A 244,255-nucleotide genomic window follows, 5' to 3' on the forward strand; every position below is an offset into this window, starting at 1 on the left:
AAAGGAGAAATGTGGACTGTAAAGAGAGGGTGGGAAGGGGAAAATATAGGTGACAGTGAGGAGGCAATAGTGAAAAAAGGAGGTGAAGAAAAATTTCACTGATGTGGGGTTTCCTTCCTTACAAAATCCCCTGAACAGGGAATGTAGCAAGTGACTGAAGGAGTATTTGCAATGTATTGTGGATGTGTGTGCCTTCCTATATGTTGTATTTTTTTTTTACGACACCTGGCATCTGTTCATTTTGAAAAAAAACAAATGTTCCATTCTGCCCCCATCTCTCTTCTGATCTTCCCCTCCTGCCTGCCAGAATGTCTCGTCATAAGCGGGGAGTTAAGGTGTGCCAAAGGGAAATAGCTCTAGCAGTCATGCATCCAAACCTATTAAAGCTGCCGCATTGAGGCTCCCTTCTTTAAACAGAAAAAGAAAAAAGCTGAAATCAAAAACTGTACAGTCAGTGCTTTTGGGTCCTTGTTAATTGATATATTTAAATTTTTATGGAAACTTAATGACTTTTTCTCTCCTTCTTTTGAACTTTCCTATTACATGTTATCTACAAGTTTGGTCTTCTTTCATATATTCTACAAGTGGCACATGTTTGACTTGATCCCTTAATGGATAAGTCTGATGCTTGTCCATAGTTTTCTTATTGTCACCAAAACCAACAATGAATTGACATTATCTTTGTATAAAAAACCTGACATAGCTTATTCCTCTCTGTCATAGACGTCCATTGTTGCCCACACACTTTTAAAAACTAATTCATGAGCCACACTGTTGCTCTGGGTGACATGTTCATTACCATGAACATTGCAGTTTATATTACACAACTTCCTGCTGTTGTTAATTCTCACTAGAGCACCAAATGCGCATTAATGCTCAGCTGAAAAATAGTCACAAACAAATGCATTATTTACTCCTGATATAATAACATTTGCTAGATACTACAGTACCCAACTGTTTTAGGAAATGACTAAGCCTTGAAAAAAATTATACTATATATTTGTGACCCATTTTTAACGATTTAGTAGGAACAGTGGGCTTGGGACTGAGAGCCGCAGACAGGTTAGGGAAGTCAGAAAGAAACACATTTTAGAAATATATAAAATAAAGATGTACTGTAGAAATTACAGTCTTAACATAAACATGTTGTCTTGGGACAGTAACAAAAAGTGACATTTTCCTTATTTTATTGAAATCATTTTTAGAGGTTAAGACTATCCATTTATTCACAAAACAAATATTAGAAGCCCCATGAATGGAGCTATATTAAACCACCAACTGCTTATAAAACTTGTCAGTTTACTTGCGAAAACTTGTCTTTGCCCCACTCTCTGTCAGCAACTGTAGGTGGTGCACTCTTCCTGGCAGTAGCTGTGGCTTAGCAGTGAAGCTCTGTATGGAGACCTGTGGCTCTGGCCCACTGTCTGCTGTCTATGAGGCCATTGTATCAATGAGGTAAAGATAGCATCTCTCAGTAGACATCACCTCCATAGACACAGAGCGCCCAGTGTTCACATCCAACCGCCCATGAATGAGAGCTCAGCGGCTGGCTGAAACTCTGCTGTGCTCCCCCTGACAAGTCTCTCTCCTTCAGTTGTTTCTTCTCGCTCTGGTTACCGCCCACTCCCTCCTCTCTCTCTTTTACTCTCTCTGTCCTAATTGCACCAATCCTAATTGAACACACTTATAGCCTCATCAAAGTCCCCCTGAGATTTACTGCAACGTACTTTCCTGTAATGAGTTAACAGATTGTGACACTGTAAATAATGTAAAATAATCATACAAAAAGTCTATTTAAGTAATTATCTCAACTCCCATCTATGGTATCAAGGTGATACAATCACAGATGACTGGAGGGACTGCCCATTCACTATGTTTGTCCTGGTGGAAATACCTCCTTTAATCTCAGACAATAATTACAACAAGTATTTGGTCTTCTGCCAGTGTATTATTAACAGCTGATATAAGTATCCATCTGTTTCCATGGCAACTCCCACCCCTGACAGTCGACAGGTCAACCAGAGAGCTGAAGTTCAGGCCATGTGTGTATTAACCTGTCATCACACGAAGATGACAGCTGATGAGGCTGCTGCAGGAGGGAGGTGACGACCAACAAGGTAATTGCGTCTGTCAGACTGGGAGATCTCTAACTTCTCTGGTCTCCGTGGTAACACCAAGCAAAGCACATCAAGCAGTTATCCATTTGAGCACTACCACGCAATGTATAATTAGCTGCAAAATGTAACATTTACATAAAATATTAAAATAAATCTCAAGATCAGTGTATATTTCTCACAGAGCTTGGGTTCACTTTTCACTCCTTTACTACTATTATAAAAGAGACACTAACTCAGCACATGGTCATTTAATTTTCTCTGCTACCCACTCATCTTCTCTGTGTTTCCTCTTAGTGAAAGTATTGTTCTAAGGCAAGCCACAAATGTTTAAAGATCTCATTGTAAAAGGTTTGCACTGGTCACACTTTATTTTTATTAAAGGATATTTCCTCATTAAAGAATGTGAGCTCTTGTTTAATACATGTTCCAGCCCTGTCTCCTAAGAGTTACGTTTGTATAATACGAATTTGCAAGAGCAAATACGCTCTGAAAGAAACACAATACCCGTTAATGAGGAAATGTTTTTTTATGAACTCATCTACTAAGTTGCAAAATAACAGTAATACATAGATTTATTTAATTTGTTTTCCTACAGTACAGCATAATTAGTGTTTTTATGTCTATGATTAGGCACTCAAAGCACTTTGCGGCGTTGGTGTAGTTTTTCAGTATTTAATCAAAATGTTTTTGTTGCCTAAACCTAATAACCTCATATGGCACTCAGGATGAGACAGACCCCAGCTCTCCGGTGTCAAAGTTTTGTTCTCTATGACTTATTGACTTGAAAAACACTGCCATTAGAACATATTTGCAGGCAGTAATTATGTTTCCTTCAAAACCTTTTAGGGAAAGCAATATACAGTATATATATATATCAGGGAGACAAGGCTGACATTTTCCCTTTCATTATGTTAGATTAACCTGTAACTTTTTCCATCCTAGATATTCAGTCAGTGTTTTCCCCTAAACACTAAAAGATGGACTGTTGCTCCCACATACTGTAACAGCCTTTAGAATAACCTCTGTCAGCACAGGACTATGTTCTGTCATTCCTCAGGTAATTCCTGAGACCCAGCGCAGCTGCACTTCCACCCCCACCACTATTAACTCAAATTACTACATTCCTTTTCCCTAACCTGCTCTTTAAAGTCTAAAAGTGAATGAAAGAGGATGCCTGAGGAAACATCTTTTAGGGAAATGCACACTCTGCACAGAAAATACCTGGACAGAGGAGAGAGACACAGCACTGAGTGTTTTAGAGGAGGTTCAATACAGTTGAAAGCTGCAACAGACTACAAAGCAATGGTGCTAGGGTCACATCACTGTGCTGTAGACAGAGCTCAGGAGTGTGCTGTTTTGTTAGGGAAATCAAAATACTGTTTTTTATACTTGTAATACTACCATGTCTCCTTTATGTCAAGATAATACAATCTGTTTTACTCTTGTGTTGGGCAGCCTCTGTATTATTTGCCATTTTCAACAAGTGGATATTATGATCAATACTGGACTTTTTGTTGTTTACAGGTTGTGTATCCCAGTTTCCCAACAACTGTAAAAGTTGTTGGATAAGTTAAAATGAATTATCTAATCATCTTTATAACCCCAAGATATCACACACTGACAGCAACTCTGAAATATATTTATCTAATTAGTTCCTCTGTGCTGGGTGCTTTGATCTCACATCCAATTACAGCACACACAAAAAATAAAAACATCAACAGTCGTGGCCTTCAAGTTTTTCCAGCGCTGTAGGCAGCACCCTGGGACAGACAAGGAAAGAGAGAAACATCTTCCCCTCACAAAACAGGATGTCCCGACTCACACTAACACCCTCAGCAGACTCAGACCCTCAAACAAAATAAAGTTTTGCCAAAACACAATATAGGGCAATCGGAAGCTCGGGGGCCACCCAAAGCTGATTCAACCTTTTTGATCATCCTTTCATCTACGTCTTCACATCTTCTCAGAAGCAGGGCCGGTTCCAACTTAAACAGGCTTTCTGCAAACTCATTTATAAGATGAAGAGAGATTGTGCTTTTATAAAAAAAGATGTACATTTTAAACATTCTGCAATCAGTACAGTGATTAGATTTGGTGTATACCTTATTATTGCTGGTGTCCATCTTTCTTTATAAAAAGGATAGCTCAAATCAAGCAATCTGACTGCTATGACGTCACCTGCACACACAGTGCCATGACACAGAGCTGGTTTAAAATCGGCAAAGTATCTCTTTAAGTGTAAATTACTTTTACTTATGTTACATTTTAAATGCAGGACTTGTAACTACTTGTAACAGAGTACTTTTACTAGTAAAAGATCTGAATACTTCTTCCACCACTGCTAAGTGTTTATATTGGTGCTTATTCATAGATATCTAGGAACTAATGATTAGATATCGGCTCAGCCTGTAAGTAGAGTGTTAGTCTATCATATAGTGCTTGATGCATTATATGATAGACTAACACTTTACTTTAAGTGCACCATTTTAGTATGTATAACAGTATAGAAACATTTACTGTATAGAGTTTATAACACTTTAGTTGTCTGCAGCTTTAAGGACATGTTAAGTGTTTATTTATTTCCAGTAGTTGTCAGCAATCATATCTCCTCCTATAAAGACACATTTCATGTTATTACAGCAGTGTTTTACTTATATTGCCATATGATCCCCCTGCCCACAGAGGAATAAGGTCGGGCCTTTCATTTCCTCTCTGCTCTGCACTCTGTGATGCTGATGCCTGGTTCCTTTTGCCTGCGTGGAGATCTGAATGTGGCTCCCAGTGAGCAGATCCTAATCCACAGCGGCGGGGACCTCTCCCTGTCTGTTGTCTTTGCAGATTTGCCCCTTGCTCTGTTTTCAGCATCAGGGGGGAAACGTTTTCAATTACTGGGAAAAGAACATGAATGGTAGCTTTGTTGGTTGGTCTTCATGTTGGTTTGGTCAGGTCTTTGAGCCCTCCTCCACGACCACCACCACTGCATACCCCCAAAAGCTCACTACCACTATAACTAGCCTCTATATCACGTTATCTTAAGTTGTTCTCTTGATAGATAGATGTGTATATAACTGTTTCTCTTTCTTTCTACCTATCTCTTTCTGTCCATCTCTCATTTTTTGATCACAGGAAGTAAGAAGGGCAGGACTAGTCTTTGATCCAGAGGGGGCCATCTAAGAGCATGAGTAAGAACCAAGAGCTGGGGCTCAACAAAGGATGCTCAGTGCTGCAGGCCTGACCAACTTCATTTGATGAAGAAAAGGAAAGACTATGTTTTCATCTCTTATATGTCAACCTAAGCACATTCTTCAACAAGAAACTCAATCTACATACACAACATATCTAGATACACAATCTCACAAATGACCCCTTAACCCCTCAGTAGCTAAACTTTTCCACAGATATTAAATGCTTAAATATGCTTTTTTTTAGCCTTTTTGGTCCAGACTGAAATATCCTAACAATTATTTCAGGGGTTGCTTTAATACAGACATTCATGTTCCCCTGATGATGACTCCTAATCCTAATGCACCTTTAACTTTTCCTATAGCACCACCGTGAGGTTGGCATTTGTGGTTTTGAATGAAATGTCTAAACAACTGTTGGATGGCTTGTCATGAAATTTGGAACACACATTCATGTCACCCTCAGGATGGTTTTTTAATAACTTTGGTGGTGATCCGGACTTTTAATTTGCTGTCATCCTCAGTTAAAATTCTAATTTGTCCACTACTTTGGTTTAATGGCCAAATACTTGAAAAACAACAAAGGCACTTGGAGAGCGCAGACCTCAGCCAAGGCCATGCACTATCCCACAATGTTAATGAAAGTGAAAAGTGTGTGTGTGTATCCGCCCTGTGATTCAGATCTGCTCCTAAATTTAATGGTTTCTTCGTAGGTCGATGCTACACCCTTGCACCAAGTTTCATAAAAATGTGGCCATAATCCGGCTGAGAAACAGAAAAACAAACAGTACCAAAAACATTACCTCCTTGTCAGAGATAACTAATGACATTCCCCTAATTAGCTAATTTGTGCTAATAGCAAATGTTAGCATGCTAACGCGCTAAACTAAGATAGTGAATATAGTAAATATTTTACCTGCTTAACATCAGTATGTTAACATTGTTGCTCTAATTAACTAACTTGCCAGACAACCTGTGGATACTACAAAACCTCTAAAAGTAAATAAAGGACTAATTCATCAGTAATTCCTGGACTCTTGTCATCATCATGATGTTGCCAGGAAACCAGGTTACACTTTACCCCCTGTAAAACCACAACGCTTTGTTATTTGTACTGTTAAAAAAACGGGATTTAATGTGTTAATCAGTGAGTTTTAGAGGTACTGGTTGTCGGATTTTTCTATCTTTGGACAAAGCCAGGCTAGATGTTTCCCCCGGTTTCCAGTCTTTATGCTAAGCTAAGCTAAGCTCACCCACTGCTGGCTTTAGCTTCATATTTACCCTACAGACATGAGAGTGGTATCGATCTTCTCATCTAACTATTAGCAAGAAAGAAAAATTAAAGTATTTCCCAAAATGACAAACTATTCCTTTAAATACAGATGATTAAATTGCCCTAAAAAAAGGGGGTAGCTTGAACTTAATTTAAAAAAGAAACAAAAGATTACGTAGAGGCATTGCTCTGATGCAATAGGACAACAAAAAAAACAGATGTTTAACAAATCATTCAACACTTACACCTTGGTAGCTTTGTCATGACACCAGTGGTCAGAGAGGTCACCAAAGCTGACCCCTGTTTGTGGGAGGCCTGGCGGTATCCAGGGATGTTGCTGGGAGAAGCATGATAGATGCAAAGAGAGGTTAGTGGGAGACAAACAGAGCCGAGGGTCAGTTTGTTTGAGATTCTTGAGAAGAGATAGCAGTTCACAAAGCCTTTCTAATGGGAACCAGCTGACTGCTAATAAAGCTATAGACAGGCTGGGACTATTTGTTTTTGTAGTTGACTTTTAAAGGGGGGGCTTCTGTTTATTGTGCTTTATTCTCCCAAGCCACTCAAAAGGAGGCAAGAGAAATGTATACAGGGCTGAGTTTACTTTGAGTCCACCGGACTTTATCGAGCTACCCTATGAGTTTTCCCAGAGTGAGAAATTTGCTGATACACCATAAAATGAAAGCAGACAAATCCTCTTGATTTGCTGACCGTGTTGAGTTTTGATTCTTTTTTTGGCTGATGACTTTCAAGAAGTACTTTTACAGCATATTTAATTTGTTAGTGCAGTAACTTATGCTTAGTATTTGGTGAGTTGGTTATGAGATGAGAGCTTGGTGACTAGACGTACAGTATGGGGAATGCATTTAAATGTAGTGTGTATACATAAATCAACACTAAAGCAGTTTCAATAAAAAATGAACATTTTAACCTTTATGAAGACTTTATTAAAATGTTGTATTAAACTGTATTAGTTTTGGCTAGGTGTACCAGTAAACTGGCAACTGAGTGTATTTTGCCCATGTCTTTGGTAAAATGTGTGGCAGTCAATCAAGAATGGCATTGTACAAGAAAACAATGTGCTGAAGATGCCCATAGTAGTATTGGTAATACATAAGAAAAAAAAAAGATGATATGATAATCGACCCATACAGGGACTGATATTGCCATCCACAGAGCCATGCAGCTATTGTGGCTGATAAAAATAAATACTGTGAAAGTACTTACAGTAGTCCTAAATTCTGCTGTTTGCATCACAAGAAACGTGAACTGGGGATGTGTGGACTGACTGATATTGTAATACTGGGTAGGAGAGACTATGAGTACATTGCTCCCTGTATGCTGTGTCCCCCTCTCTGAATTATGGGATATGTCTGGTTTCCTGGGTAAAGATTTTTCTGCTGTTCATCCAAAATCAACACAGAGATTGTGCTCAGTTTATGCCGAGAGGCAACAGATAAAAGGAGAATTTGTTTCCTCTCTCAAGCTCTGTGTCTTTTATTTTTGTTCCAAAGAGAGAGAAAGAGTGTTTTGTTTTGTCTGAGCTTCTGCTGTGCTGTAGAGCATGTCGGTATTTCTTTCAGAAGACGCTTGATTAATTTTTGGAAGAGATCCAAGATGCTGTAGGTGTTGAACTGGAATGGGTGAAAGTTTTCTCTAAATACAACATACCATATGTAAGCCTTTGTAAAGGCTTCTAATCAGTGCCCAGACAGCATCACACAAACTCAAACAGACATTGAAATGAGTCTCAAATTGGTGACAAATGCATGTTTTGTGATGTACAGATAAAAACAAGATTTCAAGATCATGAAACACCAATGATAAGACTAAAAATTTGATGATATGCCTTGCTGTTCAGAGATCTGTTGTATGTGAGAAGAGGAGCTGTCCACCCCCTCATTTAACAGTTTGCTTACATAGACATTTCCGTCTACTGATTACCACTGCACTTAGTAATTCAAAGGTTTAATTACTCCTCGCCCTATAAGAAACATCTGATTATAATGAGCTTTATACTTTCCAGAAGACCTTCCTCATTTAGGATGGAGATCATTAGATTTCACAATTTTCTGTGTTACACTTTGTGAAATGCAGAATTCAGCAATATTCAGTTTGACTTTACTATTATAAAGACAAAGAATATTCTGAACAACTTACCAGTTTGCCTTCTATACCATATCAACTCTATATGTTAATTACTGTCTGTGTTATATACCAACATATTGTATATTGTATATAATCACTTTCCCATGTATTATCATTTACAAATAATGATGACAGACTAGACAAGCAAAAAGGAATTAAATGACAAATGTGTTGAAACTTTGTGGATTTCACAAATGTAACTTGCAAATAGTGTCTCAGTGGAAAAGGATGTAACATTTGATTCATGAAAGAATAGTGCATGTCACAAAAGGATGAAGCACACAAGAATCAGGGAGAAAACCAATGAAAATGGGCCTTGGATGGGTTTCATTTAATCAAAGTCCCATGTGCAAAGGGCCATCATGAGGACAGTAAAAATCAACAGGGTAAAAGTGGAAATGAGGAAAGGTGTAAAATTGAAACCAGCAGAATTTAAGTTTATCTTGTCTACAACGTGTTCAGATAACTGGAAGGCAAATAGACAGGAAGAACATGTGATCTTGCTTCTTAATCTGCATTAAAACTGACTTTTTTAGCATTTCAAAAACGTTTAGCTAAGGGCTTTACTATTATGACATGTGGTGCTTTTCTGTTGAAATCACACTTGCAATGAAAGGTCAAACTTTTACAAGCATTTATAACTATACTTATTCTACAATGGACAATTGTTACTGTGCTAGATGTGGACTGTGAAGGTTTGCCCATAGATGAATACTGGCTGTCTACCAGAAAAGTTGATCATGCCACTCTTGAACAATCTACAGATGGGCCACAAAACAGATAATAGTTTGGAGGGAAGCACTGAAGGGTAAACTGAATGATTCCTAGCACTTACTTACAATTGAACTTCTCATAAATCTTTCTGTGCTTCAAAGTTAAACCAATCTGGGGTTATTCGTTGGCAGGCTGATGATTGAACTGACAAGCCAAAAACTGGTTAAAAAAAGAAAACAAGGTTTGGAATTACACAAGCAAATTCATTTAATCGTTTCAGCAAATGTGTGGAGAGATTTGTGGATGAATGTTCTATTGTTATACAGAAAGAGCCACTCACTACAGTCTAACGCACAAGCAGGGATCTCTGCTTCTCCATTTCCTTTGGGAGCCTTTCAAAGCCACTCTCCTCGGTGCTGGAAAATAAAAACAGAGAGTCATTGCTTCACATATTTTGGGCTGATTGATGTCGCAGTTATTATAAAGAGAGCCCCGTGAGAAACATAGACCCTTACTATTTATTATACCTGAGCTCTGAGGGCAACCCTCCCTCCTCTGTCATTCCTGTTCCTGTAACACCTAAGGACATTTTGCGCACTAACTGGCTTCTCTTTCATTTCACTGTAAGTCATTCTTGGAAAAGTAGGCATTCCAGATAGGCCTGGAAACTGGTAATTCAGCTAATTCTACTGCGTCAGACCCTTGGATAAATCAGGACCTTGTCTTGCCCAGTATTGACACAGGCCTTTTCTCTGCTGCTTAAAAAGCTTTCAGTGTCTGTACGAGGTGAACACTTCACAATCCAGACTTTTACCTACCTGAGCAATGCGAAGCTCCACCTCGATGACCAAATGATCCCACAAGCAGAACGTATAGAGGGCTCTCTGTAGAGAAAAATGTGCATGTGGTTGAAAAGTTGTTTAGATAACGAAGGATTTATATAAATCATTGGACATGAGACATAGGGACATCTATAAGATGAGTGTTATGATTAAACATTCAAAAACACAAGTCAGAATTTCACTGTCTAGACTGTTCATTCAGTTTACATCCCAATCTAAAACATGAAAGCTTGGATATGATACCTGATTGCCTGACCTTGCAATAATAATCACACATGACCAGAGCTTCTTAAACAGTGCTTCTATTCTCAGACTTTTTAGGCTGTGTTCCCTTTGAATGTGTCATTATGAAACAACAATCTAGTAACTGTCCAGACTTGGAGACTTCAGTGCACAGAGAGAGCCGATTGGTATAACAACCCTCTGCCAGTATGAGACTTAATCAGAGAATGAATGCTGTTCAGCAGACCACAAAACTAATTGATGCACTTTTGTCACATTACTGGTATAGGCTACAGTTAAGATGCTACACTTAGGGCTGTATATTGCACACTTTGTTGGAGTGATTAAATGCTGCAGAGTGGTTAGGAACAACTGTAACTGTAATGTGTGTAAAATTCATGTGCAGCCTGTTTAACCACACCTAAAATAAGTAAAGTCATCAAATAGTAACACTATAGCAAAAAAGTAAGGAATGAATAAAATGGTGTGTTTATCTGCTCCAACATAAGCTGTGAACCTTAACATCTCCAGCTAACTAGCTCACTAGCTACATAAGTAACTTAACCTAGCGTTATTTCCTTGTTCCGGTGTAACACACCATTTGAAAAAACAAGACTGTTCTACTTGTTCAATAATGAAAAGCAAAACATCCAAAACAAAATAACTGTATAACCTTAGGCTTAGCAAACAGTCAATTAGGTAATTTACAGACACAAGATACAGATGTAACCTTTTTGTTTCCTGTGGGCCTTTGCTTGACAGAATTACCTTTATTATATTGTCTGTTAATAAAAAAAAAAAAGTATAATTAACAGGGTATAATAATGGAGCAAATCTCATTAAAATGTACATTTATGTGAGAGAAAGCAGATGCCAAGGGTGGTTTATTTCCCTAGCTGGAACTGAGGCTTTCATCAAACATTTGCTGTACTTAAATCATCTGTTTGGTGGAGCAAACAGAGCATCTAGAGCAAGCCACATTTCCTCCCAGCCGACAGTTTGTGCAGCTTCAGAAAATACCTCTGCTCCAGAGAGTTTACCTGTGGAAACATCATAAACAGAGGGACTGTTTAAATCCCCAAAACCTGGCCTGCTCAAAGAAAATAGAGCTGCCAGAGAGGGAATTTGACTTTCTACTCCCACAATAAACCTGCATTTGGATTAAGTTTCCAGAGTGGGGGGTAGAATCATCACAAACTGGCACACCAACAAACTTCAACAGCTTCATTACTTTCCCTCACTGTTTAGAACCAAAACATAGGGAGGATATGTATGTCATCCCTCCACTCAAACATTCCCACCCCTACCCCCTCCTTCCTCTGAGGACACATGAAAATTACCCAATTGAAACTGAATACAGGTTCAGCAGCACTGACATGCCCTCTTCTGAGATGACTATTGTACATATCTATTAGAAAAGCATCTTGAAAATGTCTGCTAGTGCTTTATGGATCAACTGCCAGTCAGTGAAGTGAGCATAAAGACCAACACATCCAGGAATCAGTTCACATTTTGGCATTTTCTCCATCAATGTTAGATTGGAGATCTGAGTGAAAAAGTAAAATCATTATTGTCTCCAACAGCCTGAGAGATTTATCCATATTCCAACAATAGATCTTAGAAGAAGTTACAAACATAGTGGGAAAACAGTTGCACATATTTGCTAAATATTCAATAATGTTATGAATCTGACATCACCAACAATGTTAACAACAAGACAGATTCTTTAAATATATTGTTCCAGTTCATGAATATCTATCCAAACCATGAGCTAAACAATGCAAAAGGTAAATTAAATTTTGTCTAATCTTATTCAAATTATAAATGCCTGCCTTCAGCATTGCCTCATTGTATTTAACTCCTCTGTTTGTTTTCTTATGAAGCATAATGTTACATGTTATCTAGAAAAGTACTATGTAGATACATTTTACGTAATTGCTTATGCCTAGATTGGCTTATGCAGCGTGATCTTTTGAGTATTTGGTAATTAATTATTTTGGTCTGGTGTGGTTTGTTTTCTCTCTTAAAATCACTGATTCTTTAATGGATTAAATAATTACTTTCTGGCTTCCGATTCTTTTTTAGATGATTTTTGGGGCATTGTAGGCCTTTATTTGTATAGGACAGCTTAGACTTGAAAGGGGAGAGAGACATGCAGCAAAGGACTGCAGGTCAGAGTCGAACCCCTGGCCACTACATCGAGGAGTAAACCTCTATATATGGGTACCTGCCCTACCAGGTGAGCTAACCAGGTGCCCAGAGCTCCTGGCTTCTGATTCTTAACTCCAGTGTCAAAACTGGGGCCCCTTCCTCTAATTAGTGGACACTCTTCTCTCTGATCTCTTCGGTCTTTATGTGTTTTTATGTGAGTTACTGGAAAAGGCCACATCTGACTCACCACAGGTGAACAGAGCAGCCATTCAACTAATTTCTGAAGTTATTTGCTGGACCTCTGCCACTGGCCGATTAGAGCATGCTGGTCTACCAACCTAATCCACTGAGGAGGGTCCATGCTGGATCTTTAACATACTGTACCTGCACAGTAAGGTGCTAAACAGATGTGATTGGATTGCTACATTAAAAAGTGCAATCATAGAGTGACAGTTACATTATGTTATGCTTTATATAAGACTCAGAATTTAAAATAAAATGAACAAATGTGGTGGTACAGTGGTAGATGAATATGCTGTCAAAATAATAATATATATAATAACCTTTCTTGACACTTTTTATGGTATATCTTGACCACAGCTTCACTTGCATACAAGAGTATTGTAATTTTGTTTGTCTATATTTTAATGAAAAACAAGGAACTAAAAACAGCAGATCTTTCCATCAAGACCTAAAACCCCTTTGTGTGACTAAGTCCATTATTCTGGAATAAGCTCATTAAAAACAGATGATAATGCCAGCCTTGCTATTCTGGATACCTCTGAGTTGTTTGGCAAGAATGTTTATTTCCTGATTCATTTTGTTTAATGGTGCACTATAATCAGCTTAGAGGATTGCTGCTCTTTTGCTGAAAAGGTTGACATGCATTTCTTCCACAAGGGGGCCTTAAATCTAAAGCTTGCAATGTCACACTATTCTGTACAGTACACTGAATATTGGTCCTGTTTATGAATGCATGTTCCCTGGTTCAACACACACACACACACACACACACACAGAGACACACACAAACACACACACACACACACACGCACACACACACACGCACAAGATTTACCCTGATGCACATAGTCTCGCTTTAGGAGGCTATGAATTGCACTCTCACATATACACACACAGCATAATCATTCCCTTCAGTATACCAAAATGTAACACTATGTTTCACTATTTCCAGCCCTCACACACACCTCTCTGTGTTAAAGATTCATATGGACAGACACACACCGTGAATAACTCCGACCACAAGACAAATATGCCAAGATGTGTTTGGTTTTCTTTTTATCTATTTAGGAGTTATAACCACCATATGTCCAGCATATTAACTCCGGCGCATCCAAAACACTGCTCTTTTGTCCGGCCATGCAGGTAGCCCTCTCTGTTGGCCCAGTGACCTGCTTCCAGCCTTCCCAAGCAGCCCTGATCATGGCCTTAAGTGCTTCTCCACTCAGTTGGAGGTGGACTGGATTACAGATACCTGCAGAGCTCTAACTGTAAGGTGGCTCTTAGCTCTTTCTGGTGGCCTGAGTACACAGACTTGGTTAGCAACATGGGCCATACTTAACCGAAGGATGGGAGAAAGTGATTGAGAAAGTGACATATTTCATGAGGTACCCTGGAGTTTTTAACCACTATGAAACCACGGGCCTCACGCAGCAACATTCTGACACATTCCTCTTATATTTTCTCTTTATTGTCTCAGACAATTATAAGAAAATCAACTCCAGATGCACCAAACGTTGTTAACAATCCAAATCTGCTCTTAGCTACTGTAGGTGTGCCGAAAGATGAATCCCACATGAACTGTTTATTAGCATAGTTAACTCCCCTACCATGATACAATTGCATGTGTTGTGCTGTGTGCAAATAAACTTAAACAAACAAGTGAACAATAAAAAAGATAAAATTTGTTCGTATATCACATTCGTATGTACATCATACAAGTGGGACCCCTGTTTTGCTTGTATTGTGCATGCGTGCGAGCAGAGCTTTATAGTAACGAAGTAGAACTACTTCACTACTGTACTTAAGTACTAAACGGCTGTATCTGTACTCTACTGGAGTATTATTTTTTTCTCCTACTTCCACTTTTACTTGAGTACATATTTTCAATGAGTTTAATACTTTTACTACGATACATGTTTTATGTGCTGCATCGTTACTCGTTACTGTTGTGAATTCCTCACGCTACGGAGACTGTGTAGGTTACAGTGTGTGTAGTTACGGCTACGTTAGTTACGTAAAAAAGGGTCACTCATCAAATCAAAATCAAAATTCTTTTCTAGGACTTTTCAGGCACAATTATCTTAAGTTCAAAGAACAAACAGCAGATTTTTAGAGCTGACATCAATATACAGAAACATTTCTTGCAACACAGGTGTATGACGTTATCTTCACCACTACCCTGTTCACCGAGTTCACCACTATCGTTGGGGTGGTCGCAAGGCTCAACATAAAAAGAAATCCCCACTGGCCCCCGGGGCCAGTAGATCAGAGTTTTGCTGGCCCCTTCTACATTTTTAATGGCCCTGAAGGAAATATCATAGGTGTGGAAAAGGACAAAAAAGCAGGAAAATATACGCTGCACCTATGCTTTAGAAAATGGTTCTAACCCAGCTAGCCACTGCCACTGGATGTTGTGCCATTAGCAGCAAAGCTAGACCAGGGGTCATCAACTACATTTTTCCAAGGGCCAGAATTTTTTTAAGCAGACACTCCAGTCGCCGGACTTTCAAATAAAGAAAATAAAAATTATACCTAATACGCATTATCTTGTTTGATATTTTCACTTTCTTACTAAATTAATGCTATATTTTTTACATTAGCAAGCAAACCCCTAAAAACATGGAAAATCCATAATGATAACTAGATAGGCTACTTAACTAGAAAATTATCTGCAATTAGTCCTGTATGCCTAATTTGAAATAAGACAATTCTGTTGCTAAATAATACAACCGGCAACATCGTCAAGAATGAAGAACGCGTCATTCACGTGCATACTAAGTAGCCACATGTATTTGTTTTGGTCTTATAATACATCCATAGGTTTACCGCTCCAGCGGAGAGGATGGCTCGTTTAGACAGCAGCTACGTTTACAAGTTTGTCTAAAAGTTCAAGATTGGTTGCAAATTAAGACAAACAGTTAGACTACAAACTGACATCTTTCATTTTAGCTCGTTTGTAAAGTCGCTATTTGCAGAGTAGAGCTGTGTTTGTACAGCGCAGTGGACGAGAGTGGACAGCGCAGACTGAGATATGGGTTTCTACGTGTTTCTGCCTGTAGAACAGGTACGTGGGTTATTGATAAGTATTGACTCTTTAATCATGGAGGTTTTATTGTAGGCTACCTACTTACAATAACGAGTGTAGCATTAGTTCATCTGCGCCATCGGCGGTAAATAATCCTCTGTAACGTTTCCAGTCAGTACGTGTGCTGCGTGAAGTAACGCACACACCAGTGACTGTGGCTGCAACCAGCCCGACATACGTTTTTACTGGCCCCGGGCCATTGGGCCATTGCTTATGTCGAGCCTGGTCGTCTACGATAACGGGAGGTCCTCAGGTAGGTGCTCGTGCTTCCATGGCGGTTTCAGTTGTGCGTCCTCCTCCTCCTTTAGCAACAAACAAGCGCTGAAATAGAGCGTGCGGAGCGTGCGTAATGCAATCTAGGAGCAGTGATTCACCAAACCTCCCTTATTGCAATCGCACACATTTCTTCTAATTTTATTTTTTAGTAACGAGTAACGAAGATGCTTAGTGGAAATATAACGGAGTAAAAGTATACATTTTATCTAGGAAATGTAGTGGAGTAAAAGTGAAAGTTGACATAAATTTAAATAGCGAAGTAAAGTACAGATACGTGAAATTTCTACTTAAGTACAGTAACGAAGTATTTGTACTCCGTTACATTACAACACTGCTTAATACCAAGTAAAAAGTTGAACTCCAACAATATGATATTCAAAATTTGACTGCTTTCTTTAATAACTACATAACACAATACTTGTACTTTTACTTTTAGTACTTGAGTAGTACATTTTAAAATAAACTACTTGCAATACTTAAGTACAAAAAATATTGACTACTTTAGTACTTCCACTTAAGTGGGGTGCTTAAAGAGCACTCCTACTTCTACTAAAGTCACATTGTTGATAGAGCACTTATACTTTTACTCAAGTATGGGTCTCTAGTACTTTATACACCTCTGCGTGCGAGCAAATAACACATTTCTGCCACCTGGTTTCACGCTATTTCGTTGATTGATAGTTCGTGGTGGAAATGTACCAAGAAACGTAGAACTGTGTCGACAAAGATAAGGAAGATGAAATGCACCGGCCGGTGAACTCTGTGTGCAGGGCATCAATTTCATAGATATTTAATACATTTGGCCAATGTATTAGTAAATAATGGTTTTAAATATTGTTTTCTTTAAAGCCTTTATTTAATGGATGTGGTTTAAATATTCTAAGCATTTAGTTAAAATGTGTGTCACATTTTTTTAAGACGGGACTTCATCATTTGTGCCTACACAAGTTAAATTTGTTTGCAGAGTACTAACAAATTCAGGCAAGGAAATATTGTTGAATCCCAGATCTGTGCGTTAAACGCTTGTACGCACAGTTTGAGCACAGATTTTTCACTGTTTGTGAATGAGGCTCATGTTTTGTGAAAACACTGAATGTAAACATGACTTTGTGTGTTTACAAGAAAAACTCTTACAGTAATTCTAATTTCAAAAGCTGCATGAAATAATCTTCAACAACTAGGGAGCAGAAAGACAGTCATTGTAAAATTTATATATGTCTTATCACCTATGTGCTGGCAAAAAATGCCCTACTAGCAACAAGAGCATCACATGGTGTTTTTATTTTTCTGGCTAACTCTCAAATTATAGCTCTGGTTTTGGTCCACCAACTCTTAAGAAATATATCTGGTCTTTGATACTTGACACTTGATGCTTTCTTCATTAGCCACTCATTAACTTTGGCTTTCTGTCGTTTTAAGCTGCACAGGTAGCGTAACCAGTAGGCCATTTAAGGGGGGATGCCATCACCCTTGTTAGCAAAATGGCCAAAATACATGCCCCCTGTTAACCTGCCATCCCCCCTCTCCAACCCCCTAGTATCAGAGAGTGCAGGGCCAGAGTTGTTTTTCCGTTTAATATCTGAGTCTTGTTTGCCTGACTCATTTATCCTTTATCTGAAGTTTGTGCAAATCAGAATCTGTGGCCCCGACCATGGTTCTGAAATATCAGTAGTTCTGTTGCTGTGAATTGATAAATCCATGGCGTTGTCCATGGTGCTGAAGTAGCAGACTGATTTGTAATTGTAAATGTAAATGTAAATCTATAATATTCTCTAAACCATACAGGTTGTTCATGGGGCGGTTCGCTAGTTGCGGATGAATAAAACAGTAAGTTACAATAATTTAACTTTGACTTTTGGTTTCACATTGGACACGAACAGTGATCTCCAAGGTGAAAGTCCCCTGTTTGTTTGACCCGTCCATACCCATTCCTCCCTAAAAATCAAAAATGACCCTTGAAATATCTGAATTATATTTAGCTATAATCTTTTTCTGACCTGCCCGTAATTTGAGATTCAGTTCATGTCCCATTTTTGGCTGGCGGTTATTTTTCTAAATTTACCAAACAATCAGCGCTCAATCAGAATCCCCTATCTGAGCGATCAAAAAACACCATTAAACTGCCCTCAGCAGGTCAGCCAACTGCTGAGTCCCAGTCTCCTTTTAGACCACTGGAGCCTACTCAGTGTGGGGGAGTCTGTAAACAAATCTGCCATCACCCCTCTCTCTCTCTCTCTCTCTCTCTCTCTCTCTCTCTCTCTCTCTCTTCACCATCACTTACCTGACTCTCTTTCTCCTCCTTTTTTCCTCATTCCTTCCTTCATCCATAACTTACCCTCATTCCATATTTCCTCCCGTGCTTATTGCCCTTATTCACTCCTGCAGACATTAAGTTCCTCCTTCCTTAAGGTCACTCAGAAATCACACACCACAGTTACCTCCTACATATTGTTTCCCTTGCTGGCCCTAATCCACCTTTAGTCCATGCTGTGATCTGTACCTTCAACGCTCTATTTTTTCATTGTATCCTGTCTTCCTCCTCTGCCCTATTATCCATTTGTCCCACTAGCCTAGCTACATATATCTTCTAACATGTCTTGCAGTTGGATTCCTCCTTTCCTTGCAGTCATAAGTAAAAGTACCATAATTTAAAAAAAATACTCAATTAGATGTCAAGGCGTGTATACATACTTTTCATTTCAATGTCACCTCTCTTCCTTCCCCATACCTCCCCTCTCTAACCCTGTCACTCACCGCCCCCTGCTTGACTGACTCCATCCCTAACTTTCCCTTTCTTCACTTCTTGCCTCAACCTCCTCCTCTTCTCCAGTCCTCCTCTTCTTATCCTCCCAAGATCTCACACCATACTCTCCACCACATTCTGTCCTCTCTCTGTCCCAATTCTCTTTATTTTAGGCCCCACCATCCTCATCTGCTATATAATTCCTAATATTTTATTCATACCACAAGTGGCAATTCGAGATATGTCAGTTACTGAACACAAAAACACAAAAAAGTTTATTTGCACACATAAAAACAGCCTAAAAATATAAAATATGATAGTGTAAAGATTACTGTAAAAGAAAAAGTAGAAATACACAAAGGATAATGGCAGTGGCCAACACCACAAAGGCACATTATGTTCTTCTTCATTGTCATGTCTCTCCCTATCCATTACCCATACCCAACCCGTTCCTTCTCACTCTTTTCCTCTCTCCCCAAAACCCCCTCTACCCTTCTCTTTTCCAAAGTCCTGCCATCTCTCAGCATTCCTCAGGTCCCCCACACAGAGACGCATTGTGTCAGTGGGTTAGGGAGGGAGCACACAGTCCAACCTCTCACCATGTGCTGCCGCTGGACTCACCTTAGGAAACCACAAACTACTGTACAGTCTTTATACACCAAACACACACACACACACACACACACACACACACACACACACACATACACACACACACACACACACATACACCTTGCCTCTTTATGTCTCCCATTCCTCCCTTGTTCCATCACTCTCCTCCATCTCCAATTCCACCTTTCATTCCCTTTTCTTCCGCTCACACTTCTACTGCTTTTGGAAATCAGCCACCATCAACAGTCTTCACCAACTTTTTTTAAACCAGCATTTATAACCAAACAGCCCTGCTCAAAAAGGCTATTGATGAGACTCTGAGGTTTCAAAGCAAGAGAGCGAGCACACCCTGAGGAGGAGGACGAATGGAAGAAAGGAAGGAGAGATGAAGGGGAGGTATACTATAGGGGCCATGTTTTCCTGTATAAAATACCTAAGGTGCCAGAGGGAAGACCTCCACCCTGTCCTGCCACTCAAACTGGGCCGAAAATAACCAAGTGAGGAGTTTGATCCAGTTAAAGGCTGTAATGTAGAGAGCCACAGTGGGCAGGCCTGCTGCTCATCAACAAGTAGTTCAGTAACTTTGATGTGATTTGTGGAAATAGCAGAGGCTCCATTGTCATTTGTATACCTTCGAAATAACACATCTAATCCTTACTTCTAACACAGTGCAATTAAAAGTGCAATAGAAAGAAGAGTGTTTCATTATTTTCTTTGTACTATTTGATTTATAGACTACAAGGCATATTCAGATCCCTTTAGAGCGACAACAAGGGAAAGTCTGTGCAAACTTTTTGTGGTGCAAGAATTGACCCATTTCACCAGCCTCAAGGTTAATGAGTTCGATTGGACCCATTTGAGATATTATCACGTGTGACTCAGAAACATAATTCTGTAAGACTCTGAGGGTCCAGAAGGGCCAGCAGTCTGAACAACAATGTTGTTTTCCTTCTACTAAAAAGCTTTATATGTTATATCCTCGTAGCCACTTGTTTCTGTGCAAATTAAAAGAAGTAAACTATAGAGTCCGGCCTATATTCCTCTGCTTTTTCAGTCTCCAATTCAATAGAGAAGAACTATAATCTGCAATATACTGTACTGTATGTAATCATAATGAATGGCTCATGAACATCATGTACACACACAAACAAATCCCACAGACACACACACACACACACACACACACACACACACACAAACGCTAAGGCACAATGTCTAACTCTGCACACATGCACACTTTAAACACTTTGCACACTCAGTACGTGTCTGAAAGTTCAGCATTCCTGAGAGGCTTAGATGCCAGCTGAAAAGAATGAGCAGCCACACAGAGGGATCTCCTCACGAGATAGAGAGCCATGTGGCCTGCTTTCAGCCAGATTATAGAGTCGGCCAGAGCATTCGTCATGACCTGAGGACTGGAAGGATAGAGCAGAGAGAGAGAAACACACAAGTATTACTTTTTAAAACAGATTAGTGTGTGCTGTTACGGTATGCTGTTATGACCATTTACCTCTGCTGTGTAACGCTTACTGTATTTTGTGCTCAGGGTTTGAGATAGGGGGAGGGATGTGTTGAAAGATAAACGCATGGCGAGTTTAATTCAATTTATTTTAGCAAATAAAAAATACAAGGGCATTATAATAAATATTAACACAAAAAAACATGATTTGGGTAAAGGGGAAGAAACCTGGGTTCAAAAGGGCTGAGATGAAGTGGTAACCACGATAACTGACTCTGATTGGTTTATAAATCAAGGACACGCACTGCAAAACTCTCTTGAATTTTTTTTGTGGCCACCAAAACACACATTAGAAGAAGTAAAATTAGCTAGAGAGAAGTTATCCAATGACTTTATCAGTCTTTTCTTAGTGCGACTATGGAGGAACTGCAGATTATGTTAATGTGCTTCTGCATTGGCTTCACCACTCACCCATGGTGGTTGTTTCTTGGACAACATATGACAGCTTTAACATATCTTTTGTCCTGGGAAGCTGAATCTGCACTAATACATATCTCGAGAAGATGCAATTGTAATATTTCTATCCATTGCTTTCAATTTCAAACTGTGCCATATGTATGGATGCGTGTAAGCACACAGCAGGTCTGATAATGTTCAATGTTGCATGCATTATTTATGACATATACACCCCATTTACACCTGCCATTAAAATCTGTATCAGGATAAGAAAACATGCATTAAGTATCTTTATAACTTGCTGCCTCTTGCACCATTTTGCAGCCTCACTTTTGATTGCACTTTAGCATTGAAAGCAGTAAAGAAGAAATACTGTTTCCATAAATTAGTAATGATTTCTCTCTAAAACTCAGATGTTCTTCCATGTTTCTGTGCACTTGCTATGTATCTGTCGTTTCTGTCTTGATTTATTTCTACATTTTTGTCAGTGTCACTGCAGAAAGTTTAACATTCAACTCTGCGGTGACTATTTTTACAGCCTCCTTCTCTGTCGGTGTCTGACTGATGACTACTGGTCTCCTGACTCTTCAAGCAATTAGTAACCATGGACAATGTGATACAACAACCTTAATCAACTGATGCACCAGTGGGATCTCCTTATGGACACACTCAAAGATTTGTCACCTCTGGTTTGATGCTCAGTCTCCGCTGAATTTCCAGGCTTTATCTCAAATGCTGTATTACAGTAAATACTGTATGGTATTTTTGGGCTCATGAATCCATTAGAGACACAACATTAGAGGAAGAACAAAAAATCTAAGTTAGAAATCTAGTTTTTTGTCCTGTAACCTGGAAGGTGCTGGAGCCAAACATCCATCAATATGGTTGACAACGTGATGTCAGCACTTCTCTGCAGAAACATAAAGTGTATAAGAGAACTACACTGCTGGACTCACGTAACAAGACTCCTTGTCCAAGAGGGCACGAAGCCGAGGAAAGAGCCGAGGATCTCAGGCGAGTGTGAGGAATTTGTACATATTTGGGAACGGTCTGGTGTCTCGTGTGTGAGTGTGTCTTTGTCTGTGTGCCACTAGCTTCCTGTATGACTAAGTATATGTTTGTGTGTGTGTGTGTGTGTGTGTGTGTGTGTGTGTGTGTGTGTGTGTGTGTGTGTGTGTGTGTGTGTGTGTGTGTGTGTGTGTGTGTGTGTGTGTGTGTGTGTGTGTGTTTGTGTGTGGATGTGCACATGGATGCGTTTGAGTGGGTGGGGGGTTTGAAGTGCAGCATTGTGACCATGCTGGCCTTTATTGATTCAGCTGGGGCGACAGAGTTGCAAATGTCAGAAGTGCGACAGCCAGCCAGTGTCTAAAGGACTTCCACCACTAAATTTACTGTAAGACTGCATCCTGCACAAATACCCTCTGTGGCACAACTGGGCAATTGATGTGAAATATTCATACATTTCAAACTTTATCATGCTCACAGCCTGATGAGGATACACAGCATTTCAGTTTCCTTAAGGTTGTATTTCCCTGCTATCGAGCATCCATAAGATAGATAGATATTGGATAATAATAAACATGTTTGCTTTGGCCTTTGAACTGAAAATGACATTTTCTTTGGGAATTGTTTGAGGGTAAGCCTGAATTGCTTTAGCATGGAGGAACTTTTCGCCATTTTATTTCTCTTTTCTTTGTCATTTATCTTCAGACCTGCACGGGCACAGCAGCCGAGTGCTTGAGCAAGAGTTTATTAAGAGAGTGATTCCAGATGGGAACCAGGATGAGCTGAGGTGGAGAGATCCTTCACAGCTTTTCAAGGAGCATGACAGCTCAGACTTGGAGAGCCATTGAAGATCTTCTGCCCAGTCAGTGTGGGTGGGTGTGTAGAAAGTGTGCATCAAGTAAAGAGAAAGAAGGAGAGAAACAAATAGGAAGACGAGTAGAGACAAAAACTGAAAGAAAAAAAGTGCCCGGGGAGTAAACTACAGTTTGTTTACTGATTTAAAAAAAAGGACATAGAGAACCCACAACTCTTCTGTTTTTCATTAACACTCAAGGTTACCTTTTTTTCTCTCTCTCTAACACAGTCCAGCTTGAGGCACCGGGAATCAGTTCATCTTTCCAGCACACAGGCACAGCGCGCAATGTGTCTTTGTTTTCCAGAGGAGAACTGTCCTCCTTTTCTTGAAATGGGGGTCTGTTTCTTTTGGACAAACTTCCTCAAATTCTAAGCTGTTGTGGGTATAATTGTGCCAAGAGTTTTTCACTTTTCCACAACACCTTAAATAGGGAGGGAAAATATATTGTATTTATCCCCCTTTCTCTATCTTCCCACTTCTTTCCTTTTTCTCTCTTTCTCTTTCCTCCTCGATGTATGTCGATCCTGTCATTCATGGTTTTTGGCCGGGAGCTGCAGTGCAGTTATATGTGGAACATTCCATTTACAGCAGCTGTATTTGCCCTGTGATTATGCAATCCTATTGTGCTCCACTACACAGCTGATGGTTAAAAAAAATCAATATTGTATAACATTATTGATTACTTATATTTTTCAGCATTTCTGATGAATTTATACTGCTTAAAGAAATGTGATGATTCATATAAAATGGCAGCAAATAATTAGAAACATAGCCTATACCTTTATGTAGAGAAAATGTTAGACTTTTCATATACTATATTTAAATTAATAGTTAGTAGTTAGTTTAGGAAATAAAGTTTTTTTGCCGAGTGTTGGATGAGAAGATGATTGATACCACTTTCATTTCTTTACAATAAATAAGAAGCTACAGCCAGCAGCCTAGCTTAGCTTAGCATAAAGCCCGGAAACAGATAGTGTGGCTCATCGAAAGATAACTAGTGCAGTGCCCGTTGAAATGTTTGGAATGGGCCGACTGCTTGGCCTGTGGTATTGCTGCTTGTAGAATTCTTCAAAACCAAATTGTACCCCAAAATTACTTACAGAAGGACCCCAAACCACAATGCAACTCCACTGTATAGCCTACTATTGACTTACAGTGTATGCTACGTCTACATCAGAGACAGACATTGTACTACTGTATTTACCTGACAGAGAACGCTACAGATTCAGAATGTAATCACAAAATATCACAATGACAATGTGGAGTAGACATCAGACATTAGCGTCATGGACTCAAGGCAGTGCGCTACCCATCCGGCCCGTTATGAGAGCTAATCAGCACATCTGCGTTCATCAACCACCAGAACCGGAATTCCTAGATTTGGAAAACACTGTGTGTGCACACACACGCAATGAGAGAGAGAAAGAGACGTCTTGTGTCTTTTGATTGTTAACGTAGTGCTACTTTGCACATTTTTTTGGGTCGGTTTTGAGGTGTTTGTCACATTTTAGCTGCCAAAGCTCCGCTGCTCTCTCTGTCTCTGGTCCTGCTCACTGCTCACTCAGTGAGCAGAGGGGGAGTGGCCAGCGGCTAGAGCAGCAAAAGCCAATGTGTGCTTCTTTTACCTATATATTTAACGATATCTTTTGCATTTCTAATCCATACAACGTCAAAATTGGCACTGCACTTACTCGTGCCCATAGCAAGACACCTGTCAAGTTTGAAAACCATCGGACTAACGGTTCAAGAGATATGCGCTTAACACCCACACACACAGACAGAAAGACATTCCTGCAATTTATAGATAGATAATAACCACCCAGCAGCACTGCTAAAGCTTACTAATTTGCACATTATTGTCACAGTGAGGTTGCCAGGCAACAAACAGAAACTCCAGAAATTATTTTGCAGGACATATAACTCCATAGAGAGCCGAAATTGTGTGAGACGGGAGATGTAGTTCACTGAGCGGTTTCACACAAAACTAAGTGGTACTACGACAAACCTACGGCTGACTGAGACTTTCTTCAGTTGAAAAATTATCTTTTAAATTGACAAACATCATATTTGTAATCCATGGCTCAATTCAAACGGGATCAAAAACTAATTTGCCTCTCCCCCTTCACTACCGTTCATATTTTTTCTGAGTTAAGGTCCCATGAGGTCCACCGGAAGGGGCGTGCCTTTGGCTCTCTATAGCATAAGGTGCTGTTAGGCAGATTGTTTTTCTTACCTTTGGACGGAGCCAGGCTAGCTGTTTCCCCGTCTCAAGTCTTTGAGCTAAACTAAGCTAAGTTGACTGGCTGCTGGCGGTAGCTTCATATTTATCAAGTAAACATGTGAGTGCTCTCAATCTTCTCATCTAATTCACTTTGAAAAAGCAAATAAGTGTATTTCCCAAGATGTTTAACTACTCTTTGATTCGCACATTTTGCATTTGCTATTTTATCTTTTTCCTTACTTTACTCAAATTATTGTGGAATGCCTTTTTTTTTGCCAAAAAGTTTTGTATGTAAAATTGGCATGCACATGATTGCACCTCGGGTATGAGACAAAGTCTTCTCCACAACCATCCCAAACAGGGCACTGAATGACTGGCATTGAATGAATACACACCCCCTGAAATGTTTTCAAGGATAAAAAACAGGCGCTCTTTGAGTAAATGGCATGTTTTCAGTCAAGTGTCTGTCATCAGAAGGCTGGCGTGCTTTAACCCCACTATTACCCCACTAAAATGGAGGCTGTGATTGGTGGATTACCCGACCTACTGTGGGCTCTGCAGCACGACCCTATTATCAAAATATACAAGAATACTTGCCTCATTCAAAGGCTGGTGTACCAGTGCCTGAGAAGGTTTTTTATATGTCCCCTTGTTCAAGTATGTGTGTACGTGCGTGCGTGCGTGCGTGCGTGCGTGCGTGCGTGCGTGCGTGCATGCGTGCGTGCGTGCGTGTGTGTGTGCATGTGTGTGTATGTGCACGTGCATGTATATGAGATTGCATCTGGTTGAGTGTGTGTGAGACAGATGAAGAGAAAGGGTGGGAGGACTGTCTGGATTGTCGTGTATGCTTGTATACTGTATGTTCCCTGCAACTTAACACCAATTTAAGTGACTGAAGGCCTTGTAATTATTACCAAATGTAGATGTGGTGAGTTAAAGCTTGGGTCGCTGTGACTTCCTGTCATTTGATGGGTAATTCTCGGGTTAAAAGACGGTGGTTTCACTTTGATATTTTTTCTTTTTTAGCACCATAATTCATAGCTTCAGAAAGATGATCAGCACTGAGATTTATTCAGAATCTGCAGGTAAAATCCGATGCAGAGGAAGGATTCATACAGAAGATTAGTCCAAAAGAGGTATAGGACATAGTGATTCCAATGTGTTGCCTACATGTTACCTTGATCCTGAGCTTCTTTGAGTGACCCTGTGAAACGTTTACCACTGCAACCTGTAAAACGTGTGAAGGTCCACCATTGGTCACAGGAGCCCACAGGCCCAGGTCTGCTTATGCAGCTGTTGCCCTAAAAAGGAGGGGAGGGACCAGGCTGGGTTTTTCTTGGGGGTTCCTGAGGGCAAGAATGCGGACAAGAGAAAGGGAGCATGATTACAGTGCTGAGCTCAGCACAAGACTGCATCTGCTGTCATTTCTCTTTCTACCTGGACACTGAACTTCAGAGAAGAGCAGTAGAGGCTTCAGTATGCTTACAACAAGGTACTAAAAGCATCTAAAATCCCCTTTCAGAATCACAAAATCAGGAGATGCTATGTCTGCCAATTTTTGTGTTTTTGCATTTGGCCAGGTGTGCAAGTAGGCAAGGTATGAACTTCTTTCTCAAGGTCTCCATTATCAGTCTTCATCGACCAACTTCCAGCTCTTTTCATGTGTACAGCCGAGTGCAACATCACAAATGAGAGACTGTCAGAAAGTCTGCTTTTGTATGATTCTTTTGTCAAGACTACAAAAGCATGCTAAAGACCTAATGTAACTTGTTCATTTCAAGCATACTCAACCGTTAAAGTTAAAAGCAAATATGTATAGCTCAAAATAGTGAATACAGCGTGATACAGAGCTGTAGTGAGGTTTTTTTACATGTATTTTGCATACACCATAACATAATTCAACCATGGAGCACAGGTTACGTTTTTATTTTACTGTGTTAAAGAAGTAATGATCTTCTAATGGTCTTTTCTGAAACCACAATTGCCAAAGTCCAAAATGTTCACATCCTGCATACTGTATAGGGGCTTTGTATTTATTTTTTTCACTAAATCTCTTGACATAATTAACTCCCAGAGTGTTACATTATCCTTAAAAAACCTTGGTCTGCACAATGAACAACATCAAATTCTTCTACTCAAGTCAAATCATTCTTCTCACCACATGGTTTCATCCACAGGACCACTCTGCTCCCATAAAAAGGGCTATTCATGTGCCTAACCTACACTGATCTACTGCAGGAAATGAGCTCCATACGTACAGGGCAGAGACCCCAATACAGTACCCCCTCACAAATATGGGCTCCGGTGTTTTGACTGTGTCACTACTATCAATTATGAGATACATATCAACCAGGACATGTTTTTGATGTGTTAACCTGTGTTTTGTTGTTAGACTGCCATGGTTAAAACATCATCTAAACAATGCATAATAGCGGTAGAAGGCTGGATTCACTTGTGACATGTTATTTTTCTTTTTTATGTTACTTTGCTGCAATCTCATAATCAAATTTCAGCTGGTATAAGACAACACTTCAAGAGATGTAGGGTGAAAAGTATATGTTCCCCCAGGAAAGAAACATCCATGAGGATAATACGCTGCCAGCATCTTTTTAAATCAGACCAAATGAATCAGTCCCAGATGGATCTACAGTACATAGTTCAAAACCAAGCAGTTCTGTCACTCGCTCCTCCTTTTCTTTGCTCTGATTGTTTGTTTGGGCTTTTATATTGGGAATTACCCAGCACAGCTGTCGTTGAATTGCCTCTAGACATATATGTTCATGGCGCTATCAGTGAACATGCGTAGGTGACATTTCCAGGAACATTGGACAAAGTTTTATTTTCTTATGCAGTTTATTCTTTTAAGGTTTAGTTTAGTGAGGGTGTTACTCTGCAAGGGGTGAATTAAATTAATACTTCAAGAAGAAAATCACCTTTGCAAATAATATTTTCATAGGTGGATTACAGTATATTAGCGTGGGTTGCATGACTGTTCTCTTACTTATGACCAATGTCAAAACTCACATGTCAAAATGTTGACTTTCAGCCCACTTTTATTGCTAATAAATACAGCTAATTGGAATTCACCCTAATATGACACAACTTTGTAGTGTTTATAACTGTGTCTATGTTAGTTTATAGTTTAAGTCCTTATCCAGGATGTGTTTACATTATTTTGTCTCGCTAAACCAACTCTACTTTCATATCTTAAGTCAAGTTTCCATCTAAAATGGAGTTCAAATTCTCAATTAAAAATTCTCCAGTCCAGTGCCATTATACCACTTCAGACAATATCACACAGTACAATATCAAACGAGCCCATACATCCTTACGCACAATTTGGCGCTCTTATACTTTGTCACCTCGCTTCCTCGTTTGCTCTTGCGATAATGACTACAGCCACAAGAGGTCGCTGCCTAACAGGAAACAAAACTATGGGTTGTTATGAGCTTCTTGCACAATCGACCTATAAAGCCGTTTTCTGGGTGAGGACAGGCTGGTATTAACTTTAGGAACTTTACAGTCTCCTCATTCCCAAGTTCACAACTTTACACCTCAGCCAAGTGTAAAAACTGTTTTTGTGATAGTTCAACTTTTAAAAAAGAATTCAGTTGTCTCCACTCAGATTTTTTATTGCGTATATTGAAAATGGGCATTAAAAAGTTTAAAGTAATCATCCAGGATGAAGGACAAGCAGAATAAGAAAGGTAGTGAGCAGTTTATAGTTCAGCTAAATGCCAGCTCCTCAGATGGAAATCTCAAGAGGCCGTGGAGCGCAGATGTGAGGGCTTGGCGCACGTGTGAGACCCTGGGTCTTCATGGACTCTTAAAATTGTCAAGTAGTCTTTCAGCAAGTAACTCTAATAATATTCACCACAATGGTTCCTGAATGCAGCATCCCACAAAAACTGTATTCACCTTTTAAATTTGAAAAGCCAGTGAAACTTTAGGTCAATACATTCTTTTGCTGTAGACTTCATTATTTTCAATGCAACACCCAAAATAAACCACTCAGGATCATTCTAATTCTCATTGACATATAAGACATTTATACAATTTTTATTTCTTGAACATGTCTGTTATCTTTGGCCTGTGGAATCAATGTTGCAACAGGTTACAATGTTCAGAGAACTTGAAAAATAGTGCACTTTTTGGATGTGTCTGAAGAATTTAAAACAGCTAGCAGGAAACCTGACAGCCCTGCAGATAGAAAAACCTTCCCAAATCCCAAAGCTGGCCCGTTAGAGAGGTGGGAACACTGGTCACACTGATAGAAAAACCAGATCCATCCGGAGAAAGGAGGAAAGAGAGCATGGAGAAAGACAAATATGTGGTGCTGAAGAGAAATACACAATACATTAATCAAAGCTTAATGTTTCTCTTGTTGAAACTGTATTTTTCTTATATGTGAGGTGTTTCTAATGTCTGTCAGCCTTTGCTGTCTACTAGACACACAGATAAATACATAATTAACACTGCAAGTGCTTTTCCTCATAAGAATGTGCATCACTCCTCTTGGGGTTATTATTTGACAGGATATCCTAATCTTCAATATTTCAAAAAAGACTTTCTTTTGGAAATATGTGAAGCAGTTCAATAATGTGTACGTCAGCATTCACAAATGCTCATGAAGTTTCCACTCCTTCCCCCCACCCTTTTCACTCATCATCATCGCTTCTCTCTCTCCATCTCTCTCTCTCTCTCTCTCTTTCTCTCTCTCTCTCTCTCTCTCTCTCTCTCTCTCTCTCTCTCTCTCTCTCTCTCTCTTTGACTCTCTGACTCTCAAAAACACATGCCCGGACCACTGAAACCAAGCTCTTCCAGAGATTTGGACTATTTCAGAGCACTCCCCACCCCCGACTCCTTGAAGAGATTTCCACAGATGCTGCCACATTCTACTGCTTTACTCTATTTCCCTCTCATTTCTTTTTAACTCATCTGCACCGATCATGTGGTCAATATCTGAAATATGTCTCCTCTTTTTAACATATATTTCTTCTCACCGTTGTGTCGGTTGTAACCTTAAATTTGGTAAAAGAACGTTTTCTCTTTCCATGATCGTTACTGTGAGTGTAACTCTTTCTTCATTTCTTTTAGAAACTTGGGCTGACACTTTGGTGTCAACTGCTGCTAATTCAAATAGTGAGGGCTTTGTGTGAGACCGTCATTGACTTATGCAAACATAATTGAGCTGTTTTGTTGACTGATGTGCTCCAAGCCAGACAGTGGGGTGTCTTTCAGTCTGAATCATCAGGTACACAGAGGTGGCCACTCAAACATACACACACATGCACAGATGTCTGCATTCACACTCAATCACACAAATAATAAAATGAAACAGCAATGAAAGTGTAACTTCTTGCCCCTCATCTCTCCAGTGGGCAACATTGCCACACCTTAGTCTTTCTAACTCAAAAAGTGTAACTCAGAGAGCATATTGTTATTGAGTTTGTCAGGGTCAGTAGTGCACTGTTGAAGAAGAGCACTTGTTACTAAAGGAAAGTGAGACCTTTTTGACATCTGTAGGAGACATGATATTCAAGGCAATTCTTGTTTCGGGGAAAATATTATTATTATTATATTATTATTATTATTATTATTATTATTATTATTATTATTATTATCTTCAGATACATGCTAATATCCATATCAAAGCAGAAGGATTTTAACATCCTGTGCAAAACAGAAAAACACTAAGAACACATACTGAAACCATAGCTGCTTACTAACATAATTAACCCATTTGCTTTAAAGTCTGTAACTCTCATGGCCATGTTCGACATCAATAAACCACAGTTTGTTTAGTGGATACAGTTTATTTAGCCAAGCTGGAAAACCATAAGACTGCTAGTTCCCAGCCTCTTTTTTATGCTCCATCAATAAACATCTAAGTTCATATGACAAGAATGAAATTATTGCTGCTAATTAAGGGTTGCTGGCTGATTTAGACATGATGTAATTTGTGGTGCAAAAAACTAAAAGGTCATGAGATGCGATGAGTCAAAGTACAGTTAAGTGTGGTGATGTTTTTCTTATTGTTCACAAATCCCATATAAAGACCAAAACCAACAATGAATTGATTCCTACTAACAAGTGTTTGTGTCTGTGTTGTCTGCTATATCTTATTCATCAGTGTCACTGGTCATTTGACTATCTTTGTCAGAATCTCTCAGTTGTCCAACAGTCCAATGTGACATCTTCAAATGTTTTGGTTGTCCAATATACAGTCCAAAACCCAAAGGTATGCATTGGCATTTTTTACTTAAAACAGTTCAACTAATCACTTTAGCTCTGAATGAAATTGAAACTGAAACTTGAATGAAACCATATATATTTGTGACCTGTTTTTAAAGCGTTATGTCTTTCATAGGACTGAGTGGGTCTGAGGCTGAGTACCACGGATGAGTGAAGTTTGAAAGTATTTAGAGACATTGTTGGTTCTGCTCTTTTCATGTGATTTATTGACACTAAAAAGTATGCAGAAGATTCCCTGCTTTTAGGAGTAATATTTTGGAATTTTAGACAACTGAATGAAATTTATCGGAGAACTAAACAATGTGAGTAGTGTGGGTAGTAAATTCTGGCTATCCCATAGTGTAAAAATAATGGACGAAGCTTCCAGGTCTGAAAAGTTAAGTCAATGGGGAAGTGTCTTAAACCTGCATTCTATCTAATTTCTAGCAGGGGCCGTCTCAAATGGTTGCAAAAAGAAGTCCGTTTCTATAGAAGTCTTAGGGAAAATGACCCTACTTCTCACTTGATTTATTACCTCAATAAACATTTTCATAGTGGGTTTCTGACCGCAATCTCTACTTTAAAAGTCTTCTTCAATACGGCATGATGTTCATTTTGTAAATGATGGTCCCTTTTTTTTATTGACAATAAAGCAGGGGATGCTTTAGGGTGTGGCTACACACAAACCTGTTAATCACGTTAGAGACTTAGCAATGCTATCCATGGCACTGTGTATATTAAAATAGCCGTGAACATGTTTTGCGGTGTTGTCTATGTTTTGTCTTAAACTTTGACCCTCTCACCAAAGTTTGCAGATTTTCTGAACTGCCATACATGCAGATGAATGGCAGCAGTAGCCTACCCACCAGTAAATCTCCACTAGATGACTCACTTTGGAAAGGTTAAAAATCAGCAACTTTCCCCCTTTAGCCTTTAGCTTAGCGCAGCGCCATTGCAACCATAAACAACACTGGCTTGGCCGTGTCATCCTCCCCTATGTCCACTATTTTTACAATCTATGGGCTATCCCCATTTGGCCCGTAGTAGAAACCAGGCTACTGGAAGTAATGTTATTATGGCTAAGGTAGCCTGACAGAGCGTTCTTTCATATCCAACCCAGCTGGTGACGTCATGGCTTTTGTTATTTCAGTGGCAATCTCACATGGCCTCAGTTAAAGCTCTCCCTGCTGTGTGCACCTCTCTCTCTCTTTCTCTCTCTCTCTCTCTCTCTCTCTCGATCTCTCTCTCTCTCTCTCTCTCTCGCCCTCTCTCTTTATCCCTCTCTTTTCATCATCAATCTCCTTCCCACTCTCGGTGTCCCACCCTCTCCTCCTCTTTCAGCTGTCCCCTCCCTCAATCCTGCGTTCCATCTTTCCCACCCACCTTACAGTACCTCTCACTCTCTCCCTCATCTGCTTCTCACTTCTCTGTCTGCTCCCCCTCTCTCTCTTTCTTTCTTTCTCTCTCTCTCTCTCTCTTTTTTTCCCCGTACTTACTGATTATCTTTCCAGACAGACTTCATTCCTAAACAAACTTCAGACCTATATTCACAGACTCTTCCCATATAGTTCTGCCTCTTTAAAGCACAGGTCTTGGGTGTGAATTGTAAGAGGCACAGCAGACTGAACTTTCTGCAGCTCTAATTTTTCACCACATCATAAATTCACAGACAAAATATTTCACTGACTTGCAATGGCAAACTATTGGAAGATGATCAATGTTTATTAAAAGAAAACTTCCTACATGTATGCAATGTGTCCTTGCTAAATATCCTAAATGTTAAAACATATTGGGAAAGAATTTAACAATGATTTTTCCTGTCCTTAATGTTGGCAGAAAAAAATACTAATCTCTGGGGCTCTGGTGCTTGCATGGCACACATTTGATACCTCAGTGTTTATTTTCTCATCTTTTCTGGAGCATTGGGGACTCTGTCACCCTTAACCCCTCACCCTGTTGGAGGGGGACACGTCTGTCAGTTCAGCACAGAGAATCTTTGAAGAAGTGATCAAAATCCAGCCACAGGACACTGCAGTCCATCTATTTTTCAGACATAATTGAGGTTTGTAAGTCAGAAACAAAGCAAAGTCTTGTCTTAACTCATTGACAGTGATCCTTGATACTTAAACCATGCGTGCACTCTCACAGACATTGAAATGAGAAGCACAAAGTATCAAAACATCTCATAGACACAGGGTGTCATTTCCAAGGGTCTTCAAAGGGTTGTCTTCAAAGACATTTGTGGTTGCTTACTGACAGAGATCATATTGTACACACATACAGCACAGCACCTCACAATATCTCACAAATTCATGCACTGAGACCATAAAACAGCATATGTCAAGCAACACAGTTTTCATTGGTTTCACAATTGTTGACACATTTTCAGTCCACAACGCACTAGCTGATGTAGCCACACTGCCAATTACTACCAGCAATACGAAAATAAGAAATTACAGCGGGCTTTAGGTCTCCAGCCTATGAATAGATAAGTTGTAGTTAACTGATCCAAAGTCTTTGATCCCTGGGTTGTGCAATGTTTATGGGCATGCCACAAGATCACACAAGGAAAACAATTATTAGTAGTTTGGAGCTTTGCTATACATAGTCATCCATCCATCCATCTTAGTCCGCTTATCCGGGGTCGGGTCGCGGGGGCAGCAGCTCCAGCAGGGGACCCCGAACTTCCCTTTCCCGAGCTACATTAACCAGCTCCGACTGGGGGATCCCGAGGCGTTCCCAGGCCAGGTTGGAGATATAATCCCTCCACCTAGTCCTGGGTCTTCCCCGAGGCCTCCTCCCAGCTGGATGTGCCTGGACGTGCCTAGTCAGACATACATAATTTGTGCAGAAAATGTCTGAAACTATAAAAAAAAAATTATATATATGATATGTTCAAGTAAGATTGCAGAGTATGGATTACATGAAAAACAAAACTTTGAGTTTGAGCTGATGGACAATTACATAAAACAAACAAAAGCATTTATAAGTGAATGAAAAGTGAAAGACCAAAAGTAAATATGACTCAACCTCACTGTTGACCACATTTGATCCATATAGTTGAACTAGTGGTGTAATTAAGTCACATTGTTGTTCTATTCCACCACTTGTTATGCTATGTTGAAACATGCATATGTCTACCTGCAAGTTCCAGTGATAAGCAGGTGTTTGCAACAGGTTATTCCGCTGATCAGTGATCAGTCGTTACTCCACTTGAACCTGGAGTCAATAAATGACCCTCACATACAAACATGCAGTACGATTCTCAGACAACTGCAGTTCTCCTTAGACGGCCAAGTGGCAGAGAATATCACTAATGCTGGACTCTCAGAATGCACCAGCTGCTCCCGTTTCCAAATAAGCGTGTGGGGGGGTCGGAGGTCAAAGCCCACAGGTCACAACCTGCTGAGAGGTGAGGACCCTGCATCGATGATGCAACCAAACGGTCCCTTGCCATTTATATATAGCTAAAGTTGTAGCTGCAGAGTACAAGTGGCTCTCCATGGCATCTCCATGAACACTCCATGTTAGTCACTGTGATTTATATCCTCAGCAACATGTAACCGGGTTAGAGCCGGGACAAGAAAGTCACTCCTGCACAAACTATGGGCTCAGTCCAGAGGTCTGATTTGGTTTGGCTTTGTGTTCCCTCTGTGAACAGGATTGGTCCTGGAGATTATCATATTAAAGCAAATATAGAAAAGTTGCAAATTGCAAAAGCTGCATCTTAAATTTAGAGGAAGTGTTATTTTTACAAGGAGAAATATGATCTGTGATGCAAAGTTACAAATTGCATTTACTCAAGCACTACTCAAACCTGCAAAAATTCTTGACAAGTTATTGTTAGGGATAGCACTGCTGTGATTATGGTCTGACTTTGGACAGTCTATAAAGTATCTATAGTTACAAGTACAACCCTAGTTATAACATAAACTATGGTCAACGCTGCATGGGAATTTCCTTTGATGCAAACAGCTTCAGTGTATTGATGTCCTCATAAACTCATTCTTTAGACTATCACTCTCTGAGCACATCATGTTCTGTGTGAGTATGCAAACCCACTCCAAAGCTGACCTATTATGTGATAGGCCACTGTACACACCAATTACAACTAAAGTTTAAAAATGTTTTTTTGCAGTTATGCACTGTAACATGCTGGTATACAGCTGCAGTCCCTTAGAATGCACAGTAGTGTTTGAAATGAATGTGAAACTGACAAGTTGATAAAATAAAGTCCTTAAATCCCTTCCTCTAATTTTGCAAAGTATGCTTACCAATAAAATATTAGTCTTTTATTCCAAAGAGTGTATCACACTGGATTAATAAACACACCCAACAATAATAAACTGCATATAACCTCTTTTAGTGCTAGTTTGACTCTGGTTACTGGATTATATCATGCAATTGACAAGTGAACTTGACATAAATTTAAAAGGAGCAAAGAGTTCCTTTCACAACCTATGTCTATCTGCTGCTGTTTTTTTAAAGCTATTCTTTCCCTCCCATTATCAGTCAGCGAGAAAAAGAAAAGGTTAACACAGGTTCAATGTTAAAATAATTTGTTTGATCGAAAATCAGTGTGCGAGCAAGTGAGCATGCTGCAGACAGTTTGAGAAACTTTCAGTTCTGAAAGGCATATCCGATGTGACACCAGAGCCATAACAGAACCTGATTGCCAAGGTAACAGGTGAAATAAAGACAATAAGACAAACAGGCAGCGTCTCTTCAAAGTAGCTCTTTCCTGAAACCAAGATGATACTGAGAAAAAACTGACAATTCTAGTCTCGTTTGAGACATTCATAGTCTCATTCAGTGCGTGGGAGTCTTAGAAGCTTACACATAAAAGCTCTTCCACGTAGTGGATGAGAGTACTGACTGGGGATATGACAATTCACCTGTCCTCTCAACATTACTTCAGTTTTCCAGTTTTCATGTTTTGAAACATCAAAAAGCAGTGAAAGAATTCCAATTTTCCAGAGCCCAAAGTTACTTGGGTTTACTTGTGTTGTCACGTGTTAATATGTATAAGTTATTACAGTTGTAAGTTAACTTTCATAACTCATTGGACCATTAAGTGTGTAGTAACCACATGAACTGATGCCCTTAACATGCATTCATATTGGATTGTGGGGCTTCAAAACACATTTTGCATGGTCATGCAGCAAACCATGCGTTATTTGTGCATTACAGTATTTAAACATTACTTTTATACCCTTAACATAAAGTCTTATAGCATAATCTCATCTCTCTTTTTATGCCGTTTGAATCTCCCACACAAAACATGTTGAAATTATAGGGAGTGTTAGTGTCTGTACTCTGTATCATTTTCACACACTGTCTGATGTATTCAACCACCACCTTGAAGTACCCTTGTAAAGTATGACAGCGTCCCGTATTTTTTTTTTTTTGGCCTGCCCACTTGCTAGAATATAATACATGCCTTTGCACTAATATATTTATTGTACACAGGTCACAGACCTATATGGCAAAAATGAAGGAGCGCCTTCAATTAGCGTGACGAAGTGATTCTGACATCGCTATGCTTTCGATGAACAAGGCGGGGGAGAAAGGGGGATGGCACCAAAGTTAGGGGGGGCAGAGATTTTTGGGGGGTTTAGTTGCAGCACGTGGAGAAAGGAGTGGTCTGGGACTGGGAGAATGGAACCTGGGAGACCGAATGGGAGGGAATTGGGGCTCAGATTTCAGTCTAACAGGGGGTAAGGGGCCGGACTGATATTTGGGAATATACGATTCATTGAAGGCAACGGGGACATAAAACTACAGCGTCTGACCCGAAGCGGTCGGTGCTGATTTTCTGCTGCAGGTCCGGGTCCTGCCGCTGGATTCCCCCATTGGTTTTTGGGAACTGTGACTGTCGAATGGTTTGGCTTTTGTAACTGGGAACACACACACTAAATACTGAGAGAAGCCTCCGATATCTTCGCACCTTTCTTTCTCCCTCGCGGGCCCTGCATGTCTAATATTTAGACATGTTCAGCTTTATGGATTCCAGGACTGTACTGCTACTTGTAGCAACCCAAGTCTGTCTATTAACTGTTGTAAGATGTCAAGACGAGGACGACCGTAAGTGACCGTTTTATTTTTGTCAAAGAGCTGTAATGAAGAAAAGCTTAAGTTATCATAAGGTGCATATAGATAGTTATTCTGCAACAGGTTTATCTTTAAGCACAGCACCTGATCTTTGAATAGTTAAGTGCTTGGCTTGGTGCTTGGAGTCATTTGGTTATTCCCTCGCACCTTTTACGCACAGAAAGTCCATGGTTATTTGGATACTCTGTTGCATGAAAAGTTTTCTTGTTGGTGATAGCTGTGGACCTTCTATTTACCAGGAGTGCTGATCTTACGGTTCCTAAAAGGTGTGATAAAACTCACTATATCAGAGTTGTGGACGTGCGTAAAAGTGATGCAATGGATGGAGAGAGTTTACAAAATAACGCGCACAGAGGGTGTTTGTTTTCTTGCTTCTGTGGAGTTATTTTTGATTGAAGTTAATTTATTGTTGCAGTATTTATTCATTCTTGTTAAAGTTTACTTTCTGGAAAGCAAAAATCATAAAGACTCCGATTATGATCCCCTACAGGTGAGCCCAATGCCTTCCCCTACCTCTTTCTTCTTTCTTAGGTTAAGCTGCCAGACACCTGTGGGTGCTTTAGAGGCATTTGACAGGCTCTCATTTTAGCTGCAGATTCACGTAATATCGAGGGGGAGAGGAGGAGGGGATGGGCAAAAAGTGAAAGGTGGTCAGGCTCAGGGGCCTTTGGTGAAAGTGTTCACATTCCATTGCAGTCAGAGAGCATCCAGGCGAATCCTGGCTTGTTGGGGCAGAAAGGTGGACTAATAACTGAAATTTCCATTAAAAAAAGTTTTTTGATGTGATTATTTTAATATTCTCTCCAATAATATTCCTCATATTACCTGCAGTCTTTCTACAGTTTCTGCAGTTTTTTTTTTGTTTTTTTTTTATAAAAGTGGAGTGGGATTATTCATCATCATTATTGAATTTAGTATCCACAAGAGAGTTTTGAGAGTAAAGCCCGCAGATTGGAGCCAGAAATAATGTTCCATATGATTTCAGGATTTCCTTCTGTGTAAAAGATTACCCATAAGCTGTGACAGTCAGCCCAGAGAGAGAGAGAGAGAGAGAGAGAGAGAGAGAGAGAGAGAAAGAGAGAGAGAGAGAGAAAGACAGAGAGAGAGAGAGAGAGAGAGAGAGAGAGAGAGAGAGAGCCAAGGTGCCAGGGATAGGTGATATAAGCGACTTTGTTCTCACAATACACAAAGTCAAGCTTTTAAAGCAAAGAAAATGTGTATTTTCCAAGAAGAAAGAGAAAAAAGGGGGAAAATTCCCAAAGCAACTGCAAGTCTGAGGTTACCTTTTCAGATATATAGTCCCTTGGATATAATGCCCTTTTTTGCTCAGTGTTAACAAGAGGCAGAAATGTATCTGGGAGACACTAAAGTGGTAAAGAGGTCTGAGTGTGACCTTAGCACAGCAGGCTCAATGGCACAAGTCACTCAAATGGGACAGGGGACAGTTCTTTAACTGATATTTGTGGCCACTGACTGAGCGTCCATGTAGATGAGGAGGCCATACAGCTAATTAGATGAGGGTAGAAGGACCTAAAAGTTACTAAATACAATGAAAACAGAGTTGACTCTACTGTCCTCAAAGTACACCTGGGTTCACTTTACAATTTTCATTATTCATTTTACTCCCCTGGAAAACAGTATGGCTGCCAACACATGGGAGAGGGGACTTACAAATTATCCTCAGTGACGAAAAGCTAGCTTTCTATCAACTCTGCAGTAAACTGTGGAGCCCTTGTCCCAGAATATCAGGAGAATCTTTCATATTTGAGCCAATGAAAAGACAGGTGCAGTATTTTGACAGTGCATCCAGGCCTGTAAAACTAAATGTCAAACCTGCAAGATATGTGCATGAAAGCTGACCTTTTTTTCTTCTCTCTGGCATATTTGAATTGGCATCTGACACAGCTATGACTTCCAGATGGGGTTTAAAATGTGCCCCATGTTTATACAAGGCAGTAGTTTGTGAATTGCCCACTCTGTCCCTTTCCAGAAAGACCTCATTCATTGCTGCTGAGGTCCACCAGGTTACCTAGACTTAAGCAGTGCTCAAAGGTAAATATAGCTACTGTACTTGCTCCTTCCCCTCTCACACTCTCGGCAGCCTGAACCCCGAGGCTTTTCTTTTGGTGGGACGACCACTTTCACCCCTTGTGCAGGTTCAGTGGCTGCCATCAGAGCATTTCTTTCAGCAACCTTCTGTTGACTTTTTAGGAAGCTGTCAGACTGGAAAATTGACAGGAATATGGCTAATTACTGAGTTCATTGTTAAATGTTCTTGAGTGGTGTCATTTAGAGCAAGTACAGTACCTGTATTGAAACATGCCCCACCTCCATCACGTTCAGCTATGCTCTCTTTGCCAAGTTGTGGTCTGAAAAAAAAAATCCAAACATTTTTCATTTAGGCTACTGAATGCAAAGTCTGTTTAGGGTGTCTCCCGCAATGTAAACTAGCCCTATTTTTAACTTGTGGAGGAATTTAGGCACATAGTCTGCAGCTCCTATGAAGTTATTGGAGGTTTCCTGCAGGTCTTAGGCCTACTCAGCGCTGATTCTGTGATGTTACATTGCCACCCTGAGGCTTTTTCAGAGGTTGCATGCTTGTGTATATTAATTCAATAACTGGACTCGGTATTGGTTATTGATAAATGGAATGATAGCACAAGATTTCTTTTTGTTTTTAAGATGATTTTTTGGGACATTTTAGCCTTCATTTGATAGTGTGTAGTTGAGAGGAAGACAGAAAATGTGTAGGGAAGAGAGGGGGTGACATGCAACAGAGGTGTAACAGCTGGATTTAAACCGAGTTGTGGTTTAAGTAGACTAGACCTGCAACGATTAGTTGATTAATCGATTAGTCAATCAACAAAACAATAGCCTGCAACTATTTTGATAACTGGTTATTTGTTTTAGTAATTTTTGAATAAAAAAACAGCAAATCTTTGCTGGTTCTAACCTCTCGTGTGTCGATTTGATGCTTTTCTTTGTCATATATAATAGTAAAATGAATATATTTGGGTTTTGGATTGTTAAACTGTTGCTGTATGAAACAGGCAACTTAAATACATCTTTTTTGGGGGCTGTGGGATACTATTACAGATATTTTTTTCACTTTGAAATAATCTATTAATCAGGGAAATAATTGGCAGAATAATTGCTAATGAAAATAATAGTTAGTTGAAGTCCTACGTAGACGCTCCTTAGCCCCTAGGCCATTGTGACACCCCAGAAGATTTTTTATTTGTAGAAATTCTGTTGATAAGAAGTCACTTTGTTGCCATCTCCCATTCTAACCAGCTCAAATTTTGGTTTTGGTTATTGTTTTAATTTGGTTTAAGCTTTCCAACATGTTTAACACTTTGGAGATCCTATTGATGCACTGCATATGTGTTTACCACCTAAACAAAATATGATTTACTTTGCTTTATATTTTTAAGACATTGAATGACTTACAGTAAATACAATAGTTGTTGTTTATGAGTAACACATTGCAGTGACTGCTGTTTGTACCTGATGCATAATCTCCTTTTTCCTCCTACCATCCACCTGCCCGGGCCTCTGTGTGACCCTCTCTATGAACTCACACACAGAGGAGGATGTTATTAGCTGTACACAAGATGGACAGCGCTATAGTGACAAGGACGTATGGAAACCAGAGCCTTGTCGCATCTGTGTGTGTGACACTGGAACCGTCCTGTGTGATGAAATTGTCTGCGAGGAGCTAAAAGACTGCCCAAAACCTGAAATCCCATTCGGAGAGTGTTGCCCCATCTGCGCAGCTGACCAGTCTCCACCCATTGGTCGTAATTTATTTATCTCACACCTCTTCATAAATAAATTACTTTACAAAATCATATTGTTTATTCTGGGGAGAAAATGACAGATGGAGGATTTGGTATTGATCAAAGGTTGGCCATTAACTATAAAACACTTTAATGTACTAAAGCAGGCCTATACTATATGTCAACCTTTGATTTGAATACAGTTTTCTATCCCCAAAGCAAACAAATGATAAGGAATAAATTACAACTGTGACACATCTGACCAGATTTCAGCGAAATGCTACCTCAATGTAATTTTTCCATAGCTGGCTCACCTTGGCCCCATCTTGTTTGAATACTCTCTCCTTCCCTGAGTATCATGAAAACATGTGGGAGTCATTAAGGAAATACCTCAGTCAAGCAGACACGGCCTCACATTTCTACTCTATATCCTCTCTGAGGATTTCTGCAGATCTGATGGCAAGAAAAACTGTGACACTCTACTGAAACTCTGTGAAGGAGCTATTCACCACATTTAAAGCTGCCATTTTCTCCTGAGAAACAAGGTCAGCTTTGGAAATAAAAACAGTTGAGGAGCATAAGTAAAATCAGAAGTGTCACTGTTTGCAATGCATGCTTGTGGATTAAAATGCTTTATAAAATACTTATCCTCCATTAAAGGCAAACTTAGGTGCTTAGTAAGAAGTACGTAACAGCATCATTTTAAGTTATCAACCACCTGAAAATAAGGCTGGCTATCGAAACTCAATACTTTTTTTTACTGACCGAAAAGTGTCCAACTATCAAACACTGCCAAGTGTCAAAAGTTGTTATTCAACATCTGTCAGATTCATAATATTGTTTACTGATTTTGTGATTGGATAGTTCCTGATTTAAATCTCAATTATGCAGATTAGTCAATTTTTGGATTCAAATGCCTTGAACAGCTACTTGAATTTATACAACATTTTACTTTTGAAAAGTTTAGTTTCTTTTGTTAAATGAACATAGGATTTTCTAGACAAATTTTGATTTTTTTCTCCAAGTAAGGTATCAACTGGTATAAATGCTTTGGTATCAGTAAACGTATTGGCACTAGCATCAACAAACAATTCTCAACGATACCCAGCTTTACCTAAAAAGAAAATATGCAAACTCATAATTTATCAATATTGCTACTTAACAACTACTACTTAGAATGCTTTGAAATTTGAAAAACAAAATCCAGCAATGGCCTACATCAGATTTAATGTTCTGAAATTGGCTATTCTAATTCTTTTGCTTCCTACCATTCCTTTTTACCTGCAGCTGCTTTGCTTTTGCTTTAAGCTCTTAAGATGGTGATTTAACCAACACTTTTTCAATCCTGATGGGCTCTTTGGGTACTTCAAATATGATTTGGTGGTGGTCATTAGAGTTTAATTTAGGAAAGTACAATTGACTTTCTGGATATCAGGGAAATACTGTATAACCTTCAGGGATTGTTCTATGTAATAACTGTGATCTGTTTTTTCCCCTCTAACCCGCTTGACCACATAACAGGAGCGCCTGGAGCTAAGGTGAGACCCTGTAGGATATTAAGATGCTCTGTGTGTGTGTGTGTGTGTGTGTGTGTGTGTGTGTGTGTGTGTGTGTGTGTGTGTGTGTGTGTGTGTGTGTGTGTGTGTGTGTGTGTGTGTGTGTGTGTGTGTGTGTGTGTGTGTGTGTGTGTGAGATCATGATGCTGTGTGTGTCAAATGAAGCTGCAGCACCTACAATTAAATCTGTATCTATCCCAGACTCATATCAGTGCTGCAGGAGTGTAGTTTATGGATTTAGATGAGACGCTGATGTGAAAGAGCTTTGCCAGATGGATAATAGTTATTTCCTCCTCGAAACTGTCTGCCGTATCTTTGTGCCTAATAATACTGTAAGGGATTCTTATTTTCAACATTTTGCTATTGACCAGTTTCCTCCCAATTTTGGATGTGATTTGTAAATGGTCTCTTAGAAGCAGTGTAACAGACACGTGTTAAAAAAGACAGATAACTGAGAAAATGTTTGAAAATCTCTTTGTAGTTCTTATCCTCTAATTGCTGTTTTGATGCTTTATCTTTTCAACATCAGGGTCAGAAAGGTGAACCCGGAGACATTACCGATGTAAGTTGACACCACGCAGCACAAAAATACAACTCCATATTTTACATTTGAAAATCTTCATTTGTAAATTGTTTTGGAGTTCCATATTTGAGGTAGAGAACTCTTTTATGCTCACATGAAACACTTAACGGCCCCTTATTAGTAGCCAGTGATGGAGGAAGTATACCGATTCTTTACTTAAGTAAAAAGTAGCAATTTAAAAATACACCAATGCAAGTAAAAGTCCCGCATTAATAAATGTCACTTTTCACTTTCACAAAATTCACTTATGTAATTATTAGCAAAATCTACTTAAAATATCAAAAGTAAAAGTACTATTTCGGCAAAATGACCCGTGAGTGTTATTCTATTAGATGTTATACTATTAGATTATTACTTATGCATTAATGTAAAATTGTAGCAGTTATTTTGAAGCATTTTAAAAACTGTTGTTGTTCTGTGTGTAAAATCTGAATCTGCAAAGTAGAGAGTAATGAATGCTGTCAAATAAATGTACTGGAGTTGAAAGTACATTATTTCCCTCTGAAATGTACTTTAGTTTAAGTATCAAGTAGAATGAAATAGAAATACTCAAGTTAAGTACAATTACTTTAGATTTGTACTACAAGTACAGTGCTTGAGTAAATGTACTTAATTACATTTCACCAATGTTGGTTGCATATTATCTCTGGCTGTGGATGTATCTAAGTATATGTATAGTTTGTAGATTATATAAGTATAATCTTACTATTATGAGATAAATGAAGAATTCAAAGCTTCAATACCACCAGTGTAAGAACGAAAGAAGGTTGAGTCAGAGAGAGAGGAGGCAGGTCTGTTAGCCCACTCGTCAGGAAGACAGCCAAGCACAATAAGGCCTCCATACAATCCTCCATAAAGATCCCCATAGGCCAGTGAAGAAAGAGAGTAAACTCCCTGCTGCTGCTGCTGCTGCTGCAGCGCTGCACCTGGAAATGCTTTACCCCTCTGAGGGAATACAAGTTCATGGCAGGAAATAAGAAGGCATTGTTTATTGTATGTTTCTTATAATGCTTTGCCCGAAGAGATTAGCAATTAACAAGCCTGCTCTGATAGAGAAAGATAATGTTCGTGTGCAAAGAGATCTAAAGCTTTAAAAGGGGGCCTAAATTTAAAGAGTATATAGTTTGTGCACTCCAGCTCCTTCATATGCTTCATTTACATGACCTCAAAGATTATTTTAGACATTTTCTAACAATGTATCTTTTCTCAATGTCTTTCCTTTGTTTGACCAGGTTGTAGGACCAAGAGGACCAAGTGGCCCAATGGTATGCACCAATTTCTGCATTCATAAAGCTTTCCTTTTAAAGCTTTTACAATTTGTGTTATGTATTAGTGAATTCAAGATAGAAAGATACTACATTTACAGTAACCATACTGGTATGACATGTAATTGTCAGTTGCAGTGACAGGAAATTAAATCTGATCTGACATAACAGTAGCAGAGTTCATAGCAGCTCACATGTACATGAGATAACACCTGAAGTTACTGACTACTTCACTGTCTCCCGTTCACCAGGGCCCACCAGGAGAGCAAGGACTCCGCGGAGCGAGAGGAGATAAGGGAGAGAAGGTCAGTTTGAAAAAGAAAAAATAATTCACTCCCCTTTCTTGTTATTTTCACACCAAAAACTAGACCCACAGACTGCTACAGTACTACAGTATATCCTATTGTATCTGATAGATTTAGGTCTTTAGGAGGGCGGATGAGGTATCTGCTATAGCTTACAGGTTTGCAGAATGGTAGCCTTTCATTGAGCAGCTCAGTCTAACTAGTCATGGGTCGTTTCCATTAAGCAGTGTGGTCTGGGTTGTTTAAAGTGGGACTGTCGGAGACTCATAATGTAAACCTGTGCTTCTCTCTGAGGCCTCAAGTCTGTCAGTGTGGGAAATCAACGTCGCCACACTCGCCAGGCTTTGATCATTGCATTAATGTAACAACACTTGGCTGTAATCATGGCTGCAGGCGAGGAGTTTATGTCTTGTAGTTTTCTTGTTTATGCAAATATAAGCACAAAAGCTGGTTGACTTTTGGCTAGCAGAGGTTGAGCAGTACATTTGTTCAGCACATTCTTTGCAGAGGATTCCCTTGCAGGGTAATTTGTCACTACATGCACAGAGGTATGCTAGGTAATCTGATTTGGTCTGATGAATCATCAGCATGCTCTACAACCTCTGTATCAAGTATTAAAGCTCATTTTTCAGGGTGTTCTTTTAATACCCAGTTTGGTTCAGTTCAAAAAGACAAACTTAAGTCCTGATGGATCTCTGGTGTAGTGGAGTTTACTTGTGTAGACCGTCGGTGTAGTTTGGAGAAGCATTGTTGCTGTCAACGGTTTCTGACTAATGTACTCCAGTGGTGTGTCACCTGCCAGCAACTGTGTAATGATTTATCCAAAGTACTACTCAGTTTAAATATTGGCATAATGGAATGAACTTAATCAATGGTGATGATTATTATTTAACACTTTGCTGTACTGATAATGTATATTAAAGTCATTGGTATTTGACTTGATGTTTTTAAAGTTAATATAACAATAAGATCACAACAAAACTGGATGATTTTTACACAATGATAAAACTTGAATTTGTGTTTTAGATTCAATTGGTGGTATTAAAAGTCTTTTGTTTGATACTGTTTTCTCACATTTATGGATCAAATGCTCAGATTTGACTTTTTCTTAAGAGTTTGCATCATTTGTTCATTTCAGTATACATATAAGAATCTGGGTGATCATTTGGTATGAGTACTCACTATGACCTAAGTTTGGGTCAGCAACTTTTGGGTTTTTGTCCTTGTAATACATTTCATTTATTTGAATATTATCTATCTATTTCAGGGAAGCCCTGGTCCCCGTGGTAGAGATGGTGAGCCCGGCACCCCCGGAAACCCCGGCCCCCCTGGACCTCCAGGACCTAATGGACCCCCTGGCCTTGGTGGAGTAAGTATCCCATGACAAGAAGGGGTGGGTTAGCATTCACTGCAGACATAGGAGCTGACAGGTTGAACACTGATGCAAGGCCAAGAATGGGTGGAATAAGCAGAGAGAATGGGAAAATGGAGCAAGGAAAGAATCCAAGAGCACAAAAGATGTGGGAAATTGCTAGCATTGGGAGGAGGCAGAAAGACAACGACGAGTAAGTGCAGAGAGGGAGAATAGATCGAATGCCTCTCATTCTTTGTAGGAGAAAAGGAGGGAGGAGGTGGATTGAGGGGAGGGAAGGGGAGGTGGAAGGGCAGGAGGTAGTATGATAGACTTGGGGAGGGGAAGGAGCTTTTGGGGGGGAAATAAGGAGACTCTTTGTGAAGGAAAGAGAGATGAAAACTGTTCACATGCCCCCTGTCTCCCCTCTGTCTGCATCAGGATTCACATAATAAGCTCTGCTGCTCACAATCTATTAAAAGCAGATCCTCTCTCCTCTCCAAAAGGACACAGCATACTCCAGACTCTACAGATAAATGACATTTGGCTTCCAAGATAAATACATTAATTGTGCATCATAGACACTGAAACCAAACCTGTAAAGTTGGTGCCAGCTGAAGTACTTATTCTTATTCATTTTGTGTTGGCCTTTCATGTATTCCAACCAGATGCTTTACCCTGCAGTCATTCTGACATCCTGACCTTAAACGTTTTTTAATTTCACAGAGTTGTCTTAAATGTATATAAAAAAGGCACTTAAACAACCTTTGCATATCTTGATAAAAATCGTAATGATCTATTTTTTCTGCCTTTTCCAGAACTTTGCTGCTCAGATGGCTGGTGGATTCGACGAGAAGGCTGGCGGCGCACAGATGGGTGTGATGCAAGGACCAATGGTGAGCGAGCGATGATGAGACCTTTTTACAGCTGGCTGCAAATGTATCTGCCTGGATGTTACAGTCTTGACAAGGGTTAGGTGCGAGGAGAAATGATTATACACCTGAGGACCCAGGTTAAAGATCTGTGCTGACACGCATCTGCCCTTTGAACAAAACTCCAACCAGTTCCCCACCAGTTCTGGGGGTGTGATGTTTTGTGGCTGACCCTGCACTTTTACCATTCTGGAGGGGCACAAACAACTTTTTTAAATGAACCAGACAAGCATCAGATGGTTATCAAATATAAACTATGAGATGGACACATCTGATCATCATCATCATCATCATCATCATCATGATCATCATTCTTCACCAGGAGAGAAGATACTCATCTAGGATTTGAAATCATCAATGATGGGAGGAGACAACCGATTCAAGACTTATCCCCCCACCCCCGCCTTTTGTTTATGAAGGAAATTAAGAGATAAAAAGTCAGACCCCCAGTGTTGGAGACAAGAAACTACACAGTTCTGGGTCCTGATGGAAAATAAACACCTCACTTGGAGTACAGAGGGGGAATTTTAAAAATTGAGGAAACAGCCATTGATCATCATTACATTTCAAGCCCATAAAAAAACCTCATCTGCTGTTGGGTAGCTGGAATGGCAGCTTGCCCGGGATGGAGAGAGGAGCACAGTGGGAGCTATTTTGGTTTAGAGAGCCGCAGAGAAGCTTGGCAGAGTCTCAGCCAAGCAGAGGCCTGAGAAGCCAGGAGGGGTGGGAGGCGATCAGATCCCCACAGCTAGCAGCAGTCTATGTGGCTTCACTCTGACTTACTGTCCTTCCACATCTGTCTGAGTGCTCACCACAATACTGGGCCCTTTTGAAGCCGGCCCACGTTTACTTTGGCGTTTGCCAGCCTGCTGGGGGTGAGAGCAATGAAGGAATAAATTGGCTGATGTTAAATCACAAATCAAGCTGCTTATATCCTATCCGTAGACCTACATGCCAAACACTCAAACAACGTCCATACTGAAATGTTTGCACACACATATAAGCTTGCATGTCTCTCAAACACACATTCAAAAGTCCTGAAGATATAGAGCCCCATTGATACGTTTCTACCCGATGTGGTAAAAGGCTTCCTACAACCACTGAAAGGTGACTTTCATTCCTTTCTGAAGATCACTGTGCAGCACTGTGACGTTTTCTTTGGCTGCCATCCATTTTTTTTAACCATGGTGCTAAAATGTGGGTTTTTAAAAGCAAGCCCTCTGAAAGAAATATGGTTTTATCCAAGAGGAAAAGCTGGCACAAGTAATATGAATCAATACTGAAGCTTTATTGCCACCAACGCTTACAGTCCTGCTGTTCCTTGTAAAGCATTTCAAGTGTGTGTGTGCGTGTGCGTGTGCGTGTGCGTGTACGTGTGCGTGTGCGTGTGCGTGTGCGTGTGCGTGTGCGTGTGCGAGATAGGAAGGCAGACAGTGAGAAAAGGCAATAGGGATTTGGCTCATCACCTCCACAGAATGTGATTTTCTCTTGTTGAGCAGTGATGCATGAAGTTCAAATAGAAATTACTTTGGCATGGGAATCCAGCCAGAAGCAGATTAAGGTTTAGTCAGAAGTTAGTTGAAGAGATCTCACCTCCTGTTTTGATGGCTACAATCTAACATTCAGGGATGAAGCATTACTGAAACAGTTCAGTTTTATGTTGTTTTTCATTCCAAGTGTAAGAAGTCATGTAGAGTTCAAACACTCCTCCTAAGAGTACAGCACTACGACTGGTGACTTTTGAACTATAGAAACACACAACAGGTGGGAAACAGAGCAAGAGAAACTCTAAATGCAGCTGAGGAATTTCAAACGATTTATGGATTTGACAAGTAGAGTTTTGTGTAGCTTCAGGGCAAAGCAGGTGATTTTGTGTTTTTAGCTTCTGATAGAATTCAATGAGTGAAAATGTAGTCCTTTCCCCTCAACAATCTTAGAATTGTATTTATGAATGTAAAAGAATAATTGTGCACTAGTGTTTTATGTGTTTGTGGAGTTTAAACAGTGTGTATTTGTGAAGGATGTGATTATATGCCATTAGCCTGATGTTGTGTCTCTTGTCTCTTGTCTCCCCCTCAGGGCCCTATGGGTCCCAGAGGACCACCTGGCCCCACCGGATCACCTGTAAGTACCTCCTATACGCCTCAGACAACACACACGCCAGGTGCATCTGTAGAGGAGATCCTGTGTTCAGCCACAGACAGGCTAGGCTAAATCTCATAATAGTAATGTGCTTGATGCCGTGTACATATTGTCTACCTCACCCGAGTGTGTTTAATAACAATGATGACCCCAAAATGGCCAGTGACTTTGCAAACTCCAACAAGGCTGTCAGAGATAAATGTTTATACACAGTCCTGTTTGAACTGCTAGTGTCTGCTGTTTTTTTTTTTTTTTTCCGGAGGAAGGTGGCACACAGAGAATACTTTAGTCTCACAGCTGCAGGCTGCGGGGCTTTTTCCTTTGCCACAACCCATACTGTAGTAGAACACCTGACAATTTACCTTTCATGGAGTCTACTGGGCTTATATGCTGCCTTTTTCTGCTCTTGCCCGCAACCAAGATCTACCTGAAGCCCTTTGAGTCCTCCCAGCCTCCTGAGTAAAGCTATTATGTCGGAGGCAATGCCAGCTGACATGCCTCAACTTGGTGGTTTAATCACCCTGAGCCCACATTTGAAGAGACAGATTTTCTCCTTGGACACCTTTGACTGCTTTTAGAAAGGATTTGAACAGGGTAGACTTTCTCAAAGGAGATAACATGACATTTTTAAGGAAGTAGTACAGTATGACAATGTAGACAAACAGCCATAGACAGACAGTACAGTGTACAGTACTATAAAGAAGTACTTTTTTGAAATAATTGTTGGTTTAGTTTGACTCAATACTCAGTACGCAACAGGTGTATTTGTACTCTGCATTGCAATTCAACTAACCTTTCATTTTAAAATGTAAATTAAAATATGCAAATTAAACATATTCACTACATAACCATTCCGTGTAGCCTTTATATAACGGTTGTTACACAATAACAGTTGTCATTACAAGTAAGATGTATAGCCACGACTGATTTATTTTCACTTTCAGTTGTTCTGACTGATTTCTTTCTTTGATTAATGGATTATTAATTCATTGTTTGCTCTATAAAATGGGTTGATAAAGTGCAAGTTCACATATTCAAATTGCTTGTTTTGTCCAACCAACAGTACAAAACCCAAATATATTCAATTTAATAGAAGAAGAAATCTCATTTGAGAAGCTGGAACCAGTGAATTCTTTGGTCTTTTTGCTTAAATTATTTAAATGGTAATTTGATATTCAAAATAGTTAAGTAATTAATAAATATACTAACTGTTTCAACTCTAGTACATTCACAGTATGTTTTTTATTTATTTAGCCATTGTTTTAGGCACTGCATATAAAAGGTTTCTCTCTGATCAAACAGCCTCTCTCTTCTTTCTACATCCCAGGGCCCACAAGGTTTCCAAGGCAACCCAGGAGAGGCTGGAGAGCCCGGACAGTCTGTAAGTATCCTACTGGTTTATTATAAATACTTGCTCTATAGCCTATAAACCTCCTGTCCTTTTTTATCTTCCTCTTTTCTTCTTTATGTGGAAACTTCAGTCACTGCTACCTCACTTTAGCTATAAACTGCATTTCCATAAAGTCTCCTACTGTAACACTTTCTAACCTTTCCTTGCTCACCGCTAAGTTCTACATCCATCTCTACCAGCCAGCTCCTTTAATTAGAACATTTACAGACCTCTTCAGTCAATGTTCACAATGCTCAAACCCAAATCTGTGTGAAGCCTTAACTGGCCTTCTGCTGTTGTACTCTCTTCTTTGTAGGGAGTAGATTAGCAGTTTTCTGATGATTTTCTTTTTCTTTCTTTATTCATCTTCTCCAGTGTTTGTTGTACCTTTCCTGATAATTCCCTACCCATCACCCAATAACTCCTCTTAGACAGAAGAGCAAACGCATTTTCTTTAGTTTTCATTTTCTATTCTTCCTACTTTTCATTTTCTCCCTCCTTGCTGCCCCAGGTCTACCCCCTCTCTCTACTCTTACTCACCCCTCACTAAGCTTCCAGAACTCAGACTACCCACCCTTCCCCGTCCTTCCCGTTCCCTCAGCAGGTAGACAATGCCGGGTCTCCCCACTGCTGCGTTAATCTGCTCCTGTGGAGTTCAGATATGCAGCCGCTGAGTTGCCTTCTCTTTTAAAAGTGTTCCAGTACATCATTATGTGTGATTAAAATCAAGCTCCTTTCCAGAAAATAACTTGACAGTTGTAGATGGGTGACAAAAGTGTTTGTGAAGGCCAGAGATCATTTTAGCCTTTGAAATCACAAGAGCAGAAAATGACCTTTAATTAGCTAAATCAGATAAGGAGAATTTATTGTTATTCCCAATATAGCAGTATTCCTTATACTGTTACAGGTCAGTGTTTTATTCAACATTAGTACTATAAAGTTGTTTTTTCTACAGTTATACCTGCTTAACTAAAACACAGAGGAAAAAGAGAGAACGGTTATTTAGATGGGAAAATAGTGACAGAACCAATAGACATATAAACATACTGTATGTTAAGTGAGAAAGCTAAGAAAGAAACTGGCAGACAGAAAGAGAGAAAGATTGAAAAATCGGAACTTCATATTAAAGATTTTGGATAAGGATATTTAAGTATTTCTTCCATCTTTGTGGCCTAATCTTGCATATAAACCCTGCTGATTCTGATCTCTACTCAATGAAAAAATACTGTAATTAAGATTTGTCATTATTGTTTAGGGATGTAATTCATTTTATACAAATAGAGGCTCACATTGATGAGAAAGTAATGTTCAATGAATGTCAGATCAGAAAGATTCTGTTTTGATTAATGTGAGCCATAACTGCCATCAGTGTTTTTGATTAATAGTAGTAAACACATTAATCAAAGCTTATGTCAGCGAGTGTAACACAAGGCTGGTTGGAAAGTGAAAGAGAGCAGAAGTTGTCACCACATGCTAAGATATTATGGGTCTAAACTATGCGATGTTGCCCTCTGTTGGTAATGAATGAAAATTTGTGTCTCACCTTTCCTTGTTTTCTCTTTATTAATAGGGCCCAATGGGTCCCCGTGGCCCCCCTGGACCTTCTGGAAAACCTGGAGATGATGTAAGTGTGTCTGTCACAACTTCATAAAACTCTAAATATATTACCTACAAGCAGCAACTCTGACAAAGCTGATACATAGTGAAGGTTACTGTCCTCATATCTCTGTAAAATATCAACATCTCTGCTGAATGTCCTCTAAATGTAATCTAAAAACACCAGAAAGAGAAATAAATGATTGTGTGGCACTTATTTATTGGCACTTATGACTCCACCTTCAGAAATACTGTTTAACTGTGATGATTATCAGACTGTAGGTGAATTATGCTGAGTATTAATTTCCCATGTCTAGCCTTTTGACACATTTACATAATATGGCTCCCCAATTCTGCAATAACACTTACTGTATTTTAAAGCAACTGACACTTGTACTGTATCCTTCATCCATATTACCGTAGGATTAAAAACAATGTGCAAATGTATTTTACATTTCACGATCTATGCTGTTTCAATAAAAAATGAACAGTCCATGGACTTTGGCATATTGGGTTAAACTAACATAGCAACTAGACAGTAATGTGAGACATAACATGTATGCCATTAATACCAAACATTTAGGCCTTTACCATATTCATTGATTTATATATTGCTTACCAGACTGTATCAGTGAGACATAGAAACAATGGATGGATCTTTAACATCTTTTATTGGAAATTTTTAATCTTAGACGGGGTCCTCAGTCAGACAGCAGTATGCTATTCCTGAAATGCTACAACAAACTGTCATATTAATTGATAATTTACCTGACACAGGGAAATGCAATTTCTACTTTTAGCCACATGATGGCAGCATACATGACATGTCACAATTTCTCCACTAGGAGTGCTCATTCTCACTATCACATCAACTACAGCACCGTATTTTACATTTTAAAAAGGAGCACCTAAATGAAATTTCGGGAATTCATTTTTTTTTTTTTTTTTTTACTAATATTTGTATTGAGTTGTTTTTTTAAATATATGTGTGTGTGTGTGTGTCTATGTGTCTATATAAGTGTCAATACATCCCTTCACAATAACATACATATTCAGAATCCTCTCAACGTGTCATTAATAACAACATTCCATCATAGCTTTAGTTCACATACAATAAATATATATTTAATAATAATTATTATATATAAATAATTATCTACATAATTATTATTTTTATAGAGATAAAATAACGTTGCCCCATATCCTGGCAAATTTCATTGTTTGCCCTTTAACATTGTACATAATGTTTTCTGGGTTGCAATATGACTCCTCTCCACCATGAAGGTGGGTGCTTGGATTTCCACTTAAATAATACACTTTCTTTGGCTGCTGTCATTTTTAATAAAATGTATGTATTCTCATCGTTACTGTCTCCCAATATAGATATTTGGCGGGTCCAGTGTAATTCACAAAGATTTAATAAAGGTTTCATGTAACATTTCCTCTCTGTTTTTGTTTTAGGGTGAGGCTGGCAAACCTGGCAAACCAGGAGACCGTGGACCTGCTGGACCTCAGGTGAATTTTCACAGGCTGTTGATTCATTCTGACTGTTTTTAAAGTACTGAGCATTTTGCTAAAGAGAAGTCTCAGATGATATACTGTAAGGTTTCAATTGTCTTTGTCTCTCTGGTGGCCACAACCAGCCTATTACGGGCCTTATTTATCTGAACTTTTATACTCTAATGGACTTCACATACACTTATAGAGATGCTGACATCTCAGAATAACATAATCAACTCAAATTGCCGGTGCACTTTTACTTTACATTTATTAAACAATAAAGCACCTCTCACCATAACTGACAGTAATTATGGATCATATCTTTAAATTACAAGTTATTAGTTACAGAGTCATTTATCATCTCAAGCCAAGAATCAAAGCATATTAATCTGAATATTAATCTGCTGCATCATCTCTCCTCTTGTATCATAGGGAGCTCGTGGATTCCCAGGAACTCCTGGCCTGCCTGGCATCAAGGGACACAGAGTGAGTGTATTGGTTGTCTAATAATGATTTCCAGGAAAATTAGGTAGTTGTTTATTGTTTTCCTAACTGTGTCTCTCGGTTCTTTATTTCAGGGTTATCCAGGTCTTGATGGTGCAAAGGGAGAGACTGGAGCGCTTGGGTCTAAGGTAGGATTTTGTTCTATGCGTGTAAGCACTGTTTTCCAGTTAATTAATGTCTGTTTATGTATGTCTCTGTGTGTTGATGGTGATGAACAGAGTGTGAAGGATACAGCATAGCAAGATACAATATCTGTGACAGTTGGTATGAGATAATTTTTCGTTGATTCAGTGAAGATTCCAGGAAGAGAAGTTTTTGCCAAGATGACCAATAGACTGTCTTTATTTAAGGTTGCCTTGCCGTCCTAACAGCCAGATATGTCTTCCTCTCTTTAGGGTGAGTCTGGTGCTCCTGGAGAGAATGGCGCTCCTGGACCTATGGTGTGTAATTCTGGACATGACAGCAACATGTGAAAAAAAAAAAAATGTACAAATCCAGTCTCAGTTATGATGGTGAACTGATTTTAAAGGTTATTTTCTCCTCTCCCTCAACTACACAGGGACCTCGTGGTTTGCCTGGTGAGAGAGGACGTCCTGGACCCAGTGGAGTTGCTGTGAGTTTTGTCTTTTTAACAAAAACGTATCATCTGATTCACAGCAGATGGATTATATGCTTCACTTTGCTTTTTTAGTGTCTACTACAGAGTTAGGCAGCGTAGTCTTAGAGTATACTCTAATTCAGTTGTACATTTTACTTCCAAATTGTATATATTTTAAATATTGCTTGTGTAGTATTCAATTATTATCTAATGTATATTGTTTCCTATTATTTAATGTATACTCTGTATGTGTGCTGTGTGTCTGATATTTTTGCTGCTGCAACACCATTATTTCCCATTTTTTTGGGGATCAATAAAAAAAATCTAATCTAATCTAATCTAATTCAAATGTGTCCTTTTACTTGTTAATGTGTACTTGCTAATATTTGCACTGTAATTCTAAAAAGTAAAGAAGAGTTAAGCTCAGTGTGTCAGGCATAATATTTTACTCCCCTGTACTAGTTTGTGTAAAATTAATTATTAGTAAATTAGTAATTATTAAACACAAAGGTTTTGATGCCATGTGCTTATAATTGTTTATTTCAGGGCGCACGTGGAAATGATGGCTTGCCCGGTCCTGCTGGTCCCCCAGTAAGTATCATTTTTAGTCTCATTTAACTCATTTTCACCCTTTGGTTTGAGATTTAGTAAAAAAATACTGCAAATGAAATTAATCCCCACTTCTCTGCGCACAATCCCCTATGCAGTATGATAGCAGTCTCTACCTGGATGTGTCAGTTATAAATAGCTGAGCTAACAGACTATCTTTCCCTCTCTGTAGGGCCCTGTCGGTACCTCTGGAGCTCCAGGCTTCCCTGGCTCTCCTGGTTCAAAGGTAAGTCACAAGTTACCTAAATAAAAGCCCTACTGCCTCTTCATCTCACCTTTGTTAGGTTTATTCTGTGAATGAGAGTAACTGTGTCTGTCCCCTCCATTCTAAAACTAACCAGCATAATTGAACTTACTTTGGACTTTTTCCACTACAAAAACAAAGTTGTGAGTATAGCAGGTGCAACAAAAAAGTGGGCTTGGTGAATTCTGTGTCATTAGAATAAGACTTCCTTGAATCAAATCAAAAAAGTGAATATCTCAGAAAATAAATGCATACGGCTCAGGGAGGACTTTGTGGGGACAAGTTGAAATGCTCAAGTGAAATCGGAGAAGGCACCTCTGCATTGAGTGCTTAAGGCCTCCATCTGTGTGGAAAATTAGGGAGGAGGGGGTTTTACAAAGTGTTATTCTCCCTCTCTCACTCCCTCTTACTGTATTTTTCTTCTTTTCTCTCTCTGCTTTGCATCTGATTTATTCCTCCTGCATGGCAGACAGGCTCAGCTGTGTGCTCCAGGGCCCAGTGCTGCTGGTTTGCTTTCTTCCAGCCCCTTGATAGTTTGGAGGTTCTTTTAGGAATTACAAATGGAGTATCTCTTTACAAAATCCAGAAGTTTCCCTTGAAGTAATCAAGGCAAGCTAGGCAGAAGATGTAAAAATGTCTGTCTATGTGTGTGTTTATGTATCGTATCAACTTACATCCATAAACACGTTACGTTTGTCTGCAGGGAAGTCTGTGAGACTGTGTGTCTTTGTGTGACTTTATAAATATTCGAGGAAGTGTCCCATGGTGAGGAATGTTAAAACTCTCATCTTATGTTATGGTGCTGTACCTTCAGGATCCTGAGAGTCTTTTCCTCTCCGAGCATTACGAGCTAGGATTTGTAGTTAAAAGGGACCCAAGACTAACACAATGAAAAGCTATCTAGACAAAACAACACACTTACTGTATCTGTACCTCAACTTAATAAACCGTGCTCCTGAACTGAAAAGATCTAACCAAGACAACGTTTACCCAGCTTCAGTTGATTTTCGGCATTGTATTATTTATAAAAGCCAAGCTATCACCTCTAAAATGCTAAGAATTGTTTCCATAACTTTCCATAAAACTGGCAGGTGATCCTCCTTTTTTCTCACTTTTCACCTTAGTTTCAGAGCCAGTAAAATATTGGCTTTGGGAAAAGAAAAAATCAATACGCTACATCACCATTTTTGCAAACACTGTCATACTATTGAGTCTGCAAAGTCTACAAAGCTGCAGCAAAAGCAAAGGAAATCCATTCATCACCATGCTGAAAAAACTTATAAAACTTATTTTTATACAGAACCAAAAGGTCTGCAAAACATGATGCACCTTCTGATAGCATACTTTTAACAGCATTGAAAAGACAGTCAGTAGATTATATTAATAGTTTATATGCTACTATTTCATAATACATTTTATTTCCTGTTTTCCTCGAAGCCAGATAATGTGAAATTTATTATTAAGCCAACTCATATATTTATTATGTTAATAGTGTATGGTACAGAGTTGATATTTGGTGTCTATGCTCTGACATCATCAGTTCAATACTTAGTGAATAGATGGACCTAAACTCATCAGAAGGCGAGAAGATAATACTTATTCACTTACACTTCAAGTAGCAGGCTATGGTAGCAGGTTGTCTCTTATTATAAAAATGCATAAACTTAGAATGTAGCAGCAGCATAAATAGAACAGCACAATTTAGATGTAATGAGTGTAAGACAAATAATAAAGCAAGATGTCACATAAAACACTTAACATCAGAGTTGGAAAAAATATGCCTCCGTTGTAGACTGAATGAATTGTGTGAGGAATATGATTGTGTGGCAAAAGTAATGTGAGTTTCCTGTCAACCCACTGTACGGAAATAATTAGCCTATGTGAATAAATGGACTCTGTGCATGTGAAGTCCCCCAAACAACAGCACGAAATATCATATGCCACAAAACCAATTCAGCCTCCACAAAAGCAAGCAAAAGAAAAATGAGCTCAGCAACCACCAAGAATAAATTCACTATTAATACCAAATAGCACTTCACAGGTAGCAGCAGATAGATAACAGCCACATAAGATCAGGAATTAGCAGCCAGCAGCAGAAGCTAACACGCCAAAGTAGAGCAATAATCTGCAGCCGGAAACACTAAACTCCGGCAAAAACAGAGCCAACAGACATCCACTCATGACATAGTTACTGTAACATGTTAGTAGAAACTTAGCCTGGTGAAGTGAAGCAGAGATCTCTATGGAAAGCAAGTCATCTGAGGTCAAAGTTGCAGCGCCCCCAAACTGTCAACACAGGCAGGAAAACTCAGTTTCAGGTAACACCAGTGTCGACGTCTGTTACCTTGTCGAAAATGTGTGTGTCACTCTTAATACATCTGTGGTGTGTCACCTTAAGTTAAGTTAACCCGTTAGATAGGTGGTGGTGAACGAGTAGTGGTCTCAGCAGGAAAGATTATTGGTTCCCATCAATTTAGCTAACGTTAAACCGTTATGATGGACGGGGCTAACTTGCTAGTAAAATGCTATATGCACAGGTGTAGTTGTAAGTTAGCAGACATGTTTATTACGGTTAAGTTAACGTTAGCTAAGTAGCAAAACAGTGGACATTGATGTGTGTAACGTTAACGTTACCTCTTAATACTGTAACGTTACATCCATGGTGTGTAACGTTAGCCTACAGTATCAGTAGTGGAAGTAGAGTACAGAAAAGTAGAAATATCTCAGTAACGTTATAAAAATATGTTAAGTAACGTCCAGTATTTAAACCTTACTTAAGTAAAAGTATACCCTGGAAATCCAGAGTTCTCGCGAGAGCACAATTTGAATTTGCTCAGCGAGTCACTCTGGGATTCAGTAATGATGCTCATTAACTATGCCCTTGTAGCTGAGCTGCACCAATCACATCGGTGTATCTGATATAGGCGGGCCAGAGGCGAGCTAAACAGATGACGACAGTTTAATCTACCAGTTAGCTCCGCTGGGCTCTGGATACGTCACCCCGTATATTGTTGTGATTGGTCGTAATGTTATCCAATTGCGTGCAGTGAGATTTTCGCCCCTCGAGTTGGGCCATTTTCATTACTCATTGCCAGACCCTTAATCTTTCAGATTTGGGTCTGGATTTCCAGGCTAGTAAAAGTGTGTATTATAAGCAAAATCATACTATAACGTTACAGCCAAAGTGGGCTCTACATTTTTATTTAATATTGAATTATTGATGCATTAACATGGAAGCACCATTTTAATATTGTAATGTTAGCCGACTGCAGTAGAGCTAATTTTACTCAATTTATATACTTTCCATAGGCTTAATTTACTGTATAACAATGCCTTGTATTTATGTGGAAAATCTTTATCTGCAAAGTAACTGCATCTCTCAGATAAATTAGTGTAGTATCAGTGTAATGTGGAATACAATTTAAATACTAAAGTAAAGTACAATTACCTCAGAATTGTATTAAGGTACAGTACTTGAGTAATTTTACTTAGTTACTTTCCACCTTAGATTGTGTGTTTCAGTCATCTGTCTGTATCATTTGTTGCCTAGCAAAATTGATAGCTCACTTCCTGGTTTAGTATTACACTACATTCATTTATCAGTTCAAGATTGTTCTTCTTGGGCTGCTCTTTGCTCTTTACATATTTACAATATGGGGGTGTATTTGAATTTATACCAATACTGTAATATTCACATCTGTCTGTTCAGATTATCTGTGTTATTTATGTCTTGTCCCGTTATAAGGTAGATCCTAGATCTTAGGAACTATTTTCCTATTTTATGCTATTTACACTCTTCTGACTCTGCACCATTGCAGCTAATGTTACACATATGTTAAGTACCCTCTTTCATACTTTCTGTTTTTAAAATTATTAATCCTATCCCAATGTCTTTACTTACATTTTTTTGTTTACATATTACTTTATATTTTCATCTCTTCTTTCTTCTCTTTTGCTAACCAGGGGGAAGCTGGTCCTACTGGTGCTCGTGGACCTGAGGGTGCTCAGGGACCCCGTGGAGAGTCAGGCACTCCTGGATCACCCGGACCTTCTGGCGCTTCTGTAAGTGATGCTATAAACACGTATTTCAAAGGAAAAACATAGTGTATTTACTATAGCAAAGTATTGCTTAACAGGAAATACCTGTTGTCACCTAAATTTTATGATACACAGTATTTTGAGGCAGTGCAACTCAAATATTTTCTTTTTTTCCCAGGTGATAGATACTTTTTAATCCACTTAGAGAGCTGGGCTGTAGAAAGGCTGTTAATGACAACATATTCTAACACTGGAGATTAGACCAATCTCTCCCAGAATAGTAACTGAATCAGGGCCAGTTATGATTATTGCAGTGTTTTGACTTGCTTTGTGTATTTTTCTCGACAGGGAAACCCTGGTACTGATGGTATCCCTGGAGCCAAAGGATCAGCTGTAAGTTTAAAACTCTTATTTGTCTGTATTTCAAACTGACAACCACTTACTGTGTATTTTCATAACTGATCTAGTATGCATAAGTGGCATGTCTGACACATGTCTGTGCTTTTACAAGACAGAAGAAATGAAAATGCAGTAGGTTTCAGATCACCAAACTACAGACTCCACAGATTTACAACTGATTCAGCACATTATCAACGCACAGCAAAAATCAGAGGCGTTCTAATTATATTTGTTCCATAAACAGCACAAACTCACTTTGAGCTTTCTGTCGTATCTTGAAAACTTGAGATGAGACTCTTCTTCACTGCACAAGTCAGTCAGCTTGACAGTTGTCACTGATGCTTTTATAGTGCATAATTTCTACCAATTGACTAACAATGGGACAGTGTCTTCTTATTTACACCGAGCAAAGGAGAATTCACTATGAACATTACACTGACATGTTATTTGCTCACAGTAAAATCCGTGTTGATTTATGGTGGTTGAGTGTTCAATCAGTTGACTGTTGTCATGTCTCTTCCTCTGTAGGGTGCTCCTGGTATCGCTGGTGCTCCTGGTTTCCCTGGACCTCGTGGGCCTCCCGGGCCTCAAGGAGCAACTGGACCTCTCGGGCCCAAAGGAACATCTGTATGTACTCAGGGAATCATTCACTAGCCAGAGATTCATTGGAGTTGTGTGTTAGTCCGGGTTTACAATTTAAATTTGGTGCTCAATAGACAGTATATTCCAAATAATAACATGGCACAGAAAAAATGACCAACCTGCTCTCTCTCTCTCTCTCTCTCTCTCTCTCTCTCTCTCTCTCTCTCTCTCTCTCTCTCTATCCATTAATGTTTAGGGAGACCCAGGTATCCCAGGATTCAAGGGAGAGGCTGGACCCAAAGGAGAAATTGTGAGTTTTGTTTTGTTTTACTTGTCCCTGTATTCCCTGATTGTTCACCTAGTCAACAGCATCTAAACATTGACATCTACTGTAGACACAGTATCTAGCCAAATTATAAGTGTGGGTAACAAACTTCTAAAATCAAGTACATTTGAAATTAGCAGATTATAAATGCTTTACATGAAATGATCTGAATGGACCCAACATTCAGTCTTTCTGTCTTCCTGTGATAAAATGGTCTGTTGTGGATGTGTTTTCCAGGGACCACCTGGTGTTCAGGGAGCTCATGGCCCACAAGGAGAAGAAGGCAAGAGAGGACCCAGGGGTGAGGCTGGTGCTGCTGGACCACTTGGACCTCCTGGAGAGAGAGTGAGTACCATCTATCTGATTGAAAACAAGTTATTTTATAGCTTAAGTAAATGTATGCTGCTTGGCAACACTCACAGAATAAATGGTGTCCTCCTTGATTTGTAGACCAAAGGTTGTCAGATATTTCTATGTCATAGATTTCTTAATATACACACATAATGGCACCCTTTGAAAAAATATTGTCCCACAAAATTCATACGTGAAAGTTTTTGTCGCTGTTGAATCAGTGTTAATTGCAAGGGTGTGCATATTGCACATTTGGAGATAATACTGGTGAGAGGGAACCTGTTTAATGATAATTAATAGATAATAGATAATTAAATCTTATTTTGTTGGTCGCCACCTGGGAGAAGGTTTAAGAACCACAGTGAGATTCATTGACTTAGATTTTGTTGTTATAATTATAACCCTGACTCTGGTTTTGTGTTTTCTGTGTAGGGAGCCCCCGGTAACCGTGGTTTCCCTGGTCAAGATGGTCTGGCTGGTCCCAAGGTGAGTATCAGTTTCTGGAGAGATCTCTTTATTATTTCTGTTGAAACAGAGTATCTGCTCTGAAAGAGAAAATAAACATGGTTGCATTTAGAGGAAACAGACCTGGCAGAGGAAGGAAGAGATAAGGACATTAATGCAGCAGTCAATAGTCACGGGTGTAAATCTGTGAAACTGACAATTAACATATTCCATCTACTGCATATTGCATTTGGAAATTGCTGTTGACAATGACTTTGTCCTATATTCTTATTGGTTTTCTATTTGTTTTTGACTGCTGCAGTTAGAAAATAATATTTCTGAAAAGTAACAAAATTGTCACATACTGCTTAAAAATCACATCACCATAAACTGTAATTCAATTTCACTCAGTAAACTTTAAATCCAGCCATGGAAAAGATAAGGCTCTCACTATTCTATTACTGTAGTGAACTGTAGTGTCATCACAACTTCCAATTACATCTTAGAGAGAGCAAGGAGTCAGCGCTCTTTGGACTTCAAACTGCCCTCTATACATTACTATACTTCTCCTTCTTGCCAGAAAATTAATCCACTTTCACACAACTTTAAGGCTCTATGGGTGGTGAGCCTCAGCCAAATAGGGCGGGACTTTTCTTTTATCAGTTGCAGTTGATGCTGTGCACGTGACAAACCCACCAATGTAGCACAAGCTGGGCAAAATGTCCCCAAAACTGAATATTTCCACCTTAAGGCACCTTTAAAAAACAATCAGTAGTGGCAATATAACATAAACTATATAAGATCATATTAATTTAGCAAATATCTGGTATTAGTTGTTAAAAGACCAAAACAATTTAGTATATGTTAGGATTATACATGTATAAATATATTGATGAAATACCTGGTGAGACAACAGGTTGACAAAACATTGCGAAATAGTGTGCAGAAAAGATTTAAAGACATATTTCATAGTTCATACAAGCATTTCTCAAAGAGCTAGAAATTTAGCAATTGTGATTTATGCAAGTTATAGCTATATGTATATACAGTATATATAAATTCCCCCAGGAGGTTAAGAAAAAAGGCCCCCTTACAAACACCCCTTAGTTAATGAAGTGCATAATACATTGTATTTTCAGTGAAGAGCAAAGAATAAAATTCATCAGCACCCCTGTTTCTTCATCAATGCATCTGAAAATCACGTGCCGGCAGCAGTGACACATGTACTGTAACTAAACCATGTGGCCACAAGATGGCAGCATAGCTCAGAACCTCATAATGCACTAGTGACCTATATGTCCCATATCCCCAAAGCCAGCAATTCATCTAACATTATCTTCCCCACACAATTTCATTTCTACCCAAATTAATCTGTCAGACTTTAATCTTCTCATTTCCAGCAGGTCAATGAAACTCCTTCGCACCATTAAAAGGGAAACTTATTTCCTCTGGGGTTTGAGAATTGAAAGAGTTCCCTCTTTTGTGACTGACTGAATGACCAACCCCTGTTTTATTCTCTCTCTCTCTCTCTCTCTCTCTCTCTCTCTCTCTCTCTCTGTCTCTCTCTCTCTCTCTCTCTCTCTCTCTCTCCTAACACAGGGAGCCCCTGGTGAGCGTGGACCTGCTGGTGCCAGTGGTCCCAAGGGTGCCAACGGTGACCCTGGCCGTCCTGGAGAGTCTGGTCTGCCCGGTGCCAGAGTAAGCACCTCCCTTACTTGTAGTACCACAGATCTGGATGTTGATGAGCTGCAGAAATGTGCTTTAAAACATGCAGAAATAAGGAAATAATGAACTAATTCTAGATGGATTCCAATGTATCTTTCCATTTTAAATACACATTGTGGCCTTGTTAGATGGTTTTGTGGTGATTATACTGGTCAGTGTCATTACAATAGGCTACATACAATGTCAGGTGTCATCCATTCTGTGGTAATATTTGACGTATGATTAATACTAGTAATACGTATTATCTAGCTGAAGATCTGGGCCAGTCCTAACTGTATTTTAATTCTCAGCTGACCATACCATTGCTGTCCTGTACAACCAGAGAAAGAGTCAGAATTGAATCAGCAGAGGCCAAGATATCCAGAGTTTTAGTCCCAAAACACTGGTTGAACCCTACATTTGCGACAATGCAACTGACTGTATTTTTACATTAAATTCTACCTGCCTGCTAAACACTTTCATCTTCCAAGTTCCAGTTTGCAGCACTGGCTCTCTGTTAAAAGAGGACTCCACCCATTTAGCATTGCACCATAACATTGTTGGATTCACAATGGACAGTTTTAAAAAAAAAAAAGGATAAAAGTGATGAACCAAAGATATCGTCTTTTTTATCCAACACATTCTTCTTCCTTGTCAAACCGGGCGCCTACATTACACACAATGCAATCCGACCACCGACAACTCGGTCGAAGATTCAGGTGTGTTATGTTAGTAGTGGCTAATGTAGCCTCGAGCTGCTAACCTCCAGCAGAGGTCTGATGAACTCACTTCTTTCTAACTCCACACTTCCAGATCTTCTCTCATCTCATATAATAATTTGTAGTTTTCAGACCTAACCGATACTGATTCAAGTGGCACATGAGTCATTTTATCAAACTTTAACAGCTCCGTCTGGAGCCACAAAAGGCTTTATGCAACTGTTTTCATATATACAATAGAACTCCCTAAGAGTTGAGTGGAGTTCCCCTTTAACAATTTAAAATCTCTAAACCCAAGCTGAGATAAGCCTAAGAAAACAGTCATGAATGGTTTCCACTGGACAACATGTGTGCTTCTTCCTGGAGTGATATAATTTCCCAACAGCAACACAAGTGGTTGATAATATTTGTGTTCAATCATTGCAGAGGAAGTTCGCACCTGTAGTGAACTGAATCCATTAACATCAGTAACCTCAAACATACTCTCTTTTATGTTCTACATTTCTATCAGTAGGCGTTAAACTGTTGCTTGTTGCACACCGGGCCAATTAGAGGTGTAAATTTAGCTTCCCACCATATGTTCCCACCTTTCTTTAGCATGTCCCTGCCTAGAGGTGTCTGATGACTCATGTGGATGTGTCTGCGTTTCTATTCTCCTTCTCTGACAGGGCCTGACTGGACGCCCTGGTGACGCTGGTCCTCAAGGCAAAGTTGGACCTTCTGTAAGTACACTTTTTTGTTTTGTACTGCTGTTGTTGTGTCTTTGTAAATCAATAAAAAATAATCACACAGCGTGTATCCTCACTCAGTATTACGGCTGTATGTTTTTTTTTTCATACAACTTGCAGAACAAACAGGGAGAGATTTGTAATTTTAAAAAAATTTGCTCTCATCACATGACACATAAGTGGCTTCATCAAATTTAATTGTAGGAGATTTATCCACCCATTATCCACCGGACTCGTACCCTATCCCCAATTTGTGTTTCAAAAAAGCTCAACTGTCTTGTTTTTTTAGAGTAACTAGTCTGTACAGAGCCTCACATAAATATGGTACATAAATACATTACACACCACAACATGACAACATGAAAGACATCAGATACATCCACATTTATACACACAGACCTGTACACAGACCACCTACACACATGACAGTTAATGGTGAGTTTTGTTGAGTGATGGTATGGCAGAGGGGACAAAGATCCTGCCATAGCATGCCCATTTTCTGGCCAGGGATCTGTTATCTATGACCAGATGGAAGCAGGCTGAAGAATGGGTTGAGGGGGTACCTGGGGTCATGTGCTATGGCGTGTGCTCTGTGTGTAATAGCTTTGCTGTTGAGGTTTGAGAGGTTGGGTGTGGGGAGGCCAATTCGTAATGTGTGTATTTATCTGTTGCATCATACAGCGCAACATCCCATTTTTGGTAAACTTGAAACACTTTGGTATGAAAAGTAGTGCTGAATTTGTTCATATTTTAAGGTTTCTATCTTGGCTTTATTTAAAACATTGTGGTTTACTGACATATCAAGCAGTTGACTGACTATGATCAGACTGATTATGACTAAGGAATAATTTGATCAGTTATTTCTTTGTTTCCTTGCTTTCCTAGTTTACCCATGTGTGGTTTGTTTAAATATTTATTTATTTATTTATTTAGGAGCAATGAAAAATTCAACAAATTGAGTAAATGTTGTGTGCTGGACATTTCTCTGCTCAACCCCACTCCAAACCTCTACACCCAATTACTCCTCTCTATTCCACTTCCCCAGTCTAAATCCATGTGTGATTTAGCATTTCCATGTCTGGCCCTTACCGCTTATTATCAGACTCATCTTTATACAACAGCTTTTTACTTTTCACAGATGTTGTCATGGCCACTTGATTGCTTATACTGTGTACTACTTAGATTGCTTAATTGTTCTCTGTAAAGCATTTTGAGCATTATTTGTAGTTCTTAAATGTGCTCTTTAAATAAATTTTACTTTACTTGACCAGGGAGCTTCTGGTGAGGACGGTCGCCCAGGACCCCCCGGCCCACAGGGAGCCCGTGGACAGCCTGGTGTCATGGGATTCCCCGGACCCAAGGGAGCAACTGTGAGTAATTAATGTACATAAAAAGAATAAATTGTGAATGCGTAACCAATATAAAGGTGTTATCTATAGAGTAATAGATGCCCACCTGTTTCAACATAATAGATTTTGGGCCAATATAACTTGTTTTGTTGTGTTTAAAAAAAATAAAAAAATAAAAAATAAAGTCCCTGAATCAAGAATAGAAACTCCACACGTTCAACAACACCTGGAGTACCGCTGAACAAATTGATGCCATTTGATGTGCACCATCACCTTCACCCTCTTTCTTCTCAAAATAGATGCAGGACCAAGAAAATTAGCAGCGGCTCTGTGACTAACCGCCACATTTTGTTTCTGTTGTGATTAGGGTGAGCCTGGCAAGTCGGGAGAGAAAGGACTGGGTGGAGCTCCTGGTCTGAGAGTAAGTCATTCACCTTTTCTTTTCTGTCGTTTCAAAATACAAAAAAAAAAACAATCAACAAACAAGCTGATATAACTGAAGATCTTATTGACAGATGATACATATTCACATAAATCATGAATCAAATCAGGTAGATAACATAAAACATTTCTGTTTTGGAATACACAATAGTATTAGACTACTTTTCAGACTCTGAATGTTCATTAGGGGTGTGAATCTTCACTGGTCTCACGATTCAATTCGATGATTGTCCCATCAACAATTTGAATCGATTCGATATCACGTTGCGTCACTTCCTTAATATTATTATATATTGCTACACATGGTTTTTATCAACAAATTCAAGCAGTCAGATTTATATGAACTCCCCTTTTTATTGCTCTTAAAAAAGGCACTTCCTGAATGTAGCGGAGTCCGAACACAGCAGACAACAAAAGGCAGAAACAAAAAATGCAGCGAGCGGAAAATCAACAAGTAACATCAGTAGGCTATGATAGATTATGGTCTGTTACTGCATCGATGCAGAATCGCCCAGGTCCGCATCGCGATGCATCGATGCAATGATTCATTTTAACGCCCCTAAAGTTCATGATTTTTATAATGTTAATCCACAGATTAAATGAAACTTTCTTGCAGTAGGTTGTTTTGTATTCTCTGGCTAGTTTCTGTAGTTCAGCTTCCACATGAGAAGCATGTTGAAAAGCTCAGTTATAGCTATCAGAGGTCTACCTACTTAATAACATCACCTTTGGCCTAACTGTTAAAATCTATCTATTTGTCTGCCCCCTTCCTGCATCTCCCCCCTCCCTCCCTCATCCCTCTCTTCCTTCCACTCCTCAGGGTCTGCCTGGAAAAGATGGAGAAACTGGAGCTGCTGGACCCCCCGGCCCCGCTGTATGTATCTCTGTCTACCCTCCCCTCCCACTCCATATAGCTTCAACACTGATATGATCTTCCTCCCTTTACTCAGTCTGCACTTAGAAACAACCTTCTGTATCTCAATTTCCCAGACTGTCTCGTCAATAGCTCTGTCTGGGAAAAAAAAAGTCCTTGACACAAATGTCTGGACATTGTAAAATGACATCACCGAATCACATACTTTCAACTCGTTTAGTTTGTCTTTCATTGTGCTAAACAAATGAAAGCTTGTTTATCATCATTTGTAAAAGAAATCCTTAAATTATTCCAGTGTTGTGTACTGATATTAGAGATACATAAATGGCAAATTTAGCTAAATGCTCCCACCATCATCACCATCAAAGTCTAATGTAGTTTATGATCGAAATTGTTCGTAATTATGGATTATGAATAATCTGTTTAGGGCTCTGCTGGAGAGAGAGGAGAGCAAGGACAGCCTGGTCCCTCAGGTTTCCAGGTCAGTCTATCTGCTCAAACCCTAAAATCAACATTTTCTCGCTACATCAATATTCTGTTAACCGACATGTGCTGATGTATTGCTGTACATTAATTTGTTACGATTTTTGTTCATGTCTGACTTAGTGTTTGTTTTTGCTTACATCTGTTTCATTCTCTCTTGTGCTCAGGGTCTGCCTGGACCTCCCGGCCCCCCTGGTGAGGGAGGCAAGCCTGGAGACCAGGTGAGTACCTTCTATTGGTGAAATATAGCTCATAAACTCAATGGTATTACCAGCATTGTTGGGTCATAGGCTTGAAGAGAAGATATTCTAAAAGTCATTTTGGTGGATGCTGTTATCCAAGTTCCTTCACTTGCACCCCTGACAGCATTAATATCTTTCTACTAAACTGTTAACAGGGCATTGCTTTAAAAGAGCAGGTTTATTATTTCCACAATCATCTTACCATAGAGATAATTTCTGCATCACTGTGAATGGAAAAGTGTAGCATTGAGATGCTATAAGCAGGTCCATGTTCTGTTTAATATACAGTACATTTTTAAACGTAATACATTCTGTAAATATCTAGCTCTCACTTATCATTTTGAGTTAGCACTGCTGTAACCCAATTTTACACTATAGCTAAATCTATCAGTAGTAGTATTACTAGTTTTAGTATTTCGTCTTTTCAAACAAAGATGACCCTGATCCTGCATATCTTTTCCATGAACTTCTCCTTTCCTCCTTTAAGGGTGTTCCTGGAGAGGGTGGAGCTGCTGGTGCTACTGGACCCAGAGTAAGTTGTCAGTCTGTATTTGACGTCGCTACTGTTTATCTGATGTATATATATATATACTGATTATCAGACATGTCGCTAATTGTCGCTGTGTCGCCGTTCAGGGAGAGCGTGGTTTCCCCGGAGAGAGAGGAGCTGCCGGCCCTCAGGGTCTGCAGGGACCCCGAGGTCTGCCTGGAACTCCTGGAACTGACGGACCCAAGGTGAGTCCAGCATTTGGTCTAAAACCAGGAAGAGACTGAAATTATGAAACGTTACCGCCTAAGGTGCACTCACACCACCGGCAAATATTCTACTACCACCAGTTTTCTGATTCACTCTTATCACATGCAGCTGCAGCAGCAACACGATGTGAGCATGTGATTAAATAATAATAACGTCAGGTGTTAACTTAGATGAGTTGAGCTACATTCAGTGTTTTCCCCAAAAAATGAGGTGGTAAGCCCCCCAGATCCTGACATATTTTGTCTTATGATTTTTAGTAAATAGATGACTATATGGTCTGTATGTTGTTTGCTGCATGAAATAGCACCTCTGCTCAGTTTTCCTAAAAGTAAACGTCATGTTTTAGAAAAGTGCATTCATTTTGGGGTGTCTGAGGCTGAAGATGATTAACAGGAGTGGAAAGCAGAAACAGATCTTTCTGCTACACCAAGAATCACTCTTATGTTGAACTGCTCATAACCAGTGAATATTATACAATTTGTGACTTTGTTTTAGAGCGCTGACCCTGAATGTGAACGTCCCCTGGTTCAATTCTGGTTGGGGACCTTCGCAGCATGTCACTCCACATCTCTCGCCCCTTATTTCCTGTCATCTCTCTACTGTTCAAATCCACAATAAAGGCATACAAATGCAGTAATTTTTTTAATAAGGAAAAATATTAAGCATACACGAACATACAGTATACACCTAGTATATACTGTATATACCTATATACAGCATATACCTAGTCACATATATATATATATATATATATATATATATATATATACAGTACAGGCCAAAAGTTTGGACACACCTTCTCATTCAATGTGTTTCCTTTATTTTCATGACTATTTACATTGTAGATTCTCACTGAAGGCATCAAAACTATGAATGAACACATATGGAATTATGTACTTAACAAAAAAGAAGAAATAACTGAAAACATGTCTTATATTTTAGATTCCTCAAAGTAGCCACCCTTTACTTTTTTTGATAACTCTGCAAACCCTTGGTGTTCTCTCAATGAGCTTCATGAAGTAGTCACCTGAAATGGTTTTCACTTCACAGGTGTGCTTTGTCAGGGTTAATTAGTGGAATTTTTTCCCTTATTAATAAAAAGCAAAGGGGTGGCTACTTTGAGGAATCTAAAATATAAGAAATGTTTTCAGTTATTTCACACTTTTTGTTAAGTACATAATTCCAATGTGTTCATTCATAGTTTTGATGCCTTCAGTGAGAATCTACAATGTAAATAGTCATGAAAATAAAAAGGAAATGCATTGAATGAGAAGGTGTGTCCAAACTTTTGGCCTGTACTGTATATATATATATATATATATATATATATATATATATATATATATAAGTCTGTTATTATATTATTTATTTCAGGCGAGGTGGCTCACCTTCGTTATAAAGAATTATTACTGTAATACAAATCTGCACAATTTAAAACTCTGCCTTAAAATACTAAATTTAGTGAATAAAACATGATTATTTTAAAGAGAAATAAGATCTTTTCTACATTGTTAAACAATTGGTAGCTCAGCATATTTTCAATCAAGCAGGACAGTCACTTGCTTATCAGCCATCAACAAATTCCAATCACTGCAGTAAATCGACACAACTGCACTCTGGGCAGAGCTCACAGCGGATGCAATTCTCACATTTGGTTTGTTATCTGGTCAGATTTTAATCCCAGTTCATAGGGTTTCTTCCTTTAAGGTCAGACAGGAGCGGATAGAGAGGATTATAGAGCTGACGTGTTGGGGATGGCGATGGAGGAGGGATGAGCACACAGTTTGTGAAGCTCGACGCTGAGAAAGATGCAGCACGATTTGTTGCAATGTATTCACAGCCAACATGGAGGATGTGTGAGCCTGGACCAAGGACCTGGAGCCACTCTCTCTCCAGCAGAGCCCTAAACAGATTATTCATAATCCATAATCAAAGCCTGCATTTCCCTCCTTTTTCGTGGCTTTGATATGTGGAATAGAGATTTTGTTATGATAACCTCACATCTCTACTTAAATCCTCTGGTAATCATAAACAGAGCATGCCTAAACAAAGATGGCCATGTGTCTCTTTTGTTGAATAAATAGAAGCCTTCTCACTCTGTGACAGCATTATTTTTATGTTTCTCACTCATATATATTAAACAGTATGGCACCCTCAGACATCCGTGCAGGTGCTTATACACAGTTATAACGAAGCACCTTTTTCTGTCTGCTGTCTTTGCATTACATCCTTTTCATTTATTTCTGCTGCATAATAGGGAGCCATTGGACCTGCTGGTACTGGTGGAGCTCAGGGACCCCCCGGCCTGCAGGGTATGCCCGGAGAGAGAGGAGCTTCTGGCATTCCTGGACCCAAAGGAGACAGAGTAAGTCATGATGGGATCAAAGTGTTAATGACTGAATATTTATAAATTAAATTAGGGCTGGGCGATATGGAGAAAATCAAATATCCTGATATTCTTGACCAAATACCTCGATATCGAAATTGCGGCGATATTGTAGGGTTGACTATTGGTGCTTTCACAAAATATTAACACATTAAGATTTTTGATAAATAATCCTCATTAATGTGGACATAATGACTAAGTGGGTAAAGGCAAATAATAGGACAGCTAGAACAGTCTGGTAAGTTCAGAAAATGACATCAATTCACTGTAATGCAGCCTTTAAAACCAGGAGAAAATAATGCTTGTATCATATCACGATATTACGATATCCAAAGTTTAAGACGATATCTAGCCTCATATATCAATATCGATATACTATCGATACATTGCCCAGCCCTACATTTAATAAATAAAATGTTCTCTACTTGATTCTAAGTTGTTGGCCTATACCACTGTCAGGTGACTGACTTGTATTTATATTCACATAGGGTGACCTTGGAGAGAAAGGACCTGAAGGTGCTCCCGGCAAAGACGGTGGTAGAGTAAGTGACTGTCATTGTGATCAACCATAATTTGTCATTGCGGCAGTATATCATCATAAATGTTCATTCCTTTAAATCAAAAAAAAAAAAAGTTTAAATCTCCATGTATTAATTGTTTTGAGGGCTGATTTCAAAACTAAATGTGCCAAACATTCAACCAAGTCTTTACACCCTTTTGCTGTTTGCTGTCACAGGGTCTCACTGGTCCCATTGGTCCCCCTGGTCCTGGTGGCCCCAACGGTGAGAAGGTAAGTGTTATATCATTTTTATTATTGCATAGTTATTGGCAAGTTATCACTATAATACTTTCTTATAGTGGTTTTTATTAAACATGGTGTTGAGTTAAATGTCTTGCTGTACATGGTTTTAAATTATTGTTGCATATCCAACTGTGTTTGACAGCACATCTATCTGAATGTGTTGCTGATGTGTGATGTGTTCTCTTTCAGGGTGAATCTGGTCCTGCCGGTCCTTCTGGTGCTCCTGGTACCCGCGGTGCTCCTGTAAGTGACACCTTTAACCAGTATCAATTCAAAAACAGGATGCCATTGTCTCCAAAATAAAGCTTGAAGGAGGATTTTGTTCTGAGATTTACAATAATCAAACCATATTGAATAGCCAATGGTTCTGTAAGAATAAAGATGACAAGTATGAAATAGTAGTTGTCTATGTGAAAGTATTTATAGGTCACCCATTTCTCTCACATTCTGTCAGTATTGCAGCCTGAACTAACCTCTGAGTGTTTATTGCCTCTCTTCCTTCTTCTTTCAGGGTGACAGGGGTGAAACTGGACCTCCTGGGCCTGCTGGATTTGCTGGACCCCCTGTAAGTAACAACAACACTGACCAGCCCTTAGCTCTGCAGAGGTCTGAAGAGCATGACTCCAGGGCCATGGACTACATGTCAGGGACATTAACATAAATTAAACCTAAAAATACAAAGTGGTGCGCACTTTAAAAACTAGTAACCCAAAGCAGGCATAATTAACTCCTCCAGAATTGAAAATAAATAAATATACACAACAGATAACCTCAACTCCTTGATAGTAATCAAATCAAGTTGTAATGTGGTTCTTTTATTCTCTAGATTAAAAAAAAACAGATACAAAACCTCCCCTTGTGTTTAGTTACCTGGAAAATGAGACTGCACTTTAATTGATTATTTTCTTTCATCAAAAGAGTCATGGGCTGAGGGATGACAGGCATCAACCTCAATCACAGCTTTTCTTTTTTCAAACCTCCTACCTATTAGTATTATCTGGAAACATTTGGATATCGAATTGTCTTTCCCTTTTAGGCTTCTGTTGTATCTTGACATAATGTCTTGTCTACGTCAGTATATTATTCTTTGGAGAGAAATTAGTGTGTAGACAGTCTGACGTGATGTCTTTGTATCACTCATCCATTTAGTTCCTCTGAAAGACTCCAGGCAGAAATCAAATACATGTTTTTAATAAGCCACATCCTTCCGAATGAATTTTCATCAGTACTTTTGTGACAACACACTTTATCATACTTTTTCTTTTCTCTAGGTTACGCTTTGATTAATTGTTGATTTTTTTGTGAGGATGAATTACACTACAAGGTGTCTAAATACTTTATGGTTCACAGCTCACAGACTGTAACATCACAGCTCATTACCACAAACAAATACATTTAAACTAGACTAAAAACAGCCATGGGTGCTGCATGAAACATCAGCCTCAAATATTTTGACACACTTCTATACTTTAATTCCTTTTGAAGAATTCACAATCACATTTTATGTGAAAGAGAAATCATGACAAAAAGAAGAAAAATGAAAGAAAACTCATCTTATACTGCAGTTTATAAATATATTTCCTCTACAGTAAATAGCTACTACTTTAAAAAAAAAAGTCTATTTAACCTTTGTTGAACTGTGACCACAAGTGACAATTACACAATAATAGTAAATGCTAAAATGTAGCGCAACAATAGCAGCAGTAAAGAAGAGTCATAACGTAAATTAAGTGACTCAGTAGCAGCAGTTTTGCAACTTTATCTGTTTAAAGTTTGCTAACATTAGCCACTATAAGCTACTGGTCACACCAGACCAAGTATGATCTTACCAGCAAAACCCTGAGTAATAAATTAAGCATGAGTATGTTTTATTGCTCATGAATTCACCTTTTTATTTATAATAAAAATAATGTTATTTCTTCTTTCAAAAATTACATAGTCTTACTTTAAAGGTTCCATATTATAGTCTTAAGTCTTAAGTGTAGAGTAACGTTAAGTGTTGTAATGTGTCTTGGCTTCTTATTGGTACTGATTCGATTGGGATTCAAAGCAGACATTTTTATATGCATTCTCCGTCTTAAAGGGCTACTCCAGCCATTTACTATTGCACTTCCACAACGTTGGGAGGCATGAAAGAAGCACATTTTAACAATTAAAAAAAGCAGCAGAGGATAAGATATCCTGACTTTTATTTCTTAGTTTAGGTCAAGCTTTAAAACCACTGGATCCTACTGTACATAGCCCATAATGCAACTCAATAGCATCTTTCCAGAACCACAGAAGACATTATATAATTGTTTTCACAGGCTGACTAGTACTAATTATGACTAGTAAACTGACCTTTATGTGTTAAATCAATGGTGTGGCCCCTTAACCAAATTTATTTTGGGGAATCAAGAAGCATCACCCTCAATTTTAAACAAATATAAACATTTATTGTGTTAATGGCTGGCATATTTCATTCATTAAACTGTTTCTGTCTTTTTATTTCAGGGTTCTGATGGTCAACCAGGAATCAAGGGAGAGCAGGGAGAATCTGGACAGAAGGGTGACGCTGGTGCCCCTGGACCCCAAGGACCCTCTGGTGCCCCTGGACCTGCAGTGGGTGTTTTGGACTTTGCCTAAGCACTAAATAATGAGGGGTTATACCAACTGTTGTTTGATGATGTTTGATGATGATGTTTGCAGCTTAGTGAAGTTTTATTTTCAACAATCAAAACCATTTTACAACAGCAAGGCAGACACAGATTTTTGTCTGTTTTGTGTATGTCTCTTTTATGAGAAGAGAAAAGTGCTCAAATTGGCATACAAATTCCTCTTTTTTTTTCATCAAGTCAGAATGAAAGCCATCTTCGTCACTGATTCTGCCACACCACAGGCAGAATAAGAGTAGCTGAGGCACACAAAGCCCCCACTGAACCACACAGATTCAAACAACATTTCAGAGCAACTGAAAGTGTTTTAGATGAGTTATTTATTAAACATAAAGTAAATCAGACAGTAATGTGCAGTATGTTTTCTGTTTCAGGGTCCTACCGGTGTTTTTGGACCTAAAGGTGCTCGTGGTGCTCAAGGACCTCCTGTAAGTGACCTTTTGAAATTATCTTTATCTTTAGCCGTGTGTTACTTTAGTCTAACGGTAGCACATGTTCTAAGATTATTTCTGGCTTTGTCTGACTTAAGCTTTCTCTTTCAGGGTGCCACTGGTTTCCCTGGAGCTGCCGGCCGAGTTGGACCCCCTGGTCCCAATGTAAGTATACCACTACACCCAACCACCTTCACCCACTTGGCTGGGTCCATACTCCATACAATAAATTAATATATATGGCATGATGATATTACATACATATTTTCTTTCTTTCACTGATTGTTTGACAGTTACATACAAGGTACAGCAGAACAGATACAGGAATATTTTCAAAATGCCATGTGACATATTATCACCTAAGAAGCATTTTTAATTTGCAGAAGCATTTGTTCTTGCAGTTTCAGCAGCTTCACACCACCAAAGCCGTATGTCTGACACAGTAGGAGTTGTTGTAGTTTGATCAGAATATTTTTACAGACTTGCTAAAAGGAGGTGCAACATATTGTGAAAAACAAGTGTTATCCTGTAAGCCTGCTAAAAGAGACATGTGTTTTTAAAAGTAATTTGAAGGTGCATAGATGCCAAGGGGCTCATTAAAATAAAAGAAACCTAACATCTGTGTTTCAACAATCCTGCCGGCTCTGTAAACATAATGTGTGGCTGTATAGAATTGACGGGTATGACAATGTAATGTTATTTCATTTCATTTTGTGTATGTTAAGTCATCCTCCTCACATGTTCTAGGGTAATCCTGGACCTGCTGGTCCTGCCGGCCCTTCCGGTAAAGATGGACCCAAGGGTGTGAGGGGAGATGGTGGACCCTCAGGCAGACAGGGTGACGCTGGGCTCCGCGGTGCTGCTGGGGCTCCTGGAGAGAAGGGAGATGCTGGAGAGGACGGTCCCCCTGTAAGTCTGTCATACTTTAATCATATTACTCTGTAAAACACTAGATACTTTTACATAATCTGTAACTTAATGGCCTTGTGATGCTTAAAATACGACTCCATCTCTCCAGCACTCACACATTTAGCCAGTCTCTGCACATCTCCTTGAACACCCTCAAGGTGAACACAGGTGTGCATTGTAGACAGAAGAAAATTGTTTGTTTGTTTTCTACATTTCTGTCGACTTACGTACGTAGCTCTGTCAGCCCCAAATAACCAGTTTTATGGACAGCAGCCGAGCACACTCTCCATTAATACACAGAGCTGTCAGTGTCCATCACTGAATGTAATAGAAGACCAAGACATAATATGACAGCCCAGGGCAGCACAAGCCCAGTGACAGACTAATGACAGGACCCCAGACTTTTACCTCGCATACACTCAGGGCTACACATACGCACACACACACACACACAAACACACACACACACACACACATACACACCCGTCATAACGCATGACCAGTCCTGTCAAGATAATGACACATATCACAGATGATCGCATACTAAAAATGAAGATAGCTGCTGTATTGATACTCTTCTCAACTATAAAGTACTTATGAAATCTTGTACCACTTGAATCAACACATCAAAGTCTTTGTCAGTTAAAGGATCAGGTGTTTATTGTGAAAATGGGTTCAGGGAGCTTTCCCTGTTGCCGTGCAGGACATGTGGCAGAGTGGACTGTGGTGGTTTGGATAAGGTAGAACAGAGAGGTGATGGAGAGATTGGTGTTCCTGCTGCAGTTGGAAGTAGTAAAATCTCAGGTGGAGCGGATGATATATATATGTAAATCAAGTAAAGAATCCAAATGTATGAACAGAATTAAGGAAAGAACAGAAAACTTACTCAAACACAAACATAAAGTTGACTAGCTTTGCAGTCTTTTGTAGTAAGCACTGTATGTCTACACTTGGTGACTTCAAGGAGCTTCTGGTTACCTGGATATATATATGGATTAAATAAGCGTGATAAAACGTGTTTATCACTGAGCCTTAAGATAAGATAAGATAAGATAAGTAATAAGAGGTGCTGGTAGCTATTTTTGTTATGTCCAACAGAGCCAAGCTAGCTGTTTCCCCCTGTTTTCAGCCTTTGTGCTAAGCTAAGCTAACCGGCAGCTGACTGTAGCTTCATCTTTATGTACAGACATGAGAGTTCTTTGCACATTGAATAAGCGCATAGCCCAAGATGTTAAACTATTTCTTTAAGATGCAGTTGCCCCCCTGTGTTAAATACAGTCTACTAATTGCTAATTGGCTTAAAAAAAATCACACAACCATAATTAAACAATACCAAATGATTTGGCTGTTGATAAATTTACAACATTTACCAACTTTTACTTTAACAATTCATTCTCTTTTCTCCCTCTCAGGGTCCCCTCGGTCCTTCAGGTCCCCAGGGTTTGGCTGGTCAGCGTGGTATCGTGGGTCTGCCAGGACAGCGTGGTGAGAGAGGTTTCCCTGGTCTGCCCGGACCTTCTGTAAGTAACATACTGTTTGTCTAATGTGGGTGGTCTTTGACTTAACAACTTTTTTCGTAATGGCTTTTTTGGCGACCAGCATTATTCTAAATGTGTACACTTTAGAAAAGCCAAGAAGCTGTTGTGGCATCCTACCCAGGTACAACACCTGAAAACCAAAGTCAATCTTTATTATTTAGAATTTGTTCCATGCTATCTCATATATCGCAGAGCATTCCCAATTAAACTTTCTCCATGACACTGAGTTGGTTGATTTCCATTGCCTGTTATTTAAGTTTTCCCACTCTTTTATTATATATGATATGATAATACATAGTTTTCATTGCTTTCCAACTTTTCTTTTATGTAGGCTTGTGTTCACCCCCACTCTTGAAGAACCTTCTATAGTTTAGAAATAGTTCTGAGACGCAGGTCTGCTCTAAATGTTGAAATAAAAACTCCTAATATACCAGTTCCAGATCTTGATTTTTCCAGATCTTCTTTGATTCCATATTTAGTCTATTTATTTAGATAGATAGGGAGAAATGGCCATAAAACTTTCCCAGAGCCCAAGGTGGACTCTTTAAATAAAATATATAACAATTCAATTCACAATAATAGAGCTGAAACAATTAGTGGATTAATCAATTAAATATTGACCCAAGCATCCAACTGATAGACAGAATATTATAGCAATTATTTAGATAATTGATCACTTAAATCAAACCCAAATTTCAGCTACGTACTTATTTGTGTGTATTTTCTGCTTTTCTTTGTCTTATGTGATTGTAACTCGAAATTCTGCAACTAAAGAAAAGTGTCTATTTGCTTGTCTTTTATTTGGCAGATTAATTGATACTTAAAAGAATTGTTAGTTGCAGCCCAACACAAAAATGTAATATAATATAGTAAAAATGGAGAAAGGAAGTCAGTCCTCACAGTTGAGAGACTGGAACTCACAAATATATGACTTTTGTGATTCATGAAAGATTAATTGATGATCAGAATTGTTGTTGATTATGTGTCTGTCAATCAACTAAGTGTTTTAGCGCTAGAGCTAAGTACTATGACTCTTCGTCTAATGTCAGTCTTTTACTGCCTTTATTGAGTGACATCCTGTCAACTGCTGACCCTAAATAACAAAAGAGGCTGTCAACTAAATACATATTCCTGAGTCAGCACTAGAAGCACAATGCATAATGTTTTGTCACTCAGTACTAGAGAAAGAAGACACAGACAGGCTCTGGACTGTCAGTCTGCTGTGGCCTAATTAGATCACAGTCACATCACATGAGAACAGCCAGGACGTTTCTCCCTGTGAACTGAGTCCATTTGATGTACAGTATGACATGTAACAGGAAGGCTCCCCTGCTCACATCTCACATTATTCTATATGTGACATGAACCATGTCCCTGACTTACAGCATCCCAGTGGGCATGCCTTTTCTATTAATTATTCATCAGTACGCATGAAAGGGATGCCCAGAAAGAAGTGGGGCCGGCAAAACTCTCCCAGGAATGATTCAAGCAGAGAATATGCTTTAAATAGCAGAAGGGAAGTTTTGCCATATTATATTATTTATCCTTAAATTTGATGATTTTCATTCAAACACATAAATTCAGTTTTCAGAAAGTGTGAGGATAATGTAGTCTGGCAATCAGTTGTCATCTGGCTTGGCCATGGATACATTTCAAATTGGCTGTGTATTAGATAATTGATGTTTTCCTCCTTCATTAAGACGTCAACATGAACCTTTACAACACCTGACTGGACAAACACACCATTGCCAGAGCTGTGATTGGTCTTTGCTTCCAATTTGACCAAAAGCTGTTTTTAAGTAAAGGAGAAGATGAGGAGAGTAATAGGCCAAGCAGTTGCACAATCATGCTGTATTTTATACAGTATTATATGCATTTGATAAAAAATTATAGAGCAGCCTATTGGTATATAATGATGTGGTGTCAATTTTTATTTTTATTTTACCCGATGAACATCTGATTGGGAGAGAGATGTTGTCCTTTTCAATAAATTTGTGGTTTGGAGTCAGTGTGCAGCCTTTCCAAATATATATGAAGAAATGAATCGTCCAAGCAGTTGCAAAAACATGCTGCTTTTATATACTGTATAACACAACCAGGTTTGGTTTCCGGTCTAACTCAATATCAGAGTGGTTGTTTTCAGACTTTAATTGGGCAGCAAAAGCTGAGCTTTTAAGATCTAGACTGGCTGTGCAAAAATAAACATTGACATAAATGTCATTGTTGTCATTGTGGGAAAAATCTGCAAAATGGATTAACACCATGAGATTTTCATGCTGTCCTGTATATTGACTACAGTCAATATAGTTATGTTAAGTTTAGCAGGTCTTCACGGCAGGAGTCACTGCTGATTTGACAGAATTCAACAAATGTAAAAAGCATGTCCTCATCTCCATCTGAGAACTCACTGATATCTAACCTCAGCTGTTCATTGTAGTGTTTCCAAAAACAGAGATTCACTGGGATGTTAGACTAAATATATAGTTACAGAAGTGTGAGTGGAGGTACCAGTGTATGAATTACATGATGAGATGTATTTCCGGGTAATACAAGATGTCTTATAATTTAACTAATTAAGTTTAAGTGCAGTACTGAGTCCTCCTCTCCTCTCTTCTCTCAGGGTGAGCCCGGGAAGCAGGGAGCTCCTGGTGGCAGCGGAGACCGCGGACCCCCTGGACCTGTTGGACCACCTGGACTCACTGGACCTGCAGGAGAGCCTGGCAGAGAGGTCAGAGAGTGGGCAACACACAGCATGTGTGTGTGTTTGGATTCACATCTGCCACATTGTATTTAGTCTCTTCACATCCTGTGACTGAAATGGCAGAATTTCGAATTGGAGGCCAAGTCGATTAAAATTCACTGCTATTTGCATCACGTATTCAATTGCATTGTATCTACACCGAATAATCAATGTGTTGTGTCAGAGCAGGGTTCATTATGCTGAGGATCATTATTCAATAGGACATCTGGATGGTGGAGGTGGAAGTTATTAACATTTAATATTGTCATCTGACAGGGCAATCCTGGATCTGATGGACCTCCTGGTAGAGATGGTGCTACTGGAATCAAGGTGAGAAAACACAATCATGCTACATAAGATACGCTGAGTCGAAACCTCCGTGTTGTAGGATGCTTTATCTGTTCTGTGATGAAAGTTTCTTAACAGTCCGTTCATAAAGATGCTATTACTCGTGACAGGGATAATGCTATAATCCTTTGAGATTTGAATTGCATTAGTGACAGGAGTGCATTTAACGTGATTCCCACACTGATGCATTTGCTAGAGTCTTTTTTATTCAAATACCCAATCAGAATATTAGTTTCATGGTCATTATACATCTGAGTTCATACACAGTAAGTCTGTACACAAAGGAAGTTAACATTTACAACATTATAATTATTTCAATACAGCACAGACTAAAGGTAGACAGCAGTATGTGCGTATCTTTTCTGACATGACTGACCTTTGTGCTGATGTGCGGCAGGGTGAGCGTGGTAACACTGGTCCTGTTGGTGCTCCTGGAGCCATGGGCGCGCCTGGTGCTGCCGGCCCAGTTGGCCCCACTGGCAAACAGGGAGACCGAGGAGAGTCTGTGAGTAGTAACTCCAACATGAGTAACATTGTCTTTAAAAAAAAAACAAAAAAAAAAACGTGATGTTGTGTCTTTCCTAGGGAGAAGGTTGTTTATCTCTGTTAAGTAAAGAGCATCATTTATAAAAGGTGAAGCTGTAACATCACCACCTGCTTTTGTTTTTCTTTCATAGGGTGCACAAGGACCTTCTGGACCTTCAGGGCCTGCTGGAGCCAGAGGAATGCCTGTATGTTTCTTTCTAAACATGAACACACACACACCTGCACGCACAGTTTTGAGTTCCAACAAAAGTAAAAAGCAGAATTAGTGTATCCATGCAAAACCGAAATCAAGCCTCAAAGGTCAGTCTGTCTTTTCTAAGACGATATTGTTCGGTGAAAACACAATGGCTTCTAAAGCAACAGAAAACCAAAATTTTTTTCCTAATGAGGTTGTTGTCCACTTGTTCTCAGGGACCCCAAGGACCTCGCGGTGACAAGGGTGAGGTTGGAGAGTCCGGTGAGCGAGGACAGAAGGGACACAGAGGCTTCACTGGTCTGCAGGGTCTGCCCGGACCTCCGGTAAGCATTCCGAATGAATGTAAATCTGTCTTTGTGTTCAGGATATCTGCATTTCATGACACTTATCCAGATTCAGGTTGCATTCATTTAATTAATTATAACATTAGAATGATTGTTATATAGTGCTGGGAAGTAAGTTAAGACCTTTTTAAGACCGGTATTAAAGTCTTACCTTTAACTTGGTGAATGCTGCAGAAACCCTGATGAATGAATGTAATCATTATCTGTTTAGGGTCAAGCTGGAGACCAGGGTGCTACTGGACCTGCTGGACCTTCTGGACAAAGAGTGAGTGCTAATGCTGCCAACATACCTGATTGTTATAAAAAGAAAACTTTGGACTATCACTTTGAATTCAAAGACTAATGAAATATGTTTCTTAACATGCAGTCTTTAGTCCTTAACATCAACGTCTCCATATGTGTAGGGACCACCTGGACCTGTTGGCCCTGCTGGAAAGGATGGTGGAAACGGTCTGCCAGGACCCATTGGACCCCCTGGACCTCGTGGTCGCAGTGGAGAAACCGGTCCCTCTGTGAGTACCCACAACAACAGTTACATATATCTTCTTCTGAAAAAAACTTCTTCTGGCTAAAAATACCTTTTAGCCAGAAAATGTGACTACAATAATGTTTTAGTTAGTTACAACCCTACATTGTGCAATATCTTACAAATAGAATATATCTTTATTGTCATTGTTTTGAACAACAAAACAATGACAATAAAGATAAGGAGTTAAGGAGCTCTCAATATGACAAACATCACAGACATTTTTTTTAATTATTTTAATTTAAATAGTAAAATATAAAATAACGACAAAATAGAAAAATACACATATGTTACATGCATGTAACCAATTATGTATTCAGGAATTCAAAACCCTCAGCATTGAAAAATATTCATGTTGAGAGTATGTGAAACAGTCTGACTGCAAAAATCCCACCACATAGTATCATCATGAGTACCAGGTCTAAGTCATGCTGTCATGTTGCTGGGTATGAATTGAACACGGTGCTATTCCCCAGCTCATACAGTATACATCCCATATAATGTGACCTGCTAATATGCATCACTAAGTCATCTTTTTAAATAGAAAAAATAAAATAAAAAACATTAAAGGTCAAATTAAAAAGGGGTCTGAAACAACTGAATAAGATGTGGCAAGGATTCCAGTTATAACCCTTCCATCTTTCTTCTTTTCCTCTCAGGGTCCCCCCGGAAACACCGGACCCCCTGGTCCTCCTGGTCCCCCTGGCCCTGGCATCGACATGTCCGCCTTCGCTGGTCTGGGTCAAACTGAAAAGTCCCCTGATCCTCTCAGGTACATGAGGGCCGACCAGGCTTCTGGAAACCTCCGTCAGCACGATGCTGAGGTCGACGCCACGCTCAAATCTCTCAACAACCAGATTGAGAACATCCGCAGCCCCGAGGGATCCAAGAAAAACCCGGCTCGCACCTGCAGAGACCTGAAGCTCTGCCATCCTGACTGGAAGAGCGGTGAGTGACACCCAGAGGTATTGGTCAAATTGGGGCGAGATGATGAAGTAGGTAGAAGAATGGGGGACATTTTCTATGTTGGCAGCTCAAGTTTGGTGAAGTCAAGATTTAGTTTTTGAATGTGGCTGATTCTGAGCCTGTTTTTGAGATATCCCATTCACATAATATTCCGTAACATAACATTTCAATGATTATCAGGTTTTTTTATGCAGCCAAAGAGGGGGTATAATATGGAGCTGATGTGTTTTTTGTTTTTTTTTCTCTGTAGGAGAGTACTGGATTGATCCCAACCAGGGCTGCACCGTCGATGCAATCAAGGTCTTCTGCAACATGGAGACAGGAGAGTCCTGCGTCAGACCGAAGCCTGCCAGTATCCCTCGCAAGAACTGGTGGTCCAGCAAGAGCAAGGACCGCAAACATGTCTGGTTCGGAGAGACGATGAATGGAGGTTTCCATGTAAGAGGCACCATGTTTTTTAATCAGTTGAGATGAAACACACCTTCCTCTACTATTAGTAATGTAACGTAATCACAGAGCGCATTTTATTGGAAAGTCTTTTTCATACAAAGAAATCAGGGAATGTTTGATGTTCGTTTTGATTATCGGCCTCTTGTGTGTTAGGGATCAGCTCTAGCCCTCGTGACCCTGCACATTATAAGGGGATAAAGATAATGGGTGTACATAAATAATAGTTTTTCTAAAAAAAAATAAAAAAACGATAATCCCCACTCGTCATGAGGAATAGTTCAAATATTCAATAAAAGCATGCAACAGCCATAGTAACTGAGATATATTCTCACTTCCTCTTCCTTACCTGCGGCCCAATGCAGTTCAGCTATGGTGATGACAGCCTGGCACCCAACACGGCTGCCATTCAGATGACTTTCCTGAGACTGCTGTCCACCGAAGCTTCTCAAAACCTCACCTACCACTGTAAGAACAGCGTGGCCTACATGGACGCCTCAGCGGGCAACCTGAAGAAGGCTGTGCTGCTGCAGGGCTCCAACGACGTGGAGATCAGAGCCGAGGGCAACAGCCGCTTCACTTACAGCGTGATGGAGGACGGCTGCACGGTAAGAGTGGACAGATTCAAGATGCATGTACACTACACATAATATTTCATGTAAATATACATGCATGTACTTAATCGGAACATAAGGATACTTAAATTGGTACACGATTCACTTTCTCTTCATGACAGACATTAACCACTGTCTCTCTTACACTCTGGTGTTCACTCAACTCACCAAGCCAATTTCATTCTCTGCAATTTTGTAGTAAGTCATAGGTCATTTAACAGCTGTTGTGATTTTTCCCTCTGCACAGAAACACACGGGACAGTGGGGCAAGACAGTGATCGAATACAGATCGCAGAAGACCTCTCGTCTGCCCATTGTAGACATTGCCCCCATGGATATTGGAGGAACAGACCAGGAGTTTGGAGTCGAAGTCGGAGCAGTCTGCTTCTTGTAAAGAACGAGGGAACGAAAAGAAGAGAAAGAAGAAGTGGAAATTTGAAAGAAATTAAATGAAAGAGGAGCACACTTCAGAAAAAGAAAAATCAAGACACTTTTTTTAAATGGGACTTTTTTTCTAAGTAAAAAGTGCTTTTTCCAAGTCGAACTCCGTAGGATATCTGCACTGAATGGCACCAGCAACTGTCATCTGTGATTCATCCAGCATTGTCACCTTGCCCCCCTCCCCCTTCCCCTCCCCCTCCCCCATGGATACCGAGCACTCCCAAAATCTCCCCACTACCCTGGGTGGACAGCACCTTCCCTTGAACAAGAAAGAGGAAGTATGAGGAGAGTACAGGAACATACCAGGGAACTAGAGAGAGAAAATGTGTTGGTGTTATTTATTTATTGTTTAGGTTTGGGTCCCATGTGTGGTAGGACTGAGTTTGTTGCTAAGTAATAAAAAGCCCACTTACACATAATAAAAACAAAAAAAAAAACATATCCACCAACTTCCTCTCCTACTTCCTCCTCTTTTCTAATCACCCCATCACTCTTTTGCCATATCAACTAAAGCATACATATCTCTTTGAAACCAAAAATCTAGCTACATAGAAAGTGCAGGTGTTCCTATTTCTACCACCACCGAGTGTATCAAAAACCTACTGTGTATTATAATAAAAGTCATTGGTGCTATTGTTGTAAAACAGTCTGTATTTTTTAACAACCAGATACTCATATATAGTGACTTGTATATATGTATATATATGTATGTGTGTGTATACATATATATACAGTTTCTCAGAGAGAGCATTTCACCCTGGGATTTTGGATTTCAGGGTGATGAATGTCCATGCCTCGCCCCACCCTCCTGCTTCAACCCACGTGTGTTATCAACTGTGCCCATGATGACTTTTTACAATCATGGCATGTCCAATTTGGATTTAATTTTCTTTTTAGTTTAGTTTTGATATTTTAAAGCTACCTCACACTAAAAAAAACTCAACAAATCAAACTGAGGCCTTCTCCCCCTAAAGCTTTTTTTACAAACCCTGTATTTTAATATTAAAATGACCAATAGAAGCTTGGTCATGAAAGCCCAGTCTGCTGCCGCCTCCGCCCCCCACCACACCCACCTCCATTTGCTTAGACCTTTGACCCCCACCCCTCTCTACTTCCCACCATCAGACCCCTCACACAGGGTGTGCCCTCTGCCCCGGTGTACACACTCTCTCTCACACACACATACACACACAGTTGAAGAGATTCAGGGTGTGTTTGACTTTGTTGCTCCAGTTCTACAGCCAGCGCAGAGGGCTCGTTTGTGTGAGGTTGTGTATATTTTTTATTATTAATAATAGTATTATTATTAATAATAATAGCATTATTATATTATTATGGTCATGACTTGTTTTTGTTACGTTTTAATTAATGTAAATTGGAAATAAAAGACAAAACCAAGTAACAGGCTGAAGTTGCTTTTTATTTATACCCTGTTTTGTTCTCCCCCATGTTGAAATATCTGGGCCAGTGGTTTTGACTCTTCCGCAAGGAAGAAAAAAACATGTCACTGTTCCCTGCTGCCACTGTGTGTTTTTGTGGTGATATCCACATATATTCCAAGGGGGAGAAACACCTCAGATTTCAAGAAAGGGCAGTGGAGAGAATGAGTGTGGGGGCATTTTGATTTTGTTGATGGTGATTTGTGAAAAACAAAGAAAAAGTTAAAGGTGGAGGTGGTGAAAGTTCATATCATGTACTTTTATATATGTAAAATAGTTTTTCAATCATTTCCTTTTGTTTAAAGCATGGTAGAGTAGAAATTGGAACACTGCCAACCATGATCAGCTCATTCTGTGAATTGATAGTTTCCTGTACTTCTACTACTTCTCTTCATCATCTTGCCTTTTTTCAACCTACAGTAGCAATAAAAGGTAGAAGCATTTCTATGAACAAAGTAGAGCAACGTTTGTTTTATTTTTTATATATTTGTTGTTGGTTTTTCCTAAAAGAACTTTTCGATTGATCACGTATTATTAAATGTAATGGTTTCCGATCTATGACTTTATCCTTGTTTGAATAATTATTGGCATACAAAAAAACAGAAGCACTGTGACAGAAATACATCACCAATAAAAGACAATACCTACGAAGAAAACTACACACAGAGGGCATGCTTGGTTCTTGAGTTTCGGGTTATCACAGGATCACTGTACCTTGTTATGAGCCAAAGTGGGTTAGAGATACCATTAATGGTTAGATATTCATTTAGGGAAACTGAACTTAGATACATCAACATTAGATTGATTTGTGACAGACAAGTAACATTCAGTAAATATTCTGATTATGTAAATCTACACAGTGCTTCACAAGTTGATCCACTAACAGAACAAATATCAAATTCTTATTCCAATCTTTTGGCCTGTGGTCTACCACCTGAGACCAGGTTTTATGGACCAGTTATAATAACAATATCAACATTGTTGTACTAAAGTTTTAACTGATTCTAGCGCTAATACACAGTATTTATACTGTATTTATAACAACACAAACTTCAACCAGTCTTTCTCTGCAAATTAAAAAGCACACACACCACATTAAGCAAGTTACAGCACACATAAAGTTGTCTTATTCTAGGTTTCACCTCAGCCCAGAAGCGATAAAATGGGGAACAGCACTACACAGCAATCTATGAACACTTAGAAGGTTGTAACTGTACACTTTGATCTGTCACAGATTAAAGACACATAAATAACAGTCTACAGTCATGCTAGCGGCTCTGGGCGGCTGTACTTGGGAACAGTGGTGCTTTGAGCTAAATGCTAACATTAGCATGCTAACATGCTCACATTGACAATGCTAACATTCTTATGTTTAGCAGGAACAATGTTGGATAAGACCATCTTAGTTTAGTGTGTTAGCATGCTAACATTTAACATAAACACAAAGTACAGTTGAGTGTGATGGGAATGTCGTTAGTTTTGAGAGAGGCCTTTTAGTTTCCAAATGTAACATACATTAACCACAATAAATCCCTCCCCTCAGAGAATAATGCCAAAGTAAATATGAAATTAAAACAGGTGGCTGTTAATCCAGTCAGGAGTGGTCCCATAATCAGTGCACGTACAGTATACGTAAGTCAGGAATGGCATTAATCTTAAAATAGAAGGCATTTAATGTACTGAGGAAAGGATTCCATTTATTATCTAAGTGTTTTTGCTTATTTTAACAGTGGCTTAAAAATCAATAATGACAAAAGCCTATGTGGAAAATGGGAGACAGAACTATTTGTATGCACCAATCAGTGCAGAGGACTGAAAAGCAGGACTCGAGATTAATTAAAGCTAAACTAACAGCTTCTCTCAAGATAACAGGCTACATTAATCTAATTTATGCCAACAATTTCTAAATCTGGCTGAAATTTTGTTGTACCAATCAGTGACAAGCTGTGTGTACACTAAGCTGTCCAGATATTTAAGAGCTGATTGCTGCAGTTTGGAGACAAAACAGCTCACCTCCAGCTCTAATTGCTTCCTGAGAGTAAATTTAGATCAGCAGTTCTCCATTGGCACAGAAACCACTGGCTTTGTGACCGTGTATTGGGAAAGGCTTAAATAGCACATGTGCAAAAAAAATAATAATCGAAGTATAAATGGCCCATAGCAATGCACAAAAACTCCACATATGCACAGACACGCACACAAATGAAACAGGCAATTAGATACGGACACACATTTGAGTTTGCACACTCTCCTTTTCGACCTGATACAGTACACACCCTCCAGCTGATTATTGGCTTTTAAGTGTTCATCAAGGGTCAATTGGTCAAAGACTCCTAATTAAAACTTAATGAAAGATAAAAGACCATAGTATTGGGCTTTGTTAGAGAAGAAAAGAGAAGGAAAAATGGACTAGCCTACAGAGGGAGATAGAAGATTATAAAGTTCAAAGAATTGTCTTTCTTTGTCTCACTCTTTTCTCCCATTGCACATAGAATTACTTCATAAATATCTTCTATTAAAATGAGAAAAATGCAATAGGTAAAGAATTATTAAGAAAAACATGGTGGGGATGCTCACATATAAAGAAATGTTCACAGCTGTAAAAAGTTCATATCCCCTGGATCAGCATCTTTCAGTAACTCCACACAGCATTTTGAAGTTTATCAGTCCATAAAAATGCCATTTGAGTATTATTCCATTTAAATTACAGCCGAGCAGGACTTCAGAAACCAGTGCTCAGAGTATCTGTCTCTGTAGGGGTCTTGCGTGGGCTGGGCAAACTCTTCAGGTACTCCAAATGCCTGCGGGTCTCGGCTTGGTTCTGCCTCACATAGTACACTACATACACAATGACCATGAAGAACCATACAAACATTGTCACCAGCATGGCTACATCAGTGGTTTTCCTCTGCAGGCTGCAGAAATTCATCCCAGAATCCAACAGTTTGACCAGCGGTTGACCGGCGTGCTCACCCTGGGACCCCGGGTCCTCCCACCTGCTTCCCTCACCCACCACCCTCACAGAGCTCTCACACACAATCCCATTCACCGTCTCGGGCTCTAGGTTCAGAGTCTCCATCAGCTCCTGAAGGGTGCAGTCACAGTGCCAGGGGTTGTGGTAGAGGCGCGTCTTTGCACGAGTGGAGCCAAACTCCTCTCTGCTGGCCTGCCTCAGCTGGTTGTGTGAGAGGTCCAGCAGGCGGAGCTCGGGGCCCAGATGCCGCAGGGCTCCCGAGGCGAGCGAGTCGATGCGGTTGTGGGACAGGTAAAGGTCCCGCAGGTGGACCAGATCGCTGAAGGCAGTCTCGGGGATGTTCCGGATGTAGTTGCGTTCCAGGTGGAGGGAGACAGTTTCTGGAGGGATCCCCTCTGGGATCTCCCGCAGCCCGGCGTCTGAGCATAGCACCGTGGCCGTGTCCCAGGCGCAGTGGCAGCGGTCTGGGCACTGGGGGGACGCTTGGCCCCAGAGAGCCGAGAACAACAGTGAGACGCGCAGCCATGAATGAAGAACCACTCCTTTACCTCTCCGTTGTTTTCCACTGACGCTGGTACATCTCTCCTCACACCAGCCTGTGCACATTGCCTCACCATAGCCTCCTGACACACACCAGGTCTCAATCTCACACACACACACGGTCGCACCAGGAGGATCTGACAGATTGAGAGCCAAAAGGGTCAGTATGGAAAAGATGACACACACTCTCTCTCTCTCTCTCTCTCTCTCTCTCTCTCTCTCTCTCTCTCTCTCTCTCTCTCTCTCTCTCTCTCTCTCTTTCCAAATACATGCAATCAGAATGAACACTGACAGGGGAGATTATGATGTTGAGTAGGATAAGGAGGAGGAGGAGGAGGAGGAGGAGGAGGAGGAGGAGGAGGAGGAGGAGGAGGAAAAAAAGGTCAGTAGGTAAATTAATTAAGGTTAAGCTGGTTTAACTGACAAATACACTTCTGCATGGAGATACACTGTCATACAAAAGTACCAAAATGTAAGAGTACAACAATGTCTGTGCAAGAAAACTATCCCTTGTTATTCATAGCAGTGATGATAGTTTAAGTCATCTAATACGGTTGAAAATACTCTTGTATTTCTGTATTAAAAGGACATAAATCATGATTATCTGAAGGCACCGCTCCTCTCTCCTTGCTGCCTTTTGTGTGTTTCCAATTCATAACCAGAAGAAAAGCATCCCATTACACTCATCAATACATGTTCATATCTTCCATCCCTCTATTTATTTTTCCCATAATGCCATTGCCCCTTAATCATATTCCATGGGTGGAGATAGAGTGCACTGTAGGGATGGAGGATAGAAAGGGGGTGGGATCGATAGCCCAAGTATTGCCTGCTACACTATTACCGGCAAGAACATCAATCCTGCCTGTGTCCCACAGTGTCAATAAGTGACAGGGCTGGGGGTGGGGGGAATAAGCCAGCAGTGGTCTGGGTTTTAGCATCTGCTCAGTGTTCCAACAGTGAGGAGGCAAAAGTTTTAAAGCAATCTGGCTACAATTTGCATCCCGTGGGTAAAACCACTGGAGAATACATTACATATGTTATGTGTGTTAAGCTATTTCTAGAGCCACTCAGGCTCATTTGCCTGTCTGTAAATGGGGTCATTTCAGCTTGTCCAGACAATCCAATCAGGTGTTTTTGGAACATTTATTTTTGTTTTGTCAAGACAAGTAGGCTACATCCTTGTGATTGTTCCTGTTCCAAGACAGACACACTGAACAATACACTCCTTGAATTTGATTTAAAGACCTCTTATGTCAAGCACTTTCTGCTTTCTCCCTGTCTTTATAATAGTATATCAAAACCGTTGTGTGTCGCTATAATCTCCTGCACACACAGCATATACTAACAGTGGCCTAGATTCGGTTGATATAACCTAAATGACAGCCCTGTGATGTCCATCATCTGGCCCAGGTGTCTTATGAGCAGAGGTGAGGATTTAGTTCACCACTTATTAACCGTTCCATTATTAACATACTGAATGCAGATGCATGCAAATCCCCAATTAAAAATAATCATCTGCTGCATAATTATGAATTGGAATGAGAAAGGTTGAAAGACAGGGGACGCAGCAAATGTAGATGTCACTGTGGTTACAGCTGATGATTGCAGTTTCCAATTATTTTAAAATCCCTCCTTATTTGTTAGAGTAAAGGGCATCATTTAAATTAGAAAATAACACAGAACATTACTGCTTTTCTGAGTTCATCTCTAGTATCATACCTTGATTTTATAAGAATTACTTGAAATCATATTATTTTCGAGGAAATTTCGTTTAGACTTTATTACATTAACCTGGGGGAAACAGGTCAACTGCATGGAGTGTTGGAAGGTAATGAAAGCCAGATAACCGCTTTTGAGCGTCAGGCAAGCAAACAAATCTCCATCGTTTTTGCAACTTTTGAATCATAAAAATGAAGTTCGTAGCGGGTTTAAAGAAAGAGTTCTATAGGTTGCTATTAAGAAGTTGATGCAAATTAGAAATCCACGACTACTGCAGCAACAATATTACTATTGTTCCACCCATTATAATAAGAAAATCCTATAATGACGTAGATATTGATTTTATATAAGAACATATTAAAAACTTACCTGTAAAATAGTTTCTTTGTGAAGTTTGAGATCCAGAAAACGGATAAGGATGGGATGGTTTCTTTAGACTCTGTTTGTAGTTTTTCTTCGGATTTCTCCCGACGGCACCCTGGACATCATCTTCTCCTTTAGTGTAGCTAAATGTCTGGAAGGGGGGAAAAAACTATATGAAAAGCATCTGTAGTGGATCCGTGTTTTGTCGCCTGCAGACGGCTTCAGCCTATCGTAACAGAGGGTAGTTATAGCAACAAAGATGTGGAGCTCTCTCTCTCTCTCTCTCTCTCTCTCTCTCTCTCTCTCCGTTTGCAACAAAGACAAACGCGTGAAAAAGTGTCATCACAAGTTGTTGTCCTCACTATAACTGGCATCAGTCTCTCGGATTTCTGAGAAGACTGGTTATACCTCCATATGAGATATTAACTTAATTATCTATAGGTATAATTAGATTCTTACAATCATTCTTCCTGTAAAATTTGATTGAATCCCAGATAGGTAGGTAAAAAGAAACAACAGACATTTGCACAGTATATAACCACAGATTATACCTTAAATAAGCTGCAATACGTGTCAGACTGTTAAGGAAAATAGTATTTCCCCATGTTCAGCCTCACAGTAAGACCAACAGGACTAGCTAAGCTGAAAGAAAACAACAAAGGGAAGATGCTCTTTCCTCAGTTGCTTATTTTCCAGGATTAGTATTTGGGGTCACACATACAAAGAGACTATCTATCAATGTGCAAAGACTTCAAACTGGAGTGATGCACTAAATATCACATAAAAAAAAAGATTGATTTGAACATGTAGCCTATTACGTCTTGTATATAGAAACACAGAGGACATATATAGCAACCTTCAAACCCACACACACATAGAAATGTCCATACAAATAGCAAGAGCCAACACACAAACAAACAGCAACATGAAGTACACATATTGTATATGGAAAAAATATTATTCTCTCTTTTCTACCATAAGCAGAAAGAAATAAGAGATATAAAAGCCCTCAGGGGGAAAGGACGGTTCTGACAGCCATGATGGCACCTAGTATCCCTCCTCTGCTTCCCCAACATGTCCTGCTCCTATCAAACCTGCTCAAAACTAAATACAAAAATTGAATACAGAATGCTGCAAGATTCATTTACAGCTGAATTTTTGTGAATGCTTTGCCCTTGACTGGTGATTGTCTTCCTGGTTGCCAGAAACAGGGCTGCTGATAAGCTGAGTTTTGAGGGTTTTTTTATACAAAGGGACAGAGAGGTGTGTAGTGAGAAAGTACATGACAGAGAAAAATTCCTCCCACAAAATACAGTATTACACATTGCCTGTTATCTGGCCCCTAAGCTGTAAGTGAATGGCATGTTGATGGGTAAGAAGTTCAATGTGCAGCAAGAAAAATAGAAACTGGGAAGAAATGAGTTGAGGAAGATGGTTATCCGGTTTCTATTTGGGATGTTCTCAGAGGAAGCAGTTCTAAAAGATGTACAAACTAGGAGTAGTTTGTTGATGGTAATGTTGACAATGTGAACTCTACTGGAAAACCTGACTTCAGTGAAGTGAAGCAGTTTGGCATCATCTGTTTGGCTGTAGTCCTCCAAGGGGAAAACTGAATGAACCTTACACAAATTTGTAAACAGATCGAGGCAGTGGAAAAGATCTGACAGGCAGTGGCAGAAATCGACTCCTCCAAGAGACAGAGTGCAGGCATGATTATGATTTTGTCTATTATGTGTTGTGAAAAGAAAGGACAAAAACCACTGAAAACGTGTCCTGGCTGCACTACGCCTGATGGAGTGTGAGAGAGAGATAAAAAAGCAGTGGAGCATTTCTTGTAACTAGCCTGTCATTCTCTTGGGATTGAATCCACTAACAACAGGTCAGGCTGGGGGCAGGTGTTCTGCTGAGGCTCTCAGTAGCCATTTTTCCACAGCATGGCCAACTGGGACTTGCCAGGGATGAAGTTGTCTAAAACTGCTTACGACCGAAGACCAACACAAAGGTTTTGCTCTGTTGCTGTGGCGTTAGAAACCACAACGCAGATGGAAAATAATCCCTGCTGACAAAACAAAGTATTAAAAAATGTTGCTTTGTAGGTAATTTGGGTGACAGGAAAGAATTTAGTGCTGGCAAGTTTATTCAGTTCTGTTCAGCTCAGGCTAAAACTAACAAAACATTAACAAAAATGCAGGAAAGTCTTTTGTCAGTCAGAGTATCTTGTGATTTCCTGAGCACGGCAATCAGGCAAGTGCACTTGGTCATGAATAAGCCTGAAAATGTGCATGCAAGGGTGGCTGGAAACTCAAATCAATACATATTAGGATACCTTCGTTCTATTTAAGTGTCTGCAATTATATCGCTGTAGTGAATACATCGTTGCTATCTTTGTGAGGTGTAAGCTGGGAGAAAGGGTCATCTTCTGTCTCCCCCGAAACAGATATTACAATACAAACCATGTAACTGTAAAAGGTTGTCATAAATGTGTATAGATTGGATTGAGACCTTGGCTCAGGTCCAGCACAATAGTGAGCAGTGTGTGAGAGTGTGTGTGTCAAAGGTAGTGTGGTTAATAAGATACAAAAGCAAAGCTTATAAAAAATAGTCAATGCACTCTCAGCTAAAAGGGAAACTCAGCAGTTGAAACATGAGATTAAATATAGATGATACACTAAGAGCTTTATTGTTATGGCCATGTATCATCAGTGTACATTTCAAATGTTATTTCTGAGCAGGATCTTCCCAGAGCATGAAAAGCTTCTCTTCAATTAAGAGCAACAAAGAAAGCAAAAGAGGGTAGAAGGGTCTCTCGTGACTGAAGACAGAACAGTCCGCACTGAACACTGAACACTGAACACAACGAATGACAAACTGGCTGTGGCCTTTGCACGGCGACACTGGCACTGATGGAAATAAAATGCACAGCAATGAAATTATCGAGCAATATGTTGTGTAAGGCAAGAGCAGCAGAAGGGCAGCGTTGTGGAGAATGCAATAAGGGATGAGTAACAGGTAGAGATAAGGGGGGGAAGAAAATCTGGAGTATTAATGAGAAAATCCAAGGCTATTCCCCCGACTTTATTACTTCACGGCTCGTCCCACTGCCAGTAACCTTGTCACGACACCGGCTGCCATAAGCACCTCTGTGTCGTCTAGAGAAGGAAAAAAAAATTCTGAATTAATCAGGCCTCATTATTGATGCTTTGATCTTGTAGCCTCTGTATCTCTTTGTAGTGCTACAGTTAATGTCAGCATGCTGGAAATGAAAGAGTGAACCACTGTGCCCATATAAATCGACCCTTGAAAGGTAAAGCCGTGGCATTCACAGGCTTTTGAAGATGGTGAAGTTGGTGGGCCAGACAGCCTGCATCATATTTCCTTGACGGTAAAAGAAGAGAGATTTTTGCAGAGCTGGAAAAACAATCGCTTTAGTGCTGGATTTAAACTAATACTGAAATGTTTTCAAAAGACCAGAATGTAATCCAAATAGTCTTTTTATTGCAAATAAACAACAAAACAGATCCACGTGCATACAAACAGAGAGGAGAATAATAATGAAAGATGATAATTTCAGAGTCGGCTTGTGTTAGAATATAGGTATTTTGAGAAACTGGTCCAAGGTAATTTGGCTGCCATTTCCATACCATCCCCGTCCTGGCAAGGCAGAACAAAACAACATTAGCCCTGACTCGGACGAACAAGCTGCAAGACAGTGAACTAACATTTGAATCCTTGCTATCCTCTCTAAAGACTGACCCCGAGGACAAAATGTGCTGTTGGCTATCCTCGCTGACCCTTCAGCTGCTTCCATTTGCAGGGGACTGGGCAGCGGCCTGCAGGGTCCTCCGGGCCATCTCCAGGGCTCCTTCCTGGTTCTTGTTCCCGCCAATAAAGCCCCCAGCGTGGACGAAGATGCAGCCCTTAATCCCGCTGAGCTCCGACAGTGCTTCATCGCGAACGCCACGCCACTCTTCTAGCAGGGACAGCCTGGGACAAAGAAGACAGAAGGGCAAGTTGGTTTACAGATGGACACTCTGTGGTCCATTGCTCACTTCCTGTTGACACTTTGGCAAAACACACTGTGCTGTACAATGTCTGCACAACCAGCAAAACTACAATGACAAAACACAATTCTGGTCTTGAATTAGGGCAATGAAATATCAATAAAAGAACAGAATAAAACTAAATAAAACTGCAACAATTAGACAATTTACTTCAGCCAATTGGTCACTTCTCAAGCAAACAAACCTTTGCTGCTTGTCAAATGTGAAGATTTGCTTTTTTTCTTTGCCTTTCTGACATTTTATTAATTAATCAGTTACTTGGGAAAGTAAACTGCAACGAATGAAATTTTATTTTATTTATTTATTTCAGACATGTTTTACTCTGGATTCCAATCTTATGACCTGACCTGAGGTGAACGCTGCTATCCAAGGTAAACCTGCAGTGACCCTGACACACGTTGCATACCTACAATCAGCCCCAGCAAATAGACTCTACTTTATTCTTCTCCAGTAATTTGGAAAATCACAGATCGATTCCATAGTCTGGATGGCGATAGTAAACAGGCAATCTTACAAAGTGGAGAAAAGATTGGCTCTGCAAGGGTTCACAAGCTGACCTCGAAAAAGTGTCTGGATGTAATGCACAGAGGTTGAAAATTCATAAAAATGTAGAGTAGCTCATTTACCACCCACTGCATGGGGCATCTCCATCAAGTGCCTGGCATGTCATTTACAACACATTACCAGTTTGCTTTTGTGTGTGCATGTGTGTCATTCTGCCTTGATGGGGTTATTATCTCCAGTACCTTAGACCCCTGTCCTTCTCAAAATATTGATACGTTTAGCAATGATTCTGATTTTATTTTGATTCATCGCTTCATCGCTCACCTCTCGGCACTGCTTCTGAAACTAGACTTTTAAAAGCCTTAAAAAACTAGCTAAATCCACTAAAGGCATCAGATTTGATTTGTTCATTTTCTTTTCAAGTTATGCCAACCTCAGGCCCCTCTTCCTCTCTGTCACATGCGGCTGCATTTTGAAAAGTCTTATCTCTTGTTTTTGAGGAGTTTGTTTCCCAGACATCCTGCTTCCCTTTGAATATTTATTGCCATTCTGTAAACATCCTCTACAATTGTAATAGTCAGAGAGCAAGGAGCTTCACAAGTGAACATGTACATGTGCACTGAAACTACAAGTCTACTCCCCATGCTGTTATCTCAAGTCTACACAATCTTAAGCCTTTTAAGACCAGCATAGGAGAACCTGGGGAGAAAAGCATGGAAAACCACTTATCCCTGTAAAATGAAACAGCCAATCGATAGCTCCACAGTTAGGCTGGAAAATGAGCTCAAGAGGAAAGGTCAACAGGGCTTTTAATGAGAGAGAGAGTAGGGGGGGGGGACTTGTTACTATGACAGGCCAGGCAGCTCTGATTCTCAAGATGACCAGTCTAAAAATAAGACAACAATTAGCTAATTAACTTTTCAAGACCTTCCCAAGACATTTACTGTACCATAACAAGACAGATACTGGGAATTAGTGCTTCAATAGAAGAAAAAAAAAAAAAAGATTACTCAAGATTGGGCATTCTGGAGATAACCGGTCATTAAAACATAAAATATTATCTGCATATGTTCAGTGGTTTTACAGAACTTGAACCTTCTGTTTAGACTTCCTCTCCTAGACAACAAGAGACACACTTCACACATTTTTTTCTCCTTTAAACGTGAGGCTATACCGGTGATTTAGCCAACTGTTATCACTACAGGGCCTAAGAGGGGGGATACACATGCATCATTTTCAATTGTATCACTTCCTCACTACAAGTTTAATTTTTCCACTTCTACAAGACAGAAAAATGATGGCTTTTCATTCACCTTTAATTTATAGTGTCACTCATTTTATAGAGATTTAATTAAATAGGTGGATCGACAACAACATGAATCTGCAACTATTTTGATTAACAAATCATTTTGAAAATGTTTTAAGCAAAAATGTCAAACATTTTCTAGTTCTAGCTTCTAGTATATTTCTAGTTCTTTTTCTTTCACTCATAGGACTCACTCAATCTTTCGCATTTGTCGGACATTAAAGTTGTCACCGAGGGACTTTCGGTAATAGTGTTGGCATTTTTCACTATTTTCTGACATTTTGTTGGCCAAGCAATTCATCGAACAAAAAAGATAATAAAATAAAACAAATAATCTGAATAATATAATGTATATAATAATTTAAAGCCCCAATATAGTGAAAATGACAGCAGCCAGTGTGTTTTTTGGAGAAATGGTCTGGTTCAGCTCATATTGCTGTCAACCTACAGTATCATGCTATACAGTACATCTCAGGGTAAGGACTGCTTCCACTGTTCTCTTCCTTCCCCTGGCTAACATTTCCTTAGCAATGTGATGCTGATAAAAATAGACCTTTTCCCCCCAGGTGCACTAGCAGGGACACAGGTGATAACAACACCACTTTCGCATAGTCGGCACATGCCCACTGGGAGGAAGCAGGCCACCCAGAGAAAGAGCCATCTGGAACTACAGTATGTTGTTTTATCCATCGCACAAGCCATTGTTCTCATGTAGCTCCACACCAACCGCTACGTTTGCATTAAATTAAATCTTTGAAGTGCTCTGCCACCATGAACACGTGCCTATCTTTTTAGTTGAAAGAGCTGCCGCCTGATGACAATCGGCAGCGGGAGGGGTGGAAGGTGTGACAGTCAAAACAGTGTGATGTGTATTTTCGCATTTTCACACCAACAATCTTTGGCTGAATAAAGACACCAGCTGCACAGAGCGCATTAACCGGAGAACATCCAAGCTTTTCATTTGAGCCCTTACTGAATTAATGTTAATTAGCTACAGCTGAACTCATGTGTCGCTGGTGATGTCTATTATTTTAACCAGTGGATAAAACTGAGAAGCCTGCCTATAGGTTTTGCACTGCTCTTTGGTAATAAATAATAAATGAATAACAAATCTGGGTATTTTGTCGAATGTGAAAGCGGATTTGAGATGAATGGTGAAGACTCGCTGCTCCCACTTTGAAAAGCAGGGATCGATATCAAACAGCACAAGTCATCAAACCTCTGAGCACAAGAACAAAATCCAGCATTAAAAAACATCAAGGAAGCAACACGGCTGCTGGAGGGATTTTCTGCACCATATATATAAAGATGTTAAACGCTGTAAAGCAAGCAGCTAGAAAGACGAGTATCTCCACAGAAGATACAGGATAAGCCTGGAGCACGTTTTCTTGGCCATATATTCATAATGTGTGCTGTATGCTGGGATGCGGTTAAAGAACACACCGACTACAGGACTCCTGTGGAGATGCTGATGGCGTTCTTAAAGCAGCGTTGGGTGTCTGAGTGCGAGAGGCTCTTCGGGTAAACAATACCCCTCCAGAGGTAATAAACACAGACGTCAGAGGTAGAACCATCTGACAAATTCAAACAGAGGGTCTTTGTCTTGTCATCGCTGTTATTATGTACAGAGTGGCAAGGCAAGAATACTAATAGGATTTAATGAGCATGGATGAGGCATATTTCGCTTAAGTGTCGGGCTTGAGAGTTTGAGGGACTTCATATTGCTAAAAGATGACAAAACAACAGCAACAGGGACTGGTGCACGATGCAAGGAAAGGCAAAATATTTATAAGTATGTATGTATGCATACAATGAAAGAAAGAAAGTATTGCAGTTTCACAATAAATAACCCAAAATTATGATAAAAGTAATGGCAAACATTTATTTAAAAGCATTTGCAGTTTATGCATTTAGAATAAAAAAAATGACCTGTTCTGGAAGGTATTGAGCCCAGCGGGGACACACTGGACCCTCCACTGTCCATTCTGGTCGGGGTAAAGGACAAACTTGATGGGCGCCTCCACCTTGAGCTCCTTCTCCAGGGCAAACAGATGCTCCTTCCAGGGACACCCTCCCTGGGAGAACACCACCACCTCCCCACTGGGATCTACCTGGAAACCAGAAAATGTTGTGTAACTAATGTGCAAGATGGTACAGTAGAGAGGCAACAGCAGCTTTCAGTGTCATTTAGAACAAAGAGAAAGAAAATACTATCGCCTGATCCTTACAGCTTATACATAATATACAATACATAATAGTATAATATATGATCTAACTAGAATAAAATGGAGCCAGAACCGAGTCTTAAGTTTTAAGCACCGATAACACAATTTGCCATTTAAATGAAAACTTGAACTGTCAATGTGTTTTATGATATCTTTTCCAGGGGAATGTCTTTTAATACAAGTTTTTCAACGCTGAATTCCATTTAAAAAAACTGAAGACTACTACAATTTCCCCATCTCTCTTCCAATGCATCAAGAGCAACACAGAGACACAGATTAAGGGTTTACATAGTCTATATCGGCAACATTTCATTTACGGGATAGTTCCGGTGTCGCTGGAGGTTCTGCCGGATGTCCCTCATTTTTGGCCAGATGTCCCTCACCTTCCGCTTTCTTTGTGTTGGCATTCTAAACTCGGTCGATTCGGGCAACATCCTCCAAGCTAGAACCGACAATCAAATTATCTTTTTTTTTTTTTTCTCAGTAAAATTCTCATCACACACTCGACAGCCATTTTAATTCCAGAGCTCGCCTCCCTATGTGCACACGTTCCACCAAAACAAGTTCCTTCCCGAGGCTATTTTGCAGCGGCACCGTTGCTGCGTCCGGCGCTTAGCGCCACCCAAGGCGCTTGTGATTGGTTTAAAGAAATGCCAATAAACCAGAGCACGTTTTTCTCCCATCCCGGAATGCTGTGTGGCCTAGCCAGACCCTCCTCCGCAGCGCTGAGGAGAATGGTCTAGCAATGCGAGGCTAGGATTTATAGGGATCTCCCGTCTATTATAAATGATGGATCAACAGTTATTTAATGATTGGTATGTTTAGTATTATTGGATGTATTACCAATACATCAATACTGTACATTGCAATGCACAATCAAATTCAAATCATTTTATCTATATCGTTTAACAAATGCACATACAAGGAACAAACATGAGAACGGGGAGAAACCCATCGATGCTGATGGATATATGATGCACTATTAAATGTTTTATTTTCTTGCGCCATTTCTTTAATAAATGTAAGGTGACAAGTCCGATGGAAAATCAATCTTGACAGATTCAGAACTGTCTTTTTCAGGACCCAAGTGCCAATTTACAATTTTTACAAAAGGACAAACAAATAAAACCAAAAATGCACACATTAGATTGGACAGTCTTGTACCTGATGCCTTCCTTTAACGGCTTCCTCCACCACGGCACGAGCCGGCAACCAGGAGGACTGGTAGTACTCCAGACGATCCAGGAACTCCTCCCCAACCATCTTCAGAGCCTTTCTGAATCCCTCCTGGTAAAAACATGTGAACACATACATGCAATAAATACAATGTAAGAACGCAAGAGTAATATCATATCATGAAGGCAGAAATAAAGTTTTTTGACAACTGAATAAACTGTGTCACCCAATGTCATTGGTTTAAAGAAATACAAACAAGCCAGAGGTTTTTTTCCCCCTATCCCAGAATAGAGAGGTGGTATAGCCAGCCCATACTGCAGCGCTGACACAGCGCTGTGGAGATAGGTCTTGCAATGCAAGACTACACCACCTTTTGAATTAGAGATGCCACGGTGAAATTTTACCAACCAACCATCTTGCAGTAATCCTTGCAGTCCTGCTTCATCAGCTTCCTAACATGTGATGCACAAACACCAGTCTGAGCTCACTCTCTCATAGTCTCATGAGCAGACACTCAAGAGAGCATGAGAAAGAAAGAGAGACACAAATACATGCTATCACAAACACACGCACACACGGTTTGTCAGCCTAATCCGCATGCATCGGATTATGGAGGTTGCGGTGTCCCTGAATTTTAACAGTCGTGGATGGAGAAGATAAAAAATCCATTAGCTTCTTCAATTATCAGCAACAGCCACTGTTGAATGCACACAGACAGAGAAGGATTCACATATGTACTGTATTTCGGGATTGTAATGACTCTCTCCACATAAATAAACTGCAATGGAAGGAGCCATCAGATTGAAAACAGATAATTCATGTTGAGCAAAAAATACTACATTGATTTAAAATAAGAAATGTGGGTATGCATCAGAAATACATTTGCAAACCTTATTTTTTTATATGTGGATTTGTTCTACATTTATATATGACGTTAACTATTTTTGTGTGCATTGAAAAATATTTATGTGGATAGACTGAAATACATTTGTGGATTATTTTGTGTGCATTCATTAATATAAGACATCCATACTATCAAGTCGTCCGCCACACATTTTTCAAAACAAATATTTCTCACTTTCTCTGATCCCTCAGAGCTGTCTTGCCTCACTGTGTGAGTTAGTGGGGAGATTGGAGGAAGTGCCAAGACAAGAATCATAATCATGTGAACTGAAATGTGAAAATAACAAATAGGCCAGCTACTCCACTGAGACCAATGATGGGGGAAAAAAAAATTGGTCAAAATATATGCAAAGCCAGGCTGCAAGTATCGTCATGCAGAAAGGCAGGTGCTGTTTCCCTGCAGGCATCCTCCTCCTGCACTAATGAGAGACAGAAAAGTCACACCTCTGTTACAGCAAGACACAAAGACTCTTATCTTATCTGACGCCATGGTTCTCAGCAGGAAAACAACAAAAACAACAGAGTGGGGGATGAGTCCCTAACCCAAGGGAAGGAGTTCAAGTACCTCGGGGTCTTGCTTGCGAGTGAGGAGACAATAGAGCGGGAGATTGGCCGGAGAATCGGAGCAGCGTGGGCAGTATTGCATTCGCTTTACCACACCTTTGTGATGAGAGAGAGAACTGAGCCGGAAGGCAAAGCTCTAGATCTACTGGCCAATTTTCCTTCCTACTCTCACCTATGGTCCTTAAGGCTCGCTGGGTCATGACTGAAAGAACTAGATTGTGGGTACAAGGGGCAGGGCTCCAGACTAACTTTTTGCCTTGGTCGCACTGGTGCGCCTAACTTTTTTTATTTAGGTGCACCAGCACACGCGTCGCCTTTAATGCCACAATTTCAAGGTCACCTTTCTATTACACTCCATATACATTCATATATATATATTATGTCAATTATTTTAAACAAGAATAAGGAGTTGGTACATTTTTTTTTATTTGAAGCACAATTACACTGTACTCAAAGTCTTATAGCGGGTCCCCCCCTTGCGGTCAAATGCCCCTCAGATGGCCAACACCTGTAATTTGGCCTTCTTCCCCTTTGGCCTTGGCTAAATCATCTTGCCACACTCCCTAGCATCAAAATCCTCCAAGTTGGGCCCCTCCACACTGATTCTTCTCAGATCTTCCACTAATCCAGGACTAAAAATCATATCTCTGTATTTTTCGGCTGAATGGCGATACACAATATATATCTCTATATTTTTTACAAAGTGGGCTAAATGTTCAGTTTTAAGTCAAAGCCACTTTTCACAAGCTCTTTTATTAAAACAGATGTGATTAAAATAAAATGCAAAGACAGGGTTTCCTTCCCAATTTGAAAATATAAAGCTGCAACACTGTATGTAAATTATCTGAAATAAATAGCCTGGGATATATTAAAAATATATATCTCTGTGAAAGCTGTGAAAGGAGTGCGATGGACTGAAGCGTATTCTACTCACAGAGTGACGGCTGACTCATTATGAACGGGTCCTGCGCCGGGTCGAATGCCGGTCAGCGGCGGCTATGAAATGTCTGTATCGTCCCTGGCTGCGCAGCATTTTTATGAACTATGATAATGTGGCCATGGGTCAGATCTCTCGCCCAGGTCCAGCAGGCTCCGTCTTACACGCTATTACTCAACGAACTGAAGTTAGTTCCATTCAATAACTTCTGTGTTTTTCGCCGTGGCGGCCGCAATAACAGAGAGTTACCAGCGGAAACACTGGTACCAATACAGGTTTCCCTCTCATACTTAACAATATACAGCTGTGTTAATAACAATTAAAACTGTAGACAAATGTCAGCATGTGGACCGGCGGCGCTGTGTCTCTCCATGAGCCACTTTCTGATGTTGCAGGTGAGCCGGCCCGTGTGTGAGTGAATGGGGGGGCGGGGGGGGGGGCTGCGCGGAGGAGAGATCCAAACACAGGCATGGCTTTACAGAAGGAATGGGTCATGTAACGCAACATTAAACATATCAATATAAACGACATCGCTTTGTTCGTGGAGAGGCAGTAGATGCGAGGACGTTAGGTGCACCGGTGCAACCTAGGAAAAATCTTAGTCGCACCCTTACAAATTTTGGTCTCATTTGCGACCAAATTGGTCGCACTCTAGAGCCCTGAGGGGCCAAAATGGGTTTTCTCAGGAGGGTGGCTGGCGTCTCCCTTAGAGATAGGATGGGAAGCTCAGTCATCCGTGAGGAGCTCGGAGTAGAGCCACTGCTCCTTTGCTCCAAAAGGAGCCAGCTCAGGTGGTTTGAGCATCTGGTGAGGATGCCCCCTGGGCGCCTCCCTAGGGAGGTGTTCCAGGCACGTCTAGCTGGGAGGAGGCCTCGGGGAAGACCCAGGACTAGGTGGAGAGATTATATCTCCACCCTGGCCTGGGAACACCTAGGGATCCCCCAGACAGAGCTGGTCAATGTGGCTCGGGAAAGGGAAGTTTGGGGTCCCCTGCTGGAGCTGCTGCCTCCACGGCCGGACCCCAAATAAGTGGTTGAAGATGAAATGAGACAAAGACTCTTATATCTTCTTATATAATCTTATATCACAGATACAGACCCACACACATTTAATGTTATCTGTGACCTTTAGTTTAAAAGATATATAATTAAAGTGATGCAGACCGGTCTGTGTGCTAAGTGCAAGCATACATTCAGAGTCATGCAATCTCTTACCTCAGTATCCTGACTCTTGCTGTTCCAGCGTGGGTTCAGATGGCCGACACGTGCGCTCAGCATGGTGGAGATGGCGTAGCGGGCCTCCCCGTCACATTGTGAAATGCCGTTGTCTACAGCATCCACCTCCTCCACAAAGTTCTCATACAGCTGCAAGGAATTGGAAGAGACAGGTGACATGAGAGGTTAGAAACCTGTAATGACATGGGGAAATCGGATTTTTTATGTTTATGCCAATCACGAAAAGGAAGAATTGGCAGTAAATCCCTTTTTCAAGCCAGAGAAGTTAAGAAAGGAGAGAACACTGTACATTATTCTGATTGAAATGCATTTGGTCACAATGTGTGGGCAGTTACTGAGGGCTAAAATGCACAGCTAGGCCATTTAACCAAAAGGAAGAGACAATTATTTAATCGTGCGGCTCTTCTCGACTTTCCAAATGTTTTCGGACCGAATGGATTAAATTCTGATAGTGAAACAAGAGTTGTCACTAGATCTCATCCCACGAGATCTCGCAAGATGTTACGAAAATGTTACGATATTTCTCGTCGAGGTTAAAAATTGTCTCACGATTGCAGTACACAAGTGCAGAATTAAGTCGGTGTCAAATGTCGGTACCTTTCAGCTCAGCTCCGACACGCGCGCAAGAATGTATCCACTGATTTACAGACGTCTCTTTTGCTATGTAAGTCTATGGGAAAAAGTCTTTTTGGGCCACATGGCATCACGTGAGGGTCACCAAAGTTGCAATTACAATGGCAAATTAGTTTGAGAGCCCAGCTCACTTCCTGGGGGCCTAAAGTAAACACAATATGCTTTACAGCAAAACATAGGAAACAAACAATTGTAAATGTAAATGGACTGTTTTTATATAGCGCTTTTCTAGTCTTAACGACTACTCAAAGCGCTTTAACATAGTACAGGAACCATACAATTGAGATAGAAAACGCATTTATAAGTGTAATGTGTTCTATTGTCCAAGTCCCAGTTAGCACTCTAATGCTGCTGCATTCTGAATGAGCTGGAGTCTACCTAATGTATTTTTGGGATGTCCTGTAAAAGGCTATTACAGTAATCTAATCTGCTGGAGATGAATGCATGGACCAATTTTTTAGAAGTCAGACAGGGACAGGAAGCTCCTCCTCCGTTTGGAAAGGTTTCTTAAATGGTAGAAAGCGGTCTTCGTAATTGCGGTGAAGTGATGATTGGCATCAATACTAACACCCAGGTTTTTGACATGTTCACTGTGCTTTAAAGAAAATGGTGATAATGTGGATACAACCCATTCAAGATGTCAAATTATGACTCAAATTATGAGCTCATACAAATGCCATGCATGCACATTTGCAAGAGGGATTGTTTTTAGACATAGAAGTGCTTGTGACAGTTCAATGGCAAAGCTTCAGAATGAAGTGGAAGAGGAGCAGATAAGTAGAGACATATTTAGGGCTAAAACTCCTCAGTACCATCGGCAGGTCAATTTCAAAACACAGTTGACATTTTACAAGTGGAGCTAAGTTTTGGGGCAAAAATAGAGATTTGGTTTGTCTGAACTGGCTGAGGACAAGGCATCCTAAAATCCCCAGAACCCAAAGGATTATTTGGGGCTTAAAACCAAACTGACACGTCAAAAGGCCAATGATAAAATGGGTTAATATTGCTAATACTTCTGGTTGACCTACGATTTGGCTGGCTTAATGTGCCTGGCAATCAAAATGTTCTGTGTGCTGAGGCCTCCTGCTGGCCCAGCTCTCTAAAATGCATTAAATATAACTATCATATCTGATATAACATCTATGTCTTTTTATTTATAATCACCATCTACTGTCTGATGGAGGCAAAATGTCATAAACTAAACTTTAACAATAAATATTCTGCATGTTGTACACACAGTAGTGTGTTTTTAAAACCACCAGCAAGGACAAAATGCACAAAGATGAGTGTGCTTCCGTTGTAATTCATTTTACCAAAGTAACGGACGAGCTAGCTTTCCTCTTTGACAGTGTTTAGGTTCAATTCATCAGCCGAGGCAATGGTTTTGATACGAGTGAGGCGAGAGAAAACAATGAGGTGTTTGTGCTGTGAATAAACACAATGGTTGCTAATCCACTGCCTGCTATAAATCCGTCGTCTTCTTCCTCTCACCTTGTCATAGAGCACCTCCAGCTCCCTGTCGCCCTCCTTAAGCTGCGTTAGCTGAGCCAGCAGCTGATGACCAAAGTGTACGTAGACCAGGCCTGCTGAGCTGAGCTTGGTCACCCATGGCTTTTCTGGACACAGGCTGTGGAAGCTCTCTGCAAAGGTCCTGAAGACAGGGAAGACAGTCTGTTAGCTGACTGCAACATAAATAGAGATGGCCTTTTAACGCAGGATAATATTCTATTCACAGTGGGTGAAAAAAAAGTCATAAAAACTGTCTATAGCTTGTACAGTATGTACTAATGTTGTCACCTGACTGTACCAGAAATATATCAACATGTTTATAATATGTGTACGATTGTTTGATTGAAAACCTGATGGTAGATCTGTTTTTTATAGCTTCTTTACTTTTGATACTATTGAATGTATAATTAACGGAGATCATATTGTGATCAACTTGTTTGTGTCATAGCAAATGTCGACAAACACAATGTACACAAATGTAAAACAGCATAAAATAGCTTATATTAGTGCTAAAACTGTAAAGGCAGATTATATTCAAGTCTTGGGAGATTAAGCATTAGTGTTCCGCTCATAAACAGACTACTCACATTTGTTTCCAATAACAACGCACAATGTACATTATGGGATGTATATCAGATATCGATAAAAGGCACTGGCATCTATAAATATTCTCCTCAGCTTCAGAGAGTGAGTTTGCATTGACCGGAGAAAGAGAAAGCATGCTCTGGCGTGTTAGTAAGCGTGAGCACATATGAACAGAAGCCACCGGAGGTCTCTCCTCAGCCACGTGCTTAAATGGGTGGGCTCCGGCACCCAGCCACTGCTGGTCATTTAATTAGGATGCTTGGGCTGTGGCACAGCGGAAAACAGACCATCAAATGAATGAGTGACATGCTAGTGAAGCAGGGGGTAATCATAGCCATTAAAAGGACTAATTGGCCAAGGCCGAGCTGAGACATTTCTATGCTGTTTATCAGGAGATGGGAGTGAATGAGCGAGATGAAAATGACAGAGAAAAATGGAAAAATGGCTGAAAAAGATTACCTGTTAACAGTTGGTGTGAAGTCAAAGATAAATAACTAAACCAAAGTGAGTGAGCAAAGTAGAATACAAAAACCAAGAGTTGGAAATATTTTGGCAAGAATTAAGTATTACTAAGCATTGTTTGAACATACTTAACATATATTCTAGTGCGATTCCCATACTGCACCACTTCCAAATCACTATATCATTAGACAGAATGGCTTTATTGCATACTATTTACTATGCATAAAATGATGCTTCATGAATCTATCCCCTACTCAAAGTCTCAATGACTTGAGAAACTCAAGCACTTTATGAAATCATTCTGAGGCCAGCTGTCCCATAAAATGACAGGAAATTTGGCCTGCAGTGTGGGCTTTAAAAAGAGGACTTTTCTAAATAATGTCAGAAAAAGGCTTTTTCAACTTTAATTCATTGCTCCTGTCATAATGACCTTGGTTGGTATTTAATTCATTCAGTGAGAACATTTTAGCCAGTGTCTACGTTTCTCTGACTACTGGGGTTTTCTTGACACCTTACTGTATCCTGCTAAATACTGACTCAATTTCACTGTGCTTAAAGGCCCTAAACACCCACACAGGTTTTTGTAGTTAATCTAATTGGACCAGACTATCTATCTATCTATCTATCTATCTATCTATCTATCTATCTATCTATCTATCTATCTATCTATCTATATATATATATATATAAATAGCATTTGGTCCTCATTTGAAAGGCAGATGTCAGGTAATGTTTCTTTTTAATTCATTTAGATCTCACTGTGACCTTCGGTACTGTAGACTAAATCGCTTTATAGGAGCGCTTCAGAAACTGTAATGGTATCTGGTCCATTGCTGGTTTAACCCCTTCCTTTCTGAGACAATTAATTTACTAAGATTCGTAATGGTAAACCAGCAACTTCCATGTTCTGCGAGGTGAAATCATTGTTTTGTCAATGGAGTCTGGTGGGGCTGTCTGACGGCAAGATAAAGCGCTGAAAATATTCTAAATATAGTGGATATAGTAAATATATCACTTTTTTTAGGTGTTCCTTTTTTTAGGTGGCTAAAATACATTTTGATGGTACCCCTATCCACAGCAGTACATATCGCTCTATTCAAAGCCACCAGACTCCTTTGACAAAAACTGTAATTTTAACTTGCAGAACATAGGAGTTGCTACCGCTGCCTCAATCAATTAGTTAGAACCAAAGTCACACAATAACACAAACTTTGGTTCACCATAGTTTGTGTTATTGTGCGACTTTTCGATCCGACTTAACAGAGTCCATAGCAGCTTCCTGTCAGCTTCTCCAATCATTGGGCCGTAACGACCCACATCCAAGTTACTGTACTGCACTGAAGCAACATAGTCATACAGAAACCTACGTCAGGTCACGTCAGATTTAGAAAGACTTGGTGGGAAAAAAACATTTTAAAAACATACTTTGACTAAACACTACTGGGAAGCTACTGAATATATTAAACAATCATGTTTAATTTCAGGCTCTTACAATTCTTACTGTGTTGTATTGATATTGCTGTCAACTTCATCTGTTCACTGTCACCGTTTAAAAAAAAATGACTCCGATTGTTCTAGTCATCTCCCTCTCTAATTTCCTCCAGCACCCGAGCCCACTTACATCTATCCCTCCCATCAAAACCATCTTGCCCACATCCATGCATGCGAGTGACAGCCATATTCTCCTGCGGCCCCTGACAGTGTCGTGGCAGCTTCTGAGCCTCGTGAACCAACAGCAGGGGGGCGTTCAATTGAAGGAGCGCTAATTATCACTAACCACCCGCTAGGAAGAGAGCCCTGGCATATCTTTATCACCGTGGTCATAAAAGCTCTCTCTGATTATCATCAGGACATTAAGCTGACAAGACATCTGGAATAGGCTGATTACTCAACGTGATGAGACTTCGAGTGAATGCACTCATTCGGAAGGAACTCTGGCAGGAAACTTAGCAGAGAACATAGAGCGTGCTCCTTCATGATCCATGCAATTAGGGAGCTTTAAGGATGTCCCAACAAAAGCCACAGTATATTTAATGCTCTCTCCTCCTGGACCCCAGCTAAAGAGGATATGATTCTTTACACTTTGTTTTCTGGACAACAAAGAATGAACAACAGGTCTGAAATCCAGTTTAATTTCCCGGTCTAGAGTTCAGGAAGCCACGACGGGGGCAATTAGAACTTAAAGCCAGGTCTAAAAAAGGCTAATGTGGGTATCAAAACCTCTTGAACATAGGCCTCACAACATAATAGATTTTGACGATTCTTATTTTCTTGATTAATCAGATTATCAATTAATGCCGGTCTTTTTTGGTCTGAATGGTAGTCCAAAAGTCAAAGATATTCAGTTTAATGATATAAAACAGAGAAAAGCAGCAAATCCTCACATTTGCAAAATACATTTTGGAATTTTTGCTTGAAAATATACTCGATAAAAATAATCAATTAATTAAATAATTAAAATAGTTTCCACTTAATTTTCTATCGATCCTCTAACCGATTAGACGCCTAACTGTTTCACCTCCAGTTGACGCAGACATATCTGAGCTAATATTGGCCAATAATATCTTTAATAAAAAAAACACAGACACTATGACAGGTTAAAGCAGGAAAAGACCATGTGTAATTCATTAGACTAATTATGGTGGCTTCCTCAATTACATGGCTTACTGGCACATCTAAATGGAACGAGCCACCGTTAATAATATTAGTTACCCTATATGCTTTGCAGCTGTGACATGACAAAATGGTCGACATGAAGGAAGCATATTTAACAGTGTTTGTGTAGTTTTTGCATCACTAAAAAAAAATATAAATATAAATATTCATATATTCCCCTTGGTCTTGGTTCATTTAGTCCAGTCAACTATTGAAATCAAAAACGTAATAAACTTAATCTCATTGCAGCAGCTTGTACCTCTGATGATGGTCATAGCGATGCCTCTTTGGGTCAAACTCTCCTCCCACGTCTACAACGATGTCACACTCTGCCAGCTGTGCCGGGTCCCTGCTCCGAATGATCTTGGCATCCTGTGCAATGAATAGAATGTTTTTAAGACCTCCAATCATCTATTATTGTGCCATAGTTAAATACAGGGTAAATGGTTGTTGTTGTTTTTTAACTTCTGTTGTAATTTATATTTAGATTAAAGCAACACTAGAGAACTTTTCCCGCTTCGGTCCCCCTACAGGTTGGACCAAGTCCGCTTCCAACCTGTAGGGGATCCGAAGCGGGAAAGGTTCTCTAGTGTTGCATGTTCAGAAAATAATTCACTTTAAACGGTCACAAACGTTATAGCCCTAAAGGGGTAGGCATATGTAGGAACACGATTATAGTGGTTGTACACTAAGGTGTTTTTATTGCATTCTCTCAAATTGTAAAATGTATGATTATACTAAAATTATTAGGTCTGTCTCATCTCCCCGGGAGCTCCCTCTATCTGTACAGCAGCACCCCCATTTGGAGTGTTATAAAATTACATGGGATGTGGGACATAAACATAAAAGATAAAAGTTCTCAAAAAATACGCCAATGCTGAGTAAAGAAACAGGTTTCATCCACATGGTTTAAACTGAAGTAGTATCGCCACAGCCTGTACTTCAACAGCAGCAGTTAAAGGAACAATTCAGGCTCCCATCATCTCTCTATAATCATCTCTCTATAATCCACTATGGCAGCATACTAAAACCTACCTTGTACTCAGGTAGCTGACGGAGGAAGAAACAGGCGAGAACTTCGTCACAGTGAAAGGTGCCGTTGTGAGTTCCGATCGTTTTGCTCATGTTTTCAGTGCAGAGCCTCTTCGGTTGACTTGACATGTATCGTGGTGCTATGCGAGTAACGTCCACAGAGAGTATACAACGGCAGTACGCTCCGGAATTTAACAATCGTAAAACACTTGTAGGTTTGCCTAAGTTTATTTGAGACGTGATTTTTGTTAAATTAGCGTTAATTGCTATGCGTACACGCCACATTCAACCACGATTTTACACGAGAGGCGCTGGTGACGGACAGATTTGGCAGCCGGACCGGATATGGTGCGCCTGTTTTGTGAACCAGAGAAACTACATCCATGGAGAAACTCGAGATCTTGTTTGTTTGTTTCTACATTACATTTTGAATAAGTACCTGTGATAATAATTAAATACATAAATTGAGCTGGAGCCCGAAATGTTATCTATGAAAGATTTGTTTTGCAAAGTGCAATCATTCACTCGTTTAATAGAATCAAAGAATTTCTAATATGTAAACCGGCTTTGATAGAATGCATCTGTCGGCTGACAGCAGAGGGCGCTAAAGGCATGTAAAATAACCTCTCAAACCCTATCATGGAGAGTTGTTTTTATATATCTTTTAATCATTTCTACAGTACTGTAAAGTATGTAAAACTATGAACACATTGAGTAAGGAGTTAATAGCCTAACAAAAACCTCAATTAAGTAGCCTAATGATATGATTTTCAGAGTTACATATCATAATCAAATCAGGGGGGAAAAGAATAATAAAATGATCTGCATAGTAACCGGGTAAATTGGGCAACTGCTCGGGGCCCCAGACCCTCAGCGTTCCCAAAGGCTCCAGGTACACTGTGGCAATGTGATTTTTTTATTGTCCTTAACTGCACATTAAACAAATATTTGTTTAATAATACACTGCTAAAGCAGAATATGCGATTAAAGGCCTACAGGCAGTCATGTAGGCTATTGTTAGCTAATCTAGAGGCCATGTTTCAAAGTCGTTTTAAAAGCATTATTCAGCTAAAAATTAACCTTAAGAGAACCTTTAGAGATTGTTCCCTGAAGCTAATTTCAAGGTTCTACAAAACTAACCTTTACAGAACCTTTAGGGAACGTTCAGAGAAGGTTAGCTGAAGGTTAAAAAAAGAACCTTAAGAGAACCTTTAGGGAACGTTCCCTAAAGGTTCTTTAAAAGTTCAACAAAAACAACTTTAAGAGAACATTCCAGGAAGGTTACCTGAAGGTTGCAAAATATTTTACCTTTAGGGAACGTTCTGGGAAGGTTCCCTAAAGGTATTACCTTCAGAGAACCTTTAGGGAACGTTCCCCCCTAAAGGTTCTTTAAAAGTTCAACAAACAACTTTAGAGAACGTTCCAGGAAGGTTAGCTGAAGGTTGCAAAATATTTTACCTTTAGGGAACGTTCTGGGAAGGTTCCCTAAAGGTATTACCTTCAGAGAACCTTTAGGGAACATTCCCTAAAGGGTATGTGTTTGCTGGGTTCAAGGTTCTACAAAACTAACCTTCACAGAACCTTTAGGGAACGTTCAGAGAAGGTTAGCTGAAGGTAAAAAAAAAAAAAAAACCTTAAGAGAACCTTTAGGGAACGTTACCTGGAGGTTATTTCAAGGTTCTACAAAACTAACCTTTACAGAACCTTTAGGGAACGTTCAGAGAAGGTTAGCTGAAGGTAAACAAAAAAAAATGCGATTAAAGGCCTACAGGCAGGTCATGTAGGCTATTGTTAGCTAATATAGAGGCCATGTTTCAAAGTCGTTTTAAAAGCATTATTAGGCTAATTGTGCTTATGCGGTTGCTAAAAGGTGTGCATTTAATTATAGTGGAACTAGTGATTAGTTAAATGCAAATATAGGCAAAAGACTGCAACGTTGGAATTGGGTTAATATAATACATCCATTGTTGGGATCATTAAGGAGGGTCAGACTCAGCTGTCACCCCAACTCTCGTTCTCGCGGTATTACCTTCAAGGTTTATTGACAAGGTAATTAGCCAGATGGGACCCCTGTAGTAGTCAGGCAGAAGAGGCACCACGGCTTTCAGTCTTTTCTCGTGTGACCCTACGGAGCGACCAGTGTGAACAATCAGTCGTTGCATTCAACAACACCGAGCCTGCTAAAGGTAGGTTTTCCTATTACAGTAATTGTTGCAGAATCTGTTTCCTGCATGGCACGATTCATCGATCCCTGCGATGCTGGGAATCCCGTTCATTGCGAATGAACCAGTCTGATATTGTGTGCATACATTGCACCAGCAATAAAGCGCAGGTAGATACTATGAGTTTTATAGATGCAATTTCTGTCTTTCGGGACAATGGGGAGTCTTTCAAGGCCACACGATTTGAATCAGTAAATCTAGTCGTAGAACATTTGGTGCGATGTAAGTCAAATGTACAACCGCCAGGTGATGCTGTAGGTCAGTCATTCTGCTGAGCTGTTCGGCTTGGTCGCATATCACCAGCTCACCAAGCACGTTAACTCTTTATTTCAGCTTAATTAAATCGATACACATTGATTTTAAGGGGGCTTCCATTTCCCTTTGAGTGTGGGGGTGTAGGGTTTCTCTTGAAAAAGACGGCCCATCTACTTCTTGTAATATCCCGACATGGACTGCATTTTTATATCGCTTTTCGCGTTAAAAGTTAAAATGTTGCCAATAGATAGAAAAAGTTGTTAGAGTTTGACATGCTGAAAAAACAAAACGTTTATAGAATCAATGTTGGTCAGCATTTTGATTTTTTTGGTTTACGAATAATTAGATTGTAAGATTAAAAACTAACTAAAGTTAATTAATTTATTCCAATTTCTACCATTTTTAACTTCTCATTTATCCTATTTATAATCCCAGGCTTCATGAGTAAATACATCAGTATTTTTATTTTTTTAATGCATTTGCCATTAGGGCCTTATAGCCCTGATCAGCACCATGGACAGCGCACACAGAAACAACAGGCGTAACTGGTGATGTTGCACATTGGATGTTTTTTTTTTATGTTGGCTACTTGTTTTTGAGGCAACAATAGTCTTTTTCACTTGTCATTTATATTGTATTCTAAATGTGCCATCACTTCCATCACAGCTTTGTAACAAATGATAATTTGGCTCTTTACTATAGCTGAATTAATGACTCCTAATACTGGTAATATGTGATCCAGTCAAGTGGGTAATTAGCATAACTCTGTGTAATTGGTGACTGGTATTCCTCTAGAATACAAATTTAGGAAACAATGCCACTACCTCTTATTATTCTGAATATATTATGCAAATTAGGAAAAGATCATCTTATCTTTAACAAGTGATGTGTGTTGACAGAACATTGCTGGACCTAAACAGCTGCCAAATAGAACATACACGTGCAGAGACAGAAGAAAAAAAGTCGGAGACAGACTTACAAGTCAAGGTCAAGAAAAGATAAATGTGAGGGGTCAGAAAAGGAAAAACATTGACTCATGACCATGATTGCATAGTATTGAGTACAATAGAATCATGACAGAACAATGGCACCCATCAGGGATGAAGCACAACATAAATAACTTAAACAAATGGGAACCTTCTTCAAGAAGGTACCTAATTTACAAATAACTTTAAACGTATCTGACTGTTATAACAAATTAGGTTAAACATAGATGGACTATTTTTGTTTTCTTGTGAAATATAGTTATCTCTGTTATGTCTTCAAGCGTGTAGAAATCCTTCAAAATAAAATCACGTTTTAGTTGACCTGCTGTTAAGAATCAAGAGATATCCGGTTTCTTTTGGATTTGCTTTGTGGGGTACTCTAGCTGCCCCTTTTCCCAAAAATGTAATGAGTCATGGTCACAGGCAAACTGAAATAAACAAGCCTGAAGATAATGTCTCAGCCAGCCTCCTTCATCGCTAACCAGCCTGCACTGCATCAGACGGCCAGCCTGCCCCCCATTGGCTCGCCCCATACCATGAGATACTGTTGTGTGTCATGACCGAGAAAACGTCACACTGCCTGTGATTTTCCCTGCTGCTTCCAGTTTTACACACAGCAATGATGGTAAATGAACTCGCCCTGGCTTTCCTTAAAAGGAAGAGCAAAGCAGCGTTCAATCAAAAAGTCAATTATTTGCTACAGGGCAAGTATATGTCACATTCCCCTGAGTTATAACACTGCAGTGGCTGCAGAAGGTATGTTGTCTTGGCTGTGGATGCAAAATAGTAACCTGAAAAACAATAATATGACAATTATGGTTTTGTGAGGAAACAATCACAATATAAAAAAAAAAATTATATACTGTATATTGAAATAAAGTTCAAAGCTGCCCATTACTTGTGCTCAAGCAGTGCATTCATTTCTCATCACTGGATATTGATTAAAGGAACAGTTCAATGCAAAATGAAAAAAAAAAACATATTTTTCCTTTTTCCTGTAGTGCTATTCACCCATCTAGATTGTTTTGGTGTGATTTGCCCAGTGTTGGAGATATCGTCCGTAGAGAGGTCTGCCTTCTCTCCAAAATAATGGAACAAAAAATACATTTGAAAAAGTCACAGCGATGTCTCTTCCCAGAAATCATGACCCGGTTACTCAAGATAATCCACAGACCTGCAGGTTCATTTAGGAATTATTTTCTTTCTACCAAACTACACCCGCCAACCGAATCACCGCCCAAAAAGGAAGCGTACTCATGAACGAGTGGCTCGTCCTTCTTGGCTGAGCTCTAACTGTAGGTAACCAATATTTATATTATAGTTTAGCTGAGCGTTAGGCAGTCCCTCCAGAAAAACGCAATTATGCGATCGCATAATTCAATGCATAATCAGCCAAAGTCCGCATATTTATGCGGGGGCCGCATTTTTTCAAATACGCCCCACTTTCGCCGCATAAATTGACGATTTCCGCGCAGAATATGCGGGGCTTGCATGATTTCATAATCCCCGCAGTTTCGTTGCAAAAAAGTCACATATATTTTAGCAGAAAGTTGAAAAATGTTGCGTTTACTTCACACAAGCAGCCATTTTCCCCTGTTGCCATGGGAATGTTATGAAGTGACGTAATTACGCGACGTGAACATCATCGAAAAGTAGGGTGTTGGGGGAATCACTTTTTTTCTCTTTTTCATCAAACCGCAGTTTTTGCAAGTTCCCGCAATTTCATCGCATAAAATTGCATAAATATCCCGCATATTCCATCGCATTTTTTAAGAAAACGTGCCACATAATCAAGGATTTTTGCCCGCAACAATCACAAAGGAAGGACTGGTTAGGAGGACGCCATTAACGTTTACATCTCGCTCTGTCACAAGACATCCATAAGTACGCTTTCTTCTGCCCAGTGATACGGTTAACCGGTGTAGTTCAATAAAAATAAAATATTTCCTACGCAAAACTGCTCACAACCGGGTCTGTGGATTATCTAGTATCATTATATTAGAGAGAAGGCAGACATCTCTATGACCGATATCTCCAACACTGGGCAACTCACACCAAAACAAACTAGATTGATAAATAGCACTACAGTTAAGAGGAAAAATATGTATTATAAATATGTATTTTGGGGTAAACTGTCCCTTTAATGATTACATAAATTAGAGAAATTGTATCTCTTTATTATTATAAAAGTTCAATCAGTTGACATAACACTAAAGTAAAAACATTTATAGACATAGGATTATGGAAATTGATATGCTTTCAAATGACGGTAACATTATGACCATATAATGAACAAAATGATTCCAGCTTATGGTTACTTTATCACATAAGATTTACTTTCAATGTCTGTACATGGTATATCACATAATTAGATGAATACGTCACATGAATTGAGAGAATCCATAAATGTAATTCTTGATTTTACACATTTTGGTCGTCTCATACTCACCGCCAAGTGCACTAGCTGTTGTAATGAATCTCCTTTGTCAACCCTGCGGGGTCACACATTTTTTTTATTGTTAGGTTTCACATTTGTGCGTTTTAGAAAATATCTGTTTAGTTCTTCTGCTTTCTTGTCCCGCACCCTGAGAGAAAAAGTTCATTAACATGGACTACTTCCCCACAACAGATCTAATGAGATACAAACTGATCTCCCTGCAGCCAAAAGAAAAGACCCTCAAAACAACAACCTAAAAAATGGTCTGCATAATTATTAACACTTCCCCTGTAACAGCTGGTGATCCTCTACACTCAAGGGCATTTGGGAAGTGTATTTAATCCAATGATAATTTTGAGCATGGTTTACTCATATTATCACTTTAATTGCTACGTGTGCTGTACAATTAGGCCGTCACCAATTACATGGCTGTAGTTTACTAGCCTGTCTAAGCCTTTGGTTCCCTGTAATAGATGCCCTTTATCAATGCATACAAGTGAAACCATCAAGACATACACTAATGGATCTTTCAATGACATAATGAATTAATTATATGTATTGAAGTAGAGTGGTGCAGGATAATGCTGAGCCATGCTGTACACGTATGTATGTATGTATATATAGCGGAGAGAAATGGAAGCTCTAACATAGAGTAGGGATAGTAGGTGATGTTGCCAATGAAGGTGTGTGTTAGTGTGTGTGTGAGTGCATCCACATGTGGGTCCATCCATTAGAATGCAGAGTGCGTCCTCCAGTGTGAGTCACCCCCTCACAAACTCCCCTCCCCTTCCTCCTCCCCACCCATCCACCCACCTCAACCACCAGCAGCATCTAACTGCAGTCACCTCCTAATATTACGCCTCTGACTTCACACCGACCAACTGAGGATTCTGTTTCTACGGCAACACGCTCCAGACTCCTCCTTCGGCTCGTCCCCAGCTCCCCTCCCCTCCCTTCGTTCCTCCACCCCCGCTTCCCGGCACAAAACCATGTGACTTTCAGGAAGGTTTCTCCAACCTCCCCTTTATTGTTATTAACCCTCTCCTGACCGGACCGCTGCCAGAGGCTCTCCACAGCAGGCTGTCTGGCTGGCTGCTCGCCTCTCAGAGGTTTCAAAGGGAAATCAGACGCATCGCTAATCTCCCTGGAAGATCAAAGCAGTGCTTGATCTAAATGTTGGATTTGCATATTTTAGAGTACCCAGAATGAGTCAATATGGGTCTTCACTTGTCTGGGACACATCTTGTAACTTTCAACAAGAGAGTAAAAAGCAGCAATACTCAATATTTTCATATTAACAATGGTTCATAACAGGGATGTCACGAGAACCGATACTTGCGATACCTTTCGGTTCTAAAATGACAAAACACCAACGATGCCCTTTTTTTTTTTAAGCACCGTAAGCACCTTGAGCGCCGATGTTAGCAGCATAGGTCCTGCGCCTCTTCTGGAACTGATGGGGGCAGTATACGCTTCAGAGTGTTCCTGTCGATACATTCAGAAGTAGGAGGTCATGAATAAACTGAAGTCACGCTATTCTACTTCCAGTCCATGGGACATATCTTTAGTAGATAGTCAACGGAGATAGATAGACTAAAAAACAGCATGTTCGCTGCAAACTCACGGTCCTCTCTTTCCGATTCACAGCCCCCCTCTCTTGGCTTAAAATAACTCACCGTTGTCGGCTACGTACGCTGAACAGGCTACACGTTGTAAACAGCCTGGTCCTCCGGTAACGTTTGCTAGCAGTTAGCAGGGTTAGCATGGCGCCGTTAGCCAGGACCAGTCGGGATCACTTTACTGGCTGTGTCTCAATTGTTTTTGCGAGTAACCAACTTGGGTACTCTATAATTCAATGCCCATCCCTTCTAGCCGTGATGAATTAGCCTGAAGCTAATGCTTACCTGAGGAAATTAGCCAACTGGTCGTTCTTTTGGGCTCTAAGCTGTCTCCATCTTTCAAATACATCTCCAATATTTACCCGGGGTTTGTTACGTCTCTGGTCACGCAACTGTTAGAAACACTGTTTTGTTTTGTTGTTGTTTTTGCACAGTACCTTTTCAAAAGATGTCTGGAATGTGTCTGGGGACACCAGTTGTTGCACTATGACCATTAATTGCACTTTATGTTGTTCTTTGCTGTTTTGTATGTCTTGTTATGACATTTTGATATTTTTGAAATATTTTCATGTTCATGTTTCAAGTTCAAGTACATGGAATCTTAGAAAATCCTTTTTTTTGTTTTTACCGTGGTATCAAAATTGGCATTGAGAATCATGTTATTTTACTGGTATTGGCACAGACTTCTGACTTTTGGCATTTGTATGTGAAAGGGTCTTGCTCGTTGTGATAAATCCACAACTCTGAAGTTTTCCTCAGCTCTACAGAGTTTTATATCGACTTTCAGTTTTTCTATATCTGCCCTTCAAAAAATTGAGTATTGTAAAAGTTAACGTTATTGAACTCATCATATTGTTTATGCAATTTTTGATAACTGAGTTAGAAATTGTTTCTTTTGATTTGCACACTGTGTAAGCCTATATCATGGGTATGATTCAAGCTGTTTTAAACATGTCAGATTTAATATCCCCATCTGTCAGTGCTGTTGGTGTTTTCAATTGCACACCTTCTGAAAGAAGATGGCATGATTTGAAGCGGTTCACTGTTTTTGCAACGAGGCTCATTTGTAGAAAGGAGCCAATTGTATGCATATTACCTAATTTAAATACCTGCACATGGCACAGAAGCACAGAGTCGCTATTTGCTTGGCAGCACAGGTGAGGGGTGAATTTTACCCTTTGCGGGTGCTTTGAAAATTACACGGTTTATTTTTGTCTTATTTGTGCAGGTTTACCGGCCGCAAAAGCAGTGCAATGCTTTTCTGAATTTGCCCCGCACTGTACTCTACCTGCTCTGCATCAAACAGCAGACGGACACAGTTAGCGACTCGCTGGTGAACCTAGTAGAGCAGCCCGTGAGCCAGATATTTCCTCACCAGTTGGTTGAGACCAAAACCTGTGCTGAAATGAGAGTGAATATTTGACTTAGATGAATCAGGTGGCGAGAATTACCACTCTTTTAAATGCTAATATTGTTCCATGCTTACTGGAATTGGATACTGATGTTCTTTTCAACTTCAAAGCTAATAATATTTCAGTGTTGTTTTCATAGCTTGTTTTCACAAATTTTGAGATATTGTAAATGTGCACACACAGTATATGACTAAAGATGCACACATTTGTTTTATCCAACAAGTTTTCGGTCAGTTTTCTATAATGACGTCTTCTTTCCGATCCTGAGTATGTGGTGCTGTAATGCAGTCAAGGTTAAAGGATGAAAGGCGTCAAACATCCTTCATAGAGTTTTTAAACGGAAAGAGGGACCTTGGCATCCGACGGTGATCTCACCTGATCGTTACCTCATTGGCTCAACTGTTTCCTCAGCATCCTGTTGGGAGATATGTTGGTTGTATATGTGTGTGCACACGCCTGAACACGCGCGTGTGTGTGTGAATGAATGAACTTTATGAATGAAAACTCTTCTTCCTGAGCTGCAGACAGGAGGTGAGATCATCTTGTTGAAATGGAGAATCCCCCCGCCCACCAACCCCCTTTACCCACCCACCAATACTGGTTGGCGCCAATCTTAATGAATCCCATCAGTGGGCGAAACGTAAAGTAGAGGCAACCTGATTGATGACAACACCGTCCAATATCAGCTTCCACCGACTCACAGAAAGGGATCACTCCATTGTGTATATTCACACAGAGACATACATTAGCACACACAAATATAGACACACACTTAGCTGCCTTGTTTCATCAGAAATCTGAAAGACTTTCTCTGGTATTCTGCTGTTGTTTTTCAGTCAATATGATTTTGGAGCAGAGTGTTAATTATCTTAGCTTCTTTTGTTCACGTTCTCTTTAGGAACAGAGTTGAGTGGAATTGATGATTGGCCACCTATTGAGCAGTGTGTGAGTCAAAGTGACAATGAGTAACACAAGGGGCTCTCGATGAGGATCCATAAATAGGCTCTCCAGAGAGCCAGAAGCTGCCCTCCCCCTCATTCCCTGCACCCAACCAATCACACACACATACACACACCTCTACCTTCCCCCTTAACCGGACGGGGACAATCTGTGACCATTTGGCACCGGGCCTTTCACAACATACAGTACACTCACAGTCAAAGGCATGTGAACACACATGCACACACATGGCATTCCTCTTGACATCCTTCACTGCTGGCTTCTGTTAATTCCCTCCCACAGATTATGAGGCATGTTGCCAAACAATGCAGCATTTTACATCAGCCATTCGATGGGATACCACCAAGTGTTGTACAGTCATTCCTTCAGTAGTCCGATTGAAGCTTTGCGTTCTAATTGAGCACATTTTCTCTTAAATTACAAGAAGGTCTTGTAGCTCCTTCTGAATCCACTGTGTAGTCTTTGAAATCAACGGGAGTCCCACTGAATATATATATTTTTAAAAGCTGTCACATTTTGTAGATTTGAAGTTTTTATTTGATAATGAGTGATACCCCTGCAGCATTCATTCTGTGCTTGTTTCTGCTGGAGTAACCACAACAGAAGCAGAAGCTGTGTTGGTGGACATCAGAAGCAGCTGCATGGACCCTCAGAGGACTGAACATCCCTGATGAGGAGCCATCCTGCAACTACAAGCACCAATAAATAAATCATGAAGAAAGTTTTAAGAAAAAGATAAAAATAGAACAGAGGGTGTGCTCCAGTCAGACCGCCTTAAGACAGAATTCTAGATATGCATGGCATAAAATAGCAAGAATGATTAAAGCCGCTGATTTTTTTGCCCACTATTTCTATTTCATGTGATATTTATATTTCATATTAAAACCAACGTTAAACATTCATAAACCACATTTTTGGCAGGAGTTCCTTGAATATTAAAATACAAGTATCAGGTCCTCTGTCAAAAATTATTTTAGTAATGCAATAATTCTCTGACAGTGTCTACTGAGATGGTTGTTAGAGTATGCTTTAAAAAAAGAAAAGGTAGTTAAACATTTAATTACTTTCATAAAACAGGCCCATTATTACTTTGCTGTTGTTCTCTGTTTCCCCTTGTTGGCTATGAAATTGTAGAGTTATAATAAACCTCTTGTTTTGGGGCTTCTGTATCTCTCCACCACAGAGAGAAACATGATACAAAGTACTCAGACAATCTTATTTTGCTATGGCAAGTCTTGTGCAGGCAGAAGGCAGAGTGACTCAAAAGATGAATAAATGAAAAGAGAAGCAATCTATTTTTCTAACTGTATTTTCAGTAGAGATGTCAAACTCAGCCAGTGCAATGATATTTTTTTCATCAGGATTTCATAAAGCTAAGCAGAGAGAAGAAGAAAAGGCGGAGGTTTTGAATACTTGTGTATTGTGCAGGTTTGTCAGTCTCACATGGTTGGTCTGTGTGTACTAGTCAGGGTTTCCCCCGCTGCAGCGCGATGAGGTCATCGTTAGGGTTTAAGCCCAACACGAACTTAATCTGGGAGATAAGGGCTGGATTTGGATTTAGCTCTCAAAAAGGGTCATGTAGCTACAACCATCTACTGTCACAGTAAATACACAGCTCAGACATGGGATCCCCAGCTGTTCCACAAACTCACATCTTCCTGTGTCAGCCAAATAGTTTGACTCTTGGAAGATTCTCCGGTGTCTTACACTGATTTCATCATGATCTCCCAGTTGGCCTGTAGAGTTACACTGGCATCCACAGGACTTCTCTGACTTATTGTGAGAGCTGTGTGATTGTCCCATTTTCTTTTGTATTGTAGCCTACATACTTAAAGCTCCATATGATGATTTAGTTTCCATTTCCTGTGAAATGGCTCAAAAAAAAACTGTAATATTCAAAAATTGGAATGGTTGTTCAGTTTTGATGTATTTGAAAGCACACATTGTGTCTTAAAAGCTGGTAAAAGAAAGGCAAAAACATGTTTCATTAGTATTTATTCAGATATCTCTACACACTAAAAGCTTTTGTCAGTGATTTATGAATTTTGTTGTAGACATTAATGTCATAAAATGTGATTGTGATTTCTTTATTTGAGGACTTTAAGTAGGCGAGTTTTGTTTAAAAAATATATAGGCAGCATTCTGAATTTCATTTATATGACTTTGTGGGGTGCATGTGTATGCATAGTTTTATGCATGACACAATAATAAAAATCTCAGTCATGCATGTATGATGGCAGGAATACCAGGCCTTGGAAATAACACCCTGAATAATAATTTAATCAGGAAACCTTGAAAATGAGATCCTGGTGGTATTTTCGAACACAAAATAAGATTTGTGATGAAAGATGACAGTTGTTTAAATGAGTGTAATATTTGATTTCATTCAGGTTAATTAAAGTCGCTAAGGGAAACAAATCACGCTTGGGGAAAGTCCCATTTAGGTCCTGTGCTGTCCCACTCTCTCTATCTCAGAGAAATGGGTCAGTAGAGATTGGAGAGGAAGGGTAGGCTACAAATAAAAAAACGATCTGCCGTCCTTCCTTCATGTCCCCACTGTGGCAGACGGGGTAGTGCTCACAGATTATGCACCAATTACACTTGATACAGACGGCGTTAATGGGGTTTGAAGGGATTTACATGGCGCTGTCCAGTCAAATGCTGCATGCTTTGGGGATGACATCATTTTGATCACCTCACACACCGACTGACCCCCTACCTCCCTGCCTCTAGAGTAGCCTCACTCGCTCATAAAGCCGTTTACCTGCGGTTGTCCCGTGTCTCACCGGACTGAGCTCGTCACGGCACATTTCTCCTCTGATAGGACACCGACGCTGCTTCCCTCCCACCCTCCTCTCCGTGTTTACTATATGTGAGATAGGCCGTATAAATCCCTGAGTGTGCGCAGATCGCATCCTCAGAGAATGGAAAAGGAGGAGGGAGGAGGTGTAGGAACAGGAAAAACAAGCGAACCAAGGGAGCGTAGCTGTGTCTACTGCTCACTGGGATAAGCGCACGAGAAGACGCAGACTTCCAGTCAGGGCGGAGAAACATCCGAGAGGAGGAGGAGTGAGCGTGGATGCTGACTATACCGACAAACCCATAAAGGAAGAATTATTAGATGGTTGTTATTAGAATCAATCTTAAACTATAAAGTGGAATAAGCTTTTGCAGTCACCAGCGATGGACGTCAGCTGTCAGCACTGAGGTAGGAAACGTTTTACATTCAGGACGTCGGCGTGATAAGAAGGTATTTATAGCCTACAAGAAGAAGGCAGGGCGTCTGTAGCTGATTTCATTCCTAAATTACGCATCCTGTCCTTTATTGTTGATTTAGTTAAACTGCAGTAGTGTTTTTGACTGTAAGTTCAGTGGTGAAACCGGGATCTTAACCGCAGCAGGAGGTGCGAGGAGAAGCGATGATGCGCGCAAGAAACCCCTCCGACACATCCACAATGCACTAGGCTGTGACGGACCGTAGCCTGCTCCCGCAGCAGATACCTCGAAATAAATCAAGTGAGAGCCGGAGCAGGACTATTAGCAGGCAGGATCAGTCGGATGTGAATGATTATTCCAGATTTCAGACACCAGATGTGTCTCAGTTGTTTGCAGAAAATTATAATGATGGTTGTGGTTTGGTTGATGCGTCCTCCAGGCTGTGTCTGTCTTGTTTTGGACTATGATTTCTCTCCTCCTATTTTTATGAATTATAGATGGGTTTTATTACATACAGCTATACTGTGTCACGGCTGATGGCTCATACATCAGATGCCAGGCACATTACTTTTTGTGAGACTAATTGTCACAGCAGGGTGGTCGATATAATAGTCTTAATAGCATGTTAATACATTTAGGCTTAGTAATTTGACTCAAATTGACCTTCAAACTGACATAGGATATGGATAGCAAATGAAAGCTATTCTTCACAATGACTAGATGATAACTTGGAAACTGATCCAGCTCCATGTTTGAGATTTTTTTTTGTAAAGAAAACACGTTTGTTTCGTCTTATATGTTGTAGCTACAACAACACAACGATGCAGGTACTGTGAAGGGTTTCGATTTGTATCATTATTTTACAAAGAAGGTAAAACCTGTCACCTCTTATAGCCATGCTTGTCAGAGATATAGGAGGAGTGGATCACTTAAAAAGGCCCTGACAAGAAATAATGCATTTTCATTCTCCGCTGAGAGTGTATATGCTGCTGTCCTTGGAGAAATGACAAGCTTTGAAGAGGCTTGCAGAGTTCTCGTTATTATACAGCCATCATTTGATCTCATCCATTTTAATACACCAGTGATGTTGCTCCAGCTGTGACACCATTGTCTGTAAAGCATTTGGTTTGTCACATACTAAGCCAAAAGTAATACTGTACGTAATATTCTGTAAGATGCAAGGAAATTACTTAATTGAGGTACTGCGATGCTTTAGCACCTATAAGGTTGCCAAGTTAGCTTTAGAGAGGGGGTCTGAATATTTGCTGTACACCTCATCAAACGTAGTGCTGAACTGAGGCTTTCTCTGATTAATGGTCCAGACAGGCTGGTCTTTTGTCCTCTATCCACATGTCCTGAATCATGTTTCACATTCTAGTAGCCTATTGATTTCATTTCTTCAGATAGCCGACATCATGACTCATAAGTTAATGTCATTGCTCTGACCACTATGCACATGCAGTGACAACCACTCTTATCTTCACCTAGGCTATATTAATTTGACAAATAAACAATTATTTTAATTTGGATTTGATTTATAACAATTTTCCTCTTCTTTTTCTCTCTTTCTCTCGCACTATGCTTGGTCTTGTCCATGCTCCCAGTTCTCTACTTGTTCTGATGACCAGAGGCCCTCATGGCGCTTATTCATGAACCTCGTGTCCCCTCTCCTTCTCTCTCCGGCTTCAACTCACCCCTCTCTGATCCTCCATCCTTTCGCCGCCTCGATGACGAAACACCCTGCACCCCAGAAATGGACCTTACCCCTACCCAGTGTGTCCTTCGCAATGTCCTCTCCATAGACACCGGAGGTGCTGTCGAGCCCGGGGGTGGAGGAGGAGAAGAGCAGACTGCTGGGCACAACCAGACACCAGGCGAGGAACAACAGGAGCACTTTGCCAACAGTATCCTGAAGCTCCACGAGCATGATAGGAGTCCAGGAAGGACAGAGGGAGAGGGGCAGGAGATGGAGAGCAGTGCAGTCAGGAGCCAGGTGGATGACGCCAGGCTACAGTGCCAGTCTACCGGAGGGGGAGGAGGGTTTCTGGAGGGGTTGTTTGGGTGTCTGCGGCCTGTCTGGACTATGATTGGCAAGGCTTACTCCACAGAGCACAAACACGGCCTTGATGGTAAGTTTACACACACACATCTACACACACTGGCATTAATGGTTGCTAATAGTTTTCCAATAAAAGCAAGCATCAGCTCCCACTTAATTCCAGTCTAAAGCTTTGATATGCTAATTACATGATTGTATCTCCCAGTTTAATTACATTAAACAGTTGGTAGAAAAATGACTCCCACAAAGGCCATGTTGTAAACAAACACTTCTGTTGACGTGAAAGAGCTGCAGCCAGAGAGAGACTCTATCAAAGCTGCAAAGGGCTTATTTTCCCCTGATATTTTCCCCCATCCCTTTGCTTGCTTGTGCCCACCCCACCTCTCCCCACTACCACCCCATAATGAAACTAGCTCCCTGTGACGCTGTGTTGTTTATGTCTGCAGCCACTACAATAGCGCAGAGTTCCCCTGGGACTCCTCTGCCAAATCTGCTCCATGAATTATGCATGGCCACTCTCTGACCCAGCGCCTCTCATCTCTATTAACGCAAACCTGACACACACACATATGTGAGCCCAAGGATGACTGCATGCACACATAAACACATCCACAAATAAAAACACCTAATATCAAGCACTGCCACGAACACATAAAGTACGTAAAGATGCCAAAAACAAACTTGATAGAATAAATACAGCATCGCACATCAGGCTTGAAGGTGGCAGATATTTATGTCTTCTTGTCTTTATAGCCTTCTGATATTTTATCACACGTTTGACTTCCACACTTCCCCTCCGCTCCCCTCCTCCTTTCATCTATCATTGTCTCCTTTCCTCTCCTTTTCACCCGGTGCTGTTATCACTCCCAGCCCATCTGCACCTCGCTGCTCCCCTCCTTCGTGCAGCATCACAGGGAGTCACACACACTGATGAGAGCAAAACGGATAATATGAAAGTGACATAAATAGGGGTAGTGCAACTGAATGCCTGCCTACCATATCACAATGCTCTATTCTTAAGCTTTGATTGGAAGATACAATGTAGCACAATAGAAAGCAGGAAAATCGTCTGTCCTTTATTTAAGGTTGAGAAGGACTGTGTGGTGCTTGGAAATTTTCTCCTTTTTTCAGATCAAATAAAACAGACCTGACAATATTCTGGTGGATCAGATGTGGCCTTATGTCTTTACTGTGGGACATTTAAGGGACTTATTAGAGACTGAGTCTTCAATCTATCACCATAGAGCATGAATCATTTATATCACCCTTATTAACATGATAAATGTGTCTGTAAATCGTCTTTCTGCGAGTCAGGAACAGCAGCAAAGCAGGCTGTATATTTTCTCTATATTAACAGTCTGTCTTCGGCCACATGGACCCCTTCCGACCCGTGGGGAATCCCCCTCCCTTCTTTTCTCTTTACACAAACAGAACTACCACAGCCACCACTACCGTCACTACCCCTCCACCTCCCCATTCACCATACACCCCTACCCCCTTTCTGAGCATTGGACCCCTGCTCCACGTCAGCCACACAATGGCACTAAGCAGGATTTAGGAGGCTGAGGAAGAATTAACCCACAGGAGATTAGAGCTCCCTGTCTGCCTGCACACCCTGAGTCTTAGGTTAAGATGAGGTTCAACAACCGAAAAATATATCAACTTGAGCTCTGCGTTGACTGTAAGAGCCAGGGCTTACAACAGGTTTTACTGTGACAGGTCTAACCTATTCTTCTGTGCTGTATGCTCCCTGCTACTAGCTTTAGTTTTACATACAGGCATTTTGATATGAAGTGTTTGTCTTGATTTAATAGTTTTAGCTTTTGATACAGGTTTTTAATGTATGCAACAACTAAACATGAAAACATGTTTTGTTTTTATTTCATTTGCATAACATTTAACCATGTTGTCATGTTAAAGGAATAGTTTGACATTTTCAGAAATAAGCTTTTTCGCTTTTTTGCTGAGAGATAAATGAGAAGATTGATATCACTCTCATGTTTGTATGGTAATTATGAAGCTACTGCGAGCAGCCAGTTAACATAGCTTAGCATAAGGGGGGGAAACAGCTAGCCTGGTGGTAACAAAATGGACTACCAACACCTCTAAAGCGCACTAGTGAGCCAATATTTCTGGTTTGTTTTATTCATACAAAAACCAACATATAAAAATTAAACCTTATGGTTTAAGGGGTTATGTGCTTGTCTATTTCTTGACGTTGCCAGGCAACTAGTGCAGAATTCGGTTACTACACCCATAAAATCACAATGTGTAACTGTTACACTTTTGTACGGATTAAACCATGAACATATAATATGTTATTTAATTAGCTTTAAAAGTGCTGGGTGGGCAGATCCGTTGCACAGAGCCAGACTGGCTGTTTCCTGCTGTTTACAGTCTATATGCTAAGCTAAGATAACCAGCTGCTAGCTGTAGCTTCATATAGAATGAACAGACATGAGAGCGGTATTGATCTTCTCCTCTAATCTTGGCAAAAATGCATATAAGCTTATTTGCCATGATGTCAAGCTATTTCTTTAAAGTGTAAGGGAACTAACTTCAAAATAAGTCAATCATGTACCCAAACCAGGGTTGACATGACAGTATGAATCATCACAACATAAAATATACAACATAAAGGATATTTCCATTACTTATCAAAGGTGCAGTTCTGTCTGGTCTGTCTTCGTTATGCTATGAAATATCAGTATTTAAGACTATGAGTTTGCAGGTGAACATCACCTGTAATCAGTAGAGATTATATGACAATCATCACTCTGCTCCACAGTATATCCATAATTCACCTGTAACTACACAGATAAACTCACCAACTACTTTGCCGCCATCTCTTTCCCCAATCTCAGAGGCGTGGGAGATCCCATTCGAGGAGATATCTGACCTGCAGTGGGTGGGCAGCGGAGCCCAGGGCGCCGTCTTTCTGGGCAAACTGTACGGACAGGAAGTGGCCGTAAAAAAAGTGCGAAACATCAAAGAGACAGACATCAAGCACCTGCGCAAGCTCAAACACCCCAACATCATCACTTTCAAGTGAGTAGGAATGATCATTTGGCTTTTTATTAAACAAGATGTGCTGAGCATTCCGCACAAAAAAATGTTTTCAATGAATGGAAATGTTTTCCATTCATAACTGAGAGTGTAACAACTCCAATATGTTCGGTCTTAACATACTTCTCTACACTCTCAGAGGTATTTGTACGCAGGCTCCATGTTACTGCATCATTATGGAGTACTGTGCCCAGGGACAGCTGTACGAGGTGCTGAGGGCAGGCAGGAAGATCCATCCATCCCTGCTCATGGACTGGGCCATGGGCATTGCTGGGGGAATGAACTATCTTCACCTCCACAAGATCATCCACAGAGACCTCAAGTCACCAAAGTGAGTTTTGTAGACCTGGTGAAAATGAATTGTGTGGTTACAGCTCTGTAATTCTAATGTAAATTCTAATGTTAGCGCAAACAAGTCACTAAATAGACACATTTAAAGTTTAGGTCCAACTTGGATGGCGCAGTTCATTTGAATACTTTTTAGATGCCGGAAGAGATTCAATTATCCAGTAATTTACAGGTTTGTCCTGCTCTTGTGAACGCAATATCTCAGGAAAGCCTTGAGGATTTTTGTCAAATTTGGCCCAAACATCCACTTGGACTCAAGAATGAACTGATTCTAATTTGGTAGGCCAAGGTCACTGTGACATCACATAACACATTTTTGGCCATAACATAAGAATCCATACGCTAATTGTGACAAAATTTCACACAAATGTCTAATAGGATACAATGATGAAGTGATGACATTTTATACACAAAAGGTCAAAGGTCAATTTTACTGTGACATCATAATGTTCTGCAGAAACACTTTTCACAACTCAGAAACAGAAGGGGAGACATTTGGTCGGACACTGAATTGGTGACACTAATCTTTAAAACTGTGGTGATTGTATAGATGTTCTGTGCTGCTGGGTTAAATGTGTGTGAAGCATCCATGTTTCCCCAATAAATACATTTAATATCTTTTATTAAATTCCTTCACAGTCTTCATTACATATATTATATCAGTCTGGACAGACATGAATGTAAACTGCAACTTGACTGGTTGGTGGAGTCTTACAACCATGTGGCAGTAATTATAGTTTAATATTTGTACACAGATGAACTCAAATAAACTTGCCTTCCATGTTTCATTCCAGCATGCTGATCACTTATGATGATGCAGTGAAGATTTCTGATTTTGGCACATCCAAGGAGCTCAGTGAGAAAAGCACCAAGATGTCTTTTGCTGGTACGGTGGCCTGGATGGCTCCTGAGGTCATACGCAATGAACCTGTCTCAGAGAAAGTGGATATTTGGTATGTGTCATAACCCTTTTACACTGTCCTTTTGCACTGGTGAACCTTTGCAATTTTCCCTTATGATTGTCTTATCTGTCATTGAATCAACATAAAATCTCATTAGTCACAGCCTACTACAGTATAGAGCGCAGGATCCTATTTCCAGAAAATCTATTGAGTATTATGTACAATATCTCATTACATGAAATTCTATAGGGCCTCGGCCATATCTGATGGGTTGCCCTATGTTAAGCCCTGATCTCCCCCAATACATTCTCCCCCTCTCTCTCCCATCCTACATCCCTCCATCACTCTTCCTCTCCGTCCTGAAAGGAGCACTGGCTAATTTAATAATTGATTTGCCAGATGCTGCAGTGCTCAGGAGAGGCTGGAATAACCTTCCAAGCCTGCGGATGGTTTGGCCCAGAGCCAGCAGTGCATTAGCAGAGAAGTGAAAATAGGATTAAAAAGCTTTTCATGTGAAAAAAGAAAGCGAAGCATGGGTGTATACTGTACAGTTTTGTTTAAATTTATGTAAATTATGGAGTAGACCATACCATGAAAAGAGTGAGTCAGAGAAGGATGTGAAGTATTACGTTTTATTTTGTTTTGTGCTGACATAATTTGGCAGCTGGTACAACTCATGTTCCTGTCTGATCTTTATATAAGGACTAAGATAGCCCAAGGGTAATATTTAACATAATCATATTTTAAAGTGGAATAAATTAACTAAAGACAATATAACCTTTTTAACTTTAACTCAATTCAAGTCAATCCAACCATATATATTCCTGTAAGGACAATTCTATGCAGCAGCTCGCTACCCATGTCGAAAAATAAACACAATAAATAGAAGAAGAAAGAAAAAATACTGTTCATCACTAAGCCAAAAGGCTATAAGCTAAAATGTGGAACTGGTAATAAATAAATATAGATATCTATAAAAATTACTGTTCGACTGGGACATAAATGGAATTATATATTGACTGGCTTCAGTATAATGCTTCATTGTATTATGTAGAATAATTGTAACGCAGCAAGAATTTGTTTCCCTTGGTTATGTAGCTACTCGGTAAGTGGATAAAATTATCAAAGAAAATCAATTTCATGGCCAGAGTGGAATTTAGTTAAAAACAACAACAGCAAACGTGGGGATTTTCATTCCTTTATCTTCAAATGAAAATCATAACAGAAGTGGAGTGCAGAGTGCAGCTTGATTTACAGTTCACTGCATTACTTTTATCTGTAATGGCATATTTCAAAATGTTTGTGTTGCTACTTTGAGACACTGAATTGACAAATGAGCAATTCATTATATTATTGAATTATATTACCCTGTATAAAAATAAATCAATAACGTAATTGTAATCTATCATCTCATTAACAGCTAATATTTAACCTGGTGGTAAAGAAAAATACATGCATTGCCTTGAAATCAAGTATCTCTTCTTGTGCATTTATATCACAAATCATAGAGAGATGGAGAGACTCTAAAATACATGTAAACACAATGTTACACACCTCCTGCGTGCGATGCTATTGGCACCTTGGATACTGTAAATGGTCACCATGGCAACACCGAGAGTCACCAACAACAGACTTCCCTTAGTTACATTCCCCATGGACCTGCTTTCATGCTCCCCCTCCAAACAGAGGCAGAAATGGAGCTCATCAATGAAACACTAGTAGTGAAATCGTCTTGTTTTTGGCAAAAGATGGGAAATCAGATTTGTCACCAATTACTGTATTTTTTTTTTGGAGCTTAGATGTATTTATAAATGGACCTGACACCATGATTATCACTAAAACACACTTATGTACAAAGCAATTACTGGAAATTAGCAATATACTGAACGCTATTATGGTTATTACAAGTATACCATTGATATGATTCCAATGATTGAAAAAAGGTTAGCAGTGACAAAGCGTTTCATCGTAACAAACTGTTTAAACATTGATAATAGGCTACCAGAGACTGCCCACAAGGCATTAGCATCAAAGGCTTTTAAGTATCCATCAGATGTAACAGTTGTACTTTAAAGGTGCAATATGTAATACTGACAGTTTAAAATAGTTACTGCAGTACAAATTCAAACTACTGGAGAGAGTCGTCTCCCCCGCCTCCTCCTCCCCAGACTCGACAATCCACAACAATGTTGCTAGACGCTTGTCTCACATATGTCTCACATAGCCAGACATTACTTCACAGCACAGCAGAGTAGCTAACGTTAGCGGCTATATTATCATAAAAGCCCGTGCTCACGCGGAGCTCTGTACCTAACTGACAGACTTAGAATTACGGTAGGAACCGCTAAAAATAACACTACCTTGCCGTCCTCTTCACCCAACTGAACACACTTTATTGGCTTAGAATTACGGCAACAATCGCTAAGCACACTGCAAACTCACGACCCTCCCGATTCACAGCCCCCTCTCTTGGCTTAAAATAACTCACCGTTGTTGGCTACGGACGCTGAACAGGCTTCGCGTTGTAAACAGCCGTGACCCGCTTGCCTGGTCCTCCGGTAACGTTAGCAGTTAACAGGGTTAGCTAGCATGGCGGCGTTAGCCAGGACCAGTCGGGATCACTTTACTGGCTGTGTCTCAATTGTTTTTGCGAGTAACCAACTTGGATACTCTAGCTAATTCAATGTGAGTACACAAATGTTGAAATTACATAAAATGTTTGTAGCTGTAATAAATTACCCTGAAGCTAATGCTCACCTGTTCAGGAGGAAATTAGCCAACTGGTCATCCTTTGGGGCTCTAAGCTGTCTCCATCTTTCAAATACATCTCCAATATTACATAATACAGGGGTTTGTTACGTCTCTGGTCACGCAACGGTTAGAAACATACCCGTTTTTTTTTAGGTTGGGTAGAATCTATCTCTGTTGATCCTGTTCGTTTGTTTGCTGCTGGGTTTACGTTTTTACAGATATATTTGGCAACCTGGCCTGGCTGTCAAACTGGGCAAAACAGAAATTCCGTCACAGAACGGAAATTTCAAAAGGAGAAAATACTGCCATTTGAATTGTTGTCAGAAAAGAGTATTTCAACTTTTCTTTTCTTTATTTCCTTAATATCTGATCACGCATTGGGGTCATTTTTGGATTTATTACAGTAAATATATTACATATTGGACCTTTAAATCTCAAGATTTATTTACGCAAAATTAAAAGTGTGATATTTCAGTCACGCTTCCTTTTATCAGTTCACTTCACATCTTTATCAATGTGTCTGAAAGTAAATTTTCCACATCTCTCTGCAGGTCATTCGGTGTCGTGCTGTGGGAGATGCTGACAGGAGAGGTGCCCTATAAGGACGTGGACTCCTCCGCTATCATCTGGGGAGTGGGCAACAACAGTCTACATCTGCCTGTACCTGATAGCTGCCCAGACAGCTTCAAACTGCTCCTGAGGCAATGCTGGTGAGTGGTTGGGAGCAGGAGGAGTCAGAGAGAGAGAGATGGAGGGAAGAAGAATGATAGGGAAAAAGAAAGTTGAAGCATTAGCAGTAAGAGAATATAATTAAGTTAGAAGCTTTAAGAAGGCTGAGACATAAAAATTCATTTTACACAGAGTTAACTTACACTAAGATGGGAAAGGTCACTTTTCTTCCATTTCTGACAAAACATTTGTTTAAATTGTCCACAGGAACTGCAAGCCAAGAAACAGGCCTTCCTTCCGACAGATTCTCCTGCATCTGGACATCGCCTCTGCAGATATCCTGTCGACTGCACAAGAAACATACTTTCAGTCTCAGGTAAACTTCCTTTATCTCTGCCAACAGAACTCAGAAGCTATTTTGATATCCAAACACGAGTACAATTTAATTTAATGACATTTAAAAAATATATATATTTTATCAATACAGAGAAAGTAGACAAAGTGGAATCAAGTTAAATCTTGTTTAGTACACTGTATGTATAATTATATGTATAAAATAGAATTAAGAATCATCATTCCCCAAGTCACAGTCTCCCTTGTCAAATAAATATAAATAAATAGACATCGGACGAGGTACACATGAGCTCTGTATGTCTCTTAATAGAAGACCTCCTGTCAACAGCAGCCACTATCTCTAAAAGTCCTTTTGTTGTCAACCCACTGCCATTTGTTTCCAGTCGGCTGCAGTAACTACCAGCAGTGCAGCTGCACTGGGGGCCCAGGCCCCTCGGGAGCCCACTAATAATAACTGTCCTTTCAATCACAAGATATGATTGTTGGTTTCTTGGTTTTTGTTCCTTGTCACATGAGAGAGACCTTTCTCAACCTCCAATCATATTATAGTGAAGGTCTGTGTGATGGAGAAGGAGGGTGTGTCTGTGATGGATGATGGATGGGGGGGGGCAATGACAAATATGTTAGACCACTGAAAATCCAAACAGATGAAGGACAGGAGGAAATTATAATTGTGTGGAAGATATGTCTTTACTCAGCCATGCAGAACCACCGATCCATTTATAACTCAAGCATGTATAATTGTTAGACACACTTGTACACACAAACACACAAAATGAACAAGATTTAATTTTCTCTTCGCAGCAACCCACTGCCTCCTCCTTCTTTGATATCTCATGATGCAAAAAATACAAACCTCTTGCACTCTCTCCACTTATCCTTGATCCTTTATTTCTTCCTGTTCCCTGTTCCCCCCTCCCCGCTGCAACCCTCCCCAGTTTCTCTCCTCTCTGCCCCATAATGGATTTTTCTTGTGACGTTAGAAAGAAGTATTTGCTGCTGGAGTGTATTGATTGCTTTAATGGTTGGGCGTAGAGAGCAAAGAGAGAGGAGAGAGAGGGGACTGGAGACATAGAAGAGTATGCACAAGAGTCCATTAGCTTAATAAGAAGAGCATCACTCATGCACAGACAGACATACACACACACACACACACACACACACACACACACACACACACACACACACACACACACATGCATGTATATGCACACACTCATATATCAGACTTCCTTTGTCTTTTGATATGACAGGTATCAGATAACAGCTGTCACGCTCCACTGTGTACAAAAAAAATGCCCACGCTGCATCTTTTTTTTTTTCTCATGTCATGTCAGTTCATGTTCAGTTTCGCTCCCTGTGTATTGATTATCATCTGACAGCTTAATGGGTTTTGTTTCAATGATACACATGAACCCTCAGTCACTCTGCAAATTAAGAGCTTTTTTTTACAAGATCAAGGTGCAATGAAGTTTATTCTCAACGTTGATATCAGTTGTTGTTAATATTCATAGTCAAATGAAGTTGAGTCATACTTTATTATCCCAATGGAAAACACAGGAATGACTGCATTTTCCAAGTGTACAAGTCATCATAATAAAACACAAAACAGGTGCTAAGATGGAAAGTATTGTTCTACTGCTGTATCTCCATAGGCAGCTAAAGAGGGAGTAATTACAGCATTGGGAGTAGAAACATTGATCATATTAGTGGTGATCGTAGTAATATTAAAAGATGGAGAAGACATCAGCTGTAGTTTCAAATCATCTGAACCCTCATAACCACAGATACTCTTTTGGATGTCAGTATAGAGACATTTCTTATATTTGTACCAAGTAAGCAATTCGTTAATTTTAACAGGAACGTTTTTCGTTTTATATTTTTTAATTTTAATTTTAATTAATAATTTTGAATCCAATTACAAATCCATCTGCTACTTCAGCACCATGGACAGCGTCATGGGTATATCAATACACAGGCTACTGATACATCAGAGCCATGGTCTGGTCAACAGATTCTAACTTGCACAAACTACAGTCAGATAAAGCATCAATGAGTCTACTAATATCGACTAACATATTCCACTAAACAACAACTCTGCCCCTGCACTCTCTCTGCTACTAGGGGATGGAGAGGGGGGATTGCAGGTTAACAAGGGGCATGTATTTTGCTAACAAGGGGGATGGCATCCCCCCTCAAATTGCCTACTGCTTGTGCATGTATAATGGTGAAATATTCAGTTACTGTAAGTCATTAATACCTGCTCTGATGAATGTGTTTTATGTGTTTCACCAGGCGGAGTGGAGGGACGAGGTGAGGCACCACTTTGAGAAGATCAAGTCTGAGGGGACATGTCTTCACAGGCTGGATGAGGAGCTGATCAAACGTCGCAGAGAAGAACTCAGGTTAGCAAAAACATTGTAACATGTGCACACAAAGAGCATCTACAAATACAGACGTGGAGATATAAAATGTGGATATATATATAAGCTAAATATTAAGACACCAATGCAATTATGTTAGTAGTACATACATGTATTGTAATGTAAGTCGTTCTCCCCATTTTCCTCTACACACAGACATGCGCTGGACATCCGGGAGCACTACGAGAGGAAACTGGAGAGAGCCAACAATCTCTACATGGAGCTTAACGCCATCATGCTGCAGCTGGAGATCAAAGAGAAAGAGCTTCACAAGTATGACAACATTTTACAACATTGAATCAAAGAAAATGTATTTAAAATCAATCAATCAATTCATTTATTTATTTGTCATGTGAAATCATATAAAAATACAATTTCAGTAAAATGTAATCATGTCAATCCTTTAGTTTATGCATTAAAACCGTGATAATATTAAATAAATGTGTAATGGGGGGAGCGGGGGCAGGCAGTCTAGGCAGTGTCCTCGTTTAGGATCCTATTGGCTTGAGGGTAGATTCCTGTGCCTCTTAGTGCTGGCCTGGTGTGTCCGGGACCTTCTTCTCGACCTCAACAGTGAGAAAATGAAGGCTGTTACCCAGGTGGTTTGGGTCTTTAATGATTCTCCTAGCCTTTGTCTTGCAGCACCTGATGTAAATATCCTTTAGGCAGGGTAGGGCACCGCCTATTGTATGTTCAGCCGAACAATCCATTTTCAGCAGGGCTGTGCGGTCCTGTTTGGTGCCGTTCCGGCTCCAGGAAGTGATGTTCCTTGTCAGGATGCTCTCGTGATGCAGGAGTAGAAATTATTTTGTCTCTGCCTTTCTCACCACTGAGTCAGTATGCAGCGCTCAGGTCAGATCCTCGGTGATGTGGACACCAAGCTACTTGAAGCTGTCCAACCTCTCCACCAAGTTGATATTAAGAGGGGTGTAGTTCCTTCCTTGCTTCTTCACAAAGTCCCCTATAATCTCTTTAATCTTACTGACATTCATGAGTAGGTTATTGTCCTGACATCAGCAGGTCAGGTCCTCTACTTCTTTCAGGTAGGCCTTTTTATTGATATCTGTGATCAGGCACACTACAGCTGTGTGGTCAGCAAACCTTTCCAGGTGAGATAGGGTGGTGTGGAGGATGTGTGCTATGGCATTTTCCATTGATCATTTTGGACGATAGGCAATCTGTAAAGGGTCTATTACTGGGTAGTGAGGAGAAAAATTGTCTATAAACGCCGTTTCGTCGGCTTCCTCTGTCGTCCGTCGGCTTCCTCTTTCTTTGTGTTGGCATTCTAAACTCCGGTCGATTTATGAGGACTATTGTTAACTGCTCCTCAAATCTCTGCAGGGTAAATCGAGTCAACTAGATAGACTATCTGTTGAATCTGAGTTTTCTGTTACAAGACTAAAACAAGTTTTTATAACGTACACGTTCCACCAAAACAAGTTCCCAAGGCTATTTTGCAGAGGCACCGTTGCTCCATCCGGGCGCTTAGCTCCGCCCAAGATGATTGTGATTGGTTTGAAGAAATGCCAATAAACCAGAGCATGTTTTTCTCCCATCCCGGAATTTTGTGTGGACTACCCAGACCCTCCTCCGCAGCACTGTGGAGGAAGGTCTGGCAATGCGAGACTGGGAGCATATGTAATCCTTGACCAGTAGTTCAAAGCATTTCATCACTACAGAGGTGAGTGCCACTGGGCGGTAGTCAGGCAGGCTGGTCTTGTTTTCTTGGGCACAGGAATGATGGTGGACTTCTTGAAAGATGTGGGTGTGACAGACTGAGGCAGTGATAGTTTGAATATCATTGTGAATACCGGCGCTAGTTGGTCAGCATACAGTTTGAGGACCTGCCGACTGATACCGCCAGGTGCTTTTTTGGTGTTTACATGCTTTAAAGCCCTCCTGACCTCATGCTCAGAAAGGGAGATGGGTGTGAGAGGTGCACCCATCCATCCATTAACCTCTGCTTCAGCTGTTTTTGCTTTTTGGCTGCCGATGGCCTAAAAGTAAGGTGGCTTTTGGTGCTGATTAGGAAAAAGACCCTTTAATGTCAAAGTAAATACAGGTATCTACAAAGTTCTCTAAATTAATTAAAAACAAAATACTTGTTTGCATAAGACAATGTTTAGTAGATGCCCCTTTGGCAGCAATAACAGCCTTGAGACTGTGTGGATAGGTCTCCATCAGCTTTGCACATCTGGACATTTTCTGTCCAGAGTTCTGTCAGGTTGGGATTGTGAGTGAAAAGTCAAGTAGACCTAAGGCTGTATACTATAGTCATTTTCTAAATGTATCGCACTGTAACAATAGGAAAACTAGGGTTGTAATTATTCAAATATTTTGTACTAAGAACTTTATCCATCAACATTGATTAAGCAATGTTTTTGTAATGAAAGAGCATGGAAAAGGTTATCCGTAATGTGAAGTGAAGGGCCATTACATCCAGTCACACAGGGCCTTTGCATGTAACAAAGTGCTCTCTTATGCCATGTTAAGTATCCGTTGACATCCATTAAACGAGTATTGGCTTTGTGTTTAAACATCAGGAGGGAGCATTCACTGGACAAAAAGTACCCGGGCTGCTTCAAGCACCAAAGCTCCAGACAGTCGGCCTCCTCCAACTCGATGGAGAAACTCATGAAGAAACGCAACGTACCTCAGAAGCTGCCTTCACACAGCAAGAGGTGAGACAGCGAGGAGTTATTTTAAATCGGCAGCATTTATATGTGATGGCTTGATCAAGTTGCTCTTCAGTATTATGTGAACCCCAAAGTTATGTTAAAGTCTGGTGATATTTTCTTATTTTAAAAAAAAAATTTTTTAAAAATATTTTTTTTATAAATATTTTTTAAAAAAAAATATTTTTTTTTTTTTTTTTTTTTTTTTTTTTTTTTTTTTTTTTTAACTGAATTTATATATTTATGACTCTTTTTTAAAGACTTACATCTTCAGTAGGAACTAATGGGCTTGGTGCCGAGTGCAAGGTAGAGGAGTTGGAAAGTATTCATTTAAGGAATTTGTTGACAATAACAAAGAAATAAGCTATCACCAGGCGTATTGAAAAATGTGCAAGATAAACTAGAATCTATCTAGCAATTAATGCATTTAAATGTTTATTCTTTTCCCCTGTTTTATATGAATTATGTCCGTGTCCTTTCCAGGCCAGACTTACTAAAGTCAGAGGTCATCCTCCCCAAACTGGACTCTTCCATGACCCAGGTCACAATCCCCAACAAGGGCTCTACCTCCCCTGGCCGCTCACGGCGAGGAAAACCCCGCTACAGGAAGGCTGGTAAAGGCAGCAGTGGGGACTTGGCTCAGTTGAAAGCCACTCTCTCCTCTTCATTAGCCATGGTCAACGCCACCTCGTCTGTACCCAGCAGCAAGCAGCATATGGACCCCAGTGCAGCCCTCAGGGGCCTGCAGCACGATCTGCTGCTCAAGAAGATGTACTCCTCAAGTCCGGATCTCATTTCAACCACCTTGGAGGCTGAAGGCCGGAGGAAGGGGCAGGTCGGGCCGGGGCTGGACAGAGCGGGCAGCCAGAGCGCCTCAGCCGGACTGGGGGAAAGCAGAAGGACTGGAGGGCCTGAGGAGGGGCCGGATGTGGGTTTAGGGACTGATGACCTGGTAGAAACACCTCCACGCAGCAACACGCCCAGTGAGGATGCAGCTTCTATCCCGTTCTCCAGTAGCCCCGACTCACCGTGCGGCAGGGGAGCAGCTGCAGGGAGGGCGTCTGTACTCGGGAACCCCCGTGTTTCCCACGAGGGTGAAGAGAAGGAAGACGGGACGGTGATCACGCGTTCACCTAGAAGTCAGCGTCTCACTCCTGCAGCACTGCTCTACAGGGCAGCAGTCACACGCAGTCAGGTGAGACTTTAACAGCATTGTCTAAGGAGGCAGTCAGACATACATTGTCTAATCATGGCCCAGTTTCACTAAATTATTTTGACTTCTGCCTTATAAGGGAGCAAAGTTTAAAGAGCAGTGTCAAAGAGCAAATCAGCATCTGTAGAGGTGTCAAACAAGAGAAAAATGCTGCGATGCTATAATGATTGAATTGATTTGCTGTCATTAATTGACACTGATAATGTTTAGATAGGCAAAATATGTTGGTCTCTAATCTATCTAATATAATCACCATCACTCCATCAGGTACAATCCTCTTTTTTTCATAGATGCCATGCTACAAATAAGGATAACACACACAAAAAACACACACAAAAAAGACAGAGTGCGTTGGAAAGACAAAATTTAAGTAGTTAATTACTGCCATCTGTGTATTTGTCAGTAGTGGTAGTTGCAACTTCAACTTCCTGTTTAATATGTGTTAGCTGAGGGTATTTGTATGTTTCACAAGTTAGATATGAATATGTATAAGTAGCAAAAGACATTAAAGATAAAAAAAAAAAAAAAGTCAGTCACTTTGGTTTTCTGAAAGTGACACCATGTACAGTTGGTGTACATTGAAACATGGAAATGCCGCTGGGGTTTCAGACATAGTGTTAATTTTCTCCGCAGAGACGTGGAGTGTCGTCAGAGGAAGAAGAAGGAGAAGTGGACAGTGAAGTAGAGTTGCCAAGGAGACGGTAAGAGTTGCTAAACACATTAAATATAATTATTGAAGACCTACCATATTCACGATTCCATCTGTGCATTCATTCAAAACAGTTTACATGTTCACCTTTCTAACACAAATCCCAAATTACATTTGAAAGCCAGAAAAAATGACATCACCTGTGTGGGTTTGCAGCGCCTTTAACACATAGAATGTGAGCAAGCAATTATTATAATTATATTAGCAATAAACAATTAGGTGTAATCCTTATATTCACAATTCAATGCCAAATGTGGCAGAAGAGACACAAACTTAGGCATTAGCTTTACATTTTTAACATTTTGGGTTTGAATATGCCTGTAGGTCTGTGTTATCTCTCAACCCGTTTTTTTCACCTACCATTTCACTTAATTACTGTTAATTACTTCCTGTATACGTATTATTTCTTATTGTATTCCCACTCAGGCGTCCCGTTAGCATGAGCAAGTGCCAGTCCCTGTCCAACTTCAGCTCAGAGAACTTGTCGGTCTCGGACGGCGAGGAGGGAAACACTACCGACCACTCCCACAGCGGCACACCGGACGTGGTCAGCACCAACACTGACGAGCGTCTGGACGACAAGAGCGACGATCTGCTGTCTCAGGGCTCTGAGATTCCCGCTGACCCGTCCGAGCCAACCCAGCTGGGCTCTGACGGGCTGTCTGAGAAGGAAGCTATTCTTCGCCAAGTCAAGACACAGCTTGCTAGTAATGATCACAATTTTGAGGTAGGCTGCAGAGAGTGAATGAAGGTAGAATGCATGAAATAGATTGATTAACAGTATAGAGGCAGACAATAGGTCAGAAACTGCATTTGTAGTCAACATCAAAGAGTCTGTTGCTGCTCTAGCTCTGATTATTCATGTTTTTCCTTCACACCAGGGCCTGTATGATGACTCGGACTGTGACAGTGCAGAGCTGGACCATTCAGGCAGTGCGGAACCCAGCCAACCTCCAGCCAACTGGTGAAAATCTGACACATCAACCCACTCAAACTCCTGCAGATCTGGTCTGTGAATGCCTCTTTAACTCTAACAGACCTTCGACTACACAGAGTCACGAGCAGGGACATTGAAAAGGCAGGAAATGAAGGCGTATCTTCATCATCACAAGCAGGAACACAAAACAAACCCTTGGTGAGTGTTTTCAAAAACCTGATATCCTGGGGGGGAAAAAACCCAGAAAATCAACCATTTCATTTGAGATAAAATGCCTCACAGTGATGTGAGACTGAATTGGGGCACAGCTGAGCAGACAGAGCATCAGCCACCAAAGCAACTGGCCCAAGATCAGCTTTGCAAAAACACCTCAACAACAGAGGCCTCAGTCAAAGAAGCCATCCACACGACTGTCTATTAATGTCTCTTTTCATCTTCCATGTTGATTTGTATTTTTATCTCCGTCAAAAAAATGTGTCATGTTATTTCACATCATGTCATATGAGAACATGATCATAAGATCCTATCAGGGCGCAATTATATTTTAATGTTTGTATTGTCAACATCAATGGGGCAGCCACTCATGTTGCTACTTGCACTTAATTTATGAAATGTACCGATTTCCTTGCGATCATCAGGTTATATTGCATTTACTCTCAAAACGTTATGCACTGACTAATTTATTGCTCTTTTACAGTTAAAAAAAAACGTTTACATTTTTCATTTGTGTTGTTTACATATTTTATTTATATTTGTGTCATGGATTTTGTTTCCATTTTCTACTCCTGTGTTTAATATCTATGTAAATATGTGATGATGTAAAATGAACAAATTTTTAAAATGTGAGACTGTATAATTTAAAGGTGCTGATGTTTCTAATTAGGTGGCACTACTCTATTTGAACCTCAAAAGGCTTATGGTAGTAGAATGTATTGTAGCTGCTGTTAATGTCTAAGCATCAAAACACAGACAAGAGGGACAAGTGAACAAAGAACAAGCAATATGTCTGCTCTGGTACAGTATGTCCTGTCATGTCACAGGTCAAAAGAACCACAGCTGAGTTCATTCAGGGCAGATGGGCTTTTTATTAGTAGTATTGCAGTGTTTACTGTATTAAAATGCAATACCAGTTTGAAAACCCCCTTCTGAACATCTTGGGGTGTATATAGAATCATAAAAGCATGCTTGTGATAAAGTATGGATAGCCTATTGGTCACTGTTTGTGACTCTGGTCAAAATGAAATATTAGAACCATCCATACAGAAACAAATGCAACAAAAGAGACTGCACATTTAATAACTGAAGGCATATGGATGACAGGGACACAAACACCAAAATAGATCTCAGAATAATTATGGAATTACTTGTGGCCACAGTGTTTGCAGTGTACCAGCACACGAGAGAGATGATTAGAATTTTTCATAATTTTAGTAAACTTAGCAATGTGGCTCATTTAGTCAAAGATCCTTTTGATTATATTGTTTTAGTAAGTAAATCACAAAGCAAGCAAAGGCTTACCTGTGGCAGATGTCAGAAATGACCTTCTAGCTTACTCAATAATGCGTGGACAATATTCAGCTCGTTTTTGTCCACTCATAAAATCAATGTGCACATAGAAATTAGAGCTCATAATTTGGCCATTTTTACTTACTGCCTCCTACCCCAGCATATTAATTGAGAGACACTTTACAAGCCCATAATATGGTTCATCGGTGTACGGAAAGGTCACTCAACAGTTGAAATTTTGGCCAACAGACTACTTTTTTCACTGATGTGCAAGGGTTTCTTTATAACAGGCAGCATGATACATAAAACTCTGGTTTTGATGTACTTGTGTCCCTTGACAAGCCTTCTTACATGCATGTGGATCAATCTGACTGTACAACAGCACTCCTGTTCCATTAATGTATGACTGATCAGGTCCCACTCAATAAGCTAGAAATGGCAGCTTGTTTTTTTTATCTGGTGTTACATTTTAAACTTGCGATTTGTAGAGCATTTTAAACAGATTGTGCCCCCAATAATTAAAGCTAGAAATCCTCCTGCAGGATAAAATGTTGCCAAAAAGCAAAACTACTGCCCTCTAGTGTCTCAATTGGGGAGGTTCTTGTGTTTCCCATGATGCAGATTGAAACAACCCTGTATGAACCGAAACATTTGCTTTTTATATTGTTGTAACTGTACAATAAATATATTTAAGAAAATTTAAAATAAAATCTGTAAAATCTCAACTTGTGTGTTTACTATATTTCAGCCAGTGACAAAATTCCCAAGACAAGTTGTGGTTTGAGCATTTCACATCTTTATTTCTGTAACAATGTTGTGGCACCCAGGTCTACAGTCTCAAAAACGTGCACAAAAGTTTTTCTTTCCTGCAAATAAAAAATAAAATAATTTTCTGACTTGAGCAAAGCAAAGAGCAGGAAACTAGTGTTAACTCACAACCCTTTCTTGGTCTAGTTCCAGAGCTTCAATGATTTCAGCCTCATCACATCTAATAGACAGGTCAGTCAGTGTCCAGGAGTTAATACCCCTTTGGTAGTTTAAAAAAAAAATATTTCCTCCATTTAAAACAAATATTCCAACATTTTTTTTTTTTTAGTATATATCAGTCTTTACAAAAAAAGCGAGGACAACCCTCTGCTTCCGATCCCTAGAGCCAAGCCCAAATCCCCCAAAAACCTCCCATCCCAGCAAAATATCAACATATGATCTCAGGACTAGGAGAGGGGAAAAACAGGAATGACATGTAGGGGATGGGAAAAGTAATATGTGTAGTAATACACATTAAATTATCTGTATAAATTCAATCGTCAGAACAGTTGTCTTCATAACCAAATATCAGTGACAGTGCATTGTACAGCTACGTACTGTATTCTCAGTGAGACGAGTGTAATCCATGTTACATGCACTTCAAATTGAAAAGGTGACAAAGGGGGAGAATGCTTAGTATATTTAAACCAAGTGAGTATGGACATAAAATAGACAGACGTACTTTGTGGAAATGGGTAAAAAAAAAAAGGGGCGTGTATATATAAACAGAATAAAACAGTCACTCTATTCTTATTTTTGATACTTTTTTTATTTTTCCTTTTTTGTCTTTTCTTTTTTAAAGAAAAAACTGACTGTACACAACTAAATCTATATGCCTATTCAGAGTTTTCCAACTCTACTCCTCTGTGATGGCAAAGAAAGAAAAAAGGGAAGAGAGCTAAGTGATCCATTTAAAAAAAAAAAAAGAAGAAAAAAAGAAAGTCTAATAAATCATTAAAACATCCAACTGGACTCAAAAAAGGGAATTAAAAACCTAATGGTTTGTTTCTTTTGACTAAAACCAAAACAAATGAAATAAATAAAGAACTCAGAGGATCAAATCAGTGGCGGTTGACATGATTTCAAATGAGGAAGAGGCAGCATAATATATAAACTCTTAAGTTGGATAGTTGCATTGACTGCTTTATGGTGACCGATGATATAAAAGTGTGATTTAGTGCAGATGCAGCATCTTATCAGTTGGCTGCCAGTCCTGTAGCCTCAGAGGAAAGCCTGGAGAGACAGAGAGACACACCCGGAAACCAGGGAGGGAGAGAGAATAAGGCATGCAATCAGACAGACAAATGTAATTTACTGTATATTACATTATTAGAATACAATGCTAGATAAGGAGATATATTATTACATTTATTTAAGAAAATGAATGCTCGGATATATAAAAAAAGATCTTAAGTTCAGTTTGGCTGCTCCTCTTGTCAATGATTAGCCTAGACAGATCTCAAACTGATACTTAAAGTGTTGTGGACTAATGGAGCTGTGACATCTTGAGAAACATGCTTATTCGCATTCTTGCAGAGAATAAAGCTTGATAGCAGCCTGTTAGCTCAGCTTAGCATAAAGAAATGGAAACAGGTGGAAACAGCTAGCCTTATTCTGTCCAAAGATAACAAAATCTGACTACCAGCACAGCTCAAAAACTAACACATTCAGTAAAGGGATTTTCACACTGCAGCTATCCTTAAGAGTTGACCCTGGGCTAATTTAGCCCCTTTTCACAGATACATTGTTAACCCAGGGTTAACCTAAGCCCAGGGATATACGACTCACACTGCACTTATACTAGCCACGGATTAAGTGTTAAGGGCCAGCAAGCCCCAGGCTAAAGTCGGGGTTAGCCCACTTGGAATGTGCTAGGATTGTTCCAGTGTGAATGCGTTCTTAGCCCCAGGCCAACAGCTCCCTTAGCCATTGACTTGCTCAAGTCTTGTCGTCACTGAGAGGTTGCCAGGCAAAACAATAGTCTGCCACCCCCGTAACCCTCATAAAACCCCTTTAATACCACAATGTGTTGTTTTTACACTTGGTATTCATCTGCTCATCTTTCTTGCAACAAGAAGAAAATCAGCATTTCCCAAAGTGTTGAACTATTCCTTTTAAATTAAGATGGTTTTCACATCAAAATTATCTAAATAAAAAAAAGGTGGTTTGATGCCTTTGATACCTGAGGGCAGATTTACTTGGAATAGAAATTACAATTGCTTTTTATATAAGCAAAAATAAAATCATGATAAATGTACTCTCCATTATAACAGCGAACAACTGTCACTTCAAATGCACTACAAGAAAACATTTCCCATTAATACAATGTGACATCTTAAAGAGAGCCGCTACCTGAGCAGAGATTACACAAAGAGAGAAATGCTTTAGTAAAATCAGTGAAATAATGCACTGTCCATGCTAAGCTCAACGTCATTTAAAAATATAATACACTCGACATGTCATTTCTTTAAGACACAGGCCAAATCAAGCTACATATATCTATTTTATAAATATGGCAGCAACCATCTGTCTGGCTGTTTAACACTTGTTTGTGTGCATTTGTTTTCTGTGGTAAGCGTGGCACAGCCAGATATAAAAGCAAATGCAGGAACAGACAACAGAGCATTGTCAGTACTTTAGTAGTAGATGACTTATGTTTCCTTTGTTAGTAAGGGGAAAGCCTTCGCCTTTTAGACTTTGAGCTCAGCTCTGGGGTGATTTTGGGCTCAGTGGGTATTGGGTGTGTGGGGTTACTGGGCCCACTGACAACATGGAGGGCCAGGAGGGGGAGGGGCTTGAGACTGAGGAGACTTGAAACACAGGCAGGAGAGCTGGGGAGCAGGGAATCAGTGGAGGAGGAAGAGGAGGAGGAAGAGGAGGGAGGAGGCGGCCCTGGAGCCAACAAGGACAGAGGAATGGAGGCTGAGGGGGGCACCACACAGGAGGAAGAGGAGGAGGAGGAGGAAGAGATAACAGCAGAGGAGGTGGTGGTAGTAGTAGTAGTAGTGGTAGTAGTAGTAGTAGAGGTGGAGGGAGGGCACAGGCTGGTCTGTTCAGGGTTCAAGGAGGAGGAGGGAGGAGGTTTAGAGGACTCTACACTGTAGAAAGAGAGACAAGGAGAGAGGGACAACACAGTCGGGATGGGTCACAGGGCAGGCTGTGAGCAATGGGGGGGGGGGTAGCGGTAGGAGTAGGGTAAGGGTGGGGGAGGCGGACCACTCAGGTATGTGATCAAAAACACAAAACTTCATTAGAAATAAATGTGTCAATCCAATTAAAAAAACAAAAATGTAAAAAAAAATAATCACATCTCTAGTCTGATGGTGTGATGTGGAGCCAAGTGAAGGGTAAAATAAGGGGGAAAGCACAAGTATAGACTGACAGAGCTAGCAACAACAAAGTATGATTAGCAGTAGCTAGAGAATACCATTAACCAAATCATTTGAACACATATCCAAAATAAATAAATAAAAACGATACAGCTTGCAGCTCTTGCATTTTATTCTTAGTAGAAATCTGATCAGGTAGACCAAAGAAACTGTAGGTTTTTGGGATCGACCGATGCTGGTTTTTCAAGGCCGATACCGATTATTAGTGGTTAACAGATAACTGATTTTTGGAACTGTGCAAGTGTGCATTTAGATTTTGGAATGTTACATACTTAACAAAACTTTGTTTAAATGCCTTGAGCAATTATTTAATAAATTAGAAACTTTAACATTATACACAGTAAAAGATAGTCAGATAGGATGGGACATTAAGTCAGACTCAGTGGTGAGTGAAACTGAAGCAGAAGGACAGACACAGAGCTTTAGCGGAGCTAAAGTAACACACTTTTTAATTTATTAACTTTATCTATTATAATAAAATGCCAATACAGATAATCTGCAAACTGCCAAAAAACTGCCCCTCTAGTAGGTTTCCTTAAACAATTATAGACTACAATTTAAACAACCTGAACTGACGCAGGGAAATAATTTGCCTTTTAGTAAAACTAAATGTAACCCAGCTAATGCAATGTTGTTGGTTAGAAAATGTGACAGAATGAAACACCTGTTGGTAGCCAACACAGTATACTGTATAACTGATTATCTTACCTGGCGTTGATGAGGTACTCTGCCAGACTGATGCTGGCGGGTGAGCCTGTGATGGTGACCTGGCGGTCAGTTGATCCATCCACTGGATTCGCAATCTTGATCTGGGCGCCCGACATTTGCCTGATCTCATTGATCTTGGATCCCTGGCGGCCGATGATGCACCCGATCAGCTGTAGTGTGGAAGATGATGAAAGTTAAGTGGGAATAATTAGACCCTGAATAACACAATGAACACATGCCTCTGGTAAAAAGGTAGCAACTTTGAGTTAACTAGCTTGAATACAGATTTTTTATACACAAAAGGTGGTCAAGCACCATTTATTTTTTTATTTTTTGTGGATTTAATCCCAGTCAAACATTCAGCATAATTAACATGTATACAACAGTATTGTAGAGGAGAAAACACGCCTCAACTTTAACCGTTTAACAGTGATAAAAATTGACTTTTTGAAGCACTTACATCATTTGGAATGGTCATCTCATGGGAACTGGTTTGAGCAGAAGCATCTATCCCTGGAAAATGTGTGGGAAAGTGTGTAGAACTTGGATGACAGAATATCAAATGAGAAACTAATTCAGAAGCACTGATGCGTTATTATGGATCCCACATAACTTCTAGGCAAGTCCCGCCCTACAAGCAGCTCGATTGGTTGGGGTTAGGCATTGACCTTGAGTGGTTAAGGTTAGGATAGCCGATTGGTCAGGGGATAGGACCTGAACAAATCGGGTTACGTTACCTTGCATAAGAATGGACGCCTGGCCAATAGTAGTGTGTGAATGCTATTGAAGGGCGGGTCTTGCCTAGAAGTTGCGTAGGTTCCATAATTACGCAGCACTGATAACAAAGTTATCAATTCCAACTTAGTCAAAGCTTAATATCTGTCCTCCTTATCCTCACATCTGGTGTGTAGTTTGTGTTTGTACTGGATTATATTATAATGTATTACATGTCAAGGAGGTGGACAAAATATTAGTAACACCTACACAATGCAGTATAATACAAGACCAGCTGTATGCCTCCGAGATGGTATAAAAAAAAATTTAAATTTTTGGATTGAAATGCTTTCCAGTGTACAGCGGGTTGTTATTTCTCTGGGCAATCAGGGTGCCTTACAAATGATGCATAAATCATTATTACGTTGTTTTTTGAGTCTAAATCTGAGATCTTCAAATACGTTTGAGGAGCGAAACATCATATATGATTTGGTGCTCGTGTCCAACAAATTCTGACTTTTGGGGCTGACAAGTTGAAAACATATTGTATGAAAGTCTATGGGCCTTGTTGTGCTGCATACCAGTGAATCCCTGGTTGCTTGGTGCGATGGGGAAGGGGCTCTGCTGCATAGCCAGCTGGTGTAGCTTGGTTAGCTGTGGAGAGATAGCAGCAGAGGAAGACTGTGAGAGTGAGAGAGAAGGCAGGGAGAGAAATGGAAAACACAGGAAGAAGGAAAAACAGAACGAAACAAATCACAGTCAGTACAGACAGCTACACAAAGAACCTCTTATTCTTTCACAAAACTCTACTCAGGTGTCTGAAAATCATTGCGTTTTATGGATTGTCTATGTGGGGTACCCCATAGGTATTCCTCCAAAGTGCAGGCTGCATCTCTTGGTAATGCTTTCTCACAGTCTTCAGGGTCAGGAAAAGGTCACAATACACAAAAGGAGGGAGCTCTCATTATGCAGGTGATTTCCTAATTATCACCAATACAAGACCCAAACATGAACTGAGACAATCTCAATTTAGCATCACACTTTACCAGTTATCACCACAATGCTGGAAGGGAGGACTTAAGGTTTCTGTGTCAGTCTTAACAGATTCTAGTTTAAATTAACAAAAACTGCCATAAGCAGTGGCACACTAATTACACAAACATAATCCCACTAAACTATATAAATGTTACCATGTTTACTCTGTTGCCAATATTCAGTGGCAAGTAAGACTAATAATATACAGTCTATAATATCCAATGCTCCTGATGGAACACTGAAAGCTCATTACAAAAAGAAGGAAAGATTAATTTAGTTGAAAGACAAGTGGGCAGAGCACAAAGTAATAATGAAGGTTGAATGGTTAATGAAGAGGGGGAATAAAATAACATTTATCTGGGACAAACTAATGAATGACACGTAAAACAAGATGAAAAAGGGAGAAAAAAAAAAAACAGAAAAGATTGAGCAGCAGGAACAGCTATTATTCATGGAATAGTGGAGAGTTTGGACAAACACAAACAACAAATGTCAGTTTAATTAACAACTGACTGCCAGTCAACTGAGGAACTATACAAACAGAAGTACTAACAGTGCCACTCTCTAAATTGTTACACAATCTGATAATAGTAAGTCAAAAATCAAATTAGGGGCATGTTTAGCTACATGACAGATGTAATTATAGGTAGGAGTAGTGGGCGGTCATAACGTCTACTGCACTTACATCTGGCTGTGGAATCGCGTGCTGTCCTTGTACGGCATATGCCTGAAACAAATAAAAACAAAGCTTTCATAGGCCTCACATCTGATTTTGGTCACATTACCCCTTCCAGCTCTCTCTTATCGCTCCAATATATAAATCTCCCATAAAGACTCCAACATATGAAAGCCTATTCTGAACTATTATCATTTAAGAAAATCAACACGTCTTGTCCAAAGTCTCCACATTTCTGGGAAAAGAGAAATCTTTAGAGACATTACAGTGGAATTAAGGAAAACCAAAGAGATTTTCTTCTTTTCAAAGTATAAAAAAACAAAAACAAAAAAAAACTAACAAAAAAAAGGTATTTAGTCAGATTAAAGACCTTGTAATAATAGGCCAACAAGCAGCAGAAAGCCTTTTGGTTCAGACCAACAGTGGGAAATTGGCCTAATGCTGAAGAAACCTAATGCTCAAAAGAATAAAACATTTGGGGGAAACATACAGAGAGAAGGCCCTATAACAAACTGCCTCCAGAGAAAATGTTTCATGGTCATCGGACAACTAAAGCGGTTAATACTCTATTCAAAACAATTAGCATAAGCAGCTCAGATTGCAACAGCTTCTTAACTTAAATACACTCCACAGCTCCTCTTAAAAAGGTCCCATGACATGGTGCTCTTTGGATGCTTTTATATAGACCTTAGTGGTCCCCTAATACTGTATCTGAAGTCTCTTTCCCGAAATTCAGCCTTGGTGCAGAATTACAGCCACTAGAGCCAGTCCCACAATGAGCTTTCCTTAGTATGTGCCATTTCTGTATCTGTAGCTATTGAGGAGGAGAGACGTGGGGGTGTTTGTGGCCTTGACCAACTGCCACTTTGCTTGTTTGAAAGCCATGTCTCTCTCTCATGGGTGGGCCAAATTCTCTGGGCGGGCAAAGCAGAGAAAGGGGAGGTAACCTTGCTCCTTATGACGGAGGAGATTCCAGATCAGCCATCTGAGCTTTCATTTTCTCAAAAGGCAGAGCAGGATACCCAGGGCTCAGTTTACACCTATCGCCATTTCTAGCCACTGGGGGATCATAGGCAGGCTGGGGGAACTCATATTAATGTTAAAAAACCTCAAAGTGAAATTTTCATGCCATGGGACCAATCATGTACGAGGATCAAAACTGGAATTACCATTCAAGTAATTTTTTACTTTAAGTCAAGTATATTCTGAGCCTTTTATCACACATCAAGATTTTCAAGCTCATATAATATTCTTCACAAACATGCATCCCATATATATAAGCCAAAATTACACAAGTGAAGCAATAACCCACCACCGACCAAAAAAATTAAATAAATAACTTCATGATTGTAAAGGTGTCATCCTATGTCATATGTACCTGTCCACCTGCAAAGATGACGGGGGATCCTGAAGGCTTGGGTCGGTAGGGGATAGTGACCCCCTTAGGGGGAGACTGTAGGAGACAAAGAAGGTGGATGTGTAATTACATTACAAACCATGTTATCAGAGAATTGTCGCAAAATCTAAAAATAGTTTTTAAATTACAAATTTAGTACACCACTGCTTGTACCTGCAATAATGTACCTACAAGTATATCAACATGAAAGTAGGGCTGCACGATGAGGAAAATATGTGATAACGTTGTTGAATATCGCATATTCACACTAGTCGGAGAGTAAAGCTCTTGCATTACCCGATTTATTAACCCCTCAAAACAGTATCATAAAGTACATTATTATTATTATTATTATTATTATTATTATTATTATTATTACTACTACTACTACTACTAGTGTTGCAATGTCTAAATAAAGTAAATAAAATAAATGGTACAGGATTACGGCCAGCACTACGGCACACCTTAATGACCTCTGATTATGAATGGCCAAATGGTGATGCGTCACTTTAAATTATGTTGCTGCAAAGACTTGTGGGACCGCATTGTAAAGGATGATGCAGTGTGTCCTATGCTAAAGGAAATAACAAATGAGGCATTAAAGCGCCTTTTCTTATCACTCACACAATTCCAACAGCTCTTATTATGGCTGCCACTTAACTACTTCCGGGTCATTTTACTCCGCAATTTAACAACCTGGGACGTACCCACAGTCTATGCATCTACCGCCGGTCCAAATCCAAAACACAGCAGCCAAAAACCCAGAGATCACACTGTTTTACATAATTTATTTACAGGTTAACAGCTGCCACTTCATTGGCTTCATAGCTTTCATGAGTCTGCTTACCTCAAGCATGACCACACAGATCTGCTTCACACACTCAATTATCGACTGGGGAGTACCAGCGATGGTGATGGCTCGCTCTGTGGAGTTGGGGAGCATGTCTCCTGCCACTTGTACCTGAGCACCAGTTGACTGGAACACACAAACGGAGTGAAATAAGATGACAATTCAAGACCTGCTGTGTATCAGTGTTTGATTTACTTTTTTCTACAGGTAGAAAGTTGACAATCAGCTAATGCTGAGGGATTGGGGCTTGCATGGTTTTGTTTCATAGGTTTGGTATTACATGCTGTTCTCGATACATACCTCTCGAATTTCCTTGATCTTGCAGCCACCTTTCCCGATGAGGGAGCCACACTGGCTGGCAGGCACCACAATGCGTAGGGTCACTGGGGGCTTGCTGGTAGCTGTGCTGTTTGTCATTGAGCTGCTTATGTCCTGTAAAAAAAAAAAAAAATAAATAACACAATATTAAGAGGAAGGTTAATCTAGTTTGTGTTTGGGGTGGTTGCTGCTGACCGGTGAATCCATTAGTCAGCATAAATTGTGCCCTACCTCTTCCAGCTTTTCAATAATCATGGAGAATGCTTTAAAGATGGCGGTGGTTGGACCTGCCAAAGTAATGATCCTCTCAGGACAATTGCCCTCAGAGATGTTGATGCGAGCCCCACTCTACAGACAAGAGAAAAGCAAGGAATTAAAAAAAAAGGAGGAAATTTGTAAGAGTTCCCATAGTAAAATCAAATTTGCCAGCTGTGGGCTTTTAGTAATTACATTATATCCTGTTGTACTTTGCTATAACTACAGGAAAGAAATAAAAAAAAATAAAATAAAAAAAACTCACCTCTTCTCTCATCTTCTTCACAGATTCACCTTTCTATTAGCAGAGAATCAGTCACTCATCACTTAAAACACAGATTTTCAAATAACAATAGACAATCAAAATTTCTGTTATATTAAACAGCAGCTTACCTTTCCAATAATACTTCCGACTTCCTAAAATAGGAAGAGAGACAACATTTCATTAGACTGATACATTTTTTTACACCCATCGTTCAATAAGTTTACTATACATATATTATATACATATATGTTTATTATACAATATTCTGAATTTGATATGGGTCATGTCAACGGCATATTTTGTTTGCAGCGGTTTATGGCCTTACAGTCAGCTCTGTGCATTGCTATGGTTGTTGTACACAAACCAACTAGTAAACAGTTGGCAAAGCTGCGGTAGAGATGCATGCCAAAAAGAAAATTCTGGTCGGAAGGAGAAACACACCTACACTTAAACATTGATACACAGGTTTTTCAAGTTGCACAAGCACTGCAACACCAACTTTTTAAGAAGGCAGTAGGAATGAAAGAGGGACGCTGTGTTCGAACAAGTCAGCCAACGGTGGAAAACGTTTTAAAAGAAATCCTCTTTTTGCATGGCTGCATGTAAATGGGAATGTATGTGGAATATTCACTTTCATAAGCCATGTAATCAGCTTAGTCTGAATATTGTCTTCTTTGGAATAATGGCAAAAACCTGAACATATATGTGCACGTAAATGTAGTTAGAGTTTACTAGCAGAGTTGGACCGGTCTAACCTCTTTAGCTACAGCTTGCCTAGTTTATCAGGCAATGAAAAACACAAATACACAACAGGCTATTTGGCTTTCCAACACTACAACAAGAAGAACAGAGGCCTGTACTACAAAGCAAGATTTGACATTAACGAGGTAACTTCAGGTTCAACCCAGGGTTTTGTGTATCACGACGGTGGATCACTTGTTACCGGGTTTAATCGCAGTGGTAACTTATGCTAAACACCTAACCTGCTCGGGACCAGGTTATGTTCGAGATTAGAGGTCAACCGGTGTAAAAGCACTGCCCACTGACCAATCAATACTCAATTGATAACGGCGTCACCGTTCTTAGCAGATCCGGTGGAGCTCGGTGCACGGAGAGAGAGAGGTGCGCTCATAAAAGTTAAAACATTTAGAGAGCAGTAACCCCGTTAACATTCCCTGATGGGTATTATTATGAGAGATATAGATTTTCAGCGGAGGGAATTACGTATAGGCCATTTGTCAGCTTCTTGAGCCGTGTGTTGCCAATGCCACAGTTCGGTTTGAATTATGTTTTTATATTTTTTATTTGCTTTAACGATCGCTTACCACTGCCAGGGTTGCAACTGAAATAATAGGCTAAAGCAACGACAGTTTATGGAAAGCACAAGTGTAATTATGGTCAGATCTTGTGCCTGACTGATGGGGAAGTGATATTGAAAAGCTTTGTGATTTACGCGTAATAGCGTCAGCTTTTTCTGCCAGCTTTCCTTCTCGTTTTAGGGAGCAGCGACTGTATTGCGTTTTGCCTGTAAAACCGTGTCTGTGTTTTTCATATTTATGTAGAATTATAGTTTGCTCTTCTTATGTAAAATATGCGGCTCTGGTAGATTTGCGATTGGTCGTGCTGTGCAAACACCGCCTCTTTTATGTGAATGCGCGCACATGGTCTCTTCAAACAGCTTAAGGCGCGGCGCCTACTGAATGCAGTGCAGACGCGCCCGGTGGAAAATAGGAGTTAGGCTACATTTAAGTCATGTAACCAGCGAACAGACTTGGCAGTCCATTATGAGGCTGTGTGAGAGTCCCGTACAGTTAACAGTAAACATACCTGTTGCTGCCACAAGAAAGTTTTAAAACACTATGAGGGTAAAAAAACGAAACACAAGCACCAACTTCCCAGGAGTTGGTGTAACAGCTGAATGTTTCCTGTAACAACAAAGCACAGTCCCTCCCATCTCTTTTCTCTCTTTATCTGTGAAATGAAACCGCTTCAAGTTGAAAATATTGAGATCTATAAGCAATCTGACGGAAAACAATAATTGCGAAATATAATATCTACTCGTGCTACATTGGGGGTTAAATAACAGGACATCACAAATGGGCTACTTAAAGATAGTGCGCGACTGCTTTATGTTAACGAACGTACATAACATTGAAGCCATTGCCAAATGAGTTGATCTTCTGTGTTCGCCTTGATTTGATTGGATAAACAATACTTCAAAAGCATCTGCGTGGAGGAGGGGTGGAGGTGATGTGTGATTACTGAAGGCTTGCGTCATGTGAATCCACCCACAGTGTTGTTGTCATTACTCAGAACTCCTCATGGGGGTGACAGAAACTACACTAGCTTTAAGTGACAGTCGAATCGCAGGATTGTTTTCGTTGGTCTGAACATGCCCTTACTATTCACATCAAAGTCCCTGTCCTTTATACATCCCTGGGGAACTTCATTTCCATAAATGTAATGTAATTTACTATTGAGTGCCACTAGCAGCTGATGGGGGACCTCACCTTGCCATGCATTAGCAACCTAATGGTAAGGGTGACATTGAGCCCTCCTTCAATCACACCGGAGTCCATAACTGCAACCTGGGCGTCCGTACAGAACTGGGGTATTTGGTCACCGAGATGGATCTAAAGGGACATAGCAGACAAAAACAAAAAAACAAAACAAAACAAAAAAAAAAACTATAAACCAAGGATGATTATATGAAAAGCCTGAATTGCAACTCAGTAAAGAAAAAAAACCTTAACATGAAAGTGGAAAACAAAAGTAAGACGTGGTGTGCATATATAAAGCTTAGATAAAAAGTGGCCTGTAAACACTGACTTACATGTGGTCAACAAAGTGGTAAATACAAAACATCTTGCTATAGCATACAGTGCTCTTATGTGGTAACGTTAATTAAATCGTAGCAAGGCCAATATACAACTTCTGACTTATTGATTAACGTCGTTAGAATAGGCTATCACTAGAGAAAGGTCTGTTCTCAGCATCAGGTATTACGTTACTATACGTGGCCACAAATTTAAATGTCAGTATTACAGTATTTAAAGGCCCATTTACACAGTTCGCTAAGCAATTACCTTATAAATTGTGTCAAAACATCCGGTCATATCACACTAGACATTGTAACATAACAAACTTTGGCTAAATGTGTAAAATTTAACGACAAATTTGCAAATATGATGATGATTATACCTGGTTTTCCATTAGACAAATTTCTTCTTAATGAACCTATTCAAAGAGAATATGATAAATCTGTGTCACAGCTCATGCTAACGTTAAGATTTATGAAAACTGATGCGTACTACGATGAATAATAGGAAATAGCTTAGGACTCACTTTCACTGTGCCAACTACACGCTGTTAGTTTGGTGCGTTTATTTTTAAACATCTGAATACTGCTAGACCTAAGTTATCTGATTTCAAACAAGTACATTAGCATGGAATCCATCTCCATGCTAACCGAAAATTATATGGCTTGTAACGTTATGTGATTCAAGTTTGTCAACAAATGTGCTGATAATCACTCTCCTACAGTTTCATATATTTCGTAAAATACATTTACATACTTGTCAGTAAGAAAAGCAGACATTTAAATGCATACTTCGCGTGTGTTGTTCAGTTAAAAGTAAGTCCATTACTATTAACGCTTTTTGTACGTCGGTTAGCCATTTAGCATGTTGGTTGCTCACCGTGCTGGGAAAATGAATGGAGCATGCGTGTGTTACTTAGCAAAGCTAGCTAGTTAGCTAGCTTAATTAGTCAAATGTATTAATGGCTGACAAAATATCGACAGCCTTCGTGGCATGGTAGTTATGTGCTTTTTTGACTAAGTACAGGCGCTAAACAGCAGACAGCGGTTTTAAAAAAGGCAACATTAAAATCAAACTTCTCCGTGCCTAGCTAGCTAAGCTAGCCGAATCATTCTGTACGTAGACTGCGTGCTCATCATCATGCGGCCTGTTAGCATGCTGGTTCAAGCAGCCGCTAGCTGCTGGCTGGGCGCGATTTCTTTCCGCTACTTCTGATTATAACAACAAATATAATAACACCAAACATCAGAATAAAACTCACCTGATTCGCGTGCTGGTACCTGCCTGGGGGGAGGGTTGGGGTTGTAAGGGTAGAAGGGGAGAGGTTCGGGAGGGTAGAAACCCGGGGGAGAGTTTAGAAAGGACTCGGGGAAGAGGGAAGAGTGATGTGAGATCGAGCTCCACTCCTTTACACAAAGACAACACAATTATAACCCCTGAACTTTCCCCTTTCACCCAACCCAAACCCCCATCCTGACCCAAAGGCATCTCAAAATCACGTATAATAGAACATGTTATGGTAGCACATTTGTACATTATGCTATAATATGGCAGTTAAAATTAAGAGATGTAATTAAAAAATAAGTTATTGCGCACAATAGAAACATTTGTTACATTGGTTTAAAACGTCAAAACAGTGTTTGTTGTTGAAAATAACTGATGGTGTTAAACATGTATTTAAACATGCATTTTCCAACATGTGTATGCTTTACCAATGTTTCTAATGTTTATATTTACAAACTTCAATAAAATACTTATTTATAGGGACACTAGTGGGCATAAAGTGTATTGCAACTCAGTTTATAACTTCAATTATTTACCATTTTGGGTAGACACATGCACGGCCACGCATCTTAGACTTTTCATTTAAATATATTTATTGAGGTCAATTAAAACCCTTCATATATCATCACAATTAGTACAGATACAAAGCAATGCAGAATAACGATTTCTGCAGTCATGTGTAGTAGTGACCAAGTGTACATGAATAAAATAAAATCACTCAATATCTGTATCATTCTTCACCTCTAGGTTAAACTTCCTAAGAAAACAAAAAAATACATATTTATTTAAAAATTATTTCAGTACTTTTGTACACAAGTGTATTTGTAGTGTAATTTTACAGTTGTACAGAAACTGTCACTATGGAACATGTGACATAAACACCACCCTACCAACAACAAAAAAAGACATGATGGAATGCAATTAGAGCCAAATGCTTTGGAAATGTTTACAGCAACAGCTTATGCATGCCTTTCTAGTTTAAATAGGTAGTCCATGATAAATCTCTGCCTTTTTAAGTTTGACATCCTGTTAAAAGTGATAAGTATAACTTTAGTGTGTTTATGGTTTGTTAATAGTCAGGTTGCCCTTTTGTGAAGCGACTTTTCTTTAAAAGCCTTGTCTTGAAGTGGTGGCCTCACTCTTCGTCGCTGCTGCTGCTGCTGCTGCTGCTGCTGCTGGAGGACTGTGGAGGAAAAAGAGAAAAAAAAGCTGCATTTTACAAATCCAACGTCAAGAAAAAAGCATGTTGACAATGTCACCTTGGGCCACAGGAACCTGAAATGGGCACTATAATTTCCACAATTGTTTAACATCTTATGAACCAAATGATAAACTGAATATTCAACAAAGTATTCCTCAGATTAATCAATATTAAAAATAAAAAATCTGTAGTTGCAGCACTATACATTATTTACCACAAAGGGTGTGAATAACAAATAACTTTCCATTCCATAGTAGTATTTATAATCAAGTTTTTTGTCTCGTACAAGCCATCATCATGTTTCATAGTTCAATCTACTAACTGCAATATAATCAACCTTAAAGGAACACGCCGACTTATTGGGAATTTAGCTTATTCACCGTAACCCCCAGAGTAAGACAAGTCGATACATACCTTTCTCATCTCCGTGCGTGCTGTAAGGCTGTCTGAGGCTCCAGCATTAGCTTAGCCCAGCACAGATCCTGCAGGTAACTGGTTCCAACTAGCCTACTGCTCCGAATTGTGACAAAAGTGACAAAATAACACCAACATGTTCCTATTTACATGTTGTGATTTGTAGAGTCACAGCGTGTACAAAAAACAACGTAACATGAGACACAGCCATCTTCTATCCGTAAACAAACCAGGAACTATATTCTCAGACAGGCTTGCTGCGAGCATATCACTCCGCCCAAGAACTATATTCTTCCGCCTGAGAATCTAGTTCCCGGTTTGTTTACGGTTAGAAGATGGCTGTGTCTCATGATACGTTGTTTTTTGTACACGCTGTAACTCTACAAATCACAACATGTAAATAGGAACATGTTGGCGTTATTTTGTCACTTATTCGGAGCAGTAGGATTACTGGAACCATTCACCTGCCTGTTCTGTGATGGGCTGATGCCGCTGGAGATGTCCGACAGCTTTACAGCACGCACGGAGATAAGGGTATGCATCGACTTGTCTAACTCTGGGGGTTACGGTGAATAAGCTAAATTCCCAATAAGTCGGCGTGTTCCTTCAATGATAATTATCAATATTCCTCTTCAAGCAGAATGTCAACCATGTTGATTACCAACAGTATTGTGTCTCTTCAGATGTGCTGCACTTTGCACTAGTTGAGTCATCACTGCTTTTACATTGTTTGTTGATTGTGTGTGTGCGCAGCACTGACTGACATGAAGTTCAAAGGCTGAGGGGCGTAGGCAGGTTAAAGTTTCATCTTTTTATCTAGCGTTGGCATTAATAATTCACATACAGGAATGTGTCTATTTTATTATACAATAATTATACAATTATGTGGTCTATTTTTAAACCTAATCTCACCTTGCCATGTTTGTGCCCCTTATGTGCTTTCTTTTTCTTCATCTTTTTGTTGGCTTTGTGTCCGCACACCCCCATTCCAATTCCAGCCATTCCTCCAGCGCATGCTCCAGCCATGGGATTTAAGTCTCCATGAGGATGACCTTTATGGCCCTTATGGCCTTTATGGCCTTTATGGTGACAGCCTTTTGGAGAGTGTGGGTATGGACCTGGGTGAGCACCTGCAGGAGGGACTACTGGATATCCACCTGGAGCCATAGGATAACCATGTGGCCCTGGAGCTGTATACGGCATTGCCCCTGGAGGTGCATTTGGTACCATGGCTGGGTACATGCCAGCTGGGTATTGCCCAGCTGGGTTTTGCCCAGCTGGGTAATGGCCTGGGTATGTTGGCTGTGGAGGTTGGGGGAAGAGTCCTGATGGAGGTGCAACAGGATTTTCAGGGCTGTAGGCAGGAGGGTAGGCAGGGTTTGGTGGGCCCACTGGAGGATGAGGACCTAATATACATAAAAACACACATACACACATTCTTCAGAACACCTATATTACTAAAAGGCCTAAAATACATACAGTGTGATATCCCACCTTGATTTGGCCACATTGTTATATTGTCAAACACTTCAGGTCTCACGCAAAATCCTGAGGAAAGAATGAGAAAGTGGTCAAATAAAAAAAATTGAATTAAATGCAAAAAGCAACTATCATTATGAGTCTAACTACATTGTATCTTATCATCTAATTTAGTATGTGGGTGTTGATTCATTCCAAATCAAACAAGTCACCACACATTATCTTTCCAAACAATGCAGTTCTGTAGATATAATTTGTATCTGGTTGTTATAGCATACAGGTTATATCTGCTATGCTATGTAAAAATGTTCAACCAACATGTTACAACTCATTTCTTGTTTTGTCCAACAATATATTCAACTTACAATCATATACAATGTAGAAAAGCAGAATGATGCTCAAATTTGAGAACCTAACGTAGCCTATCAATTATCACAATTGTTAATATTCTAATCAAATTAATTGTTAGTTTGAGATTTGCTGTAAATTGGTAACCACTTAAAACAAATGCAGCCTAATACAACGGCCATGCAATGAACCTTAATTGCCTTCACCTAAATTGAGCTTACTTTTAAAACTTTGGTACAACTACTAACAAAGTACTTGAATAACAAACTACACCTCCTGCTAACAATACTCCATCATTTTCAAATTAGACTACATTAATTAACCTATCACAGGGCATGACGTGTTTGACATAAATGCCTCAATGAAGACCAGTACTTTCGGAACACTAACTAACTCCACATTACGATACGACAGACATTCGAAACATGTCACAATTAGTTGATTGTTGCAGTTTCCGGTTGCTTTGTTCCATAAATGCCACTTATAATCATCGTTTTGTCAATGTGTAGGATTAGGCCTACCTTAGAAACGTACCTCAGGCTCAGTGTTTGTCAGCAATTCTGAGCTCCCTGTATGTCTTCCGCATTCAACTTCAGCAAAAAAAAAAAAAAAAAGGAACCAGGAAGCCACGCCCGTTGTTAAAGGCTACGCACTTTACTTACGAGCAAAAGTCCAGCAATCTATGGATGAAGAGTTGATCTGGGTGTTTCTTTGGTACATAAATAATGATAATGGAATTGATGTTTCCTCCCAACCATTGTAAGTGGTATTTAAAAAGGGAGCACCCCAGTAGGGTTTGGGACACACACACACACACACACACACACACACACACACACACACACACACACACACACACACACACACACACACACACACACACACACACACACACACACACACACACCTTTAAAGTCATTACTTTATATTGTTTGTTTTTTTACATGTGTATTTGTTATAAAATTAGTCAAACAATACAAACAAACTAACCTATTGCTGAGAGTGAAGGAATAACATGTTTTCAATCTCACACAACCGAAAAAAAATTCCCATTATGCAATTATCGAAACGCTTTTTATTTGTATATAATGTAGCTGGATAAGAATAGTTTTTGCAGTATTTAGAGTGCAACATAAAAGGACACATTAAATAACAGTAACACAGACTCAGCCGCACTGCATCAACAAACAAGCATAATCATCGGAACAGCAATTAGAACAATACATGATGACTATCTTGCCTTCCCCCTACATACAAGTACGGCCACATTCTGCCTTATTATGCACAAGTTGAAGGAGCTGATGGGATAATATTTCACTGGAATTGTACCTCGTGCGATTTCCTGTGACAAATAAAATTGATTGATTGAAGTATGACCAGCAGATCAACATAAACATGACCAGCAATAATAATAAGTCATACTTCAACAAGAGGCTGCCTATTCAGTTCAAACTGATGAAAATATACTGAAAAGCTAAACAGTAATGACACAAAGAACAAAGCAAATGCTTGATATGTATATTACAACTCAACCGAAGAGTAAAAAGGAAAAAAAGAAGAAAAAAGTCATGGAGTGTAACAAGACTCGAGAGAGACTAATCTGTCCGCTACACACTGAGCAGTCAGTCGAGCATCGGGGTCACAGTCCCAACAATCTGTCAAGAGCTCCTGCAGCACAGATCCCTGCAAGTTGGGGAAATGTTGTCAAAACTTAATTCACTATCATAAACATTTTCATGAGCTATCCAGTACATGTGTCTTCATTGCTACCTAACCAAAACTATATTCAAGTGAGAAGCACCTGTGTAAGAATACCTGTGGTAGTGTTTCCCAGTGTTTAGGTATGGAGGGTCTCTTGTCCATGTGAAACACGTGCTGGACGAGGCTCTCCAGCGTTACATTGGCTCCAAGCTCAGATTCATAAGGCAAAAGATGCTGTGGAGCTATACCGCCTGCAGATGGAGACATTTGCATGGTTTTTAACATCCATTTAGTAACAAGACATAACAGGTAGAGTGTATCAAAGCAGTGCACTGAGATACAGCTGATTACACCGATCAACCTCATAGGAAAGAAAAAGCAGAAAGTGTGAACATCTGACAGTATTGATTGATGGGACGTCTATAAGTTTTGATTAATTATTAAGATGTGTGGCTTTATTTAGCTGAAAAATCCATCCCAATTAATGACAATTTCAAAAGTAAAGTGAGAACAAAATTCAGAATGGCTAAATCTAAGTGAAATGCAGAGTTTCTGTGGATTGCTGTAGCAATTTTAAGGGTGGAGAGAGAATTGAACACCCATCTCTTAATTATCTGATAAAGGAAGTTTACCTTCAAATAAATCAGAGCAGCGCATCCAGATCTCCCACAGCAGCAGTCCCAGCGCATATATATCCCCCTGCATGAGACACCAGCTGTTGCTCAGGTTTACATGGCCTTCCAGGACCTCCGGAGACATGTAGCGCAGTGTGCCCAGCTGAGTGTGACCCTGCAGATGAATAGTTATGTGAATTGGTTGTTTCCATGTTTTACGGCCTCCATTTAAAGAAGCCGACCAATGCTTAAAAGGGCTTGGATGATGCAACATATAAGAAGGATGCCAGACAAAAAGTAAAAAATTAACCCACAAGCTTTATTAAATTATTCAAAAATATTCCCAAAAGTAACAACCAAGGAGAAACAAAAAGGGATTGGAGATCCCGGCCAAAAGATGGAAAGACGCTGCCTGGACCAACCTCGAAACCTCCCACATCTCCCCCTTAACTACCTAAAAAGGATCAACTAATCCTAAAATGAACAAAAGAGACAAATAACTGAACTATCGGTAACCTCCAGCCCAAACTAACACAATAAACTAAAATAACAAAACTACAGCAACTAAACATGCATTGAGGATGGGAAAAAAACCTGCTTGAGGAGAAAAAGTGAGGAAAGAAAACTCTTTACGTTTTCTTGAAGTGTGCTACTGTGTGTGTGTGTCTGTGTGCTCTCCATGTGCGCCCTTTCCCTGCACTCTTTGCCTTCTTATCACGTGCCCACTCTACCTGAGCACTGATTACACTCAGGTGTGCAACAGGCAGAGGGAGAAGGGTGGAACGAGGGACAGAGAGAGAGAGAAAAAAAACAGGATGCACACAGCAGAGGCATATGTAACCATGTATTAGATGTTGTCCCTCTACACGTTTTCATTCATTCAAGAAGATGATGAATTAGCTTTTTAATGACTGTGGGCAATGTACCGTGAATTAACAATATGGCTCCACCTGGGTCTCACCTCTATGTTTATTGTGTGGCTCTGCCAGCGACGATGTTCTGAACAAGAACGCAGGATGGTTGAGCATCCAAAATCACACAGGACACAGGTCCCATCTGCTCTCACGAGCACGTTGGAGCTGCTGAAGTCTCTGTGGGCCACAGGTGGTTTATGCAAACCTGCAAGAAAAGACACACGTGTAGTAATATGAAGATCCTGACTTGTTTGGATCAAACAAAAGCTCACACTTCTTTCGTTAATCATATCAACCTCCCCATGGCTGGCAAGAGGTGCAGCCACTACACGTGACACACTGAACCACAATAGTTCAAACCTCCTCAGTGATCTTTTAACTGTGAAGCCTTAAAATCAGAAATCATCTGGAACAATACTCCCTTTTAATGTATATAATTCTGTTAGCAAATAACAATTCAATCAAATCAAAAAATACTAGTGATGTTTCATATTTTAGCTAGCTAGTACATGATTGTACAGTCATGCTTTCTACATTGGTAGGCTACAACATAGACATGCACACGCACACGCACAGTAATATTCTCGCCAATACCATGTCTGTGAAGGTCAGAGTGGAGATAGGAAACTCCCTGTGATAAAGACCGGCACAGTTTCAGTGACAACTTCCAGTTGGTGGTGTGTTTACCCAGATAGGAGTGGAGAGAACCCTGAAATCAAAGGGACGCCAGTTAATTATATCCAAGAACGTGAACATTAAAGAATTTAAAGCATTTGGCCACATTGGCTTCACGTGTACAGTGCCCATAGGGTACAGTTTCAGTTTTCAGAGCTTTTTCACTGAAACCAGCAACCTAACATCGTAACTTGAATTCTCAGAAAAGGGGAAAATGCACAATTAATTTTGAAATTCAAACGATTGGTTGCCACTCACACATTCAGCAAATTGCAGGACAATGAGCCAACTGCCTCCATCTGGTTTCCTCCCAGTGCCCAGGAAGTGGACAATCCCAGCATGCTTCATTAGTGGTAGCTCATAGACCTCCTTCTCTGCAGTAAATTTAGTTTTCCAGCCTGCAGGGAAAACTTTCACAGCCACCATGGATCCCTGGTATTTCCCCTGCCAGACATTTGCAAAATGTCCATTGCCTACAATCTGAACAAAGGTATGAACATACAGGTTAAATAACGGTATATGGTAAGATATATCACCTAACTGGATGATTTATTGATATTTTGCACACTGCTGAGCATACAGTACAAATCCATGTGATAGCTGGGCTTACCTGCTGTAGTTCAATGTTAGCGACATCGATCTCAGAGGTTTTTGTTGTTTGGCAGGAACACAGTCGTGAGACACCGTAATCATCAAGAAAGAGTGGATTCTCTAAAATAATGAAAGTAGACAGGTCTTGTAATTAACACACACTCACAAAGTAAACACATGTTTATAGTAGCCAAAAATTTACGTTTACCTTTGTTCAGCTTCATTGTCCTCGTTTTTAGCCGTATGGCTGATTCTGCGTATGTACATTGAGAGCAACAAAAAGTCAAAAAAATCCTTGTATGTGTACACATTAATCTGACAATAAAGTCACTTTTAATTTTAAACTAGCCTGACTGAATAGCCATAGAACTCTGATTGAAGAGTAATACAGGACAGAGGTAAAAGGGAGTGTTATAGCAGAGATAAACACCAAGGTCAGTCTAGCAGAGAGAATGCAACAGTTACAAGGTCAAACAAGGACATCATGAGAACTCTATTTCCAGGAACAAATGTGTTTACTGAGGGGTCAAGACAATAAACTCCTCTTGTGTTTGTGCGCTCACTCAACAACTGCAAAACCCAACAGTTAACTCACTGTAAAGGCATTCGATGTATTCTAGTTTAACTTCCACTTTCTGCTACTGTAACACATTATTAGCAACAACAATTGTGTCATCGATCACTGTGAAAAGAACAGGTGTTGAGATATACTGCTACAACAATGTATACTCCAATCAGGACAGTGACATTCAATATAATTCCCATTGTTGTCCACTAAAATAGAAAGTAATTTTTTTTTTAATTTCTCTCTTAATGTTCTTACAAAAACGATCTTACTTTTCTTTTTAAATCGGCTTCTCCATTTGGCTGCAACAATCAGCAGCAGGAAGCACAGCAAAGTTCCAGTCAGAATTATTGCAGCAGCTTTCTTGAGTTTATCTAAGAAGAAAACAAAAAGTGTCCGTTAATGTTGTCTGTGAATGATGAAAACCACACCTTTTGAGTCAATCAAGTTATTACTTTACATGTTTCATTATTAAGTGAATTTAGCTTTTTTTTTAAACAGCAAATATTATCTGAAGACAGGCTTAGTAATCCTCCAAGTGTCAATTTTCAAATTTAAAAGGGGGTAGAGGATGGTTTAACTAGAGGAGAATGTGGTGGTGGGGCGTATAAAAATATGATAACATTTTCTGTGATGAAAATAAAAATACCTCACTCTGGTACAATGTCAGGATATTATTGTATCACTGTGTTGGTTGCAAGTGATATTCAATGATTATTTGGCAATCGTATCATTATCATACCGAGAAAATAAGAGTAGGTGGGTGGAGGCTGTGCCGACTCTGGGGTCCAAGTGATGTTGCTATTGCAGAGGTCTGTGTTGCACACACACTTAATTTGGCGACCATTGAAGCGTTTTTGTGCCTTGCAGGTTGCATCTGGGCAAGACTTTTCAACAATATCACAAGCTGCAACAGAAAATCAGTAACACAATAGATACACATTAAAAAACAAACAAACATGAGAACCATACAAAGCCTGCAGATTCACCTATATGTATTACATATTACACAATATACATTAAAGCAATTAACCAGTTTCATGTCATGATGTTGGTTGGGTGTGAGAATTAAAATAGAAATTTAAAGTGCAAAAAAAAACAGAATCTATACCATGCAGACTAGTGGTCCAAATCAATTTATATCTATTTTATTTATAGTGTTAAATCATAACAGAAGTTATCTCAGGACACTTTCCAGAGTAGGTCTTGACCACATTATAATTTACAGAGACCCAACAGTTCCCCCAAGAGCATGCATTTTGTGCGTCCACATATCTTGAGTTTTACTAAAGTTTCTTACCAAGAACGTCAACCTTTGGCTGGCCATCGATGACCCGATAATAACCCACGCAGCATGTGGTGTTCTCACAGAGCTGCACTGACCCACTCACATTGCCAACCGTTGCAAATCTTTTGGTCTGGGAAGTCACTTGGAATGCACACATTCTATTCTGAGGAAAAGACTGGCCCGAGATGCTTATAAAGATGCATTCTGGAAGGAGGAAGAAAGACAAACAGCTGCTGTAAATGTGGTTTAAATGGGCAAAAATGACCTTTTCTCTCTGTTATCAACAGTAGGAAATATGATCTGGGCTTCATGGTCACTCTTACTATATAATGCTAAACTAAGAATCTTAATTGTATTGTTTACTGTTGTAATTGTATTACACTCATATATATATATATATATATATATATATATATATATTGTTTCTGTATGATTTGTATGTGGGAAAGTCAAGACTAGAAGATGCTCAAATGTGCATCTTATAAGGAGCCACAATAATACAATAAAAATTTTTATTATTATTATTAGATTATTTGAAGGCCTTTATTGACAGGACAGCTGAAGAAATGAAAGAGGAGAGAGAGGGGGAATGACATACAGCAAAGGGCCACGGGTCAGAGTCGAACCTGGGCCCGCTGCATCGAGGAGTAAACCTCCTGTATATATGGGCACCCGCTCTACCAACTGCCACAATAATTCTACAACTACACAACTTTTTTACAAGCTCAAATATAGATGACCCTTATTTGATTCCATAAATATTCCTTGCAACACCACTGCACATAATATACTGTTACACTTCCTGAGATTCTTCAAAAATAATTTTACCATTTTATCAGCACTGTAGTTAAAGGGCACATGCTGGTAGAACATCTGTCTTTTCTCTTAATCATTTAGGGTCATGCATTTATTGACATATGCAGCATTAATTTTAGGCAAAAACAAGACTTACTAAAGGAGGTATACTCAGATATATTTACAACTACAATTTCCCTGCATGACTAAAATCTGGTTTGTACAGTCAGTGGGTTGGCACTGTATTGAATAGAGTAAGTTACTAAAAAAATGACATACTTCATTTGTATTTATATTTACTAATATTTAATTTCTTAAATCCAAAATTGTCATAATCTAATAGAGTTTAAAGGTGAGGATTTTATTATTTAGTTTAGGAGATACAGCAGGTACAATTCTACTGCTTCAGCAACTAATTACTGAGCTGTCAAATTGTAAATCATAAGTAAAAAATCAATCAAAAATGAACACAGAAAACAACCCAAAACAAACAAAGAAACACATACACCTGCAGCTTAAGAGTTTCAAAAGAGGGAGAGTTTTTTTGGATTTTTACTCACCCACAGCCAAAGTCAGCCACCACTGTTGCAGAATCATTGTCGCTCTGAGCAAGACACGGCCAAGCAGGGAGTGAGTATTTATCAGTCCTGGGAATGTGAGTGAGTTTCCCACGTTTCCCAGAAATACTCCCACTGTCACACCTGCATGTACAACATATGCTGCGTGCATGCTATACAATGGGCTGTGGGAATAAAGGACATTTATCAACAAAATCATCTCTCACTGTTATGAAATATGACCTCATTTTATTATTAAAAGATATATGGTAGCCCAATTATAAAAGGGAAATAAACAGAAAACCTTAATATTAGAAAAACAATAACAATACTCATAGTAGGCTAAGTCAAAATTAGGACATTCTGTGCCATAATTACGACTTACTAAATCTAAATTATGAGATACTAAATAAAAGTCATGACCATTTCAATCAAAATTATTACTTTTTAAATCAAAATTGTGAGATAGCATTCCCATACTTTGTCAAACCTAGGTCAAGATTTTAATACATTTAAATTTAAATACTTTGGTTTATGATCAAATGCCTGCATCATGACATTCCCATCAGCCTTATGCAACTTGGAGACCTGAATCATTCTGTAGGAAAATGATGTAGAAACTATAGATTTTGCTTTTCATTGCTTAAAACGCCTACTTTTTCCTCTGAATTTCTGCCGCTATGTCTTGGAATACATATTAAATCCTGCTTTAACTTCCTAAATGATAATTTCCGGGAAACATTAAACTATACTTTGTGTTTTGTGTTTTGTTAGTATGCTAACATGCTGAACTAATTATGGTGAACATGGTAAACATTGTATGCTAAACATCAGCATTTTAGCATTTTTCATTCATTGTGAGCATAGTGTCTTGAAAGCATAGACTGTATATTAAAGTCTGCATGTTTTGGTATTCAGTTCACCTCTTGAGGGTGGAGTTTATAAGCGGCATGTTCAGAGGCTGTGTGCATTCGTGCAGCCCGGAGGTACAAAACAGGCACATCTAATTTTCAATCACATTAATTGGACAGTTACCTGCGCGCGGGCGAGCCTAGCTAAACTTCAGAAGCTAGCTACTAGTGGGCCCCCAGGTCATCAAGAATATAATGGTTAAGTAACCTAATATTACTTCATCATTCATTAATACACACTATTTTGTACTTTTTCATATTTCAAATCTAGCTAAGTTTGTTGTTATGTCTCTCTTCAGGCAGTGGTTTTAGGAATGAAGGCCATCACAAAAAAGCTTATGTTGGCCGATGTTTTTGCGGAAGACTCTGGAAATGAGCGAACATTTTACGGCTTTTCTGACAGTGAAATCGGCGACCCCTGCGAAAAGGTAAGTCATTTGGCTTAAATTAAGCCTCCATATTGCCAGATCCAGCATCAGATTGTAAAGGTAAACATTAACCTGCGTCTTACATTTGGAAAAGGCACTTAGTTGGGTTGTTTTATGATACATGCTGTCAAATAGTACGACTAGTAGCTACGTTACGAATAGTACGTTACCCTGTAGGGATTTGTCATAATTAAATGCAGCTGACAGCAGACCAACAGTGAATCAACATTGAATCCATGTCCCCTTTAGCATTGACTATTCAACCATGCTATCTGGGTATGCTTTTTATATTTTGCTATAACAAGAGGTTTGGACAAAAACTGATTTTACTATAAAGGTGTAAAATATGAGATGGATCACAAGCCAAATGACAAAACTCTCCTATTTATTTACATCAGAATTCAAATTTTCAAGATGAAGATGAAGCCCAGCCTGACCTTTCCCCCAAAAAGCAGAAAGCCACATCTAAACCATCTTTTGGTGCCCAAAACTTCAGGCTGAGGGTGGCACTCCGCTCCGCTTCCTCTACTCAGCAGTCCACTGATGATGAGGAAGAGGCAGAGGAGGAAGAAAAGATGACAAAAAAGAGAGGGGTGAAGTGGGCAGGAAAGACCAGTCAGGCTAAGAAGAAGAAACGTGTTAAATTTGAAGATGAAGAGATAGCAGTGGCTCGGCCGTCTCCTTCTAAAGAGCGTGGATCCGATTCAGCAGAAGATGTATCCAAGTCTTTCCTGGCCAAGAGAGAACAGAACATCAAGGCCAACAAAGCAATGGTAAACCAGAAACACAGAGAGCCATATACAGAATTTATAGTATACTATTGAAGACTGACAGTACAACAATGTATTTAAAGCTGTGGTTCCCAAATAATGCCTAAGACTACCCAGGGTTCCCAACATAAAAAGTAAAACACTTACTGTAGATTCATTGCATGGTACCCCAAAAAATGCTTTTAGTTTCAAGTGTTGAAAGATTTTCCCTGTTAGACTGACTTGAGATGTCTGTCATTTGCAATGTCTTTTTATCCTCCGTTTCTAACAGTTGGCTCAGCTGATGGCAGACCTGCAGAAGATTCCAGGAGGTGCTGGGATTCTGAAAAAACAAGCAGACAAACAGAAGACAAAAGAGAGAAGTTCTGTGAGTAGAATCTCTCACAAAGCTACATTTTTGCAGTTAATATGAGGGATGATGAACAGAAATGTTGTTATACTTATTTTGCCTAAGATTCTAGAGTAAACAAAAGGAGAAACAACATATTATTCGCTAACACATTGGACACCCTCCTATTCTTCATCTTCAGAATTCAGTAGAGCTCTGAACAGGGGCATAGCACAAAATTCTGGGCCCTGTAGAAAGGCATTTTCTATGGGCCCCTGCCTGCATCCACAGCTATTTATTCTAGCATCTTTTTGGGCCTTCCTCACATGAGGGCCCTGGGTACTCAGTCCCCTTTTTACCCCCAGTCCGATGCCCCTGGCTCTGAATAATGGCATTTGTAAATAGACTTGTATGTACTGAGGTGATTTTATCTAATATTGCCTGCAGCGCCCACCACGCTCTGGTGCAGCTGGAGGACAGTCCAGGAAGAACCCAGAGCGGGCGTCCCGCAGACGGACCCGCTCTATGGGTGGGGGAGGTGAGGATCCTTCAGCCCCTAAGGAGGAAGAACTGGAGCTCAGCTTGGAGGATGAGCTGCTGGAGGTCCGCTATGTCATTTATCAAGGACCAGTTGAGAATGTTTAGAAAAAGTATTTTTCATAGCACTGTATAGCATGTAAGATTGTGTGTTTGTGTGAAACTACTATGTGGCTGTTGTGTTGTCCCTGAGCAACAGTATACAAGCATTTACAAAAACTGATTGGGATGAGTAATGATGGGAAAAATTGGAGCTTTATATTTGTATCAGTGTGTTGTAACCTTTTTTATTTTTCTCATCCATTTTGTGTTGTGTACTGTATAATGGTTCGAGGTTACCATGTATTCGTCTTTGTTCTTGTCTCTGTTTAGCTAACTTAATCTGTATATTTCAATATCTGTGTAAAACCTCAAGCTAAATGAATCAGTACTGTCGTCTTTGTGTTGCAGGTACGTCGTAGCCGAGCCCCACAGCGCCGTGGAGCTCCACGGCCTAATCAGTGTAAACCTCATTGTGTCCGTCCTGTGGAGGACATCACAGAGGACGAGATTCAGCTGGTTGCAGAGAACATGACTGAAAAGGTCTACAACAGCGTCACAGTGAGTTCTCTGCTGGACTCTACCTGCAATTATTTATTTTTTTCAGTGAGATATATGGAGATGATCCAATATATTGAAAGATTTGATATCAAGTATTAGTTTGTAGCTAAATCAGAGACCAGTAACTAAAATGACTGTGGCAGCTTTTTTTGATATTTGAGGGAAAACCACTGAAGCCATCAGGTCACTACCAGGTGGCGATCTCTCCATTACTGAAGCCTAAAAATCATGCTCAACGGTCAGTGTATGTTTTGGTCATTCGGTTTTCATTTCATTAGCCGGTATTAAAAAAAACAAAATAACGACTTGTTTATTTGATTTTCGTTTTTAAAATACAAAATTTGAAATACAAGGCGTATTTTCCTTTTCATTGTCAAAAGGGAATGTGAAAATTTAAAACATGCTTTGATTTTCATTTTCTATTTCATATAACAAAAAAATGAAATCACGGGCAAACAGAAATGAAAAAATGCCAAATGTTTTTTCATATTCTGAGACCAGATGTCCGTGTACCTGTCCACCATCTCTTGTTGAGGTTTCTTTGCGTCTTTTCAGGGCTCCACATGTCATCAGTGCCGTCAGAAAACGATTGACACTAAGACGTGCTGCCGCAGTGAGGACTGTCGTGGGATTCAGGGTCAGTTCTGTGGGCCGTGTCTGAGGAACAGATATGGAGAGGATGTCAAGAAGGCGCTGCTTGATCCGGTCAGACTGCCAGACACACCTATGTCGCTGCACAAAGGATTCATTTTGCACACATTGCTTTAGTACAGTACTGCACTGTAGTACAGTATTACTAAACTCAGCAAAAAGGGCAGGGTTTGATACAGATGCTGTTTTAAAAATGGTCGTTATCAGTACCTTTCACATTGACATATGATTCTGAACTCTTGAATCTCACCTTTTCAACACATACTAGCAACTTTTCATTAAGTGGCAAGACAAAAAGTGGCTAATAACTTTAAGTTTGACTACTTTTCTAAAGATAGTTGTACACAGGCTTTGTCTCTGTGCGCTGTTCATCATTTGCACCTTAGGTAAACAACCCTGCAGGCATACATCTCACAGTGGCAGCACTTGTACTGAAAACTTAAATAGTTTTTTTACAAATTGTTTTGCTTGTGTCTTTATTATATTAATTAATTTTAGTGTTTCACCATTTGGTTATCTCCTCAGGAGTGGAAGTGCCCTCCCTGTCGTGGCATTTGCAACTGCAGCTTCTGCCGCCAGCGTGAGGGACGCTGCCCGACTGGCATCCTGTTCCCCCTGGCTCAGTACCACGGCTTCTCTGACGTCCACTCCTACCTCAGCAGGTGGGGGACACTACGCCAAGGTTTAAACTGATACATTTGGGTGTTCTTAAGTAACTGCAACATATTTACATAATCCCTTTTTTTGTAATGGATAATACCCATGTGTATATTTACAACGGAACCCCTCCGGGTCCAACAAATTGGCCCCAGGGTGGGTTCTTCCAGAAAGTAGGGCAACCTGTCATTCAGTCCAGGAGTTAGCCATGATAATCACACCTAGTTATGATCCTGCATATCCACTTTAATGAATAGCAGTAAGTGTTGGAACTGACAAAACATCCACAATGTTTTATTTATCTCCTTACAGCCTCCGTAACAAACTGAAGAGTGAAGACAACGATGTAGAGACGTGATATCAACACTTGGTGGAGCAATTGTTCATACTGTTAACTGTATCCCTATTCTAGTTTTGAGTCAGTTTTTAATCCTAGTAAAACGTACACGTGACTTGATTTTAAATGAATAAAGATATGTTTTGATCAGCTGATTGTTAGATTGAGACAAGTTTTGCAAAGAAAAGAGACCATAGTGTATTCATAATTTTAATCCAGCTGTTGGCATTCGCAGTAGTTAAACACACAATATAAAATCCCTTATTTAAAACTGGGCAAAAGAAATAAGAGCACTTGTTGTCCGATGAACTTATCTATAGAGTTTCAAAGGAGAGCTTTTAAACATACATGTTCTGACATAATACAAGTTAATTATCTTTCTCGAATAAAGCAGAATCCTAAAGCAAAGAAAACAATATTCAACAACTGTGAGAAGCATCTTTTCGGAAAACAAACAAACATTGACCCTTAATACATTATGCAACTTATTTGGACAACAAAGGGATGTGTGTCCGGTGCTTGCCTCAAGCTGGATCTCTTCCAGTTAGAACTTTAACATATGCTACAAGAGTAACAAGTATTAGAAAGTTCATGGACCAAAGAAAGCTTTCCTAGTTTTGCTTATAAAATGAGTATGAACCTTTGGTTTTGAGCGTACATATTTATGCTGTCTGGACATTACAAAATACTTCACTCTGACCAGATATGACTAAAAATGAAACTGTTTTCCACCAAAAAAAAAAACTGACTGCAAGGCAAAGATGATACCACCGGGAAAAAAAAGTACTGGGAAGATCTGGACTGTATAGAATAAGTTATTCTATGACAGAAAGGCTCTTAAATTTAAACACTTAATCTACATACATATATATATATATATAAAAGTAATAACATAAAATTAAGTGATTGTGCATGAGAGGTTCATACAACTGAAAGGCAATTTCTTGCAATCATGTAAAATGATCCTGCCTAAGGTAAGAATTTATGTAGCCTTTACATTACCAAAAATATATATATGTACAAAAAAAAAAAGTGTTGCTATGATAAAACCTATCAAAGCATGATGGCTTGAATGTGTGTACCTACATAAGAGATTAAAGAGTTATTCTCAGGATTTCCTTGCCCTGACACACCTACATTCTCACTGATTACTGCTCTCTGACCTGGTGTACTCCAGCCCTCCTCGAAACTGCTCACCCTGAAACGCTTTCATGTATTATTCCTCATACTGGGACTGTAAGTTTGTGAACACGTCCCGTTCTTCCAAAAACTGCAACCAATTCAAAATATTTGCTGCTCAAGATTGTTATAATTTCAGTTTTAGGGGTGAATACAGCATGATGGGCCAGTTAGCCTGAGAGGCAAGCCTGATCCAGCAGCCCAGTCTGAGAGGGCAGAAACACCTGAGAGGAAGAGGAACAAGTATGAAAGCTCACAGCGTTGGAAACAAGGGTGAGAGTCTGAGTTAGTAGTGTCATCTCTTTAATAAAATAAGCTTTTAGAGAGGATATTACTAGCTACCAATTAAACATCAAGCGTGCCGGTCAGTGTGTGATATTGCAATCCCACTATCGAGTAAGATTTGAGTCTTCGCGTGGGACAAATGTTAGTGTAGTGCCATTTCCATTTCAGGGGAAATAAGATTTCATGATTTCACAAAGCTAACATTTTCATCCAACTCGGACATTAAAATGCCACAGGTATCTAAACACAAGATGGAGATAATTTCCCTGCCTCAGTTCTCAAATTCAATAGTGTCTGTTGTGTTGCATGTGTGACCGCCTCTCCGGTCTGAAGCCTTTGAGAGGTTCTGTGTCTGCAGTCAGACATGCCCTTCAACCCCAAATGTCCCAATGCAACATCCACCAAAGCCCTCACTTAGTAACTGTTGCCATTAATTTGGTGAAGGTCCACCTGCATCATGTTGATCCCACTGCTAGCTAATCGAGCTATGCTCTCTGCAGATAAGGTTTCCATGGTGACGATGGTGTGCTGGTCACTGGCTGACACTGCTCCTGTGCCGATTTTTGTTCCTGCTGTAGGGGACGCGGCGTCCATAGAGACTGTGGTGCTGGTGGCGATGGCTTTCTTGTTTGAGTGGGTTTTGATGTGCTTGGAGAGATGATCGCTGCGCATGAAGCGCTTGGGACACTCTGGACAAATAAACCTTTTTTCACCTTTAAAAAAGGAGAAATACAAATCAATATAAAAATAGCAGCAGCTGGTATTACCTGACTACAACAGACTGTTGGCTATGCAGTTGAAAGTGTTTATGAAGGAGAGAGAGATTTTTTTATTTCAGGAAATAAAAATATCCAAGATATGAAGGGTATGTAAGATTCAAGGGGATAGTCCTAAAGCAGCAACTAAGGATTTTTTTCCATTATCCATTAATCTGTCAATTAGCTTGATAAGTCTGGCCCATAAAATATCAGAAGCCCCCAACTGACCTATTGAAACCCAAAGATATTTTCTTTTAATACGATTAAACAATTAGGATTGGGTACCGAAACGTGCTGACGTAAACGGTAGTAACAAGACCAAAAAAATGAAAATTTTGGTGCCTGACTTTACACTACACTCGACAGCAGGTAACGTTAGCCTGCCTTTAGCTAGCAGCTGGATTAAACATGGTTAAAATGCTGACAGCTAACGTTAAACAGTGTAAAGTGTGACTGGATTTCACCGTAGAGGATTCCAACAGCGGGACCTAACAGTGTGCTCTGCAGCGCAGCAGCTGCCGTTGTTGGAATTAAACAACACAGACGGTGCGTTCACTTAACAGGTAGCCTCGTGGTGCATTCTAAGTTATTGTAAAATACCCTTTTCCCATCTGGTGGTTGTTTTGTCGTTCAACAGCAATTTACTGGTGAAATAAGTTATAGTTATTATTATTAAATCTTTAATTTGACCATATGGCCTTAGCAATAAACAAGCAGTTCTTTAATGTCGCCGACTGTTTATTACCCTTCTTTTTTTTTTCTACTTTATTAAAAAGTATCGGTTCAGGCATCGGCCCCATTTTAAAAGTATCGCTTTAGCACCGGTATCGGAAAAACCCCAAACGATACCCAACCCTATAAACAATAAATCGAATATCAAAATAACTGCCAATTTTCTGTCGATTAATTATTTAAAAGGTGCTCTAAGTGATGGGCCGCGTTTTTTAAGCTACGACATTTTTTGTCACATACAGCAAACATCTCCCGACAACAAACTGCAGCCATCACTGCAGCAGTGTTAGCACGTAGGCTACTTCCACAATGCGTATTCATGACTCAACCAGCTCCTTCTTGTCATTAGAAAGTTATTGGCTGGAACTCTGTTTGTTATGGTTCGTGGGGCAGGTTGGTGCAGTTTTGTCTTCAGAGACCGCGTTTTTTTACAGTGTTCAGGGGACAGGCAGCTAGCGGATAGTGAGGAGATGTTTGCTGTATGGGACAAAAAATGTTGTAGCCTAAAAAACACATCACTTAGAGCACCTTTAATCCTGCTGCAAAAACTGGATTCCCTGGAAAGCTATGTTAAAACAGAAAACAGATGTTGACTTATGCACATAGGCTTATCTTTTACCATTTTTACATAAAAAAAAAAGGCACATCTTTGGACTTACTGTCATCTTTGATGTTTTGCAGTTGAGTGAGATTTTATGTCCTTTTCATAATGCCAAATTAATCAAACTAAATCCTCACCTGTGTGCGTCCTCTTATGGCGCTGGAGCTCATCTGAACGGGTGAATCGTTTACCACAGAAAGACCAGCCGCAGACGAAGGGTCGCTCTCCTGTGTGCCAACGCAGATGGGCCCTCAGGTGGGATGTCTTGCCGTAGATCTTCGCACAGCCTGGAATGTGGCAAATGTGCTGCTTCTTCTTAGTTGGGTCACTGTTTGATGTAAAAAACAAATCGGAGTTAGAGGGTTACAAATTTTAACTAAATTCAGAGGGTACAATACCAGGGTATATACAGAAATCCTGGAGATAAATGAATACCTTTTAATACATTCTCAATATTTTTTAAAACCAACACCATTAAGTTGCAGGTTTATACGGCAACACGTTTTCTAACCATTAAAACAGAGTTTGAGATTTATAATACACCCTCTAGGCCAATAGAACAATGCAGATAGGGAAAGTCAACAGAATAGATTAGACTCACTGACTTTGGATACATCTTGCAACCCTAACCCATCTTGCATTCATTTGACCTTTAGAATAAAAAGGATAAATTAAAGCAGTTCAAAGAAACAAGCATTCGCTGTTGCCATTATAACCACTTAAAACTAAGTGAACCTTCTTCTGTATGTACAGACACGCAAATGAGTACACAGAAAATATTCCATGAGGCAAGTGAAATACAAGAAAACAGACATACATACAGACATGCATGCCATTCTAACCATTTAAAACTAAGTGAACCTGTGATCTCATGCTAAGTGCTTCAACTGAATTGCTTTTTCTTCCCCATTAGGGGTGCATACCGCTCAAAACCAACATGAAAAACGTAGCTAGTAATGTTCACTCAGCATTTTGTTTTGTTGTTAAACTGTGTAAAATGAGCGGTAACGTTTATCACCGGTTTTAGGTAACGGCACCGTCTATTTGCTGGATGGTTTTAGCGGTCGGTAGCTAACGTTAGCAGATAAGCCCATTGACAGCAACATTATTGTTCATATTTTGGCACAATCGATGTTTCTGACCATAGTAGTAGTGGTCATAGTGACTGAAAGTGTGATGTGAGATGCTAAAAAGAATCTACACGCCGTTTTCAGGTAACTTTTTTTTATAACTACTTTTTGACATTCAACACCCCCACCCCCCCTGCTGAAAACAATTCTAGAGGAAACACTGTCATCCATCACAGCATCTACATCGAGAGCTAGGAGTACATAGTATATTTTTCAGAACATGTTCAAATAAATTGTTTACGTAAAAGCAGTAACTAGGCCTGTCGCGATAGTCAATAAATCGAGTTATCGCATGATAAGAAAAAATGAGCTCGATAATTTTTCCGGCCGCGATAATTTCCGTTTGCATGCTTGTTTATTTTCCTACCCTCTCTCTCTACCAAAGAGACTGGAGGACCACTCTCGGTTCCTTAGCGTAACGAGGAGTGAACCCTCTTGTCGACGCATGGGGTCTTTGTGGGCGCGGTAGGCTACTCCAGGCGGAGAGAGCGAGAGTTGGAGCAGGGTTTCGTGCAGCACTTTGCAGTTAAGGCGCCGGAAAATAAAGTATACTAGCGATATCCACCGTGTTACTTGCGGCCTCCGTTTTCTCAGTTTCATTCCAAACCACACAGCTGACAACCTGCAGGTGGAGACTGTGGAGACTGGCTCCGACATACACGCGCGTGCCCGGACTCTTCAGTCTCGCACGCGGTTTCAGGAAAGTGGCTCCATGTGTCCGACAATGCAACCGAACATTAACGGTACAAGCCTACAGCTGTCCGCGGACACGGAGTGTGGAAAGTTTGTGTGTGTGTGTGTGTGTGTGTGTGTGTGTGTGTCTGTTTTTTTTGTGTTGCCCCACGGCTCCGACCTGCAGAGGAGTAGAAGCCGCACCTTCGCCAAAATGAAGGCTGAAAAACAGAACTATTTTGGTACATTTACTGCACGCATGGCAGCTAGCCATACATTTAGATTTTATTTTTTTATTATATATTATTTAAATGTAATATTTAGTGTTAAATAATTGTAAAATGTAGTACAGAGTCTCTAGTCTGAGAACTTACGTGTCACAAACGGCAATTCCACAACTGTAGCCTACATCAGCGTGAAAGACGACATACCAAAGGAGATCAAAGACATATTGTGGATATTTAAAATGTCTTCCAGTTCCAGTGTTAAATATTCTTTAGAAATAAAAGTGTATTGATCTTTGAAAAGGTGTACCTGTAGTAGTAGTAGTAGTAGTAGTAGTAGTAGTAGTAGTAGTAGTATTAGGCCTATTATTTGGACATTATCATTATATTAGATGCAAATGGTCTCTCGATGACAATATTATCGTTTATCGCAATAATTTCTGGGACAATTTATCGTCCAGCAAAATTTGTTATCGTGACAGGCCTAGCAGTAACACTTCCACACTGTTAAGAGAATGCACAAAACCACTTTGCACACTGAGACTGCTAACACATGTCATTAATCAATCTGAATAACCTAGCTATCCCCTTCTACTGTCCCTATACAATATTTTCTTACCAGCTGAGATGGCACCTGCCACCTGCTTGCCCTGGAGGAATGTTTGCACTATACTCCTCATCTGTGTGATGCACCACTCAGGATCTCTGTTCATCTTTGTGGGATACAAACAACTTGAAAACAAAGAAGAGCGGCTGCTGGCTAACAGCGGTCTTTGGAATCGGCTTTGGCCGTAACTCTGGAAGACTTGGAGTTAAGCTTTTCTTTGAGAAAAGAACGGCACTGAAGTCATTCTTAACAAAGGAAGATGTGTTCGGAGTTTTGCCGACCGGTTACGCAAAAGTTTAATCTATCAACTAACTCCGCTATCTTCTTCGTTGCTCTGCTTGGTTGTAGCGTGCAGAGGGAATTTGAAAGACAACCGTTTATCCCGCCCCTCGGATTGAGCCCTGCCAATGGTGAGTTCCCAGACCCAACATCTTGATGTGGGTCTGCCTTGACAGGCTAAAATAGGCTATCACCCGATGCGGGATAGGATATAATAAATCCAAACTTTACAAGATCAACTTAAATAGACATAATAAAACAAATTGACAACTCCTAGTTTGCACAATTTTTTTTTACAAAAATTAATACCTCGTAAAATGGTGAATACCTTTTAATGGCCTTAATTTTTACTAATTTGATTTACTACCACTAGGGTCTATATAAAAGCATCCAAAGAGCACCATATCATGGGACCTTTAATACTTTTTAAAACCCCACGGACACCCTGAATACAAATCAGCTGAAATGTAAAACATCCCTAACTATGCTAAAACATTATTTAATTAACAGCAATGTTAAAAAAAAAAACAACTGAACATTATTAGCATCACAAAAGTCGACTTAACAGCAGTAGACTTGCATTAGACCGTACAGGTGTACCAATTTTTTTTTTTAGATTTTATAAAAAGTGGTTCAATGACATACCGTCCTTCTCCATCCTTGCAGAAGGGGCAGGTACAGGCTTCCCTGCGGTTTCGTCGGCCTTGAGGTTGTGGGCTTATGTCCTCATCATCCATAGCTGTGGTATCATCCAAACTTTCTCCGCCTGTCTGTAGCGCCTGTTCTCCTGCAGTCATGGTATAGAAAATACTTGTGTGAAATAATTTATAACAATGGTTTGAGATCTTGTTATGTTAGGACACATTTCATTAATCAAGTCCAGAACATACTCCAAAATATTTAATTCATACATCAAGTTTTTCTGCAATGAAAAAAGATCCATCTCATTCCTCATTCCTTAAGATATTTTATGTCCGAGCCCGACACAGTTAAAATCTAATTTTCCATCCTCTAAAAGGCACACAGAAAGAGTAACCTATTTACATTTAATAAGATCTACTGCAAGTAATTTCCACTGTTACTTTCGGATATTTCGTTATTTAAGGACATTTACAATAAAGTTATTCAACGTCACTCAAAAAAAAAGGAAGGAAAAACAAAGTGGTTTGGGATTGCCTCCACATGGTTCTCACAGACCATTCCCCAACTTGTCAAATACACACGTTTTTTTTTCCACGGCCCTCTGCGTTTGATACAGACGCACAAAGCACTTACATGCACCAACGTGCAGCAGGGCCGGACAGGCCAACAAAACAAAGAAGAGATGCTCGGATTACAACACACAACAAGGGAGTGTGACTTAATTCTCTGCTCAGGACGCCATTACTCCACCGTATCTTTACATAGCAAATAGTTTGAACTACTATATTAATGTTCTGAATGTTGAGACAAAACCTTTAAGAATCAAACAATACTAAATCCAAGGTGTTCTGAAAAGTTTGTCTAGCAGTGCAAGTACAAGCGATACGTCCCTTTTTTTTTTTTTTTACATCTATTTAGAATGACTAAATAACGCGAGAATAAACATTTTAATGCCAGATAGCCTGAGCCCTCCAGGCTTTAACTACAACACTTAAGTAAGCGTTTTTAATGTCAGCACAGACACTGATGTGTGGTAAAATCCACCATTCAGGACTGCTAGAGTCTAAACAAAGCCTGCTACATACGTAGCTGATGGGAAGCACACAAAAACAAAATAACATTACACAACGCAAATTACATGCACTAAAAACAATATAATTCTTCACAAACATCACAAATGTAGACTAGCAAATGTATAGACCCAATGTGAGGGGCTAATAACAGAACTAAAGAAGGGTTTAGACATGATAACGGTTGCGGTAAGATGGGAGGGGTCAAGTTACACCCCTACTAGACAGAAGTTGTTGCCAACCTACAACAACAGTACTCTAATGGGACCATAGTCTGAGGATATTTTTTGTTTTGTATTTTCCTTCAAGAACACGACCACATCCAGTGCAGTAAAGAGCTCAACTTAGGGAAAACACTGGGCCAGCTGAACTGGTTAAACCAGTATAGTGCACTTCACACACAGAGAGCAAAAGAGATCAAATACATACAACAAGATACTTTGCATTTCAGTCTGGGGGGGAAGAAACCTCAATACAGGAAGTAAACCTAATTTTCTAGATCACTTAACATATTTACTCAAACCAACTGCCAGTTGGTGTACCGCTGAACAATTACTGTGTCCTATTAGAGTTGTTGGTTGTTTGTCTTGCCTAAACTAACTCAAGCTAAACAAAAATCAAAAAGGTTCATTTCAGCCTCTGTTATTTTGATTGCAGCAAAAATGAATGTGAAGTAATGACTACAAATGGAAAAGTCAAATAACATTAACCAATTCAATTTTGAAATATGGATACAGTCCTGCATGAGGATTGCATAGTTTAGTACAAATAAACAGTCCCTCCAGGAATTCGCACTCGCACCAATTCACGCGAACTCAACCAATCACCGTGAATTTGGTGCGACTCGCAATTTTGACCAATCACCGCAACTTTTCCACAAATTTGACCAATAACCTGAAGTTTCCCACGACTTCAACCAATCCCAGCAGGAAAACCCGGAGATGAGACAACACAATGACCTAAATTGAGGACAGCTATGCTCGTTATTGTAAGTGCAATGATAAGTTAAAGTCCAATAAGTACTTTATCAAATCGTATTCATGAATGTGTGTCCCAGGCCAGGATAGGAAATTAACTAACAATGTAAAGATCAACAAGCCACTGACACATATGTTCAAATTTGATTATTCAATAAATTATTATTTTTTGTCTTAAATCCACCAGCCATTTTCATATTATACCAACATTTGCAGCATCCTGAGCCTTTTTGGTAAGGTTACTAGGAAAACTCAGCCGGGAGTAATTTTATTCTCCCAAAAACAAGTTTCCTTTTTATTTCTAAAGAACTATAAACAAACTCCCGCAACTTCATTGCAACAAACATACAGGAGACATTGCAACTTTTATCGCAATTTTTTACAAAAATCTCCCATAAAAATCAGGCATTTTAGGCCGCAACAATCTCAAAAACAGGCCGCAAAATCCTGGAGGGACTAAATAAAGTCCTTCGTCACACAAGGGCTACTGGGTTTTCCTGAGTCAAATACTATGTTCTTTTTTTATACTGAACATCAATGATTCCTGGAAAACAGGCTACTGACTTACCTGCTGTGCTAGAGATGGTGATGGGAACAGTCTGCAGCTGGTGCAGCTGGTGCATCTGCAGCCCTGAGCCTCCTCCAAGTGTGTTAAGATTTATGGTCTGGATGCCTGGGATCTGCACTGTGTTAACAGATACTCCTCCAGCTGCGGCAGCACCCTGAGCCTGGCCAAGTTGGGGGAGGGACTGCATTGGGGCCAGCGTGATCTGTGGTCCTGCCGGACTCTGGATCTGAATGGTCTGCCAGCTCACCTGGCCATTGGGGCCTACAGTGCGCAGGAGGATGGGGCCTGTGTTTGGCATAATTTGAAGATTTTGAAGCCCTTCCTGGCTGAGTGTCGGAGTTGCAAATACCTGACCCCCAGCCTGGATGGTCTGGAGGGGGGTTCCACCTTGGATAACCTGCTGAGGCTGGATAAGGATCTGCTGTGGCTGCTGCCCGTCTCGGTTGTCTGGCTGTATTGGGACACCCAGAGAAGATGCAGTGTTCTGCTGGAATGACCCCGTCGCCACTCCATTGCTGTTACGCGTTTGGGTCATTCCATAAGAAGTGGTCTGCGTGGTGACAGTGGATGCATTTGTCATGTAACTGCTGGACACTGGATGTTGCTGTATGAGTTGGTTTCCCCCTGTATCCCCTCCACCATTTGCATCTCCCCCTCCGCTTGTTCCAGTGCTAACGGGCAACAAAGTGATGTTTCCATTTAGTGACACAGGCATATTTGCCAGGAACTGGTGCTGGTTTTGTAACATGCCATTGCCTAAGCTTATATTTTGTATGGGGATGGCTCCCTGAAGGAGACTGGGCATCGTTATGATGTTTCCTGCTGCACCAGCTCTGTTGGTTGCAGCTATGATCTGCTGGCCATTAGAAGATGACACTATCTGAAACTGCTGGCCTGGTCCAGCGGTAGATACCCCAGAATCCTGATGAGCGTGTGCCAACTGCAGTGTCTGGCCATCGACTGTCTGAAACTGGGGAATAACCTGGTACTGAATGTTGGGCATCATACCCGATATGGTGGTAAGCATCTGCTGACCCTGCATGGATGGAGCCTGAGCTACTACGTATTGCTGTGGCTGTTGCTGCTGTCCCTGAGTGCTCACCACAGTGGTTGATGGCGACAGCACCTGTCTGCTCTTGCCTAGGTCTCCTACGGTCATCATCACCCCTGAAGAGTCGGTGGTGATGGTGTTAGTGCCTGAGGTTGTTTGAATGCTAAGTGGGATAACCTGCCAGCCGTTGGCACTGGAGGTGAAAACACCCTGGTTTAGGTCCAGCTGTTGCTGCTGGTTTTGTTGTTGCTGGTCTGCAGGGGAATCATTCTCTCCTGGGGTGTCAATTCGACTGCATGTGGCTGCCAACAAGGCGAGAGGAGATGGCTGCTGTGAGTCCTGGAAAGGGAATACATGAGAGGAAAAGGAGAAGAAATGTATATAGTAAAAATACATTTTAGTATCTAACATACATGTTAATGCTGCACACACAATGCAGTACAAATATAAATGGCTGTCAAAATGTCCACTCATCAAATCTACCAACGCAGTTCAAAATTGTATATTAAAAAGGAAATAATTATACCATTACAGTTATGCTAACAATCATTTTAGTGCATTTCCACAAGCAACCTTAAAAAGTGCTTTACAATAAATCAGCAGATTATATACAAAATATTATAAGATAATCGCATGATTTGAAACATTAACATCACAAGTAGGACAGCCTGAATTTAAAAAGCAAAAGGATGTTTTAGAATTAAAATAAACATTTTGGATTTAAAGAATTGATTTCCAAGTCATGTGATTAGTTTAGATTTAAATAAAAAAAAGAAATGATGTGACTGGCTTTGTAAATGCCATTCTATCCATGCTATAATTGTCACACGCCATTCATAACATTTAACCTATTTTTTGTCATGCAAGTCTCTTTCCAGCACTTCACAGACTGTAGTAGTCCGAGGGGAACAGGGTGGGAGATTATGGGAGGGACCGCATTTTTTCCAGAGCAGCGGCGGGCTCGGCTTCCCCTCCCCCCAAACCCACCCATCTCCCTCCCACACATTATTTTGCCCTATAAACTGACACACTGCTCTAGCCACCCCCTCCAAGGCCAGCCAAATGGGCCGAGCGAAAGGCACATCAAGTGCCGGGGTTTGATGGGAACACCCAGTGTGGGCGAAATTTACCTGCCCATTCCCCACCCCAATGACATGTGCTCTGGAGAGAAAATCAACAACCTGTACAAGCCCCGACAAACATGAATAACATAAATAAACGAACTAATCGGAAATAAATAGCAGGATCAGTGGACATGCGCGGGGGGAGTATAGTTATTGTTGGGTTTTTTGGATGACAATCATCTGATTTGGCAAAACGCGAAAGTCCGGTTAACTTACTTGTGAATTTGTGTTTCGCTTTTGACTGTAGCCTCCGCCGCTCTCCACAGCGGCCATTTCACCCTGCTGCTGATCTGCGGAAGACGAGTTTGTAAGATCACTTCTGATAAAGTTGCTACATTTAAAACTGCAGGCCATCAAAGTGAGTTAACACTGCATTCAACAATGGGGAGAGAACACAAAGGACACGCATGGTCGACCTCACAAACAGAAGTTAACTTTAGGAACCGTCTAACGTGAAGCAATTCAGAGAAGAAATGCAAGGAAATCCATGCCACAAGTGCTCCAAAGGGCCAGCTAGCCTATTAGCTAAGCTAACATGAACTCACCACAACAAGTAACGTTAATGCTCAGGAAAAAAACTACTAGCTAAGTGTTAGCTACACAGACCGACATAGTTTCAACTGCACTAACGTTATTAAATTTAACTTAGCTAGTGCACGTGGATTTGATCAAGTTCAATTATTGTGTAAGCATGTAGTGCCAATTAAGAACAGAAGTTACGTTAACGTTACACAGGTCGCTAGCTTTCCTTGGTTGGCTAAATGTAGTTGGCGACAATCAGCAGTTAACTAACCTTACTCACTTTTAAACTGATCGAGACGCTAGAAAACAATAAAACGTCATACTGTGAATACATTTAAAACATATACTTTACTTAGCTATACATAGAACTGTTAACGTAATGCTTGGTACACAGCATGCCACTGAGAAAAAGTTCACTTACTGCTCATAATTTGAAGACGGGAGGAGTTTCTCTGCTCTTTTTTCGGGTTGACAACTTTTCACAACTTCACACAAACTTGACGTGCTCCCCCTATGAAGGAGAAAGACGAGTGCGTTCGATTTATGGACCCGCGAAGGTAGTAGCCTACGAGCACGAACATTGACAAGCAAATAGCCTTTACACTACTACTTCTTCTTCTTCTTCTTTGGAATTGTACGGCAGCCGGCATCCAAAGCCTTTACACTATAATAATAATTATTATTTTATTTATATAGCACATTTTACAGTTTACAAAGTGCTTTGACATACAAAGCAAGGCAAAAGCAGAATATCAGGTCAATATAACAACAGAGAGCTAAACAGGGTTGCCAAACAATAACAAAAAAGTTGTGTAAATAAAAACAATTGTTATTTAAGAGGACAAAAGAACATAGTAAAAAAATTAAAATATACAATTAAAAAGTGTAAAAATAAAAGAAATAAGTAAAATAAAGTACATAAATAGAAGAGCAATAAAAAAAGAGACAACATTGCATGGAAGATACTGTAAAAATGGGTTTTAAGAAGTGATTTAAAAGAGTTCACTGATTCTGAGAGCATTATCTCAGACAGGTCATTGTGAAGTCAAACATGTTATTGTTTGACAAAATAATAAGGCTCACTTACTAGATTTTTTTTCCGGGCTTTCAACCACATCTCACTATCCTCATTGAGTTTATCATTACGTTACCTTCCATTTAGTTATTTGGCTTTGATTTAGCACTTAATTAAGCATGGATTAAGTTGAAGCAATGGACAGTAGCTAACATTATCGAACCCAAAACGTTAAGTTGCCTAATTATTTCACCAAGCTTTTAATTAAAATCACATTAAAAAAGGTCCCTACCACCATTCAACTTTCAGTTGTTGTAATGTTACTAATGATTACTTTAGACATTTCTTTGGTAGCTAATGAGCTATTAACGCATAGCAAAAACTGCTTAGAATAGCCAACCACATGCCCAAACCTTACCATTTTTTCATGTAGTTATAATATGAAAAGACTGGACGTTTATAGGCCATAAAAACCCCAAAATAATCTTTAAAAATACGGGATGTTGTGTTTGAAATTCAACTTAATTTGAATGTCTTTTGACCCCTGTTTTTACTGTACTATCGCACTGTTGCAATGGATAAAACAAGCGCACCCCTCTGGCAGCTACTTGCAAATGATTGCTGCTTTCCTCCAATGGAATAGGTCGTTTCTGCCAACGAGAATCAACTATCCAATGTAATTGGCCCAAAGGCGGATAATTGGGCGGGACCAAGCACGGTAGGTTGTACCCCTGAGTATGATTGACGTTGGATTATCTGTTTTCCGCTTAAATGTCGCCGTGAGTAAATATGTTCACGTCAATATTGACATTTCCCCTTACTCCTTCTGTGATATTGTTTTATCATTCAACAGTTTAAGGATGCTATGGCTCATAGCTTGCTTTGCACACGGAGGTGGGGAAGGAGGAAAGCAGGCGGACTGGGTATTTAAGTATTGCCTCCGTGGCCACTGGCCACTCCCTGGTGGCGTCCTGTGGGCTGGGAAACAGCAAGGAGGCGGGAGGAGTCCGTCAGGGTGGAGGAGAAGAGACCCCATCACACTCAGACACTGGCTGTAACTGCGCTGGGAGGAGAAAATTGGCTCGCTTGTGGGAGGGCTTTTATTATTGGGATGTGCAAGGGGGCTGTCAGTGAAGCAGCACATGTACCCATGTAAACAGGACAGAGGGTGGAGTCCATCTTCAGGCCAAGCCTGCGTCCACCCATCTGTCTGAAGTCAAACACTCTGATGTTACTATACAATTGATACATTTTCCAATTTTTCAATCCCGTTCCACACAAACACAGACCCAATCCGGATCTGGCTGCCAGCGCACCATACACACAGCCCCCCTTGCTTGTTGGCTCTGTTGTAGGCTACAAGTGTCCCAGTAATGACAGTGTGACAGTAGGCCAGCATGCATGCACATACCATGACCCTGAAACGGAAGCAGCTAAATGGAATTCAGCCATATTTATTTTATAATTTACACCTGTGCTTTTCTTACTTTGACATGTAAAATTTCTAAAACCCTATCTCCTGCAAAATAAAGAGTAACCTTAATTAACTGTCAAATAAATTTAGTGGGGTATAAAGTCTAATGATATTAGTTAGTGATTATAATATATAGGCTAGCAGTATAAATTAGCATATAAGAGGAATGAATCAAATAAAGTAGCAAAATTGTACCGAGCTAGGGTAGGCTACAGTAAGCAGTAGCCTAAATGTGTAGTTAGGCTACTTCTTGTTTAGTTCCTTTACGTTTCTTCAATTCCTTGGGCAAGTCGGTAGTCTACCATTCTTGTGTTATCTCTATTAAATAAAGAAGTGTTTCTATTTGCATAATAGTTTTCATTAAACATTCCAAATGGCTTCTGTTACATAAGACAAGTTGATACCTCTTTCTTTCCTTCAGAGCCAAGAGAAAACAAAAAAAGCCAATACAATGGACTGCAGGCCTATATGTGTCAAACACATGATATCAACAAATTAAACATACAAAGCTCTCGTTTATATAGACGTTGAATAAAAGGTAACAAACCACCCATAGGCAGTTATGAGTGTTAATAAATCACAAGGCTTATGGTTTCTTAATTTCTAATAAGCCATCAGTGACATTTAGAAAGTCATTGATAAAGGGATCTTGCAGTATCCCAAAGTGCTGTTTTCAGTGTTAATGCATTGTTGAATATTGTGGTCCAGATGTGGCCATTAGTGGATGTGATGGTGAAGGAGAACAAACATCAGCCACAACCTGGCATTATATAGCTTATCGATCTATAGCCTAAGTCATTAGGCTAATACATGATTATTTAATCCTTAATTAAGCAATTAGTTGTAGTTTTTTTTGTGTGATTTAAATGGTGCCGAAAAGTTCCTTAATGTTAATTAGTGTGAAATCACCAAGAATGGTTGCCAGCTGCAGCCATTCATGATCTGATGATATGAGGGGTTTCACACTGGCCACCCTAAAATTAAAAAGCCTTTGAGAATATGTCTTAAAAGGACTATAAATTAATAATTTTACAAAACAATAAACGTATTTGTGTCATGTTGGAGTTGCTATATAGCCTATTGGTCATATTCGCCTATCTTGGCAATTATCCCTTCTCTATAGTCAACCGTTACCTCTGACATTTCCAAAAACCTGTTCCGAGTCAGTCTGCTCTTGTTTCTGCAGGATGTGTCACAGCTGCGTCCCACGCTGATGAAACTGTTGTATTTCAGATGAGATGCAAAGTCACTTCCTACAGTCTGCTCAAACTCCATCCCCTGTAGCCTAATAAACCGCGCAAATTCAACCACACATGCAGGCAAGCTGACACGAATCAGAAGAAAACACACCAGAAACTCATCATTGTGAAGTAACCATTGGACGCAGGCTGCGTGCAGTTTGAGAGTCTGCAAAAGATTACAGATCAGTTAGATATCTCAGCACTCCGACAACAGGAAACGAGAGAAAGAGCGCCACTGACACAATCGAAACCTGCATCCATGAAGGTAAAGCTGCTTTTCTTCTCTCAACTTTGTTCGCTATTTTGCTTTAATTTAGCTATTTTGCTCTTTTTCTTTTCATACAGCTAAAAACACAACCTGCAAAGAAAATCTCATAGGCTATGCTATGGATGACATTAAAATAGGCTATTTTCATAATCGCGACAGACATGTCCATTTTTTCCCCAAAAAGGTGTAGCCTATTCTCTTTATATATTCTTTATAACAATCTTTTATATCCTATACATGACACGCTTTCTATTCATCAAAATTGTATTTTTCTAAACTAACCAGATGGGTGGTTGGGCTCTTTACAAATAGATATGCAATTAGGACTGTCGCAGGCATTCATTCACATATAACATTAAACCTTTTGCAAGTTCGAATTTAAACGAATTTGGATGGTTCCATCTGTCACTCTGTGTTTGTATCTGTTATGTTCCATGCTCTCCTTTACTGTAGTCAGCTTACATAATTTTCTATATCTATGTATACATCTTTTATATGCACTTTATTTTTTTTAACACGCTCAGCTATTTTTTTTGCACTTGGGTTTTCATGAACTTGATGCAGCATAGTCATGCTTATTCTTATAGTTTAATTTATATTATGGTTAGACTGATATTTTCAATAAAGTCTTACTGTCAGTGAATGCCATCCACAGGAATATGTTTGTATGAAAAGGTGTTCACGCTTAAAAAAAAAAAAGCCGGATTCATTTCTCTACAATGGTGGTGGCAGATCAATCTAAATTAATGTAATTAATATATCAATTTCAATTCAACTGCGTTAAAACCTTGTCCAATTTGCCATATAGTAGCCTACATTTTATGAGGAAGCATAATACAGGCAACGTTCCTGATAAAGAATACTGGCACAAAGAAGTGAATATCATGGACTTCAGTATAAAATATTTTCAGTCTCAGCTGGGTCCCATCTGTGCTCTCGGAGTCTCTGCACCGTCATTGCAGCCGGGGAATGACAGTAATGACCTTCGTGAGTTGAAAAAGCATAGAATTATATTTTTGTTTGACAAGAGGAAGCAAGTTTCCTTGAGTGGCACTGTAATATTGATAGTTGTTTTAACTCACAGTATCAAGTTCAAACAATAAATGATCATTAATTAAACATATTCTATAACTTAACTTCATGAGTTGAAACAACACTATTCTTAACGTTGGGTTTACTCACATTTTTAAGGCACCAATTGAACTTACATTTTTAAATAGAACCACCATGATAATTTTTACAGTGTAGCCGTAGTGTACCGTTTCTAATGTGGCTGTTTTTATTTCTCTTTGGGCTGAGTGCTTTAATACTTTAACAGTTTTCACCTTCACCAGCTTTAAAATAAAAGAAAGACATGGAAATCTCACTTTTTACAAAATGAGACGTTCAAACCAAAACATCAGAAGAAAAATGAAAATATAATTTCCTGTCCTTGTGCCTCTAGCTTCGACCCCACCATGTTCCCCGGGCTGCACGTAAACCTTCATTCATACAGTCGTTGATGTGAACTGAGGCGATGGAGAGCCCGTCGTCCACAGTGAGGCGGCGAGCCTGGATCAACAGCAGCCGACAGTGGCCCACTCTGGGGGAGCTGGACCCTGAGGGACAACCGTGCAACCTCCCCTCTGCCTCTGCCTCTATAGCCGATGATGATGTCTTTTCTGACGGTGAGTCCAGACTCAGTATCTACAGTTTACAGATGAACTGGGCTTGAGGATGCCCATGATCAAGTAGTGTCACTGTAATTTCTGTCATTACAAATACATAAAAGAAAATAAATGGCTTAACTAAGAGATACATATGAAAACTTGGAAGACTTATTTATTTAGGAATAGCAATATATATATATATATATATATATATATATATATATATATATATATAAAGTAAGTATGCATGTTTGTTAAAAAACCTGTGAAATGGAGTGAAGAGTTGTTAATTTAATGAGAATTACTCATAAAGCTAAGTGTTGTACATGTGTGATTTCCACAGGATGCTTCACAGGAAAGATTGAGAACTGGCTCCTGGGATGTGGGTGAGTCAGCTCGCTTTACTACTGTTTTTTTTGTAAGATGATCTTTTTTTTTTTTTAGCTCAGGCTCTGAAGGACAAGTTGTTAGTCGTTTAAACTGGTTAAACAAACAGTAAAGTAGAAAGTGGAAACTCTCTGAAGTCAGGTGTTCCAGGAAGACGGCGTGGTGAGGTAGCCACAGTATTGTTTTCGTCTTAGCCTTAGATGATGTATTTTTACAGTTCCATTTGGAAAAAAAACAAGCTTATTTTAGTTCTTTTAAACCATAATGTTAGAGTGCTCTGAATTGAGATCTGCAAATGTTGAATGACACATCAGATGTCTTTGTAGGCCATGACATGATGCTGACAACATTTCATACCAATGCTGACTATGATAAAAAATGCAAACAGTTCAACAAGTCCTCCAGTTTCAAGGCTGTTTCACCAAGAAAGCACACAACTTAAACCCTTTGACTTTTTCAAAATTTCCCTGTGGTTTAGAGTAAGGTTATTATATAAAAGAAAATAACAGTTCCTTCTTCCTGTTATGAAACTGATTGGAGGAAGAAGTTCAGCACACACAGACATCTCATGTCTCTTATTTCAGCTACTGAGAAGGAAGCAGGTAATCAGTGATGTACTACACACAGCGTGAATCTAAATGGCTCCTAACACTGAAGAATACAGTAAAAGGAGTCGCGTGATGGTTTATGTATTCTGAGAACTCAACATGAAAATGTCCAGATCAGTTTGGAGGTGCTGACACTAATGCTGCTCAGCATGTGAACATTTCTATAAGAGGAAGTTGACAAACGTCAGCAGCCTGTTGAGAGCTGATTACGGAGTCGATCTGACAAGCGTGCTCTGTAGCTAGGCTGCTATCTCCAGATGAGGCTATCTATGCAAACGCTATCACTTATTTGAGAGAAGAAGCATGCAAATTACACTGCATATGTGTGTATTTATGCAATAAATATTGGGCTATATCTTGCAGGTCGGAGGCGTGCTCAGAGAAGACTGGCCAGCTGAGTTTTGGTGAGTACGACCTGAAACAAAGTCATAAATAACAATGTACCATTTACCAAACCTGTGATGCATCTAACAAGTTTACTGTTGCATGTGGTAAATGCAAATCAACTCAAACACACTTCTGTCTTAAACTTCACTGTTAACCACACTGTTATAAGTCAACTACTCAACAGTATATAATGTCATTAAATTAGATCAACCTTGACCAGCTACAACAGTAAAGTGCTACAACAATTCAATAATATAATGTACAATAGTATAACTCTCACATGCTGAATTATAGTTATTTTACTGTTGATACTTTAAGTACACTTTGATGATAATGATATATATTTGATAAGATCAAGAATGTAAAATTTAAATGAAGCTGTCGTATAACTATAGTGGAGTATAATGTACAATATTTCCTCTGAATTGCAGATGAGTAGAAGTATAAAGTAGCATGAAATTGAAATATAAGTACCTCAAATCTATACTTAAGTAAAGGAGTAGAGTAAATATACCACCAGTGACACATAAAAGCAATATTTCAAAACAGGATTTTGTCCGTTCTTCTGTTGTTAATTTTTAGAAAATTAAGATATGTGCCGCTTCATGTCAAATTACTTAAAGCATTGACTGTGTGTCTTTTCTTCAGAGTCTGTGCTGAAAGCCAGCAACTTTGACGATGAGCTAAGTCTTGGTGCTGATGGTAAGTACACACACACACACACACAGAAAGAAAAACACAGGAAGCTCAGGAAAATAATTATTTTTATTCTCTACGTTTGTTCTGTTTGTAATAGTGGTGACAAATACGCACACTCAGAGACTGACCTACTTGTAATAAGTCAGAGAAATGTCCAGTGTTACACCGTATTACTGTATGTCTGCCAAGAGGATAGGTTTTAAGAAGGGGAAGTGTAGAGTAGAACGTTCCCCCTTTCAAAAGTTACTAATTCATTAAAGGATTTTTAAATTTTTTATATGAAATGTATCCACACTTGCACATATACACATACAGTATTTACATAACAAAATAGAAAAATATAATTGTATTTAAGGTCAAAACATCAAATAATGTCACAATTTAAGTAGTAAGACTAATATCTTAGAGTGTAACAGCAGTGTAAAGAATTGCCTAATGCCTTTAGTTTCATTGCTCGGGGCATTACGTTTAAAATATGTCTTGTGGTACAAAACAAATATCTGTAACATGACACCATCTGTGGATGTCAACGTATGGAAAGAGCGATCTGGGTTCAAACCCACTGGTTGGCTTGGGCCCTTCTGTGTGGCATGTTCTCTCCCTGTGTCAGTGTGGGTTTTCTCCAAAGACATGCAGGTTAATTGGTTACTCTAAATTGCCTGTAGGTGTCAATGGTTGTCTTTGTGTGATTGATTGGTATACCTTGCCTCTCGCCCAATGACAGCTGGGATAGACTTCAGCCCCCCCGCGACATTGTCAAGGATAAGCGGTTACAGATAATGGTTGGATAACACCTTATGTACTTAACATGACATATATATATATATATATATATATGTATATATATATATATATATATATATTCAACTTTTAGTGACATCCTGGTACGTATTTTTCATTACGTCTGCAGCTGTATGACAGCTTCTGTCAGCATGATTAAGCACACAGTGATCATGAGTTGTGTGCCGGGGGTAATCTAAATTAACTATTAGGCAACTCACCCAACAAACTTTAAATAAACTGTGGAACCTACATTCAGATGCATTTTGACATATCCCTCTTTCATTCTGAAATGCTTTCTTTTTTGTTTCAGCTTTTTGTTTAAATGGTGGAGAGATTACATCTGAAGCTGGGTGAGTAGCAACTGTAGTTACAGTAACAATTAAACAACAAGAAACAAGGAATGTCGTGCAATTGAATTAGTGAATATTAATTAATATGAATCCATGTTGCTTAAATGATTATGCTGACTGTATTTTTAACTCAATTTCCTATTTTCCGCACTAGAACATATTTATTTCAGGAGAGAGATGAACTGTCACTGATGTGTTTTAGTTGGATTTACAGGCCTATGATACACTTTCGGTCCAAAATGCATCTTTAAGTCCCCCCCGCATCACACCTAACTCAGAGACGAGTCTTTTTGCTGATATGTTTAGGTCTGGGTTACACCCTGCATACTGAGGGTGTTTTTATTGAAATGATTCAGAGGTGTAAATGAGATACTGTAGCACTCATTTATAACTAAAGTATGGTCCGTTACATGGACACTTTTTTAGTTTTGAAAGACTATTTAAAGACACGTGACTTTCTGAAATCACTAAATCAACACTAAAGAAACTTAAAAGAATGGACTGTTGTTATTTTTCTTCTCTTCCTCACTCTGTGATGACCATGAAGCCTCGCACACCATCCCATATCCAAACAAGGTCCCAGCAGACTCACCAGGTCAGTTGACGACTTCTTCCTTAGCCCAAGATGAACAGATCAGAACGGATCCAAAAAGTATTACAAATAATTGTTCATAGGAATCTTTCTATAGAAGAAAAGCTTTATTTTTTTTACATTTGGAAATGCAAATCAAAAACCAAGTGAGGCTTTGTGTTTGCTTCTCTGCAGACAAGTCTTTGTTTACATTCTGAAGCGTAACTATAGGTTTTGCGTTGTTACTTTGATTAATACTTTAGATTACTGTATGTTTCTTATGCGTTGTATCTTGTCTTGTCCACAGTACCCCTCGTCAGAAACTATGTCTGCCGTCACTGAACTTGGGCCAGAGCATGGCGTCCAGCTGCCTCTCCTCCTCCACCTGTAAGACTACATCAAGGTGAGGCTTCAACACTGTTACAATGTTCATTATTCTCTCGACTGACAATGGGCATTTTGCTCTTGAACAACATTCTTGACAAGTTGCACGTTTCCAAATCTAATTCTGGCCTGTTTATACCTGATTAATAAATATTTATTCTCTGATAGCATTTCATCTTTATTTATTGTTTTCATTTGTATTTATTGGTCCCATGTTTTAATATTTTGGAAAGCACTTTGTAACTCTCTTAATAAGCATTACACATGCTTGAATTGTATCTATAAAATACCAAATCCCAAATTTGCCTCAAAGGGGTTCACAAAAACCTTTTTATTTTTTTAAGGATTCTTTTTTTTGGGGGGCTTTTCTGCTTTTAATGGACAGGACAGGTGAGAAAGGGGAGAGAGAGGGGGTAGACATGCAAGAAATCGCCACTGGTCAGAGTCGAAACCTTGACCTCTGAGCCAACCCGGCCACCACAAAAGCCTTTTTAACATGAAATGAACTTCATCTTTCCTTTCTTTCTCACATCCACACTAGTATATCGGAGGTCCTGCAGTTGTGTTCGGAGGATGCGGAGGAGACGCTGTACGAGTTGGGTTTCGGTTGCGATGAGCCGCAGGTCACTGTCCGCATCCCTTCTCGCTTCTTCACCTTCCCCTCCATGTCTCAGGGCATCAACTTCCGCCTCTTCCTGGACTCACAGCTGCGGCGGATACGAGAGGAAGACCCCAGCCTCTCTCTTGCTAGTAAGACTACGGAGTCATCTTTGTCACGTGAATTGTATGATACTGTTTGATGTGTGATAAGGTGAAATAAATCTGGGATGTAGCAAATGAGATCCATTATCCATTAGGTTTCCTGTTTTAAATTGCATATTATTCTTCCCACAGGTCGTTTCAGACAAGTGCAAGTGCTCACAGCAATGGCCAACGCTTTCTACTCCCTCTACTCTCACGTGTCCCGCACTCCTGTACAGAAACTGGCCACACCAGAGTTTACCTTCTCCTCGTCTCCCGTGGAGAGGATCGAACGCTTCAGGAGCCCTGTCCGCAGCGAGCCACGCTCTCCGGTGGAGAGGCTGAAGGACACCGTCTCCAAGATGTGTCTCTACACAGGCTCTCCTCGCGGGTCAGACTCCACCTCTCCACAGCCCTCACCCATGAAAAGTTCCAGCCTCCCTGATGTTGTGGATATAGTCCTGGATAAAGTCAAGACTGGGGCGACCAAGAAACTGGATTTGGGGGAATATTATAACAGGAATCCAGCTGTGGATGTTAGGCTGGTCACGGATGGTGATAAATCCTGTGACAATGGGAAAGAGGAGCAAACACAGGAGACTGTGGTGGACACAGACATTCTTCAAAATGGAAATAAGATCTGTAATAGGGAGATGCAGGGCAGCAAACAAACCGATAATGTTGATGCCGATGAAAACTGTGCCAAACCAGACCACCTCGACAGCAGGACTCACAGTGTAAGAACTACTCTAGCGTCATCGTTATCAGGAGAAACTGTGCTAGAAACACGTCAGCTGGACTCACGTTCAACTCAAAGTGAGACAAGGACTGCTCATCTTAAACCATTTCCCAAGGTTACATACGATCTAATCTGCCCGCAGATAGTCGAAAGTGTACACCAGGCACCTTTCTGTTGTCAACACACACATTGTCCAATAACAAACACTTTACCTCCTGTCTCCTCTGAGACAGAACGCATAGATAAATCATGTCCTGGATCACATACACAAACAGCTTTCCCTGAGCCAGATGCCAGACAGCTGGATGCAGCCAGATCACTTCCTGTCCCAGCCCCCAATTACTGCATCACTGTGACTGGCTGGGAGGGGGACGACGTCTCTTCCTGTTCCTCAAACATACCAGATTCTGGTCATACTTCTACTGCCACACCTGTCCAGACATGTGAGGAGTCATTTAACAAGGGGGAAAGCCGGTACCTGAAACCACAGACACATCAGGGCCTGGGCCACGACTCCAATAACCTGCAACAGGTTAACTCCTTTGAGCTGGAGGAGGTACGGTAGTTACAGTAGTATTTTTGATTTTTTTTTACAGGTAAACATTTTATATTATAAAAGAAAAGTTACATTTCTCTAGATGAGGTACATGTAGTATGTTACATCTGTAGTGCCATTTGGAAATAATTAATCATATAAGCAATGATTAGGTTGATTTAGCAAAGAATAGGACAAACATTTTCTGGTTGACTCAACATGGCAATGGATGTAAATCACTCATCAATCCAGGTTAAATGATCATCATGATGCTAATTAGAAACTTGCTTACTCTGAAAGTTTAGGAAACTAACATGATGAAAGAATATGCTAAAAACCAGGACATTTCATATTAATATTGTCCAATTTAAACTATTATCCTAGTTATTCTAGCGCAAAATATGCTCTTTCCTCAGTGGATGCTGTTAGGTTCTGGCTCATCATACATGGCTCTTTGGTGTGGTGTTATGGGTAATGGTCAAGTAAATTAATTGAGTTGCCTCGTGTTGTGTCAACAGCGGCAAAGCACTCACACCACAGTGCCTGTTATTGCTCCACAACATTTAAATAAACCCCCACATTTTTCTTTCAGTTTCTTCCTTCTTCTTGATATGTTTTTAAGTAAAATTTAAAAACTGCCTGTTTTTTATGCAAAACCTTCCACTCTCAGAATGATTTTCATTGATTATCCATCATGCAGGAATAGCATGCTTGCAAAAACATGCAATCTGAACGACACTATGTTATTGATTAGATAGACTGAAGATTAGAACTGAAAACTGAACAAGTGATATTACTGAATCACTGATATTCTATCAGTAAATGGGTTTAAGTATTGTACCACAAGCATATAATATATACATCATACCTGTTGTCTCTATAGGTGCATAGTGCAGGAGAGGAAGATTTTGGAGCATTTTCGGATTCTTCAGAAACTACAAGAAAAACAACAACAACAACAACAACAACCTCTCTGTTGTCCAACAAACATCAATGCAAAGGTATATTTATATGTTGTTTGTGTGATTGATTTTTATATGAACACAGGTGGTTACACATGGTTACAGTCGTTACAACTGATTCTTTGGTAGACTTTGACAGTCACAATTTATAGGAACATGGCCCGTCATAATTTGAAAATAGCTGTTTCTAATACACCGATCAGAATCAGAATCAGCTTTATTGACCAAGTATGTGTATACATACAAGGACTTTGACTCTGGTTTTAAAACAAGGACAACATAAACGATGATGATTGACAGTTCTGTTTCTTCATGTGTTAAGAAAAGGGTGTTCTCAGTCAACGCTGTTACAGTTTACACGTTTGAGGTTTGTAGAAATGTACAAACCGATTTGTGTGTGTGCGCGCGTCAGACCTAAACCTTATTGCTAAGAATAGGATGTATGTGTGAGCATGTGTGTATAATTGTGCAGGTGTATTTGTCACTAGGAACATACAGGATGTACCTTTGTGTGTCTATTCAGGTCAGACAGCAGCTGCATTTGTTCAGTGGTATACAGTGCATGAAGTCGTTGCCTGACTGTTTGTGTCCTTATGTAGGTGAGGTGGTCCGGGGCGACAGCATGCAGTCAGACAGCAGCGGCTACGTGGACGAAGAAGTCAGCCCCTCATCAAACACACATAGCAGATGACAGAGAAATCAGAACTCCATGTAAAAAGTGTTAATAACGTAGTGTTTTTTTCACCTGTGGACTTTTTCCTGCACTGACGATTTGAGTTTCCAAGAAAGGGGCCTGCAGTCAAACCGGCCCAAAATATTTAAACGTAAACAATAGACCTCGCTGAACAGGCCAGAGTACTGTTGTTACTGTGTGCTGTTTTCTGATGGGTACAGTGCCGTGGAAAGGAATTTACAGACAAAAAAAGTCTAAATCTTAAACAGACTTGGTCTCACGTGAAACTTTCAGAGACTGGAGAAGCTTTTTGTTCTCAGTAAGAGTTGCACTTGCAGACATGCAAAGAATTACATTTCTCCCCAGTGTTCATACTGAATACAGAATTTTGAGAAGAAGTAATCAAAAAACTGCTCCCGTACAAAAGGTCTTGATGAAATACTGTGTGGACCATGTTTAAATTATTAAAATAGTTATTGGAGAATATTCAAGTTATTACAACAGTTGGCAGTAAAATGTACAAAAATGTTTTATTGGAAACAAAGTCAATTTCACATGGAGCTCACATTGTAGTTCATTGTTTCTCTAAAACTGGGCAACCTTTTCCACTACCACAACAAAGAAGTCTATCTCAAATGTCAGCATAGTTGTCAAGGGTTTCAGCAACTAAAACTCACTTAAAAAAACAGCCTAAGTTCCTTATTCGAATTATCAGAAAAACAAGATGCAGATCTGCCTTTTCAGAGAATGAGGTTAACATCAAACGCACCAGTGGGAGGAGATGTACAGAAACATGGTCAGCCTGCATTGTGCAAAAGACATTATCTAGTCCAAACTGTTCACTCTTTTCAATACTTGTTCCAGCTGAGTGCAAGGCAGAATATCAAGGTGGGTGGTAATGAATCCTTACACCAAGACACAGCAAGTGCTTGGAGAAAATAATCTGGAAAATCACCGTCATCAATTTTCAAATATCATGACAGGAATCAAAGTCACATTGAGAGACAAAAAAAAAAAAAATCATAGGGGTTTAAATTATAAATGAAACTGTATCAGTTATAATGAGCACAAAAACATTGAAACTCCAAATAATAGGTTTGTTTGGTCTATGGTATTAAAAGTCAAAAGTAACGACAACAATGCTTTGTCAGAGACTTTTTTCTTCCTCTTTCACTCTAATCGTTAACTCATCTGTCTTACACTGAAATGGGTTCACTCCTCATGCAAAAAGTGTGCTAAAAGAAGTCTTAGAAAAAAAAATTCAAATTGTGAAGCTGTGATAATTACACTTTACAATGTTGGCACATTCAAGAGTAAATTGGACCAATGGGATTTTAAATGTAATTGTAATGTTGTAGAGTATGTTTTAATTATCCTCACAATCGAAACACACAATATGAGTACTTTCTCTCTTGCTGCTCTGAAAGCGATCAACGTGAGCCAACCTCAAGCAACAAAGTCTATAAAGGGGAAAAATTACACACATTACAAGGACAATTCATCATTTTCAGTCATCTGAGTCTACAGATCCTTCTCACCAGTTCTACTTTGTGAACGCCAAAGAGTAACATGATTAGAAAGGTTTAATTTCCATTTCTTGAACCTTATGAGTTCATAATGTTAAAATATTTAAGGCCCAACATTAACATCAGAGACAAACAGTTTGAGTTTTTAAGGTTCAAATTTTATAAACGACAAAAGCTGCATTTTGCTCATCTGAAAACAGGGCAGTCTTTAAAATAATTATCTTCTGACATCTTTTCAGCAGAGTCCTTTTCTCTCCAATTTTTTTTCTTTCGTCCATCCATCAATGATCGGGGATTAAACGAAACACCAGTAATTAGCGATTCCATGGCCCAATTTCTACAAACCCCTTTGATCGTTTGCACATTTTTTTACATCAGAATTTGTCTGCAGTTATTTGGGAACTTACTACAAAAGCACCATTTATGAAATCAGATAAAGACTTTTAAAACTCTTTTTTAGGGAAATACAGTGTTGCGTATTGATGCGGAGCAAACGCAAAATACATTTTTAAATCATTTGCGACAAATATACAAAATGTCAAGCAGAAGAGGAAATTAGTTTTTGGGCAACTAAACTTCATTGGCAACAATAAGAAATCCATGAGACAATCCGGGGGTTATTTTGGGGACAGAAAAGTCTCTATTTCCACATTTGAGGTAATTCACGTTATTTGAACTCATCACAAAAGTGCCTTTGTTATCCAAAGAGGAAATTTATCCCGGCATTGTGAGGCTGCTGGTTCCAGTCTGTGAGAAGGAACATGATATCACTTTCCTCCAGCCATGATTTTGAGGTACTGCAGTGCATTGTGGGCTGCATTGGCTCGAGCGGCATCTATGCTCGGAGCAAAGCCATGGCACACTGTGATTGGCTGTGTGGACAGCTCCACTAGACACTGGCACAGGCCGCTCAGACTGCGCTCCTCTGAAACAAGAAAGAACAATTTGATACGTCTCTTTTTTACATTGATTTTGTTTTGTTTGCTTCAACAGCAGAATATAGCAAGATTTTGACTATGAAACAGATAATTCCGCCATCATTGCTGCTTTGGAAGTGTCTCTGGAAGTTAAGACACCATTCTCAATGTAGATTATGTGTCTCACATTCCACCTGAAAAGAGCACTACCGTGTATTTTAGTGGCATTTAACTGCCAGATATTATTTCCATTATAAAACTGATTGGGGATTTGACAGTTATGACCCTTTTTCATACTTTCACTTACAATAAATGTGTCAGTGACTACATATATATGCATAACATATCCCAGATACCAGCCATACATTCAGTTAAGGCCTCATTGTTTTAATGTTTGAACATTTCTCTGCAGAAGGTAAAATAATAACAGTTACCCATAACAGGTTTTAATACAACAAAATGTTTGATATTACTATTTAATAAAATTTGAATTTATGAATCTATGTTCATTGGACAAATTATATGAAGACAGGTGTGTTCATCTCCATCGCTGACCATCATTGATTAATGTCATGTTCTGTCATGTTCTCATCTCCACGTGGCTATGGCCCCAGCTAATGGAGAACCCAATAAATCAAAACAAATCAAATCTGTTCTCTTAGGATTCTGGTCCATCTGTAAAATTCTGTCCACAGATATGATGGTTCGCCATCGGACTACCTCCTCTATATCTGATGACACTAAGAGTTATCACACAGCATGCCATTTGTTTTGTTTTGTTTTGTGTTTCAGTGTAAGCTCAACTAATTCATCATATTTACATGCTCCTAGCTAAAATGCAGCTATTTATTCTACAGCTACTCTTTGTGAACTTACCTAGATCCAGGTAACTGACGTCAAAGCGCTGCTCCACAGATAGGTCACTGAGCAAAGAGCAGAAGTTGGAGCCAGTGGGCATGCCCAGAGGGTGGCTGCGGAGCTGGAGGATCTTCTCTCCAGCAGAGTTACGCAGAGAGTCCCACGTGCAGCTGAAGCCTTTACTTTTGCCCGTCTCAGCTCTGCTCCCCATGTGCTGTGTGTGCAGTGGAGGTGAAGTTCACAGCGGTTACAGTTTTTTTCAACGGCTAAACAACAGTGGGCACAACTGGAGCCACATGTGAAAAACTCTTAACTACAGTCTGCACAGCAGGAGTTCATGTGGACCAAACTCAAGTTCGTTTTTTACTGCTTGAACACAGTTTTCAAAAGTCTACACACTTATTCCATGGCTTTAACAACAACCTGCACAACACTGTGAATTTACAGCACTTTGTTCTAATGCTAACACACTGCTGTCAAAACTGATTTCAGCCTGGTGCATTTCAAACACTGCTGATTGCAATTCCAGCTGAAAGCCTAAGCAGGTGTCTTGTTAGTGAACATATATTGTGTGTGTGTGTGTGTGTGTGTGTGTGTGTGTGTGTGTGTGTGTGTGTGTGTGTGTGTGTGTGTGTGTGTGTGTGTGTGTGTATGTATGTATGTGTGTATATATATATATATATATATATATATATATATATATATATATATATATATAAACAGTGAACAGGTAAAAGAGCAAAGATACCAATATGTCCAGGTAAGATGTCTGATGTTACATACACAGCTATAAAAAATAAATAAAAAATAAGTGAAAAACACTACCTTTACTATAGTAAAACTGCACACTTACCATTTTTCAGAAAGTAATGGAGGTGGAAGCAATGAAAACATGTATCTGTCATTTCTCGCCTCAAACAGGGCTGTGTTCACTCGCTGCCTTTTCCTTGTATTTTGTTTCTGACAATCTTCTGTCTGTTGTGTATGCGTTTATGTGTAAATGTTTTTGTTCTTGGGGTCTGAAGACTGCTGGGAATGGAATTGCCCTTTTGGGATAAATAAAGTTGTTTGAATTGAATTGAATTTGAAAGAATGAAAACACTACTCGTAATTTGTATTTAGAGATGATGCAGGTGCATGGCAAGAAAGGACACCCAATGTGTTGATGAAAACATGTGGCCTAATGCTGGAGAGAGGAAGGATTAGCCTCACAACTCTTTATTACTATTCCATACCTTTAGTTTGTAACTTTTGTTCTAGTTATTATGTAAATGAATATAGACAAAATAAAAATATATATATTGAAGCAAACTGCTGATTTTCATTCCTTCTTGTTTACCTTAAAAGTTGGTATGTTATAAAATCAAAAAAAATCATGTGAAAGAATTTCACTCTTCTATAAAGAAAATACTGTTTTTACTCTCAGTGTGTTCTGGGTGAGGGTGTGTGTGTTGTGTCTCGATGACGATTGTTTGGCTGCACTGAGCCTGTTTTGAGACGTGTGTTAAGAGTTGTGTTGCTTTGAATGAGTTTTGCAGCTGATGTGAACTGTTTAGCTCAAGTGACTGTTGGTAGTGCAGACTGTAGTTAAAGTTTTGCCCATGTGGCTTCAGTTGTGACCACTGTCGAAAAAAACTCTGCCAGCAATATTTATGAATAAGAAAAAGGGGTGATGGGATGACTTATTATCTAGATAAAGCTTGGGAGAAGAGGAAAAAAGCTCTTTATCGAGATGAAGTGTAGATGAGAATTTGTTGTTTTTGTGTGGTATGTGTGTACGTGTATATACATATGTGTATGTGTATATGTATATATTTGTATTCATGTATTTCTCCAAATGATTTGTCCATGCGACAGGAAGATGTTTGTTAAATAAGTAAATTTGTGGTGTCTTGTAATCCCATGTGGGATGGGCCAAAATGTTTGGCATGACACAGAAATAAAAAACATAACTAACTAACTAACTAACTAACTATAGTATTCTGCATAACATCCGAAGGACAAACAACTGGAAATGGCAGACATTATTAAGCACTATGTAATGCAAACACAATATTTGCATAATATAGCATGTTGTGCATCCTTTTCTGTAATTCCAAATAATTTAATATGCAGGATTTTTGTCAACTGGTGCACAGAGAAAGGTCATTTCCGTGTGTTTCTCACCATGTTGAATGTGTCTTCCTCCACGTCAGCCTCGTTGCTGGTCCTCAGGTCGACTGGGACGTCGTGTATACGCGATAACATCTTAGCTGCTGCGTTTCTCTTGGCTAGCTTCTTGGAGGTTCCACTTCCTGGAGATAAACAAGTCATAGAGTAATGTTGAGTAATGTGGCACAAGTCTTGACCACTGATTGATGATGAGACTGACTTACTGATAGTCATTCAGTAAGACTTTGATAAGCATGAGAGAGTTTACTTTCTTATCTGCTCTAATTTAGCTAGCCTAATCTATGTCTTGCTGTTAAGATTTCCATCTATTAGAGGCAGCTTTTAGCTGTGCCAGAGACCGGCCAATGTTCATGTAATTCGTGTGCTGTGAGTATTGGTCAAAACAAGACAGACAAAACCTGTATATTCACACAGAACAATCTCCAAGAATGAAACAATGTGCATCTTACCGATTTCCACAAATCTCTCGACTCTGCAGGTCATGGTGAATTCCTTGCGGTGTGCTGGACCAGACTCCTGGGTGACTGTGTACTCTGGCAAACGCCATCCTTTCTGCACCACCAATTCCTAGCAGAGATGATCCCAGACGGGTACAAAAACAAAAGGCATGTAACTATAAAGTATGCAAATGTTCATGACACAAAACTGGAAAGTCAGTCGAACAGAAAAAAAAACTACTTAAACTACAGGCGTTATCTTTGTGTAATCACCTGCAGAGCTCCTACGGGGTTACATTCAGACTGCTGAGAACTGCCTGAGGTCTTCATCTCTGACTGGGAGCTGTGCAGAGAATGAGATAAAACAAACACATAAGAAGGAATGAAACCACACAGACCTATATCTCAAACTTGTTCAATGCTTAGATGTACAGAGAGTACTGAGATGTTACCACAAATCTTGATTTTCCCAGCGTGGCTGTCTATATATCAGTTTAGCTTTAGAGAAAGTGTAAAAAAATGAAAAAACTATATAAGAAACTGACCTGTCTCCATCAGTAGACACATCAACCCCAATAAACCCGTCTACTCCTACACCAACACCGGCGGGACCTCCAAGACCTCCCTTGAGCATCTTCAGAGCAGCCTCGGCTGCTTTGTGCTTGGCTGCCTTCTTGCTGGGCCCTTGGCCGGTGCAGCTGATCTCTCCGACGGAGACGCGGAATGTGAAGTTGGGCTGGTGGGCCTGTCCCTCGGCCTTCAGCAGGTCATACACTGGAGTCTTGCCTATCCGCGTTCCATATTCCTGCAGCAGACTGATGGGCGTCTTTCCGGGATTCACAGCCAGCATTTGCTCAATACTAAATAAAAGAAGGACCCAGCATGAGGACTGTTGAGCAACTGTTGATTGACTTTAGAAAATGGTGTCATTAATACCTCTCAGAAAAACATTTTATAGCATGATCGTTTAATTCAGAAACAATTCATTTTTAAAATGCATTAATGGTGCAGTCTATCCAGAAACACCATTCAGCTTACTCAAATCTATAAAACTCACTGTGGAAGTAAACTAAAATTCCCTTTACCTCCTTTATATTGTGGCAACAGAAATCCCAGCAGCTCAACTCAAAAACGTAAGCAAATGAAATCAAAAACATCATCATGTCTACATGTCATGAGGACTAATTTTAGATGAGGTCGTACTGATCATAACTTTGCAAGCATGATTATTTAATTTAAAGAAAAAGCTTAAGTTTAAAGGAAAATAATGGAAAACTTGCCACGTTAACACCTTCACATGCACGGCTAGAGGATGCAATGGTACAAGTATGTGCAGCTACTGTAGCTGAATCTCATGCAGTGTAATACAACAGTTCTGTAATAAATACTACATTCATGAGGGTTATAATGTTCAGTTTAGTTTTTGTGAAGTGTTGATTGAACTATATGGTCATTTTGAAGGCTGCAATTTGTGGTGCTTTTGAATTGTATTGTGGACGTGTGTTTCTATTACTTTAACAATAAGGGTAGGCTTAATAACAAGCACTTCTCTGCTTTGTCATGGGTCATGCATGTTTTTTATAAAAGTTAAATCAATGACAGTACACTCAGATTGGCAACAAGATCTCTTTATCACACATCTCCGGCACCTTATTCTGAAACTAGCGGACTTAAGTTTATATTAATGAAATGTCGGTGTGTTAGCCAGAAGTAAAACCAGTAGCTTTGTTGTAGCAGGCAGTTAGAAAATCTATTAATAAAATAGCCACTGCTGCTAGCTATGATGCTATGCTAGTTTAGCTTCTGTGCAGCGTCACACCTGGAGCACCCGGAGTTTCTCTTCCAGCTGTCCGATGCTGTCTCGTCGTTCATTCCCTATTTCACGCAGACAGAGCCGATCGCTATCGGATGGTTAATCCCCCCACCAAAACAGACACGTGCATTCATTAGACGGTATTTCCCAGACAGATGCTGAGGCAACGATATGTTAAGAGCAGACGAAGACCCCTCCGCCCGCTCCAACAGAATGCAACGGGGTCCTGTTGGAGCACAGATATGACGTATGACGGAGTCCCGCAAAACTCGAATTCTCATTGGTCAGTGGACGCTTTTGAGCTAGTTCGTTTTGTACACCGGAAAACACCGTTTTTGCTCGCATGTAGTAGCGAGTTTTAAATGGAAAGTGTGCGAAGCTAGGATACAAAGGTACAAATATCGGTTTCATCACAACAGAAACAGGTGGATGGTCACTTACACTAAACAGACTGGAGAATTTAGTTTGCAGTGGTGGAAAAAAATCCATCATAAGTAGAAGATGCCCATTTAAAAGAACCCAGAACTAACGTAGCTAGCTAACATTAAAGCTATAATATTTTTTATTTAGTATTTGTTTATTGAACGTATTAACGTCACGTAAGACCGTACCAAAAGAAAACTTATGTTGGTAAATGAGCCCCTTCACAGTTTTATGATATTAACGTCAGTGCAGGAACTGCTGAGTTTAAAACAAAACAAACGTAATTTATGAGTGTAACGTTATTTTTTGCAGCTAGTTAGCCCCCAAGCTAGCTGAAATCTTTAAACTGCAGCTTTCAAGAAAACTGCATTGGATGAAAGTACCAGAAAATTGAACTTGTCAAGTAAGTGTCAGTACCAACTGTACCTGAGTAAACGTTAGTTGTTTCTGCCTCGTTTTGTTCTGCGTGTGAGCAACTCATTATCCTATCATTTATAAATGTTTTCTGCGTATGTAGCTAGCTGGACTGGACGGTTCTTTTAACTATCGCAATGAAAGAGCATTTGTTTGGCTCGACAGCTTTGCATTCTGGCTCTCAGTGCAATAATTGTTTTGACCAAAAGGAACCACAAGAGGGCGACAGTGAGTCACTGATCTGCCCATCTGACAAGCCTCTCGGTCGGTGCTTTGTTAGTACTTTGGGGCCTTGGGTTGCCTGGCACCTGTCATCTCCACTATGGACCAACACGGAAACACAGGAAATGTCACTAGTTTGGTAGACTGACCATCCCTAAGCTAAAAAAAAATTTATACAGCAACTTTCAAAAGAAAGGTACAAGGGGTTTTACATGGGAAACTAAATCAAGATTATTACAAAACAATTAAATAAAATCAGGCTATCAAAAGTGCAAAAAACAAACAAATGGAAAGCTCCAGGTTTAATTAAAAGTCACCTACAAGTCAACGTGGTGCAAAAACAAAATACAACACAATGAAATAAGTAAGAATTTGTTGAAGATACAATAGACTTACATGGCATGACTAAACTTTACCTTTTAGTGGGTGTGTGGAGGGTAGAGCTGCAAAGATGAATCTATTAGTCGTCAACTATCAAATTAATCGTAAACTATTATGATAATCGATCGGTTTGACTAATGTTTTATGAAAAAAAGTAAACTCTAATCTTGGAGGAGTTTCTTTGCTCAATTTGGATCCCTTTGCTTTGGTGAATACCCAGAGGAGTCGTTCAGACCCTTAAAATCCTTTGGACCCACAAGTTCAGAACCTTCTGGCCAACCGATATAGCAGCACTTCCATAAAATATGTTAGTACATTTTCCACCTTTCCACCACTTCCTTTATTTCTGTGTCTCGACAATTAATCCCATGATGGTTTGCTCGTAAACCCCTGCTGGCCACCATTGAAGTAGAGCTTAGATTCTGATGGCTTCATTCACTGGCATCAGTGTTTAAGTGTGGATAAGCACATTTTGCCAAGTGCAACACAAAGTGAACTGGCCATGACGATGAGTAAAGTTGTCTCCCGTTTGAACTCCCAAACCTACAATCAAAGTTCCATGATTTATCTGTGACCAGCTTATACCCCTCCTACTCATTTTTCATAATTTCAGCATTAATTTGCCTGTTCGCTGGGCCTTCATTTGTCAGTTAAAAGTCCAAATTTATTGTGATAGCATAAATGTTTTTATTGAACTTGTGGTTGAATAACTGACTGAATGAGATCAGAAATGAATACCGTCTTAGCAGATACAGTACATCCAAAATGTATGCACACATTGACACACACATCCACAAAAACACTTTCCTTTTCCCTGTCTTGGCATGGTGGATTAATATGTGTGGTTCCCATGCTTGCCAAAATCATCCGTAGATATCTTCAAGCATGGAGCTGTACGAATGCTCTTTTTTCCCTCCTTCCACAATATGATGTGTTTCCTTTTTTGTGTGTGTTTTGATCCCTCTCTTGTGGCCAAGCTGTGCCGTGGTGAGGCGCGGGTTCGAGTGGCGCTCCTGTGTTATTTTTGGCAGCAGCAGTGGTTGGTGGCTGTTGAGGAGAGAGGAGACAGAAGGGGGATAGCATGAAGCCCAAAAACCGAGGCTGTTTAAAGGATTTCTGTTTGAAGGAATTGCTTTGCAATGATCAGAACCTCATTATGGATGTGTGTGCACCCATGCGTGAATACACGAACACAGAAAAAGACTGGCATGCACATTCATTCATTTAGCACTCCACTAACACCTCATACATGTATGTTCCCATTCACAGACAACACACTCTGGCATGTGAAATGCTTTTTAAAATTTTTTTAATAGAATTAATACTATCCATGTATGATGGAACCGACATTTAAATGTCTGGCCTTATTTACTTTTCACAGTTAGTGTTCCTGTCACATGTGAACTATTTCTTGTTTGTCAAACACTTTGCTAATGCTCTCTCTCCTCTGTGGGAGTCAGTCTGAGACATGCCGCCTGCTCAGGCAACATGCAGTGTCAGACATTCACGCTCCTCCCTCTACGCTTCTGAAAACACCATTTGAAAAAGATTTTCTCTAACTCTATTCTTGGCCACAGATCAAGAGAACGTTATTACTCTACTTTATTTATATAAATATATATATATTATATATATATATATATATATATATATATATATATTGTGGTGGGAATGTGTGTGAACGTATGTATGCGTGTGCGTGTGCGTGTGTGTGTGTGTGTGTGTGTGTGTGTGTGTGTGTGAGGGTGAGTGATATGTAATTGTGTATGTATGTGTGTTAACCCACAAAGATATTTCAATTTCTTCAGAATATTAAATAAACATGCAGCAGCAGCAGCAGCTTCAGTGAAGCGCTGACTGCCAGTGGGTTTTGGGTTGGATGGGTGGCGGTGCTGGTGGTGAAGGGGGAGAGGGGGTTTGTGGCCATGGCTCTGGGGGGGTGAGGCAGCTCATGGTCAGGGCCCCCGCCGGACACACTGGCGCCTCGCGCTGGAGGACTTCTGAACCACCACACTCCTCCACCAAAACCCTGCCAACCCTGGCTCCCTGCTCCTGGTTCCAACCCAAATCACTCAGTTCTCTCATTTTGACTCTCTCTCTCTCTCTCTCTCTCTCTCTCTCTCTCTCTCTCTCTCTCTCTCTCTGTCTGTCTGTCTGTCTGTCTTACTGTCTCTCTCTCCTCTCTCCTCTCTCCTCCCTCCTTCCTCCCTGACTTTTTCCTTCTTTAGTTGGTCCAAATCCAGATTAATTAGCTGTTTGGTCGCCTTCTCTTTTCTCACTTACCGCTGTACTTTTAGTGGCAGGTCTATCTGATTGTCTTTTCTCTACCTTTTCTCCTGAGCGTTTTGTGTTTTTGCAAATCTACAGCTCCTTTTCTGCACTGTCTCTCTTAAATCCCTTCACTTAAAATGTTCCAAGGTATTTAGTAGCTTGAAAAAAGCAAACAAGAATGGTTTGGGCTGTATATCACTCAGAATACCATCATACCATCAAGATAGTAAGCATTTTCAAAAGGAAAGAACAGGAAAGTAAAGGAACAGTTTAATGGTGCTATATATATTTGTAAGGGCATTATGTTATAATTGGCCATCAAGTGTTTTTACAGCCAATAGATATAGGACTGTTCCTCTTGTCAATGAAAAAAAAAAAAAAACGTTTCATTGTGGTCAAAATTAAGTGAACCATGCCAGTTTTACTGCATGTGCTCTCACCATAGATATCCTTAAAGTACCTTAAATCTGAAAAAAATAATAATTTTGTCACAATTACTAAATGTGCATTAATGTATGATGAGAAATACTTGTGATCACTGCACCTACTGCTGCGTATAATTGAATTATGGATGTCAAACATCTTAAGTAGAGTGGATATGTCTTTTCGTGTCACACATGCAATTTTCTTAACTTAATTTTCCCCTGGAAGCAATTTGTCATCCGGAGGCCATTAAATGGGAAGCATATTATCTTTTTAAAGGGGCACAGAGTCACCCACAACCCTCCCACAGTTCCTATAAACAAAATGGCCTCATTTAGTGCCGCATTTGGAGCATCGGGCAGTGAGGGAGGACTCCTTTTAAACTTTAAAGGCAGTTCTGGGCTAGAAAGGGCCGTGACATTGTATGATTAGAGTTGGAAATATGAAAAGCACTCCAAGTTTGATGATGCAAGCCACACAGACTGCTGTTTGTTCTGTCAAAAATGAGAGGGTGGTCTAACCTCCATCACCAGTGTAATAATGACTCGGCGAGGAGAGATAGGAAGCAGTGCTGAAAGATACAAGATTGTTGCATCAGCTGGACTTAAAATCATATTGAGTTTACTGCATACATGAAGAAAAGCATTTAATCACTGAGGCACATCTATTGTACTTTCCTGTAACATCGTTGCTGTTAGCCCACCAAGGCAAATTCCTTACTTGGCCATACACACTTTTCTGATTCTGGTTTCTTTAGTGTAAATGATGGCTAAAAGTGATAAGCAAAGTAGACAAAGTACATATATATGATAGCCTGACCTTTTTACCTCTTAACCTCTCTTATCTGTTGTGTTTTCCTCTTCCACCCGTTTTAAGCCTGACCTCTCCTTCACTTCAGGTCATGTTATGGTTCATTCAGGTCAGTTGACCTTTCCCCTTAACAAAAAAAGCCTTATCTTGTTTTTACTTATGGCCTGACTGCTGAGCCACTGGGCGTGCTGACATTCTTTTCCCTTTCTCCCCCCGCTCTGCCACAGAGACCCAGTCACACCTGCAAACACCTGTGCTTTTGTCCTGCCTCCCACAACCCCCCCCCCCCCACCCCCCAGCTCTACACTCCCCGTGCCTGTGGCTGTGTCAGAGCACAGTCCCATTGTTTTATTTGACTATTCAGTTAGGACCAGATAATAACGGGAAATGGAGATTCATTAGCATTTTCTTCAACACATCATGATGAGTTGTTCTCTCATTTGGAACAGCTGGAATCACAGAAAGTCCCTGGAGTAATTCATGGAGTTTATGTAACTCATCAAATCCTATGGCTAAACTAAACATTGCTTTAGTAAATGTTTTAAAATTGCTCCTTCGTGTTAGTTAGGTCAGAATTGGGCTGTGTGATGGCTTTAACTGGTGTGTCTGGAACAACCTTTTTAGTCCAACAAGTCTGTGAATTGCAGTGATTTCTTTCTTTAAATGGAGTACAGGGGCACGAGTGATCAAACCATATGGAACAGATTGTCCAGCTTCTTCTTTTGACCCTATGTGTCACTGACTGCATGTATATTTTTCTTTTTATGACCTTATTTGAAGCAACACTTAATGTTTCCTGGCTTTCTAAATAAAAGAAGTAAAAATAAAGTTAAGGCTACAGTATGCCACCACCATTGCTGAGGGAGTGTATTTTAAAAAGGCAGAAAATACCAGTAGCAGCAGAGGTTTTTAAAGCCACTGACCGTCTTCTTAACCCCCCACCCTCACTCGCTGGCCTGACACACCCTACCCATACCTCCTTTTGCCTTTTATGTTGTGGACTCGACCATGCGCCCACTTCAGACCACCATAAACATGTCGGTCCCTGATGACAGAGTCGGCCCCGGGACGTTTTATATAAATTGACCTCAACTACAGCTCATTAGAAGCCCTAAATTGGAACCATGCAGCCTGGGAAGTGTAAATGTTTCAACAGGAGAGTCAGTAGCTTCAGGGGGGTTCCAGCTGTACAAATCTTCATAACTGTGATGAAACTCTTTACTTTTATATTTGAAAAAAATAGATATTTAATACATATTTCTGAAATTGTGTTAAATGCTATTTTAACCATCACCTGTAAACCACTTTGGTTAATAACATATCATAAAGATTCACTCTTTTAATAATTCTTTATCTGGCACTATTATAGTACACAACACATCTGCTTCATTTAGTTTTTCCAGATGCTATCGCTCTTTTAATGCAAAGTGGGCAGTCCATCCACCTCAAGTATTTGTATTAGTCTGCAATATAACCTGAATGACCTGACTGGACAGAAAGACCCACCAAGTTCCACTTTAACTTTTCAACTTTAATGTCATCTACAGTGGCAGCACAGTCTCAAATTGGAGATTTTTGACAAACTTATATATATTTGATGGTCAGCTCAGCTTCTCCTCTGCATTCTTATCTCCACATCACGTCTTTCGTCCTGCATCCTGCCTTAATTGGGGTCCTTTGTTTGACCGCCTCCCTCAATAAACAATACAACCACAGCTCCTCTGTCCTAATCCCCTCTTCTCCTCTGTCCTGACTCTGCTGGAGCATCGCTCTCAGTAATTACCCCTCTCAAGCTGGAGAGTGGAGTAATTGTCTTGAGTGTAACTACAGTGGCTGTCTGAAAGGGGGTCATTGTGTGGAGTTAAGACTTCACTTCAGTGGACGGCTTTGTTTGTGCTGCAAAAGATAATGAAAGTATTTGGTTGGCCACGGTGAGGTGGAAATATAGTAAGATATGAAAAGAATGACAGTGAGTGAGGAGAGGAGGGGATGAGGTGCGGAGGAGGGAGCTTCATGCTCAAGGAGCGACTGCTTTTAATTTTCTACGTGAAACACTTTTCTCAAGGCGTTTTATGCAGAACACAGAACTTCTGGAGTATTCCGCAGATTTTTTTAAACGTTATTACGGTGCATAACTTACTGGAATAAAACTGAGCAATGTGTTGGTGACAAAACCACAGATTAAATATGCACATTGAAGCGATACTGGCGTTAAAGACCCGCTGATCGCCGTCCGATTCTCTGAATGCCCGCATTGCATTGTGGGATATGGGCTTTGCATGCGCCCCGCTCGGATCATATCATAGTGTTCTGTCTTACAGCATGCTGTAATATTTCACCGGTTATAAGACCGAAATAATATTATTAAAATAAAGAAATTAATACCATGATAACATCAAAATAAATGTTGATAGATAGCATTATAGTTTTTTAAAATATCAATAAACAACAAAGCAATCCATCTTCCCTGGTAATAAGACCGAAATAATAACATTAAAAGAAATACATATAAACCAGGGGTGTCAAACTCAACTTCCCTAAGGGCCACACTAGAAAATGAGAATCACATCAAGGGCCAGACATATAGTTTATTGCTTTTATGTCATGGGAAAAGTCAAATATCTTTGACTGTATTATTGCATGTTTCATATAGTCTTCTCACTTACAGTTTGGTCGACAAAAATGACGAAGAAAATGCCAAAAACATTTGGAAAAAGCGTAAGAAATGTCGGAAAAAAAAGTGACAAAAAGTATTTGGGCCAAAATGTATTGTGAACCTAAATGTATATAGGGGCCGGATCAAAATTAGCAAGGGGCCGGATGTGGCCCGCGGGCCTTGAGTTTGACACGTGTGATACAAACCATAATAAGATCTTGTGAATAAATGTTGATTAAAACAGTGGTTATTGGGCTAGAAATACCAATAATAGCAAAGCTGTATACAGCTTCTCTGCTGCAGCCCAAGTAGCAGAAAGAATCATGCTGTGATCACAAAAGATGCTTCCCATTGAAATACATTAGTTTAAAAAACACGCTGACCGTCACGAAAAAAAACAAGATAAACGTGTCCGTGTACACGAATCAGTAGATTAAATTACGTGGACATTTCACAAACTGCCGTGAGACTGGGTTGGAATAACACCAGCGGAGAAGATGCCTTTGAAATGTCTTTACTTTTGAAAGCACCAAAATTGTCATGATTCCACACCACAACTTTTACAATGTTCACCTTTACGAGGTTTAATGCTTGATCACTATTTACAATATCTTATACACTCATTTCACAACAAGTCAGCAAACAGTGGTAATTCAATTCTATGATGATCAAAATTATGAATAACAAATTAAGCTCTTATGTTTATGTTTCTTAATACTGATGCAACATAGAGGTTTTTTTCATCGTGGAAAGTTACACAAGATATAGAAAATACATAAAAAAGTAGAAAAATAACACACCTAACAATATCTATATATTGTTGTAAATATATAGTATGTACAAACAAGGATGAACCCTTATTAATCATTACTTTGCCAGGTGTGGAAGATTTCACAATTGAGAGATTATATAGAAATAGTTTACACGCACATCTAACTTCAAGATCTATAAATAAATCTTTAAAAACACAGCCCCAAACTCCACGTTATAACTAATAAATAAGGAAAAAGAAAGTCTTTAATGCATTTTATTTTCTTTTTGGCCAGCTTCAACCATCTTGCATTAATTCAGGCATTATACTGTATATCCTGCAGGGTGCAAGATAATCTTCCATGTGTATAATTTAAGACATAAATTAGATTATTTATGTAAATATGAAATTAAATTAGACATAGTAAGATGCAAACAAAAATGAAATGCAAAACATTTTACTCCAAAATGTCTTTGGCAACAAGAAGCAGTAAGTAAGACTGTCCATTGATTGTTTTAAGAATAATGAATAAGTATCAAAGTACAGCTGTGAATCAGATTTTTCTCTAGACATGCAATGCTCCATCAACTCCATCATCCTAACCATAAGTCTCCTTCTAAAACTACTTTCCTTTTGCGGCTTCAGAGCTCTTTTCCTTCTGCTTTTGCAGATTAAATTTCCCCAGTGGTTTGTCTCATTTGAAAGGCAGAAAAATGTGTGCATGAGTGTTTACTTGTGTGTGTGTGTGTGTGTGCATGTATATATGCATTATTTTCTTGCACATTTGCTCATAGTTATTTCTGTGCTTTTGTATGTGCACATATACATGTTTTCTTTGTTTCCATGTACATCATGGCTTGGTTTCTCATATTTATGTGTGTATTTGTGTCTGCCTGCATACATTTGTGCATTGGTGTATGTTTGCAGCTTGCTCATATTTGTGTGTGTGTGTGTGTGTGTGTGTGTGGTCCAGAGAAAATGAAGTGATTGCTACCTGCAACATGCTCAGTCATTTATCATTACAAGTCTTTTTAAACGTGGTCTGATATCCTTTGCATGTCTGGAAACAAAATACTGTCTTTTTAATGTAAAAGGTGATTGATTTTTTCCACCATAAAACACCACCATGTCTCACATAGTACTGGATAGAGGATTTAATGAAGTCAGATCTCCAACAGTCCACTGGTGTTCTCAACTCCATTAGGTGTGCCAGTCTTCTCATCTCCGTTGGTGATTTGGTCAGCGACAGTATTGGTGGGTACAGCGCTGGTGTTGAGCTCTGTGGTCTCCTCACTCCGTGGATCTGTCTCTCCCTCCACAGCTACAGCTTTGCCCTGTATTGCAGAATCCGCATGGGTCTTCTGGTGCTTGGAGAGGTGGTCGCTGCGCGTGAAGCGCTTGTTGCACAGTAGACAGGTGAACTTCTTCTCCCGCGTGTGGGTGCGCACGTGCCTCTCCAGTTCGTCCGAGCGGGTGAAACGTTTCCCGCAGAACAGCCAGTTGCAAACAAAGGGCCGCTCGCCAGTGTGCCAGCGCAGGTGGGCTTTGAGGTGGGAAGCCTTGCCGTAGACTTTCCCACAGCCTGGGATGTGGCAGCTGTGGACCGGCTTCTTCCTCAGGGATGCAGCCGAGGCCCCCAGCCTCTCCAGCTCCTGGCAGTTGGGGCAGTCACATGAGGACCTGGTGGGTGCACCCCCTCCGTAGCCTCCTGATCCCCTAGCAGGCTTTAGGCCCATGGGACTCTCAATCAGCCCTGCACTTTGCACAGGCTTGGGCTTGTACATGTCCTGGGGCAGCATGTGCTGAGAGGGCTGGAGAAGGTGTGAGGAGGAGCCCAGTCCCACAGAAGGGTAAGGAGCTGGGTTGAGTGGTGTAAAGTCGGTGCTGTAACTGGGCAGTTGTGGGCTTAGAGAGGCCTGGGGTGCCACAGGCTGCAGGGAGGCCTGGAGGCCTCCGTCCGCCTGGGGCTGAGTTGATGACAGCCAGTTGGAGTTGGGGTGGACATCCCACCAGGAGGATGTGGCATTAGCTGGAGCAGCAGTAATGCCAGGGTGGATACCAGCTTTATACCAGGAGCCATAGGGGTGTGTCATATCCAGCGAGGTATAGACACTGGTGAGGCAGTCGGCCGTGGCGTGGGCCTTGGACACTAAAAGAGACGGATCCTGGGAGATGGAGGTTTGGAAGGAGTGGGAAAAGGGGTTATATTCTGTAGTGTAGCCTCCGGCTGAAGGAGGGGGGCTTCCAGTGGGGGTAAGCAGCCCGCCACCTCCTCCTCCTCCAGCTGTGGTGAAGGAGCCAGTGTAGGAGTCTGCCAGGCCACTGCCGTCTGCGGTCCGCCCGTTCTTTGCTGTCTGAAGGTCAGAGGTCATGATGTAAGGCTTCTTGACTGGAGTAGCGTTGCTGATCTTACCGGGTGTAGCCGAATCCCTGATGGGGCTTGTGCTGCCAAACTTGTTACAGGTAGCAGTTAACATAGCCAGAGGACTGGAGCCATAGCGTGCATCTTCCTGGGAAGGAGGAGACAAGGGAGAAAATGAGACTGAGTCTGTCTGCAGGAAATGGCTGCTTGCTGCTGCTGCTTCTGTCAGTGTCAACTCTAATAAAAAACTTATGTCAGACTGCCACCGCTGGTTTTTCCTGCTCTCTCCGTTTTCAAAGTGGTCAGGGCAATTTCAAGCAGTGAATGTTTATTCTTGTGAAAGGTTCTGCTCTCTCAGCAAAGAAGGAATTCCCTTTTAACACTTTTTACAAGCTATTCTTAATTCTGCATTCATGTTTGCTTTAAACTTTTTCCACCTGCCTTCACAGTCTCCAACATACATGAACAAACATTGTGTGATCATGTATCATGTATATGTGCTAACTGTAACTGTGTCTCAATTATAGCAGACACAGATATCTTGTCAAACATGTTTTTTCCCTCTGGTGGTCACTGTGCATTTGAAGATTTAGACAAGGTAATGGTGCAATGGTCTCACTATTGTTCTGTTTAATTTTCTTATAGATTTTTATGTGCCATTGTGTCTGTTTGTCATCATGTTGATTGTCAATTTGTGAATTTGTATTCAGAATCTTTTCACACAGGAATTTCACTTACATACAAAATATTTTATTTTCTAGTATTTCCTTTTCCATGTGGCAGGTAACTAAACAACATTGCACAACATATCAGACTTTAGACACAGATATAACTAATGAAAAAACACTGTTTCTATTCCTATAATATTTCTATATAACTTTGCTGTGTTTCTTCAAAAGGTAACGGTGAGTTTACTGTTGTTATTGTACTTCAAATAGATAGTTACCTGCTGTTGTGTCAACATAAGACTATTGTGAGAATCCTATGGGGAATAAAAAAATGTTGGGAAGTTGTCTTTTTCCTTCCAGGCGCACCTACATCTCTTTTTAATCCTAGCCTATAACTTTTGAATGAGTGTCAATAGAATATTATCATATCTTTAAGACGTGGACCAGGATCTTTCCATTCAGACTGACTCTCCATTCAGAGGTGATTAGTGGTTATCTCCTTCTCTTCCAACCAGCCCCGGGGTCAGCCCAGTTTTCAGGTAAATTATGTTTAATCGCAGACTTTAACGGCGCCTACAATCCCTGCTGTGCTCTTTATTTTTTGCTCCATCCACTACAACTGTACAGCTTCTGGTGGCCTTGTTAGATAACTTGTTGTTAAAGTATCTTTATACTCTTCTATTTGCTCTTGGATATAGGGTTAATTGATTATGCCTAGAGGAAATGTAAATCCTAGGCTAATGCAAAGATAAACAGAGGTTAAAATGTGAGTTGTAAAGTTGTTCAGTGCTGAGTCAAACTCAGTAAGCAGCTCCCCCTTAAATTGCTTTAACTCACCACCAGTAAGACCAGTAAGATATTTCTTCATTCTTCAATGCACATTATATTTTCATTATCCCGCTATGTCACAGATTTATATTCAGTCATGCATTATTCTTCAGACTTCAAATAGCCTATACCTTCAAACCAAACTGCTGTAGATTTCCTTATTTAAACTTACAACTACATGACTTTAATATAAATTCTAGCTGGAATTACAACAGCATTCACATCACAAAAGTTTGAGTTTGTATTCAAGAAAAAGAAGAAGAAAACTCTACTTACAATTACATTCCCTACCTCCAGAATAGATGCGGCCATCCCTGAGAAACAAAATCCTAAGGAAGCTGAGGGGAGCGGGAGAAGCGCAGCTCAGAGTCCCGGGACAGTTTGGAAGAAGTTGGGCACTCCCGCGGGGAAGTGTTTTGAGGCACGGGGAGCCCGCCCCCTAATTACAGGCTATGGGCTCTTTGAAGACTCGCTAAGAGGCAATAAAAACCGAGAGATGGAGGAAGCTGGACGGAGATTGGTGGATAGAAAGAGGACATCCCATCTCCCCAAACGGAGAGTGTCGAATCATTTTTCAAGATAAATGCATGAATGGGTTACTCATCAATCACCATGTGGACATTATTTCAGTTTCACTGGCATTATTTTTTCCACTGGGATTAGTCCAGTGGAGTCTGAGGGCAAAGACTACAGTTTAACATCATCTCACGGAGAATTATCTTTCCGGATAGCAGATTTAGACATGTTGTAAATTGTATTCATGCTGTTAGAAACATTATTATAGGAGCACTGTAAATAAGAAGCGAAACCCCCACTAAAGCTCTCTCGCGGTGTCCTCCTGAGAGAGGAAGAATAACAAAAGAACATGTAGCCTCGGCCTACGCCACATAGAAGAAAAAAAATTAAGCTGACCGAGTCTGTGGTTTCCATCCGAGATTTTATTATTCTGGTTTCAACCCTCTTTCTGTTTCCAATATTCTTAAATGCAGTTAACTGCCTTTTTAGACATTAACTGTGATGGTTAAAGAGACTGAACTACAGAGACAAGCGAAGCAGGAAAGGATCATGTCATTAAATAAAATAAAGAAGAGATTATCACATCAAATAAAATGAATTCAAACAGCGAATTCCCGAAAAGGAGGGGGGGGGGAAGACCCGCAAGAATTGTTTCTTCAAGACATTTAATGAAAAGAGCGAACAATGATAGAGGAACATTTGAAAATGTAAAAGATATAAGGTCTTTTTTTTTCAGAATCTTCCAGATAACTATCTGTCATAATTGAATATGAGTCTGGTTGACAATATTTAAGAGGAAAATATGTAATTGGTCTTATTTTGGTGACTTATATTTTATCCCCAAACCCCATGTAAGCTAATGGCAGTGGTCTTTTTGCTTGTTAAACTAAAATTACGACTAGAATCCTAACTCTACTGATTCATTATACACCTTTAGCTTTATCAAATAGGCTATTTCAGAGAATTATTTATCTTTTATTTTTTTAAACTGCAAAATAATTACACAAACCGACCAAAGTCTTTTTTATGTCTGACACATTTTGTTATTGCATACATTTACATATATCAAATATCAATACAGTAAACAAGCAAGCATATAAATGTAGTCTTGAATGCATTCATTTTCAGAACAACTTTATGGTGTAGCATCAGTGTCAAACTGAACACACAAAATATTTAAAAAAGACTAATCTAAAAAATAAATCTGTATTTTGTAAGAAAAATATGCTTTTATTTCATATGTTTAAAGTAATCTAATTTAATATTCTATTATTAAACTTTTTAACATTTACAAACTAAAGATACATTTTAAAAGTCAGGTTTGCTATTTAAAAGGCATTTTAGAATTTCATTTATTTGGTTGACAAAGTCAAAAACTCAACTTTCAGTCTCGGGTGAGACAGATTCTCAGCGCCTTTTTGTGGGCGTCTCGTTTTCTGAAGGAGAGCACAGAAGATTAAAATTGTTGTCGAAAATAAACATATAATTTCTGTCCTTATTTTCTCCTCAATTACAGGGCATGGTCAGAGCTGGGCTTGTCGTTCTGGAGAGTCTGGCCCTCACATGAACACAGCGGCTATATTTGGCAGTCTGCTCTCCAACTGACCTTCATCCCTTTATTTTCTTATTCCAGAAGGGGTGAGAGTAGAAGAACAAAGGCTGCTACATGCAGCAGTTTACACTGTTGCACACTACAGGATTATGCTTGCTCGCAGTCATATAAACCTATAAACCTAATCTCAAACTGAGGCATTTCTATCTGTCTGTCTGTCTGTCTGTCTGCCTGCCTGCCTGCCTGCCTGCCTGCCTGTCTGTCTGTCTGTCTGTCTGTCTATCCATCCATCCAGATACGTGGCAATCTTTTCACACTTTCTTAGGCATTTCCTTCCCCTCTCATTTGACACATGGTGTGTTACTGGTGTACATCTTTAAGTGAAGTGTTCCTTTTCTTCTTGGCATTCATTAATGCTTTAAATGTTTTACATTTAAGTGAAATGAGAGGGGAGATATAAAGCTCCTATATTGCCGCAAAAGTGGTCCGCTATGCACCGCTTTTCCTCATTTTTATAAGACTTGTAGTAATCTAAAACTTTGGCGTTTTCCCATTTACAGTTCTCTTCAAAAGAGAGCAAGTGAGATGTATAATTAGAGAATGCGTTAAGCTCTTAACAGCCTCTTCAAAAAGCTTTCTCTGCTCTATTTACTATTTTCTGCTCTGTGTGGTTTAGATTTTTGGGTAGGTACAGGCACTGCAGGCACTGTTGGGTGGGCACGATTATGTTCCCCTGGGCTGATTATATGTTTTGTATGGTTAGTTATTGTCCATATGACAGCTATCAGTTGTATTAGTAGGTCCAGGTTTTTGTACTGTTGCTAGCTCATTAGCCCCAGCCGGTTGGGATGCAGCAAGTGGCATGTGATTGCTGAATTAACAAAAATCATAACGTTTTTTTCAACTTCAAAGTCATTATCTATGCTTTAGTTGATTTTGGTTCAACTAGGCAATTGATAACATACATATAACTCAAGCAAGCATGTTGCACCTTTTTCTTACCATGTGGCCAGTTGCCCTCAGAGGATTCTGGGTATACATCTCAGATCTCTGAACTGTGTCTCTGTGTTGGGAGCTCAAGTAACTAGATATACCAGAACTTTGTTTTTGAGTTGATCAGTGGGTTTGATAGTTAGTGAGCGGTCTTAATAGATATCATTGAACTTGTTGTATTCAGACTAAACGTCCTTATTGTGCGTGCAGGCTGCCTGCCATATATCAGACTGTCACAAATTTTCACATTCGTCATGAACAGACACAGTTTGCTAATTGCTGTTTTTTATTTTGTTTTTTTGAAAATAAATTATAATGTATTCTAAAGCCATGTCATCAACTTCTTGTGCATTTTATCATTGGCAGAATTTTCTGCCTTTTTGTTTTCAGAAATTGTTTCACTTTGGTAAAAAGCAGGAAGCAACATAGACTGTCTCCATCATGTTCACCAGTGGTCAACTTTTCCGTGCAAAAGCTTCTGTCGTTTCACGCTGGCCTGGCAGAGATTCTTCTTCTTACTCCGCGCTATAGAAAATGAAACCACTCCCAGTAACAAGTTTGATTGAAGTGATGGCAGTGAGTTCGCAGTTTGTTTTCCTACAGAGGAGATAGAGACTACTCATTGTCTTAACATTCACCTTTTGCTGTTGTCACCACAGGAAAGAAGAAGTGTTGAGAGTTTAAGTAACGTAAGTTCTTGTGTACCGAACGCTCAAGTGTGTGAAAGGGAATCAGAAGACAGGTGATGAAGCATGCGAAGGCAGATTTCTATTTACATACACTACTCTTAGGGCTAGGTACCGAACCTTATTGTACTGGAAAAAATGCTCGGTCTTGTTTAATTGTTCTTTAAACAGACAATTGCTCATGTAACCATCATTTGTACACACACTGTATTAAATTAAACTCTTGTACGGCTGCTTTGCGTTGAGACAACATTAAACACTGATGCATTTGAGAAGTTTTAAGTATTCTGTTAAACTAAAGTAGTTTATAATCTTCAAATTAGGGTCTTTAAAAAAGTATGATTTTAGTACTGGTACCAAAAACTCAAATATTACATTGGCAGGCACGGTATCAGAAATCTTTAAACAATATCAAGTCCTACCTGTTACCGTAAATAAGTATGTATGTACTTGGTCTTTTTGAGTATGTCTACTGAAATGTACTTCAAAAATGTTGAAATTACATTAATTGCACAGGACACGGCTGTTCGCCTAAAACTAAAACAATAAAATCTGAACTCTTTCCTCTTAACATTTCGAAATCACTGTGTCTTCATTTCCATCAGTAAAGTTTATAACAAAATATAGGTAGACAGTCATTTTAGAGAACTACGTATATGCTGGTAAAGACTGACTTCTATTGTCTTTTCTTCATAAAGTAAGTTAAATATCAGAGTACTAACTTGAGTAGGAAATTGCAATAGTCTGCTTAGAAGCACTTCTGGCATGCAGTAATCCCAGTAGCTTTGTTTTGAACACTTTAGTACCAGCAAGTTCATCCAGCAGGCATCTTTCTTGAAATAATAGTGAAAGGTTTGCCACATAGTTTGTCTTGGTGGAAACACGAAAGCACAGCAGCAGTACAAACAATATTGAAACAAAGCAGTCGCACTCCTTAGATAGGCTGTCTATACATCGACATCACATGCTTGGTTTTAAAAGCATTTTTCTTTTCGGGGTGAATGGCCTTCTGTTTTTTGCATTGGTATTAGATTGGCCTCTTGGTATCATTAGGCTATTAAAGCAACCAAGTAAGTGTGTATAATGGTGGATCAATGGAATATCTCGCCATAATGCATTTCCCTTGACATTCCCCTCTGGGCTGCAACCCTCAGAAAATTAACAATGTTAATAATACTGCGACGGAGGGGGAAAATTGAAATGATTAGATGTGTTTTACTTCGCTGCTGATGGAAATGTGGTGAGAGGGAATCAGGGTCAGGGATAGACTTGCCTTGCAGCATGACTCCGTGCTATTTTTCCAGGCTGTGTGGTCAAAGATTCAGAGAGCTTGTCAACGGAAAATGAGAGAGCGAGAGAAGTGGGGGAGAAGAGAGAAAGAGGGGGACGTATAGACAGAAAGACCAGGAGAGAGAGAGAGAGAGAGAGAGAGAGAGACAGGGTGGTGGGTTATACAACGCACCAGTGAATATCATGTTCATTTGCACTGCTGTTGATGCTGCTGATTATGGAATCACGTGTTTGTTTCTTATGCCTTTTTGAGTCAGACATGAAAAGCGACAACATGCTTTGAGGCATGTTGGTGGTTTTAAGTATTCAACCACCAACAGGCTGCATTTCAACCAGTGGACAGAACATATTCAGTCACCAGACATTACTTGAGACTCGATTTGGACTTAGAAGTTGAAGACTCGTGACTTGACTTGTGCATCCTAAAGTCCTCAAACGTGTTCGTAAAATGAAAATGAACTCACAAGAAAAATACAAAAAAATAGTCGTGATTGCGAGCAGGGCCCCACAGAGAATGCCTATGTACAGGGTTCAGAATTTTTGTAGCGTTCCTGCTGCTTAGTACTAATGTTTTTTCTAAAGAGCAAGATAATTCCAGTTTGACATCCCTAACCCCAGCAAAGTTCATTCCCGTCTCACTGTGATGTCTCAGTGACCACACATTTCAGAAATAATCCCACATGGCACGGGGGAGACATTAATTGTATTCCTCTATGAAGAATTTTTTACTGTTCGCAGAATGACAGAGTTATTATCCCACTTTGGAATTCATAAATGTTGCTGTTCTGGGTATTACATGCACGTATCAGCTCTAGAAACACAGAAGTCCATCTACTCCCAAACAAATCCCAGTCCACCGCCTTCTTGCTGTATACAAGCCGACATCTGGCCTGTAATCTCCCTGTCTGTCGAGGAGACCTGTGGCCACCTAATGACCCCCACAGGCGTCATGCATGCAATTGCTCAGGATGGCGCAATGACAGTGTCTTTCAATATCTCTTTATACATACTTTGTAAAATGAGAGGGAGTTTGAGGAGTGCTACGCTTTTCACTGGACACTGCAGGTTGTCTTGGGAGCAACACACATGCAGTTCGTCACCGATGGACATGTGGTTGATCCTTAATATCTATACTGCATATTAGAAAAAGCATTTGTATATGTGATACAATATCCATACTAGGATTTCATTTAAACTGATTTGATGGTTGATGTGTGGTGTGCTTCTTTGATGGAAAAGACATTGGTTGTCAATGATACTTAAACACAGACTTAAGTCACATACATGACAACTTCACACTTGATTTGATTGACTTGACTCCCTTAATACTTGATTTGTCTTGAGACAAATGACTTGACTTTAAAGACAAATATTTATTTATTCGGCCTGTGCATTATTGTTCTCAGTTATGTAAAAATAATTATTACTGTAACACAACTTTGAAAGGAAAATGGTCATTTTCATGGTCAGCAAACAGTCCAGACCCGAGTATACAGAGGCAACATAACACACCAACCTCCCATTACTAGTTTCAGTACGGTTCATACGAAATGATTGTCAGATCATCAAACATATCTAAAACCCCCTCCTTCCACACCTTTCTTAATAGTTGTAACTTTTCGAAACTGGCAGTTCAACAAGCAGGCCTGCTTCATGCAGCGTTTGGCTGGGTGTGCAGAGGTACAAGAGTCAACAGGATATACATTTCTGTCTCAAACTCTCTGATTTTTTGCACACCTATTTCTGTCCCTTTTTTTGTGTACAAATAAGTGCAACACCATGAATCCCTTTGAGGAAAGACTGTCCAAATGTGTGTAATGTAATTTCCGTTTGTATGATTACTTCGCCTCTCCTCTCTCCATGGCGGCAGGCTTTTCGTCTTCACCTTCAAGTGTGGCCAGTATAAAGAATTGGCTTTCAGACAAAGTCAGAAGACACTTGACTTGAACCTTGCCTTGGATTTTCCCAAAAAACCTTAAAATCAACTTTCTCTTAATGTGTTAAAAGTTAAAAATCGAATGAAGTTTGTAACAAATAGAACAGTTAAGATTAAAAAATCATCACAACCCTCGTGAAGATTATTCAGCATGGTGGGCTGCATGTGAAAACCAAGTCACATAACAAAACATCACCACATAAATACTCATTTTAGTTGATTAAGCCATGTGTGGTTGAATCCAGGGAGGCAGAAATAACTTGACTTAACTGATAAATAACTGGGTGATTTAAAGTGCATGTTAACATACAGTGTATGTGTGTTTACACGCTTCCACATGTTTCGTCTGACTTATCAGTTAGCCTAAGCCTGTTTCCTTGCTGTGATCCTTCTGATCAATTAGCTGCTTTTTCTTCTCACACGTTATCTCTTTATTGATTTCTTTGAACAGGGTCCTGTCAGAAGGTACTGAGCTGCACACCGCAGGGTAGCCCACCACCTTCCCCTCTCCCCCTGCTGATTTATACATATTTAGTCAGTTCCCCCAGACCCTGACAGCAGCTGGTGCTGAGGTTAGGGTGGGAGCTCATTACTCCTTGGTGGAGCTTTGCCAAAAGGAGGGGAGGGTTTTTTAAAGGGAGTAAATTGAGGTTTTCTTTTTTGGGTTACTTTATTTCGTACGGGCAAATCCGACTCCATGCGTCGTGTGATCTGTTCCATGTGTCGCGTGTGTGCCACCAGCAGTCATCTCTGAAAATAACTTCCGTCTAACTTGCTTGATTTAATGAACTCATCTCTTGGATGTGCTTTTTTCCCACTGAAATAACCAGAATTTTACTCTGTATTTGGGAAAGCCTCTTCACTTTTGTGGTATGAACTTTTTTTCTTAGTTTTGTGTAGAAATAAATTTTGTTAATGGTTTACTGCAATTATGTCAGCTGACAGTCTATAAAAACTTATAAATATAAAATATAAAATATAAAATATAAAATATAAAATATAAAATATAAAATATAAAATATAAAATAATAATAATAATAATAATAATAATAAAATATAACTTAAATACTTAAATATAGCAATAATCTATACTCCTTTGCTCAGGTACTTGAACTTCACTTGAGTATTTCCATTTTATGCCACTTAATACTTCTTCTTTATATATTAGCAAATATTGTAATTTTTTTTCCGCCAACATTTATCTGACAGCTGCAGTTACTTTTTGCTTTTCAGATTAGCATTTTACCTAAAAAAACACACAACAGGCTTATAAAATAAAATGCCTTGTCAATGATTAAATCAATGGCTCCCAACTGTTTTGGTTTGTAACCACTTACAAAACCATTGGAGACCATTGTCACATTTCAGATGTCAGTTCTTTCTCCTCTAAACTCGTCAGATGGTTTTATATATTCACACTAAAATTAAGATTTAAGAAAACTCATAAAATGCCTAAAGATTTGTCTAGTAGAACTTAGTTTTTTCTACCCCATCTATTATTAATCAGGACTTTTACTTGTAATGGAGTATTTTTAGATTGTTGTATTGGTACTTTTACTTAAAGTATGGTAAAGTATTGGAATACTTCTTCCACCACTGCCTGTTCTTTTACAGGCATCACTTATTGAATCTATAAGGGTCTGTAGCACAACTATAACTGTGAGTGTTTTATGCCTATATGAAGTTTTTTGTTCTCCCTGATGTGATCTACTTTAGCTCTGTGGTCCACCACTCACAAGACAAAGCCTCCATCTCTCGATCTCCTTTACTTCTAACAGAGGATTGTTCAAAGCTGTACATTTGATGTCTTAGTGCCATAATGATGTGGTCTGGGGAACTGTTTATTTATGAGAGACATATCAGCTATATGCTCAGCAGGATAGGGATTACATCTTCAGTGGGCCAAAAGAGTGCATTCGTCTCTATGTTCTTAGACGAGTGACCAAGAGTATCAGATGTCCCCATCTATTGAGTGATTGTGTGGAACAGAAGTGAAGTGTTCTTGACTCGTGTTTCCTCTTCAGGAGAGGAGACTGATGTGGGGACTTCCTGGTGAGACTGATCAAGAACAGAGAGGGGGTTCAAAACAGGGTTAGAAATAAAGGGGTTGTGAATTTAAGCAGGGTTCAAAACTGTCAAAACCGGTGCTTGATAGGTGCAAAAGGCCCATAGTTTGAATGTGCACCAGGCTGGAGTGGAAAAATGCTGTAAGAACTCATAGAAAGAGTGAGAGGAGTGGGCAGGGCATACAATACAGAAATAGAATGACATTATAGGTAGGTAAAATAAGCAGGCTGTACCTAAGGGACTTTATTACTTATAACCTAAAACCCTAAAATCAAAACAAAAAGGCCAAGCCACACCATATGTGTGCAAGAGGAAGCTCAAGTCTTCTCTCTTTTAGACCACCCAACGCTTCACCCACACACTCTCCTGAAAACACTGAGACTGCAGGACTGAATCAACCATACTTCACATATTTCACAAGATCTTGGAACTAAGTTTAATACTTTCAGTTCATCTATTCTTTCATTATTGGGAGACCAAACCACACGACTGAAAACAGACAGATTAAAGGTACCGGGTTGTGCAAGTTTACTTCTCTTGGATGAAAAGTGTCCTGTTCCTGAACAAAAGTTTAATCAGGAAGCGAGATGGGAAATTCAATCTAAGAGATGAACAATTTCTCCACCCTGACTGGGTCTACTGGAGTGCAAATGTAGAAATTCTCCCAAAGCGCATGGCGCTTTGACTGAAAATAAAGAAGAAATCTTCCTTCCCCCCCTGAAGCCACAGCATGTGGTCTACTCTGTTGCTGCTCTAAAAATGGCAGTCGGGCGGCCTCGGGAGAAGCCCAGAACAGCTTCCACCGTAATGGCCGTGTGGGTGTGGCCCCTCGTAGATGGCTTTTGAGGGGGCCCCTCCCGGCCGCCCGCACCCCTTGCCAGCGCCCAAGGGCTCCAGGCTGCCTGACCAGAGACACCGCGATGCGGCCCACGCTGAACCCAGGCCGAGCCGGGCTAGGGTGGGCTGGGCTAGGCCAGGGCCAGGACAGGCTCCACAGCTGCTTCATGGCAGGTTCCTGCACTCCTGCCCTCTGCTGGGGTCACAGAGAAATAAGACAACATCGAAACATTGCAAAGAAAAGGAAAACAAAGTAGCCTGTCAAGTTGTATTTCTGAAAGACTGAAAACCTGACAAACACAACCAGGTCTTGTGTGTTTTTATTATTTATTTATTTGTTACTTTATGAAAACATTTTTGTTTGTCCATTTACTGTATACAAATTTTGAGGTTTTACTTTTACTTGAGTATTTCCATTTTATGCCTTGCCACAGTTCAGAGAAATATTATAGTTGTTACATTTGTCTGACAGCTATAATCACTGGTTACTCTGAAGATTAAGACTTTAAATACAAAACCTTTGATTGGTTTATAAAATATGATGCATTGCTACATGGTAAACTACCAGACAGTAAATAAATTAGCTCACACACTGCCACATTTTTCTGATTATAATGTACTTTTACTTTTTAAAGCAGGACTTTTACTTGTAATTGAGTATTTTTACTGTGTTGTATTGCTGCTTTTAGCAACAATGTCTGAATACTAGTAACACCAAAGCAACATTTGAAGTAAAAACAAACCCAGACAGTATGTGCAGTCAGTAGTAGGTGACTGGCAAAGACTGACGCCAAAAAATGAGAAAATTAAACGAGATGGTACGCTATGTGCTACCATTTCCACTGTTTTAATGTGGTGAAGAAAAGGCTTTAATCCTTAAAAGGATCTTTGGCAGGTCAAACAAACAGTGAAATTCCATGTACGCATCCTGTAGAGGAGCAGCCTGTCATTGAAAGAAACATACAGCAACAAACCCTTAAGAACACTGTGCGTCTGAGATTTTTTTTTACATCTTAAAGCCCTGTAATACAGAGAAAACTGAAGTTTTGAATGAAGCTTTGCCGTGTCTTATTACGTTTGAACACATCTTATCTAAGTTGCTCAGTTGCTGGTCGTGTTGATTTTTAACACCATGGCCTCTACAGTGGATTTGCACCATTGCACAGGTTGAGTTTTGCATGCAAAACTGCACATCTGATGGTAATGCTGCCTGAACGGTGATAGTGAATGATAGGGTGAAGCCAGCCAGTCACCTTCTGGTTTGAATCAGTGGAAGGAGATCGGAGGGGGTTGCTCTCGGTAGGTTGGCTTTTATTGCTTCTCCCCTTTGGTTTTAAACAGATCTGCCTGTTTGTGGAAGTGTGGCTGGTGGTTGGCTCCTCAGCTGGCAAGGCAACAGCGTTTAATTGCTCTTTGTTGTGGCGGGTTGGGGGAGAAGGAGGCCCTGTGGTCGCCGCTGCACAATGGCGCTTTGGCCTGCCAGCACACACGCACAAACACACACATTAAGACACATGGATGCACCTATACACTCAGACAAGCGTGATTTGCGTACTTGAACACACATTGATTAGCATGCAAGACCAGATGCACATTTGCAACTCAGTCGATTTTTCTTAAAATTCACATCTCCCAATAGCTTTGCATTCTTCATTCTCTCTGTCTTTTGCTTTTGGAAAAAAGTAGATGTTACCGCTTACAAGCCACCATATAATAGTGCACATGGGAAACAGCTTAATGGTGTAACAATGTTGGTTTATAATGGATTAACTAAGTGTTGGAGGAAATAAAAGAGGAATTACAGGGAGAATAAACAGAAGCAGCATGGTTTGTATATTTGTGCTGTTCTGTGAATGGGCAAGCATATAATTATCACATTTACGGGGAAGAGCTGCTGAATAATGGGTCAAAGTGGGTGTAGTAGTAGGGCGGTGTATCCACCCTGATCGGCCCCTTGCAGAGTGTGTGTGTGTGTGTGTTTTTGTGTGTGAGAGAGAGAGAGAGAGAGAGAGAGAGAGAGAGAGAGAAACCTGAAGACATATGATTAAAGCTAAGATATTATATCACATGATGAGCTAATGTTTGAATAGCCAGCAGCAATTCCATGTTCCTCTAAACCAGATCACAGTCAGATACTGTGACCTTGTGGATCACACCGTCTCCAGTGATGCATTTGTCCCAGCCAAAAATGTCTTTGCCTTGTTTACTTTTCCTGCAGCCCCTGCACGTGTGTTTATCCAAATCTAAAGTATTCTTTTTTTCTGCGCCTCCGTCACGGTGGCTTTTTGTGCTCAACTGTGGTGAGTTTTGTGTATTTTTGTGTAATTTACTCCTACAATTGGACGAATGATGTGCTCTTGTGCTCTGCCCGGCCCCCCTCCCTCCTCCTCTCCCCCTCCCAGAGAGGTTCTTTTCCATTGATGCACTTACTGTAAAGTGTTCCCTCTGCCTCCATTGCTGACCACATCAACTTGGCCAATCACTGATGACTCATTATACACACATAAACAGAACAAAGCACAGTCATCACAGTTACTGCATACGTTTACACATGCAGCACGGCAGAGTGTCTCTCCACTCCCTCTATCTCTGTTTTTTCTTTTTTACCCTCCCCCTCTTTATTTCTCTCTTTAACACACACACACACACACATACACACACACACACACACAGCATGGATGCACGCAGAATGAACACAGCGCTACGCCACTGTAATTTTTGGAAATGAAAATGGAAACTGGCACCATTTAGGGAAACCAATAAAGTAACCTCAGTTCTATACGTCTGCCAAGTGGTAGAGGGGATTCAACTGGAGAATATAGAGTTACATCTAGTCTTTAGGTTATCATCCAGATAACATCATCTACTTTTATACCAGGGATACAATTACATATCTGCTGCTACCCTCCTCTCTGCCGTTACAGAAGCAGGACATCAAATGAAACATATTTTGTATCACTTGGGATGAGCTTGTTCCTTGTTGATTTATTGTCGTACAGGTTTTCCTCAACAAGACAATATAGTTCAGCCAGTTTAATACCCTTTCATTAAGTAAGTCAATGTTTACATCCACTGGCAGCACAGTTAACTAACAGTGGATCAGTGAGAGGGACATGTTTTGATTTAGTTAAACACTTACTAATTGTGACCCCCATGGCTGCTGCGATTAATTGGTTCCTGCAGAATGCTGTATATAAGAAAGGAGATGGAAGAAGGCAGATGGGCCAGTAAGTTTAATCCTGCCTCTGGTAGAGACAGGAGGTAATTGGGTAATGATCATGTGGCCCTCTGGTACTGATGTGGTGTTGAGAGAGCAAAGGAGAAAGGAAAAGAGAGAGAGACCTGAGCTTCAGGAGAACCACTAAATGTTGCCACATTCATCCACGGCAGTGACGCCACGCCACACGCCAGTCACACGATCAGCCACACACACACACACACACACACACACACACACACACACACACACACACACACACACACACACACACACACACACACACACACACACACACACACACACACACACACACACACACACACACACACACACACTATCTTTCTCCTTCTTTAAAGCACTCACACATCAGGTACAGTAGCCTACACACCCACATGTACGGTAGCCAAGAGAGCTAAATGAATGCACACAAGCAATTAAAGAAAACATATTCACCATTTTGAGAAAGACATTGACAAATTTAACAACATATAAGTGGCATACATAACATACAGAAAACACAAGCCAATATAAAAACACTAACACAACAACAGAAGTTAGACATAACAATCGCAACTCAAGATCCACTTACTATAGCTTTTTCAGGGGTTCAGTTGTGCTGGAGTTCAGCCCCATCACATACACCTATGCTCTATATGTCATCAGGGGATGTTTAACTTAGGACATCTTCAATAATCTATATTTCTTTAAATTTGTCTTCATCTTAATAATTCAAACATGACCCCAGCACATAACAAATCCCAATTTAACCCCTGATTACCACGCCACAATAGTGATAATGATGGGAGCAAAGAATGAAGGTGGTGTTAATATAGAGCGACAAAGTCAGCATAGAGAGGAGATTGGGATGGATGGATGGATGTATGGGTCAATAAAACATCACACATTGGAAAAAAATGCATTTCTCCAAAAAGATGCATTTCTCAACAGTGATTTGTAACGTAAGGCACAGACAAATGATGTTGTCTTCATGAAAGGGGCTTCAGGTCACAGAACGCTTTTATGTGTTGTTCTAGAGGGACAAACAGCATATTTTGTATTTTACTTGTTGAGATATTGGCTATACACCTCGCATCAGCCTTTTTTTAATAACTACCGTGTTCATCAACTTTTTGGTCCTGTTTTTGTGCACGACTGCACAAAAACGACTGCGTTTCTGTAGACCTATTCGCTGTATTATGCAATGTACAGCATGTTGTGAAATTGGTAAATGTGTTTCTCAATTTGCTTGTGTTTTATTTATTTGCAGTATTTTTTTCTACAATGAATCCATATGTGCAGTGAAAATGTTTTGCCCATCGTGTTTTCTCAAGTCCTGACCTTTCACACACATATATTTGTGCGCATACACACACACACACACACACACGCTCAGACATTAAACACAGCATAAGACAGTATGCATAAACGCTACACAGTTATGCATGAACAAACATGCAGAGGCCAGGCCCAAGAGACGTTTTCTGTACACAGATTCAATCAAATAAAAAAGTTAAACTTGTACTGCATTCAACTCATTGTGTCAACACAGAGACATGTTGACACAAATGTATGCACAGTCACAAACTTCTCCGTGTGTTCTTTTTATGAATCCTCCCTCAGAATGACTTATGTATCCACTAAAATATTTTTGTATCATAAAACAATTTCATTCTGGACAGTAGTTTGTTTTTCAAAAGTAAAAGGACCCAAAACCAGTTCTCTGTGGCTCTTTGTGAACGTTTGCTTCCTTTATTGCTCTTTTCCTCCCCCTGGGCTGTCACTCCCCCTCAGCTCCTCCTGTTCTATACCATCTACTGTTTCCTGTCTCTTTACTTCTTCCTGTCTTCCATCCCTCCTTCAGTCTCTCCATCCCTACCACCCCCTCTGTCTCTCTCTCCCACTCTTTCTCCCTCTCAGTTGGACTCATGTGGGACTGATTGAGCTTGAGGATCCAGCCCTCATCAAAGGCTGAGTGTGGTTGAATGCGAGCAAGCCACTGAGGCTCCAATCTCGCACTGGTTAATGAGCCCCCTCTCCCCCCTTCCTCCTCTTCTTCCTCAACCCAACAGCCCCCCCCCCTCCCCCCCAGCCCCGGCATCCCTCCAGCGGCAAACTCATACGACATTACCTCCCCCCTTCCTTCTCTTTTTCCTTTTTCTCCTCCCTCCTTCCTCCTCCCACCAGCCGCTCCACACTTCAGTATTCTCATATCTCTCTTCTTTGCAGCTGCGTCTCTCCGCTCTTTCAACTCATTCATTGCTAATTCAGCTTCCTCTATCATTCATCTATATTTCAGCATTTCAATCCCCACATTTTCTCCTTCTTTCCTCTTCTCCCTCGCTCCCTCGTTCCCCAGTCCCTCGCTCCATCAGCCACAGTCCCTCCTCAGGCTCAGCTCCAAACCAAGGCTGGCGTCTGTCTCTCTGTGTCCAACCCCCTCCTCCTCCTCCTCCTCCTCCTCCTTCTCTAACCACCACCACCATCACCGCACTGATGATACATACACTCTTTCACTCTCTCGCTGCGGACCCTGACTTTAATCACTGCACGCACTTCAGCCGCACACTTGCTTGTGTGCACACACATGTAACAGAGAGCTGTACACAGGTGGGCAACTTGCAAACTGCTACATTTATGCGCACGTCCTTGTAAACACACATTGGCATAATTTTGCTTAAGCATACATGAATAATTCATCATTTCCGCCTTCGGTTTTGTTTTTTCCATAGTGAAGCAAGAAAAATGCCACAATAATTTACATGAATGTAATAAGTCAGTGGTACAAAGGAACCTCTTTTGATTTTATTCCAGATGGCAACTGGGTTTTTGGTCATTAAAATTCAAAAATGACTTTACTAAACTTTACAGGAAAGCAGTGAAAAGATGGTACAAACTGATTAACTATTATATTATTATAAATAACTGCTGGAGAAGTGAGAAAAGCTTTGGTGGTGAAAAAAGAGATACAATAGTTTAAACATGAAGAGATAAAGCATCCATAAATTCCAAATATTATATTTCAGTAGGTCAATGTACAATAGCTGAGGCTCAGCAAGCCTTTTAATTACCAATGAGCCACACCAGGTTGTGCTGCATGAAATTATCACTGTGAGAGAGTAGAACAAGTCAACAGTACAGTAAAGTTCTTATACATTCTTGTCTTTTCACTAATAGTAATAACATGTTCTCTTGTTTGTATATTTAGTGTATTGTTATGCACAACTTTAACACATAATTCATCCAGCATTGCAAGGGTTACCACAACTGGTCATACTATGCAACAAAACTAAAAACTGATTGCTTAGAAATATAACAATACATACAAATGTGAAGTGTCCAAAATTTTCATTTAATCATTTAAATTCTTTGTTAATCTTAGATTTCACAAACATGGAGATTCTAAACTTTATAGATGTTTGGAGACAAAGACAGGCTCATATCTCCACAGTGTATCAATCAAACAATGTACAAAGCCTCACATATAATCACACATTACTACTAGAAATGTAGTTTATTCAGACATTTTTGTGAAGATTTTAGATTTCATATGAATATAGGCCACATTTAAGGCTGTAACCTAAACTAGCAACAGGTTGTAACAGCAGAACATCTTGTATTAGAATATACACTGCACATATGTCAGGCTGCATATGTACAATAGTCAGATGCTCTTTAGAAGTTAGTAGCACATCCAATAGTCCAAGCAAGTCTAAGAAACAAATGGCATGCATTCTCACACATCATTGCTTCTTGTAATGCAATAAATAACCTGGTTTACCTTTTTGATGATTTTTATAGAAATGGTACAATTTTGAATAATGAATGAATCATGTAAATAATTTAGAAATGAGTCATTTGAAAAATAATGAGATTTAAAAGTACCTATAAATATCTGACAAGTCCAAAATTACATAATTGGCTGCTGTTTAGTTTGTCTGCATGAGATAACGTAATAGACTGATGAACTACTTCCCAGTCCCAAATCTCAGAGATATAAATTTAGGGCTATATAAGCTAAAATATTGATATGGCATTGTTAAAAGGTTTACCTGAGTGACTCCAATCCCTGTCAGTAACATTTGACTACCACCTAACTAGTTTCTATCATATCTTTCCTAGGCATGTTTACCACCACTGTGTGCCTGAAATGATGAGTCGTGATCTAACTGATTCAAAATGTGATGTGTCATTTTCATGCTTATAGATGCAGTTAGATTATTATTGGAGAGAAATAACTTTTGACTCACCACTGTCGTTGTTTTTTGGGACAACAAAAACACACTCCCGTCTGGTGAGTCTTTCTTTAGGGACCCATCTTTGGCAGAAGAAACAGACCGACATCAGCATGCAGAGCACATTTGACAAACAACAGCCAAGGGCTTCATTTTGTAAATTTGGCCAACTCACCAAATTAATTAGTTACAGCTGATGAATCCAATGGCATTCAATGTCATGTATAAATGTGTGCTAGATGTCAAAAAGAATACTTTTCAATGCACAGATGTGTAGCTACTACAATTATCAGAGTTGATGCATATACAAGCACAGACTTTTGCACAACATACAATTTCCAACAACCATTTTCCCCTCCATACAATAGTTGTTGTTTTTTTGTTTGGTGTTATTCTGTCATTAAACAATACATACATACCACACTTGAAAAAAATATATACACAATACACAATGTAAAACCCCAGTTAATACTTCCATGCAATACTGGTCCATTCTGTCATCTGCATTTGTTTAACGTTTGCTAGTTGCCATCTTTCTTCCATAAAATACTGCCAGTCCGCTTCAAAACACTGCCCATGTATCATCACCTTCGCACTCAGGCTCACACCATTTCTGGCCCATCTCCCGTCTTTGTTGTGTGTGGTTGTCTGGATGAGGCAGAGGGGGGAAGACCAGCAGTCAGACCACTGCATATGTTTCCAATTCCCCCCTTGCAGACCTTCCCTCTCCTCTCTTGGCCTCCTAATGCCCTCTCCTCTCCTCTCCTCTCCTCTCCTCTCCTCTCCTCTCCTCTCCCTTTGTTTTTTCTTTCTACATTTCCAGCAAATTGCCCATTAGACTTTCTATTTGTCTATCTGCTGGCCTGCCTGTCTGTGGCGTGGCAGCCAGCTAAAACTATCTTCCAGACCATGCCAATTACACCATGGGAGACCACTTCTAACATGTTATACTACATGGCTACTAGAAGCCAACTTCCCCACACACACACACACACACACACACACACACACACACACACACACACACACACACACACACACACACACACACACACACACACACACACACACACACACACACACACACACACATGCCTTAGAATAAACTATTTATTGGGATCATGCAACATGCATATATCTTTGCATTTTTGTAACATCCACAAAATTCACTCCCATGTATAGACTCTACTCTTTTGTGTTGTAAATGGCTTTAGCTGATTTGTACAAAGAAATTGTACATTTGTGGACAATGAATCTCTTCTGTCCTGCTTTTGGGTTTACATGTTCAGCATGTAGCTGAAGAAAACTGTAAAAAACATAGTTCATAAGGGTATGACATTACATCTGGTTTTACTGTCATGGAGTATTACATATATGTTCTAAATGTGTTCTCACTCCTTTTTTTAACGTCTTTTTTAACAGACATTTGAAAAAGAGAAAAGATCTCTCTTCCAATAAAAACTGACTGATCAACCTCACACATTTCCAGTCCCAGACAGTGACCAAAAAAAGTCAAACGATGCGGTCAAATGCTTAGCTAAACATTGTTGTTGCATTCTGTAATAAAAAGAAGAAACCTACAAAACCAAAGGCCCTCTGAGAGAAAGTTATTAATATGCTTTCAGCAGTAAATTAGCTCTACGTGTACATGTCCCTGCTCATTCTCTTTGTTTTGTCTTGTAGTCATTCTTCCATCACCCCCACTGGCTGAGTGTGTGTCCCTTGTAGCGGTGAGACTGAGACAGCATGGTGATAAAACTGCAGACGGAACGGGAGAACAAATGGAGCACATATATAGAACACATGTGTTTGACTTGTGGAAGGATGAGCTATAGTTGGTACCAGAATGGGATTGTATGTACTGTGTCTATATGTGAGGGAAATAAACCAAGGAAGCATTTAGACCATACTAAAAAAACATGGCTGACATGAGACACCAAGAGACAGCAGCTGTGTCTGTCTGTGCCAATGAAAATAATTTCAGAGCAAGATGAATGAACTTAAGGTGCCAATCTATGTCTGTACCTACGGTACAATGTGAACCGATGCCACACACAGTGACAGGATCTTCTTGACAGTATGGTGAGGTCCCTCCGATGAGAGGGGTGTTTTCCTGACTGTTGCACAAAGTAATTAGAGACAAGTCTCCAGGAGGTCACAGTTTAGTCTGTAGTGGCCTTAAAAGAGACCGAGTGGGAGTAAGTGTGCAAAGAAGAAGGTGAGAAAAAGAAGCAGTATGAAAACTGGAAGTAAGACAGATAATTTATCGTGATTGAAGATTCAGCTCACTGGATTAGATAACTAATGTTAAAGGAGCTCAGTCTGATACCGTTAGCTACTGAGGTGCTTTAACCCCTAGCGACCTGGCTGACGCGCTGCCTAATGTTAACATGCTGTGTAGCGTTTAAGAATCGTCAGATGATGTTGCGTTGCAGAATAATAATACGTTTATTTGGTTTACCATGCAGCATTGATATGACCATTCTCTCAGTTTTCAGCGTTAAAGCAACACCAAAGATTCTTTTGTACCTTAAAGTAATGTTGCAAAATCGTTTCAGTGGTTCATCAACTCGTAACAGGGTGCATTCTGCATTCGCTTTGCGGCCCTCTATCAGCTATAACCGCACTATGCAAGTTTGCCAGATCGGGTAGCTGATCTGTAGTTCTAATGAGACATAAGGGTTACGGTAATGGACAATTCCGCTTCCAACCTGTAGGGGGACTGAAGAGGAAAAGTGCTTTGGTGTTGCTTTAAATCCATAAATAATAAGACAACATTTTGCACAAAGGTTTGGCGCCAATGCGCTCCAGCATCACAGCGTTCAGTGCACTAATTAATGTCTTTCTAAATAATGGATCAAATGACTACATCTAATGTGAAATGTGTCATTTGTAAAGACTAACAAAAAAAGAATAACGACCCGACTCTACAGTTCCCCAACTCTGCTCTTATCAACTTCATTTCCAGCAGCAGCAGGCAGCTGTTCAGCAAAATAAAAAAAGCTGACAAACTTCATAGACAGACAAAGTTAGCAACGAGCTGGTGAAGGTAGCCAAACAACCAGCAAGCTAGAGACCCAACCAAAACTTAGCTAAAAAGAAGGTGAATATTTGACTTATATTTGTCAGATGGGTAGAAAGAGATCTCCAAATATGTCTGCTGAATGTGTAAATAGGCAATTATTTGCTAAAATGTTTTTGCCATAACACCTTTATAAGTTGATAATATGTCAGATAGTGACAGGGACGGACTGGGGCTAAAAAACAGCCCTGGACTTTCTCCCAAATAGGCCCATCATCCGGCCATTCACCCCTATCCATGCGCAACAGACACTAGCCAGGATGTCCTGATATTATGCCACAATACTCTAGCCTATCAGACAAGGTAGACAGCAAGTAACATCTCAAAACCGATGATGATAATTGGGGTTGTGTTTATTAGCCATTTGCGGTTGGTACCATCTTTACAACTAAACACTCTCTGGTGTTTAGGTTTAGGCTTTTGCTGAGGGTAGTAAGCAAAAAATTGTTCCAGGCTGTGACTATCTGACTTGGGCCGTGTGAAATATTGTCATGTAGAGCATCCTGGGACATCCTGGCACTTCCACGTCATCTTTTGTGCTGCAACTATCTTCAACCTGAATAAACAAATTATTTTAAAGATAGGTTATTGATAAAATGTGTGTTGCTTTTTGTTAAAGAATTAGTATTGAATAACCTATTTAATATGTTGTAAATGTCATATTACACTTTTGATTCATATTAAGGCTGTGAAATGATGAAAATGACTAGGCCCTATCAATTTTGTCTGTGAAGCTTTCACAACCAACCACCAGGTCTTTGCCAGTTCCACAATAGTAAACGCAAATATGAAAGACAAGGAAAAACTGCACTCTGATGGAAGTCAGACAGAAAGTGCAAGCTAGGATTTTTTGGTTAAACTTTTGGTTAGATTTGGTGAATTACTTAGCCCCCTTCCCTGTTTGTTAGCATGTTTAGAGTGGTACTGCATGCCTGATGTTTTCCCGTTTAATTCAATACCATAGTCTTCATCCTAGCAGTAAAAGTGAGCTCACTACAACCTCTCATATACAACCAAGTGAAATCGCGGTCAACCCGCAATTTATTTTGCGTTTAATGTTTCAAATTAACCTAACAGAAATTATTAAAAACTTTAAGTTCAACAGCACTAAATGGCACGATACTTTTCATAATCATGATGCACACCCATGTTGATAGCTGCCTATGCAATTTGCTAAGATAGGGATAAAGGCAGCCTATTATAATGTGTCCTGTGTACCAGTATCTCTTGTTGATGTGAAATTAACTCTGCTGTCTGTCCCTCATCATGACCAGGCTGTGGATTGGTGATAGCCATAGACAGTATATAATAATGGACCAACAGAGCCCATTGCTCTGGACAGAGACCAGTAAAGGATATTAGAAGCACTTTTCCGGTGAGCGCTGAGCGTTACTGCGCAGCCTCCAACTGAGAGAGACAAAGTAGGCCTAAATGTGACATGAACAACCTGTCTGAAAGTTGTAAGTCTTCTGGTAGCTGTGCCAAGAGAAATCTCAATCATTCCCAATCTTGCAGAGACGGAGAGCGTAGGTATATGTAAGGAGATAACATGGGCACAGGCTAATTATTGCTAACTAAAATGCTAGTTAACATCAGTAATTAAACCTAAACAGCTCATGTAAGTCCAAACTGCCTACGAGCTTCTCCTGTACTATACGGTAATTCCTCTACTATGCGACAGTAAGTCGCTTGGTTATGACACAATCGTTCAAGGTAATGGAGCCTTTTATACATTGTCGTGTTTCTTTAGAAATAAACAATGGACAAATAGAGTCTTTAAACGCTTCAGATGTAAAGTTATTCACTGTCAAAGTGACGTCAAAATGAATGGCAGTAATGGAATGCTAACGGGAGGTGATCGCTTTGTAGCATCAAAATGGCACCATAGGAGGTTCGAGTTCTGAAAGGAAGCTTACCCATAGACAGTATATAAGAGAGCTTACCCATTGACATATATAAAATGGACCAACAGAGCCTGT

At 39.9% G+C, this 244,255-nt stretch overlaps 12 protein-coding genes and 1 long non-coding RNA gene across 26 annotated transcripts; 5 read left to right on the forward strand and 8 right to left on the reverse strand.

Annotated features, from left to right (window-relative positions):
• Positions 1-37,583: 37,583 nt before the first annotated feature.
• col2a1b (collagen, type II, alpha 1b) lies at positions 37,584-85,599 on the forward strand. Of its 2 annotated transcripts, XM_039797741.1 has the most exons (54): positions 37,584-37,920; positions 41,535-41,744; positions 43,248-43,264; positions 43,812-43,844; positions 45,098-45,130; positions 45,382-45,435; positions 46,703-46,804; positions 47,605-47,682; positions 49,798-49,842; positions 51,188-51,241; positions 52,821-52,874; positions 54,308-54,361; positions 54,779-54,832; positions 54,925-54,978; positions 55,246-55,290; positions 55,410-55,463; positions 55,995-56,039; positions 56,230-56,283; positions 60,265-60,363; positions 60,688-60,732; positions 61,267-61,365; positions 61,577-61,630; positions 61,883-61,990; positions 62,429-62,482; positions 64,040-64,138; positions 65,532-65,585; positions 66,863-66,961; positions 67,308-67,361; positions 68,202-68,255; positions 68,683-68,736; positions 68,906-68,959; positions 69,468-69,512; positions 69,617-69,715; positions 71,995-72,102; positions 72,612-72,665; positions 72,860-72,913; positions 73,115-73,168; positions 73,437-73,490; positions 75,419-75,526; positions 75,954-76,007; positions 76,122-76,175; positions 76,758-76,919; positions 78,332-78,439; positions 81,078-81,185; positions 81,474-81,527; positions 81,943-82,050; positions 82,223-82,276; positions 82,503-82,610; positions 82,843-82,896; positions 83,036-83,143; positions 83,817-84,105; positions 84,374-84,561; positions 84,936-85,178; positions 85,432-85,599. In XM_039797741.1, the coding sequence occupies exons 1-54, from the start codon at positions 37,827-37,829 to the stop codon at positions 85,576-85,578; spliced, it is 4,476 nt and encodes a 1,491-aa protein (XP_039653675.1). In that variant the 5' UTR covers positions 37,584-37,826; the 3' UTR covers positions 85,579-85,599. The 2 variants fall into 2 exon arrangements, with proteins under 2 accessions (XP_039653675.1, XP_039653676.1); XM_039797742.1 differs by lacking the exon at positions 41,535-41,744.
• A 1,425-nt stretch (positions 85,600-87,024) lies between these two features.
• LOC120557427 (leucine-rich repeat-containing protein 3-like) lies at positions 87,025-93,028 on the reverse strand. 2 transcript variants are annotated; one of them, XM_039797745.1, is made up of 2 exons: positions 92,670-93,028; positions 87,025-90,715 (listed from the first exon to the last, which is right to left on the reverse strand). In XM_039797745.1, exon 2 carries the CDS (start codon positions 90,642-90,644, stop codon positions 89,787-89,789), a length of 858 nt encoding a protein of 285 aa, XP_039653679.1. In that variant the 5' UTR covers positions 90,645-90,715; positions 92,670-93,028; the 3' UTR covers positions 87,025-89,786. The 2 variants fall into 2 exon arrangements, with proteins under 2 accessions (XP_039653679.1, XP_039653678.1); XM_039797744.1 differs by having other exon boundaries at positions 87,025-90,865; positions 92,670-93,027.
• A 3,108-nt stretch (positions 93,029-96,136) lies between these two features.
• Positions 96,137-112,735, reverse strand: myg1 (myg1 exonuclease). 2 transcript variants are annotated; one of them, XM_039798888.1, is made up of 8 exons: positions 112,454-112,735; positions 111,678-111,790; positions 107,699-107,858; positions 105,554-105,703; positions 101,924-102,046; positions 100,464-100,645; positions 96,417-96,647; positions 96,137-96,314 (listed from the first exon to the last, which is right to left on the reverse strand). In XM_039798888.1, the coding sequence occupies exons 1-7, from the start codon at positions 112,733-112,735 to the stop codon at positions 96,458-96,460; spliced, it is 1,200 nt and encodes a 399-aa protein (XP_039654822.1). In that variant the 3' UTR covers positions 96,137-96,314; positions 96,417-96,457. The 2 variants fall into 2 exon arrangements, with proteins under 2 accessions (XP_039654822.1, XP_039654821.1); XM_039798887.1 differs by having other exon boundaries at positions 96,137-96,647.
• Positions 112,736-114,510: 1,775 nt separating this feature from the next.
• LOC120557368 (mitogen-activated protein kinase kinase kinase 12-like) lies at positions 114,511-145,894 on the forward strand. Of its 2 annotated transcripts, none has more exons than XM_039797631.1 (14): positions 114,511-114,636; positions 127,162-127,686; positions 130,481-130,664; positions 130,822-131,013; positions 131,825-131,983; positions 135,235-135,393; positions 135,620-135,728; positions 138,002-138,111; positions 138,286-138,402; positions 140,673-140,810; positions 141,288-141,999; positions 142,651-142,718; positions 143,153-143,453; positions 143,608-145,894. In XM_039797631.1, the coding sequence occupies exons 2-14, from the start codon at positions 127,194-127,196 to the stop codon at positions 143,692-143,694; spliced, it is 2,829 nt and encodes a 942-aa protein (XP_039653565.1). In that variant the 5' UTR covers positions 114,511-114,636; positions 127,162-127,193; the 3' UTR covers positions 143,695-145,894. The 2 variants fall into 2 exon arrangements, with proteins under 2 accessions (XP_039653565.1, XP_039653564.1); XM_039797630.1 differs by lacking the exon at positions 114,511-114,636 and adding an exon at positions 125,099-125,549.
• A 48-nt stretch (positions 145,895-145,942) lies between these two features.
• LOC120557369 (poly(rC)-binding protein 2-like) lies at positions 145,943-159,832 on the reverse strand. 4 transcript variants are annotated; one of them, XM_039797633.1, is made up of 14 exons: positions 159,663-159,832; positions 158,784-158,819; positions 158,093-158,215; positions 155,711-155,734; positions 155,583-155,615; positions 155,294-155,410; positions 155,045-155,176; positions 154,742-154,870; positions 153,877-153,951; positions 152,508-152,549; positions 151,369-151,441; positions 150,534-150,586; positions 150,074-150,243; positions 145,943-147,209 (listed from the first exon to the last, which is right to left on the reverse strand). In XM_039797633.1, exons 2-14 carry the CDS (start codon positions 158,793-158,795, stop codon positions 147,173-147,175), a joined length of 1,020 nt encoding a protein of 339 aa, XP_039653567.1. In that variant the 5' UTR covers positions 158,796-158,819; positions 159,663-159,832; the 3' UTR covers positions 145,943-147,172. The 4 variants fall into 4 exon arrangements, with proteins under 4 accessions (XP_039653567.1, XP_039653566.1, XP_039653569.1 ...); XM_039797632.1 differs by having other exon boundaries at positions 151,369-151,468; XM_039797635.1 differs by lacking the exon at positions 158,784-158,819 and having other exon boundaries at positions 151,369-151,468.
• Positions 159,833-160,257: 425 nt separating this feature from the next.
• On the reverse strand, positions 160,258-163,786 carry prr13 (proline rich 13). Of its 2 annotated transcripts, none has more exons than XM_039797636.1 (4): positions 163,649-163,748; positions 162,795-162,848; positions 162,213-162,706; positions 160,258-160,868 (listed from the first exon to the last, which is right to left on the reverse strand). In XM_039797636.1, the coding sequence occupies exons 2-4, from the start codon at positions 162,808-162,810 to the stop codon at positions 160,821-160,823; spliced, it is 558 nt and encodes a 185-aa protein (XP_039653570.1). In that variant the 5' UTR covers positions 162,811-162,848; positions 163,649-163,748; the 3' UTR covers positions 160,258-160,820. The 2 variants fall into 2 exon arrangements, with proteins under 2 accessions (XP_039653570.1, XP_039653571.1); XM_039797637.1 differs by having other exon boundaries at positions 160,780-160,868; positions 163,662-163,786.
• A 396-nt stretch (positions 163,787-164,182) lies between these two features.
• Positions 164,183-171,002, reverse strand: LOC120557374 (anti-Muellerian hormone type-2 receptor-like). 2 transcript variants are annotated; one of them, XM_039797643.1, is made up of 12 exons: positions 170,831-171,002; positions 169,488-169,679; positions 168,930-169,094; positions 168,460-168,561; positions 167,831-167,875; positions 167,642-167,742; positions 167,290-167,511; positions 166,951-167,065; positions 166,404-166,561; positions 165,461-165,617; positions 164,943-165,079; positions 164,183-164,810 (listed from the first exon to the last, which is right to left on the reverse strand). In XM_039797643.1, the coding sequence occupies exons 1-12, from the start codon at positions 170,997-170,999 to the stop codon at positions 164,694-164,696; spliced, it is 1,680 nt and encodes a 559-aa protein (XP_039653577.1). In that variant the 5' UTR covers positions 171,000-171,002; the 3' UTR covers positions 164,183-164,693. The 2 variants fall into 2 exon arrangements, with proteins under 2 accessions (XP_039653577.1, XP_039653578.1); XM_039797644.1 differs by lacking the exon at positions 167,831-167,875.
• Positions 171,003-171,794: 792 nt separating this feature from the next.
• Positions 171,795-176,196, forward strand: LOC120557376 (cell division cycle-associated protein 7-like). The gene is made up of 9 exons (XM_039797647.1): positions 171,795-171,936; positions 172,038-172,166; positions 172,565-172,939; positions 173,208-173,303; positions 173,712-173,867; positions 174,252-174,401; positions 174,957-175,106; positions 175,578-175,714; positions 176,022-176,196. The coding sequence occupies exons 1-9, from the start codon at positions 171,934-171,936 to the stop codon at positions 176,065-176,067; spliced, it is 1,242 nt and encodes a 413-aa protein (XP_039653581.1). The 5' UTR covers positions 171,795-171,933; the 3' UTR covers positions 176,068-176,196.
• A 46-nt stretch (positions 176,197-176,242) lies between these two features.
• sp1 (sp1 transcription factor) lies at positions 176,243-188,996 on the reverse strand. 3 transcript variants are annotated; one of them, XM_039797638.1, is made up of 6 exons: positions 188,889-188,996; positions 188,162-188,235; positions 185,771-187,160; positions 183,159-183,300; positions 179,739-179,929; positions 176,243-178,223 (listed from the first exon to the last, which is right to left on the reverse strand). In XM_039797638.1, the coding sequence occupies exons 1-6, from the start codon at positions 188,893-188,895 to the stop codon at positions 177,925-177,927; spliced, it is 2,103 nt and encodes a 700-aa protein (XP_039653572.1). In that variant the 5' UTR covers positions 188,896-188,996; the 3' UTR covers positions 176,243-177,924. The 3 variants fall into 3 exon arrangements, with proteins under 3 accessions (XP_039653572.1, XP_039653573.1, XP_039653574.1); XM_039797639.1 differs by lacking the exon at positions 188,889-188,996 and adding an exon at positions 188,739-188,871; XM_039797640.1 differs by lacking the exon at positions 188,889-188,996 and adding an exon at positions 188,748-188,859.
• Positions 188,167-191,025, forward strand: LOC120557379. Its single transcript, XR_005638962.1, has 3 exons — positions 188,167-188,303; positions 190,126-190,200; positions 190,336-191,025. It is a non-coding gene; the product is annotated as an uncharacterized LOC120557379 (long non-coding RNA).
• Positions 191,026-191,988: 963 nt separating this feature from the next.
• On the forward strand, positions 191,989-202,975 carry tespa1 (thymocyte expressed, positive selection associated 1). Its single transcript, XM_039797642.1, has 12 exons — positions 191,989-192,462; positions 193,910-194,132; positions 194,458-194,500; positions 195,473-195,513; positions 196,145-196,198; positions 197,289-197,328; positions 197,876-197,923; positions 198,207-198,302; positions 198,825-199,033; positions 199,178-200,319; positions 201,182-201,299; positions 201,860-202,975. The coding sequence occupies exons 2-12, from the start codon at positions 193,982-193,984 to the stop codon at positions 201,949-201,951; spliced, it is 2,034 nt and encodes a 677-aa protein (XP_039653576.1). The 5' UTR covers positions 191,989-192,462; positions 193,910-193,981; the 3' UTR covers positions 201,952-202,975.
• tarbp2 (TAR (HIV) RNA binding protein 2) lies at positions 202,447-210,669 on the reverse strand. 2 transcript variants are annotated; one of them, XM_039797649.1, is made up of 7 exons: positions 210,506-210,669; positions 208,389-208,703; positions 208,117-208,186; positions 207,856-207,973; positions 207,401-207,528; positions 205,253-205,448; positions 202,447-204,384 (listed from the first exon to the last, which is right to left on the reverse strand). In XM_039797649.1, exons 2-7 carry the CDS (start codon positions 208,691-208,693, stop codon positions 204,227-204,229), a joined length of 975 nt encoding a protein of 324 aa, XP_039653583.1. In that variant the 5' UTR covers positions 208,694-208,703; positions 210,506-210,669; the 3' UTR covers positions 202,447-204,226. The 2 variants fall into 2 exon arrangements, with proteins under 2 accessions (XP_039653583.1, XP_039653582.1); XM_039797648.1 differs by lacking the exon at positions 210,506-210,669 and adding an exon at positions 209,663-209,894.
• Positions 210,670-217,754: 7,085 nt separating this feature from the next.
• Positions 217,755-222,234, reverse strand: sp7 (Sp7 transcription factor). 2 transcript variants are annotated; one of them, XM_039797646.1, is made up of 2 exons: positions 222,157-222,234; positions 217,755-220,517 (listed from the first exon to the last, which is right to left on the reverse strand). In XM_039797646.1, exons 1-2 carry the CDS (start codon positions 222,175-222,177, stop codon positions 219,171-219,173), a joined length of 1,368 nt encoding a protein of 455 aa, XP_039653580.1. In that variant the 5' UTR covers positions 222,178-222,234; the 3' UTR covers positions 217,755-219,170. The 2 variants fall into 2 exon arrangements, with proteins under 2 accessions (XP_039653580.1, XP_039653579.1); XM_039797645.1 differs by having other exon boundaries at positions 222,142-222,234.
• Between the last annotated feature and the right edge of the window lie 22,021 nt (positions 222,235-244,255).

Source organism: Perca fluviatilis, chromosome 4 (genome assembly GCF_010015445.1).
Source record: "Perca fluviatilis chromosome 4, GENO_Pfluv_1.0, whole genome shotgun sequence".
Taxonomy (NCBI): Eukaryota; Metazoa; Chordata; class Actinopteri; order Perciformes; family Percidae; genus Perca; species Perca fluviatilis.

Bases quoted from the DNA above. Each gene is read 5' to 3' on its own strand.
- col2a1b (XM_039797741.1), top strand. From the start codon at position 37,827: ATGTTCAGCTTTATGGATTCCAGGACTGTACTGCTACTTGTAGCAACC. The intron at 61,991-62,428 runs GTGAGTACCATC...TTTTCTGTGTAG, and splicing joins TTGGACCTCCTGGAGAGAGA to GGAGCCCCCGGTAACCGTGG. The intron at 84,106-84,373 runs GTGAGTGACACC...TTTTCTCTGTAG, and splicing joins CCATCCTGACTGGAAGAGCG to GAGAGTACTGGATTGATCCC.
- LOC120557427 (XM_039797745.1), bottom strand. From the start codon at position 90,644: ATGTGCACAGGCTGGTGTGAGGAGAGATGTACCAGCGTCAGTGGAAAA.
- myg1 (XM_039798888.1), bottom strand. From the start codon at position 112,735: ATGTGGCGTGTACGCATAGCAATTAACGCTAATTTAACAAAAATCACG. The intron at 100,646-101,923 runs GTACAAGACTGT...TCTGGTTTCCAG, and splicing joins CCGTTAAAGGAAGGCATCAG to GTAGATCCCAGTGGGGAGGT. The intron at 96,648-100,463 runs GTCATTTTTTTT...TCTTTGTCCCAG, and splicing joins CTCAATACCTTCCAGAACAG to GCTGTCCCTGCTAGAAGAGT.
- LOC120557368 (XM_039797631.1), top strand. From the start codon at position 127,194: ATGGCGCTTATTCATGAACCTCGTGTCCCCTCTCCTTCTCTCTCCGGC. The intron at 135,729-138,001 runs GTAAACTTCCTT...GTGTTTCACCAG, and splicing joins AAACATACTTTCAGTCTCAG to GCGGAGTGGAGGGACGAGGT. The intron at 142,719-143,152 runs GTAAGAGTTGCT...ATTCCCACTCAG, and splicing joins GTAGAGTTGCCAAGGAGACG to GCGTCCCGTTAGCATGAGCA.
- LOC120557369 (XM_039797632.1), bottom strand. The intron at 155,735-158,092 runs GTGAGGTCCCCC...TTCCTATTTTAG, and splicing joins GGTTGCTAATGCATGGCAAG to GAAGTCGGAAGTATTATTGG. The intron at 155,411-155,582 runs GTGAGTTTTTTT...TCTTGTCTGTAG, and splicing joins TGAAGAAGATGAGAGAAGAG to AGTGGGGCTCGCATCAACAT.
- prr13 (XM_039797636.1), bottom strand. The intron at 160,869-162,212 runs GTGAGATTAGGT...TTTCCTCCACAG, and splicing joins AGGGGCACAAACATGGCAAG to TCCTCCAGCAGCAGCAGCAG.
- LOC120557374 (XM_039797643.1), bottom strand. From the start codon at position 170,999: ATGCACGCAGCATATGTTGTACATGCAGGTGTGACAGTGGGAGTATTT. The intron at 167,066-167,289 runs GTGAGTGGCAAC...CTTTGATTTCAG, and splicing joins TCCTGCAATTTGCTGAATGT to GGTTCTCTCCACTCCTATCT. The intron at 164,811-164,942 runs GTATTCTTACAC...CCCAACTTGCAG, and splicing joins ACTGGGAAACACTACCACAG to GGATCTGTGCTGCAGGAGCT.
- LOC120557376 (XM_039797647.1), top strand. The intron at 173,304-173,711 runs GTGAGTAGAATC...TATTGCCTGCAG, and splicing joins AGACAAAAGAGAGAAGTTCT to CGCCCACCACGCTCTGGTGC. The intron at 175,107-175,577 runs GTCAGACTGCCA...TTATCTCCTCAG, and splicing joins AGAAGGCGCTGCTTGATCCG to GAGTGGAAGTGCCCTCCCTG.
- sp1 (XM_039797638.1), bottom strand. The intron at 179,930-183,158 runs GTATGTCATTGA...TACATCAAACAG, and splicing joins TGCAAGGATGGAGAAGGACG to TGACCCAACTAAGAAGAAGC. The intron at 178,224-179,738 runs GTGAGGATTTAG...CCTTTTTTAAAG, and splicing joins CCATAAGAGGACGCACACAG to GTGAAAAAAGGTTTATTTGT.
- tespa1 (XM_039797642.1), top strand. From the start codon at position 193,982: ATGGAGAGCCCGTCGTCCACAGTGAGGCGGCGAGCCTGGATCAACAGC. The intron at 199,034-199,177 runs GTAAGACTACGG...TTCTTCCCACAG, and splicing joins CCCCAGCCTCTCTCTTGCTA to GTCGTTTCAGACAAGTGCAA. The intron at 201,300-201,859 runs GTATATTTATAT...GTCCTTATGTAG, and splicing joins CAACAAACATCAATGCAAAG to GTGAGGTGGTCCGGGGCGAC.
- tarbp2 (XM_039797648.1), bottom strand. From the start codon at position 209,715: ATGAACGACGAGACAGCATCGGACAGCTGGAAGAGAAACTCCGGGTGC. The intron at 208,187-208,388 runs GTCAGTTTCTTA...TTCTCTGCACAG, and splicing joins GTGTCTACTGATGGAGACAG to CTCCCAGTCAGAGATGAAGA. The intron at 205,449-207,400 runs GTGAGAAACACA...CTGCACACACAG, and splicing joins AGGAAGACACATTCAACATG to CACATGGGGAGCAGAGCTGA.
- sp7 (XM_039797645.1), bottom strand. From the start codon at position 222,177: ATGGCCGCATCTATTCTGGAGGTAGGGAATGTAATT. The intron at 220,518-222,141 runs GTAAGTAGAGTT...CCTCCTTCCCAG, and splicing joins TGGAGGTAGGGAATGTAATT to GAAGATGCACGCTATGGCTC.